A 248,272-nucleotide genomic window follows, 5' to 3' on the forward strand; every position below is an offset into this window, starting at 1 on the left:
TAGTAGGAGAAGCTTCAGCTACCAATGGAGACTTTTGGTATAGCCATAGCGAGCACAAGAAATTATGGCTCCTCTAAATGAAGAAAACTCAAATGTAACCTCAATCAATGAGACTGTTAGGTACCTATATTCACAAGCCATATCGTCAGTAAAAATCACAAGGCCAACATCCAAGGTGACAGGAGAGAAGCACCATGCTCGTAGTGTTTTTTTTTTTTTTTCAAATGTATATCAAAAATTAAAATAATAAAATTTGAAATCTCTCGTATTTATTCAGATACAATTATTATTAAATTAAATCTGTGAGTGTCACATTAGTTATAGTGCTGATTATTCATAAAAAATTGATTTATTATAAAATGTTACATCCTACAAATAAATAAATAAATAAAATATGATTTAGCTAGTAAATAAATAAAAATATAATTTCAATTCAATGATACTGAGATGAGGTTTAAAATGGTGAGTTGTTAAATTCCAGTTGTAATAGAACGCAATCACAAAGAAAAAATGGATGGGGTTGCTTAAATAATTTTTAATTGTATTTTTTTTATAATATAATTTTTAAGGTATAGTATTAATGTTTAGAAATTAATACTTTTTGCTTAAATAATTAATACTAATACTTCTCTCAAAATTTTTAAGAATTCAATTCTTAGAAATTAAGATAATAAACTATAAAAAAAATATTTCTTTCAAACTTTCAATTAATCACTATGACAATAACAATTAAATATTAATATATATAATATAATTAAAATAATTAACACGGTTAACATTGACCAGAAGTCCACGTTAACCATAGGCATTATCTGTTCCTGATAGGCTCAGTGACATGGAATCTACACAAGAGGTTTACTTATTTAATAAATTTACCTTTTTTATTGTAATAAAAATAATTACTTTGGAAATTTACTTATTTATTTATGCGTTCTAGTAATTAGGTCGGTCCAAAAGTATAATAAGTCAGCTTTAAAGTCATCCTTGCCTTGCTGGTAATTCGTAATCTTTATCTTAATTACATTTTTATAATAGATAATAGATAATGTTATTAACATGAATACGTATTTTTTTTCAATTTAAAAATTAAATAAAAAATAAAAATTACACTTTAATTTTTTTTTACTATACAATAAAAATTGTGGCACTCGCAGATTTAATATATGGAAAATGCATCTGAGTAAATTTGAGAGATTTCAAGTTTTATTTTTTCAATTTTAAATTTTGAGTTAAAAAAAAAATCGTGTTTCCAAACCTCTACGAGCATAATTACAAAAAAAACTACAATAAAATACCAAAGGTTCAATACAAACCATTTTTTTAATTTAATTAATTGGTAAACTTTGACATTAACTTTTTAATTCTAATAAATATAAATGGATTTAATTATAAATTGTATAGCTGATCATCAAGAATTAATCTAGAAGCAATAGACAATTAAAGAAAGGGTATAAGTCAATTAAATCCATATATTTTTATTTAAAAATTAAATAAATTTAATTTTAATTTTTAAATTAATTAAATTAATAGACTGTTATTTAAAAATTAAATAAATTCTCATTTAATATAATATTATTTTTATTATTAAAAACTAATATTATATTAAATTAGAATTTATTTAATTTAATAAAAGTACGTGAACTTAATTAATTTAAAATTTTAAACTAAACTTATTTAATTTTAAATAAAAATATAAAAATTTAATTAAATTTATTTTTATTAAAAAATAAGATCTAGTAAAAAATACGTCCATGTCGTATGTATATATATATTATTTTATTTTATTTATTTATTTATTGAGAAGTTTCATATGCAGATGCAAACATACACGAAAATTTTCAATTAATTTGTTTTTTTTTTTTTTTCTGGGTGATAGAATGCATGCGAAGCCATCCATGGATAATTTCGTTGGATAAGTATTGTTTCCTTCAGAAACTTCTCAGAACTTTCTCATTCATTGTCTGTTTATTTTTGGGTTAAAAATTATTAAAATTGATTGTTTTTTAAAAAAATCTTCTAAATTACAATTATATAGTAAAATAAAATTAAAATTTAAAAATATGAGTTGCACTCTATTTGATTTATTTAATCGTATTTAAATATATTTAACATTTTAATAATAATTAAGAGATATTTTTGGATTGAAAAATAAAATTAATATTTTTTAATTTTTTGTATAATTCAAGAACAAATTTGCCCTTTTAATTATTTATTTATTCTCATTTCTCTGATTATAAAACAATAATAATATAATTTGATACTAATTTGGTTTTGAGATTTTTATAAACTTTTTCAATTAATAAAAATAATTTTTTACATCTTACTTTAGTTTAAAAAAAATCAAGTTTTTCTAATTAGTTATAAATTAAGTACAAAATCAAATCATTATAGCCAATCAATTCTATTTAGCAATTTAATTTAAATTAAATAATTCTCAACAACCCATATATATATATATATATGTTCTAGAAGAAAAAAAGAGAAATATAATTAATTAATATTAATAGAATAATATGATTTCAGTGACATGTGAAATTTACCTAAACTATACTTAACCTGAATGCTAGCAACTCTTTGTCAAGGCAGGTGATAAGCAAAATATCACAGTAGATTGAATTTTAAAGTCAACTTTATATGTAATTTCCATCATTTTCTAAAATAGTAATTTATATATATATATATAATTTAATATTTTATTTAAAATTTTAAAAATATTATATATTCATCCCTAAATTTGATTTTTTTTAATTAAAAAAAAAAACAATAACAAGCAATTTTAACTCTTAAATATTATTTAATTATAAATAAAATATTTAGCTATAGCTAGAGTGTACGTTGATTTGAGATGAGAAGGGCGACAGCAATGTGAGAGAAAGGTGGTGCAGAATCTTGATTGGTTGGTGTCGCCATGTTTTCATGCAACAAATAAGGTTTTTGTTTTTGTTTTTGTTTTTTTTTTCTCGGTTAAAATAATATGCTTTCTCTTTCTTTCTCTTTCCCATGTGAGTTGCTTCTCTAATAATTACTTAGAATTAAAAGAACTTCACTGAATAAACGCATGAATCCATTATCTTTCTTCTCTTACAATAACCGATTCCACTCTTACCTTTAACTCTTTCTCAACGCATATTTCAGAAAAAAAAAAGGAGGGGAATCTGGGTTGAATTGAGTTTGCTTGGAGAGGAATTTTAAAATATGTCAATTAAGGATTTTAAGTAAGAGTCTGTCTCCACAAGTAATACTGGCTAATTATTTAGTTTCGTTAGACACAAGGTAAAGCTTTTGTTGAAGAAACCTAAGAATAACATTATTTGTTAATGGCATCTCCTGCGGAAATTAAGGCAATTCTTCACATGATTCTTAGTTTTCTTAATTTCATTTGGGGAGGTCTTTACTAATACTAGTGTCTTTCTCCCTTCTCCACCACCACCTATATATTAGCCTTTTCTTTTTATTACTAGCACAACATATTGATGTGATCAACTAATATATTCAATTTTTTTTATTTAAACTATTCAATCTTTGAAAATCCATTAATCCGATTAATTTAAATTCGTACGGATTAAATCCATTAAGCGAGTAAAATACAGTTTTCTAAATTTTATAGTTACCACGTATCTAAATTCAAACTCCATCGTTTGTTATTAAAAAAAAATACATGACAAGTATTAATATCACTTTCTGGACAAGAAAAAAGTGCTGCCATGCTTTTGTAGCTATGAGCACCCTCTGGCCTTTGCTATATGAAAAGATCATGACAATCACAGAATAATATTTCTTGCACAAACTTTTGATGTATAAGCAACAAATATTAATGTATAAGCAACAAAGAATTCGATACATAGTGGATATTTATATAAAAAAAAAAAAGTTACCAACTTTTTTCAGGAATTTCCTGAAATTGTACGTCACATATAGGTAAAGAATTTAAGCCTAATTATATAATATTAATTAGGATGTTTGCAGGCAGTTGGTGCAAACACTGCAAAAGATTATACATGAAAGAACTAAATGAATTGAATTTAATTGTGTTCAAAACTATAAATTATTCAAGAATTAATACAAGCGAAATGAAAAAGTTAAAATCCCCAAAAGAATAAAATGAACTAATTTAAAAAAAAAAAAGATATACATGAATTATAATAAATATAAATATTCATGGTATCTTAATTAATTTCCTTCTGTCACTAAAACTGAAATCTTAAAAAGATTTGAACACCATGGGCTTAACTTATAATCTATACAAAAATATTCATTTGTGAAGCCAAGAACCTTTCAAAAACTGTAGCCAAATTATCTAGCTAGTAGAGAGAAGACTATACTTTCAATCATCACATATATGTTCCTAAGAAATTTTATAGAACAATCAGCACTCACAACATATTCAGCAATTCATGTTTAGTAATCCCACAAACCCTCAAAATCTGCAATGGCCCCAACAGATGATGGACCTTCAAGATCATCATACACCTTGTTGCTTCTGATTTCATGCTTGGAAACCACCGATGATATCTCGGTGGTGGTGTTCCTGTCAGTGCTCAGACCAGTGTCTTGTGAGTGGGTGGCCACAGATTGGTTATTAGATGAAAATTGTTCAAGCTTGCAGTGTTTCTTCTGCTGCACAGATGTATCAGAATTTGCAGCCAGGGATCTAATTAAATGGGTTTGATCATTACCACCAAAGATAGAGTTTGGGAAGTAACTGGCCAAATTTGGAGTTGTTTGGAAGGTCAGAAAAGGGTTTGAGGCTGGAATTTGAGGATAAAAAACGGAACTTGGTGTTTGGTAGCTGGAATTTGGAAGCTGCTGCTGATGAAGATAGCTTTGATTATTGTTAACCATCGTTGTGGACAAGTGGGGCATGTAATTTCCACCTAATGATTTAGATGTGATTGCCTTGAACTCATCGTCGTCTTCATCGTTGAAGCTGCTTGAGCCAGGCCTGCTAGATTGAGGAGGATCCATGAGAGGTGGAAGTGATGAATAATCCAAGAATTCATCTCCAAAGGAATTCACCCTTAAGAGATCTTGAATTGAAGTTTTTTTAATCCCTGTGCTCTTGTGGAAAACCCTACACACAACCCATTCATCCTGTACAAAAAGCTATGATTTTAGTCTATCAAGATCCTTCATGTACACAAAAGCAGGAAAAATAAAGGGACAAGAAAAAAGGATACCCATGAAAGAAACTCTCTATCAAACACAAAAGCAAATGATTTTTAATAAAAGATATGATTGATAAACAGGTACTGAAACTGAAATAACCTCTTTGAGAAAAAAAAAAAAAAAAAAAAACAAACAGGAAAGTGGAATTGATTGGCTTTTATGCATATAAAAAACATACCTTTGAAGCTTTAGGAAGGGTGTAGTAAGAGAATTTGCCTTCGAGTCTATATTCGTGCATGACCCAATTGGTCTTCTCTCCTTTAGGAGCTCTCCCTCTGTAGAAAACAAGAGTCTTCTTCATCCCGACAAGGCAGTTTTTTCCCTTGTAAATCTCCTTATCTTTTCCGGTAGCTTTCCAATAACCGGCCTCCGTAGCTCGATTGGTTCTCGTACCAGTTGGATACTTCCTATCTCTCTGGCAAAAGAAGTACCATTCTTTCTCCCCCATCTTTGCTTTCTCTGTCAAAAACAAGAACAAGTCCATCCATTAATTTATATCAGAAGCACAGCAGAACTCAGTCAAGATCATACAAATCAAGAAAGAAATGAAAGAAAACATAAAAACTTACTAGGCAAATCCCATGGTTCACACTTATTGAGATCAACTTCACCAATAGCACATGAACTGAAACAGCTATTCATGACCTTCTCGGTAAGATAATGAGTTATGATCTCTTCATCAGCAGGATGGAACCGAAACCCAGGAGGCAGATCGACAAGATCTTCCCCTTTGTTCACCACAACAGAACCTTCCATTAATATCACAAAGATTGAACAAGAACCTATAAATTATACACGCAAAAAGAAGCAAATTCAAGAAAGAAACAGAAGAAGAAGAAGAAGAAGAAGAAGAAGAACAGCAGCAAGCAGCTGGGAAGGAGGAGGGGATTACAAAGAGAGAAGAGTTAAGAAAGTAGAGCAAATGCAGAATTAAGAGCTTAAATAGAGGAGGCTGCTGAGGAAAGATCCGTGGAAAGCAAGGAACTCTTTATGATGTTGCAGTATAGAGGAAGCCTCTAATAGAAAGAGTTGAACAGTAGTTGTTTCTGGTTTTGGTTTCTTTCTTTATATTATATTTTAATTATTTTTTTTTATTAATATTACAATTTTTATTTGACTTGATTTGTGGGTATTTTAGGAATGTTATTTTCTTAGACATATCTACCTGTTTGAAAATGAATGTGAAAAAAGAAATGGTAAAAGGCAGAGGGTAGAGGGTCCCATGTGCAACTGCAAAATCTTTTTCACATTTATATTATTATATAATATTTAATTACTTATAAAATACAAAGTCATTTTTCTCTGCTTAAAAATACCTAACCTTTTATGAATTTTAGAGTATATATAGCTTGTTTGGTTCAACAGCTTAAATATTTTTTTTTTAAACAGTTAGAAAAAGTTGCCACCTTTACTGCTGTATGTGCATCAATTTGCTAAGCTTCCTTGCTGTTGCCTTGGCTTATTTATCATCAGCTTTGCTACCCACAGTACATCACTTTCATTATTATCTCTTGTAATTTATTTATTTTTTTAAATAAAATGATATTATTCAAATTTTAAATTTAATCTGATAAAATCAGGTTTGAGTTTCATGTAATATTTGGGAATGATGAGGCATGCAGCTTCCCATTGAAGGGAAGAGAATGGTATTGCCTTGCAGATATGCAATTGCAAAAAGGACTCCAAATGGAGGGAATCTATTAGAACTCAAAAGTCAAGGTATGAAGAAAATGGGAAAATACAATGGGCAAAATTAAGAAACTGAAATTTCAATGAACCTTCTCATCATGAGATTGCCAGCTGGCTTATTAATGCTTTTGCAAATTCTATTTAGTCCAAACTCCTTGTTTTAGCTTTGTGTTGACATATTTATCATTACTTACTTTTGCACTTAATTTAGCTATTTAAACTTTTTTATCACTGGACTCAGAGATTTCATCTGATAAAAGTGTATCTGAGTAAATTTGAGAAATCTTAATTTTACTATTTAATTTTTAATTTTTATTTAAAAAAAAAACTTTTATCACCAAATTTTATAATATAATCATTCTGATAATTATATTATAACTATTAATTATGATAATTATATTTTAGTATTAATGTTTTTTACCCATAATTTTTCTTCTGCTTTTAAGTCAAATTATATGAATTTGGAATTAAAATTTCTTTTTAAGAAATTGTAAAATTTTAATTTTATAATGTAATGTGTTGAATAAGTCTATAGCATTTATTATTATTTACTATTTTTATTTATTTATTTTCAATGATGTAGGATTGATGGAAATCAAACTTAAAATCATGAGAAATTATTCCTGGATTGATGGTGCAGCTGCATCAGATGTTATTTGGCTTAAGTTCTCATTCTCAATGTTAGTGAAATCAACCTACCATTTGCAATGATTAAGAATTATAGTTTTAAGCAAATTGTACATTAATTTTCTTTCTTTCAAATTTAAACAAATTCTTAAATTATATATATTTAATATATAAAAAAATATCCTCTAATTTTACTTATTTTTACTTCAATATTTATAATTCATTTTATTTCAATATTTATAATTCGATTTCTATAAAGAAATAGACATGCCGATAATTTTTTTAAGCCGTTAAAACATATTGGCATACAAATTAAAATATAATTATTAATTAAAAATAAAAATATAAAAAATATATTATAATTTTATTTATTTTTATTTCAAAATTTATAATTTAATTTGTGTTAAATTAATATTTCTTAGTATAATTTTTATATCAACATCAATATCTATAAATTACTTTTTTTAATCACACGATACTATAAATATTATTTTAATGTAAATTAAATTATAAATTTTAAAATAAAAAATTAATAAAATTACATGACAATTTTTTTATATTTTTTTAATATATAATATTAATTTATTTAGTGGTATTATAAAATAAATATAAAATAGCGATTATAAATTACAATTTAAATATATAGTTAAATTATAAATATAATTAAATCAATAATAATTAACAGTTTGAGAACACTATATTTATTTTTACTGCCCTAATAACAAATAAAGTGTTTAGTTAAAATTATATATACTTAAAACACATTAATATATATAGTATAAAATTGATTTTTTAAAATAATTTTTAATTACTATTAAATTATTATCATTAAATTAATAATTTTATTGTAATGGGTAAAATGTTGGCAAAAAATGTGCATGGAGAGCAGTTTTAGAAAAAATCTTGAAAATTAACTAGAAAGAAATTAATGTGAAAATAAATATAAATATATATATTATGGTCAAATAAAGAAAATTGAGAAACAAGTGATTGTAATTATTATTGGATTGGCTCCTCCCCCACTAATGAACAAAATTAGTCGATTGAAGCATAATACATAAATTGAACAAAAATAAATATTTACAACCAAACTAAGAAAGTTTAAGAATCCATCCCATCAACTTATACATATGTGATTATTAAATCTAATTACAACAAACTTCATCAATAAATTCTTTTCTTTAAAAAAAAAAAAAATTCTTATTCACTGTTCATATAGGTCGACAGTTTCAGCATCTAAAAAATTTTATAATTTTCTTTTTTTTTTTTTCCTTACAATTTTATAATAATTATAAATATCATCTTTAAGATAAGGGATTTCAAAAAAAATTATAATTAAACAAAGAAATATTGTATATAATGATAAAAAAACAATGTATTCTTAATAGTACAAATCATGTTTGATCATAAAAAAAAAAAAAAAAAACATTTTACGAAAGAGATAAGACTCGATTTTAATTTTTCAAAATTGAACCAACTCATCAATACGACCGTCGCTGTTAAATTTAGATTCACGCAGAATAAATTTCCAACGTGTATATATTCCACTTGTTGATACTCTTCAACTGATATTTGCTTAGTTGGATCTTACTTTCCACTTTGCTTCTGCTTACCTCATGTTTTGCGTTACATTTTGTCATTTCATCATTATCCATTTCATTTTTATTTTTTACTTTTACCAATGCATCTCTATTGTATTTTCGAAGACTTATTAGCTTAATACAGAAAATTAGAAGGTTAGAGTTTAATCCAAGAGTTCAAAAGAAAACAGCCAAACACATTTCAAATCATAACTCAAAACCCAAAATACAAAACCAAAACTTGTCTAAATCCAACCCAAACCAATTGGCGCACGTACTCTTACACACGCAATGGATCACCGTAGTACTGTCTGAATCATTAAAGATAAGGACAAGGAAAAAAAAACAGTTGAAAAATAACCGTGATAACATGAGTCCAACCCCTCGACAAACAAAAAGCAACCAATAGAAATAGAGCAGAGAGCACAGTAAGTACACATGCAACCAAGGTAAGAATAGGAAGGAACACAATCAAACAAAAGCAGCTCAATAGAAAGAAAAAAGAAAAAAGAAATCAGACTCATAAGGAGGACAAGCAACAAAACTCTTAGATTTCATTTTCATTCATTGATATTTCTCTTTCTCGTTTTCTATGTCCGGTACTTGTTACGTGTTCTTATTTAAAAGTGACAACTAACATCTTACTTTACGCGGATGTTATATAATATCTGAGATCCCCCGCTAATTTTTATTTAGAGTTTGGGGTATGTGTCCCTCAAGATTAGTTCTTTACTGCTCATGCCGTTTCATCTAACTGCAATGTTGATCATGCCGCATTTAAAGCCATCGCCAAAATCATTCTATAAAGGTCCTTCGTCTTCCCCAAACATCATTTTTGCACTCTTTTGTAATTTTTTTAGAGGAATTTGCTTTCCGTTTTCGCTTCTTACATTCTTATTTCTCTTACGATAATTTTATTGTCCTTTTTCTTTTAATATGGATAGCAACCCCTTCTTCCTCTAGCGGGTCTCTGTCTACGGTTACTGAGCTCCCCACTGATGTCCCTTCCCTTTCAATTCCTGCTCTTGCGAGTGCGAGAGTTGAGTCTTCCTGGCATGTCAGAATTCAGCGCTTGGCCTTGGCAATAAGCCGAACGCCTTCGCTCCTTGATAATCCCTCCCTGGGCCTCCTGGTAATCAAAAGCACTCTAAGGCCTACAGATTGCCGTCATTTGAATGAGGTTGAGACGAACGAGCTATTCGTTAATGTCATCCATTCTATTTTAGAGGGTGTCCTTTGTACTTACGCAGCCTAGGAGCGATTTAAAGACTTGAGGCAAGAGTTTGGAGCAAACGAGATGGACAGAAGGCTCTTGGCCGAGGAATGTTCAAGATTGAAGGCCCGGGTTGCTAAAGTTGAGGGCACCATGAAGGAAACCCTAGAGTCAGTGGACAAAATTCACGCTGATCCTAATGGGGCCCTCGCTTCTAATATGGGCCTTGAGCATAGGGCCAAATCCATTGAGGATCAAGTAATTTTGTTACAGCACCAAGTTTTTGCTTTGCAAGCTCAAGCTGAAAGGGCCCAAGCTGCTTCTATCAGGGTTGCTAAGCTTGAGGTGGAGCTAAGGAGATAGTGGCCCAGAGTGGAGAGATGTTTGTTCATGGCATAGATTCGATAAAAAATGAGCTAGTGAAGCGTTTTCTTTCTGAGAATTTCTCCTAGATAGACGACATTCTCTTAGATAGACGACATTCTCCCCAAGGAGGAAGGTGAGGGTGAGGGGGAGCGCGTTGAAGACACTCTCGCCAATGAAGGGCATATTGAAGACATTTCCTTCGACCAAGTTTCTCCTATTAATGTAATAGATGTAAAGAATAATGATGTAATGGAGACTCGGGCGGATGAGCTTGAAGGCCCTGTCCCTTTGTAATTTTTATGATTTTAATGAGAACGTTTTTTCATTAAGCGTTTGCATATTTTGCAAATAATCTCTCTTAAGAATTTTGCTTTAAGAGGTTAATACCCATCCATGCCACCTGGTTAGCGACCTGTGTAACGGTCAGCTGCCTGCTTGCGGAATTGCGGCAGCTGATCATCCCACATCGGAAGATTATAAGAAATTGGAATTGTATATAATAGCTAGCACAGAACTACTAAATAACTTGGGTTAACCATTTTGGACCAAGTGGAAAGTGGGCCCAAAAGTTATTTGGGCCAGTTCGGGCCTGGCTGTTTCAACCTGTCTTGGGATGATTAGTGAGATTAGATGGATGACATGACCGGAATGAAACTGTATTGTGATTGGTTAGAACTTGCAAAGAAGAAAATGTGAGGTTATGGTGGGTGCCAACGCAAGGTTATGGTGGGTACCTACGGTAGTCATTCTTACGCTCAAGTCAGTATCTGTATTGTGATTGGTTAGAACCTGCAAAGAAGAAAATGTGAGGTTATGGTGGGTGCCAACGCAAGGTTATGGTGGGTGCCTACGGTAGTCATTCTTACGCTCAAGTCAGTATCTCGAAAGATAGAGAGAATTCAATGAATTGCTTAAAGGTTTTATGTTAGAGAATAGCGTACCTTGGTATTGGTGGTTCTTCTAGCTTTATACTATAAGAGATATAGAGGTGAACATGGTATTCTTTTGATGATCCGATGATAATGTTGTCGTCTGCTTGATATGGGGCATTGCTAGCCATTAGGTGGAAATTCCACGATTACAGGTGTAATGGAGATATGCTAGGCTATACCTGATAATGGTAACTTCATATCAAGACTCGCCTTGTTGATGGAAGCGCGAGTCTTCTAACAATGATATGGGTGTTAAAGTGTCCAGATCTTTACTTCCTCGTGCTTTTGGATCCACTTTCTACTTGATCCAAAATGGTTAACCCAAATTATTTAGTAGTTTCATATTAGCTATTATATATAATTTCGATTTACCGTATTCCGCTGATGTGGGACGTTCCACATCAAGCAAGCAGCTGGCTTTTACACTCTGACTCGCTAAATTTGTGACGTTCTCATCACAACTAAATCGGATACAATTGCTATGCTAAGTTGGGATTGAACCTTCGGGTATTATCGTTTGCTAGTACCTCGAACAATTCCACTTCGTCTCATACGGGTAACCCTTTACTCAAGGGGCTGATATTGTGGTTCGCTAGTATCTCGGGTGACTCCGCCTCGTCTCATATGGGTAACCATTTCCTCACAAACCCACTAGCTCTGCACACTTTTTTTAATTTGGGATAACTCTGGTACCATTTGAAACAATCCGGTTCAAACTGACTCAAATAATTTTTAAATCCACTTTTTATTTAATTCAAAATAATTAACTCAAATTATTTAGTAGTTTCATGCTAACTATTATATACAATTTCGATTTACCATATTCTGCCGATATGGGATATTCTACATCAAACAAGCAATTGACTTTTATCCTAAATTTCTAGTTCTTGCCAAGTGTCCCTACATAAAAATAATAGTTAAGGTCTTATTATGTTATGTAACGTCACAAAATTCTAAAATTTTCTAATAAATATAATAATAGGCTTTTTTTTTTTTACTTTTTCTTTGCATGGATAAGATTACGGTGGTTGAAATTTGAAAATGTAGAGATAAAAAATTAAAAAAAGGGAAAAATAATAATAATAAAGAAAGAGAGAAAGGGAGGGAGAAAGCGAGAAGGAGAAAAGGAGAGAAAGAGGAAACGTAAGCGATCGGAGGAGGGTTATTTTAATTTCGGTCCATATTTTGTTCTTTATTTTATTTTTTTCAGTTGGTTGGTTGTTTTTTTGCCTGCTTTCAGCCAGGATCCGTCTTCGAAGCTGTGTCTCGCTATAGCTGGACGATGATAGCGATTTTATATGATTGTTTATTTGTTTGTTCACTCGCTTTGATTGTTTTTGCAGGTCTTTGATCTTTATCTACGAGGGAAGCTATTTTGGACCTAGGTGAATGAGGGCGGTGACTCGGCTATGGCTTTCAGGGAGAGTTCCGTTTGATTTGATGCTGGCAACACGGAATTGCATCCCCACGTCCAATGATTCACTCTCTGAGAAGGTTGATGATCGGTCGAATGCTCTATGATATCTCTTTTTTGTATGGTTTGGTTCTTGATTGAGCTGCTGTGCTTTTCTGTTCTACTTTGGTTGATGCATGCATGCTTGTTACTGTTTGATCTCTGATTAGGTGGTCCCGGTGGCAGAGTTGTGAAGTGCTCTGTAGTGTGCATGTGATGGGTTTTTGCCGGCGGATTCAATTGTGCATATGAGTTCTGAATTTGAGTTTTCCGATCTTTGATGGACTGGGTTTTAGTTTGTTTTTTGTTGATGGATTGTTATTGTTGAGTTGTGTCTTCGGATGTATTTTTCTTAAAGCCATCTTTATATTATTCACTTGGCCATAAAAATAGAGATAAAATTAATGTTTAATATGAAAAATATTTTTTATATAAAAAATGTAAATAAGATATATATTTTTATGGGATATTTATAATTTAGTCCCTGAGTATTGTCATTATTAACAAGTCAGTCCCTATATTTTTAGAAACATATTAAAACGTCCTTATTTTTTCTCTCCGTCAATAAAATAGTCATTTCATCTATTTTTGCCGTTAAAAATATAATAAAAAACTAAATTATCCTCCATTATTTTTCTCTTCCTCCTCTTCCTCCTCTCCCTTTTCTTTTTCATCAATTCTTCCTCCTGCTTCTTCTTCTTCTTCTTCTTTTGCTTCTGCTTCTTTTTCTTCTTCTTCTGCTTCTTCTTCTTCTCCTCCTCCTTCTTCTTTTTCTTCTTTTTCTTCTCCTCCTCCTTCTTCTTTTTCTTCTTTTTTTCTTCTTTTTCTTCTTTCTCTTTCTCTTCTTCTTCTTCTCCTTCTTCTCCTTCTTCTTCTCCTTCTTCTTCTTCTTTTTCTTCTTTTTTTTTCTTCTTTTTCTTCTTTCTCTTCTTCTTCTTCTTCTCCTTCTTCTCCTTCTTTTCCTTCTTCTTCTTCTTCTCCTTCTTCTCCTTCTTCTTTTTCTTCTTTTTCTTCTTTCTCTTCTTCATTATTTTTCTCCTCCTCCTCCTTTCTTTTCTTCTTCATCAATTCTTCCTCCTGCTTCTGCTTCTTCTTCTGCTTCTGCTTCTTCTTCTTCTGCTTCTTCTTCTTTTTCTTCTTTTTCTTCTTCTTCTTCTCCTTCTTCTTCTTTTTTTTCTTCTTTTTTTCTTCTTTTTCTTCTTTTTCTTCTTCTTCTTCTTCTCCTTCTTCTCCTTTTTCTTCTTCTTCTTCTTCTTCTTCTTTTTCTTCTTTTTTTTTTTCTTCTTTTTCTTCTTTCTCTTCTTCTTCTTCTTCTTTTTCTTCTTTTTCGGAGGAGGAGGAGGAGAAGGAGGAGGAAAAAAAAGATAGGGACTATTTTGTTGATAAAAAGAAACGATAAGGACGTTTTAATAGATTTTTAAAAATACAGAGAGGGACGATTTCGTTGACGGAAAGGCACGATGAGGAAATACTATTTCGTTAACGGAAAGAAACGATAACAACGTTTTAATATATATGAGAAAAGATATGGACTATTTTATTGACGAAAAAAAATGATAAGGACGTTTTAATAGATATGAAAAAAGATAAAAACGTTTTAATAGATTTTTGAAAATGCAAGGACTAACTTGTTAATAATAACAATATCCAATGACTAAATAAAGAATTTTATTTGAGGGTAAAATTGGATTTTAAAAATTTTCTCTCTCTTCCTTTATCTAATTTTAATGGAAAAGATGATAGAAGGACTATTTCGTTGACGGAAAGAAAACATAAGAATGTTTTAATAAGTTTCTAAAAATACAGGAACTGACTTGTTAATAATGGTAATAACCAGAGATTAAATTGTAAATCTCCCTATTTTTATATTTAAATTAATTTAAGTTAAATTTAATTAAAACAAAATTTTTTAGATTATTTAAATCGTCCAGGAATGCATATCATGAGGGCCCCCATCTAGGTGTTAAAAAGCCCTCTAATCATCCTCCAAACTTCTATAGGAGAAGCTTCATGGAACTTTTCTTCCTTAAGTTGAAACCAATTAGCGTTTGGACCATTCAAGAGAAATAGCCCCAAGTAGGAGAAAACCTGGGATCTAAGTGTGTGAGATACCAAAGAAGAGAGAAATGACCTTCATGAGGGCTCCCTTCTAGCTGTCTAAAGCATAACTTTATTTTTCAACTTGTGACCCAGATGCCAAAAAGCATATTATATTGCCAATGTCCCATAAACAAGTAAATTTGAAATTGCAGTAATTAAAAAGTGAAGGAGGCATGATTGATTCTGACCGAGTAAGAAATTCAATGTTAAGATCTGAACTTGTTTCTGTTATCAGACAACAATTTTCTATATGAACTAATGCATGATACAACACGAGGAAACAAAAGTGCAGAAGGAAGTTGCACACTGAGAATTCATCTCTAACTGAAGACAATTTCTTCTAATTTTCATCTTCACTGCCTCTCTATCTCTCGCTCTTTCTCTCTATATGTCTGTCAAGATCTCTTTCTAGAACTCTCAAGTATTCTTTCAGCATACATTTTCTTTTCTTTCCTTTATAATTTGTTTTTAAGAAAAATCCTCTTCATCTTATCCTCCTCCATACTGCTGTAGAAGAAGCTTCATGGAACTTCCTTCCTTGAGTTGAAACCAATTTGCATTTGATACCAAAATACTGATGAGAGTTATCATGTTCCACAATTTTGTACTTGACAAAGAACAAAGTTCCTTACCAACTTCTTTTGATCTTTGAATATAGTAAAGCATACAAATGTATATATGAAGCATGGAACACTTCCTAATATAGTCCTTGAACAAAGAGAACTGACACAACAGGGAAATCACATCTAGCTACCTCCTTAATGAACCCTCACCAAATCTCTCTACCACTCACAGAGACATAAAACAGTCAGAATCTCAGTGTCTCAAGCTTTTCCTTCTTTAGACAATGTCCAAATGCAACCCAAGATGCCTATGCATAATACTTACAGGTCAGTTATGAACTTGAGCTAGAAGATGATGATGTGGTATTGGAAAAAAGAAAATCTAGAATAGTGCAGAGAATTCTAGAAGCAACTCCTCGGAAGAGAGGTTTTCTTCTCTTCTTAAAGGTCGTGTCAATCTTCATGTTATGCAAAAGCATTAGTAGTTCAGAAATCTCACTATGTCAACTCCTTTTTGGGCATGTTTAAACAGTATACTCGCAAAATCCACAAGAGTTGATTATCATCAAGTCCCCAGCATGCCAAGCTATAACCATTAACTCTGTTTCCCTGATCAACCAGGAAATCCACTTAGATAATGAAAATGATGTGATCCTTCTTTCCCCAAAAATGTACCGGCTATTCTAGGAATTAGGAATTAGGAATTAGGATACAACATCAACTTATTCATAGTGTAACATGTCTGCCACAGATAATCAGCTGGTGAGGGATGAACTCAATATGAGAGAAAACATAACGCACATTTTTAAAAAAAATATCATATGATTGTAAAATCTACCAACATCATTGAGTTTTGGATTGCAGAATCTCGGACCTGATCAGATAATCGCGAGAAAACAACAAAAGGAACAAAAAAATTCCGATGATATCAACCAACATAAGTTGCCAAAGCCCAAAAGGGAAATAAAAGCAACAACACATGCTCACAAAAAGAACACAGAAAGGTCAAATTGAGTCCCCTATTGAAAGAAAAGTTGAAAATTTCCTACTTAGAACTCATCAGATGGATCTGAAGGCGCTAGAATCACTTTCCCATCTCTGAGTCTGGGAAAAAAAAATTAACTCAGCTTCACAATAAACCTTATAGGAAGGTTTATTAGCTAGGTGAATGAAAGATGGCAAATGGGGCCTAAGAATGAGAGGACTCGCTCTCAGTTTTTTTAAGAGAATCATGGGTCACTTGTTCGGTGGCGGATAATCAACAGAGGAATCCAGGTCTTGGTAGTGAGATGAATGGTAAACATGGGTATCTACGACTCGTGGTGGAGGTGGAAACTCATTGTCTTGAAAATGAGGTATGGGAGGAGGTGGATATTCATTTTGGCGTCGTGGTGGTGGTGGAAATTCGTTTTGTTCAATATATAGTGGTGGCAGAGGAGCTGTGTCGAGTGGTGGGCAGTGCTCCCTTCTGTTCCTCATCATCATCTCTCCGGTGGTGATGGCCGAAGGAGAATGCCATGGTGGTTGACTGGTAGAAAGTAATAGTGGGAGGAAGGGGAGAATAGCGGTTTGACTTTGACCAATCACCGGCACTTGGGTGTGGAGTGAACAGAGAAGTTGTGCCGTTTTGTAAATAATTTGTCGAGTTTTAGATAAAATAAACAACTTTTTTTTTTTTTTTTTTTTCATTTAACTAAGGTTAAGTTTGACGAGGAACGAAGCCTGTGTGAGTTTTAGATAAAATAATTTGTTGAACTACTTGAAACCCATGACAGCCACAGCTGCAAGAATTTCATCCATATCACTTAAAAATCGAATTAATTATTTTAGTATTTATTATTGTATATTTATATAATTAATATTAAAAATTTTATTTTTAATATCATAATAAATTATATTTATTTTTTTTAGTAATGGTCATATAAAAGAAATGCTAATTTTAAAACAACATATATGAAGACCACTTTCAAAAATAATATTAATCTAATTATCTAACTATCAAATAATTTTGCAAGATTTGGTCAAATTAAAATAAAGTTTTCTCTCAAGTCTATGCTTTTTTATGTTTGAAATACTTGAATTGTTAAAACTTGAAAAAACAGATCTAATTGAATATATTAAAAAAAAGTTATATCAATTAGGAAAATAATGAAGACTAATTTGGTAAATATTAGAATAAATAATCTTGGATTCACACTATTATATTTTAGTAAGTAATAATATCTTAACAGAAATTGTTGTTTTATTATTATTATTAAGACAATAATATAATTTAAAATTCTTGTAAAAAATATTTTTTTACTTTATATAATAATATTTTTAATACGTAATTTATTTTATGTTTAATAAAATTATAATATTAATTGTATTTTATAATAATAAAAATAAATATAATAATTCTTAAATTGGTATCATTGATTTATAATTTATAATTTAAATATATTAAATAATAAAATACAAGGTTGGTAAGTACAATGGATTAATATTGATACAATGTTCTTAAGTTGTTGTTTCCTAATTCCCCATCTCTTTTTCCTTTTTGGGTGAAACATTTTATTTCCTTCTAATCATAAAAGTATGATGGATGATAAAGTATTAATCAGTGGTTTTTTTTTTAAACTAAAAATGTAATTGCATTCAAATTTGAAAGTCCAACATCAAAGTATGAACAATCAATTGTGGAGGGGTGTTTAGCCACTCCATCCTGTCTGAAACAGTAGAGGCAGCTCTAGCTATAAGATGTGCCATACTATTGGCAGATCGAGGAACAAAACTCACAGATACTGAATTCATTTTTGCTATTAGAGATTTACAATTATCAGTAAGGGACCCAAAACTAGAAAAATCAGAAGTTGAAGAAGAAAGCAAAGCCTTCATTACCGTAAGAGCATCTGATTCTAACACTATCTGATCATAACCCAGCCTCTTAATCCAACTCAGAACTTCTCTAATGGCAATTAGCTTAGCTGTTTTAGGAGAGAAGTAATCAAGGAGTATATGTTGAGTTCAAATTCTGTCTGAATATATATGTATCGTATTTAAAATTTAAGAAAAAATATTTTAAATTTTTAATAAATTTATATGATACGAATTTAAATTTATTGGACTGATAGATTTCAACTAATGAATAGTTAATTAAAAAAAGGGTTTCTTATGTATAGAATATGCATCCATGAACTATATATTTTGTGATTTTATCTATCAAAAAGATTTTTTAAAAAATAATTAAAAGGATGAGTGGGGAATTAAGTCCTAATAAACATATAGTAGGGCAGGGCTGAGGTGCAATGCATGAGGTTGCTTCTTGTTTTATAATTTAGGTTTTATGGACCAATTGGTGCATGTTTCTTCTGGTTGTCTGTTTCCTTGTTTACTGCTCTAAACCCTTGACCAGTGTGAAGACAATAACTACCAGACATCCATTTCTCTCTTTCACATTTACTTATAATACTTTCACATTTATTTATACTACTTTCAATCCAAACACTTCCCATCAAACTAATAATTGCAGAAAATATTTAATTAACAAAAGAGATTATTGGATTTTCTATTCAAACTTTAATTTTGAAAATGGATTTTTATTTTTGTTTACTTTAATAATTCTAATCCTTCCCTATCCCAGAAATCCATTAGATATAATTAAAAAAAAAACCTCTAAATATACTTCAAATATCAAGAAAATGAAATATTTCATCAGAATTTTTTATTACTTAATTCTAATTAATGCATTTAAGTCATTGACAGCTTTTATCACTAAAAAAATAGTGTAATTAAAAATGTAAAATTTATAGGATAGCTTTTTCTTTTTCTTTCTTTTATTTTATTTTCTTTTCTTTTCTTTTCTTTTTCCTGCTTTGGTATTACTAAAGCTTGATTCTTTCTGAAAGTTTCTAAAGTTTTTTTTTTTTTAAATAACTTTAAATTTAAGATTTCTTTAAACTTAAGATTTCACAGCTCTAAAATATCTATTTAATATCATTTTACACACATCATCTTCTTTTGTTTTTGAATTTTTATTAATAATAATTCAAAAACTAAACTTGAAAGACAGACTAATTTATCTTTTTTATAATTAAATTTCTTTCTTCTTTGACCATTATTAAATAAAATAAAAAACATTTCAACCTCCCTTCTCTTTTTTTATATAATTTTTAATTTTTTAAAACAATAATATAATTATTTTCTCATTCAACTTTTTAAAAAAGTGGTGATGGCATCATCTGTTATTTAATAATTTTGAGAAAAAGAATAATGTTGTGAACATTTATTATAAAGAATTCCAACTTTCCAAGAAAACAATGGCATCATATCTATCTAATCTTGCTATTGGTAATCAATTCAAACCACAAAAATCAATCCCTAAACTGTAAATTAGGTTTTCCAATTCAATTATTCCATAAATATCAATCCATTTTTTTCCAACATATTTTGACTATAAACATGGTATCCCATTCTCAAATATCCAAATCCAAGCAGTTCAATTTTGTCATTTTGCTTCAAGAAAATCACATACAGGCATCCATTCTATACACAAGAAATGGGAACTTCTTTTCATTCCGCTATTTTATCTTTTTTTTTTTTTTCTTTTGTTCTTTGTTCTCCTGGATTTTTTTTTGCAACCTAGCTTTGGTCAAGTTTGACCTTGGAACTGGAGATGATGAGGGTTCAGAAGTAATTGCTGGTTCAAAAATGGCTGGTTTAGGAAATTGTATTGATGATAAGCAATATCAGTTTGGCTGGTGCTGTTAGTGAAACTGCAAGAATTGAGGAGTTTCTTTGATGGGTGATGATGCATATCTTCATCAACGCTTGAAAATGGGCGCTTGAGCTTGTTTTCTATGTTGGGTATTGGATTACTCAACTGGGGTAGCTTTTGAATCAAGTAGCTGCTGCTGCTATTGGCAGGAGGATTGCAGTTGCTGAAGAAATTTTGCTCTGGTATTGCACCATTGAGTAGAGATGATGGGGTTGAATCATACCCAGTTGGATTAATATTGAACTGATTATGATCTGACAAAAAAGTTCGCAGCATAGAGTAGTCCATGGCGTCCAGTAAGTTGGAGAAAGAAGAAGATTTCTGGGGCATGAGAGATTTGTTGCTTAATGGATTCTTCAAGCTCGGTAAAAGGGTTTCTTGAACATATTGTTCTTCTTCTTCATCTTCTTCTTCATGATCATGATCACTAGCAGCTGCTGCTGCTGCTGATGCTGATGGAGGTGAAGCATGGGTTTTCTTGTAGATCCGGCAAAGAACCCAATCATCAAGCTGTAAAAAACAAAAATAAATATATCATACAAAGTTCTTGAATAAGTGCACTACAAAACAGATACTCTGATTATAAAGTCAATCAATGATTAAAAGTTAATTATTGTGAAGTGGGATCCATTTAAAGATTGGATCAAAATGCAAGCACTTTTTAACTATAATGATAGCTTGTACTTTCTGCTTATGTCATGGTAATGCCTCTTCAAAAACACAAAAGATATAAACTTTTGACTTGGGAAACGGAGTTAATTTATTACCCTCATTGCTGTGGAAGATGAATCTTTAGGCTTGATAGGCTTGATGTTGTGTGCAGGGGCATCAGCTAGGCGATATTCGTGCATAATCCAATTAGTCTTGATTCCCTTTGGAGGTCTTCCCTTGTAGAAGACAAGAGCTTTCTTAACACCAAGGTTCTCTGAAGCCATTGTTGATGATGCCATTATGACTTTGTCTGTGCCAGTTGCCTTCCAATACCCAGAAGCTGCTGCTCTGTTAGGCCTAGCTCCATTCGGGTACTTTCTATCTCTAGGACTAAAAAAGTACCATTCTTTCTCTCCAAACACAGCCTTAGCTGTTCAAAATAAGAACACAAGAACAATCAACATCAGCCTTTGTGCTATTCTTGTATATATAAGTGTAAGAAAATTAAGAGAAATCAAAGTAACCTGGTAAGTCCCATGGATCAAACTTGTAGATATCAACATCTGCAATGATGGAAACAGGAAAGTGTTTGGATGCTATCTTCTTTTTAAGGTAATGGAGGATGAGCTCCTCATCTGTTGGGTGGAATCTAAAACCTGGTGGCAAGCTTGACTGTGGGTTCTTCATGCCTGTCTGAATGAAACTATATGAATCTAATCAAGATTAGTGAAGCTCTTAACTCAGAGAGAGGGAGAAGAAGAGGGAGAGGGAGAGAAGGGGATTGAAATTTTTGAGAGGAGAGGATGGGAAGGCAATATATGGTTGAGGGATTTTGTCGCGAGGTGGAAATGGGATTAGGCCAAAGAGGATAAAGAAGAGATTATCTCTGTGATTATTCTTTAAATTTTGAAAAATATATTAAAATATTAAAATTTTTAAAATATTTATTTATTAATTTTAGCTATTAGACGTTTTAAAAAACTTTAAAATAATTTAAATATCAAAAATAAATATTTTTGTACGGGAGATTAAATAACAAATTTGTCTGAGGGATATATGCGGTTGCAGAGTTTGGGACCCACCTAAAGGGGGAGAAGAATGGGGAAATGGCATGCCAGCTCGCTAACTTTGTCTTCCATACGTATTTGAAGAATAGAAAGATGGCGGCTGATCAAAGGATGAGTTTGATGTCATGACATCATGTGATTGACACGTGCCTCTCTCTTATACTCAACCTAAAAAAATCCTTAGTGTTGTGCTGGTCCAACTCCAAATCATTCTTTGCCGTAAAACGGTGCATATCTTAAGATTTAGTGATTTAATAATGCATCTCCTCACCATACTTAAGCTTTTATTTTTAAGAAGAAGGAATGTGTATGTGTGTGATCCACAAGCTTTGGCTGCCTTGTTTCTTTTTTGATGGGGTCTCAACCACTCGTCGCAGACACCAAACGACAAAATGCATAGTAAATGACATTGCCAATAGTCAGTGGGGGAATTTCAATTTTTTTATAAATTTATATATCATTGAAGGGAACTTATAATTACATAAATAATATGTATTTATATTTTAATTTAATGTTTAAATTTTAAATAAATTGATTTATCTCTTACATTTAATATAATTTTAATTGATTTTTAATAAAATGTTAAATACAATAATTTTTTTATTTTTTAAATGTAAACTAATTTTACATATGAAAATAATATTAATTCATAATTAATTATAATTAAATGATATTTTTAATTTTAAAAATAATAATAATGTCCTTGATAATTTTAAAAACAAATTAAATGAATAGTTATAAAAATTGTATAATAAATATATTATTTTTAATTATTTTATATATGTTTCCATTTTTTATTAAATAACAGGTGATTGTGGAATGTTGTCCCATATAATTAGCAGAGATATTTTATAGCTAATATATATTTAAATCCGCTTGAATTTAACTGTTATATAAAAATAATTTAATTGGTCTTTTTATCAATTTTAAAAGATAAAAAATAAATAAAATTATTTTTTATTTATGCATTATGAAATATTTATTTTTTGTAATAAAAAATAAAAGAGTTATTTTTAGTGCATCAATTATATTTTTTTAAATAAAAATATATAATACACACAAATAAGGACATGGATACGGAGGCTTCGGTCGGAGGATAGATTTTTTTTTTTTGGAAGCAAGTTTTAGTCTATAGTGTTTAATACGAGTGAGATTGTGACCTAACTATTTGAGCCAATGATAGGAGAGTACTGCTCATGGCAACTGCAGATTTTAAATTGATGTTTGTGATTTTCCATTATCATGAATTAGATCACCTTTTTTATTTATTATCTTTTTGAAAAAAATAAGGTTTGGGCATGTATTGTTTTTGTGGGGATGAGACAGCGCAGACGCCTAGGACAAAATGCAAAAGAAAAATGATAAGGTCTGAACTATAGATTAGGATTTGGATGATTAGTTTTTGGAGAGGATTTTAATTAGTTGGTAATTAACATGGGAACCTAATCTGGGACGGCTTGGATAAGGCATTGCATTATAGATTTCTTTATTCTTCCTTTTTGTTTATTTATAATTAATAAGGTTAAAATATGTATGTAAACGTTTATAAAATTACACAAATGAGATTTATTTTTTAATATTAAAATCTTTTTAAAGATTTTGAAAATTACATAAATAGAATTTAATTATGTAATAAATAATAATCATTGATTGTTAAATTTGTAGTGTAAATAGCTGAGACATCTTCTGAACATCCTCTAGAATTAAATTAAATATTTAAAAAAATTTTATAATCACTTCATTTAAATGAGAATTCATTTATTTTTGTTGTTAAAATATAAAAATATCTTTATTATTATTTTTAAATAGATAAATTATACTTTAATTTTTAAATTTTAATATAATTAAATATTAAAATCTTTTAATTAAATTTTAATATTTTTTATAATTAAAAACATAAAAATATCTTTAATATTATCCTTTTAAATTAAAAATATATATAAAAAATTTCATTCATTTTTTTTTCATTTATTAAAATTTACATATTTTAATATTTTTTATTTAAATATTTAAATTTCCATTAATTTTTATTCAAATTATTACTTTTAACTAAATTTGAATACTTTTATTTTTCAAATTTTATTTATTAAAATATTTTATTATTTGATAATTTTAAAATTTTTAAAAAATATTCACATTTTTATTTATTTTTAAATGGTATCACATAACATTTAAATAATTATAATACTAATATTATATAATATTTATTCAAAATAAGTTATGAGTTGTAGAGAAAATGCGTATTTTACTAAAAAAATAAATTAAAAAGTTATATAAAAAATTACAGTGTTTATTGTATACATAATTATTATGTGAAATAGCGATAAGAATTTTTTTTTTTTTCAGGATATCATAATTTTGAATAAATCAAAGCTTTAAAAATGACAAATAAAAATAGGCAGGGAAGTGAAAATATTTCAACTGCTATGTTTAATTGCTCATAGAAATTACAGAAATTGTTAGGTGAAATAGAATTTGTGCCGTTTTTTTCAACAAATTTATTTAATACTAAAATTAGAAGGAGCATAGTTTTCATTTTTCATATTTAATAATAATTTCAAGTTTATCTATTTATATTTATTTTTGTTATCCAATTATATATGAGTGTGGGGTTTCTTAAAAATAAGTGATTTATAAAAATATTTTTAAATATTATTATTATTTATAAATTCATCACTATGCTTTGGAATTATCCATTCTAAAGTGTATTTTCAACATATTGTAGTAGTTAAATTTAAAATAAACCTATCCTAAATATTAGATATAAATATGTTTGAGTTTTTTTTTAAAGCAAAACTATTGATTGTATTAATAAAATTTCATCAAATAAAAAGGAATATTATCCCAAACAGAGAAACGATTATGCCTAATAGATTTTCTGGCCAAAATATGAGCAGTTAGAGTAGTATTATGACTTTTACCAAATAAAGAGAGTTGCCTATTATGTGGTGCCAAATTAGTGTTTTCAAAATTGTTAGTTGATGCCAATCCTGCCACAAATCCCAGTGGAGCAAAATTGACGGAATCACGCAGATATAGGCTTGTCGGTCTCTGGTTCCGACGAACAGGTGCTATGAGAAAATCACTCCAACCAAACTTGATATCTTCTGTAATACCCGGCTAGATTCCGGTATCGGAATTCCTACCGTCCGGTGGAATCTCGGTTGTCGGAGACCTCTAGAAGGGTAAAAACCATGTTTTCATAAAATGTTTTAATGTTTTTAATGATTTTAAGTGAAAAGGAAATGAGTGTTTGCATGAAATCAACTTTGGAGGAAAACCCAGGTTCGGCCGCCGAACATGCATGCATTTCGGGTATGCCTTAGGCCCCCGAAGGCATAGGTTGAGGAAAGTCCAGGTTCGGCCGCCGAACCTCAAGTTCGGCCGCCGAACATGGCATGCATGCGGAGGCACGTTCGGCCCCCGAACGTGGCCTGGCCAGCCACTATAAAAGGGTCCCTTAGCCGAAAATGGGCGAGTTTTTCTCCCCATTGTCGGCCAAGGTGAGCTCTCCGCCGTCCCTCACCAATCTTTGATGTTTTCCTCTAGATCTTTCAAGATTTTCATCTGTTTTAACTTTGCTTTGAAGATTTGAGCTTTTGAGCAAAGTTTTGGAGCTTGGAGGTTCAAGAACCCACTCTCTCCCACCTCCGAGTTTAAGACGTCTCTCTCTCTATCTTCAAGAGGTAAGAGCCGATCTTAAGCTCATTTCATGTTTAAAGTAAGTCTTATGCAAGATCTATGGGGTAGAATGCATGTTTAGCTCATAGTTAGGTTTTTGAGTTTATGTTATGTTTTGAGCAATGTATGTTGGATTTGTGTGCTTGATGTGTTGTAGTTGGGGTTTAAAGTAGTTTGAGACCCCTAGGAGCTTGTATGCATGTTTTGGTTGAGATAAATGCATGATGGCATGAGTTTGAGGCATTTGTGCATGTTTGAACCAAGTTTCTGCCATTCTGGGAGAAACCAGGTTCGGCAGCCGAAGGAACTTTCGGCCGCCGAACCCTCTTGTGGAGGCAGCATTCGGCTGCCGAAGCTTGCCCCCGAAAGGAGACTTTCGTCTTTATCTGGGAGTTTCGGCCGCCGAAAGTGCCGCCGAATATGCATGAGTTTCGTCTCTGTCTGGGAGTTTCGACCGCCGAAGGTGCCGCCGAACTTGCCTGACTTTCGGCTCTGGAGGGACTTTCGACCGCCGAACCTGCCGCCGAAAGTGCCCTGTTCAGCCTTTCTTTGCATGTTTTGCATGGATGTTTTGAGGTGTTCTAGAGGGTTTTTGGGGGATGTTTTTAGAGTTATGTTCTAGTATGTTGGTCCCTCATTTGAGTCCACCTGTGTAGGTTTGGACCCAAGGAACCGAGGACCCCAGCAGTGAGTTCAGCTGCTTCTGAGTCAGTAGAGCTTCAGCCAGAGGTGAGTGGAATAACTCTTATGCTTTTAAATAAATAAATCAGTTTTAGCATGATTCACGCATCATGAATGCCATGAGATATAATAGGGTGCTTGCATTAGAACTCACGAATATGTTGCATTGCATAATATGTTGATGATGTGGATGAATGTTGAATGATCCTTTAGTCCTCGTATGTTATGATATGATGATGATACGGTACGGAAGACCAGTGAGGCCCATTCTACGCCCCTGGCACTATGTAAGAGAAAGACCAGTGAGGCCCATTCTACGCCCCTGGCATTATGGAATGTTCTGTTATGTTATGTTATGTAAGAGAAAGACCAGTGAGGCCCATTCTACGCCCCTGGCACAGTCGGACCATGTAGAGGACTATTGGTGACAAATTCATCCTTGATGTGATTAGCTGTGATGTGATGCATTTCATGTTATCATATGTTTTAAATGTTTTATTATTTTGCTCACTGGGCTCTTGTAGCTTACCCCTCTCCCTTAACCCCCAGGCTTGCAGGTACAGGGTAGACCAGGAGGTCAACAAGAGTAATGAAGTCTTATGTATGTAATAGCTAGAATGTGGACATGATAAATTGTATAATGATGTAAAGTTTGAATAGTCATGTTATGTATAATGCTATTGAGGATTAGAAGTTGTGCTTGACCCTATGGATGTTGTTATCCCTTTTTATTACATGATCTTAGATGTTTTATGATATAGATGTAAACCAACTCAACACATGTTATGCCACCCATTGGGGGCATTGATGAGATCCCACAGAGGGGTCAAGTTTATGATGATGACTATGTTCAGTGCATGCACAGGTTGAGTTTGGTGTATGATAGAATGTATGAAAGAAAAGTTTTAATTTTTATGTATGTCGTTGATCATGTATGGGATTAAACAGGTTTACAGGATGCATGTTAGGCTTGCTATGGGTCCCGGCGGCCTTAAGCCGACCTGGATCCTAGCGCCGGTAGCGGTCCGATTTTCGGGTCGTTACAGAATGGTATCAGAGCCCTAGGTTCATATGGTCGAACCTAGAGTGTCGGGCTCATAGATGTTATAGCAGGTCGAGCACAATAGGAAAGGTCATGTCCACTAGGATAGGATGTGGAGTCCTGTCTTGTATGATGATGTGAAATGCCATAATTATATGCATGTGCATTAATGATATGTGATGTATGTGATGAGGGTTCATGTGTGCCCACATGAACCATATGATGCTAATGTTTGCTTATTATGTACTGTTTTTCAGAAAACAGGATGAGAGGAACTCGTCGATCAGCAAGATTGACTGGAGTACCACCTGAGGATGAGGGCATGAGCGCCCGTCCTCCAGCATTGCCTAGGGCAATGTCTAGTAGGTTTAGCAGAGAAAGAACAGTAAGAGACCCTAGAAGGTCTTTGGATCTGGGTAGAAGCAGATCAGTCAGAGGAACAGTTCAGGGAGGAGCGTCAGAGGATATGGGGGATGATATGGATGTAGAGCAGAGGAGGGATGGCAGTTTGGGAGTTAGCATGTCAGAGGAAGGTATGGGAGAATCCCAAGGAGGCACTCAGGCCTCGGGATTTGTTCAGCCACCCCACTACCCACATTTCTCACAAAACCCCGGGTATTCGATGGGAGGTACATCGGATTACCTTAGCTTCACCACTTATCCCACACAGATGCCATACCCACCCTACTACCCACCATATTCACAATACCCAATGTATCTACCCCCACCTTACTATCCAAATCCAGCAAACCCTACCTCAGAAAATGTTGCACCACCTCCACCACCTACAGAACCAACAGCCCCAGCTACTCAACCTTCTAGACCTAGCTCAGCCAGTGGGAGCAAGGTCAAGATGACCGACTACATGAAGTTGGGTGCTCCTCAGTATGAAAAAGGGGATGACCCATTTGTGTATCTTGAAAGGGTTAAGGTGATCACAGATGAGATTGGGGCTGATGATAGTAGATCCATACAGATGGCTGGGTTCACACTTAAGTGCAAGAAGGCACGAGAGTGGTTCAAGAATTATGTGAACCCGAGAGTGGACAGCATGTCTTGGGAAGAGTTCGCAAACGAGTTTGCAGGATGGGCTTTCCCAGATAGTTCAAGGGAGCTGAAGATGATAGAGTTTGAGCAGTTGAGGCAGACTGATGAGATGAGTGTAGAGGAGTTCACAGACAGATTCTTGGAGCTGTTGCCATTTGCAGGGCAAAATCTTGACTCGGACTAGAAAAGGTCAAGGAGGTATATCATGAAACTCCACTCCAGATATTCCTCCTTGATCCAGTCAGCAGATAGGGAGAGCTTCCATGCCATAGTGGATATGGCCCGGAAAATGGAGGCCAGTGCCATTGTTCAAGGGACAGTTAAGCAGTCAGTGGCACAGCCTTCTGGTTCTAAGACCCCAGGCTCTTCTTCTTTTAGTGCAGCAGCTTCAGGCAGCAAGAGGTGGAGCAGTACCACCAAGAAGTCGAAGAAGAACAAGTTTTGGAACAAGGTCAAGTCCAGTCTGGGACTAGGGAGTGGCGCGAGTTCTGGTGCTGATAATGCAGTGTGCAAGAAGTGTGGGAGACCGCACAAGGGAGTATGTCTGGTTGGGACGACAGCCTGCTTCAAATGTGGGCAGGAGGGACACATGGCTCGGGAGTGTCCTAGGGCAGTTTTTGGAGCACAGTCTCAGCAGACAGCTTCTGGTAGTGTGGCTCAGCCAGCAGCTCCAGCCGCGACTCAGGCCAGTGGCAGAGGTAGAGGGAGAGGAGCAGCCTCTTCTTCAGCGGGTTTCAGAGGTGAAGGTCCATCAGCTCCAGCACGGATCTTCACAATGACTCAACAGGAGGCAGATGCATCTAACACCGTGGTGGCAGGTAACTTAGTCATTGGTTGTTCAGATGTGTATGCCTTGATGGACCCTGGTGCATCTCATTCTTTTATTGCTCCGAGAGCCGTTCAGAGGTTGGGGTTGATGATCTCTGAGTTAGAGTGTCCTCTCTGGGTCAGTGGACCCAAGTGTGACCCATCAGTGGCAGAGTCAGTCTGCCAGTGCAGTCCAGTCTTTGTTGAGGGAAGATGCCTTTTCGCCGACCTTGTGGTTCTAGACTTGACAGATTTTGACGTCATTCTAGGGATGGACTGGTTATCTACCCATGGTGCTACCTTGGACTGCAGGAACAAGGTAGTCAGGTTCAGAGGTCAGGATGGGTCTGAGGTTGTCTTCAGAGGAGACAGGAGGGGTACACCTAGAGGTCTGATATCAGCTCTTCAGGCTCGTAGGTTGCTTAGGAAGGGATGTCAGGGGTATTTGGCTCATGTGAGAGAGCTTAGCAGTCAGGTTAGAGAACCCGCCTCGGTGCCAGTGGTTAGAGAGTTTCTAGACGTCTTCCCAGACGAGCTGCCAGGTTTACCACCTGCTAGGGAGATAGAGTTCGAGATAGAACTGATGCCTGGAACCCGACCGATCTTTATCCCTCCCTACAGGATAGCTCTAGCTGAGTTGAAGGAATTGAAGGAACAGTTGCAAGAGCTGGTAGAAAAGGGCTTCATCCGACTGAGCACCTCACCTTGGGGTGCACCAGTTTTGTTTGTGAGAAAGAAGGACGGATCCCTTAGGCTTTGTATCGACTACAGGCAGTTGAACAAAGTCACTACCAAAAATAAGTACCCATTGCCAAGGATCGACGATCTATTCGACCAGCTAGCAGGAGCGGGTTGTTTCTCCAAAATAGATCTGAGATCGGGGTACCATCAGCTGAGGATCAGAGAAGAAGATGTGCCAAAGACGGCTTTCAGGACCAGATATGGGCATTTTGAGTTCCTTGTAATGCCGTTCGGGTTAACCAACGCCCCTGCAGCATTCATAGATCTCATGAATAGAGTGTTTAGTCAATACCTGGATCACTTTGTTATTGTCTTCATAGATGATATATTGGTGTATTCCAGGAATGCAGAGGAGCATGCCCATCATTTGAGGTTGGTTCTGCAGACCTTGAGGGAACATAGCTTGTATGCCAAGTTCTCTAAGTGTGAGTTCTGGCTGAGGAGCATTTCATTCTTGGGGCATGTCGTGTCAGAAAATGGAATCGAGGTAGACCCCAAGAAAGTGGGAACTGTGGCTAACTGGCCTAGACCCACTTCAGTGACGGAGATCAGGAGTTTCTTGGGTTTGGCAGGTTACTACAGGAGGTTCGTTCAGGACTTCTCGAAAATAGCAGCTCCTCTGACCAGACTAACCAGGAAGAATCAGAAGTTTCTGTGGACCGACCAGTGCGAAGAGAGTTTTGAAGAGCTTAAGAAGAGGTAGACTTCAGCACCAGTTTTAGCTCTGCCATCTAGTGATGAGGACTTTACAGTCTTTTGTGATGCGTCCCGTGTGGGACTGGGTTGTGTACTGATGCAAAATGAGAGGGTGATCGCTTATGCTTCTAGGAAGCTAAAGAAGCATGAGTTGAATTACCCCACACACGACCTTGAGATGGCAGCAGTAATCTTTGCACTCAAGATGTGGAGGCACTACCTCTATGGGGTAAAATGTGAGATCTTTACAGATCATAAAAGCCTGCAGTACATCTTGAGTCAAAGAGATTTGAACTTGAGACAGAGGAGATGGGTAGAGCTGCTGAGTGACTATGATTGCAAGATTCAATATCATCCGGGTAAGGCGAATATTGTGGCAGACGCCCTAAGCCAGAAGTCACTAGGCAGTCTATCCCACATCATGGCAGAAAGGAGACCAGTGGTGAAGGAGTTTTACAAGCTCATTGATGAAGGTCTACAGTTGGAGTTGTCTGGTACAGGTGCTTTAGTGGCCCAGATGAGAGTGACACCTGTGTTTCTGGAACAAGTGGCTCAGAAATAGCATGAGGACCCAGAGTTAGTGAAGATTGCCAGGACTGTTCAGTCAGGCAAGGACAGTGAGTTCAGATTCGACAACAAGGGGATCCTCCGCTATGGGAGTCGATTGTGTGTACCAGATGACATAGGGCTAAAAGGAGACATTATGAGAGAGGCTCATAATGCAAGATACAGCGTTCACCCCGGAGCCACCAAGATGTATCAAGATTTGAAGAAAGTTTATTGGTGGCCAGCGATGAAGAAAGAAGTGGCACAGTTTGTGTCAGCCTGCGAAGTGTGTCAGAGGGTGAAGCTGGAACATCAGAAGCCGGCTGGAATGCTTAACCCGCTACCTATTCCAGAGTGGAAATGGGAGAACATAGCTATGGACTTCGTAGTGGGGTTACCGGCGGCGTCCACCGATTGGACTCCATATGGGTGATTGTGGACAGACTCACCAAATCTGCTCACTTCATCCCTGTCAGGAGTGGCTATTCTGTGGACAAGTTGGCGCAGGTGTATGTTGATGAGATTGTCAGGCTGCATGGGGTTCCTGTTTCAATAGTGTCTGATAGAGGGCCCCAGTTCACCTCCAGGTTTTGGCAGAGTCTGCAGAATGCCATGGGTACTAGGTTGGATTTCAGTACTGCCTTCCACCCCCAGACTGATGGACAGTCAGAAAGGACCATCCAGACTATCGAGGATATGCTCAGAATGTGTGTGCTGGACTTTGGCGGTTCTTGGAGGCAGCATCTACCTTTGGTGGAGTTTGCCTACAATAACAGCCATCATGCTAGCATCGGGATGGCTCCATATGAAGCTTTATATGGAAGGAAGTGCATGTCTCCTGTTTGCTGGGAAGAAGTTGGAGAAAAGGCCTTGGCAGGGCCTGAGCTAGTAGAGATTACCAGCAGAGTGGTACCCATAATCAGAGAGAGAATCAAGACTGCTGCAAGCAGACAGAAGAGTTATGCAGACATCCGCAGAAGACAGGTAGAGTTTCAGGAGGGGGATCTGGTATTGCTCAGAGTGTCTCCAATGAAAGGAGTGGTTCGCTTGGGAAGAAAGGTAAACTAGCTCCACGATACATCGGACCCTTTGAAGTCTTGCAAAAGATTGGGAATGTGTCGTACAAGCTGGATTTACCTGCTTCAATGGCAAGAATCCATCCGGTTTTCCATGTTTCAATGTTGAGGAAGTTTGTGTCAGATCCGAGTAAGGTTCTTAGTGAGCCTGATGTGGAGATCCAAGAGGATCTCACCTATGTTGAACAACCAGTACGGATCCTGGACACCCAGATCAGAAAGCTAAGGAACAAGGAAATCCCGATGGTGAAAGTCCTGTGGAACCACCACAATTTGGAAGAATGCACTTGGGAGACACGGGTGTAACGACCCCAAAAAGGACCGTCACCGGCGCTAGGATTCAGGTCGGCTTAAGGCCGCCAGAACCCGTAGCAAGCCTGCTATACTCTCTGTGTACCTGTACACCTCATACATGATCATACATTTTCTGTGAAAATAAAACTCTTTTCTGAACCAAGGCTTAACCTGTGCATGCACTATCTCTATACTCTGTACTCATGTACTCTGTACTCTGTATCCCTGACTAGAGCTTGCTCTAGATGGGTTAACTCATACCTGTTAAGCCTGGTTTTCACATACAGGAAAAACATAGATACATACAGATCATGTACAAAACATACATCACTAGGTCAAGCAACAACTATTACATCTCGTTAATATTACATGTCCACTCTAAGCTATTACAGATCTCTTTCCTTTCTCTGTACTCTGCTGGACTGTCCCTGTACACTGTACACTGAACCTGCAAAACTGGGGTTAAGGGAGTGGGATGAGCTCTATAGCCCAGTGAGTAGAACAGTAAAACATCTCAGTAAAATATGATCTCATGGAATGCACCATATCACAGACAAACCACATCAAGAGTAAACCTGTCACCACATAGTCCCAGTAACTCTGTGCCAGGGCGTAGAATCGAGCACCTGGTCTTCCTGTCATATATGTATATGTGTATATAACACCTCTGTACTTACCATTGCCAGGGCGTAGTCAAAGGCTCCTGGACTTTGCTATACCTGCCAGGGCGTAGTCAAAGGCTCCTGGACTTCGCTATACCTGCCAGGGCGTAGTCAAAGGCTCCTGGACTTCCTGTCTGAGACTATTGGATCATTCAGCATTCACTCACATCACCAAATAACGATGCAATGCAACATATTCGTGAATACTAATGCACTCAACCTATGGCATAAACATGATGCATGAGATATGCTAAAAGCAGTTTATGGTTCAATTAAAAGTCATCAATTTAGTTCCACTCACCTCTGGCTATCTGGACTGACTGACTCTGCAGGCTCTGAATCTCTGGAGCAGTACTCACTGCTGCTCTCTCTGGTTCCTCTGGTCTGTACCTATACAGATGGACTCAAATGAGGGACCAAACAAGCGTAGAAATAACGCTCTTAAACTCCCCAAGAATCCCCTTAAACTCACGCAACTATCCATGCAAAGCATGCAAAAGAAAGCTGGACAGGACACTTTCGGCGGCAGGTTCGGCGGCCGAATGTCCTCTCCAGAGACGAAACTCAAGCACTTTCGGCGGCACCTTCGGCGGCCGAATCCCCCAAACAGAGCCGAACATGCAAAAACACTCGGGGGCAAGCTGTGGCCACCAAGCCATCATCAAGAGGTTCGGCGGCCGAATGATCCTTCGGCTGCCGAACCTGAGTTCATCCAGAACTCAGCTTCAACGGCAACCCTTCTCCTCCTTCCCTTCAATCTCTCCAAACATACCTCCCTCCTCTACTCAACTCACATATACTCAAGTATATGTTCACAGGGGTCCAAAACTATCTAATAACCCCAAACAACAAATCAAACATAACACAGAAACATGTATACATGCATAACTCATCAAAACCACTCCTTCTCACGTCAACATGCATCTCTCTCCCGTAACTTCCATAAAACCTTCAGAAAACACATAAACAGGTTCAAGAGCATTACTTACCTCCTGTAACAAGAAGCTGAACACTCTGAACTAAGGAAAACGGACCAACTCTCCTCAACCTCTCAAACTCGCACAAACGGAGCTTTTTGCTTCAAACCATTCTAACCTTGTGAACACTCTGCATGAGCTGCTCAAACTCAGCAAATAAACCAGGGGAGACGTGGCCAAGTTTCTGGCAACAAATTGGACATAACACCTGTCCAAAATGCTGACTAAGGGATACAAAACTGCTGGCTAAGCAACGCAGCTTCGGCTGCCGAATCGCATGCAAAACCATGCAACATTCGGGGGCCGAACCTGAATTCGCAAGCCGAATATTGGGCACTTTCGGCGGCCGAACTTATCTTCGGCGGCCGAACTTGGCTCCTCTGCCTTGGTTCATTTCAACTCAAAACTATAGACCTATAACATCAATAACACCATAAAACACATCATAACACTTAGAACACATAACTCCTACCCTTATATAGAATCCCAACACCCCGGATTCCACCAGACAACAGGAATTCCGGTGCCGGATTCTAGCCGGGTATTACATTCTCCCCTCCTTAAGAACATTCGTCCTCGAATGTTCCTAAAACATAAAACCAAACACGAGAAGAAAATTAACCTCAAAACAGATGTGGATACTGCTGGAGCATAGACTCCCGCGTCTCCCAGGTGCACTCTTCTAAATTATGGTGGTTCCATAGAACTTTCACCATCGGAATCTCCTTGTTCCTTAGCTGTCTGATCTGCATGTCCAGAACCCGCACTGGCTGCTCTATATAGGTGAGATCCGTATGAATCTCCACCTCAGGCTCACTCAGAACCTGATTCGGATCTGACACAAACTGTCGTAGCATAGAAACATGAAATACCGGGTGAATTCTCTCCATAGAAGCAGGTAAATCCAGCTTATACGACACATTTCCGATCCTCTGCAACACCTCAAAGGGTCCAATGTACCGTGGAGCCAATTTACCTTTCTTTCCAAAACGAACCACTCCTTTCATTGGAGACACTTTTAGCAATACCCAATTACCCTCTTGAAACTCTAACTGCTTTCTGCGAACGTCTGCATAACTTTTCTGTCTACTCTGAGCTGTTCTGATTCTTTCTCTGATCATGGGCACCATTCTACTGGTAATGTCTACTAACTCTGGCCCTGCAAGAGCCTTCTCACCTACCTCTTCCCAACAAACAGGGGATCTGCACTTCCACCCATAGAAAGCTTCATAAGGAGCCATCCCGATGCTCGCATGATGGCTGTTATTGTAGGCAAACTCCACCAAAGGTAGATGCTGCCTCCAAGAACCGCCAAAGTCTAACACACATAGTCGAAGCATATCCTCTATGGTCTGGATGGTCCTTTCTGACTGTCCATCAGTCTGTGGGTGGAAAGCAGTACTAAAATTCAATCTCGTGCCCATCGCACTGTGCAGACTCCGCCAAAAGCGGGAGGTACCAACTTATCCACAGAATAGTTACTCCGTACTGGAAGAAAATGAGCAGATTTCGTGAGTCTGTCCACAATCACCCATATCGAGTCTATCCTGTTGGACGCTACTGGTAAACCCACTACAAAATCCATAGCTATATTCTCCCATTTCCACTCTGGAATCGGTAATGGGTTAAGCATTCCGGCTGGTTTCTGATGCTCTAATTTCACCCTCTGACAAACCTCACAGGCTGTCACGAACTGCGCTATTTCTTTCTTCATGGCTGGCCACCAATAGACCCTTTTCAGATCCTGATACATCTTGGTGGCTCCTGGGTGAACACTATACCTCGCATTATGAGCTTCCCTCATAATGTCTTCCTTCACACTGCCCCTATCTGGTACACAAAGTCGACTCCCATAGCGAAGGATCCCTTTGCTGTCAAATCTGAACTCTGCACTATTGCCTGACTGAACAGTCCTGGCAATTTTCATCAACTCAGGGTCCTCATGCTGTCTCTGAGCTATCTGCTCCAGAAACACAGGTGTCACTCTCATCTGTGCTATCAACGCACCTGTACTAGACAACTCTAGCTGTAATCCCTCGTCAAAGAGCTGATAAAGCTCCATCACAACTGGTCTCCGCTCTGCTGCTATATGGGATAAACTGCCTAGTGACTTCCGGCTTAGGGCGTCTGCGACAACATTCGCCTTACCCGAATGATACTGGATTTTACAATCATAATCACTGAGCAATTCGACCCATCTTCTCTGCCGCAAATTCAGCTCTCTCTGACTTAAGATGTACTGTAAACTCTTGTGATCGGTGAAGATCTCGCATTTAACCCCGTAAAGGTAATGCCGCCACATCTTAAGTGCAAAGATAACTGCTGCCATCTCTAGGTCATGGGTAGGGTAATTCAACTCGTGCTTCTTCAACTGTCTAGAAGCATAAGCTATTACTCTATCACTCTGCATCAATACACAACCTAATCCCACTCGAGATGCATCACAGAACACTGTGAACTCTTCATTACTGACAGGCAGAGCTAACACTGGTGCTGTTGTCAATCTCCTCTTGAGCTCCTCAAAGCTCTCTTCACACTGGTCTGACCAGATAAACTTCTGGTTCTTCTGAGTCAATTTGGTCATAGGAGCTGCTATCTTTGAGAAGTTCTGAACGAACCTCCTGTAGTAACCTGCCAGTCCCAGAAAGCTTTTAATCTCAGTTACTGTCGTGGGTCTGGGCCAGTTAGCTACAGCCTCTATCTTCTTGGGGTCTACCTCAATACCCTCTGCTGATACCACATGTCCCAAGAAGGCAATGCTCCGTAACCAAAACTCACACTTCGAGAACTTGGCATATAAACCATGCTCTCTCAGTGTCTGCAGAATGATCCTCAGATGTTGGGCATGCTCCTCTGCATCTCTGGAATACACTAAGATATCATCGATAAACACAATGACAAAGTGATCCAGAAACTCACTGAATACCCTGTTCATGAGATCCATAAATGCTGCAGGGGCGTTAGTCAACCCGAACGGCATCACTAAGAACTCATAATGCCCATATCTGGTGCGGAAAGCTGTCTTAGGCACATCTGCCTCTCTGACTCTCAACTGATGATACCCAGATCTCAGATCTATTTTCGAGAAACAACCTGCTCTAGCTAGCTGGTCAAATAGATCATCAATCCGAGGTAAGGGATACCTATTCTTGATAGTGACCTTGTTCAACTGTCTGTAGTCGATACAAAGTCTGAGGGATCCATCCTTCTTTCTGACAAAGAGCACTGGAGCACCCCAAGGTGAGGTACTAGGGCGGATGAAACCCTTATCTACCAAGTCCTGCAACTGTTCTTTCAACTCTGTTAACTCAGCTGGCGCCATCCTGTAGGGAGGAATAGAGATAGGTCTGGTACCTGGCAGTAATTCAATTTCAAACCCTATCTCCCTATCAGGTGGTAGTCCTGGCAAATCGTCTGGGAATACATCGAGAAACTCTCGGACTACGGGTACTGTGGCTGGTTCCCTCACCTGACTGTCTAGCTCTCTCACATGAGCTAGAAACCCCTGACAACCCCTCCTAAGCAAACGACGAGCCTGAAGGGCTGAAATCAGACCTCTGGGTGTACCTCTCCTGTCTCCTCTGAAGACACACTCTGACCCATCCTGGTCTCTGAGACTCACTAGCTTCTCTCGACAGTCCAACGTAGCACTATATGTAGATAACCAATCCATCCCTAGAATGACATCGAAGTCCGTCAAATCTAGAACCACAAGGTCAGCTGGAAGGTATCTACCCTCGATAAACACTGGACTGAAACGACAGACTGACACTGCCACTGATGGGTCACATCTAGGTCCACTGACCCAGAGAGGATACTCTAACTCAGAACTGATCAAACCCAATCGCTCTATGGCTCTCGAAGCAATAAAGGAATGAGAAGCACCGGGGTCCATCAAAGCATACACATCTGAACACCCAATGATGAGATTACCTGACACCACTGTGTTCGACGTGTTAGCCTCCTCCTGTGTCACTGTGAAAATCCGTGCTGGGGCTACCGGATTTCCACCTCGGGAACCTGCTGCTGAAGTAGAGGTTACCCCTCTCCCTCTACCTCTGCCACTCGTCTGAGGCATGACTGGAGCTGCTGGCCGTACAACTGGCTGTACCACACTGCCTGAACTCATCTGCTGGGATGGTGCAAAAGTCATCTGCGGACAATCCCGAGCAATATGCCCTTCCTGTCCACATCGAAAACAAGCTGTAGATCCCAACCGACAAACTCCTCCATGTGGTTTTCCGCATCGTCTGCAGACTGGAGCTGTGCCAGAGCTTGAGCCACTACCTATTCCCAGACCTGACTTGACTTTACTCCAGAACTTACTCTTTGTTCCTTTTGCTCTATCCCATCTTTTACTGCTTGGTGTGGGAGCTTTAGAACCCGAAGCCTGTGCCTTTGACTGTTTCTGAATATTGGCACTAGCTTCCATTTTCCTGGCTGCGTCTACTATGGTATGGAAACTCTCCTTTTCTGCTGGAAGAATCAAGGAAGCATACCTGGGATGCAGTCTCATAGTATATCTCCTTGCTTTCTTCTGATCAGTATCATAGGTTTGACCCACGTACTGAAGCAGATCCAGGAACTTATCTGTGAATTCATCAACACTCATCTCATCTGTCTGTCGCAACTGTTCAAATTCAATTACTTTCATCTCTCTAGAACTATCAGGAAAAGCCCACCCTGCAAACTCATTGGCGAACTCTCCCCATGACATGCTGTCCATTCTAGGCTCCACATAATTCTTAAACCATTCCCTAGCTTTCTTGCATTTTAATGTGAAACCTGCCATTTCAATGGCTCTCCTATCATCTGCTCCCAATTCACTGGTTATCATCCTAACTGCTCTGAGGTAATCAAATGGATCATCTCCTGTGTTGTATTTAGGAGCATCCAATTTCAAATACTCCGTCATTTGGACTTTACCTCCAGATGAGCTAGGTTCATGTCTGTCAACAACAGGGGCTACTGGTTCTGGTGGTAGTACTGGTTCATTTGGCTCTAGGTGTGCTGCACTTGGATGGGTAGGGGAAGAGGGATACATAGGATATGGTGGATAATAAGGATAAGGCATATAAGGCATATAAGGCGGATATGGCACAAAACTCGAGTACTCCGACATACCTCCCATCGGATACTCTGGATAGCCAAAACCTGAGGTCTGAGCACCTCCCTGCGACTCTCCCATACCTTCCTCAAAACTGCCTATACCCATGCTATCATCTCTAGACTGATCAATCTCCATAGCTTCCCTCCTTTCCTCTAAGCTTCCTCCCCTAGCTGTTCCTCTTCTGCTCTCGTCGACAGACCTTCTAGGGTCTATTGACGTACCTTCCCTGCTAGATCTCTGAGACCTTGCCCTTGGCAATGCAGGAGGACGAGCAGCTGGTCTCTCATTCTCTGGTGGGACTCCAGTCAATCGAGCTGATCGATGAGTTCCTCGCATCTTTACTCTGGAAACACAACATATAACATAGCACTTTAGCACATAAACATCACATAGCAATCATACACATACAACACTCATGGCATAGCATAGCAGATAGGACTCAAGACCCTATCCTAGTGGACATGCTTTCCTATTGTGCTTGAACACTTCTAACCTGTCTGAGCCCAACACTGTCTCTATAGGTCCGATCATGTGAACCTAGGGCTCTGATACCAATCTGTAACGACCCCAAAAAGGACCGTCACCGGCGCTAGGATTCAGGTCGGCTTAAGGCCGCCAGAACCCGTAGCAAGCCTGCTATACTCTCTGTGTACCTGTACACCTCATACATGATCATACATTTTCTGTGAAAATAAAACTCTTTTCTGAACCAAGGCTTAACCTGTGCATGCACTATCTCTATACTCTGTACTCATGTACTCTATACTCTGTATCCCTGACTAGAGCTTGCTCTAGATGGGTTAACTCATACCTGTTAAGCCTGGTTTTCACATACAGGAAAAACATAGATACATACAGATCATGTACAAAACATACATCACTAGGTCAAGCAACAACTATTACATCTCGTTAATATTACATGTCCACTCTAAGCTATTACAGATCTCTTTCCTTTCTCTGTACTCTGCTGGACTGTCCCTGTACACTGTACACTGAACCTGCAAAACTGGGGTTAAGGGAGTGGGATGAGCTCTATAGCCCAGTGAGTAGAACAGTAAAACATCTCAGTAAAATATGATCTCATGGAATGCACCATATCACAGACAAACCACATCAAGAGTAAACCTGTCACCACATAGTCCCAGTAACTCTGTGCCAGGGCGTAGAATCGAGCACCTGGTCTTCCTGTCATATATGTATATGTGTATATAACACCTCTGTACTTACCATTGCCAGGGCGTAGTCAAAGGCTCCTGGACTTTGCTATACCTGCCAGGGCGTAGTCAAAGGCTCCTGGACTTCGCTATACCTGCCAGGGCGTAGTCAAAGGCTCCTGGACTTCCTGTCTGAGACTATTGGATCATTCAGCATTCACTCACATCACCAAATAACGATGCAATGCAACATATTCGTGAATACTAATGCACTCAACCTATGGCATAAACATGATGCATGAGATATGCTAAAAGCAGTTTATGGTTCAATTAAAAGTCATCAATTTAGTTCCACTCACCTCTGGCTATCTGGACTGACTGACTCTGCAGGCTCTGAATCTCTGGAGCAGTACTCACTGCTGCTCTCTCTGGTTCCTCTGGTCTGTACCTATACAGATGGACTCAAATGAGGGACCAAACAAGCGTAGAAATAACGCTCTTAAACTCCCCAAGAATCCCCTTAAACTCACGCAACTATCCATGCAAAGCATGCAAAAGAAAGCTGGACAGGACACTTTCGGCGGCAGGTTCGGCGGCCGAATGTCCTCTCCAGAGACGAAACTCAAGCACTTTCGGCGGCACCTTCGGCGGCCGAATCCCCCAAACAGAGCCGAACATGCAAAAACACTCGGGGGCAAGCTGTGGCCACCAAGCCATCATCAAGAGGTTCGGCGGCCGAATGATCCTTCGGCTGCCGAACCTGAGTTCATCCAGAACTCAGCTTCAACGGCAACCCTTCTCCTCCTTCCCTTCAATCTCTCCAAACATACCTCCCTCCTCTACTCAACTCACATATACTCAAGTATATGTTCACAGGGGTCCAAAACTATCTAATAACCCCAAACAACAAATCAAACATAACACAGAAACATGTATACATGCCTAACTCATCAAAACCACTCCTTCTCACGTCAACATGCATCTCTCTCCCGTAACTTCCATAAAACCTTCAGAAAACACATAAACAGGTTCAAGAGCATTACTTACCTCATGTAACAAGAAGCTGAACACTCTGAACTAAGGAAAACGGACCAACTCTCCTCAACCTCTCAAACTCGCACAAACGGAGCTTTTTGCTTCAAACCATTCTAACCTTGTGAACACTCTGCATGAGCTGCTCAAACTCAGCAAATAAACCAGGGGAGACGTGGCCAAGTTTCTGGCAACAAATTGGACATAACACCTGTCCAAAATGCTGACTAAGGGATACAAAACTGCTGGCTAAGCAACGCAGCTTCGGCTGCCGAATCGCATGCAAAACCATGCAACATTCGGGGGCCGAACCTGAATTCGCAAGCCGAATATTGGGCACTTTCGGCGGCCGAACTTATCTTCGGCGGCCGAACTTGGCTCCTCTGCCTTGGTTCATTTCAACTCAAAACTATAGACCTATAACATCAATAACACCATAAAACACATCATAACACTTAGAAAACATAACTCCTACCCTTATATAGAATCCCAACACCCCGGATTCCACCAAACAACAGGAATTCCGGTGCCGGATTCTAGCCGGGTATGACAACGGGAATCCATGCTCCAGCAATACCCTTATCTTTTCTAAGGTTAGTCTCTTATGTGTATGTTATGTTGTATGCCTTGCATGTGCTAGTTGAGGAACATTCGGGGACGAATGTTCTTAAAGGGGGGAGAATGTAATACCCGGCTAGACTCCGGTATCGGAATTCCTACCGTCCAGTGGAATCTCGGTTGTCGGAGACCTCTAGAAGGGTAAAAACCATGTTTTCATAAAATGTTTTAATGTTTTTAATGATTTTAAGTGAAAAGGAAATGAGTGTTTGCATGAAATCAACTTTGGAGGAAAACCCAGGTTCGGCTGCCGAACATGCATGCATTTCGGGTGTGCCTTAGGCCCCCGAAGGCATAGGTTGAGGAAAGTCCAGGTTCGGCTGCCGAACATGGCATGCATGCGGAGGCACGTTCGGCCCCCGAACGTGGCCTGGCCAGCCACTATATAAGGGTCCCTTAGCCGAAAACAGGCGAGTTTTTCTCCCCATTGTCGGCCAAGGTGAGCTCTCCGCCGTCCCTCACCAATCTTTGATGTTTTCCTCTAGATCTTTCAAGATTTTCATCTGTTTTAACTTTGTTTTGAAGATTTGAGCTTTTGAGCAAAGTTTTGGAGCTTGGAGGTTCAAGAACCCACTCTCTCCCACCTCCGAGTTTAAGACGTCTCTCTCTCTATCTTCAAGAGGTAAGAGCCGATCTTAAGCTCATTTCATGTTTAAAGTAAGTCTTATGCAAGATCTATGGGGTAGAATGCATGTTTAGCTCATAGTTAGGTTTTTGAGTTTATGTTATGTTTTGAGCAATGTATGTTGGATTTGTGTGCTTGATGTATTGTAGTTGGGGTTTAAAGTAGTTTGAGACCCCTAGGAGCTTGTATGCATGTTTTGATTGAGCTAAATTCATGATGGCATGAGTTTGAGGCATTTGTGCATGTTTGAACCAAGTTTCTGCCATTCTGGGAGAAACCAGGTTCGGCAGCCGAAGGAACTTTCGGCCGCCGAACCCTCTTGTGGAGGCAGCATTCGGCTGCCGAAGCTTGCCCCCGAAAGGAGACTTTCGTCTCTGTTTGGGAGTTTCGGCCGCCGAAAGTGCCGCCGAACATGCATGAGTTTCGTCTCTGTCTGGGAGTTTCGACCGCCGAAGGTGCCGCTGAACTTGCCTGACTTTCGGCTCTGGAGGGACTTTTGGCCGCCGAACTTGCCGCCGAAAGTGCCCTGTCCAGCCTTTCTTTGCATGTTTTGCATGGATGTTTTGAGGTGTTCTAGGGGGTTTTTGGGGGATGTTTTTAGAGTTATATTCTAGTATGTTGGTCCCTCATTTGAGTCCACCTGTGTAGGTTTGGACCCGAGGAACCGAGGACCCCAGCAGTGAGTTCAGCTGCTTCTGAGTCAGTAGAGCTTCAGCCAGAGGTGAGTGGAATAACTCTTATGCTTTTAAATAAATAAATCAGTTTTAGCATGATTCACGCATCATGAATGCCATGAGATATAATAGGGTGCTTGCATTAGAACTCACGAATATGTTGCATTGCATAATATGTTGATGATGTGGATGAATGTTGAATGATCCTTTAGTCCTCGTATGTTATGATATGATGATGATACGGTACGGAAGACCAGTGAGACCCATTCTACGCCCCTGGCACTATGTAAGAGAAAGACCAGTAAGGCCCATTCTACGCCCCTGGCATTATGGAATGTTATGTTATGTTATGTTATGTAAGAGAAAGACCAGTGAGGCCCATTCTACGCCCCTGGCACAGTCGGACCATGTAGAGGACTATTGGTGACAAATTCATCCTTGATGTGATTAGCTGTGATGTGATGCATTTCATGTTATCATATGTTTTAAATGTTTTATTATTCTGCTCACTGGGCTCTTGTAGCTCACCCCTCTCCCTTAACCCCCAGGCTTGCAGGTACAGGGTAGACCAAGAGGTCAACAAGAGTAATGAAGTCTTATGTATGTAATAGCTAGAATGTGGACATGATAAATTGTATAATGATGTAAAGTTTGAATAGTCATGTTATGTATAATGCTATTGAGGATTAGAAGTTGTGCTTGACCCTATGGATGTTGTTATCCCTTTTTATTACATGATCTTAGATGTTTTATGATATAGATGTAAACCAACTCAACACATGTTATGCCACCCATTGGGGGCATTGATGAGATCCCACAGAGGGGTCAAGTTTATGATGATGACTATGTTTAGTGCATGCACAGGTTGAGTTTGGTGTATGATAGAATGTATGAAAGAAAAGTTTTAATTTTTATGTATGTTGTTGATCATGTATGGGATTAAACAGGTTTACAGGATGCATGTTAGGCTTGCTACGGGTCCCGGCGGCCTTAAGCCGACCTGGATCCTAGCGCCGGTAGCGGTCCGATTTTCGGGTCGTTACATCTTCTTTCTTCAACCTCAGCCACAAGTCACAAAAAGTTTCAATATAAGCCAGTTTCCCACATAGATAGCAAAAAATAGTCAGCTTTTCGTATTGAAACTTTACAGTAAACACAGTACCATCATCTCTAATAAACTTTTTCTGCCGTATCAAAGGTTGTCGAATGTCCAAACAAACTTTAACTCTTATAGGGCCTGACTACATAGCTGAAGCATTTTTCATATCATACTCTTTATAATGGCCAATAAAATTCCCGACCAATTTAGCCAACGTCTCGTTATAATAACTAAAAGGGAGGTCTTTAATCAGAACCTAAAAATCAGAATGAGTTAAAAGGATATGGAGATGATTTTTATTACCTTGTATCTTCTTCCAAACAAACAGGAATCGATTGTACAATCAAGGGGCCCATTCCCTATATTTTCAAAATCAACATTATTAAAAAACTGAAACATATATCTTTTTGTTTCTAATTCTATAATAGATACCTCTCTAAATAATGCCATAAATCTGCTAAAGAGGTCCACATATTTTGAAAATTGATTGGATTGTATGTGAGAAACATCCCACCATACAGAAATCATAAGTAACAATCGGAATATCTTTGGAACTCTTAATAGGGACAATAACGTCTTCTTCTTCATTGATAGTTAATTGACACGGATCGTCTTCCATAGAAAAGGGGAAAGAAGAAGTTAGGTTTAAGGAAGAGGAAAAGGCGAGATAATCGAGTCACAAACGGACCATAGAGGGACACTTGCGTCAAAATATGTTGAGTTGTTCCTGAGTTATTCAAAATTTAATTTAATAAAAGTTAGATTGAATTCGACTCTTTTCCTAAATGAGTTAAACTCAAATTTTTAATTTCATTTAGTAAATTAGCCGAATTTAACTCCGCAGTATTCGATTCGTTAAAATTTATGAACTTAACTTATTTTCAAGTTTATGAACAGATTTCCAAACCGAATCGTAAACAAATTTATTAAGTACATTAAATTCAATATTATAAAAGAATTAAGGTTAAATTTGAACATCCATAGACTTTCATGAATTAAATCTAAACTTTTAAAAACTCACACTAGAGCTTAGATCTTGCAAAAATTTAGTTCATTAAAATTTAAAAACTTGTATTTTACGAGTTTTACTACCTGAGTTAGTTATATATATTTAATTAAAATTATTTAATTTTAAATTTATTAATTTTGAACTAAAATTTATTATACTATTCATTAATTATTTAAAATTAATTTTAATAAAAATTCAACTCATTTTAATTAATTTGCTAAACAAACCAAATTTAAAGTTATCGAATCTAAAATGAGTGAAACTCAAAACTAGAAAAAAATTTAACTAAACTTCAATGATTTGACTCGTTTATACCCTTGAATGTATTAACACTTTCATTCATTCATTTTTGAAAAAACAAAAATCTTTTCTACAGGGCATTTTTGTTTGTTTCTTAATTATTAATAGTTAAATTTATAGCGAGAGGAAGAAGATTATAAAGTTAAAATTGAAATGAAAGGAAATCTTCCATGTTTCTGGTGGTTCCATAGTTGACAGACTGAAATTGTTGTAATCTCGATCCCTTGTTGCATTTGTTCCAACCAATATATATATATTAATAAAATTTTAAAAATACAAAAATTACATTAATAACAATAATAATATTTTCGATGGACGTTTGTATATATATATATTTCCATCCTATTATTTTTATTTATTTTTTCTTTTTTAATTATTTTAAAATTATTATTCACTTTATTTTTTTATATTATAATAATATATAAATTAATTATTATAATTTTATTTAATTTTACTTTATTTTTAATAAACATTTCAAATTATTTTTTAATATTTTTAATATAAATATAATTGAAAATTAATAAAAAAAATATTTCTTTAATATACGTAAAAAGTAAAGTAGAATGGGAGAGAAGAAGTATATATATATTTTAAAAATCTAATATAGGAGGTTGTGTAGTAATAATGTCAAATGGGGATGCGGACTCCAAACTTCAACATCAGAGTTAACCTAATCATACTTAGCATTGTGATTTAGGATAAGCGATCCAATTACTTTTTAACACAATGCCTCACTCGTGCCATAACACATATGCATGCAATGACGTAAATTCCCACCTACTTTTTTTAAACATATTATATAAAATTATTTATTAAAAATAAATGCTATATTATTTTATTAAAATTTAACAAACAAACATCAAATTAAGTTTTCATTTATGATCTCTCTATAACTCGATATTCTCGCTTTTTTCTCTTTCTTAAACCTGACTTTTTCTTTCCCTTTCCACATAAAAGACGATCTGCGTCAATTGACTATCGACGAAAAAGAAAATGTTGTTCCTATCAAGAGCTCCAGAAATATTCCAATCGTTACTTATGATTTCTGTATGGTGGGAATGTTTCTTACATACAATCCAATCAATTTTTAGAATATACAGACCTTTTTGACAGATTTATGATATTTTTTAAAAGGTATCTATTATGAAATTAGAGACAAAAAGATATCTGTTTCGATTTTTTAATAATATTGATTTTGAAAATATAGAAAATGGGGGCACTTAGTTGTACAATCGATTCCTGCTTGTTTGGAAGAAGATACAAGGTAATGAAAATCATCTCCATATCCCTCTAACTCATTCTGATTTTTGGGTTCTGATTAAAGATCTCCCTTCTGATTATTATAACAAGATATTGGCTAAATTGGTAGGGGATTTTGTTGGCCACTATAAAGAGTATGATATGAAAAATGTTTCAGCTATATCGCCGGACCCTATGAGAGTTAAAGTTTGTTTAGACATTCAGCAACTTTTGAAACGGCGAAAGAATTTTGTTGGAGATGATGGTATTGTGTTTACTGTGAAGTTTCATTATGAAAAGCTGACTATTTTTTACTATCTATATGAGAAACTGGGTCATGTGGAGGATTTCTGTGACTTGCGGCTAAGGTTGAAAAAAGAAGATATCAAGTTTGGTTGGGGTGATTTCCTCAGAGTACCTGTTCGTCGGAATCAGAGACCGACAAGCTTGTGGCTGCGTGATTCCGGCAATTCTGCTCTGCCAGGATTTGTGGCAGGATTGACATCAACTAGCAATTTTGAAAACACTAATTTAGCAGCACATAATAGACAATTCTCCTTATTTAGCAAAAGTCAACCTATTGTAAATAAGAAGACTAAGGACCATATTATAGACATGGACAATAATTCTGTGAGTCAAGGCAGTTCTGTTAAGCTTGATGAGGAGATTGTAATCCGAATAAATGATGATACTAAAAAAATGCCATAAAACACTAAACATAACATTGTTATAGGTTTTTCTTTCTCTCAACAGGATGCCTCTAACAACACCCCTACGAATGTTAATTTGACAGACAACAGTAAAGCAGCTCATCCCGTCAAAGGTCGGGATAGCCGAAAGCAATGATCGTCCTGTGTTGGAACTGCCGAGGACTCGGCAATCCTCGGACAGTTAATGCATTGAAGGATTTGGTTACTAGTTACAAACCGGACATTTTATTTTTGATGGAAACAAAAGCTCTTAGTTCTCGTATGAAATTTTTTCGTAGTTTTTTACATTTTGATCGTTATTTCTCAGTCAATAGACAAGGATTGGGAGGAGGTCTTTCGTTAATGTGAAAGAGTCATGTATCTGTTTCTGTGGTTGGCTTTTCTTCAAATTTTATTGATTTGGTTATTTCAAAAGGTAATGTTCAATGGAGGTTTACTAGTTATTATGAGTTTCCGGAATCGCAACGACGACGTCAGTTTTGGAACCTTATTCAAGTTTTATCTCGTAGAAACTCTCTTCTGTGACTTTGTTTGGGAGACTTTAATGATTTATACTCGAGAGATGAGAAAGAAGGAGGTGCATCTTTGCCAAATTATCTTATGTAAGGGTTTAGACAAACACTTGAGGAGCATTTTTATCAAATTATATTATGTAAGAGTTTAATTTTAAATGATTGTAAATCTTTATTAAACTCTAAAACTGATATTTCTATTAGATGAATTCGTCGTAATACTACTATAACTGCTCATACTTTGGCTAGAGAATCTATTAAATATAATAATCTCTCTATTTGAAATGATATCTCTATTTATTTGATAAAATTTTATTAATACAATTAGTTGTTTTGCTTTTAAAAAAAATACTATATTAAAAATTTATAAGTCATAAACATAATCTTAATAATATACATAATTTTTTATTAGAATTTTATAATGTTTAAAAATATATATATATATATATATATAAATTAAAATACATATCTCCCCATTCCCATCCCAAGAAAATAAAAGGGAGAGCAGAATTGAATAAAAATGCGAAAGAAGTTGGGGAATTGTCATATCTAGGACAAGGATTTTATACAATTTAGCATTTGACAATGACCAAGAAAATTAGACGAATTAGACTAATAATTTTTTTTTAAAAAAATAAAAATTTAAAAAAAAAAGAAGGGTTTAAAGAGTCAATCCTTGGAAAGGTTATAAAATTGAAAAACACAGAGACACACGTGTGATTGAGGAAGTGCAATTGACAGTAACGTACACCAAACAAGAATCTCCCCTAACCCTAAAATTCAAAATTATTACTGCAAAGCTAGCCTGGTCATAACCTACTCGATGACTTCTTCATTCCAAACCAGTAGTATGCTAATTACAATTTCTAAGCATCAAAAATAATAAATTAAGCTAAACAATTAAGAAGCTCAAATGCATTTAATTATTTGTTTATATGCTCAAAATTAATACACTCAGGAGCTTACAAAAAAAAGAGGTAGCTGCAAGAAATATAATCAGAAAAAGCAAATTTTCAATCTCTTACTCCCATCATAAAATTTATATTTTTTTTTAAATTGTAAAATTTATTTTTTTTTTCTAAATTGAAATTAAAAAATTGAAGAAATAGAATATGAAATCTTTAAAAGTTTAAATTTCAGAGTTTTAACTTCCCCATATGGTGAAACCTCCTGGAAATGAAATTGGGCACAATATTTGAGCAATTAAATACTCCATCCATCCACTTTTATCTATCGATTTAAAATTTAGAAATTCTTACATGATAATTAAGGAATCAATTTACCTAAATCTAATAAAATACTCAATAATTTGACTAAATTACTCTTTATCTATTAATCGACTATCACAAAAGCGGAAACAGTTAAGAGAGAAAGGAAATTATCAAATAATTTTCAGGAAATCATAAAAATATTTAATGGTGTTTAATAAAAAAGATAAATTAAAAAAATTATTAATAAATGTCAGGAAATTATTTTTGTTCCAAATTACTTGTAATTTTAAGAATTTCAAGATAACATCAATTTTTACGTTTCATATACACTCTTATTAATTTTTAAACTATTTAATACTAATATGAGAAAAAAACATGACCATTTAAAGAATATTTTAGATAAATTTTTATAAACTTTTCTAAAATAAAGACTATTAATTAGTTTTATTGATTTGAGTGAACAAACTTATTATGAAACGGAGGTAATAATGCTTTATCGTCGCCAGAATGATAATTACTTTTGGACAAAATAACTTTAAAAAAAAGTGAGGGTGTAATAAAGAGGGGGAAAAGGAAAGTGTAAAGTGGAAGTTCCAAAGTATGGGGAGACCTCCCCCATATAATGAAGCCAAGGACTAGTTGAGCAGAAAATGAGTGCCAAAGATGGACACAAGGTGAACAAGACAAACAGGGTATAGAGGTAATAGAGATGGAAGCATACGATATGCTAAGGATTCGAGTTTAATAACTATTACCAAAAAGTTTTATGATTATCCACAAGTCCTTAGACTTCAATTTTATCCTCCAAAGATGCTTTTGTTTGGCTGATAGACTTCCAGTTTGAATGTTAGGTGGTGTGATGCAAAGCATAAGTGCCTGGTATTTCCAAAGGTTCTTCTCTCCTTTCCCATACATACAAGGTAACTTGTTTAGCTGAAATTCCAACACCCACATGCCAAATATGTAATATGATAATCAATAAATTGTCCCTCATTAAAAAAGATAAAAAATCAATAAATTTATGCTGAGCCTTGACAAATTGGCCAATAATTTTTGTCTTTTGAGTCTCAGTTTTTCAACTTTTAATAGGAGAACAAAGAAAATAAGGAAACTTGGCAAAGCAAAAATAACAAAGTGAAGTCATTACCTTAATGGTCAAAAGCATCTCTCCACTCAGTTGTGAGATCCTTGACTTTCATTATACCTGCAGAAATTTGCATTAAAGACCACCTCAAAAGGTAGATATGAAAATGAAAACTCCCTCAATAATCCACTCCCAGTTAAGGCCATTATTATGATCCTTATCCTAACTGATATTTTCTTCTGTCTTAACTCTATCTAGGACACAAATTGTAATAAATAATATTAAAATAATGTCACAAGGAATTTAATTTGCCTTTTTTTCTTCTTCTTCCAAGCCTAGTGCGCTGCAGCTTGAACTCATACCTTGACCAAACATGTGATTGGTGATTAATGTTACATCAAGCTGTTAGGAAGGATTGACTGAATACAAGATCATGAAAGAAATATACAATATTATTAATGGCAAGCATGTATGGACATGCAACAGCTAGCGGATTTTCAACAATGAAAATGTCTTGATTGTTACCTCCTGTTGTTTTCCACGTGTAGTTCACCTAATCTAATAAATAACTAGGTAGCCTCTCATGTCAAATGGCAATGCACCAGATTTCTCATGCTAGTGAGTTAGACCTAACATGGAACTCTATAGAGCCTACAGTTTATGGATCATTCTCTATTCTCTAAGCTACAGAACACTAAGGAAAAGTTAGAAATAATATACTGGGACTAAGCATGAAGAGATGAGTTCTCTAAGTGAAAACATTCAAAAATGATAATCCAGATCTAAACTTCATTAGTCTGACTCTTTTGCTGGTCCTTACCTGCTGATGATCTGAGATCCAATAGAATAGGGTTTTACAAGGGTTTTGTATTACAGATTAAGGCTTAAGCTTTCTGAGGAGGGGACTCCTCTTTTATACATTGTCTTGCTTGCTGGTGACGTGTAAAGGTCTCTCCAGGATTGGGCCACGCGTCTCTGCCATGCGGATTCGGAGGTACTAGGGTATCAGCTGCCTGCTCCATGCGTAACGGCCTCTGATTCTCCTCGTGCGTACGTTCGAGCGGATTTGCCAGGCTGTTTGGTGAATATTTCTCTGGATCCTAGGCTGGGCCGCGAGTTGGGGCCAGACGCTAAGCCTGAATGGAGAGGGCCTGCTTCGTGTGGGCCAGGCCGGCTTGAGTGAAGAAGATGGGTCGAGCCCGGCCTTGAGGGTCGGATGAGCCAGGCTCGTTCTGTATATCAGATGTGTGGGCCTCTACGTCATGGGCCTTGGGCCGTGGTCAAGCCCCTAGTCCGGGGTGAAGGAATCCAGCGGTCATCAATTGCCCCTTCACCTTCTCGGCAGTTATTGCTCCAACTGCCGAGGGGGTGAATACCAAGAACTATTATGATCGCGTCTGTTCGGGTTCAGGTGCCTTAATAACATCCTTTCGTCTTTCAGTCGTTGCACAGTTTCTGAATTCTATCTGCTCTTTCCTCTTTCTGTCTTTTTTCTATTCTTCCTGTCCTCTGCCGCCTTTACTTTCTTGTCATCATTATCTGGACATCTCCTTTCTTTCCTTTTCTGTGAATATCTTTTAGAAATCTGACACCATTAACTTAGAGTCTAATGTAGTTCTGCCCTGTGCTAAGTCCTCAGACTCCGGGTATATATCAGCGTCAGCTTTTCTCCATTCTTGAGCCTTCTGTTGAAATGAAAAATCCTTGTTTTATTTGTGGCATGTCTATTCGACGCCTTCTTCAAGCAGATCGCCTTGTGCCCCAGAGGTTTGCTGTGATTTTGCTCTTATCATCTTAGGGGAGAACTGTTTCTGACTTATCACTGTCTGTTTTGAAACTTTTTGCAGTTCCTGAAATAAAAATGGATCAGTTCAAAATTCTTGAAAATTTGATGTTACCTTTAAGGCGTCTGGATGGTGCATTGGAGATCCTTCGGGTATGGCAGGCGAAAGGCGGGACCATCCAGCAAGCCACTAAAGCTGCTTTACCCAGGTTGTCTGGCTGGCCTCCTCTTCTGCTTGTTGCCCAGGCTCCAGAGAAGTTCTGGACTGTTGAGGGGTTTGATCTAACTTCGCCTTTTTCCACAGAGAAACAGGGAATTTCCTCGATGCCACTGTTGTCCTCTTTTGATATAAACGGGAGTGGCGTCGGCGCTCAGCTTGTTGTTCTTTTTGGTGTGAAGTATCAGTATTATTATTCCCTTTGGTGTGAAGTACCAGTATTACATGAGGCTGGGATCTGCTGTACTCAGTCAGGTCTCCAGCGATTTTTTAGAATGTGTACTTCGCGATCTCTTCGGGGTCATAGCCTCGAAGACTTATGTTTTTCATGTGTGGTGCACGGCCGGCATACCATATCTGAGCTTGTTCGAATGTACCGTGCATCACATTTGGGTAACCGGACGTTTGCCCAGGGGAACAGTGAGAAATGCTTATGGGAATCAACTTGTTCAGTTCCCCTGTAATAGCGAGACAGATCTTGGCCTTTTCCGAAAAACTCTCATTCCGAGCTACGAGAAGTCCTCCGAGCTGAAGACTAGAATAATAGGGTAGGTGATAGTCGTAGATGAGGAAGTACCTGGATATGTAAATTCTCTAAGGATAGTCTTTCATTCCGTAGTGTAGGCCTTTGTAACGTGTTGTAATGTGCTTTTCTTTTAATGAAGTTCTTGTTCTGCTCTCATGCTTAAGCTGTTCTTCTTTTATTATGCGTGAAATACTTTAGATTGCTCGCCTTATAATTTTAGCCAACTGAGCTCTGTCCTGCTTTTTCCCGAGCTAATCTAACCTATCTGCGAGCTTTGATGAGTTGAACTCCGGATCCACTTAGTCAACTGGGCTTTCAAGTTTTTCGAACTGGACTGTCTGACCGACCTGTGAGCTCGGTCTTTAGTTTGATGAATCGAGCTTTGAGTCTCCTTCATCCGAACGGGTTCTCAGGTCATGTTGTCCGAGCTGAACTGGCCGACCTGAGAGTTATGTCTTTGTTTAGTGAGATGAGCTCTGAGTTTCCTTTAGCTGGCCGAGCTCTCAAGTCATGCTGTCTGAGCTAGACTAATCCGACCTCTGAGCTTGGCTTCTGATGAGTTGAACTCTAAGCTCTCAGCTTTGTATGACTCCGAGGTGCTTTTGGCGCCTCTTTCCGATCTCCCACCCTTTGTTTAGTAGCGGTAAATCAAATCTTATAACTTTTTAAGTGATGCGCAAGTCTGACCTTTATCACGCTCCTATTTGCTTGTACTGTTGAGTCTTTTCGTGACTTGCCCCTCTGTTTCCTCGGCATTTACCATATGGATGGTAAAGTAGTGGGCTAAGTTGCTCTGACTGATGAGTTGGGCCTGTACTATGTGGATGGCGAATGGGCTTTTAAATGAGGGACAGTCATCGTGTACTTGGCCCTTGATAGATGTAGAGAAGCCCAGCGATCGTCCTTTTGCCCCTTTACCGTCTCGCCGGTTATTTCCTGACCGTCGAGAGGGTAGACTTCGAGAACAATTAATGATCGCGTCGCTCCAAGACAAAACTGTTCAGTATCAACGCCTTGCCTCATAATAGCCTCTCTTTCTTTCTTTTCAAATTCCTTCTGTCTTTTGAAGAACTAGTTCTTGGTTGCTCTCTGTCTTCCTGCAATTCCTTCTACGTCTCTTTTTTCATCCTATCGTGTTCTCAGGTACGCTTCCTTGTTCTTCCATGGCCAGTTTAAAGTTTCCTGATGTTTTTGACCTTGAGTCGCATATTACCCCTTCCAACATAACTAATCACATTTCTCGGAGGCTTTTAGATACTCCGTTGTATCTTATTCGAGCACCTCTTCCAAATGAGAGGATAGTGCTTCCTTACCCTCGCCCACCTGGTTTAGTGGATCCCCAAGAGGTTCGTAGCATAGTGTTTTTCCTGAAGCAGAGAGAATTTGGTCTACCGCTTCCTTTTACCCCTTTCTTTGTTGAGGTGTTTGAATACTTTGGGGTAACTCCTCGAATGTTATCCCCAAATTCCATTTTGTTCATGTCCTGTTTCGAGTCTATCTGCTTGGGTTAGGGTTTCGCCCCCACGGCCTGTCTGTTTGTCACTTTTTTCCGCCTGGTTAGGGCGAAGCAAAACTTCTATTACTTTTCTCCCCGTAATGGGTTATCTCTTCTTACGGGCTACAAGGATTCTATAAAGGGATGGGTAGAGAATTTTCTTGTGGCAGAGTTGAAATTAGGGTCCTGTCAATCGTGGGATGTGGACCTGAGGTGGGGGGAGATCTTTCCGGGCTGCAACGATCTGCCCGAATTGAGTCTTATTGAGCAGGTTGGGCTGCTTCGACTGACTTCCGTTGAGAGGAAGTATGATGTCGAGAAGTGTATGTTTGCGTCGAACCTTAGGGATATCCAGGACACGGGTATAGTACTTTGTCCGGTTATTCTGTTTTTGTTTTTTCTTTGCTTGTGATATCAGGAAGTATGCTGACTCTTGATAACTTCTTGTGTTGTTTGCAGCTTCTGAGGTTAGAATGGAGGGCATCAAATTCCCCAAAAATTTTGACCTGTCTCGGGAGAACATGCATGCAATTTTTGACGCCTTTAAGGATGGTCGCTCTGTAACTGAGATTGCTGCAGAGCTGGCTCAGGCCGCTTCTTCCAAGAAGGTCAGCCGACCTCTTGTCAAAGCCTCTGCTCGGACTGCCAAGCCGAGCTCTCGCAGCATTAAACCAGCTCGGTCATCTGGCCAAGGTGGGTCGAGCTCTACCTCAGAGGTCGTGAGGGAAACTTCCCTAGCTGTTGTGGAGCGGACCCAAGCTACTGAACAAGTGGGGCAGGGTGCCATCCATTCTACTGAGGAGGTGTTAGGGGGGGAACTTAAGTCCCCTGTCGAAGATAAGGAGGCCTCTGGGACAGGGATGGAGATCATCCTCCTAGAGGATCAAAGCCCGGAGGTTTCTGGTGAAGGTGCCCCTGCCCCTGTGAGGACTGAGCCTGAGGGATCTGAGGGTGTCCCCTCAAAGACTGGGGGCAAGCGTCCGACCTCTTCTGGAACGCCTGTCCCATCTCCTGCTCGGAAAAAATCCCGGACTGCTGTGGGTCCTTCCTCACCTCTTCCTCCCATTGGGAAAGGGAAGGGCGTTTCTGTTGTTCCTTCGTTGTCCCCTACTGACAACGTTCTGGATCTGTCAAGCATTTCCTCGGAGTCTCCGGCCTCCGCTGTTGCCGCACTTCTCCGGGAACGGATGTTCGGCGGGATAACAGAGGCTTCGGATCCTCGTCTATTGGCCCTGACTGGTCAGTTAGCCAGTTCTACCAAGGAGCAGGTGGCCTTCCAATCTCGCTCTCGTGCGGAGCTCGGATCCACGATTGGAGAAATGCTGCTGATGGTAAGTTATGTTTTTACCTTTCTTTTGAGTTTGCTTTGTGTCTTTTCTTGACAATTGTTCTTCCGTCCTAGGTGTTAGGCCTGGTTATGGAGGTGGATGCCCGTGATCTCTCTCTCCGGGAGTCCGTGGACCGCCGGATCGAGGAAGCACGTCGTGATGAGAACCTGACTGCCACCAGTGACGCGAGGGGCCACCTGGCAGCCGCCCGGGAGCAGATCCAGTCTCTCCGAGTGGAGTTGCATTCTGCCCAGGAGGCCTCTAAAAGAGCTGAGGACAAAGCAATGGAGGCGGCAGAGCATAGCAAATCCCTGGAGTCAGAGTTGTCTCGTACTCGCAGAGTTCTCCAGGAGTCTGATGAGAGGGCAACTGAAGTGGAGACTCGTTGTGTAGAGGTTGTAAAACAGCTGTCCTCCATGACGACGGCCCTTCAGGAGAGAGATGAGGCTGTAAGCCAAAGAGCCGAGGTCCAGCGCCAACATGAGGCCTTAAAGGCTGATTTTGAGGGGCTTCAGGCTCACCTGAGTGAGGTGAAGGCTCAGAAGGAAAGTGCCCTAGCCCGGGTGGAAGTCCTTGAGCAGGAATTGGGCACAAGTTCTGAATGTATCAAAGATCTGTCTTCATCGGCTGAAGAGTTCAACCTTCGCCAACAACAGCTAAAGTATGAAGTTAGGTCTTTGGAACGTAAATGTTTAGCCCTGCTTGAGGTGGTAAAGTATGCGGAAGGGAAGGCTCAGCTGAAGCGTGAACAGTATATAGCGGAGTATCAGGAGTCTGATGAGCTGAAGGTTAAAATTGATCAGGCCTGTGAAGCTCATCTCCAGGACTACAAAGACTCTTCTGAGTTTAAGGAATTTGTGGCTGAGGCTTGTGAAGAACACCTTGATGAGTATAAAGCTTCTGGTGAGATGAAAAAGGCTATCCTTGATAAGGCCTACCGCATGTATGTAACTGGCTACAATCGCGGTTTAAGAGAAGCTAGACAGGCTCCTGATATTCCTTTGTCCGAGCTTCGTAGGCGTGAGGTGGACTCAGATGGCGAGTCAGTGCTATACGGGGAGGATGATTTCCCTTTGCCCCGAGGAGATTCTCGGAGGAACATAGACCGGACAGCTGAGTCTTCGTCAGGGGAATCCGAGGTGGGGTCGGAGGAAGATGATCTTGATTCTGAGAAAGACGGCCTCCACCCTGGGTCAGAAGTGGCCCCTACTATTAATGCTGAGAGCGCTGTCCCCAGGGACACCGAGCTTCCTTCGGTGATGGCTGTAAGTAGAGATAATGCAGGCGAGGGTGTACTTACTGATGTAAGTCCTTTAAGGACTATTTATCCTCCTTCCTCGCCGGAGAAATAAATTGTAATAGTTAGTAATGCAATATCAGTTTCTTTCTTGTTTTTCATATCTCTGGACATTTATCTCTACTCTTCGTTTTTGTGATGTAAACTATATATTTTCATTTAGGAGCTCTGAATTTGCGAGCTCAGCTCTTAGCTAAGGATTTGGGAGATCAAGTCTCGTACCTTTTTAATGACAAGTATCATGTCAATTTTTGGCTTTTAGTCCTGCTTTCTGCGCTGTGACTTCGTATATTTATTGCAGATAAACTGATTTAGGCTTTGATTATAGCCTTTTTTATCCTTCTAAGGATATCTTCATTTATGCGTCCTGCTATGGAGGGAGCTCGGCCGTTCTTTTTGGCCTTCGTATCTGGATCCTTTGAGGATATAAGTCTACCCGAGTTGAGAGCTCGGTCTTGGGCCTTTGCGAATCATCAGTCCGAGCTGGGAGCGCGACCTTGGGGGTTATTTTTGTCTCCGGGACGACCTCGGGGCCTCGCCGGTTATTTTTGTCTCCAGGAGATCTTACGGGATCCTGTTTTTCTTTGAATTTCCGGGACGACCTCGGGGCCTCGCCGGTTATTTTTGTCTCCAGGAGATCTTACGGGATCCTGTTTTTCTTTGAATTTCCGGGACGACCTCGGGGCCTCGCCGGTTATTTTTGTCTCCAGGAGATCTTACGGGATCCTGTTTTTTCTTTGAATTTCCGGGACGACCTTGGGGCCTCGCCGGTTTTTTTTTTTTTGTCTCCAGGAGATCTTACGGGATCCTGTTTTTCTTTGAATTTCCGGGACGACCTCGGGGCCTCGCCGGTTATTTTTGTCTCCAGGAGATCTTACGGGATCCTGTTTTTCTTTGAATTTCCGGGACGACCTCGGGGCCTCGCCGGTTATTTTTGTCTCCAGGAGATCTTACGGGATCCTGTTTTTTCTTTGAATTTTCGGGACGACCTCGGGGCCTCGCCGGTTATTTTTGTCTCCAGGAGATCTTACGGGATCCTGTTTTTTTCTTTGAATTTCCGGGACGACCTCGGGGCCTCGCCGGTTTTTTTTTTTTTTTTTTTTTTTTGTCTCCAGGAGATCTTACGGGATCCTGTTTTTCTTTGAATTTCCGGGACGACCTCGGGGCCTCGCCGGTTATTTTTGTCTCCAGGAGATCTTACGGGATCCTGTTTTTCTTTGAATTTCCGGGACGACCTCGGGGCCTCGCCGGTTATTTTTGTCTCCAGGAGATCTTACGGGATCCTGTTTTTCTTTGAATTTCCGGGACGACCTCGGGGCCTCGCCGGTTATTTTTGTCTCCAGGAGATCTTACGGGATCCTGTTTTTTCTTTGAATTTCCGGGACGACCTCGGGGCCTCGCCGGTTATTTTTGTCTCCAGGAGATCTTACGGGATCCTATTTTTCTTTGAATTTCCGGGACGACCTCGGGGCCTCGCCGGTTATTTTTGTCTCCAGGAGATCTTACGGGATCCTGTTTTTTCTTTGAATTTCCGGGACGACCTCGGGGCCTCGCCGGTTATTTTTGTCTCCAGGAGATCTTACGGGATCCTGTTTTTCTTTGAATTTCCGGGACGACCTCGGGGCCTCGCCGGTTATTTTTGTCTCCAGGAGATCTTACAGGATCCTGTTTTTTCTTTGAATTTCCGGGACGACCTCGGGGCCTCGCCGGTTATTTTTGTCTCCAGGAGATCTTACGGGATCCTGTTTTTCTTTGAATTTCCGGGACGACCTCGGGGCCTCGCCGGTTATTTTTGTCTCCAGGAGATCTTACGGGATCCTGTTTTTTCTTTGAATTTCCGGGACGACCTCGGGGCCTCGCCGGTTATTTTTGTCTCCAGGAGATCTTACGGGATCCTGTTTTTCTTTGAATTTCCGGGACGACCTCGGGGCCTCGCCGGTTATTTTTGTACAAAATTCAGGCTCATTGGCCTTACTGTCGCTTCGTCACCTCAGCTGGTTTTTATGCCTAACTGAGGTCTTGTTTTGCGAGGGATCTTTCTGAGCCCTGTTCTTTTCTTTATCATGAAAGATATTTTTTCTCAAAGATAATCACATTGTATAAACAATTTTCATTTATTCACATTTGTCAAAATACGATGTTTTTTCTTTACAAATATTTCAAGGAAAATACCTTTTTAAGTGCTGGATGTTCCAAGCATGGGGCTCGGGGTTTCCTTGCATATCTTCAATTCGGTATACCCCGGGCTTAACCACTTTTGTCACCTTGAATGGACCTTCCCAGGTCGGTGCTAGTTTGCCTGCAGCTGCTCTTTTTCCAGTAGCTTCTAGGTTTCTTAAAGTCAGGTCTCCCACCTTCAAACTTCTTTCTCTGACCTTTTGATTGTAATATCTTGCTGCTCGTTGTTGATAAGCAGCAGTTCGGACTTGGGCTTCTTCCCTAACTTCTTCAAGAGCATCTAGGTTGCTCCTTAATTTGTCCCCATTAGCGTTCTCACTAATGAATTGAACTCGATGAGTGGGGATCTGCAATTCAACTGGGACTACAGCCTCTGTGCCATAAGCAAGTGCAAACGGGGTTTCTTGAGTGGGCGCTCTGGGAGTGGTTCGGAGTGCCCATAGAGTGCTATTGAGCTCTTCTGCCCAATTCTCCTTTGCGCCATTCAGCCGTTTCTTTAATCCTTGAAGGATAGCTCTATTAGTGACTTCCGTTTGGCCATTAGTCTGAGGATGAGCCACGGAGGAGAACTTATGCCATATGCCCATGTTCGTCGTGAAGGCTCTGAAAGTGCTGCAGTCAAATTGTCTGCCGTTGTCTGAGATAAGTACTCTTGGTATGCCAAATCTGCAGATGATATGCCCCCATACGAAATCTATCATTTTGCGAGCTGTGATTGTGGCTATTGCTTTTGCCTCTGGCCATTTCGAAAAATATTCCACAGCCACCACTACGAATTTCCTTTGCCCCGTAGTCTTGGGGAAAGGTCCCAGGATGTCAATTCCCCATTGTGAGAAAGGCCATGGACTGGATATGCTTGCTTGAGGAGTGGCAGGGGTCCTGATGGCATTGGCAAATCTCTGACATACGTCACACCTCCGGACAAACTCTTCTGCTTCTTTTTTAACAGTGGGCCAGTAGTATCCTTGTCTGAATATTTTGTTAGCTAATGTCCCTGCTCCCTCGTGAGCCCCACATAGGCCTCTATGTATTTCCTCCATTACTTTTGCAGCTTCTTCCGGACTCACACACCGGAGCCATGGGCTGGATTTCCCTTTTCTGTATAAAGTTCCCCTTATTACTTAGTAATTGGCAGCTCGAGCTGCTATCTTTTTGGCTTCGACTTTATCTTCGGGGAGTTCGCCCTTTTCCAAGTATCTCAAGTATGGAGTCATCCAAGTTGGGCTCTGCTCCACCTGTAGTACTGTGTTTATCTTCTTGAAAGCAGGTATGCTGACATGCTGTATGTAGACTTCATCAGGGAGCTGCTCTAACTCTTCTTTGGTCAGCCGACTAAGCAGGTCTGCCTCTTCATTTTCATTTCGAGGTATCCTCTGAAATTTCGTCAATATTCCTCGGCTCGCGAGGTCGGCTTCCACAGCTTTTACTTTATCAAGATAACTCTGCATGATGGGATCTCTGGCCTGATATATTCCCGTCACCTGGTTGATCACCAGCTGAGAGTCACTATTTACTTCGAGGTCGGTTACCCCTATTTCCAGAGCTACCAACATTCCGTTCACCAAGGCTTCATATTCGGCCACATTATTAGAAGCTTTGAATTCTAGCCGTAAGGCATAACATACTTTGAAGCCCTCCGGCCCCTTAAGTATTATCCCAGCGCCACTGCCTTTAGAGCCTGATGCTCCGTCTACATATAGCTTCCAGCTGGACTCTTGGGAAAGTTCTCCCTCTCCTTCTTTGCTTGGTATTTCCGAGGATGATCCTTCCTTCTCCTTGTTGAATGAGCATTCTGCTATGAAGTCAGCCAGCGCTTGAGATTTTATAGCTGTCCGAGGTCGGTACTCCAGGCAGTAAGGGCTGATTTCCACGGACCATGCTAACATCCGTCCTGAAGTTTCCGGCCTACGTAGGATCTTCTTTAACGGTTGGTCCGTCATCACAACTCCTTGGTGGCCTTCCAGGTAAACTTTGAATTTCCGGACTGCTAACACCAAGGCATACCCCAATTTTTCAATGTTCGAGTATCTGACCTCAGTGTCTCTGAGTACCTTGCTGACGTAGAAAACAGGTTTCTGCTCCCCTTCTTCCACTCGTGCTAGTACTGCGCTGACTGCTTGCTCTGAGGCTGCCAAGTATATCAGGAGTTCTTCCCCTTTGACGGGGCTGCTGAGCACGTGAGGTGAGCTGAGGTATGCCTTAAGCTCTGTGAAGGCTTTTTGGCAGTCTTCTGTCCATTCAAAATTCGGGACCTTCCTCAATTTTTTGAAGAACGGCAAACACTTTTCTGCCGACCTTGACATAAATCGGTTAAGCGCCACTACTCTCCCGGTTAATCTCTGGACGTCCCTTACACAGGTCGGCTTTGGCATATTCAATATGGCTTCCACTTTCTCCGGATTGGGCTCAATGCCTTTTCCACTTACCATGTACCCCAAGAATTTTCCTCCTCTGATGAAGAAAGCACACTTTGCTGGATTCAGCTTCATTCTGTACTGATCTAACACCCTAAATATCTCCCTTAAGTCCGTTATATGTTGTTGAAAAGTTGAACTTTTAACCACCATGTCATCCACATACACTTCTACGTTCCTGCCGATCTGATTTTTAAAGATTTTATTCATTAATCGTTGGTAAGTTGCCCCGGCGTTTCTTAATCCGAAGGGCATAGCTCTGTAGCAGTAAGTCCCGTCTTCAGTTATAAATGAGGTCTTCTCCTCATCCGTCTTTTCCATTGGGATTTGGTGGTAACCAGACATAGCATCCAAAGAAGACATGTAATCAAAACCAGCCGTTGAGTCGACCATCTTATTAATGTCGGGGAGGGGGTAACAATCTTTAGGGCAGGCCTTATTCAGGTCGGTAAAATCTATACACATCCTGTATTTGCCATTGGCTTTTTTGACTAACACAGGATTTGCTAACCACTGTGGGTACATAACCTCCCTAATAAAGCCTGCCTCTTCTAGCTTCTGCACTTCTTCCTGGGTAGCCTGCTGCTTCTCTCTTCCCACTACTCTCTTCTTTTGCTTTACTGGTCTGGCCTCGGGGAGGACATTCAATCGGTGTGTCATTACTTTGGGGTCAATTCCCGGCATGTCTGAGGGCTTCCATGCGAAGGTCGGTGAGTGCCTTCGGATTAGGGCCATGGCTTCACCTTTTTGCTCTTTGGTGAGGCCGGCGTTGAGACTGAAGACCTTACTCGTTTCTTCTTCTGATAGGGAGAAAGTCTCCAGCTCTCCAACGGGCTCTGTCCGGGCTTCCTTTGTCTCGTCCCTGACCTCCAAAACTTCTGAATCAAGCGCTTCTCTGGTTGAGTTCGGTTCCGTCACTGTGGCCAAGTATACTGCCCTTGCTTCCTCCTGGCTTCCCCGGACCATTCCCACTCCTCCTTCCGTTGGGAACTTGAGTGCCAGATACCTGATGCTAGTGACAGCTTCGAAACTGAACAACGCCGGCCTCCCCAAAATCGCATTGTAACTTAGTGGGAGTTTGACCACCAAGAACACCTCATAATGGGTGCGTGCTTTGGGTGCTTCTCCCAAGGTGAGGGCCAGCTTCACCTTCCCTTCTACAAGTACCGGTGCTCCTCCGATCCCTTTGATGGGTGACTGGTCCCGAACCAGCTGTTCCTCTGGGATTCCCATTTGCTGGAAAACCCGATATGGCAATAAGTTAACCTTACTTCCATCATCCACTAGAACCTTCTTCACCCGAAAATTATGAATGACTGCTTCAATGACAAGTGCGTCATCATGGGGCATCTGAATGCCCTGTGCATCCTCCGAAGAGAAAGCGATGGTCATGGGAGAGTGTTCAACGATCTGCATGACCTCGCCATTGCTGGTCTCCCCTTCCCGGTTTCTCTTCTTTCCTCGACGGTTCATCCGTCCTCCAGTTCCTCCAACGATCATGTTAATAGTCCCACTGGACCCATCATTCACTGGCCCCGTTCCAGTTCTCCTGGGCATCTGGGCTGCCGGACCGGGTTGAGGCCTCTGCCCCTCCGGTTTCTTCACAAAATTTTTGAGATGCCCCCTTTTTATCAATCTCTCAATCTCTGCAATTAACTGAAAACAGTTATTTGTGTCGTGGCCATGCGTTCGGTGATACTGACAATACTTATCAGGATTTCTCTGATCTGCTTCCGACTTCAAAGGTTGAGGCCACTGGAGAAACTCTTTATTTTGGACAGCCATGAGCACCTCGGCTCTAGACGCATTTAATGGAGTCGGTTTCTCCGGAACCCAAGGAGGGAGCGGTCTTGGTTCGAGAATCCGAGGAGGAGGAGGCCTGTGATCCCTTCTTTCCCAGGCCTGCTTGTACGGTTCAGGCCTCTTTCCATGCTTCTTCTCGTGCTTCTCCGACCTCCCCTCCTCCGGGGCTTTTTCTTTTCCTTCCACCCTTTTGGCAAATCTACTCGTTACTAAGGCGTCATCCTGCCTTATATACTTTTCCGCCCTCTTCATCAACTCGGCCAGCGAGGTCGGAGGTTTCCTGCTTAGTGAACCGAAGAACTCGGCAGAAGTTGTTCCCTTCTGCATGGCCTCTACCGCCCTTCCTTCATCAAGGTCGGGGATCTGCAGGGCCTCCGTATTGAAACGGGCGACATACTCTCTGAGGGATTCACCAGCTTTTTGTCTCACTGTTTCCAGATAACTCGTCTTCCTATCTGCAGGCACCCCAGCTACGAACCGGCTAATGAAGCGAGTGGCCAGATCTCCGAAACTTTGAATGCTTCCGGCCTCCAGGCTGTTGAACCATGCCCTCGCTGGTCCCGAGAGCGTTGTTGGGAACACCTTGCACATCAGAGCATCTGATAGAGTTTGCAACTCCATAAAGGTCTTATAGTTCATGACATGCTCTCTCGGGTTGCCAGCCCCACTATCGGCCGCCATCGGCGGCATCATAAACTTTTTGGGAACGGTCTCCTGCTGCATTAACTTTGAGAAGGGAGAAGAAGTAGGCAAGGAGGTTTGACTCTGATCTTTCTTACCTAGCTCGGCTAGGAGCTGCTCTTTCAACCTTTTCAGCTTTTGGTTCATTTTCTCGTCTTCCGGGCTGGATCTTTTGCCCAAACTGCATTCTTCCTCCTCTGTTTCAGTTCCCGTTTCTCTGGTTGTTTCGGCAGAATAGTCGTTCACCTCTTCGTTTTCTATCAACTCTCTTGCCCTTCGCCCATGAATTCGGGCCTCCGGTTCTTCCTCTTCTCCGGCATCGTGGTTGTTAGTTCGGAGGCGGGCAGAGGTAGGTTGGGGTTCATCGGTTCTGGGTTCCTCCACTACTGGGAGTGTGTTTACTGGGGTGCTAAGTCCCCTTTGTTGCATTATCTGGCCCAACCAGTGAGCAGTGGTTTGTAGCTGGAGAGCCATGGTTTGAATGTCTTGGTTAGACAAGGTCATGGTGGGAGTATTCCCTGCCAGGCTTGGCGAGGGATTAAGAGAAATAGGTGTTTGGTTATTCAACGTTGTAGGGCTAGAAAAGGAGAACTGCTGCCCATCTTGGGCAGAGCTCAGGTCATTTGGAATATTAAGGTTACTGTCTTGGTGGTTTGCCATCGTGGATCTCAGTGGGTTTTGAAAGTGAAAACTCCGGTGATGAAAAGATCTCCTTCGTTTTCCCACAGACGGCGCCAATTGATGATCTGAGATCCAATAGAATAGGGTTTTACAAGGGTTTTGTATTACAGATTAAGGCTTAAGCTTTCTGAGGAGGGGACTCCTCTTTTATACATTGTCTTGCTTGCTGGTGACGTGTAAAGGTCTCTCCAGGATTGGGCCACGCGTCTCTGCCATGCGGATTCGGAGGTACTAGGGTATCAGCTGCCTGCTCCATGCGTAACGGCCTCTGATTCTCCTCGTGCGTACGTTCGAGCGGATTTGCCAGGCTGTTTGGTGAATATTTCTCTGGATCCTGGGCTGGGCCGCGAGTTGGGGCCAGACGCTAAGCCTGAATGGAGAGGGCCTGCTTCGTGTGGGCCAGGCCGGCTTGAGTGAAGAAGATGGGTCGAGCCCGGCCTTGAGGGTCGGATGAGCCAGGCTCGTTCTGTATATCAGATGTGTGGGCCTCTACGTCATGAGCCTTGGGCCGTGGTCAAGCCCCTAGTCCGGGGTGAAGGAATCCAGCGGTCATCACCTGCATTATTAACAGTCAAGAGTATTAAACTACAGTATAACAAGGTAGAAACTAACTGTAGGTGTTGAAAATGCACATTTACTGCAAGAAAGAAGAATGTTACAGGCAGTGCAGCGACATAACTTACGTTTTATCAATCAATGAACACTATGTCAACACGTGTTTCAGTTTGTCTAACCCAATAGAAGAGGCAAGATATACTCAAAGAAGCATAACAAGTTGTCAACATAACCTAAATTAGGTTGTGCCAGATCTTGATTCTGCATGCTAAATGCCTGAATATTCTCTATCTAGAGGTGCACCAACACTCACAATATAAACCTGTCCCTTTTCAGAGACAGGTAACATAAAATATTAACAAAGTGGTGGCTCTGATCTATAACTTGGTCCTTGCAGAAGATTGAGCATTCCCATTAAGAGAGAAAAGGGAAAAAAAAGGAAAGGTGGGGGGGAAGAAGAAGATTAACGTCTAGCGTACTACTTTCCCTTTCCTTAACAAGTATGGATTTCATTTCATCAAATGATACGTTCATCATTTCAGTTCTCCATTATATCAGAGGAACATGCAGTGAAAAAGGAATCAGGCAAAATAGATCCATTGTCCCTGGGAAAACGGGTAGAAGTGCTGCACAAAAACTGTGATACGACATTCTGGGATTTTTTCTGAGGGTTCAAGTGAAGCTTTACAAAAAACTCCAGGGGAGAGATATAAAATTCATCATGCTCATTTTATTCCCAATGGTGGACAGACAAAAAATTGGGTCCTTTATATTATAAATAAATGCAACTAATGTAACTAGAAACCTGTAAATACAAAAATTAAATGGGGCAAGCTGAAGGCAAACCATTAATACGAAAAAATGTTTTTTATACACATCCTCAGAAAGGATAGGCCATGATTCAGAACCACACATTTCTGGACTAGATCATAAAACTAGGCACAATTTAAGTTGAATCATCTGGACTATAACCCAGCTATGCATCCCTGGAGAATACAGAGCTTATCTACAGTCAATTGTAAAACATCATTTGCTAATAATTTTTGAACATCTTAATGTATGAAAATGAATTCCAAAATTAATATATTAATGCCAATTCGGCCAACCAGTTCAACTGCAATGGAAATTAGCCCAAGCAACCATCAACCATCTGAGGTCTTCCACAAGTTAAGACACAACTTCTTCTACCAAAAAGGATTGCCTTAGCACTACTTCTGAGACCCAAATCTTTCAAGTGGTTGATAAGATAACACAACTTCAGGATGAGACAAACCAGAAACAATTACTGTCACAAAAATATTATTAATACAAGTTATTGCTATCGTAATTATATTTTCAACAACCATATATATGTGAATGATTAGTGGATGTTGCTTTAGCCTATGTGTGTATGGCTGAATTGAGCACTACTAAACTTAAAAAACCATTTTCAGTCAACAGATATCACCCATGAATCTCGGGTAGCCATCATGAAGCTTTACATTAATGGATGCAATAAATGAAGAGGGTCCAAAGGCTGGCACCGCCAAGAATTTCTAACACAGTATTTGCACCAAAATCATAGTTGTCAAATTGAGATTCAAATCGAAATCTTTATTTTATAAATCGAAAATTGATTCGAAATCTTTATGATATATAGTTTTTTTGTTATAAATTATCAACTCTGAATAGTGATCACTATATATATATATATATAGGGAAACTCTCATTTTAATTTGATCAAATAATTAATTAATAATAAAAGCAGCATATTAAAATATTATAAATATAAATTGTCATAACTTAACAACTATAATTAGTTAAGAAAATTAACTGGAAAAAAAAAGCCAAGAAGAGGGAGAGGGAAGATAATGGTTGGTGGAAGAAAAATAGCTAAGGAAAGGTTTTATACACACATTTTTATAACAAAAATGAATATCTTAAATTTTGAAAATATAAGGGCTAATAAACTCTTTTAAATAATTAATTTCATCAGGTGAAAATTCTTTGATTCATCTTATTCACTATCAATTTTTTTGATTTAGTCATATATTTAGATTCGAATTAATTTGTTGGAAAATAGATTTGAATGGAGAATTGTAAAATTCTGATAACAGTGCCAACAATTACAACAATGGTTGCCACTGCCATTTTGTTGCTGAAGTCTGTACTGAGAGTATGCTTCTTACTTCTTTGTGCAATGTAATACAGTCCTATTCCAACTGACATACCAAGATATCTTAACACTACAAGCTTGAAGAATATCTCCATGGAAGAGGGAAAAAAACAGAGGAGAATATTGCACTTAATGCACTAAATATCTTGTATACAATGATTTATGAAAATATATTACAAAAAGGACGTTGTATAGATAATAGAAATTCTAAAAGCATAATTCCTTTAATAACTGAATAACCTAATGATATCTTCTATTCATAAATTAGAACAGAAACTTTAGTGCACCTGTATGAGTTCATGAAGCATTTGATGCTGCTGGTTGTTAAATACACAAACCAGCTGCTGTTGAGACTTAATATTGCATGAGAAGCTACAGCTCCCAAAAGGAAAATGCTCACCAATCTCACTGTTCTACTTTCAGCTTGTCAGATAAATCTTTCTAATAATTAATTATCTTAGGCATAGCTCTGCTTTGCTCGCCTTATTGACTAAAATTCGACTGATCACCTTTTGATTTTGTCATCTGACATTCAGCCATTTGCTTATTTGATAACCAAGTACTCAGCATCTCATCTATCTTTGGGTCTGGCAATAATTGTGTTTGCTTCATATCTGTGTAATATTTGTAGGCTGCCTCCAACTTTCCATTTAAGAAGAGCCCATGTATGAGCACAATATATGAGCTACGATCAGGACCTATCCCGTTCTCACTCATTTCATTCCACAACTTAAACACATCATCAAACTGCCGCCATCGACAAAATTTTCTAATCAACATGATATAAGTATCAGTAATTGGCTGGCACCCCATCTTTCTCATCTTCTCCAATAGTGCAAAAACTTCTTCCCCTGTTCTTAGAATACGGAAGAATGCATGGTAAGTTCGTATAGTCGGAGAGTGACCACGCTGTAACATCTCATCAAAGACCCCTCTGGCCTCATCTATTTTTCTTGCCTTGCATAAAGGTTTGATCAGTGAATTGTAAGTGACAGTATTAGGAGCAATACCTTTATCTTCCATTGCTTTCATGAGATTGATAGCTTCCTTCACATGTCTAGCTTTTGCGAGAGCATGAATGACAGCATTGTAGACCTTCCTATCTGGTTCAATCCTCATTTCATTCATCTGGTTGTACAGCTTGAGCACCTTATAAAGATTACCTGCCTTTGAGTAGCAAGATATGATACTAGCATATGACACAGCATCATATTGAATACCCCTCTTGCACATTTCCCTCCATATTCTGTCTGATTGACGAGGACTACCAATCACATTAGACCAACCATTAAGCACAATATTAAAACTCTTTGTATTAAATGGGAAAACATCTTTCTTTGAAAACATCAAGTGTTCAGCATCCTGCACATTCTTATAGCGACAAAGAGCAGATAAAAGACTTTGAAACTCCTCAATCCCCACATCAAATTTAAACCGCTTATATGCATAAAAAGTGTTTATAGCCCGACCAACATCATGCACTGCACAATATCTTCTAATCATAATAAGCAAAGTCTGTGGTACAACAAGAGAAACACCGGTCTTAACCCCTCTCATCTCATCGATCAATGACCATGCTGTATCGAACTTTCTCATTTTAGCAAGAATAGAAATCATAGAATTATATTCACGCACAGAATGGACATAGCCTGGCTGCCTTCCAGCCCACAGAAAGAAAGTAAATGCTGCCTCCCAGTCATTTCTTACTCTAGACAGTACCTCCTGGACCAACTCCTGTGAGACCTTAACGCCACATTGCTCAATCTTGTTCTTCATTTCCACACGATTATCACCCAGTTGATTCAATATATTCACAATGGTCTTCACGTCCTCAACAAAACTAGCATCTCCTAAATTCAACTGTGTAATGTTATCATCATCGTCATCTTCGTTAGAGTCACTAAAATCATTTTCACTGGAACATTCCTCTCGCCTAACGGAAATTTTAGGTGCAGTTGGGATTTCAAGATCTGAGGAAGAGAAAGAAGAGAAAGCCACTGAAAATTTTGAATCGAAAGGCCCCATCACAGTGGTTTCAACGGTTGAAATTGCAATGTGGGTTAGCACTTGGTGTGATGAAATGAGACGGGTAGGGGCTAGACCTGAAAATTTCTTTATGTTCGAAGTTAGAATTCTAATAGACCGCATTTTCAGTGATTGGCTGAGCTTTTAAACCAGAATAATGGAGCACAAATCTATGGTCACCGCTTGGAGCACAAGATGTTTGTAAAAATGACTGAAAGAAGAAAAGAAACTGTTTCTTCAACGCTAAATGGAATTAATAAGAAATTATACCTCCATTTGTTAAGAACCACGCAGTTACCCTCATTTCAAACGGCGGATTGGCTTCGAGGTTAAAACAGACCGGGAACGGCAACCGCAGTTCGAGTTAAATTTGCTCGCCAGTCGCTGTTACGATTGGCTTTTGTATATTTATTACTGGCGCGCAGGCGGAATACCTGTGGTTCAGCAAGTGCCTTCCAAATTGGGCCGGACCAAATGAAACAATACAATGGACGAGGGTTTATTTCATAATTTTTTTAAAACAAACATAAAATTTATTTTATCACACTATTTGTTATTAAATGTATTAATAATGTCTAAGAAAAAAATTAAAAGTAAAACACAACATATAAACTCAAATAAGAGCATCCTCACATCACAAGCCTACTCCATTTTCAATTACAGGTTATATTTTATACAATATTTAAATAATTTAATATATAAATCAAGATTTTTTATTTAGCAAAACAAATTGTCAATTAATTTATTTTATTTCTAAGACTACTAAAACTAATTTGTTAATTACACTCGAATTAGCCACCTAAATAGACTTGCATTAAATTAGAGATCATTTAATTTACTTAAAATTTGACAGATCAACGAATCAAGCTAAAAAATTTCGAAAATCTCCAATCAGACGATTTCTCAAAGTTTAGTTTGAAATTGTGTTCAAGTGAACTGCATTTGGACCCGTAGAATCTCTCTCCAACGGAAAGAAATTAGAAATAGCCTAACCTTAGCCTTTTAACTTGAGCAGTTAATTGGTAAAATGAAGTAATTGAATTGAATCATTCTCTCCAAAATTATAAATCGTAACGTTTTGTAACGTAATTACGAATGATGATAAATGGAGCTATTTCTTTCTCATTATTCCTGTGATATAAGGCCAAAACCCAATTTCCATTTCACGTGCTGGTGATTTCTCAAGCATTTATAACTCTGTAAATCTGCTGCAAGCTGCAGATGCGAGGAACCAGGTGCCAGTGCCATGAATTTCCACTCGCTGATTAAACAGGATGCAAATTTTAGAATCATGTTGATAATGACACTGCCTCTATTGCACTGCCCAGTGGCCAGGCAGCTTCAACCAGGGAATCCCGGTACTTGATTTTCTTCACCAATGTAATTTCTTGCCATCGTTCAAGAGCTATCAAAGAACACCGCATAAGAAAATATTAGAATCCTAGGCATGGAGTGATTGTGAGATTTCACAACTAACTCATATGGCTATGGGGACAACTTACCAAATCCATCTACAAGCAATGTATACTGGTAAACAAGATCCATACATAAGTATGGCAGGTTACCCTCCTCAACACGTTGATATGCAGATTTCGCATCCTCAAGTTTAGTTTCACATGCGCGGTTAGCTGCCTCCTCAAAATCTGCAGGATGAACCTTGGCAACAGGTAGAGCAGGATCGATAAAACCAGCCTATAAAAATCAACAATTTGGTTAGCACACCGAGTTGGATAATGTAAAATTTTTAATAATCTCTTCAGCAACCAAAACTAAGAAATTAATAATACCTCAGCAGCCCTGTCAAAAAAAAATGAAGCAACGAACAGATTTTTTTGTCCATCCCCACCTCCACCATTCCATACTCCACCAAATGTGCATTTCATGTGCGTGCATGCCGAGCCGTTAACTCTGAGAGCCTTCAGAGCAGAACTCCTGCATCCTTCAAAGCTTGAACCAGAAGCAGCAGCTGATGCTTTATACTTGATTCCCCCATACTTGTAAACCCCTTTAAATTAAGGAGGCAAAATATCATGATTAGTTTTTAAACCCAAACTAAATACCAACACGTTGCATGCATGTCATTGCATATGCCACTCCTAGCAACTTGTGCGTTGGAGAAAGGGATAAATGAGTGGAAGCAGGACAATTATTCATGAATACTGCAAACCATTACATGTTTCATGATCACCCTAAACAGTCATGCATATAGATTGTATTGAACTATTGCCAGTAACCTTACGTCACAAGAAAGACCTCCATTACCCTAGTCTTTTGATTAACAACAGTTTCAAACATGTCATTCTAAAGCAGATAGTTTTAAAAAGTATAATCATTTGCACTCAAAATAAGTTAGAAAAGACATCGCATATCCTACTCCCTCCGGAATTCAAGATTTTTACAACTATCCTCCCACTTTTGCAGAATGTATATGAAAAATAAATTACCATAAGAAAGAATGAAATCAGGAAGAACATAGCATGTCATTTCATGTGACAATAAAGTTGCACAATTGCCAAAGTTCTTATTTCAAGAAAGCTGAACCGTTGGCGATGACTATCATATAAACGATTATCTTTGAAAAGGATACCAAAATCTTCTAGAAAAGCAAATTATGTGATAGAACAAAAAAAGTAAAGAAGTTATTTCCATTAATATCAGAAGAGAAGAGTAACAACAGAAAAATTGAAGTTCTTCACTTACCATCATAACCAGCCAAGATGCATGCACTGTCAGAACCTTCAGAAACTTTCAAAATTTCTGCTCGAGCAGCCAATAGACCATAGTGAAGGTAACTGCAGCAAATGTCAAAACCAGATTAACCAATCAAATAATTTTCTTACTGCTTATTGCTTGACAGTATTATGAGCATCCAAACAACAGTTATTTTAGAACATATAACAAGCTTAAAAGAAAATTTGAAACACAAATGAGGGCCTGCAGTTATGACAGGCCCATGAAGTGATAAACCAAGAAACTTCCAGTTAAATAATCACAAGGTCAATTTATTGAAGAACAGAGGAACCTGTGAACATAAAGGTAGTAGTCAGTATCCATCAGACGCATTTCTTTTATATATGAATCCTCTCCATCTGATACCCTTGGAGCCTTTTCAGCATCTGCCTTAGTGATAGCATATGCCATTTGAACAGATCCACCACCAAGATCAACCACACCAACTGTTTCAGAAAATGGTCCGCTCAATTTTCCTAATAGGTAATTTATTGTCACCTGCAAAACAAGACAGAGGTGAGTGAAGGACTTAACCATTAGAAGTGAAGGCAAATAAATGATAGGTTATCAGTGGCAAATTGTAAATCAGTATGGAGCACTTAAATTAGCATCCAATGTCCTCAAGCCCTGGGAAAAGGCAGAAGCATAGAAATAGGAAGCAGAGAATCCAGTACAGGGGAGAACAGCATTGGCAAGGACAGATGATGAAAAGCTAATCCAATTAGTAGGCTGCAATTTTGTTTTAATTCTAGCAAAGCCTTCTCTCTTGGGATTACTATTATTCAAAGCAGTTCCAATTAACACACTCAAAAGTCAAAACGCTTCAGAAGCCATTTCAAGGGCCCATGTGGTTCAGAAACTGGGGTAACCTGGTCTACTTCTTTAAAGCTGATGTGTGTGGCTTGGTTCAGCTAACTGGACATTGTCAATGAGCATAAGGAGAAGGACAAACTGTAACATGCCCGAGTAAATGATCATAGCTTGACAACCAAGCAAATGGTAGAAGTTAAATGGTGGAAAACCAAGGCTGAAAACAACAAGGAAGCATTGTTTAGGACAGGATGTCAAAGAAGTGAATTTATCCAAATGAATTTAGTAGATAGGAAGTTTACTTGATTATAGTGTGTTGAGGATCAACAATATGCATTCCATATTTAAACACTAGAATAAGTTCTGATCTGGTCACTTGGGCAGTTGCCTAAAATGGTGAGACATGCATAAGAATTTTTCCAGCTTATAGGTACTACATATCACCAGACTTACCATAATGTACACTGCTAAAAACCTAACAATCTAAAGAAATATTTGCATGAATACAACTATTGATTTAAGAACTATAGGCCTAAATGAAAAATGTTTAGCAGTCAATGCATACCCATTCATAAGAACCTTCTTGAGACCCATCCAAAACAGTTACTCCATCTACCTCAGATTTCAGGCTACTCTTATCTTTCAGAAGATCCTTAACCTTTAAAAAAGAAATTCAAATAGTAAAATTACAACAGCATGATAAAAAGAGAACACAAGAAACAAATATAAATTGATAGAAGGCTCACCGCATCCAAAATTCTATCAGAAGCCTCAACTCCCAATGCCCTCAACCCTGCAGTAGCCTACATGGAGATGAAGAAGCCAATTTCACGAATTAAGCAATGTATTCAATGTCATTAAAAAACAAATATCAAAGACAAGCATTCCAAATGAATGATAACACCAGAACCTATCCAAATTCACCCACCCCAACTCTGACAGGAGTTTTTGATCGTTGCTCTTTGGGCACTACACTTTCAGCTTTATCAAGCAGGGAAAGAAGAGAACTAGCTGCAGCATGTGGGTCACTTGCATATGCACTCAAACCTGGTTTAACCTACAAGATGAATATCAAGACAACATTATAATTAAAACACGATCAAGAAAACACTGGAATTCGTTAATTATAACAAACACACAAGCAAACTAACTTCCCGACGCACTGCTGACATTTTAAAACCACTAATCTATTTTCTCATAGAAGAAAATTATAGAAACTTCAACAAAAATCTTCCAAAATATTAAACAATATGTGCTGAACTTATCAACCGTTTCAATGCTAGAAAACAAGAATACTAACAGGAAGAAAAATACTTTGCTCGCTCTAATACAACAAAATTAACTAATTCCAATTCTAAAGATGAAAAAAAAAAAAGAAAGAAAAAGAAAAGTCAGATCTAAGTCAAGTTTCCCTTAGTGCAAGAATAATCAAGAAATTATAAGAGGAAAAAGGTTTATAACCTGGACAAAAAGCTCGAGATCTTTGCCAATGGGAACAAGATCCATATTTCTATCAAAACAATAGACATGCACTCTACTCCCTGAACTTCCCGCATCAAAAATAACCGCGTATCTCTTTACATCCTTCAAATTGGGCGACATCTTCCGGTTATTAAACTCGTACTCCTCCACGCCAGCAGCCGGAGAGCGACTTGGCATAAAGAATAAGACAAATACGATCAAGAGGAGCGGGATCGAAATGACAAATAGGACTCCCCGATACCTGTGGATCTTATCGAACAAGGACTCATGCCGAGGCACCGGGCGCTTCATCTTCTCGGACGGCATTTGGTGGAGAAGGTGATCGGAATGGGTGGGAGAAGTGGCGGCGGCGGCGGCAGAAGTGATAGTGGCAGATGAAGCGCCAGTTTCGATCAGTTCAGCAGAGGAAGGGGAGCGATAACGGATCTGGCCGTTGGCCGCGGCGGTTGCCTTCAAGGACTGCGCTGGTTCCTGTGATGGATCCAGCTCTCCTTGTTTATTAAAATATTACGTGAAAAATGAATTGAGGGATGAATTGTGGCGATGAGAAGAAAAAGCAAGAAAAGATATTCGGGTGCAGAAAATGAAATGATGGAGAAATGAATTTGAAACGACAATGTCGTATTACGGTGGGGAGGGTGGCAGTTGGTGTTCAGCTTAGGATGGGATTAATCAGTTATTTGTTTTAGGAGAATGAAAGAGGAAGTTATGGGCGAGGCGCGGCAAGTTCTTCGTTTTATACTGTGAGCAAAGAGCGGAGACTTTTAGGATTAGTGTAAAGTTTAAACAAAGTGGATTCTAATTTCAGAGAAATTAGCGCTCAAGTGTGTATTCCTTTCCTTTTTTTTTATTTTTGGGAAAATATATTCCTTTCTTTGTATTTCAAGTAATAATTAAAATATGAAATTAATTTTTTTAAAAAATTTATTATTTAGTTATTATATTATGAAGTCTCATAATTTTAAAAATAATAAAATATTATGGTTTTTAGTTATTAGCAAAATTAATTAGTTAATTTTTATAATTTTTAAAATCAATTAAAATATCACTTATTATTTTAAAATACAATCATTTAATTTTTCTGTTAATAAGTGTTAATATATTATATTAATAATTTTAAATAAAAAATTATAAATATTTTCCTTAATTAAAAATAAATAATTAAATTAAAAATATCAAATCAAACTTGTCCCATATATATATATAATTTTGAAGAAACTCTAAATTTGCTCTCATCTCTCTCACCCTTCAGTCTCTTTTCAACTATGGCTTCTCCCCTCACTCTTCAATCTTGATACATCTAAAATGCCCTTCTGACTGTTTTTCTTTTTTTTTTTTTTTTTTTTTAACTCTAGTTCGCATTTTTAGATCTCTTCATCTTTGTTGTTTTTGGATCTTCCAGATTAATGGTTGCCTCCTTACTACTAATCACTTTTTTACTGATAGGCGCTTTGTTTGTGGATGGCCTCTCTCTCTCAATCAAAATGATGAATCATAATCACCTTTTGCTATTTCAAATCTCAAAGTTTTTTATTTATAAGGGTATATGGAATTTGTTAGCTTGATTATTTCGATGTATAGTGAATTTATGGGTTTGGTGTTTGTAAAAATTTTTTATATTGATGAATATTACTTCAATAAAATTTGATTGTGGTTGTTTTTATATTTGATGTACATTAGATTTAATTTATTTATGAAATTTGAAATTTAATTTCAAAGATTATTGATTATATTGAAGAGTAGTGAGGAAGCCAATTATAATTTAAATATGGGAATTGGAGAAAACTGTTAATTTAGATTAATAGTTATGAGTCTGAAATCAAAGAGAATATTTTAATGGAAATGGAGGACGAAGTGGAGGGTGGAGTGGTTTTGAATTGATAAATTTCATTAGATGAGGATAAACATGTGAATGTTTTGAAGGAGAAGGTTATTTTTGGAATTTGAAATTATTCTATAACAATTTTTTGAAGGAGAAGGTTAGTTAAATAAATATATAACAATTTTTTCGACATTGCATTATATGTATGCCAAATAATAACAAATATTACAGTAAACATTAAAGAGAAAACAAAGTCCATGATATTCAATTTGGCAGTAACGGACCTTAATTTGCCACGATATCAACCCACATATTAACATTTTGAGAAATAGACGTGAAAATATCAGTCAATTTTCAAAATAGATAGCATAGATGCCCGAAGTTTCCACAACATTGAATACCTAGGGTTTTAAATAGTATTGACTAAAATAATAAAATCAATTTCATATTCAATTTATATAAAAACAACATTAATAATCAATTTATTAATAATTGACAAACGCCACACTTATTTCATAACTCCATGTATAATTAAACCAATACTATTAATAATAATTATAAAAATAAGTATTGGAAAAACTGACTCTTTCATTAAAATTAAATTTAAAAGAATCTTGAAAAAGAGGAGACCAAAAAGTAAATGTGGAGGAATGAAGATCAAGTGAAATAAAAGTATGCAACAGTTACAGAATCAAAAAGCACCTTGAGAATAATGATAATGAAAAAACACATGCTCCTCCAACTTTTTCCAGCATAGAATGGCATACACAGCAATTCAAGCTGTTCAATTGTACGGTTGATGCAGTGATTGCAATCAATTATTAATAACAGCATAACTGTTATTCAAAATTATTAATCTTTAACTTTTCACATTTGTTTAAAAATAATAATTTTTATGTAATTTTTTTTAAAAAATCTAAAAAGTAACATATTTTTTATTATTTAATTATATATTTTTTTAAAAAAAAGACATCAAATTCTTATCCCTTGAAAATGACAAAAAGTCAATTTTTCTTTAATTAAAAAATATTTTTTATTGATCCATCTCATGTGCAAGAAAATAAATGAAACCTTAATCCGTTTGCATTTTGCAGTATAAGTTTGAATTTTAATTGTTTAGATATTTAATTCCCCCTCTTTTATATTAAAAAAAAAATTAAAAAAAAAAAAGAAGAAGAAGCAGCAGCAGCAGCAAGCACCACGACTTTCAAAAAGCAAAATCGGTCGCCCTCGTGTGTACACTTCTGAAAGGAGTTGTCTAATTTTCATGACAATCCAATCCAGCAAATGCATTTCGCACGATAATCCTATCCAATCCCATCTCTCCCCCAACCCAAAAGCAAAACATTTGGGCCTATTTTTCCTTGACAAGCATATCACATCGAAAATAAGAAATTAATAATGGCAAGAAGGCAAGTACAGGGGAAGAAGAGATTTGCCAATTGACATCACTACAAGCAACTTAAATGAAGATGGTCTCAAGAGCCAAGAAGGAAGAGTTAAATATTTTATTACACTCACACCCAGCTTCTCTATTTATGTAATAATTAACATTGACTGTGCTCTTTCAGGCTTTCTTCTGTTTTGGTGCAGGTGGAGGGAAGACGAGGCGGAACATCCATGCAGCCAATATTGCTCCTATGAAGGGACAAATCCAATAAACATAGAACTGTTCCCATGTGTCGTGCCACTTGTTTATATATGCCCACCCAAATGCCTGACAACACAAACACACGCATACAGAGTTAACAGACATGCAAACAAATAAATAGCGATTATGGTGCAGTCTCTACTTCCATATCTAAATTCCCAATAACTAAATTTCATGACAGGAGTTACGAGCAGATTAAATTATGTGAAGAAGCTGAATTCTAAGAGCCTGCTAACAACAATCTTGGCACCAATTAGTTCTGTTAAGACTGCCAGGACTTGTCGTAATGTTTGCGATGTTTTCTGGAAAGACCAGTTAATAAAACTTGACAAGAGAACTCAACTCCCACCAAATCAAAGACTGTCAAAACTCCCTACGGTTACCCCCAAGACCATGTATGCCTCAAGATAATGTGAAAAGATGCAGCTTTAATTCATTGCATTATACAGCCACAAGATGGATAAAAAAAGATGGGACAACAGAGGTCAGCAGGTGCAAGGGATCAACATCCTCAACCAGAGTAAAAACATCATATCCACATTAGGAGATGTCTCATAATTTTTTACTACATACAAAATTCACAGCTAGGATGCATAATCAAACTGATCATCAGTTGGCCTACTATTAGAATAATGATGAAGGATGCAAGACCAATAAGATTCAATATGCACAACTTAGGTTCCGCGTGAAACAAATCCTTTCTTTTCCAAAGAAGCAACCCTTCAACAGATGAATTAATTTAATCAAACAAAAGTAAAATCCAGGGGCAGAAATGGAGGGGAAAAGTTCCTATATTTTATCATCAAAGGGATGGTTCCAAAAAACTTTGAAACTAACCAAAAATATATTGCACATGAAACCAGATAGTTACTGATTAACCCTCCAAAGACTATAGTAAAGGAAGTTTTGCAAACTAAACACCAGCACTTCCATTTCTTTTCTCCACTTATCTTCACATTAAAGCATGTTTGTCATTATCCCGAATCCTTATAAAACTAGTTTGCTACCAATCATAACAAAATCATGGTTGCTTTCCATGTCTTCCTACTCTTGGCAAATTGAGCAATTATGTCATGCTAGAATGTCTAAAGTTCACACTTGTTATTGAGTAATGCAAGGAAAAGATTAAATAACCTTCCACTCCTTACACTCCTTATTATCTATTTAGTGGTCCAAATGATAGAAGGGCAAAAACTTTTGTGCCCATCCAGTCAATAAAAATAAAATAAGTGCAGTAGTTTTAATTCATCATTTAAATGAGGTAATGAATGATTTAGGTAATTCAAGATGGAAGGATGACTCAATATTACTTTCAACCACTAATTTTTCTTTTTTATAACGTTTTAAGTTTTGAGAAGATTAATTTATTCCAGAAAAAGAAGAAGTGGAAAAAGGGCATAAGTTTTTAGGTACTCCCGAATATAGCAGGAAAAAAATACCAAGAGTATTAGTAGGATTCAACCTCCTCTCTCACTCAAATACAAATTTTTGTCTTGGTCTCTTTCCACTAATTATAGCAACGATGTACAGAGGTCCATTTCAATTTTATAAAAGGTTCCTTGACCACATTATTTATCAAATAAAGTTATTCATAATCTCATTTTTGAGAATTATGTTATTATAATTCAAGGTGGACAAGGGCGAAGAATTTAAGCTAGTCATTGAATACGGTTTACAAAATATACTGGTAATAGAAATATATCTTATAATACACAGCATATAAGCCAAAGTCATTCCCATCTTCTGTTCAATATGACGAAGTAGCAAGAGACCTTGTAATTATAAATACCATCAATTTGCCCCTTACAGTCCAATATGTTTCTTGATTTGCCTTTTCTTTTCTTTTCAATGAATAAAAAATAGGGAAGTCGGTAAAAATAATGACACAGTATGAAGAAAGCAACCCGGCTACATCCCCATAAAAATGGAGAAAAGAATAGACAAAGCAAGCAAGTTCTGACCTTGTGCTAAAATGTCTACAACACATAGTTCTATCACTAACATAATGCCAATCATACATCCAAAAAAATCTTAAACAAAATGCTTAAAAATATACTGGAGCATAAAAAGGATATGCACCAAAAGAAATCAAACTGAAGAGATATAGTACTTTTCAAAATGATATAACATATCACATGTGACAGGTCAATATATCACAATGGTCTTCTCTTAACATGTTGGCTTAATTTGTTCCATGGTAGGATAGGAATAGAATAGTTATTCCTAGCTTTGGTTTTTAAGGTGCAATACTATTCCATGGGATAACTAATTAATACATTTAAATTTTTTTTAAAGACACTTTGAATGTGTAATAATTATTATATAAAATAAAAAATTTTTTTAATTTGTGTCATACAAATTCCACAAATAAGTATACTTATTTTATGACCGTGAATAATTATTCAATTCCTCCTCTAGTCTATTCCGTGAATCAAACAAGTCACAATTATGTAATGTTAGAGCAATTTATGAAATATCTTCGAACAAATAACAGCAATATACATGGCACAGAATTCAAGCCAGTTAAAATTTTGGATACAATACCGACTAAAAGTGATTGCAAGAAGACAGAAGCACATAGGAGTAGAGTTAAACACAAAATACAACAAGATGCAACACAAAACCACATTTATTTTATGTTAAGATATAGTATCATATCTTCAAACATATAACAACATAATAAAAACAAAAGGCAATTACGAGAAGATTGGAGCTAGTGGGTGTAACATTAAATAAATGAAATAAAACGAGATGCAACACAGCCACATTTGACTTCTGTTAACACAGTTTTCATGTAAATGTTAAGAGTGGTGTATGACACATATTCAAAAAAGCACTGCCAGTAACATATAGAATGAGTAGAAATGAAGTCAGCCAAAACTTGAAATAGAATAATGACAAAATGTGATTGGCAAAAGATTGAGTGAGTGGGAGTAACAATACACACACAAAATAAAACAATATGAACAAAATAAAAACAGTACCTTTCAGCATATTCACCATTTAAATCATTTAACAAGCATTCAATTTATGGTAGTCAATTAGTAATAGAAAATACAAGGGCAAAAAGCAATTGTCTGTGCATCATTTAGATCACACTACATATTTCAGAAATGATTCAAAAGCACTCCACATTGTTGAGACAGGAAAATCAAAGAAGTAAATCAACTCTGAAGTTGTAAAGAGCACAGGGCTACTCACATTAGCAGGATTCATGGAAGGCCCAGTGTATTTGGCACCTAAGACAACCAAAGTTACAGTTACAACGGCAAGCAACCAATGCTGCACCAGTGAGTTACGAGGACCCCTAAGGATAATTACAAGAACAGCAAAGGTAATTAAAAATGTCAAAACCCCCTCAGCAATGGCTCCGGTATGCAAGTCAACTTTCAAGGTAGGGCCTCCAAGCATGTGCTTATACTGTGGTGGGATCACCTCCAAGATCGCCAGTGCACCACCCACAGCACCTGCTGCCTGGCGAGGAGACATTCACATTATGAAATACTACTTCCAAAGCAGTCTAACATTGTGTTTGTTTCAATTTTATTTTATAATCTTAAGCAGAATTCAATTGGATTCAAGATGGAGCTCATTTGAAATGGATTCCATTGTTTGTATAATGCCAATTTAAAATACAGAATTCGATTGAAAGCCGCTTAACCCATGTTTGGTATCATTTCATAACTGAAATTCATTTACTTTCATTTCCTAAACTACCTTCAAGAGTAAAATAAAAACTTTAAATTTTCTACTCTTATCAAAAAATTTATACTCAATAAATGTATATTTATGTAACAAAATAAATAGTATTATTGCTAAGAGAATAATATGCTTACACACTATATAGTTAGGGAAAAAAATTAAAATAGATAGTTTATATAGTTGTCTAGACATATTAATAGTAAATAAATAGAAAACTAGTTTTATGGTTTTTCATCTTTTTAATTAAAAGAGTTTAATTAAATATAAGAAAATGGATGATTGAGAGAAAATTGTTGGATATGGATATATTAATCCAAAATTTATTGTTATAAAAGTTTTGTGGAATTAATTTCAAATTCTATCAAATTTGGAAGAAATTAATTTTATTTATAACCAATTCCATAGAATTCAATTCCTGAAATTGTATTTTACTTTTATTTGAACCAAAAATACAATCCATGGAATTCAACTGAATACCGTAAAACTTTAAGAATTGGAATTGGAATTGGAATTCAACCAAACATAGTGCATGGCAAATGCACTAGTGCAGCAATATAAAATCTTTATTCTTCCTTTAAAGTTGTCCTCGTTTTCCATGACTTTTCAGAAATGGGTTACTACACATATACATTATTCTTTTGGAATCAGCCTTTCTCTTTTCTAAAAAGATGGCTCATTACAAAGCCAATTTTCTTCATTCAAAATTATTCTACTCCTTTCTCGGTATACGGGTAATTCTAGATCCATTCCTCTGTAGAGAACATAAAGGCACATATGCAAAAATTACAAGTGCTTCTAGGAAAAACAATTAAACTTCAAAAAGTCCTCAAAAAAGCTAAAGCTGAAAACGAAAAGGATGCAATAAGGTGGAGCGATGGTCCGGGAGAGGGGAGCAGGGCCGGACTAAAAGAAAGCAAGATCCAGCCGAATTCTCCTCCCATTCAGAAATAACGAAATGATAAGAATCTAAATCCATAAAAACACAGAATAGCAAATACCACTGAGTTGGCAACAAATGATCGATAAACCCATCAAATAAACAATAATTGTACCTGAGCAGGGAATCTGAGAGCCATAGAGAAGAGATTATCCTCACCAAACCCAGCAGCATAAAAAGCAGCAGTACCAGTGGGATTAAAACTGGCTCCACCCAATAAATTAGCGATCAAACCAAACAAGAAAACAAATACAAAAACAATAAAGGTAGTAATAAACAAAGAAACCCAAAACTGGTGCTGAACGCCGAGCGCGGTAGCTATGAGGCTAGTAAACAAGCCGAACATTGACGAGCAAAAGACCCACATGAATGTGAGCAAAACATCATTAATCGCCGACTTTATCGCACCCATTGGTAATTGAAAAAGCTTTTGGTTTCTGGGTTTGATTGCGATGGTATGCTTAAGTAGAAAGAAGCAGACGGGTGTGAGATAAAGGGAGGACTGATGGCGATTGGTTGGCCTGGGATTCTTGGGAGTTTTGGTAGGAACTGGGAAAGTGGACGTCTCAGAAGAATGGGTTATGTTTGTTTTGAGTTTTGTTTGTGATTTACCTAACCCAGAACCAGAAGAAGGAATCAGATTCAGCTGCTTCTCTTCTGTTTTGCCCTTTTTTTTTGTGTGTGTGTGTGTGCTGGTCTTGCACTAGGACTCCCTCTCCGTTTAGTTGCCAGTTTTGACTCTTTATTCTTGTTTTATTCTTGTTTTCAATTAATTAAAAAAAAAAATACTCTTTATTCTCAAAAAAAAAAAAAAAAACTCCCAAGTTCTCCGTTTTTTAAAATATTTTTAAAATTTATTATTTAATCCTTTCATTAATCTTAATTATTAATTATTTTACTATTTAATTTATATAATTTTAAAAAATATTAATTACTTTTTTAATTTTATAAAAACTTTATTAATTATATATTTTTTAAAATATAAAAGACAATCTAATGTATTTTTTAAAATTAAATAATTAATTAGTGATTTTTGTATATTATAAAAATTAAATAACAATTTAATATATATATATGTTTTTCATTAAAATGAAAATTAAATTATTATAAAGAAAAATGGCTTTTTAAACAATATCATATTTTCTTTTTGAATTTGAAAATTTTATTGATGTTTCTAAACTTTTTAAACATAAATGTATTAATATCATTTATTTTTTAATAATTTAATTAAACAATATAAAATATATTATTTAAAAATATATTTTAAATGCAAATTCTACAAAATAAATAAAATTAAAAAGATATTTTTTTATTAACCAGGTTTGTGAATATTCCTAAATATTAAAAATACGAAAGGTGATTCTTAAAAATTATTTTCTGTAAAATAAATAAAAATTTAATGTATATTTATTATTTGTTCAAAAAATATAATTTAATTTAATTAAAAAATAGTTATATTACCGGCTATCACAAACAAATATCAATTGTTAAATGGATGAATTCAATCAATTTAGGCATATAATTCAAATGTTATATAAGTTTTTAATTTTTTTAATATAAAATAAATCCTTCAATCATTAGAATAAGTAAAATAAATTTTTTAAAATTTTTAAATAAATAAAATATACATCAAAATGGATAAATAAATTGTTCGACTTTTAAAATTATTATACACACTTAAAATTTTCTTTTTCATATTCTACCATAGTGATTTGTCTAATATTTTTTGGTAATATAGTGAACTTATATTATATACAATTCTCTCAACATATAATTATATTTTATATTATAATTAAAATAATAAAAAATATGATATTTTATAACAATCTATAAGCAGTTGACATAATAAAATCATGTAATAAGGTTTTGATAAATTAGAAATATAATTTCACTCGTGAAAAGCAATATCTGAATATCTTAACATTCAAATTATTATCAAAATTTATTTTTTTTGTCAGTCTTGATATAAAGATACTGTTAACAGACACAATTCAAAATATTTTTAATACGCCTTTAATTATGAAATTTTCGACCAATCAATCGACAATTTTTTTATCATATTAGCTAATCACATCATTATTGAATCATGAAAATATATTATATTTATTTTTATCTTTCTATAATATAAAAAAAGAATGATGATTGCATAAATAAATATAGAAAGATTTATAATTTAGTCCCTGGATATTGTCATTATTAACAAGTCAGTTCCTATATTTTTAGAAATCTATTAAAACATCTTTATGTTTTTTTTCCGTCAACGAAATAGTCCTTCCATCTTCTTTTCCGTTAAAATTAGATAAAGGAGGAGAGATAAAATTTTTAAAATCCAATTTTACCCTCAAATAAAATTCTTTATTTAGTCCTTGAATATTATTATTATTAACAAGTTAGTCCTTACATTTTCAAAAATCTATTAAAACGTTTTTATCTTTTTCCATATCTATTAAAACGTCATTATCATTTTTTTTTGTCAATAAAATAGTCCATATCTTTTCTCATATCTATTAAGACGTTCTTATCGTTTCTTTCCATCAACGAAATAGTCTTTCCTCATCGTTTCTTTCCGTCAATGAAATCGTCCCTCCCTATATTTTTAGAAATCTATTAAAACATCCTTATCGTTTCTGTTTGTCAACAAAATAGTCCCTATCTTTTCTCACATTTATTAAAATGTCCTTATCATTTCTTTTTGTCAACAAAATAGTCCCTATCTTTTCTTTTCTCCTCCTCCTCCTCCTCCTCCTCCTCCTCCTCCTCCTCCTCCTCCTCCTCCTCCTCCTCCTCCTCTGAAAAAGAAGAAAAAGAAGAAGAAGAAGGAGGAGAAGAAGGAGAGGAAGAAGAAGGAGAAGAAGAAGAAGAAAAAGAAGAAAAAGAAGAAGAAGAAGAAGAAGAATAGAAGAAGAAGAAGAAGAAGAAGGAGAAGGAGAAGGAGAAGAAGAAGAAGAGAACGAAGAAAAAGAAGAAAAAAAAGAAGAAAAAGAAGAAGAAGAAGAAGAAGATGAAGGAGAAGAAGGAAAAGAAGAAGAGAAAGAAGAAAAAGAAGCAAAAGAAGAAGAAGAAGAAGGAGGAGAAGAAGGAGAAGAAGGAGAAGAAGAAGAAGAAGAAGTAGAAGCAGAAGGAGAAGCATAAGGAGAAGAAGAAGGAGGAAGAATTGATGAAGAAGAAAAGAAAGGAGGAGGAGGAGGAAGAGGAGGAAGAGGAGGAGGAGGAAAATAATGGGGGTAATTTAGTATTTTACTATATTTTTCACGGTAAAAATAGACGAAAGGACTATTTTGTTGACGGAGAGAAAAGATGATGATATTTTAATAGATTTCTAAAAATACAGGAACTGACTTGTTAATAATGGAAATACTCAGGAACTAAATTATAAATCTCCCATAAATATATATTATTTTCTTACTTAGCAATTTATTATATTCACTCCCTATACTTGATTTGAGTATTGAAATAGTTATCGTGAATACTCATCACCATCTCACATTCTCTTTATCGCAGATTTAGCCAATTAATACTCATTATACTACAATAATATTTATGATAAATACAATTAAAATAAAAAAAAAAAATTTATCAACTTGCTTTACGATCATTCAAATACTCATCATAATATAATAAGTGGAATATATAAAATAGCTGATAGAATTACATGTATTATAAATTTTGAAGGTTTTTATCTAACATTTCTAAAATTCTTAGGGCTAGTACTTGTATATTTAATTAATAAAATATTTTTATTAATCATTAATAATAAAAAATAATTTAAAAAAATATTTTTCATAAAATAAATAAAGCTAAGTGTATAAGTATAATCCCAACTAATTAAAATTATAAAATACCATATTTATAGTGCATTAAAACATATTTTACAATAAATATTATCATTTTAATAATTTATTAATTATTAATCGGATGCATACGAGGTAAAATTACTCTAGCCAAAAGGTGGACATTAACTGATTTTTATCTAAATGTTATTAAAAATAAAGGTAAAAAAAAAAATTTATATTAGCAATCTCCGTAAGAATCTTTACTTCTAAGTAGGGTTAAATGAGTCTTTTCATTGGGTAAAAACAGCTTCTCTCTATTTTTATGATTGATTAATTTTTAAATTAAATTATATTTTAATTTCTGAATTTTAATATAATTAAAGGATTAATTTTATATTTTTAAAATTTAAAATTTAAAATTTTCTATATTTAAATTAGAAATCTCTCAATTTAAAAATATTTTTATTATTTTTTTAAATAAATTATATTTAAATTATTAAATTTTAGTATACTTAATAAATCATTCCCTATATTTTTAAAATTATATACTTAAATCCCTTATCAATTCATTCTTATTTATTATAATTTAAATATTTTAATATTTTATTTTTTATTTTAATATAGTAGTATTCTTATTTTTTATTTTAAAATAAAAATAATAAAATATTTCATTTTTTATTTAAAAAACACTTAAATCTCTATTAATTTTTATCTATAATATTTTAATACTTATAATTTTAAAATTTTTAAAAAATATTTACAATTTCAGCTATTTTTAAGTGATATATTTTCTTTAAAAAAAATTTCGCCATTCACTAATTTTAAATTAAAATTTATAATAAAGATAAAATTGTAATTTAGACATATTAAATATAAAAAATTTTAAAATTTTAATTTTAAAAATATAAAAACTAATTTATTAATTATGCTAAAACTTAAGAATTAAAATATAATTTACATAATATAAAATTTTTCATTTATATTTGAAAAAAGTTTAAGTATTTATGAAATATTTTAAATATTTAAAATGTATATTCTTCTTTTCATCAGTTAATTAATTATATAGAGATGGGTTAAAATTTAGGGATTAAATTATAATTTAAATTAGATGATTTCAAAAAAATTTATCCTTTATGTATACACAGGGTTTAATGCTGGGCCGAAAGCATAAATAAAGCAACGGAAATGAACAAAAGAATATAGCCGTTGGGAGCTTATAACGGCTACCTTTTCTTTTTCATTTTTCAGATCGCAGTGGGAGATTTTTATTCCTTTTAAAGTATCTCTCTTTAGTCATTCTTAATCCACAAACTTCCAGTTTCACTAGCTGAGCTTTTGGTTTCCATATCAGAAAACCTAAACCCAACACCATCTCCTTCTTTCCATATCTCATAACATATTAAACCCACTTTCCATTTCGATCTCTCTGCAACTCCTGCTGTTGCTGTTTTCTCACTAGTTGATACGAGGTACAGCTTGTCTCTGGATTCAAATCAAAATTTGTCTAATACCCATGTCTTAAATTCTTCAGTTTCACTCTTTTCTTGTGGTTTATATTATACACTTCATCAATGAAATTGCAGAATAGAGCTTATGCTCGGTCTTCATTTTGATTTTTATTCTGTTTACCATACCAGATTTACGACAATTTACCCAAATGGGATTTTCTTTTCAGGTGTGCTAAGTAAAGATGAATGATTTAATGACGAAATCCTTCACCAGCTATGTGGACCTGAAGAAAGAGGCCATGAAAGATCTGGAAGCAGGTCCTGACCCTGATATAGAGATGGCAAATTCATCAAATACTATGGATCGTAACCTTGGCCTATTTCTTGAAGAAGCTGAGAATGTCAAGAAAGAAATGGGATCAATTCGTGACATTCTAGTCCGTCTGCAAGAATCCAATGAAGAAATCAAATCTCAGCACAAACCAGAGGCCTTAAAATCACTGCGCAACAAGATTAACATAGACATTGTCACCGTGCTCAAAAAGGCTAAAGCCATCAAAACTCAGCTCGAAGAAATGGACCGTGCCAATGCAGCTAACAGGCGACTCTCTGGGTTTAAAGAAGGAACCCCAATTTACAGAACTAGACTTGCAGTTACCAATGGTTTACGCAAGAAATTAAAGGAGCTTATGATGGACTTTCAAGGGTTAAGGCAGAAAATGATGATTGAGTATAAAGAAACTGTTGAGAGGAGATATTTTACAGTGACTGGTGAGTACCCAGATGAGGAAATCATTGACAAGATCATCTCTGATGACAATGGAGGAGAAGAGTTTCTGAAACGTGCAATACAGGAACATGGAAAAGGGAAGGTATTAGAGACAGTAGTGGAGATACAAGACAGGCATGATGCAGCAAAAGAGATTGAGAAGAGCTTGTTGGAGCTGCATCAGGTGTTCTTAGACATGGCAGTAATGGTGGAGGCACAAGGGGAGCAGTTGGATGAAATTGAGCATCATGTATTTAATGCTAGCCACTATGTGAAGGATGGAACCAAGGAGCTCAAGAGTGCTAAAGATTACCAGAGGAGCAGCAGGAAGTGGATGTGCATTGGTGTGATACTTTTGTTGTTGATTATTCTTGTGATTATTATTCCGGTTGCTACTAGCTTCAGTGACTCTTGAATTGGAGTTCTAATGGAGGATGTAATGCCCTGTTATTCCTTCTGGTTTTCTTGCTTTGCTTTGAAGATGGTGATGTAAGATCCAAGTCCTTGTTCTGGGACTGGTAAAGAGTTGATGGTTTGCATATTTGTATCGGTTTATTCTTTTAAGTAATGTTGTGATGTAGAAATATTTGAGCAACCTACATTGAATATAGCATTCTGGTTTAGTTGTTTTTCTCAACTATTTTTGCTTGCTCTTTGCTGTCTTCTGCTTTGATAAAGATATATTTTTCATCATTTTTCACTTAATATGTGGTTTATTTAATATATATGGTATACCTAAATTGAAAAATATTTTTTTATATTTTTTTCTTAAAAGTATTAAGATAAATATTAATTGTCAATTACTTTGCTACAGCAAATTACAGGGTAAAAGAATTAAAACTATAAACGTTTTAAATATAATGTATAAAACAAATAGTTTGTTCTAAAGATTCTATCTTAATTTCCTTAATGGGAGTGCTCCTCCAAAGAGTTTTTCCACCTCACTCGCTTCCATTTTTAGATCATTAAACAATTCCATCTCTTCTTTACTTAGTTTTCTCAGCAGAATTTCCTCATCTTGCTGGAGTTCTTTAAATCCTTCTGCTAATCTCTGAAACAAGGTCATTTCAGTCTTGCCCACCTTTTCTACCTCCCCTTCAATTTCTTGAACCTCTCGTATTATGCTCTTCTCTCCTTCCTCTACTGTCTTCTCCAGTCTCTCAACAAGGGGAGGTTCCGGCCCACAAGTATTATCTGTTCTAATAAACTTGCTGAAATCTCGTCCGACACTTTTAGCTGCTCTTTCCAGTTCAGGTGCAATGCTTTCCGGCAAAACTGAACTTCTTGTGTATACAACAGCACCACCATATCCGTCCCATGCATCATTCCTACCCCGGTAGTACACAAAGATGTAATCATCGCTTTTATTTTCCACCTTGGATGATAGAATATACCTGGATACATATACAATACTGGTTAATTATTATGGTCTACTTCAGCAAGCCATAATCATGGTAATCAACGCTCTATGGAAAATTCATCCTGTTGATTATTCTACTATCATTTAAAGGGCTATTGTCTCTATCAACAAAGCCGCTTACATCATCCGGTTATTCTTTGCTCACAAGGTGTTGCAAGATTTGCATGTCATGAGTCATGAAGGCCCATGCATTTTATCAGGTGGCAAACCTGTATCAATGCTGTGCATTAGGACAATGTCTATTACAATGTGTGACCATGAATAATGCCCCAATAGATCAGTGCTCAGACGACAGAAACTAGTCTCTTGCCTTAACAGTGCGACTGCCAACTGGGCAGGAAGCTCGAGTGTTCCAATATATTAATGATTTAGGACAAAGGGAAAGGAGGTTAAAAAGAGACCAAGTAGCCAAGAGTATTAATAGGCACCGCTGCACTTGACACAATGAGTACTACCAAGGAAAAGAGCAAAAAGATTTTGCTTCAGAACACGTGTTCTTTCCCCTTAGAGTCACTCTACTTGGATTTATTTGGAAGTTCTGTGTATAGGCATAACTTAAAACTAGTTCCATTAGCAGGCTACATTAAAATTAAAGAGATGTCAAAACAGTAGCAGAAAGGAAGAAGCACATACCAATCATCTTGATAGTGAAGATACTCATTGTCATGATTGTAGAGTATTCCAGGTTGCATGGGATCTTGAACAAACCTCTGCACAGTTGAACGAGTGAAGAAGCCACTATCTGGAGTTCGTATTCTCCATGATATATTTCCCACAAGTTTGTTAGATTCTACATGGAATTCATGCAATTGGCAGTCAAAAGTATCAAAGGTGGGATTTAACCCCCTGGTAATATACCACTTCCCATTAAAATCTGCAATGTTAAAGCTCTTGACAAGAACAGCTGGATCAGGGACAGGAAATTCCCCGACATCAGATTTCTTAGGTACACACTTCTTTCTCGAGACTGCACACTCATTGAATTCATCCACTACAGTGTTTTCAAACAGGTCTCCACATTTGATCTGCAACAAGGGAAGGTACTTGGTATGACAACTATAATTTCCATTCAGCATAAGGGACATCAAACTATTAAGCTGACGAATTTATCGAAAGCTGAAGCTAAGAGAAAATCACAAGTTTCCTCTTACATATGAACCTCATTTTTAGGCCATATGTAGTCTAAAAACTTGACTTAGCAAAAAGTGTTATGCTTATTTATATATCTTAGGTGCTCCAACAATTCTTTTTACAGGTATATCTGTGAATGTCTCGAGATAACAGAACAGACCTGGCATTCAGTCTCATCAGGCCGGTTATTGCAAGTCTGAAGGCAAGCGATATTTGCAGCACATGCTGGGTTAGCGATGCACTTAGCTAATTCTAACCTAACAAAAAAGTCTTCAATCAGAATAAATGATAAAGTTTTGACATATGAGATCGCCATATTAACTGAGAAAAAAAATCAGAATTGACACTTAATTTAAACCCTTTACATAAATCAAACTTTGTTATAGAATAGAACTCCTTTTGAATATTTGATGAGCAATACTTCCACTAGTATGAAGGGTGTCTTAGTTATGAAGCCTCCCTTAATATGTGCACTGGGAGGACTAGATATAAGTGACATTCCCCTTGCATTGGTAGGAGGATGAGAAGATGGATTCATAATCATATACATGAGAATTATACAGGGACCAGAAAACCCTTGGATTGCTTTGTTTTGGTAGCTAGAGCTTATGAACTTTAAGCCACAATTGAGCGAACCAAAAGTTGCATTAAGGTTCACTGTCATCATTTGCAGATATAAATAACACGAAGAGGGAAAACTATGATGGATAAAATACATACAGGAGAAGATTGAGAGGAAACATGATGATTACAGGATTGATTCTTAATTTAGGCTGTAAGGAAATTTGAATTACCTGCACTCCTTCAATAAGCAAGTACAGGTTTTCAGAGCATCAACAGCATCAGCTGATGGAATGAACAATAATACACATGCTAGTATGCTGGCAACTTTCAGAAACTGCAGGTGGCTCTTTTCTTTCAGGTTGTTTGACACACTAAACATCAGAAAGTTAAGCACTTCTTTTGCCTTGAAGAAGAATTACAAGGGGAAAAAAAAAAAGAAAAGAAAGAATCAGAAAAAAGTGAAACAAAACAGGGGCAACGTTATCTCCACATTGAGAAAACAAAAGCATTGTTCTTCAGAAGCTACCTTAGTTACATTTGCACCAGTCCTACAAAATGAGGAAAATTTCTTTGTCCATCCCGAGAATCCATGTGAGCATCTTAGCTTGATCCCATGATAATTCTTATGAGTTCTCATCAACTGAACATATCTTGACTTTCTGCTATTAGGCCAAAAGTTCAACACAACTATGCTTTGATAATTAAGTCCCCTCCTCCCATGAATTCTTTCATAACTTGCAATTCCTGGTCGAAAGTATGAACTACAAATACTTTCTTCATGAGATAAACAGACTGAATTTGCAGATATAGCCATACTTCTTCTTTAAACTTCCAATTGCAATTTAAGAATAGCCACATGAGTCAGTTTCCAATATCCTTTCTAGTCCTTTAAACCAACCAACTAAACCCCTCAATTAAAACAAGCAATATAGCATCTCCCAATTTCCTGCAACCTGAATTTAGCTAATGACCAGCAAGAAAATTCATGATTCTTCTACAAATCATGCAATTTCCAACCAGAATTTCACCACTATATTACTAGACACATGCATAAATACTAAAATTGGAGAGTCTTGCTTGTGCTTGACATTGAAAATGTCAACCTTGTGGAACAAAGCAAAAAACTTTTCAATAAAATCATCTTTTTTGCTATTCACCAAAGTTTGACATTAATTACTTAAAAGAGTCCTATAAAGAAACAACTGATTGCAAACAGAACCCATTTCCTATAAAGAGAACCTCGTAGTAAATTAGCACAAAGCATACAAGTAGAAGAAGAATACATTCATTATCAGACAAGTTAATGTGTAATGTATGCCTAAATGTAAAGGAATTGATACACAGAGAGAGAGAGAGGACCTTGAAGAGGAGATGGCGGGTTTCATGACAGGCATAATAGTTGAAGCACAGACAATTGGAGAGCAAAAAGAGAGAAGATTTGGAAGGGAGTGAGCTTGGATAAGAAATCGTGTGGAACCTAGAACTGTAACGTGGATGATCCTAGTAAAATTTCCATTTCAATTAGACCTGTTTACGGCCCAGCCGGATACTCTCGGCTGGACAGTCCATAGCTATTTCGGTCTTGTCTCAAGTCTCGGATATAATTTTTATATTAAAAATATAATATTTTATTATATACTGGTGATTACATTAACATAATTTTTAGATACAGTTAATTCTACTTATTACAATAATATTTTCATTCCATAAAAACAAAATTAAAGCAATTAATTTAATTAATAATAATCAAAATAAAATAAATAAAATAATTAGATATATATTATTGAATTTTAAAATTATTTAATTTGATTCACGATAAAATATAAACGAATATGATACTCGCAAAAATTAAATCTATTGGTGATTTATATTAATAATATTTAAATCCTTTCGAATTCGATTAAAAATTAATTAATCCATTTTAAACTCGATTATTATTACTCAAATAAAATTTGAACTCATTTAATTTTATATATTTTAATTAATAATTAATATAAAAAATATTATTCATTAATAATTTTCATTTAAAAATTAATATTTTTAAAAATATTTAATTTTTAATTTTTAAGTAAAAATATATAAAAAATTATAAATATTATTATAAATATATTTTTTTATATTAAGTTAATTATTTATATAAACGAATTTATATATTAAATACTCTAAACAACTCCATTTGAACTCGCAAGTATTTTTTTTTAATTTAAATTCATTTCAAATTCAATTATAACTATCCACGAAAAACGCCTTAAGTATTAAAATTCAAGTACCAATCCATTGCCCACCCTAAATAAAATGTATTGAATTTTCTTTTCCTTTTATATGAAAGTTTTATTTTCTTGACCCACTCAAAGTTTAAATTTTTAATTTTTAGCTCGAAAGAGGATGACAATGATATTAACATTACCTCTCTAGACTACAAATAAAATATTCATATTGTGCTTGAAATCATCGCATTAGGACTTCGAATCATATAAGTATGATTGTAGACTCAGACTATATTGGGCAATAACATCCACCAGTAATCAAGTCAGGGTGATGAGGTTTCTAACTCCACCAATACTAACCAGTGCTAAGAACACCAATCATTTGATCCATATGGTCATATATATTCCAAATGAATCCAACAAATCATTTGATCCAATGAGCCAAATTCATTAATCCCCTGTCATGCATGGCTAATGAAACTTAAATTTAGTTTATGTTACATGTTAACCATTGATTATGATTGGGACTTACAAAGAACCCACCATATCAATAGATATAATATAACCATTGTATATAAAACAGTTGTATTATAAAATTTCTCCGTGTACAGGGGGATTCCACGGAAAAGTCGTTGACTACAAGAAAGTATTCACAATATCCGTATATCATTATGGTAGTACCGACCATGGCAGCTCTCCAAGATTATATACACGAGCAGTTATTTAAATCACAAAGTAAACCTCTTAAATGTCCAACCTTTCAATTTCATTATTACCCTCATTTTCTGAGCTGAGCTCCCCTCGCGAGATAATATTCATGATAGTCTTCGTGGCTTGGCCAACAGCAAGGGAAGTCTTCTTTGCAGCACCAGCAACTACAGGTTGCAGTGAGATGATAGGCAAGCTGGCTCTCTCTTGAATCATTGCTACATGAAATGATACAGCCACAAAAGTCAGTCCTGGTCAAGAGCTAAAAATGGACAGCGGGAAGAGGTTCAGACTTACACATGGTATGCTGATGAGCAAGTGTACCAATCTGTCGAATCCCAGATTCTGCTGCTTGTACAGCTTGAGCTGATTTGTTGACCCCATCAGCTATCTCATGGCTGAGTGTCAACATAAACTATATTACTTTATGCAATAAATATCAACAGATAAATGCAACTGGAACTTCAGAGATATCTAATTAGGTGTGGCTTTCCTCCAAACAAGAACAGTTAGCTTACTCTATCACAATGGCTAGCTGAGCATTAAGTTAGAGCATCTTCCCCTCCCAGGCAGCAACTCTTTTTTCTCCTCTTCATTTTAGTGGTAATTATAGTGGAACTCATTGACTTTAGCACATAAATAGACAAATAGAACATATAAGCTTCATTAATTCCACTCCACCCCCACCCCCCTTCCTTTTTCTCCTGTGAGTCAAGGAAAAACCATCTTTTCTTGCAAGACACAAGTCCTATCATAAAACATAAGTGACTTGCATTCCAACAAGGAGAAAAAGGGAGATGATTCTTAAGTTAATAGCAAGGAAAGTGAATCATAAGGATTTTGTTGTCACCTCAAATCACTTAATTCCAATGTAAGATCACTGATCTCCATGCCTGAAAGCCTAATTGCAGCCATTGTACTAGGGAGTTCCTCCCGAGCTGTATCTGCTAACTTTGAAAGAGATGTTGCAGCTCTCCTCATTGCCTACCAACCAGGTGAGACAATAGATAAACAAAAAGACATTCCACATCATCCAATGCATGCAATGATTGATGTAATTTCTTCCAAAAATAGGGTTATCCAGAACACAGCAACTCCTTAAAGAACTTATTTATTATTATTTTCATTTTTTTTAGTAAAAAGAAAGGAGAATTTGTATGCTTGCAGTAAAATGGTGACCTTTCCCCCTCTGCTGGAGAAGAGCAAATGACAGATGTTAGGGGCAAAACTAGACATAAATGGTGCTTGACTATGCTCTAAGCTGATGTGACTTAGGTTCGCCATTTTAATGATGATAAAGATTATTGGAAGGTAAGCAATATAATTGCTTAATCTCTACATGAATTGCAGCAAAACCAATGATTATAAAACAATACTATGATCTAAACATAACATTGACAGCGTTATTTGATGCTGCAGATCTCAAGTTTTTCCTAGTCTGGCAAAATTTGAATATTATTTAATTATACAATAAATTCATATAACCAAGAGATGGCAGTCTTAACATATAAACAAATGGATTTTCTTATAGCATTCTTACTTAATATTGCCTTTAGAAATTATGTTGCCTTCAAGCCATGATAAGACATGCAACTATAGAAAAAATTGGACTCAAATCTGAAAAGTAATGCTAAACTTGATGTTAAAAGACATAAGATCTTCAATAGTGTTTGTAATGTCATGACTTACATAGAGTGTTGGGATGGCAGCAACGACAAGGCTTGTAAAAGCTATAGATGTCTGCATACAGCCAAATTAACTAATGTTTATCAGCACTGAGCCAAGTTAATAAATCTAATTAACAAATTCATAAGCCATAGGGTAAAGTCAAAGTTATTGATTTTTCTTCAAATCCAAGTTTATTATTAATATTAGTCCAACTGAAAAACATATAAAATGCCTCATACTTGAGTAGATTTTGATTGGAAACCAAGGTAGTTATAATATCATCATGTAATTCACAATTTCTACAAGTTACAGCTCAGACGTCAGACCCATAAAATTATAGCACTCAGTAGATGAATGCCAAGAGAAATTGCTGCTCATAATGGCCAAGAACCTAATACTCGAATACAATTTCTAGTTCTTGAAAATTCATATCACCAGCATTAACTTCAAATGTACTTGTTACCCAAATTAGCACATCTAAGGAACAGCTTATTTCTGATGAGGACACAACCAATTAAAAGATACAAAAAAAATTCAAAAGCCACTAAGGTCCTAAACCCAAAACAAAAAAATTTCCAAGAAATCATACTCTAAAAGAAAGAATTGAAAACTTCTCAGCTGCTAGTCAGGACCACACCAATAACATTCATTACTTATAGGAAGAATGAAAAATAAAATAGAAGATTGATCACAGAAATTCGTCAGATATATAGATACCCACATCACTATTCAGAGCCATAAACCTAAGAATTCCTCAAAACCCAAAAGAGAATATTGAAAAAGTTCATACCGTGCAAGCAATGAATGACAATAGAAATAAAGCTTGGTCACTCAAACTAAGCTTAGTATATGGCGGAATATACGAGGGGACAAAGGGATTTCCAACTTGCACACCCAAATTCCTCTCCAGTTCATCTTCGCCAAGACTTTCATTTGAACTTCCAACCAATTCGGCGTTGGAAAGTGACGATATTTCGCTGCTGGAATTGGATTGTTTGGTGGGATTTGAAAGGCAAATTGGAAGGAAACGGGAAGGTTTTGAAGAGTGGTGGATTACAGAGATTGAGTGATTGAATAGTGGATTTGAGGGTCTAGGAAAGGGTATTGGATTCCGTTGAATTAAGGAATTGAAAGTTCGAAAGGAATCAAGAGCTGTAAGATTGGGTTTCATCATTGTGGAAGGGAAAGGAAAGGAAAGGTTTGAGCTGAAAGGCAAGCCAGTACACTTTCGTCCGGCGGAAACTATTCCTTTGCGTCTTGCCAATTCCGAACGACCATTTATTTGTTTGTTTTTTGGCTAATACAATTATTAATTTATTTTAGTATTCTCACATTACTCGGACAATGATTACTCACATAATAAACAACACAGTTTTTTAAAACAACTAATTTCATATTTCTTTACTTGTATTTTCGCAGAAATTTGAAAATTAATTAATATAATTTAATCAATTATTTAGTACTTTAAATATATTTTCTACACATATTATTTTGAAAATGATGAATTTTATAAAATAAATTTAATAAATAGACTAATATTTCATAAAACCCATAAATTTGAGAAAAATAAAAACTAAATTTACTCCCGCAAAATGAAAAGAGCATTTATTTTTACTATTTTTATTAAATAATCATTTAATTAGAATTTATTTTTAAAAATTAATTTTATTAATTTAAAATTAAATTAAACCAAATTAAAATCATATTGGATGAAAAATCAAATTTAGAGTTAAAACTGAAAAAACTAATTTCGCCAATCTCCATTCCGTATGATTTTGAAAAAAAAGATTGGAGTAAAATTTGAAACATTTCATTTACTCAAATACTATAACCAGATGGTAGTATGATTTTTTTTTAAAAGAAATTGGAAAAGTAAAATTTGAAACCTGTTAAATTTATTTAAATACACGTATCACCAAAACATAATTGATTTAATTGTTAGCTGATTTTTAATTATAACTAAAATATTTTCAGTGTTTAATAAAATATATGTAATTGTTGTTGGGCCCTTTTGAGAGGGACTGATCTTGGGCCCTTTCCCTTGAATAAGAGAGAATATGGTCATTAACATGGCCCATGGGGAATGATTTACTATTGGGATGGCAGCATTATAGTTCAGAAAAACTCCAATCATTCCAGTTAAATCACTTAACAAACCAAACTAAAGAAATCCAAAAAAGATACACTATTCACAGTGGGAGAGAGACCATTGGGGTATAGGCTTGATAACATGTTCATGTCAAGAAACGATCGCAGCTTAAGAAGTGATCCCATATCAATCTCAAGCTGTCCTTGAGCATCATACACACCGACTCACTTTCTGCTCCCTTTTCCTGAAAATTCCAAAGAAATGAAGCTCTAAATAAAGAAAATGACTTTTCAATCTACACACAGAGATGTAACTGTCAACTACTCATAGGTTCATTGAGAAAATAATAGCATAATCAACAGCACAACATAGACATGTAGAGAATCCCGAAAACCACTGAAGCAGAAGCACATTTCCATTTAATTGCTGTATCAACTCTGTTTCTCTACAGAGAGCAAACCATGGTATTTCCATTCTTTTTATCCGTAGATGTATAAATTTCGTTTAAGCAGCAAGCCCAAGTTTATGACTTTGGCTTTAACTAGGTCTATAGAAAAAGCCAAGACCAATAACACTTGAGAAACCCTTAGATTATAGGCAATATAGCCTAAAGAGTATCAGGTTAATTAAACTTTCAGAGAAATTTCAAACTGAATTAAAAGAACTCACCTGCAATTCTGAAGATATTCCTTTCAACTTCAGAAAAATTTCTCTTGAAACTTCTCCAGTTTCACTCTTAAAATCAAATCTATCAGCATGTCTTACTATGAGCCTCAGTGATGGACTTTTGTAGGCTTTAGTTATGGTATGCCAAACCCCAATTACACTGTATCTATTTCCAGAAGATTTATTCCCGAGAAGCCATCTCAACCCACCCTTCACATCTGAATCCAAAACTGCAGAAGAAATTAGATCGCTTATGCTCTTCAACTCATCATCCTGCAACCAATACATACAGTAAGTCAAATTTATGACAACAAAGTTTAACCAGTATAACAGAAGCATAATTAGGAATTAATTTAATCTTCTCATTTTGTGGGTGCCTATCTCACAGGTGGTGCATTGATATTGCCTTTTCAAGTGTGTTAGGTCACATTAACTTACAGTAGGAGCAGTTATGATTCTCTTGCTGCATAGCATTAGCCTCAGGTCAATATTCTTGTCAAGGCATAATACATCTACAACCAGCTGACGCACTTGGTTTAGTTCAACCTACAAGGACAAAGTTTATTTTTAATGTAACCTTAAATATGCAAAAGAAAACTTGTATAAAATGAAATAGACAATATGGAAATGAAAAGAATAAAGTAAAATCTAAGGCATCCACAAGTTACAAAGCAAGTAAAATTTAACATTTTTTGTAATAGCCATATATGGGCAAGACTCTTGCTGCGTTGCAGAAAAACCTGCCTTGTAGAGTAGAAGTTTTTTATCTGCCTTTACGTAACATTTGCAGGAAACAGTTGAATTTGGTCGTCTGTTATCGGACAACTGTAAAAGCAAGTCATAAATTGGGGGAAAAGGTCATTAACAAACTGATTCATAATTATAATAAAAGTGCAGCAAAGAAGAGGCATGTAGAAAAAGAATACCTTGACATGGTAGATTTCTTTTTCCTCTTCAAAATCAACTCCAACTTTTGGGACTACTTCATTTGTAATGTTTTCCATATATGTAGAAGGAATATTTGTGTGAATTGTTCTTTTCAATTGTCTCAAAATAGTTTCATCAACCTGATTTTTCTCAACACTTCCTAGCATTAATGAAGGGGTCCTGCATCATAAACATAAATATAATAACTATTGTAAACTCATCTGTTAGTATAACTGAGGATGAGCTAAAACTTCATGTGTATATTTGGCGTTCAGGCCCTCATCAACATACTATAGGCCATAGGGGGAAGGGGAGTAGGCCATTTTGTTCCCCTCCCCTCCCAGCCCTAAAACGGCAGTCTGATCCAGTCGAAACCTTTTCTTTTCACAAAAAAAAAAAAGGCAAAGCAGCGGATGAAAGAAGCACCAAGTAAGCCAATCAGCCCAAACCGCTCCAAAACCAAAACCACATAAAACTGGAACTGTTACCACCATTGAACCAGACCACTGAACCAAAACCGCCTAGGGCCGGATAATTTCCATTCCATTCCCTTTAGCAACCATAAGTCGCCAGTTCCAGCCCAAAACGATGGCCAGGTCCATTTTCACTTCATTATTATGTTTAAAAAGTTCACTTGACTGTAATATTTAGTAAAGTAGATTAGCAATAAGGGAAATCAAAAAGCTTACCCATGAAAAAGAATTTTTCCCAATCTAGCAACTAGTATTGGCTTTACTTTTTCCAATCCTTCGGAGTTCATTTCATTCTTCAAAACCTCAAAAGAGGAGAGTAGATCTTGCTGTACATTTTCGGCTATAATTACCCATGGACTTCTCACATAATTCTCCTTTAGCTCATTATCCTCTACAACAGATAAATTTTGAGGGGAAACGAAAATGGTGAGAGAGAGAGAGTTTCTGAGTGTGTGTAGGGGGTGTCAATCGCACTAAGTTATTTGCTCAAAATTCAAGCAACAAAACTAGAACATAAACGATAACAACTAAAAATGCACAGATTGCCAACCTTCAGTTACAATATTTTTCACCAAGGTATGAGGTTTTTCTCCTGACTTGCTCACAAAAGATTCCAAGGAAACTGGCTCAAGATGAATGTATGAAGGAAACTGACCATTTTCACTCAAACCAACAGGAAACCATCTAGATATGGCACGATCTGCATATATAATCTTTCCGCTCTTGTCTATTTTAGAAACCTGTTGTCTCAAACTACGATTTCTGTTGGAGAAAGGTACAAAAAATTCCGGAGTTGGTGATGGCCTCCCTTTGTCCTGCCGCTTATGTGGAGGAATGTAAGCCATTGAATTAATGGTAATCGTCTGTGAGCAGAGCGCCTTCAAAGAGGAATTATTGCAAAAGGAATACAACAAAAGAGAACACCATAATAACTTAAAAATCAAACTTTTAAACAGCCTGCATTGAGATTTTTAAACAACATAAATTTGACATTGCAAAAGACGGAACTAAGGAATACCCATCAATGATCTTTCATGTTCTTTTAATATAACATGCAGAAATAACTTTAGGGTTACTGAAAAATAGTTAAAGTTTATCGTCTTCTATTTCCTATTGACAACTTTCTTTATCATTTTCTTTAACTGAAAAACCTGAATTTTCTATTACAGCAAAAGATCATGCAATCCACAGAACTTTTTGTTCGGCTAGCGAGAAAATGCAATAAAAGAAATTCTGCAAATTCTACAACATAAGAAGTAGGAAAACCAAAATCACCATGTTGCTGTGATTAAACACTCCGATTCCAAGGAAATGAAAAACCCAGACAAAAGCATATCACCTCGTTCCATAATAGTTAATCGGAACCAAGAACAAAGAAATCAGAAAGCTTAAATTAGCAAAGAAAAGCAACATTACCGGATAATTCAAAACCAATGTTTCTTATAGGTGGCTCGTCTAGCAGTCTCCACGTATAGAAACAGAGGCAAGAGCGAACATATATATATATATATATCCAAGAAAATCGCAGAAGGCCTAATTAAGAAGCAACTTGAATGCGAAGGGGTTTCTGGTCCACTTTCATCAACTTCGCGAGGGAGGCTTTGCTCAGAATCTGAGCACGCTACTTTCAAAGTGCGATTCTTTGGAATAATGCAGAGTTTGGGAAGTTATATGCTATACAGCATGTATCTCTTGACTTTAGGCTCGGAAAATATTTTCTTGTAATTGTCTTTGAAGAAATTTTTTTTTTTTTTTGAAAGCAGAAGAAATTTTTTTTATACCTTTTAATGTTTGAGACATTTATAAATATTTAGAAAATATATTTTTGACAAAAACAAAATTTAAATTATTTAAAAAAATAATTTCTGACATTTATTTTTTAAAATTGAAAAATTCTATACATAAATCTTATTAATATTTTTTGCTTTTTAATATTATAATGCATATTTTTATTGCATTTATTTAATTTTTATATTATTTTTTTTTACTTAAAAAAATTCAAAGATAAAAAGAGCATCAGGCCCAATGAGTTACATAAAAGCTCAAGGCAAGTGAGCAAAGAAAGCCCTAGGCCCACCAACAGACAAACCCATAGTTAAGAATAATAGACTCAATTCTTGCCTCGAAGGCCCACAAAGTGAAGTTTTTTATTCATTTGAATTTTTAAAAAGAAAATATTAAAAATTAGTATTATAATTATTTTTAATTACTTTAATTCCAAGTGGAATTTTTTAAAAAATGGATGATTTGATCACATTGCATGAAAGAATTTAGACTTGATTGGGTTGAAATTTTTGTCGGTAAAATATTAAATTATTACCAATTAAGACTTTCTTAGTTCTTAGTCCAACTGTCCGAGTATATTGTTTTTTTGTTAATTTAAAATTCTGGTAAATTATATTTATTTACTAACTGATTGGGATTTCCTAGGTGGGCAACATGATCACGTGATCAAATCTTCTCCATCCTGATATCTTTTACAAATTATAATTAAAAATTACTATTTACCCTTTAATATAAAAGGTTATTAATTAATTTTCAGTATTTAAAATTTTATTTTTAATATAAATAAATTAATTAATAATTTTTTTATAAAATTAAGAGATTAATAAAAGAATTAATTAATAATTTTAAATATATTTTTAAAATAAAAACACAAATTTTTAGTAGAAATTAAAAATAAATTATAAAAAAAAAAACAAGAAAAGACACAATCTGAGCCCGACTGATATGGTAGGTGCTGGCACTGCAAGTCCTGAAAGACTTCACTTTGTTTTTATTGGAGGTCAAAATTGAAATCCCACCAAAGACGTTAATTTTGTCTAAAAGTCAATATTTGGATCGGCATATATCACTCTACGAGGCAACTTAATTTTCTATTTATTTTTCTTATTTTATTTATACTAATTTTATATAAATCTCATCATTATTAATATTTAAAATCAGTTTGAGTATATGGATATAGGTTTATTAAAAAAATGCTACTGAATATTTCAAAAAAAACAAAAAAAATATATATTTAAACCTCAAAAATAATAATAATAATTTTTTTTTATTAATTACTACTCCATTGCTATTTCTTCCAGCCCATTTCTAAATTCTCTTTACAATACTACTGAAGAATAATAAAAAAAATTCACAATACTTTAATTTTAGTTAAATTCTTTTATATGAAAAAACTCATTTATTCTTTAATTTAATAAAATATGTGTATCACAATTCTGGCACATGTATAACCGTCCACATCTATTAAGATTAGTGTGAAACTCCTAAGGAACTGTGGGCACATCGAATTTTGTAGCTTTGGCACGTGGTAATGCTGGATTTAGACAAATTAAATAATAAATAAATATTAATAAAAATAAAAAATAAAAATAAATTTTTTAACGATAAGTTACAGTTTAGAAATTTTATAAAACATTTTATTTTATTTATTATATGATCTATTTAAAAATATGAATGCTATTAATAGATATTTGTACGAGTTTAGGTAACGAGTATTCAACATAATGAAAGTACACTTGTACCCTTATTTTTTCATTTTAACTTTCAAAGTAATTTATAAAAATTAGGAGAAAATAGTACTTTAAAAGGATATTATTTCCTTTCTAACCTCTTCTCTTCCTAAACAAGAAACAAACCACGCTTTATTTTCTTAATGTCCCTTCATTATTTTCTAAATAAGAAAAAAATATATTAATTAATTTTTTTATATTAAATATTTTTTAAATTTTTTATAATATTTAATGATTAAAATTAATAGAAAGATTAATATTAAATTTTTTAAATTTTAAAATTATTTTAACATATTTTATAAAATTAAAAATTTAATTTATGAGTTTTTTTAAAATAGAAATCAAATAGTAATTTTTTTTTTAATAAGAATAACGACAAAGAAGGTTGGAGTTACCGAAGACGGCAGAGAATGGGCAACTGCCTAAAGGCCACGATTGGTAGGGGGGCAGAGCCATTGTTAAGCAAATTGAAACTGTTGTGTTTGTTGTTTCTCACTTTTTCAGTAACTTTCAATTTCACTTTCACTCTCACAGCCACACCCACTTTTTCTAACAGTTAAAAACTCCCCTTTCCTGGTGAAAATAACCCTTAAATCATGGGGACCCCTCTCCCATTTTCCCGCACCTCAAAATAAATAAATAAATCAAAGGATAATTTATAAATTAATCCCCCAATTTATTAAAAATCACAAAATGAGTACATCAATTACGAAAATTTAATATTCATAAATGAAACAAATATTTATCAAAAATATTTTATTAATGCAAATATAAATTTTAATTCTGTCCATATAGCAAACTCTGGGACCAATTTACAAATTTATAAAAAAATAGATTTTTTTTATTTTAAAGATAATCCTGAATTCAGACATGGGAATTAGAGGACTTACTCAACAGAGGACCCCATTTTATAATCTGCAAAAGTTGACAAAAACTGCCAGCCTCCAACACCACAATCAAACCCATCTCTCTCTCTTCTGGGGTATTGTACTACCACTGTGTGCTATAAAGAACTGAAATGTATCTTTCTTTCTAGATTCTCCGTGCAAATTCACAGCTCTTATATGTATCTCTCTCTATATGAAGCTGTTTCTTGATAAATGAGAATCCCCAAATCTTCTTTCTGATCCAACCTCCCTTTTCAGATCAATCTCCTTTCCTCTTGCTGCTGCCTTTCTGCTCACTTTTTCTTTGCTTTCTTCTTGGCTTCTTCTGCTGCCAAAATCCCCCCCCCCCACACCACAGCATGGATGTAAGCTTTCTTTCATCATTTTCCTTTGCTTTTCTATTCATTTTAAGGAAAAAATTCTTGGGTCTTCTACAACTGTAGAAACTCTGAAGGAGTTTCCTTTTTTTTTTAATGGATATTTTGTTGTCTTTCTGTGAGCTAACAATGCATGTTTGTGGTTTTAAGGGTGGACAAATTCCAGCATTTGGAGATTGGGAGCACGCAAATGAGTTGCCAATAACTCAATACTTCGAGTCTGCGAGACAAGCCGGCTTGATCCGATACAGTTCTTCCGGAGAATGTGATCAGTACATGCATGGTGATTTATATTCTACCGACTTCAAGAAACCTTCTCGTGATCTTGGTCCTCAAAGAAAGGTGCGTAGCTCATTAGAACCCATTAGAATTAGATCTAGTTTTGATGTGAAATTTTCAAGTTGTGGAGTACCGACAAGTTTGATGATGTTGAAAGCAATAATGATGTTATTAATGATGATTTGGAATGGAATGCATGGTTGGTTAATGGTGCACAGACGACAAGGGTGAAAGAGAGAAGAGTCCCACATCCACATGTCAAAGAGCAGAAGAAACAAGTCAAAGTTTGTGACGTGACTGAACCGCAAAGGAGACATCAACGCCAGAAACCCATCTCAATGTACAGTAATGTGTCGGAAAAGAACAATGAAGTAGTCTCAGTTCACCCACGGCCTAAGTTGCCTGTTAGAGTTAGACCTCCTAAACCTGTCGATGAAGATCTCTACAAAATCCCCCCTGAGCTCCTCCGCTCTTCCAAGCGGGTCAGTCGCTTTCTCTTCCATTTATTTTTCTTCTTACTCTAGGGCTTAAGAGCCCACAAGGCTAGATTGGATTTGGGCCAACAGTATTATTTTTATCATATGAAGTTTATTTGTAATGCAGAAGAAGAAGGTGGCAGGATTCCTTTCATGCCTTGTGCCTTTCTGTGCTCCGTAAATTTTGCAGCTATTCGAGGTGAGACTGCTCATGTGAAGAAGAAGAAGAAGAAGAAGAAGAAAGAGATGTGTTTATGCTGTTGTGTTATTTTGACTTTCTTGTGATACAAAATCCAATATTGAGTTTCATGTGTTTATGAGTTAGCTTATTTCATTTAGACTATGGAGAAAAACTAATAATTTTATATAAATCTTGATATAAATATTTTAAAATTTACAAATTTACCCTTGTTAAAATTCAATCAAGATGAATAAAAAAGGAAAAATTCACATGGTTAGTGAGAGTAATAATTATATTTATATATGTGTGAAATCATTACTAATTTACCATTTTAAACATGGTTTGTCTTTTGAGTATTACTAAATCAATTATTACTGTGAAAAGAATAGAAATAAAATCTAATTAATTTAAAATATGAGTAAATAAATGAATTAAATTGATTTCGAGTTCCACGAAGATAATAATTTGCATGAATAATCTTTGCGGCCTTCCCCATAAATTAATTCCAACTTCAACTCCCTAGATTGATACACATTTTAATTTAATTTAAAGGGTAAAATTAAAATAATTTTTTAAAGTAAATGAATTTCTTAAAAATGACGGACAAAAATCGGAGAGGCTGAGGAATCTCTGGGCCTAATACTCCAATCATTTATAAAGTCATGGGCCTGAAGCAGACAAACAAAGGAAAGGACCTCTCCGTTTCAAATTGATTTAAAATATAAAAAATTTAGCATGAAAATATTTTATTATAAAAGTTTTATTATTAAAATTATATTAAATCAGAATTTACTTAATTATTGTAATTAATTTATAAATAAATAAATTTTAAAAAATATTGTAATGAAATTTATATACCTCATTAATTTATTATATTATATTTTACATAATATAAAAGTTTTACTCTATAATTTTTCAAAGTTCAATTTCCCCAAAAATCTATTAAAATTGAGAGTGACATCATTTGGGATCTAATAATAGTCCTGTCTTAATTCACAACAAATTTTACATTCCTGCCCTAAAAAGCTTGCTTACATTGCCATCTCCAAATCTGCACGTGACACCTCATTACCCAACTCCAATAATGGAGACTTTCCGCCGTGTCCTCTACCACACTGTGGCTGCTATTTTCTTATCGTGTATTCAGAGGCATCGCTTACTTATGGAAAAATTACTAATATAAAAAAATTTATTAATTAATTAAAAGATATATTATTCTCTATTAATTTTAATTATTAAATATTACAAAAAATTTTAAATATTTTTAATATAAATAAATTAAAAAATTAATTAAATTTTTTTTATAAATCATAAAAATTAAATAATAAAATATTTAATAATTAAAACTAATAAAATTCTAATTAGTATATCTTTCAAAATATCAATAACATAATTTTTGTTTTTTAAAATTAAAAAATTAATTTATAAAGACTAATTATAAGTTTTACTTTATTTATTTGCAAGCCAATCAATCCCACATTGTTGGCGCTCTACTTTTATAATTTTTATTTATAATAATAAAAAATTTATTATTTATAAAGAAAAATTAACTAATGAATTTTTTAATTTTAAAAAATATATTAAAATATCTCTTACATTTTAATAAATCTATTAATTATTTTTTCATTAATTTTAGCAGTCAAATATTTTATTATTTAATTTTTATAATTTTAAAAAATTTATTAATTTACCTTTTAAATTTTTTAAATATCTACTAATTAGTCTCTATATTAAAAAATATTTTAAATTTTTTTATAATATTTAATAACTAAAATTAATTGAGAAATTAACTAAAACTTTTTAAAATATTAAAAATATTTTAATATATTTTTCAAAATAAAAATACTAACTAATAGTAATTTCTGCTAATAATAATAACAATAATCTATAATCACTAAAGCAATCTGGGTTTTTCTTTATATTCGAATGTTTGTTATATAAAGTTCTGTGGTGATGACATTGATAGAATATACATTTCAACTGAAAATATGGCTATTGGCTGCTGATATTGATAGAATATCTTTTAACAATAGCCACCGACAATAATCTTTGAGAATGTCTTAATCCTAGCCCAAGATAATCAATTGATATATAATATATCATTAGTAATCTTATTAAATTATTTAAGATTAAAATTTCTAATCTCTACTCACATGATCTATCTCAAAAGATTATATTGTATTTTTCTTATTTATTTTTATTTTTTTGGCTATATGGTGCCGACACTCTGAAGTTGGTGAAGGAAAGAATTTAGACACTAGAATACAACTCCAGCCAATCACCATCTTAATCTGTGACTCTTATTTCCATTCAATGGGCCCTACAGGCTGCAGCTGCCTGCTTTTCTTACATTTCAACAATGTCAATAATCATAATGACCTCAAACAATCCAAAACATTTCACAATCTTCTGTTGGGATTTCTTTAACCAAGTAATAACAGTATCTCAATGCACTAAACTACTCACCACAAATTACTAATGTATTCATTGCTTTTTGCTTATCTATTAGCCTCAGATTGGACCAAAACTCGCCTGGTATGAGAACATGCATGTCAACTTTTTACAGGAAACTGAGCTTGTATTTATCTGTCCATGGCGGATAAAGAATGTGTAAGAAGTAAAGCTTTGTTTCATCTAGCATTATGGATAATAATATCAGCACTAACCAGCCTCTCAAGAATTCCTTTGGCCTTTCTCCTGGCTCTTGAATTACCATTTACAGCAAGTTTAGAAAGTGTGTGGTTGCCATTTTCCTCATCCTTAAACTCCCTCCATGTCGTTCTGTCATTCAGACAGACTGTGTGTAAGATTGCTGCACAGTACTCCTTGTTGCGTTCGGAAGTTCCTCTCCTGATAATGCTGAGCAAGCAACTCACAGCACCGAGCTCCCTCGTTTCCTCAACAGCTTTCTGATGGCTAGCAAGCATAGCAAGGATAGCTAACAACTCGTCGACGAGTACATTCTCCATGATCTTTTTCAAGATCACCCTGACTGCTCCGTCATGGACTGCTCGCGCTTTATTGTCCGGGACAATGCATAGGTTGAATATTGCAGATGCAGCATCCTTCATGACTAATAGATGCCCTTCCTCTAAAAGGTCAATCAGAGCTTTGAGAGCACCTGATTTCCCAATTAAAATCTTGTTCGAATCAAGAGTTGATAGGCTAAACAAAGCTGCAGCAGCATTACTTCTTGTTTCCATGGTTCCAGATTTCAAAGCTTCAATAAGCAGAGGAATGACAAATAGATTTTCAGCAATTAATTGCTTATTATCATTATGAAGGGAGAGGTTCAAAAATGTAGTAATCAAATCCTCTTGGAGATCAGGATGAGAATCAGCTGTGCCTAGTGACAGTGGACTGAATAATTTGGGAATGGAACCGGTTAGCTCACCGAAAAGTGCACGAAACGATGGCATCCTTTTCGTTAGCAGCCGAAGCTCTTTTGCGGCCTTTTTTTGATCAGAGAGGGAAGAGTACATCTTTTCGAGCAGTGAATTCAAGTAGTCTCTGTCTGCATCACCAACCACATTGTCCTCAACATCACTAATCAGCCTGGGGACCTCAACACCATGCTTCTCGCACCAATGGGAAATCATTTCTCGCACCAAGTGATTAGGGGTAAGGATAGTATGGGAGAGGACTTGCCGAGTTTGAGGACATGTCCGGTGTCCATCATTTAACCATCGGAGAATGAATGCTCGATCATAAGTCTGCAAGAAAAGAACCAAACCAAGCTATCATATCAAAGGAATTCAATCACAAAGCATCAGTAGGTGGGCTGAGAAATGGACATGTCCCTAAATGCCCCAACATTGATTCTTCATCCTAGTTTATGTAACTTGGCAAAACAGATGAGACTAGCATCAGTTAAATCACAAGAACATAGGCAGTTTATTGGTGACAGATTTAATAATGCCTCAAAATCAAGAGAGTCAATTCCTTATCCTCTTTATATGGACGCTATCCAAAATGCAAATTTCCCATGTGACTATATTATCTCCAATATGTAAAACAATGGTGAAAGTTTCAAACATAATATTCTAAACAGTTTCCTCATTGAAGAGATTCCCCACTTTCTCCAGAAAATCAAACTCATTGGAATTAAATTCCTGTTCTTGATACCCAGTCTGGGATTACATACAGATGAAGGAATTTCAAACAAACACCAAGAAAGAGAGTAAAAGATGGAGAGGGGAAAGGAATTGACAGTTTCTCATTTTCACAGTTCAATGATTTTTAATTTCCAAGACAAATAATATTCTCTAAATAATCTTGATTCTTGGATAATTAGGCGAGGGAGAAGGTATGATTAACTCCAGTATCAAAATTATAGAAACCCAGAACCAGAAATCACGAAGAAGAACCAAAATACAAGCAAGCAGAATTCCTAAGAACAAAAATAAACTTTTCACATAAACCGTCCCCAAGAAAGCGAAATTTATACATGTATGAATATTGAAACATAACCTCGACAAAAATAATTCGGCTGAACAAAACTTGAAAAGAAACTCTGAGAAAAAAGAAATTTGAATGACACATGCAATCTCTAACCTGCCCAGTAGCCAAAACGACAGGGTCAGCCATGAGCTCTCTTGAAATGGGGCATTTAAATTCATCAGGGACAATCGCATTGTCATCAATCACCTTCAAAGAATCAGATGATTTCTTTTTCAATTCCTCCAAAGCAGTCAAAATCTTTAAAACTTCAACAGTAATCTCCAAGCTATGATCTTCCCCATCAAGAATTTGGTTCATGAGACTCTGCAGTTCCATCTTCAACTCGGTTGAGTTTGGCACAGCAGCAACAGTAGAAGCAGCAGCAGCAGCAGTATGAATAGCTTCAAGCATCCCACAAGTTCTCGCCATAAAAAGACAAGAAGAAGATTGTGAAAACAAGAAAGAAAAAAACGGAGAAAAAGATTAAAATGGGTATTTGAGAATTGAGCAAAAACAGAGAGAGGATTGTGTATTATATGTGAATCAGAAGATTTCTTCTTGTGTCTTTCTTGTAGCTTGGATTACACTTGGCATATGTATATAGTCCATCTCTCACCAACTTGAGGGCGTACTGTAGACTTGAAACCAATCATTTCTTTCCATGTAAGCATCTCAAAAAGCTTTCAAATGTCCAATTTATTTATTTTTTTCTTTTAAAAAAATGGGGTGAAGAACTCAAATTTTATTTGAAATTTGATAGCTTGTGTAAATCATAAAATTTGGGGAAACTTGATATTGTCTTTTGACGTAATGAAGTGAAAGATACCAAAATCCATCATAATTTTCATTATCTCGTTTAGTTATTATTATTATTATTGTTATTTTATACTTTTAGATGAGAATAATTACTCTTCTTTCTTTGGAAAATATGTGGAAAGTAAAGAAAAATAAATAAATTCAACCAAGTTATTGAGGAAAAAAATACTAAGAGAAAGTAAAATAGCCCTTATTTTTCTTTTATGACTCTTAATTTTAGAGAAAAAAAAATTGAAAGGAAGATTTGTTACACATAATAAAATTATAAAAATATCTTATTTTTTTAAATTTTTTGTAGAAATATATAAGATAAAATTGTAACAACTTTTGGTTTTCTTATTTTTTCATGTAAAAAGAAGTGAAGAAAATAATGTGTGTCCGCTCTTTATTGTGCTTTGCTACAAAATTTGATGGTAAATTTCTTTAATGAATCCAAAAGGTATGGGATTCCACACCCCAAATTCACATGAAAAGAAAAATTAAAAAATAAAAAATTTGATTAATAAGTCTAATTGATAGGCCAACAATGTCCGTCTATCATTCATATAATAGTTGCAGCTTTATTTAATTTTATCCAAAATAAAAGTTGGTAATATCTTTTTTTGTGATGCCTTCTCTCTATAGTATGTATTAACAAAACCAAAATCAACCAAACTAAAAATATCAATATGAAAATTAAATACTCCAATGAGATGATATATTATAATTAATTTTTTTAGTCGTTTAGTAAGCAGGGAAATCGCTTTTTTCCTTTTGTAGTTTTGCAAAATTTTCAAAACGCAATTATTTAAAAAATAAATTTTAATAATTATTTCATATATTAAATCAATCCCATCCAATAACAGTTATATATTTCCATTTTAATAGTAAAATGAAAATTGTAAATATAATTCCAACTAAAGTTACAAATAACTATTGAATGAATAATTATTCAAGTATTTACTAATAAGAAATAGGTAAATTTAATTTCATGATATTCTGTTCCATGCATCAAATCAGTCGTAGGTTTTGCCCAACAACAAATGCATTTAGATTTTTCAGTATTGATTCGAGGAAAAAAGGGTCTCATTTCTACCAGACAAGAGGAAAGCTGTCTTTTCCATTCATTGTAGGATACGAAAAATCTCTTTCCCACCAAGGTCGCGATTTCGTTTTCAAAAATGAAAGGAGAAAAACAAAGGTGTTTAGGAAGTTCTCTGAACTTCTCCCTTTGCTCGAGGGGATGTTCTATGTTGAAACTTTCATCAAATCCTGAAAGAGCCCAATCCTTTCAAAATGAGGCTTCACTATAGTAAAGCAGTTTAGCTTAGGACAAATGAAAATAGGAAATTACATAATCACAGTCAATATTAAATACTAGTGTCATTCCGTCTTACAAATTAAAATAAAAAGGTCAAGTGGGTTAAAGAAAACCTCAGGTGGCGGGAATATTCTAACAAAAAGAAAAAAAGGCGGATGAGCAATAGCTTCAGTTCTATATCAGTATATCCCTTGTGAAACCATTAAAAAGGTAAAGCCTTTGCTGAAAAATTCCTAAAAAATAATCTAACCGCAGTGAGAAATTCTGTCATTTCATTGTCAGTCTTCTTTCAACACCATATGGAAATTGTAGCTGCAAAAACCATTCTCTGGAAAATATTCGCCTACTCTTGTCATCTACAAGCAGCAACGCAAGCTATAAGCAAATTCAACAATGATAATACACTTTTGGATGTATAGAGAGATTAAAAAGAGCTCCAAAATGTAGATAAAATTGAACATAAAAAAAGTCAAGTCATAAATCCAGCTTTCTCCGGGAAGATCAAAGAATTTTAAACTGTGACACCCGAACCAAACCTGAAAACCCTGCTGATTGGTTATGTGCTGTTTTTGGCAATAAGGTAATCTAACTAATCTGATATCTATAATGTCTTCGTGTTGATAAAAACCTTACTAGGATTTCTTGCTATATGTTAATGTTGGTTCAGAAAGGTAAAAGGATAATAAAATGAGTCATCTCCCATATCAAATGAACCACAAAGGGGGAACCGAAAAAAGGCAAAAAAAAAAAAAGAGAAAAAAAAAAGAGAAAGAGTCAAGGATACAAAGGAGGATACAGATGTAGATAAAATTGCAGAAGCCTGGTGATTTCCTACTGCAAAGTTATGTGAAAGAAACTGCGTTAAGAGCAAACTACACATTTAGTATATAGCTCATAATTAAATTACAAAGAGGAATGAAATAATGACTTACCCACGTCAGGAAACTAGTTGGAATTTCCCAGGATAATCATGAAGTCTTCACAGCATTTGCAAAATCGCTGCTAGTTTATTCATGGAATTCTTGGGGTCTTACATGCTTGTTGCCAGTGTAGAAAGCATCTTCACATGTGTCGTGAGATTCTGCAGGGTTGTATCTGTCCTCAAATTCATTTTTTACCTGAACATTTGAACTACGATTCCCATACGAGTTTCTTAGATGTCTATCCCTAACAGCCAATTGTTCATCATCCCTCTGTACACCACAATTACTAGCAGAATCTAGCAAAGAATGAGATGACTTGTAATTTTCATATTTGGCCTTGCTAGAAGATCTTTTTTCATGATGTTTGGTACTGGTCGTCTCCACATCATTTCGTTCTCCATAGTAGTTACTTTGTTCATGCAACATGCCATGACTTCTATGCCTTTCTTGACTTCCAGAATAGAATTCTCTATCATGTCTGTCTCGACTGCCACTTCTTGGATATTCTACTTGTTTATTGTGCCTATTATAATCTTGTCGCCTTTGCATAGAATATTGATGTGAAGCATGCATGGAAGTTGTAGATCTGATGCTATGATCAGAGTGCAAATTATAATGAGTTGGAACAGATATTATTGCTTCAGAAGACTTGCTATGACATTTTCTTGCTTCATTAACATCCACAGCAATGTCAGCAGTGGATGGTGGCTTCGCGGACATCCCTTCCTCTTCAGCTATCTTCTCAAAGCAACCAATCCCTCCAGCTTGCTTGATTTCCTCCATGTATTCATCTATTATGTCCCGCATCACCTATGGGTGAAATTACAAAACTAATATTAGCAGGATGGTTGATAGTTTGTTAATATGACAACCTCATACATTACAGATGCAAGAAATTACGGTCAAATTTGTGCTCTCCTAGTTTGGCTCTCCACGAAAAAAAAAAAGTGTAATGCTACAAAATATGAAGAATGTGATTGGAACTTGATGCATCTAATTCACATGGTTTTTTTCTTAATAATAACATTATAGTATTTATTTGCACCAAGAATAATAACTAGGAATCACTTAGAAAACCTCAGACAGATGTTCAAAGCCCAGGGGTAGTAGGAGGATTGTCTGCCTCCAACAAATGAATGCATGGTTGAATTAGTCTGATGCTCTTATAAAATGTCATAAATTCATACCAATCTGGATTTTCAATTTGATAAAAAGCAAAAATTTCTTTAGAAGTATGATAATTAATAAATTATTAAAAATATAACTTCCACTTTAATCCACCTCTTTACATAAGCAGAAGAAGAAGAAGAAGAAGAAGAAGAAGAAGAAACATCAGTTCACAGGGTTCCTTTGCCAAACTCAGTGATCAGGTAAGCAGGAATACATTTCTTGCCAAGAGATACTGTAAATTCCAAAAAGCGTTATTAAGGTGCCTCACCTCTCCTGGCTGATGTTTTGTTTAGACAAAACCTAGCCTCTCCCCACCCATTTCAAACCACAACTGCAGCAAATACAAGCCTTCTTCCTCTCTCTTTCTCTCATAACAGCAAGTATGCCTAACCTCTCTTATTCACCTCTTTTCCTTCTTCCTCTTCTCTTCTCCCCCTGCTGTACCTGGGGCAGCAGATTCCCTTTTTTTTGTTATTTCTCTTTTCTTCTCTTCTTTCCTCCTCCTTTTCTCTCCTCTTCTTCTCTCCTCCCTTCCCAAAACAGCAGGACTTATTTATTCATTGTTTCTTAATAATTTCAGTTTTAATTCTTACATCACACATAGTGAGAGTAATTTTTCTTTTTCTTTTCAATATGATTTTTACTTAATAAACTAGGCAAAAGTATGATAGTTTTATGTTAAAAGTATGTATATATGTATGTAAATGTACATAGATGTGTCTCTATGTGTCAAATTTAGGCTATGGCACCTCATTTAAAAAGGCTCTCGCCTAAGATCATAGGCTACTCTGTTGCCTTTCACCTTAATAATACTGACTTCAAACATGTCCTAATATAAACATCATGAAATCTAGGGATCGGCAAATTAAGAATCAGGACTCAATCACAATAAAAACATTCAAAAGTATATTAATTCAACATTAAAACATATCCCTACCTGCAAAGTTGTCCTTTTCAACTTCTTCCCACGATATGACATCCTTCGGCGTTTGTAATCCCTCTCTTCAGCCAGCAACTCCTCTCTAGTCTTAGTCTTGCTTGTTTCCTTGTGAAAACACAAAAAAAGTATTGAACTTACAAGAATAGCAACTTCTATATATAGAAAACATAGTCAAGTGAAAACATAAGAATACTATGCTAGAAAAACATCAGATAGCTTGTTTGGAATAAGTGAACTTGATCCCTATTAACAGTGTGAATAAACTAAGCCAATGAATCATGTTGTTTCCATTTACCTGGTTACTTGATTGCCTCGAAGGCAGGCCATCATGCTCAATAATAGCTTTGTAGTTAGAACGTTTCTTACGCTCCTCATCTGATCTTTTTGATACATAATCATGCTCACACATCCTGCAAAGCTTACAGTATTTTTGAGCAACTTTATAAATATCACTCAGGCCACATAACAAAAATAAATAAAAACACATGAAAGGACATTACAAGCTACTTGGAACACAATGAAACATCTGCTCAAACATGATGTGAAAAATAGAATGCTAGAGAGTATTAATTGAAAGAGATTAGAACATAACCCAATTCGTAAAGGCAAATGACTTTATCACTGTTGCCTTGTAATCAGCAATTGCCAACAAAATAAAGTATTTCTAGAAACAGAGACGAGAAAAACTGAGAACTTCACAATGTCAGCTCAAAGTTTGACATGAAATGAATCAACAAAATAACTTAACTGAATCAATCACACACAACCATTCATATCACACCAGTTTCCAGCAGTCTATTAGTAACTGGCTCAGGCTGTTAATCTCCTATAAAAACAGAGGGCAGGGGAACATAAGAGGATAATTTCACAACAAACTGTAAATAGAGTCAAGTCAGCCAGTATAATGGTATTCCAATTATTTTCATATTTTGCATGTTCTTTCAGCAATAGTGTTAGTTAAATCCCTTGAAGTACATTCCAACTTCCAGATCCACACTGAGCAGTGACTGATACATAGTGGAGTACATATGGAGTTTGAAACATTCTAACGTCTTTAGTACAATTTCTCAATTTCCTAATTGGAAGTGCTGAAGAAAAAAGATTCTGTGACCTGTTGTTGTTTCATAGAGTTGCTATTGATAAACAAAAATATTCCAGGCACAAGATGCTTGTTTATTATGTTCTAGTTGTCAGTCTAACTGAATAATGAGCTTTGCTGGTCAGTTCTTGGACCACCCCTTCCCACACTAAGATGCTACATCAAGCTGGACTTCACGTGGAAGGTCCACCTGTAGGGCATGTGGACCTATCCCTTTGCTTGCACACTTAGAATTCTCAATTCAACTATAAATGATTAATATCATGAGCTCCTTCTCTCACGTTGTTGGAGAGTAAAGGTTTCATTCTTAGCACAGGAATAGTAAGATTAACTGTTGATTCAGTAACATACCACTAAAATCTGACCAAAAGATGCAAGACCAAGCAGCATCAAAAAAAAAAACACAAAAAAGTAAAGGCATCTCACTAACCCAACTTATCAATTTTAATCATTTGCACAACTAAACAGCTAAGTAAGAGAAGAAAAAAAATTCGGAATGCATAGACAAACTGTGCCCCAATTGAACATTAACCTAAATAATATATCTGTAAAACACCTAGATAAAGCATCAGCAATAGGAAGACACTCATGATAATAACAATCCCTTCTACAAAAGCATGTAAAAATGAAGTATCCCTCAAGAAATTCAAGTTATATTGGAATCGTGAATAATGAAACATATTGCAATTACACCAAAAGAATACACATGCATGAGTGCGTATGCAGGGAAAAAAAGGGGAAAAAGACACACACACATATATATGGGGGGGAGGGGGGAAGAGAGAGAGAGAGAGAGAAAGAGAGAGAGAGAGAGTAATGACATACCGCTGATGTCTTGGTAAGGATTGAGGCATCCGTAATCTCTTTATTTTTGCTTCTAGTAATGAACGTTCATGCAATGCTGCAATTGAAGCTGCCACTTGAGACACAAAAATCACTTCTCCATCAGCACTTTCATCCATTTCTGTACCTACTTTAGACTCTATAATTCCTTCAAGAGGTTCTCCAAATTTAACATCACGTGCATCACTATGATTAGCATCTGTTGATCTTTCTCTCGAATTAGAGTCTAAGGGAAACACCACCACATTAGCAACATCTAATACACAGTGCCTAAAAATGTGAATAGCAAAGCACTTCGCTTTCATTTCACTATACAAAATGGAGAACTGTGATGCAATCCACATCAAAACTTGACCCAAAACTGGACAGTTAAAGCTCAGAGTTTTCATATTCATTCCATTACCCACAACGCTCAAAGCTTCTTTTCTAATTGCCTTCAAACAAAGCCTAAAAAGCACACACATATGATCTGCCATATAAACATCAATCACCACTCCGTAACGTGGAGAATTAGCAATAATCCACCTCCTCAAATCACCAAATTTTATCAAATTTAATTGCAAAATGGAACAAAGAACACCATAGGAGTACATGCTAGGATAGTCGACCCAACCCTCAACTTCTCTCCTAACAGCCCACAAATCTGATGGCAATACTCTAAACCTACTTTTATCAAAACACTTAATATCGCCTTCTCTATTACCAACAAAATTTGCACAGTCTACTGATAAAACACCAGGTAAAGTAAACATTTTATTTGAGCTCTCTAAATCATTGAAATTAACAACACCTGGGCAATCGTTGTAAAAAAAATTGGAACGGAACTCGTTGAAATAACCATCTAAAGAGAAGCAGAGTTCAGCATTGTCGGAGTGCTGAATTGATTGAGCAATGAAATTTTCGTCAGGGTTTTGGATGTTTAAGGTTTTTGGGTAATAGAGAGAATCAATAAGAGAAGTGGGGTCTTCAGAGAGAGAATACGGGCAGTGAAGAGAATGCAAAAAGAGGGATTCTGGCGGCATGATGTGGTGAGGATTGTAAGGGCAGGACACGAAGTTAACATTTTGATGTTTCAAAGAGGTAGTTTTGGAATGGAGGAGAGATGACAGAGAATTGAGGGTTTTATCAGACAGAGAAAGGAGGTCAGTGAGAGATGAAAGAGTGGCAGAGAGATCGGGATTCGGAGTAGCGGTGGTCAGAGGAATTTGTGGTGGCGGTGGTGGAGGAGGACGTTCGGGAACAGAGTGGAAGAAGAAATTAGGAGCAAGGTTAGGGTTTTGAGGGGGACAAGGGAAGAAGTAGCTGTTGGCATTGGGATATGGAGCAGAAGAAGGATTCATGAAGCAGGGAGCGAAAATAAGCGTGAAATCAGAAGGGAATGGGAAGGCCAATTCTCCTCTCAGAATTCAGATTCTATCGAGCTCGACTGCCCAACTGCAAACGCACCCAGTTTCTTCTGTGTTTGCGTCTCCTGTGCTTTTTCACTCCATAAAAACGACTATTGAAATATATATATACACACTTTTTAAAAAAAAAAAATTATTAATTATTTCTTATCATTTAAGTTTTTTTTTTTTTTTTTTAAATTCACTACTTAACCTTTTATAATCTTTTAATTTTATAAAAATCTACCACAAACATAAATAATGAATTTCTCTATCACGCAGAACCAAACAGTAATTTCCCTTTTCTTTAAATTCAAACATTAGAGTTATTATTGAAAATTTAATCCCAAACATGGTATTTAATGTAATTATCATATTCGCTTTAATTCAATTCAATTCAATTTTTTTAATATCAATTCTTTTATTTCTTGTTTTGAGTCAAAAAATAATGCGTCACTATTCCATGGACAATGCAGGTGGAAGGAACAAGAAGCAAACAATTTAAATATTGAAGGATCATTATTCATCAGCTGGGGTTAGTCTACATCTAGAATATTGGCTCTCATCGTTTCCTTTGGTAGGATTCTAATGATCCTTGATACCTAATGCCTGCTGCTAGAAATTATACATGGATATCTCTTAACTCCTACTCAAATGCCTGCTTCTGTGCCAAGCCAACCTGTATCATAACTTCCTCCTGTTTTCTCCAGTTCAGAACAACCAAGTTTCTTCAACTGCTACAGAAAAAAGAGAGCAATTGTAACAAGCTGAAGACGCATCATGCATAGAAAAATCCCAATAAATAATCTGCCAGTAATTCACTTTCCCTTCTCCTGTCTCTCACTGCTTGCTTAACATCATAGGTAGCAGTAGCATTAGCCCTGCCATGAAAAGAATGCACTTGAAAGGATCTGAAGGCTAAGCAACCTGATAAACAATAACTGCAAGAACTAGAAAAGCAAAATAACTAAAATAACAACTCTGCTATTTTTCTTAATTTCACACTGCAAATTTGGCAATCACTGCAAATTTGGCAATCACACTGCTATTAGGTTCCAAAGTTCTTGATGACACAAATCTACAGGAACAAAGCGGCGGGAAAAGACATATAATATAGCCACAGTTATGGAAAGAGACGACACTCCAATCAATGACAGAGGCTCATTGAACAAGAGGACAGAAACAGGATTAGGACAACCAAACTTTAAAAAATCATGTAATCAAGGTTAGGGAGATACAGAACCTTTAAGACAATCTAAAGAGGATTTGGACAACTAAACACGATACCATACAACACGGTATTTGAACTGAAAACTTAAACCACAGGTAATGATCACTAACAGATTTTCGTTTCAATCATTTCTAAATTCTAAATACCAACATCAAAAACCCTGGAGAAAATTTTTAACTGTCCAGTCAAATTAATGAGTACCAATTTTCAACAATTCCTCAATTATGAACAAATTCAGAGACTGTGATGTCAATTAGCATATGCACTTTCAGGAATTTAATCATGAATATTTTACCCAAATAAGAGTTGCCAATATAGATATGGCAATCATACTGAACTTGCAAAGCAGACTGCAAAAATAACATAAAATAGATATTGAGCTTTGGACATTGTAAATGGAATTGACAGAAATAAAGAGCTCAGGAATAAGAAGACTCGAGATCTGATAGGGCTGAATTACATAAATAAAAAGACAGGTTTAAAAACACTGAACAACTTAAACTAAGGTTAATATTTGAGTATTTCTAAATGGTGGTGAACTAAGAACTAAATGGCATTCAAGTGCAAGATTTTCTACCTGTTAAAAGTCAGACAGCTTTCCATTTAACAGAATGTTGTACATTTCTATCAAAATCCATCCTCACTGCATAAATTGTTTCAACAATTGCAACCATCAGACACTGCAAAGAGACACTTCAAGCTGTTCTATCCTCTTAGCCAGATCATGCTTCCCACAATTCTTCAATCCATCAGAAACCATATCGAAGCACCTGGAAATCGGTGTCAAACCCAGCTCAGTCATCTCAACCAAATAATTGGCTGCTTCCACAAATCTCCCTCCACGTCCACACATAGTTATCAACATTGTATACACCGGCCTATTTGGAGGGTGCCCCTTCACCTTCATTTCACCAAAGAAACAAAAGGCATCATCAAATTGTCCTCTCTTAAACATCCCCTTGATTATTGGTGCATACAAACTAGGAAATGGCCTATGGCCATCCTCAATTGAATTGTGTAATAACCGAAGAGCCTCATCAATCCTGCCCACTTTTGAAACAGCAGGTATCAAAATCCTATAAGTGTTGATATCAGGACAAAGCCCCAACTTGCAAACACCATGATACATATCAACACAAAATTCAACTTCCCCTGCATTACAGATAGCTTCTATCAGAGAATTAAACGTATTAACATCTGGCACAAAGCCCTCTTTAGTCATCTTCGTAACCATTTTCTTGGCAGCCTCCAAATACCCAGCATTCAGCAACCCTTCAATCAAAATATCTCTACCTCTCACTGGAGGATTAAACCCCTTCTTACTCATTTCGTCTAAAAAATCCTGTGCCTCCCTCAACTTGCCATTGCAGCACCACCCATTAACAAGAACCGCATAAGTCCTCTTATCAGGAACCAAACCCTTCCTAATCATCCTTCTAATCAAACCATAAGCGCCATGGAACATTTTTACTTCGCAGAGAGCAAAAAGCAATGCATTGTAAACATCAACGCCCTGTAAACAATTCAAACCATCGCACTTATTGAAAACCTCCACAGCCTGATCGATGAGTCCATGTTTCCCATACTCTTGGATAATAGAACAAACCGTATCGCTGGAAATGCTGAATTTGGGATTTTGGGCCTTCATTTGGGTAATGAGTTTCCACATGGAAGCATATAGCTTTGCGCGAGCAAGGGTTTTGACGAGTTCTTCGTATTCAACGGAGGTGGGGGAGTAATGGGCGCGGGCCCATGTGAAGAAACGGAGGGATTCAGAAGGAGAGTGACAGCAGGCGCGTAGAACGCGGAACACGAGATCCGAGGTGACGGGGAGGTTGAGTCTGTTGAGAGTGCGTTCAGGGTAGATGTCGCGGCGGACTATGTTGGTTATGTGGTGTATTAAGGCAAAGTAGGCGTCTTTGTTGGTGGTGCTGGCGGACGGAGGGAAGGGATTAAGGTGGCTGAGGGATTGGAGGTTGGTGTTGGTTCTGGAGAGGAGGAATTTAGTGGAGCGGAAGCTGAGCATTTCAATTCGGTTCGACAAGGCATGAGAGAATCACTGAGCGAGCAACGGAGACGGGCATATTAGCACTGCAAAGTGGAAGCTCTTGAAAGCTGTCCCGTGGTCTCCATGAATCTCAGCTTTGCCGCTGTAATAATCTTTTCGATCTCTGTAATGTCCCGCTTTCACTCGGCGGCCGCAGATAGACAGAGGAGTTTTCTGTGTTCCGTTGGTGCTTCTCATTCAGTCCTCCCCCTTCAATAATTTTAGCTTTATTTTTTCACAATTATTATTGCTTTTCTAATTCATTTTAATTTTTGAAAGGCCTAATGCTATTGTTTGGATGGGAATTGAAAAGAAAATAAAATAAAAGAAAACTAATTTCTGTAAATTGTTTTGTTTAGATGATAATTAGAAGAGAGGAAAGAGGAAATGAGAGGGAAATGATCTCTTAAAATAAACCTAAAATTGAAAAAAGTTGATGTTGTTTATGTGAAAAATCTTTAATACCCTTTAAACTAAAGGCTCTTTTTTAAATTATAAGAACTAATAATTATTTCTCATTTTTTTAAAAATATTTTTCTCTTTTAAAAATTTATTCAAATAATAAGAGGGAAATCAAATTTCAACTTTTTTTCTTTTCCCTTTATTTCTCTCCTTAATTTCTCTTGATCTCCTCTATATAAATTAAGAATCCAAACAAAAAATTAAGTGAATATCTATTTATCAAATGTAAACATTAAAAAAATACTATTCAATTTTTATAATATCAAAACTCATTAATTAGTTTTTAAAATTTAAAAAATATTAAAATATTCTTAACGTCTTAAAAAATTTATTAATCAATTCTACTAATTTTTTTATTAAATATTTTACTATTTAATTTTTATAATTTTTAAAAATTTATTAATTAATTTTTTTATAAAAAATATTTTAAATTTTTTTTACAATAGTTAAGGGTAAAACTAATTAGTTCTTCCGTAGAAAATAAATAGTAATTCTTCTACTAAAATATTTTATTCATTATTCATGTGATTTAATGATCTATTGATCTATAACTAGAGTACTTGAATTTCTTTTTGTACTTTCATAAGAAATCTTCTCTCTTCCTCCACCGGATGTGGGTGTGCCATCCCCTCTCCAAGTAGGGAACTGTTAATAGTTTTTTTTTCATTTTTTTTTAGTTTTAAATTTATGTTGTTGATTGAGAGTTTCTTTTTCGACATGGAAATTTGTCTATACTTTAATTACTCAGATCTAAGCATAGTTGTTTTTTTTTTTTTTGGTTGGATTTGGATAGTATCTCTTGATTTTTTTTTTTTTTATATATTTTTATTTGAGTTTTGGTTGCATACAGGTTCAGTCTAAGTGATGTTTCTATTAGTATTTGAAGGAGGGAGAGGCACACTAGGATCCGATATAGAGCGAGACGTAATCTGCTAATCCGCTGCCTTCTCCCTTTGAGGTTTTTTCTTTATCATTGCCTTGAGTTTGCTTTTGCTTTCATCGGAGAACTTCTTGACCCAAAAGGAGTGTGCCAAAGTGAATATAGATGGGCTCTTCTTTGAGGTAGTGCAACTCCTTAAATCTATGGTTGGCAGTGCTCTTGGGTCTTATTTGTTATCTTCCTTTTGAGATTCGAGGCTGCTCAAGTTCGTTGTTTTTTCTCCCGAAATTTCAGTCAGATTTATATTGTGAAAAGACTATTGATTGGAGATGCTTAAGATCTTATGGTGATCTTGTTTCACAGCGGTTAATGGTTTTAACAGAGAGACAATGAGGATTCTGCAGCAACCAAATCTATTTCCGAGTTAGAGTTCCTTATTTGGTATAAAATTCATGTATTGTGAATTTCCGTCTGTCTTTTTCCATTTGGGTTTTGGGCCTTAGTTTCTATTTCATTAGTTGATGGATTATCTTATAATCTGGGCTGCCTTAATATTCATGAATTTCTATTTTATCATTTTTAAAATAATAATCATAAACTTGTAAACATAGGTTCAATCCAGATTCAAAGTGAAATTTAGTCGATTAAAATCAATGTTTGAATTTAACTAAAATCATTCAAACTCATATCAAACATCATAAATGAATCCGATAAATTTGTTTTTTTTTTTTTTAAAAAAAATTTAAGAAAAAAAAAAATGCCTTCCATCATAAACATTCGGCTAAAAATAAATTTCAAATAAGCCATAAAGCAACTTTTGCTTCGATGCCAAATAACGACAGAAGACCCTTCCCGCAACTGCTGTACTGTTGGTGAGCCATTTCCAAAGATATAATTTTGTTCTTATAAACATTATTTTTTAAATGAAAAACTATAAATTAATCTCTTAAACATATTAAAAGCACATAATCACTTACATGAAAAATGAGTGGGGCTTTAAACACTAAAATTTATCAAGTAGCTCTCCAGCATGGAAAACTTAATCAGAAGCACAGAATGAATTGCGTGAATTTTTGTTGATAATTCTCTCAACTACTGATATATCTAAATAAAAGAGGTACAAACTCAATTTTGTAGAATCCACACACCACACCACCATTGCATCCTCACAATAATCTTGACCAATATTCATCCTAAAATACACTCTTTCTTTTTCTCTTGCTCTTATCTACAATGCCGTCTATTCGCTCTTCACTCATCTGTCACAAGGGAACTCTGAATCATTCTCTGTCACTTTAAAGTGCTGAGGCTGCTTCCCGGAGCAATGTATATTCCACATTTTGAAATACGCCCTTTCCAAATTTCGAACCTACAGTATTTTTCACAATCAAATTAACCTGACCTCATATATCCAAAAAAGAAAAATGAAATCATGAATACTTCAGTGAGCTTACCCAGCGTGTCGTGTCAAACAGAGGGCAGTTCGTTCGGACTGCCTTCAGTTTATTGGTAAGAGCCTGCAGTTTTGGCCGATTCAAAGCCAGAGAAACTGCTCTCTTCTCATATTCCTTCATACTGTTACAAAGGTAAATTCGTCAGCTTACATAATTCACACAGGATCTATCACCACAAAAAATCAAGAACATGGTCCTATACAGCAGATAGGCTTACATCGCCCATAGAGCTCGAGCAAGTCATGAACTATCTATCTAATCAAGAAATCATCATGCCTCATGCATGACCTGCTTGCTCAATATTTCAAATACTGCTGAGCAACCAGAACATCCACCACAATAGCTAAGTGTGTCTGTCTGAAAGCATTCCACTAACAATGCATATGCAAAATTAAAATGCATACCTACTAACAATCATCTCATCCCCGAGTCCAGTGGCAAGACACAATGATCCAGCAACTCTTGTAGCCATTTTCTCAAGGGGCAGTGTCACCATAGGTAAACCTGCCCACAGAATATCTGTCCCTGTAGTATGTGCATTACATAATGGCCTAAAACACATAAAACCCCACCATCAGTGTCCAGAAACAAAATTGACTGCCTTCAGAATGTAAATGAAACACACACACAACACATAAAATACATGCATATATATATATATATATATATATATATAGAGAGAGAGAGAGAGAGAGATTACGTGTCCAGGAAAAGATCTGCTAAAGCACTGCGTCTGATGTGTTCTTGTTTCATGGCAACATCAGTGAAAATGATTTGCTCCGGCTGCACCCCCTGTGAAACAGCATCTGAAAAGAAAATTCACAATATGTAACACCAAACAACAAAGCGAGTACACTAAATAGGTATTTTCTACTGCATATTTATTCACAATATCCTTTCTTAGGCAACAGAACAGGAAATTTGACAGTTCCTAAAGATGGTTATTTACAAGTAGTTCAAGCAATCCCTGAAAAATATAAGTGAAGTCTGTAAGAGTAAACAAAAAAAGTTCACCTACATGAACGAAGTTTCATTTCCCCTGCAGCTGGGAACCTAAGGAGCCAAAGGGCACTGTTGGGAACACGTTTAAGAATGTTGCACCTACAATGATCACACACACACACACAGAGTAAGACACCTGAAAGTGCTACACTGCACACATAAAAAGTGAACACAGGGCCAGCTTTATATTACCAAGTATTAAAGATTTCAGGATCCATCTTGTACAACTGGTTGAAACATGCAAATATAAATTTATCTTCAGGGAGACCATAATCTGATCGCTTGTGTTGGCATGTTGGATCCAGAACATCTAGATTTTTCTGAAAAACAATGATCACAGTTAAGTCACCCCTATCTCCAAAAAACTGAAACAACAATAAAAGAAGGTTCAAAGCACAAAAAAATAATAATGAAAATTCTCTTCACCAGTAATTTCCATGGACTTGCCTGTTTATAATCATTCACAAAGTAGCAATGAGGCATGTGAACAAGCTTTTCAGAATAAATATGTGAGTAACGTGTAGGTGAAACGAACTGAGAGCAAAGAGCATACATGTTAGACAAAGATGAAAACACAAGAACATTATGCAAGTTTGGGATTAGAATGAGGCTAATTTCCCACCTCATCAGTGACCAAGTAATCAATATATGTTGCTCCAGTGGTCCCAGGAAATCCCATGTATGAAACTTGTATGGGTGCAGGCTGCATAGCAAATATTTCATTTCGGGCACCCTGCACAATTGTAGTTGGACTGTATGTTAGAAGGATTAATAGGAATACTCTAATGGATATTGATGCCACTGAACTACATGAATAAAGAACAAAATTATGCAATAGGAAGCAACAAATATATCCTGTAGTCATTGCCAAAACTTTTAGTTCCTCAAAAGAACAATTACGACCAACACTCTCTTTGGGGATCTTTACATATCAAATCTTGTGTAATGTTCAAAGTTTCACAAACTCTGAATTTAAAAAGGGGTTGAAAAACCATACTAAAAGTCCTTTTCTGAAGTTCTTATCCATGTCCCTAGTGGATCTGTGTGGGATCTAAGGGACACACTTGTCAAGCAGAAAAGGTTTGTATTCAATTTTTACATTAATACTCAACATATAAATTATAATTAAAGAGTCAGCCTTTTGTCTAAAACATCCTTGTAAGATTTCTTAGTACTATTTTGCATAATTCACATGTAAAATTAAAATTTTATTCCACAAGAAAATAGAACCTAAAGCAATTTAATCAACCATCAAGTTGGCCAAGAGGAGTTTCAAAAAGGTAAGTAGGGGAGAATATGCAATGTAGTCCAAACTACAGTTGGGTGTGACATTGGAATGCTTTAAAACATTAGATTCATTTTTGGATATAATTATCCCAAAAATCAGTTAGACCTTACCTTGGTATAGCCATTGAGATTAATGAGGATCTGTATTTTATCCTCGTTAATCAGTTTGGCAATCATATCTGATGACATGGCAGAAACATCTACAAAATGCTCAGCTTCAGACTGGATACGCTGCCTCCATTCAGTACCATCATTTGGACTCAAAGCATAGCAGAAAACCTGCACAAATTTTGTTAGTTTTAACAAGTATTACAAAAGATGCATGTCGGAAAGTGAGTCCCTTCAGCTAAAAAAGAGAGGGGAAAATATATCAAATTTACAAACCTCAACATTCTCTCTGTTGTGCATGCCAAAGACAGATCCCATAAGGTGTGACAAGGGGTGATTACCAAAATCGCTGCTCACGTAGCCAATCCTAAGTTTCTCACCACGATCACGCTTTATAGGAACTGGTGGAGGATGATTGAAAGGAGGAAGTCCAAAACGTGATGCAATTATGGAGCAATGAGCTGCATACTTGTGGCTTCAAAATGGAAAAGGAAGAATGAGAAAGAAAAGCCTGGGATCATACAAGTTCAAGATGATTGCAAAAACAAGTCTATCTCCTACCTAATATCAAGTGCCAGCATTGGATCAATGGGATATGCAATTGCATGAAAAGGCTGCACACTAGGAAGAACGGACATCTGAAAGGATAAAATTGTTAAAAGATAGATTAGCTTCATATGACTAGTTTATGGCATGAACAAAGTAGAGTATCTATTCATGAATATTAGTAAACATCACAATTCTTACAGTAATTTGCCTCCGAATAATCCCTTCAACTTCAGTGAACATCTTAGAACGATCCTCCCAACAGCAGACACACTGAGACAAGTATCCCCGAATATATTAGTTACAAAAGCATGAAACCATAAAAGATTTCTCCAAAATTCCTTATCAAAACAACTTCAACAAGCTGAAATGCCAAAATTTATGAACAAAATCACATTAATATAGACAAGGAAGAAACAAGAACTTATGCAATCTGTGCAGCATATGTATGCAGATATTTCATTTTGGTAATACCTGTAATCTGTGCAACCAAAGTGCCAAAACTTATGCAAACCGCACACATACATATAGAAGAAGAGTAAAAAATTTTAGTTAAGCAGCACATCTCATTTTTGTCACACCTGCAGCGTATGCAGAAGGTTGCAAGTCGCTTCAGGAAAGTCTGGCCGAAGAAGCAAAGCCTGCCTATAGCTCTTTATAGCAGCCTCCACATGTCCACTGCATATCATATAAATTAATCAGTGACCATAAAAAGCTATATTTCCATAGCTAAGAAAAAGCAATATTCTATAAACCAATAGCCCCAGCATTCAAATCATTGGCTGAATTTAACCTCATTATTTCCCACAACCTGGGATTGATGAACAGTTTTAAGTTATCCAAAGAAAAAGCAAGGGGGAGAAGAGGACAGTACAAAATTGGATGTCACAGAAGTTCTGGATGGAACACAATACCTGTCTTTATAAGCTGAAGCCAAATTTGCATGAGCTTCAGCCATATTTGGCCGGATGGCGATAGCACGAATGTAGTCCTGAATTGCTTCACTCACTCTACCAATCTCCTTATAGGTGTTACCCCTGTTTACAAGTCCATCAGCTGCCAAGGGATCAATGCGAAGAACCTCATTATAGCAAGATATGGCATCTGCATAATTTCCCTGGCACGAGTAGGAAAAGAAAAAGTGTAGTCAGAATCACCACGAGAATTTAGCAGGACCTATAAGGTATAATACTAGTATTCAATTAGTTTGATGCACAAAAGAAGTCAGCATCTAAGTAGCAAGCTGAAAATCCTTCAACTGGCATCACCTGTTGTTTATATATTACAGCAAGATTGTTGAAGGGAGCAGACAGTCCTGTTGTAACAGCTAATGTAGCCTTGTAATATGAAGCAGCAGTTGATGCCATATTCCTGGATGTTCAGAAGAGTACCCATATAAATTTCGACCGATGATAAAAATCAAATAAACTAACATAAATTAATAATAACTAATGACGATATAAGAAATTCACTGTTATATACCATTCCATATATATGTTCCCAAGGTTGGTGAGTGATTGTGGGTGGGTCGGTTGTAATGCAAGGCATTGCTACACAGAGACAGAAGTTGGGTTAGAAATGTTTACAACTATGTAAATGCAAGACAACAAGGAAGAATTAATTTATTAAAAAAAAGGTTGCAATTTGAACTTACATTGTAGCATTGGATTGCTTCGTCCACTCTACCCACATCTTTTAATGCATTACCCTTTTGGTTGAAGAATATATTGAGAAGTCAGTTACTAATACAATTCAGAATCGAAAAAAATTCCAAACCAATAGATAACACATATGAGAAGAAGGGCCAGGGTGACCAACCAAATTATTGTAAGCCTCCAGAAATCTTCCATCACAAGCTATGGCTTGCTTATAATGAATGATTGCCAAATCCAGTTGGCCTCGTTCATAATATGTGCTGCCCAAATTTCCTGCAACATGAAGTTGATCATATGGTCAAGAAAAGTTTACATGCATGTTTTGCAGCCTTTAACCCAGAATCTTATATAAGAAAATAAAAATAAATGCCAAATCACAATTGATAACATATAGAATCATGTCGGTCAATAGTTTATAGAAGCAAAGATGGCACAGACCAGGGTAATGACATTAAAAGGCCTTTAACAAAAATCACCAACAAGTTTAAATGATAAGAATAGGAAATTACTAATAGCTTTAAAGAAAGCAAGAAGCACACAGCCATAGTCAATGATAGTTCCACCTCAATAAGACAAACCATAAGTGGGATACAAAAAAGAAATTGGAACACCATCTACTAACCAGGAACATACATCTGTAAACTGCCATCATAATAATAACTTACCATAAGCAACTGCATTGTTTGGCCGTGTCTGAACAGCTTGCTGGTAGCACAAAATAGCCTCCTGGGGCATTCCCAAGGCCTGGAAAATGCACAAGAAACATCTTGTTTTCCTCTAACACAGCAATAATAATCCAGTCCAGGCACATGCAGGTACCCTACCTTATAAACACACAAAGCCACAACTTACCCTATAAACATTTCCAAGATTTAGGTAGGCATCAGGAAAGGTGGGTTTGAGTTTTACAGCCTCCTGGAGACACATAGTAAATTGAAATTCAGTATATGTTTACAGGAAAGCTACTGGAATGTGCAAACAACTAAAAATGTTGACTAGCAAATGTTTAACAATATGTGTGCACAAGCACTTCAATAAAACCTCCTACAACAGTAAATAAAACTAGCATGCCAGTGTTGATAATTCAAGCAGTAGTCAACAAGGAACCCTGCCAAAAAAAAGAAAGCAAAATGCCCGAAACTGATGATTTTCCCATCACTGACTTCAATTTGAAAAAATCTAAATGCAATTCTTTGATGTTTTGACACAATGACCACGTAAAGGATTTTAAAAGATAATTAGCAACAAATTTCGCTACAGGGATCTGTGGGCAGACGGTGAATCTTAAACACCAATGACAGAAACAAAGATCAAGTGTACCTTATAATATTGCAGAGCCCTGTTAAGATCACCAGACTCCAGAAAGAGACCAGCAAGATTTGACCACGCAATAGCAAAAGTTGGTTGTATGCGTAAAGCCTCAAGATAGCAACTGTATGCCTGCACAAAACATTAGATTCTGACAATTTGGAGTCTTGCACATGGAAGTTACAACTAGACCAACCATCATCTGAGCCCTGGCCTGAAGATAACAACTTGATATCTGTATCGAACTGTGATTTAAGTCACAGTTCCACACATGAAGTATGTAAATCAGTAACTTCACTGGAAAAGGAGAGATGCACACTAAAAAAATCTACATGGAAAGGGTTTCATCCTTTCATGAGGTCAGAAAGGGGTAAGAATTTGGGTCAGCTGAGTCCAGTTGTGGATTAACTCAAACTGGGATGCCAGGTTGCCAATGGACCACTTCCTCCACTGTGATTGGATGGGGAAGTGATCTGTGAGTATCCTAACCCTAACATTAGGCATGGCAGCTGAAGATCAACACTGAGAGTAACCAATCCCATAGCCCAGGAAATTTAAGTCCAGCTAACTATTACGAACAGGCTAATAGGAAATAGACAAAATGCAGAACATTGATTGGTATACTACTTACTTCTTGCACCAACCCTTGTGCCTTCATTAGATTCCCAAGGTTGCTATGAGCATCAACCTACATGCCAATTGTAGGGGGAAGTCACTAGGGATTCTCATTCAAACCAATCAACTAACAAGAAAAACAGTTAATTTTCTTTTCAATTGAGCCATCCAAGTGATAGCTAACTAGATGATCAATACATGATCATAATAACATCATTATGGCACAATATATATGACAATTATCATAACAGCACAATATATATATATATATATATATATACCAGTAGTGGATTCAATGCAAGTGCTTGACGACAGCACTGTGCTGCCTCGTTAAGCCTTCCTTTTCGCATGTATGCACTAGCCAAGTTTGACCAAGCATCAGCAAAGTTAGGTCGCAGCTGTCGTAAAAATAAGCCAAAACAGTATTATTAATATATTAATAAAGAATACGGCACATGAAGTACTAGTACAAGGGTAAATGGTCAGAAAGGTTCTTAAATTAGACAGAGAGCTTGCAGGCCAATTTTACAACATGAACCTCATTAGAGACTGATAGTGACCTTCTACTTTACATTTGTCATGTGAGGATCCATTAAGCTTTATCTTACAAGCCTGTGAATTTAGAGGTGTCTATTGGCCCCAAAGGTGAGCTGCATAGCCACCCAATCCCTGCTCATTTTGAAGTGATTTAGTAACAAAAGTTTCACCCAACCAGGGATATGAAACAAATCAGCCCCAAAATGACTATGAACCCACCACCAATTCATTTTCATTGGTCCAAACATTAAACAATAGTTGACTATCAATGTTCATGAATCATTCGTGAACTGTAAGCACTAAACTACATATCAAGTTCCTTCAGTGCCATAAGTTTGGTAAGTACAAACCTCAATGGCAACCAAATAGTAACGAATTGCAAGATCAATATCACCCTTTTCCTGTATTAAATTGGAAAAAAAAAACATAAATACCAGCAACAATTTAAATACCCAAATGGTTTAATTACTTCATTACAGCTTTGAATCATTCATAAGTACCTTCCAAGCATTAGCCATGTTTCCATAACACTCGGCAAATCGGGGCTCAAGTCGAAGAGCTTCCTCATTTTTTGCAATGCACATGTCATAATCATGCAACTGCAAGTAATAAACATGAAAAATTTAAGATCAGAGAATTTATGGTTCCACAAACAGTTATACAATTATCTAAAGAGAAAACGTATACTCAGATTACACAACAGCGGTCACATTTAAATCAAATCAAACCTGATAATAAATAGCACCCAAAAGAAGAAGATTATCGGTCCGCAGGGGACTTCTCTCATAAACAGCATTGCTATGCTCTAGCGCCTGTTTATAATTGCCAGCCTTGTACATCTGATGTGCAAGGGCCAAGTGCATGTCTTCATCAACTGCATTAAAGCAAATTACACAAATTCATATTTTTTTAAATAATAATAACAATAATAATAATAATAATAATAATAATAATGAAGTATCAAATTAGTTCATTTTAGCAATAACCATGACCACCACATCAACATTAAGTAGCCTCACCCCCTACCTTAGGAATTGTGGAACCACTAGCGTCACTAACCAATCGATCTTACAACCAGTCAAAGCTCTTCTAAAAGAACAAAATTAGGAACCTTTCAACCATATAATTTTCACTACAACAATAGTGACAAAACTGCCTAATATTCTTTCAGCACCAAAATGAGACATGGTCTCAAAAAGTAGATAAATATTCTTTGCACCAAAATGAAGAAGTTAAAAACAACATAGAAGTAATAACTTTATCAACCAAAATAAGTTGGAAACCTAATTTATTTGAATAAGCGCCTTGTAAAAGCAAACTCACATCGCAAGACTCAGCTATGAACCAATGAACTTGAACCAATTCCCTCCCCCTCCAAAATTTAGAGAAAAAAATGTTATCTTTTTACATTGTATTGAAGTTATCAAAATCCAGCCGAGATTGTTTCCATCAAATGTAAAAGCCAAACCAAATCGAAAGCGATCCAACCGTAATACTGATTCCGAGCGCAAACCAACAACCTCACCCCAGCCACCCCTACCCCCGCAAGGGAGTTGTCCGGCCAGATGGAACACTGAACCCATATAAATCCTTAAACTTTCTAAATCAAAAGTCCAACAAAATTTGCACGCAATACTCACGCATACATTAATAAAACCTTAAAAAACTAAAACAAAATAGGGCCAATTACACACAATTATCCATCAGTTAAAAACAGAAATAAACAACAGAAAGACAAACTGCTGCTCACCTTCATGATGAGAATCACGTCCCCTAAAAGGCACAAGACTCAGCGAAGACGAAGATGGCTCAAGCTTCACCTGGAAGCTAGCATCGTCGCGAGCAGAGCCGCCGAGCGACGCCCGAGGACCTGTCTGCAACGAAATCATCCTGATCTCCAAAACCAAAACTCCAGAAAATAAAATCAACCACTTCCCCCCCAAAATCCAACCATCAAAAAACACACTATTCCAGATCAGATCCAAACTCCAAAAGTAATCGCACAGAAATTCCCACCGAATAAAGAAGAAGCAGAGGACTCGATTAAGAAAAACCCTAGCAAACTGCTATAATTGGGGTTTTCTCGAGCTTTTTGCTTCTCCAAAATCTTTTTCTCTTTTCCGCTTTAAAAATAGAACTCAGCTAATTCTTTTGTTGTTTTGCTGATGAACAGAGAGAGAGAGAGGAGTATTGCTATAAGGAGGAGATGACGAGGAGAAATCAGGACCGTTGAAGTGTAAGGCGCTGTTACTTTGGGAGATTCGATTTGATTCTGACACGTATCTATAAAGCTTCTTGATGAGCTTCCCCTTTCCGTCATTATATGGCAAAAAAAATTTAAAAAAAGATTCGCTAATATATATATATATATATCTTCTTTAACAAAAAAAATTCCAAAACTGCAGAGATTTATCTGAGGATTTTTTTTAAAAAAATAATTTAAATTGATAGTTAAATAAGATGAAAATAAATATTATCAGATTTATGATTGCTTGTTACTAAATTTAGTTTCATCTTACTCAATTATCAATTTAAATTCTTTAAAAATCTGATAATTTAAATTTTTTATGCATAAATTGGTAATTAATTTAAAATATGATAAACTAAATTTGCCATGAAAAAAATATTTCTTTTTCATTGTGTGAAATTGTTTATGGATATTGCGTGTACAATGTGATTTACATTGGGTACTAAAGTTAATAAACATTAAATTTAAATTCAATGAAACTTGATTTAGGTGAAACAGTAATATCTAATTTTCATTAGTAAAAAAAAAAGCATTAGTATTAAAAATATTTTTTTAATGTTATAATTAATTTTTAAGCTGTTTTTCTTTAAAAAATTAACAAATAATTTTTTGAAATATTCAAAAAAATTCACTATTAACAATATTTCATTAATCAATTAAAATACTTTAAAAATCTTGTTATATTATTAAACTATAAAGTACAAATTTACTAATATCATTTAGTTTTTAACTTTCTAACAAATGCTGAAAAATATGTTTTTTTTTTAAATATTTATTATAACACAGAATAATTTTATTTCAATAAACAGAATAAAGCGTTAATTTTCAATTCCTAAATCAATATATAAGTTTATTTTTTAGAAAATAAATTACTTATATCTAAAATTTTAAAACATAATTTTCCATCCATAAATTTATATATTCTTATAAAATTTTATAAATAAGAATATAAAAGTTCCCATGACATTGTCCAGATAATTTGAGAATGAATCATATAATTAGGGATTGCCTCAACAGATCAAGTATTTTTAGATATTTAATTCGATCGAATTCTAATAAAATAGATTTAAATAATTATAATTTGATATGAAATTGGTTCAATTTTAAAAAATAATATCAAAATTTAAATAGAATCCATATATGGTCGAATCTGTTTATTAAATAATTAATTTAATATAAAAAATATATTTTATAATAATATTTATATATTTTTTATTTAAAAATTAAAATTTAAATATTTTTAAAAAATATTAGATTTTTTAAATAAAAATATTTTTTATATAAATTATTAATTAAAATATATAAAACTAAATAAATTTAAATTTTATTCGAATAATAATAATTGAGTTTATAATAAATTTTAAATTAATTTAAATTCGATACAGTTGAAATATTATTAATATAAATTAAATTTAAATTTAAATAATTTAATTTTTCAGGATATTCCATCCGTTTACCTCTGCACATAACCTTATTTGTTCATTTTGTATTGAAATTGAAAGCGAGACAAAATGCCTTTTTTAAAATACTATTAAAAAACAGTTTTAAAAAATTGCTTTATTGATTTTATTTTAGTATTTTTATGATTAAATTATATAAAAATGATTAATAAATTTCTAGTATTTTCTGATTAATATATTCAATAAAACATTTTTTTTTTCAACAAATAACTATAATTAATAAATTTTTCTATACCCTTGCCCTTTTCCCTTTTACTCTTTCTCATCTTTTTCTTTTCTTTTACCTTCAAATTGCAATCCATCTTACCCTCCTTTTTCTGGCCCGGTGTTAATAATAGAGAACATTCCTTAATTTCTTTCCCAATCACTATACAAAAATTTAAACCTTTCATAGGAAACAATACATTTTATAAGAAAATAATTTAAATAAATATTTATAAAATTATGCAAAATTTTAATTTATTTTCAAATAAAATTTTTTAAATTATAAATAATTAAATTCTTTTATTTTAAACAAAGGGAATTATTTAAAAAAAACAATAAAATTAAAGTTTTGCAAAATTTTTATTTCCCAACAAAGGGATTATGATTTAAATTATATTTCATTTCATAATCATTAAAATCACATTAAAACATTTAAAACAAAAATTTCCCCCTCCCCTCTGATTCATTTTAAATGTTACTCCAAATTCAGAAAAGCTTACTTTCATTACAAGGTCTAAAAATGGAATCACACTGCTCAAGCACAACCATTTAAATGCTCTTTTTCACTGCACATGTAACCATAAGAATTTTTTTAGTATAATTAATAGGATTATATGCCCATTTCTCAGTGAAAATTCCTGGAACAAAAGAAAGTGAAGTGCCAATTTTAGGCCAAAGCAGAAGACACACACAGCATCTCTCTCCCACTGGCACAGTTAATAAGCTGAAGCTCTCAAAAATGAAATGTCAACATTTCATTTTCGATTATGCAGTCATCTGTTAGAATACAAATGGCAGCTAAAAATTCCCCTGTTTATCGGTAGACTATACAATTTCATTCCACTCTTAACATATTGTTCAGGAAACATCTTCGCATGCGATAGCTTCATAACCTCATGATCATGGATATTAGTGATGAGAAAAAACGCCTGAAGTATTAAAGGATTGTTGGAATCTTTCAGGCACCCTTTTGAGGGAGGGTTTCAAATGCAGAAACAGTGTTCTCGAACTTGATCCGATGCAGAGGGGCGCCACTTTGCTTGATCGCACAAGCTATCTTGTCTTCTAAGGGGCAGCGCGCTTTTAGCATGGAGAACACATGATTGTTCAATCTCCTTGCTTTCTTCATGGCTTCCAATAAGGCTTCCCATCCCTTCACAAAGAACATGGGAATTTAAGCAAGCAAAATATCACAGAAATAGCAGGTTAAAAAAAATTGTGTATTTTACTGCTCTTGTTTTTACACAACTAAAAATTTCTGCCATTTTAACAGACATGCCCTAATGGAATTGTGATGTAATGATATGCATTGCCCAAATACATCAATTGGCTTTTGACATTTACACAAAAAGTTAGTTGGCAACATGACCTTTTTGCTATTAACATTTGACACCTAACCTTGATAAAATTGTAACTATTTAACTCCTGAACTTCATAAAGTGTACCCTAAAAGTTAGAGCGCGTGTAATTCACATATGCAAATAGGGATTAAGTAGTTACATATTTATAAAGTTAGGTGTATTGTGAAGGAAAAAGTCAGGGTGCCAACTGATTTTGCACAAACACTACTCTAGGAATAGTGTAAATTTCTTACCTGAGTAAGATGAGGATTCCTTTGTTTTGAGAGTGATCCAGCCTCCACCTCAGCAACATTGAGTATTTGATATGAAAAGTCAAAGAGCTCAAAGTGTAGCTGTTGACCAAGCAAATATATTATAGTGCAACCACCCCAGGCGACTGAATCACCCAGCACTTCATGATTATTAAATGATTGTTTATCAGACTCTTCCAGGTATCCCTGCAGTTAAAAGGATTAGAAACAGATTAGCAGGAAGTAAAATAAATCGAAGGCCTGTTTATTATTTACCGAAGGTAGAACCATTCAATGTAATTGCAGAATGTCCTGTATTGAACCATTAAGATTATGTATTCAGATACATCATATAGTGCCACGTTAAGTAAAAAGTAGAATTGTTCCTTACTATTTGAAGGCCACTATATATACGGTAGAAATCTTTTGAAGTTGTTATGTCAATGAACCCTGTCTTGGGAGCAACACTCCACTTGGTACAATATTTATCAAGTGCTGCACTGGTAAAAGCGAGAGCATATTCCAGCACACTTCCAGTATTCATGTTAGCCTTGTACAAAAGATCTGCAACAAAAGTGTAGAAATATAATATTTTGTTTGTTATATTTCACTATAGAGATTACAACCTATTTATACATGAGACAGTATCTAAACAGGAAGGAAAATCAAGTCTATAATTATACAATTCCTAAAATTAAGCAACTGATTCATCTATCAATATTTATTCTTATATTAATATATTTACTTCCTATAACCCATAACACTCCCCTCAAATTGGAGCATAAATGTTAATCATACCCAACTTGTTACCTATATAATCAATTTCAGCTATAAGAACAACTAATCCAAAACAATCAAAATAAACAAAGGATCAGAGGAACAAAACCCGTAAACAAAACTCGTAAACAGTACTCGTGAACAGTATCTATGAATAGTATCCGATGAGCCGTGCCCGATGAACAGTGCTCGTGAATAATACTCGATGAATAGTGCTCGATGAACAGTACCCATGAACTGTACGCGGTGAACAGTGCTCGATAAATAGAGCCCTAAGTCTCTAAATGTTACTATTTTATGGGTAACCCAAATGAACAGAGTTCTAAATCTCCAAATGTTACTCATTATGAGTAACCCAAATAAACAAAACCCTAAGTCTCCAAATGTTAACCTTTTATAGGTAACCCAAAATAAACAGAGCCCAAATGAACAGAATTCTAAGTCCTCTTTCAAATGTTACCCTTTATTGGTAATCTAAATGAACAAAATTCTAAATTTTCAAATGTTACCCTTTATGAGTAACCCAAATGAACAGAACCTTAAATCTCTAAATGTTTCACTTTTCATGGGTAACCCAAATAAACAGAGCCCTAACTCTCCAAAAGTTACTGGGTGACCCAAATGAACAGAACCCTAAGTCTTCAAATATTATCCTTTATGGGTAACCCAAATGAATAGAGTCCTAATTCTCCAAAAAACTTTAAATCTTTATTGGTGAGACTTTGATACCATGTAGAAATATAATATTTTGTTTGTTATATTTCACTATAGAGATTACAACCTATTTATACATGAGACGGTATCTAATCAGGAAGGAAAATTAAGGAACTGATTCATCTATTTACTTCTTATATTAACATATTTACTTCTTATAACCCATAACAAAAAGCAAGACAAGCAGGACTAAAAAAATGAATAATAAAAAAAATTGAAGCATTAAATGGAAATATGATGAAGGTAGGTAACCGAGCAATTAACCACCGTTAGAGCTCAAACATTATTTCAAAATTATATTTAGTTCCTGGAGCAAACTTGAATTGAATCTTGCATCAGGAATAAGAAATATGAATTGAATATTTGTTGTTTTATCTTTGTTATACATATGAAAAAAAAAACTTTGTTCCAATATCCATTTAGCAGACAGGCGAGTTTCCTTTATTTAGCTTTCACGGGTATGTAAAAGAGCCGTCTAAATTGAAAGTTGCCAAGTTCCTGGATAGGCAAGAACACAAGCATGAAAAAAGGGATTTGTGAATTGTTGCATGAGACTTTGCAGGTTCCCTAGATTTTCTTTGTCATAATTTTTGATCCCACAACAGCAATACTATCTTTAGAAAGTCATCTATAATTATAAGTCCAACATTACAACAATGCTATGCAATGCTCCGGGATATTGTAAGACATTTGGATCTCGTTACGGCAACTTTTTATCCCATGGATTTCCTCTATACTTATCTCTCTTACGGTCTTACCTCTATTTTACCCTCGATCCTCTCCCTTATCTCTACTTTGTTCACTCTTCCTAAATTCAACCTCATAATACCAATTTCTGATAAATTTTACTATTGATAGTACGATGTTAACTGGCAAGAGTTTAATATCCTTGATTAATTCCATCAACTAATTTAACAACAATATAAATGAATAGTAGGCACCTGCAGCTTCTGCCTGCTTTGACATGGTGAAGAAAGATGAGGGATTTGGACACCCAGGGTTAGAAACAATTGCAGCAATTGATGATTTGAAAAGATTGACAAGAGGACTGTCCCTGCCATCTTGAGAATGAAGTATCTGCCCATCCACACCGGGAACCAAGCCCAGCCAAGGGGCTATTTGCATGAAATTCGTGGTATCAACTTCCCTCTGTCAAACATGTGAAACTGCAAATGTAAGCAGCTAGAGACTTGGATTTCCAATCATATCTCAGATCAGAGAGAGGAGCAATCATGAGGTTTTGTGCACACAAAGCTGGTATTATTACACATGAAATCAACGTCATCACTTTGTCAGTAGGCATTTCACTCTCTTAAATAAATCTACCTAACAAAAAAAAAAGGCTTGAATTATTTTAATATTCCACATTTTCCATTCTTCTCCCAATTCCCATCTTTAATTCACACAGCTAGATTATAGTCTCATTAAATGACAAAAAATTGGTAGGAGATAGATGCAAAACCCCTCTAATCTCCTCTGAATGAAAAGGACTTGATTTGACTAAAGGCAAGGCGCAATAAATTCACCATTAACAGAATTAACCAAGGATCTAATAAAATTACAACAACATAGGCTCATAAAAGGCATTAACCTTTTGACACCCACGCGCAATTCCTTTGACAAAATAACAGAACATATGAACCTGCTACTCATGAATAGAAAAAACTGAGTCTTTTTGCTAAGCTTCGTATAAACAATACAATTTGTAAAAATTAATTTTGAGCTGGTCAAAATCTAAATTACTCTTGTTAACTTCTGCACTTACACTTCTAAATGTTGTTTTACACCCAAAAATAATGTAAAAATGGATTCATATTGCTATCCCACATTTAAATCTGGTTGGCATAGGTAGGTTTTTGAAGTCAATCCCTCCATCAAAGTTTGATGCATAGGGTAGACCTGTCAGCTGGCTGGTTCTGGTTCACCGATGGGCTGAACTTGAAGTGGCCCATATAAACCCCAAGAATCAAGTTTAATCTAGTTCAGATTCAGTCCAGTTCTAATCAAATCTAATGGTCCAAAATTCTTTTATTTTTTCAATGAAAATTTTCGGTTTGGCCAGAAACTGAACTGACCGCTTCCTCTCCAGTTCAGTCATGCTTCAAGTCAACCAAGGGTTTGACTGATTTCAGTCCAGTTCTGAGTTGGAACCAGCCCATAGCCAGATCTAGCATAGGGTTCCATATTTCAATAGGAAATACCAGGTTCTGACAAATTACATAACACCATTTGCATTGTCCACTGTCCAGTGCAGAAAATATAAGTTAAATTAACAATATCACATAAAAGGCTCAAGTAAAGAGAGGACATGTGCAACTCTCAGCATCAAATGGCAATGCTATAAAAATGAGAATATAACATCACAAAGTCCGAGTTGGATGTATGCTTAGCTTATACATCTTACCTGTTGAAGCTGTAGTGATTAAATGAAAAATACAGGATACTAACCAATACATTGTCAAGAAGCCCCATCCAATATAAAACACTTCCAATTTCCTTTATCCCTCTACGAACCTCTGCTTTGAGCTCTGTTTTCGTCCCCCAGTTGAGATTTTCTTTAATGAGCCTCATACAACCTGAGTAGGGAGAATTAAATATATGAACAAGGTGGATGTTTTGAACAGAGTACAGAGCCCTGCTGGGGAAAATGCTGTTCTGACAACCTTTATACTGTTCATGACAACTGTTCAGATACTAACAGTTGAATCCCGATTCAACATTGGTTTGGAATAGGGGCAATGTGCCCTTATAAGGTATAAGGGTCTTAACCACTCCTTTCCTGGAGATAACTTTTGAGGTGAGTTAAGTCTGACCCAAATTTAACTAACAATCAGGTGTTTTGACCAATTCAGCATCATTTCAGTGATGTTTCAATATCAATCTAAGTGGGATTTGCTTAGGAAAGCTCGAGCATTGACTGTCATTGAAACAAGTGTGTATATGCCCAAAGAATCAGAGTATAATCTGCCAATGTTGTTCTTCTACAACTTATTTATCATTTCTGTTTTCTAAGTCCTCTAAATAAATATAAAGTCCATAGATATACCCATAAACTTCCATTGACCCCAAGCAAGTCAAAGCTTTTTGTGCCCTGTAAATTCTGAACTTCAATAGATATGTGCGAGTAAATTAGTGAACAAATGGATGTACACATTTTTACCCCTCCAGCAATAATGATAAGAAGGGAAAAGGAAGACACTTCCAGAATCATGATACAACTACATACCTGCAACACCACCATCAAAAGGAAGCAATCCAATAGATTTTGGCAATGCTTCTTGCAATCCCGTAATCATGGGTTCAAGTGTACTTAGCTGAAACATGCCGTAGATGAAACATTAGACTGAATCTCAATGAAATTAATCTTCTGGACAACAAATGGAAGTACTGCATAATACTTTACAGAGTGATGTAGGGAAACAAATCGCATACTGCTACTGATGCAGGGATGTCATGACCAGATAAGTCATTCAGAATGGTTAAAAATTGGACACAGACCAAAAATAAAACATAATGTTGCAAGAAATTAAAAATTCATGCTGCCCGAGGTTCAGTTGCTTCATGAACTGCAGTCAATAACAGGTTTGGGACATAAATAACCAGAATTCTTGATATGAATCAATAGAATAAAAATTAAATAATCCTCAAAAAGATGTAGCCATCTTATTGGTGAAAATCCAGAATAAAGAGATTAAACAGTTCTTGGAAAGGGATGATACAGTAAAACCAATGTGCTAGCTACTCCAAATTCATAATCCACCCACCCTCATGGCCTCATCCATTATAGAAAAAAGGGGAAATCAGATATGAGATAAAATGGATGGTGTATCCTCCAAAGAGGATTGAAAATCAATTATCCTGGAAACTATGTTTCTAATCAAGAATGAAAATAAGCTAAATTTTGGAAAGCATGGCATACCTTATTTGATATATGATCTAGTAGAGCTCGGATAAGCCAAGGCAATGATCTGGATCCCAAAAGTCTAACAACAGAAAACATGTGGGGAATTCCAAAGAACCCACTGTGCAAGCGAGCAAAACTCTGATGTGCAGAGTTCAACTCCTACCATGACAACCAATAAGTGATTGAAGTTCAAAATATGAGGGGAATAAGAGCATCATATTGATAAGTTCCAATCAAAATAGGGTGACCAGCTCCTCACCTGAGTACCGCAATAGAAATTAGGCTTGGCATGGGGTACTGATGGTTTTTGAACAGGAACAAGGGGAACTCTTGATGATCGGACAAAACGTTGAGTAGTATTACAAAGAACAAAGTTTGGCAGGAAATCATTTTGCATCTCTGACCAAATCTAATGGGCATAAGAAAAAAAAAAACTCAAATAAATTCTCAAATTCTGATCTTTTTAAACTGTACCACCATCTCAGTGTATTATAATACAAGAGTCTAAAGAGGCTTGTATGGTTACGTATCTAGATTCTAGAACCATTTGTGTCAGGGAATCAATACATTATTATCTGCAGTGTCTAATCAAATTCAGGAAGAGGAAAGTAATGAGGTGACAAAAAGTACTTTTTCTTATAATATATGCCACAACATGGAAATTTTAAGAGGCGTATCATAAAAATCCAAATATAGTGCATGAATACTATAGTTGCAAATTCATGAAAGAAGAAAATACTGCACAAGTAACTATTAATCCACACAACCCTAGAGATGCCCAAGATAATCAAAAGCAAGAAGAATATTTTCCACACCTGAGAAGCAAGCCGACTAGAAAATGAGACAATTGATAGGTTCTCTTGCATCTCATTCAACATGAGACCAAATGAGTCTATTGAAATATCTTTAGAAAGCAGTTCATGGGTATGCTTTAAGATATCCAGTAGTTTGTCCAATTCCTGCAAAAAAAGAAAAAAAGAAAAATCTCTTTCAGTTATGAATTTATAGATGGCAAATTTAAATATAGTTGTCATCTAAGCTAATTGTGAAAGATAGTCAATGGGAAGGTCCATACATTGCATGCATTTAATCATATGGGATCATTTAGCCAATTCTCACATGCAGCTGAACTATAACATACTTGGAAACAAAAACAACAAATGAGCACAGCTAACAAATGAGCACAGCTAATCGGGAAAATGGATCACGCAATGACATGCTCAAATACCATGTCCAAGTTCCAAACAAAAAACTCAGATTGTAGGCAAAGAGATCCAAAATTAAATAGCACCTAATATGAGATTACTTAACAGTTGTTTTACTCAGAAGAACAAAGAATTGATTTAGTTACCACTATTGCACATAGATCCTGTGACTCGAAACGATCATATAGAAACTCAATATTATCTCTGAAAACTTTGTTCATCCGCTCAGCAATCAAGCTTCTTAGATCAATGGTCCTCCCCAGCAACTGTACATCATAAAGATCCCAAAGAAGTGAGCAAGTATGAGACTGTTTAATTGTAACCCAAAAATAAAAGGATCTACCAAAGAACAGACATTGTAACGGTCAATATTACAAGATGATGCATTGTTCAATTCAATTCTTATGTTAAGAATGTGTGTGCATGTTGATAACTAAAAGTACAACTAAATCAATAATGACAATGAAGGAATGCCACCCATGGCACAAGGAGTAAACAGTTTTATCCCCTTCACAAAGCCTATTAATAAAAGTAATAATCACTGCACAAAAATATCTAGTTATTGAAAAATGAAAAGTACGGTCTTATTTCTGTTTACAAATGTCCAATGGGGTTTAAGTGACCCAAATAAGCAATGAGAATAAATCATCCACAGCAGTTCTCTGGAAGTTCTCAAATTCTCCTACGGAATGAACTTTACTTTTCATCAATGTTCAATCCTAACAAAACCTCAAGGTTAAGAAAAATACATCAGAAATTTGAAAAAAAAAATTACTCAGCCCAAGCATGGTAAAAAGTAGCGTCATAAGCAAACAAGTGATAAGGACACTGATCCCAGCCCTATTTTAAGTTACCCAGTTTGAACCTCTTCACCATATTGTCCTCAGTTGCTCTCATTTTTTAAAGGACTTTAATGACCAAATTAGGAAAAAAAAAAAAAGATGATCTTTTTATCAAAGACAATTGACAAAGGATACATGTCAAAGGTAGTAGAAAAAATACTAACAAAAAATTTGCATTTCAAATTTCAGGTCATTGTTAGCTGCAAAGTGGGTATAAGGTCATGGACTCATGGTGCTTTGAAACTTGCAAGACATTTTAGATAAACAAAAACAAACCAGCAAGGAACATAGAAAAGAAACACTAATACCAACTGTTATAGTAAGTCAATTATGTAATAATCATTAGCATAATTATAGGGATACTTTCCTAAGTTAGAATACATGATTATAGGATATCTTATCTATTAATATTGTATGATTCTCAAAGGAAAATACACAGAAAATTCAGAGTTTATTACCTTTACTCTTGTCATCTTAAATAAAGCAGTGAACCTCATAGGTTGGACAGAATATTTTTCACCATTGTCCAAGGCAAAAAGGAATGATGGATCGAGCAATTCACTATAGAATTTAGCAAGCAACAGATTTTTCTTTAGATTTTAAAAAATAGTAAATACAGTAGCTGATATTTTCAAAAATAGTTAGTACAGTAGCAGACGTAGGGCATACCTCGCTGCCCAGCTCTTGTAATATGTTAAAATAGTCTCAGAGAGTTTTGTAACAACTAGATCAAAACAGTGGTCCACCTACAAAAAGGAGAATGTACATTTGCAACAATTAAGTTATTACAAATGGAAAGCATTCCATTTAACTCTTTGACCAAAATCAGCGTAGGGATGTGTGAATGCTAAAACTTATGTTATGCATGCATGTCTTTGTCTCTTCAAGCACATGAATGGGAGATGATTTTATGCCTCGGCCGTTTCATGCAAAAAAAATAAAAATAAAAATAAAATAAAATAAAAAATCTCAGCTAATGAAACAAGCATCATATAATGCAAATATATATATATATATTCCATATGATCCCAAACTATTACAGAATTAATATGGGAAACAGAATTCATGCAGCCAGCCCTATGATATAAGGATTTAGGCTTGGTTGAATACAGTAAGCTCCAGAAAAAAGGTAATTTTCTTGTCCAAAATGCAAAAGGACAACAGCTGCAATGAGAATTCAAATTTAATTTGATGGGCACAAAGATCTAGCTTGAAGGTCAAATTGATTAAAAAAAAGTTGAGAATATACTGTTTTCATGTGCATAAAAGTGTACATAAATTTCTATCTACATATTCAATTCTGAGCCATTCTTTACAAGTTTCCAACAGAGTGTTGAAGTGAGGTTCCCTTCTTTCAAGGACTGCTCAATGGTTGTACAGTATAATGCACAGCTTAACTGATCAACTAAAGTCGAAGAACTTAACAGCTTGAATAAGAGGAAGAATTCAAAAGAAATTTGACTTGAAACAGGCAATCCAATAGGGAGTACCAGTTATCAAAAATGTAAAAGTAAACTATAGACATCCCAAAAATAGATTCAGAAAATTAGATGCAGAAAATTACAAATATCGTTTACCTCAGCCTCAATTTCATCATAGAGGAACCGCTGCCTCAGCATCACCAGGGCTTGCTGAGCTGAATCATTGTAGATGTCAAATGGCATCAGAATACTTTCAACAAGGCCTGCATTCTGGGACTCAAGCACATGATCCACCAACATCCAGGGAAGAGAACATTTGATGGGAAACTAAGCATAGATAATAAAAGTTCCTATAAGTCAATAAAGCAACAAGCCAAGAAAATGTGTGTACAAAACAAAATTAGAGATAGACATCAACTTCACAATCATAGAAATTAAGCTAACAAAGTTGTTGCAGTAAACTCAGACATGAAAAGCAAGTGCAAGATACAGTTGAGTAGGCAATTGCTAAAAAATACTTCTTTGAGATGAGTATTATTTTACTGCTTGTCCATTTGAAACATTTCAAAATAGGCTTTTCTCTTCGACATTATCTCACCAACATTCTGGCTGCAAAAGTCCATAAGGTATTCTCTATGCTAAACTTGAGAATGACATAGTCAGTATCTTTGAGCCATAATAAGTGATAGCAGCTAGAGGATTCACCAGCAAACCTGCTAACTATTTACGCTCCCAGAGAACATAACAGTTACACAAACACCTTTCCTTTATCTAGAAACCTTGTTCAGATCTAATACAGCCTTGTGTAACATTTGACTGTTTTTGCAAATACACATTAATCTATATGAGCCTAAAAAAAAGAAGCTTGTCAAAGAACAAATTGAAGGAAATGTTCTGATTTTCGAAAAGTGCACACATTCTTTCACATCAGAAACTCCATAATGCTGCAGTAGAAAACATCCACAGAACTGCAGAATCTCTCACGTCATCAGACCCTTTCCATTTAATCCAATAAAAGCTGCAAAAGAATCTAGACATACTCAATGCTCTTCATAACTGCAATATAGGTCATTCTGCATGCAGGTTTGCTTTCTGTGAGCCCCTCTCTTTCCAGATCATGTGCACAGCAGAAGTGAGAATGTCTTTTTTTTTTTTTCCACTCATTCACAATTGCAAGAAACTTCCAGTCATTACAGAATAAAACAAAAACTGATATGAAAATCTGACAGTTCCAAATTAGCACAACAGATCATATTAGGCTAGCTCTCCAAGAATTTCAAGAGCCAGAAAAGTTAAATAACTCCCAACAATACACAGTGATGATAGCACTATCTAAATTCTTTACCTGAATAACACGAGAAGACTCCAAATAAAATTCCCTAAACCATAAGAAACCAAGATCTGTCAAGGTTGCAACAGTTGCTGCAAAAAATATTAACCAAATTTAAAAAACGAGATTTACTAAAGCAAAAGTAGAAAAAAAATCTTAACCTAGTCTTTCACAATAAGAGGGCACGCTACTAGCCTTCAATGAATAATGCAACAATGATATGATACAGTGTCATCATGGAGAAGAAAACATAAAGAAGACTTCACATCAAGATTAAGAGCATATAGGCATGAAAATTACCTGAATAGTCCAATATGTGCAGGAAAAAACTAAGCTTGTAAAAGAAGGTCTCCAACTGCTTTAAATCATTCACAGGAATCTCGGACCCGCTATTTCCAAATAGTCCCCCAGGCTTCCGCAGATTTCCTCCAGATACCACTTCATATATCAGGAATTGCAAGCAGTGGCCCTTAATAATGAAAATTGACAGTTGCAATCCAGGAAGTTAAGTACACATGAATGTGTTTACTATATTGTAATGCCTTCAAAATAAATAATAACTTAGGCAATAATAAGACATTTATAGGATGACTGCATAAGATACATCCACAGACTAATGCCAAATATTAGATCTACAGTGTAAAATTGCATGTTCCACGAACAGAAAAGATTTATCATATTCAGGGGGCCAGCATATTTGGCACCAGAAATCACTGTCTAAATCATCAGTTCAACTTCAGACATGTAATCAGGACTTATTTATTCAGAAGGAAGGGACTCTCCAAAAAACCATGAAAAACACAGTAAGAGCGAAAAAGCTGGTGAAGTCAAAGACATAAAATCTTCTTTAATATGAATCTACCAAAATGGAAAATTTGGAAGGAAATGACCTTCTATTAAAGCATAAACTATAAAGTCTTGTAGTTATGTTATACCCACTTTTACCATTGCAACCCATTTTTTTAGACCTTTCTTGATTTCACAATGTCAATCTTAACTAGTGGCTGTTTCTGGTCCTCATTCACAAGCCCAAGCAAATTTTTTTATCCCTTGACTACTGTGACTCGCATCCTTTCAGGATACTTTAGTTTCTGTTATTATACTTATTACTCTCACAAAGTTGAAGTTTGAATTCATTGTTTCTCAAACTTACCAACAATAATTTCCCATAAGCATACTCTCTTTCCCAAGGATTTCTAGTCAAAACTTATCAGGCATACAGCATACACCTTATATGCATCGAGTTCAATGTATCCTAATTGATAATTCCAAGTATAATTATACCTAATCAACCATTTCTGGCTCAACTCCGTTGAAGCCTATTTAACATTGAGGCTAAGTTGCCTTACCCACTTTATCTTTCCTTCTCTGAGATTTTCTTAATACTATTAGCAAACACCATACAACCACAGGACCCTTCTTGAATGTGTTAAGGACCTCATCCACAACCAACGTACAAGCCATGTATTCGATATGATAATATCAAAAACCTATGGGTAAGCCTACTCTACCAGTAAAGCATATGTCTCAATTTATTGTTCCAACACCTGTCATTGCCTCATTCTTTGTGTCCATAATTGAGTTCACAAGAATTTATGTGCCCTACAAATACTCCTATAGGTGCTTATCATAATTATTTCACCTAATCAACCAAAAATCAGGGTTTTATTCTTCTCGCGGTAACTTCATCAACTGTCTGATCAAAGAGACTATTGCAGTTGATCTCCTTGGTATAAACCAACTGATTGCAGTAAATGTATATCTGCTGAAAAATGAGTGATGTACCTGCGCAGCTGTTGGTGCAACTGGCCTTGGAGAAAAGAAATTCCCTTTACTATCTTCACGTCCGTGAGATTGTAGCTCAGATTCAGCCTTGCTTGTATTTGCCATCCAGTCTGCTGAAAGAGTTCGCATATCTGAAAGAATCCTGAAATTCAACAAGTGGACAACGCATAAAAGCATAAGAAACTGAAGAATTTTGGGAGAATTTTGAATATTCTTGTATTTCACTCTTAATCTTTACAATTGGTTTACATGACTATTTATATACAAATAATTATATCTAAACAGGAAGTAAATAATTAAATAATAATTATAGAGATAATTAAGGATTCTAATCAAATCAAATCATATCCCTAGAATCAGTTAGGATCAGCAAATAAGTCAACACTCCCCTCTCAAGTTGGTACAAAGATGTCGCACATGCCCAACTTGCAAATTAGATTATGGTAGATCTTGTTGTTGAGCCCTTTAGTAAACACATCCGCAAGTTGCCCAATAGAAGTCACATGAACTAAACTCAAGACACCGTCTGTTAATTTTTCTTTAATGAAGTGCCGCTCAATTTCAATGTGCTTCGTCCGGTCATGTTGGATTGGATTTTGTGCTATACTTATAGCAGCTTTATTATCACAATACAAAGTTATCTTGTCTCTCTCGAGCAACCTCAACTCCTTCAATAACTTCTGCAACCATAAGAGTTCACACACACCTTGGGCCATTGCTCTGTATTCTGCTTCAGCACTTGACCGAGCAACAACACTTTGTTTTTTGCTCCTCCAAGTGACAAGGTTCCCTCCCACAACTGTGCAGTAGCCAGATGTGGATCTCTTGTCATCGAGAGATCCTGCCCAATCTGCATCTATAAAAACTTCAACTCGAAGGTGACCATGTTTGGAGTAAAGAAGCTATTTCCCTGGCGCAGACTTTAGGTATCTCAAGATGCGAAGTACAGCCTGCATATGAGTCTCGCGAGGGTCATGCATGAATTGGCTGACTAAGCTAACAGCATAGGCTATATCCGGTCGAGTGTGTGAGAGATAAATCAACCTTCCTACCAATCTCTGGTATCTTCCAATATCCACAGACTCACCAGTTCCTGCTTTCAGCTTGTGATTACTTTCAATGGAAGATTCTGCTGGTTTGCACCCCATCATACCAGTTTCTTCCAAAAGATCCAGAATGTACTTTATTTGGGAGATGAAAATTCCTTTTTCTGATCTAGCCACCTCGATACCTAGGAAATATTGCAATTTTCCTAGATCTTTGATTTCAAATTCCTGAGCCAACAACCTCTTTAGTTTAGCCATTTCCTCTTTGTCATCACCTGTCACCACTATATCATCAACATACACAATAAGAAGGGTGATCTTACCCTTGTGATGTTTAATAAACAGAGTGTGATCAACATTGCTTTGTTGGTAACCAAAGGATATCATGGCTCTGCTAAACCTGTCAAACCAAGCTCTGGGAGATTGTTTTAGCCCATACAAAGCCTTTTTTAACCTGCACACATTTCCTTGTGTCTTCTCATCAGCAAACTCAGGAGGAATTTCCATGAACACTTCTTCCTCTAAATCTCCATGGAGGAAAGCATTCTTCACATCAAACTGTTGCAAATCCTAATCCAAGTTAGCTGCGCAAGATAACAGAACTCTGATTGAGTTCATTTTTGCAACTGGGGCAAATGTCGCTTGGTAATCCACTCCATAGGTTTGGGTGAATCCTTTACCAACTAATCTGGCCTTAAATCGTTCAATTGTGCCATCAGCTTTGTGTTTCACTGTGAATACCCAATTACAGCCAACAAGTTTCTTCCCAGGTGGGAGAGTGACAAGCTCCCAGGTTTCATTTTTTGCCAATGTTTTCATCTCTTCAATCATTGCTTCCTTCCATTTAGGATTTGCAAGAGCTTTCTTCCAATCCTGTGGAATAGACACAGAGGAAATAGACAAGGCAAAGGCTCTATAGGAAGGAGACAAGGATTCATAAGAAACAAAGTTAGAAATAGGGTGTTTAGTACAAGATCTGACCCCTTTTCTTTGTGCAATAGGTTTATCTAAGTCATTTGAGCATTCAAGAGTTATGGGTAACTCACCAGAAGAAGATTCTTGACTCTGAGTAGACTGCATGATGGCTTCTTCTGCCTTGTCTGTCCTCGAATACCTTCTCAAATCTGGCTTCTCCAAACGACCAATTCTCTCTCCCTGATTGGACATCTCCCCCTGTCTACTAGAACTCAAACTCTCTAGTAGAGCCATATCATTCAGAATTACCGAATTTGGGATCACCTCTTCTTGCTCATTATTCTCCTCCTAAAGAGGTGAGTGGGCGGTATTGAAGTAGGGTTCAGTTTTTCAGAAAGTAACATCCATACTGACTAAGTATTTCCTAAAGGGAGGGTGATAACACTTATATCCCTTTTGTGTCGGAGAATACCCAACAAACACACATTTAAGTGCCTTGGGTCCAATTTCCCTGCCATCCTAGTATGGACAAAACAAACACACCCAAATACTTTTGGTGGAACAACATATGAATTCTTCCCTTGTAGAAGTGCCAAAGGACTCATAAAGTCAAGGGTCTTAAAAGGCATTCTATTTATAAGGTAAGCAGAAACAAGGATTGCATCTCCCCAATATGCTTTGGGTAGATTCATGGTGAACATAAGAGATCGAGCTACCTCCAATAGATGCCTATTTTTCCTCTCAGCAACGCCATTTTGAGCACTAGTATAAGGACAACTAGTCTGGTGTACTATCCCATTACTCTCCAAATAAGCAGAAAAGCTACTATCCATGTATTCTCTTCCATTGTCAGTTCTCAAAATTTTCACCTTAGTATCAAATTGAGTACAAACTATCTTATGAAAGGATTGAAAACAAGAAAAGACGTCACTTTTAGCTTTAATCAGATAGACCCAAGTCATTCGAGTGCAACAATCAATAAAGGTGACAAACCATCGATTACCAGATAAAGAGACGGTTTGAGTAGGTCCCCAAACATCAGAATGAATAGTTGCAAAAGGAATTTGACTTTTATTATGACTCAAAGGATAGGATAGTCTAGTGTGTTTAGCATACTCACAAGCATCACAAAATAAAGAGCCAAACTGAGTTTTAGCAAACAAATTAGGATAAAGTTTTTCTAAGACAAAAAATAATGGATGCCCTAACCGCCTGCCACAGTATTATTTCTTGATTAACATCCTTATTTTCTCCAAAACAGGCTTGAGATATTGAAGAATATGGATCACCCTCCAACATGTATAAGCCATCATGCAGCCTACCATTGCCAATTCTCTTCCCTGTGCGAAGATCCTGAATAACATAATGATCAGGAAAGAATTCAATTTTACAGTTAAGGGCATTGGTGATAGCACTGACAGATAAAAGGTTGACAGGAAAGTGGGGAACATGAAGGACAGATGATAATTTAATGTTGGACGTGCAAATAACAGAACCTGTTCCGGATATTGGAGTAAAAGAGCCATTTGACACTATCTTTGGTTAGAGAAGGAGAATAATTGAGAAACCCTTTAGAAGAGCCTGTCATATGTCTATTCGCACCAGAATCAATAATCCATGAAACATTATTAAAAGATGAAGTATTACCTGACTTTACAAAGTTAGATGTAGCACCAGAGGATGAAGAGGTGTCAATATGAGACAAGAGGCGCTTGAGACTCTGAAGTTCATTAGGGGAAAGGAACTCAGTCGTTGTTGTTTTCTTAAAGGGCTCCTCCACAGTTTCTGCTAAATTAGCTTGATTTCTGGAGGTACCTCATTTTCCTCCACGGCCTCTAGTGGAACGACCATGTAACTTCCAACAAGTCTCTTTGGTATGTCTCGGTTTCCCATAATAGTCACAGTGTAGGTGATCTTTCTCAAAAGTAGGAGGCTGTGGTGTGCTCAAACTAGTAGTCAACCCAGCCTTTTCAACTGGTGTAGTATAGAGCATAGCATGTCGACGACTTTCCTCTTGTTGAACATGGGCGTGGGTCTCTTCTAGAGAAAGAAAAGGATTTCTTCCCAACACTTGGACCCGAATTGGATCATATTCATTATTCAACCCTGCAAGAAAATCATAGACCCGCTCCTTTTCAATCATTCTCCGAAATTTGACTGCATCTCCAGTGCAGTTTGCCTGGAAGTCTTGATAGTAATCAAGTTCCTGCCATAAGCCACATAACTCAGAATAAAATTGGGAGATAGTCATTTCTCCTTGCTTAGTACCATGAATCTTATTTCGAATATCATAAATTTGGGCATCATTCCCAATCTTGGAATAAGTTAAGGACAAAGCCTTCCATATTTTTGCAGCAGTATCAATTAACAAATAGGACTTAGAGATATGAGGTTGCATAGAGTTAAGTAACCATGTCATAACAAGACAATTATCCGAGTCCCATTGAGGAAAATCTGGATCATTCTCATCCGGTTACTTTTTATTACCAGTGACATAGCCCTGCAATCCTCTAGCCTTGATAAACAACAAACAAGACCTTGACCAAGCAAGATAATTGGTTCCATCAAGTTTTATGGAACTAATTTGCAAGGAAGGATTATCAGAGTTAGGAATCGATACCCTTTTACCTTCTGCCATGGTAAAGATTTATGAACCGTGAAAAAATAGGAAGTACCCAAGATTGTATGCACAAGAGAGCCCAATCGATTCACCAAAAAAACCGGGTAACGACACGAGAAGGCCGGAAAGATGGTCGGAATCGTCGCAGGAGTGATCGAACCGGCGAAGCAGCGACAGGCGATGGGTCACGCGCCGAGAAGCGATGGGGCTCCTAGATAAGTTAGTACCAAAAAAGGTAGATCTAGGGTTTTGAAACCCTAAAGAGGAAAATTTGAATTTAGACCCAAAAATCAAGAAAAGACTCTGATACCATGAAGAATTTTGAGAGAATTTTGGGAGAATTTTGAATATTCTTGTATTTCACTCTTAATCTTTACAATTGGTTTACATGACTATTTATACATAAATAATTATATCTAAACAGGAAGCAAATAATCAAATAATAATTACAGAGATAATTAATGATTCTAATCAAATCAAATCATATCCCTAGAATCAGTTAGGATCAGCAAATAAGTCAACAGAAACTTTTAAATGAAAAACCCATTTAGTATATGCAGATTTGTCTTATTTAGCTGATTAAGAAATTTCAACATGATTGTTTCCATTACAATTGTTGAATCACACATCATAGGAAGGGGGTACTCCCCCTTATAAGAGTCTTAGTCACTACTCCCATTGAGCTAGCTTTTGGGTGAGTTAGGCCTAACCCAAATTTAACATGGTATTAAAGCTTCCCAACCTCGCATTATGTTGGGCCTCCTATAAATATGTCTAGCTCCAGTGTAATTCTGGATATGAGGGTTGTGTTAAATCCACATCGATTTGAGACAGGATAATGTGCCCCTTGTAGGGGCCATAGGCACTCCTCTGCTTGAGCTATCTTTTGGAATATGAGCTAGGTCTGGCTCAAATTTAACAACAATACTGGCAATAACATTAATAAAATATTGCTAGCACTAAATTCTGATTCTGTTTTGGTTATAATTTTTACAAGCAATGTTATTGCTGTAAATTATCTTAATAAGTCAGTAAGCAGCCTTTTGAAATTATGCAATATGAGAAATCGAGTGGATAAATTAAGTACTCATGATGAGATTTGAACAACTAACTTAGCAGAAATAGTTCACCAACCAACTTAGCAGAACCTAACATCATCGAAATAGAAGTACAGATTGACATAGTAGAGAACTCAGTAAATTGTTGGCACCCATTAACATTCGCTGCTGCTAGTGTACTGAAAATTTACCCATTCATACTAGCTGATACCATAATGAGCACCAATCTTGTAATGAATATAACATATCAATAATTTCATACTGGAAACTAGTAAACGCATAACCAGAAATTGAGATCCCATAACTACCAACAGAAATGCCCACCTTGAAAGATCCTTCTTCTTTCTGAAGGTGGTTCGCAACATGGTGGCCAAAGTGTTTTGGACAAAATCTTGAACCTCAGCATGTATTGTTTCCCACAGGGCATCAGCTACCAACGTGTCACATCTATGCATCAAGGATCCAACATTCTTGATGTAGCTAATGAGTTCAACTAGAGCCTTCCTTTCCTCAGCACTATAATTATATCTTACCACCTGCAACATAATTGAACAAGACTGTCCTGTCAACAAAAAATTGAATTGATATGGATAATCATATCATTCCATGTCATTACAAGGCAATAATCTCATGCTCACTTTAATTATAAGAAAACGTTATCCTACCAAGTTAGTTTCTAAATAAATGGAGTTTATGCTGTCGACTCTCACTGAGCAAAGCAAAGCCAAGTATTAACATATCAAATACACGTCAATCAAGCTTTTTTTGATATAAAAAAAAAACATATTTTTAAAACTAGTTTGACCAACCCAACCTAACAAAGATGATAATAATACACCTTTTCATAGTCAGAAACTGTTGCAGAAGCTCCATTTGATTCAGCAGGAATTGCATCCTTGCATGGGCGAGAAAATTTCCATGCACATTGTTCCCAAATTCGCCCAGTCCATCTGCTTAAGAGCTGGAAACCTTCAACAACCATATCATACATGTTTCCCTTGACTTCTCTGCACCAATCAACATCTGCACCATCTGTCGATTTCAACAGCAACAGCTGTATAAACAAATTTAAAAAAGTGAGAAATGAAAAAAACATCAGACTCTTGTAAAAACAAAGGAGAACTGTTATTAGCCATCAATGTATATAGAAAAGTAAAAGACTGGGTTGAGGACGCCATGTACTTGATTCAAGGATGAAGCAAAGCGAATGGCAAAATCGTCATGCTCAGCACGAATAGCTCCTATGTGATTGATGATCAGATAATGTCTCTGATAGGTTAACTATGTTAAGGCTCATCAATGACACTACAAATAAAGATCTAGCAAACAATCTCCAGAGCATCTAACAAAAAAATTAGTTTCAACAGCACAATGGATCCAACAGGAGCATATGTGAGTAGAGCATGCAATACTTAATGAATAAAAGAATTCTTCTCACTATTCGAACAACAAGAAACAGTATGGACATTCACCAGCTTCTTCCAATGATTGATCACAAGCCTCGCACATATAAGAAGCAGTTATAGCAACGAGATTCATATTCCAAATTTCAAAATATTTGCAAACTGTAATCATGAAGACACTAGTCTTTCTCTTATTCTTCTTTCTTTATACGTAGAGGATTATATTTCAACAGGATAACGTCAGGGGGCAAAAGAGCCAATATAAATTAGGATTTTATTACCCCAAAATATGGATCCAAGTAAGTTTGTTATTTGATTCAGTATAAAAATTGCATGTAAGTAAATACTTTCTTTAAAAAAGAATAAATCATAAAAGTAATGTTTAGCAATGAAATGACATCAAATGCAACGTATACAGTAATCAAGGCATAAAACGTAAGCCTAATACCATGATGAATGGACTTGGGTGAAATTCAGGTCAAGCCTCTTTGGGTTCATAAAGCACAATTTGAAACCATTTCTTTCAGATAGGTGACCCGATATTCAATTATGTTGCAGCTTTAAATTTTTTATTAGCAATTAAAACTCCATCCATTTTGCAGAATTTTAAAGATGATAATCCATAATTTTTCTTATCCTCCCTATTGAATCCCACATTGGTTGTGGAAAAGGGTAATGTGCCCCTTATATAGGCCATAGGCACTCCTCCCCTTGACCTAGCTTTTGGGGTGAGTTAGGTCTGGCCCAAATTTAACATGGTATCATAGCCTTCCCATCCGATATTGGGCCTCCTATAAATATGTCATGCACCAGTAAAATTCTGGGCATGAGGGGTGTGTTGAATCCCACATCGATTGTGGAAAGAGGTAATGTCCCCTTATATGGGCCATAGACACTCCTCCCTCTTGAGCTAGCTTTTGGGGTGAGTTAGGCCTGACCCAAATTTAACACTCCCAACCATAGCTCCAATTACTTAAATAATTACGCAAGCAATTACCATCCTAACCTGAATGTTTAATGATATTTGTCAAAGCATAGTGAGATTATTTTCTCAATCAACTGAAACATAATACATGATAAAATAAAAAGATGCTAAGGATATTCTTGAGCTTCTCGAGGTGGGAATTCATGAGGCGCTGGAAGGGTGAGAAGACGAGTCTGTGAAGAAAACTTCTGAAAGTACATTGCCAATTCTTTTAAAATTGCAGCAGGAGAAAGATGAAGATCTGGGAATGCTGGAATAACTGGATCGTTCTGCCACAAACGAAAAACAAATTAGAAAAACCTCGATGAAATATTTTTAGGTTTCAACAACAGGAAGACAAACTATTTTGCAACTCCAAAACCAATATAACGTTTTAGAAAAACGTGTGCAAGAAGACATAACCAAATACCTTAAAAATATTAATTAGCCTATTGATTTTCACCCTCTTGTACAATGACTCGCTGTCTTTCTCTGATGATGTTGCTAGGACAACAAGAACAGGTAAAACACGCAGAAGAATGTGTCTCTCTGGAAATAGAAGTGCAAAATCTAACTCCAGTGACTCCACAGCAAATACTATGAGAACCTGAAGAATGTCTTCTACACTATTTTTTGTCAAGGACCTCAAAATGAATCAAGTAACATGCAATTATGCATCTTTCTAAAAGCTAAAGCCACTACATAAAAACAACATAAAGTTTTAAAATGTAAAAATGACAATAAGAAGAAGAATAAGTAAACCAGAGACAACATCAAGTTTAAATGTCAAATAAAGCAAATCATCTTCACTGATGTCACACCAAAATGCCTGTAATACTTAATGTGGATACTTGTTCACACGAAACATCTCGACATGCAAGTTCAACAAGATAGCCCACCTTGTGCTCAAGAAAATCTGCAGCAGTAAGTATAAGATAGTTAGATTGAATAGACAATATAATGGGAGACAAATTGAATTAGCACTTCAAAATAAAGAAAACAAAAATAACACTAATGAAAGCTAAAATCATCAGATATTGACCACTACTACATGTTATTGGAATGGTAAATGGACCAAACCTGTAAATCATCTAACTCCTCCCTCATTGAATCAATGTCTTGCCAGTGAACACTGACTTGTGTGAACGTCCTGATAAAAGCAGGAAGATGTGAAAAAAAAAAAAGATGCAGGGATGGTGGGTTGAGGGAGGGAAGAAGAAGGCAAGGATGAATGTTAGACTCCTTGTCAGAACAGAAAGCTGATTCTATTTATTTTGTGAAAAAATGGCAAAAAAAACTTGAGTAATTGAAAGAGGAACTGCTAAAATTCACAGCTAGTAAGAAACTTCAGACAGAAAACATAATTCCCATGAGAAAGATAAAAAAGGTAACCATATAGACAAAGAAAGGTACAGCAATAACAACTAAGTCTCAATCCCAAACTAGTTGGATTTGGCTACATCCTTTTTGCCATTCAGTTCTGTTTGATAATAGTTTCCCAAATAAAGACTCGTACAAAAGCAAAAACATGTTTGAGAGAACTAACCAGAAATAGGGTGAGCAATATTTGGTTCAAATAGCAAAAACTAACCGATCGATTTAATTCTGAAATTTGGTTAGGTTTTTCAAAAATTCAGTTCGGTTTCATTTTGGTTTTTTAGGTTTATTTGGATCAGTTTTTACAGTATAAAAACTATGATAACCAAACTGAAGTAATATTTTAAAACACTTTTAAGTTTTGGTCCTTTCCGTCATTCAATTATAAACCTAGAGACCCAGAACAAAAAGTGCTTCTCTTCCTGAGACCTCTCTACGGTCCCTCTCACTCTCTCCCTGCCTCTCAATGTCCATAGTACCAAATGATTTTATCCTCCAGTTCTTGTCCCGGCTTCTCTCTTACAGTGATTGTTTCCTCAGAATTATCTGCACTCCACTTCTCCTTCATGCCTCGCAAGGCTATTAGCCACACCACTGCCATGTCCCTTCTCAATTCTCGCCTCATGCATGAAATAGCCTCACATTGTGCTTCTTGTCTTTCCCAGTAACCCCAGCTGCTGCAAAATTAAAGCTTGGTGCTAGTTGGGTAATGGTCATTAATTCATTGTGTTTATTGGGTTTTTTGTCTGCAATTTATTGGGTTCCTCCTAATAATAGGGACAAATATAAACTTGGAAAAACAAACTAAAATACTAATGCCCTCAACCAAGTTGGTTCAACTAAAACAAGCAAATCATTTTCGTACCTCTTATACCAAGAGAAGTCATTAGGTATGCTTGCTTTAGCATTTTTAAGATGATCGAGTTGCACTAGAACATCAAGTAACTTCAACATAGACCTGAAGTAGAGAATATATTAATAAAAGAAGCATCATTTCAAGCATTAATAAATATCTCCTAATGTTGCAAATTAATGTATTCAGCCCTTGAAAATAAGGTAATAATAAGAAAATAGATGCACTTAAAAAGGAGAAAAGTTGCAAATTAATAAGCAATTAAGGAGGAGCAAAAATTGCCACATACCAAAGATGAGTTATTGTAGGGCCATTAATACGACGTTCAGGCCTAGAAAAACGCTGCATATCAGCTGCTAGCTGCATCAGCAAATTAAAAGTTACGAGGATGCAAAACATCATTTATGAGCCATAATGCAGACCTGTAATAATTCTTAAAACAATGAAGAAATGGTAAAAGATCAAAGATCATATACTTTAGATGCAGCTGATGCTTGCCATTGCTGAATTTCACGCAAACGACTCATCTCCAAGTCCAAAACTTGATATGTTTCCAGATACAAGTCAGCCTGACTGTGCTTCATAGAATCAGGAAGCTGCCACATCAAATACGGTCTCAGATTTATTCTTATAAGCAAGGAAGTGAACTGAAAATTTATGTTATTTACTAGACTTTTTATACATATACATTTGCAGTGCGATTAATTCATAATAAATATAGCATATATTTATTCTGTGTCTTCTTTTCAAAAGTATCATATTTCTATATTGTATCACACTGTACGATATTATATGTTTCCATTCCTATACTATTTAGTTCACCCTCTCCTCCCACCACCACCACACAACACCCCCCCCCCCCAACAAAGGAAAAAGGGGGGGGGGAGGGGGGATATCAGTTTGTGTCCACTCCTGGAATGAACTTTTCGGCCTTAATGTATCAGTTTAAAACTTTAAGTTCATTTAAATTCTAATACTTGCACACAATAAAGAAACAGATTTAAGAGACATACTTCAAGTACAGTAAGTAGCCAGATAAATTCAACTAGGTTTGAGAAATGGACTTCACCAGAAAGATTAACCCCTACAATTCATGATCATAATTGGCACCTCTAACCTTTAAAAAATTTGTGAATATATATCTTATCCAATTTTTTGCTTAAGGAAATCACTTTTCTTTGTGCTCTCTTTTGAAGAATGTGACAAACAAAGGCGAAAGAACATGCAACTTATGCACAAAATTACACAAAAAAGGCCATCTTAGCCCAACAAAAAATGGTAGAAAGTAAAATACTCAAAACAACATGAAGGGTTTTCAGCATCATTTCAACAGATGGACAAAATCTCTGTGGTTATGTTATTTAAGTTGAAAGCAAAACACACCTGAGGAAGTGCTTTGACACAACTACGATATGTATAAAGCACTGATGCCATCCCCTTCCCTTCTTGGATAAGTGTATTCTGCACATATTGCAGATTTTACCATAAAAAACCACCAAAGCAGTGATAACATCATGCCAAATAGTCAATTTATCTAACAGAATGGGGGGGGGGGGGGGGGGGGGGGGGGCAACTAAGTGAGTCCAGAGGAAAATGTCAAAACAAAAAAGAAAACAATGCCACATACCAGCTGATTGAGAGCTTTCGTGTCCTCAGATAGAGATAAGCGATATGCAGAAACATCACTGTATTCTACAGAAGGAAAGCAACTATTTAATAATGAGTATACAGTGAAGCCATTGCTGAATTAGGGATGGGGGAGGTGACTAGATACAGCATGGATAAACATAAGTCAAACCATCGATGCCTTTTCTCTTCTTTTGACTTTTGAGTGTTTAATATAGAAGAAAGACACTATTCACTATATTCATAAAAATAAGCTTCACTAGCATCCTCTCCAATTCTTATGTATGACAAACCCATAAAAAGCCCTGTATTACTCAATTGCCACTATCTAGCTTCTCTACATTTTGCTACTGAACAATTTAAAGATTTGAAGAGGCCAAAGACGTTCTTTTCTACCATCTCAGTAGTAGTCAACTAGATTTTAAACAAGTGAATACAGGAGAGCTCAATGGAAGCACAACCATCCATGTTACATTTCCAACCATAACCATAAAGCCTTTTCTTGTCCTCCTGCCCTATATCATCTCAATTCCTTTCTTATCAGCAACAAAGCACAAAAAATTCTACATCAGTAACATCCAGAGTCCAGACTTCAAATGTGATAATTCATGAATTTTAAACGATGCCATTTGTCCAAAAATGTTAATTAAACCTTAAAAAAAGCTAATACAAACAGGCTATGTCACTTTTTTTACCCTTAATTTATTTTTAGCAAATCTTATAATTTTACATAAATAGTATTGCAATTATACCAAAGCAGCAAAATCATTTATCATTGTCTAATCCCCGTAGCACCAATTCATTTATATTTTAATTTTGCCCAAAAGATGGGATCTAAACCATCCCCAAAAGAAAAGTTATGATTCGTAGTTCCAGTGAGCTATGAAATGCTCTTATGTAGCTCATCTCTAGCCATAATTGTAATACTAATCAGAGTTAATGTCTTGTCCTTAAAATTATAAGGTTTGGCTAAAGGTAAAAAACTGTTAAAATTCATGAATTTCTACAAAAATTGACAAAGACATACCAACTGGACTACTGGTTGTTCCTCTCTCACTTGACACCAGAACAGCGGGTCCTTGCAGCTCTGGTTGCTCATCCTACATAATTTCCAACAAAAAAGAAAAATTCATAACAATAAGCACAATGACCCTATTTCAAATCACAAAAGCAATGCCCATTGTAGCTATTTGACTAAAATTTGCAGGGGGGGAAATGTAAACAGGAAAACAATATATACATATAAGATGGATTCTTCAAAGTGAAAAGATAGGACTAGACTTGATTCTCGAAGTAAAAATTGCAAAGTTATTAAATTTCTACTAGTGAAAGAACAGAATCAATACGAAGATATTCATAATACCCAAAAAAGAAAGCCATTAAGCTCTCATTTATGGAATGATTACAATGTATAAAGAGAAGTTACCTCAAGAGAGAATGTAGAGAGAGCTGCAATGGCTTCTTCTATTGGAACTGCCATCTAGTCTTCTTCTTCTTCTTCTTCTTCTTTAGTGAGTATAGCTAGAATTCTGAGAATTATAGCCTTGAAATATGAGTCAAAAGTTAGAGAAATTGTGTAGTTTGGATGATGAACCAATTTACATTCTCAATAGAAGATAGATCGGGAAATGTAATGATTTTCAAACGGGGTTAGGTGAGTTGGACTCGGAATTTAGTGCTGGAACTGAGCCGGAACTCGCTTTCACCAGAGGGCCATGGCGAACTAAACACCTCTCATTTAGTAAATTCGACATCAAATGTTACTTTAATTACTTTATTGCCATTAACATGGCGGTGTTGTAAGCCTGAATAGAGGTGCCCCACCTAGCTGGTGGTTTCTGCTCAAGGTTCCTCTTCCATTTTAGTCTCAATTTAATTTTAATTAAGAAAAATTACATCTAGCAATTCACATTTTTTTAATTTTAAAAAATATATTAAAATATTTTTAATATTTTAAAAAAATTTATTGATTAATATTTTTATTAATTTTGATTCTTAAATATTATAAAAAATTTTAAAATATATTTAATATAAAGATTAATTAATAAATTTTTTAAAAATTTAATAAAATAGTTAATAAATTTTTTAAAATTATACAAATTAAATATTAAAATATTTAATAATAAAATTATTGAGAAATTAATTAGTAAATTTTTAAAATACTAGAAATATTTTAATATATATGATGTTTTAATTTTTATAAATTTAACAGCATAAAAATTAAGCTTTATTTGGTATCCTAATTGATTAATTTGATTTAGTTTTTATATTAATAAATTTAATTTTAAATTCAAACTCGATTTAATTTTAATTTTAATTTCATTCTAGTTTTACTTTTAAATCAATTAGATGAATAGTCGACATTTATCTGATTTATTCATTTTTAACTGAAAATAACGACTTTAATGTAAAATCTAAATGAATTGAAAATTAAATCATAATATTTTCTTGGTTCAATTTGATTAAAGTTGATAATTAAATTTTTGGAGTTGAGTACTTGAATACTTTAATTTTAATTAAATTCAATCCAAATTTAGATAAATCAATTTAGTTTAATTTTGATTTATCTAAAGTGTGAACCATTCTTCTAAAATCATGTGAAATTTGTTTAATATTGTAGTAATGAGAACAGAACAGGAGTTCATTGTCTAGGAAGTTTATAATGTCTATTTCTGTTTAGTGGTGCCTCATTTAGTACAGGAGAGAGACAGGAGTTTGTGACAATGCATATGGATCAAATAAGCTTTCTACTGAAGTTTACTCAAATTTCTCGACAATTTTACATATCACTTATCAGGCAAATACCTAATACTTAATGATTGATTCCATTAATATCAGAAGCTTGAACCCTTTTATAGTTACTTGAAGTAATTACATCTCAATATGCTTTTTTGGAAATATAGAAATTCTTTGGAAAAAAAAAAACCGAAACCCCACAACTTTAAATAATAATAATAATTAATTTAATTTAAAATTAAATAATGGACTTGAGAATACATCCCGTCGGTTGTTTAATGATGGCAGCATCATGAGACGGTGACTACGAGCATTTCTTTTATTGGTATCGTTGCTTCAGTTTCAAGTGGGGATTTGTGAACGTTCCCATTAAGGAAATCTCGTCACCAAACCAATTGAGTGAACAAATGTCGTCTCATTATATTCTGGAAAAAAAAAAAAAAAAAAAAGAGTAATCGAGCAACATTATTTGAAAAATACGCAACCAAATGTTTACTATTCCTCCACTTCTTCTCAAGGCAAGCCTGCCTACCAGTTCTAATTGACTTTGTACAAGAATATCATTCCAATTATCTTTCACACAAATATATATATATATAAAATCGGACCCTTCCACCACCACCCAAAAAAAAAACCTGGGTAAAGTCATTTTATTTTTTTAATAAATTTTCTGAATATTTTATTTGATGGATTCATGAGATAATTTTACACCCTTCAACTGCCTAAACTCACCTCAGAATTTTTCGGTCAAGAAATCTGCTAGTGGGCAAATTCCACATCAAAACTGTACAATAGGAAGATGGAAGCATACAAATTTAGCTATGGATGTGATGATGTCTCATCATCCACATTCGAATTAGCAGCAATGGAATTGGTATTGTCTTTGTCTGTGTCTTTGTCTTTGTCATTGTCAGCCGCCTGTCTAGCAGAAATCACCCTGTCAAGTGTTTCGTCTGGGACGGTGATTCCTGTAGTCTCCAAGTCTGCAACTATGGCAATCGCTGCATCTATTTCCCCCAGGTCGATACACAAGGTGATTACTTCATCATAAAGAGGACTGCGACAGAAAATAACCCAATCACATGTTATAATAAATAATTTTTGGAAACACAAGCTTCATAGCCAAGGTATTTTTTTATAGGTATCTAAATCGAATTGTTGTCAAGATCCTCGATACTGAGGATAAATGAAAGGACACATCATTTGACAGTAATTTGTGGATCACAAAAGCCAATACGCAAGCAATTTTCGCTTTTATATTGAATCAGAGTGCAGTATCTTACCTCCCAAATGCATAACCTAAACTATGCGTTGTCTGCAGGATTTTCAAGAATGCTGAAGGCATCGGAGCCCTTATGGCTGCACGCAATATCATGGCACAGTCCCCAACGGTGGGTGTTCCTCCCAGTTCTATTGTCTGAAACAATATCCAGTAATTCTTTCAGTTGAAGTGGAATGATGGTAAACATCCAACATACAGATGACTGAAAACATTTCACCATCAGCTTCAATATAATAAACATAACGTATTTAATTGAAACGTCCATGGGATAACACATATGATGTGTTGTCAACTAGAAAGAATGATTTATGCGGTCATAAAATTGAATCAGTATGAAAAGAGGGAAACAAGTGACACCAATATAAAAAACAAAAAGTATAAGCTACAGGAACCTGCCTTCAGCATTACTTCAATTGCCAACTCAACTTCCCATTCTTGTGACCATTTTCGTGGAGGCTTGTTCTTTATCTCTCTCTCCCATGTCCAACCCCAAGCATCAGCTATAGTATACATGTCTTCTACATCAAAAATTTTTCTTTTTCTTAGCTCCTTGAATGCCTCAAATATATCTTCGGGAAACCAGTCATCATCATCATCATCCTACACCCAGAAGCAAAAGGATAACCTTCTAATGTCAGGACAACGGTACGTGCAATCGTCTACATTATATTGTCAGGATTAGTTATATGATGTTTAGTTGTTAAGAAATCAGCTGATCCTAACAACTGATACAAAGAAAAATGCAGAACATCCAAGCCTTTCAAGCAGGCAAACATTTTGATCAAATCTGTTGGTTTCAATTGAGAAGAAATCCTATATGCACAAGGATTGATCTAAGCCAAGGAGTCTCCAAAGGTGAAGACTGATTGCAAACTAACTTGATGAATTGAATAAAGCGACCCTCCCCCACACCACCCCCCCCCCCCCCAAAAAAAAAAAAAAACAAAACAAAACATGCATGCATATAAAGAAAAACATGACATGTTCCAAGAGATCTCCAAACCTCAACTGATGCTCGAGCTGATCTTCTCTTTGATTTTTTCGATCTTGTAAGTGTTTGATCAGAATCCTTCAGCAGTTGGACTCCAATCATTTGAAGAGGCTTCTTAGCTTCAACCTCCTTGTCCTTAACAATCCTGTCTCCATCGGGGTTCTCAGTTTGTTCTACCTCTACTTCTACTTCTACCTCCTCTTCATCATCAGCTTCCTCATCTTCAACATCCTTTTCAGCATCTTCTACAGCATCAACATCATCCAACACGTCTGGAAGTTCTGTTCTACCTATGTTGACAGGTTTAACATGATTACTACTCAAGCCTTCTCCAAGAAATCGACGCTTCCAGAACTCTGTATTTCCTTCTTCCAGCTTTATCCGTGAAATTAGTTCATCCAGCTCTTCATCAACCTAACAGAAAAAAGAAATCCACGTTTAATTCACTGGAAAGAAAACCTTGTCTTGAAATCAAAAGTTCTTCACAAAGATGAGCTACTCCTAAAGCTTTATATCCAACATTGCAGAAATCAGATTCCTCAAAGCTCAAACTAAAAAAAAAGAGAGAAATAAAAGATAAAAAATAAAAATATATATATTAAAAAAATGAGGGAGGCAGAGAGCTTTGCTTTCCTTTTCCTTTTTTGGCGATAACCAATATCATTTAAAACAAAAGGAAAAAGAGCAAAATCCTGATGAATATTAACCTCTTCTTCTTCCTCTTCCACAGGAGGAACCCAGAGTGGTCGACCACGAGAGCGGTTTATTCTCCTTGCTTTTTGTACTCGCTGGTAAAGAACATTTCTAGTTCCATCAGTTGGTAGACCTTGTGCATCTAGCTCTTCCTTTAATTCAGAAACTATCATCTTACTAGCAGCCTTGGGCTTTAGGACATTCTGGTCAGGACCCTTAATTATTTTCTTCAATCTTTCTTCTACTCTTAGATAATCAGATTCTGATACATCACCCAAAGCTGTGAGACCTTCATTCCGTAAAGTTTTCAAAAGTTTTCTATGGTGGATCTTCAAATCCTCCAGGCATCTTTGTTTAAATGAAGTTTCCATTGGATTTGAATACATAAAGCCAGCAGCATCAGGATCTAGAGGAGTTTTTCCTCTTCTAGGCACCCATCGCTTGCGCTCACCTGTAAGCCCACCTTCTGCAATGTACCTGTTGTAGTCAAAGATGGTTAATGCCAAAGTAGAGATTAACAATCAAGTCAAACAGAAAAAGAAAATCTGAAAACATATGAGGAAGATGATTGTAAAGTTACTTTACAAAAGTACAGTGTTGTGGCTTAAAAAGAAAAAAAGATGAGTAATTTGTGAAGAAAGACTCGGTCAAAACTCTGTTATGCATGCTATGATTGAGCAACATATGTCTTATAAAATACAAGTCAATAATAAATACTTATGGAATTAAGCTGTTGGATCAATATGCACACCTAGCAACATAATCAATTTCGTATCCAAGTTCAGCTTCTTCTTGCAATGGTTCGATCCACGAGCTAACTAATGTCCGATATTTTTTGCTCAATATCATGGCTCTCGGTGGAATATGTTGATTATCTTTGGCCATAGCTTCTAAAGCTTCTAGCAAATCAACAATCCTACCTGATTCAAGCAGGTATACCATTTTATAAACATTATTTTCTGGTTAAGGAATCCAAATACAGGTCATCCATGTATTATTTAATTGGAGTGCACAAGACAGAGCATGAGATGGGATTTCAGTTAAAAGATAGCAATAAAATTCGGTAACAAAGTATAGTGGAAAGCTCATTGAAATAATTGTGAAAATGCAATTAGACAATCATTAATTACTTAGAAAACACTCACATATGCAATTACGTTCAAAGAAATAAAATAAAACTTCATGTAAATACCTTCTCGACATAATGCGCGAAGATATAAAGAAAGTGGATCCCCAAAGTTCCCTTCATTGTGTAGAACTTTTGTTCCTCCTTCAAAATTTCTGAGCGCACGAAAATGCCGAATAGCTTCACGTACTACACAGTACTTGGTAAAGCACTCCACTAACAGCCTGAACATGCAGGTATGGTGTTATATAACTATCATAGAAGACGAAATGGTTGTACAACAATATGGATGTCACTGGCTGAACTCACAGCTCCCAGCCACACAATGTACCTTTCAAAATGCATCAAATTTCAGCATTTCATTTGTGGGCAGAGGGGAGGGACAGAAAGAGAAGAAAGCATTGCTTTCAAGAGAAGAGGTCAACTAAAACAAGATCAAAGGTGGTATTAGACATTTCTATAAGAAAAAAGGGCCCCTAAAATATAACCCGCAATCTCAAGTCTCAACCTTCAACATTCAAGACTTATACAAAACTAAGGTTGAATCAAACAGCAGAACAAAAATTTTACCTTTAAGCAACACAGCATGTACACGGTACACACTGAAGATCACAAGAACAGCAAAAACCCTAGACTCATTGTATATGTCAAAAACAATACTTGACAAGTCATATAAATCACTTCCAGAATCATAAGGAAATAAAAGTATTTTACAAATTATCCTTTTATAAATTCCACATAAGACAATGAAATCTGCCATCACTGATAAAAAAAGGTTATCTGAATCACACTGCACTCTAAGAAGAGACTACACTTACGCATAAGTTCTCACATTAGGTTGCAAACGTTTGTGGTCTTCAACCATCATGCCAAGCAACTCCGCAACATCTTGTACCCTATATTCCAAATCAGAATTCCAAGAAATAAGACACAGATGCAAATATAAATAAAAATTTAACTTCCAAACAATTAATAATGATGTGTCATTAATGTGGACCTAAAATATTTTAAAAGCTACACTATACAGGAATTTGTGCTGTAAAGTGCAGCTCTTAAAATATCCTTTAAATCTTTTATGCAAGTCATAGGGAAGAATTCTAATATTTCACGCCTTTCACTTTAACAGCACATATTAATCTAGCAGCCAAGATTTTTCCATTTTTAAATCTTTTATGCAAGTCTTATGGAAGAATTCACACATCCAGGGTTAGAAAAAGATTGCCACCAGCAAACAAACATCACCTGTGTCCTTGATGTGCAACAGATATTACCTGTCATAAGATTCAGCTCTTGTATATGCTTGGATCACCCAATTATAAGTCTCGGCATCAGGTTTCATATATTCTGTTATACAGACAGTAAGAGGTATTACAGATCGAGAAGCTAAAGAAAATAGTACAACTTGAACAAGCACTAAAATCTGCCTCCACAACAATTATTAGAAATCAATTTTGGAATACATAATATACTAAACAATTGGTAATCTGCTGAGTATTGATTATTGATTAGCAATCCTTTCAGAGCTCAAAATGCTAATTTAATGCGAGCAAGATTGGTTCTCACCAAGTCCATGTGAATAAACACAAACAACTCGTACTATCATAAGGGCCAAAAAAGCGGCCAGTTTGGCAAAGCAGTGTAATTTTAAAAACTGATAGACCTTCACAAAGAATATTGTCTTCTCTAGCAAGGGAAAAATATTTAAGCTGCCCTTACTCACTGGTTGCTTTATAAAAACAATTTCAATGACTAAACAAAGGAATAATTAATGCCAAGTAAGGAACATCAAAGTAAAAGAATGTAAACCTTCTCCATATTCCATGTTCTCAAATGTAGCAAAAGCTATTTCAGGTATTCCGCAAGTAGCCTAAATGAAGGGGGAAAAAAAACTATTTGAGTTCTGATTCAAAAATTTTAATAAAGTCACTTCGTGAAACATAATATCAATAATGCATTAGACAACACAAAATAAAGGATAAAATGAACTTTACAGCATCCAGCCAATGGGCAACATCAGGAACCACTTTATTTGTTTCTCACAACCCGTATTTTAAAGCAATAATGTTTCCAACACATGTTTGAACCACATGGATTTTGAGCATCTCGCTGTTACTTTCACAATATGCTTCACACTTAGCACTATGACAAAAAGAACAAAAGATGGAATGGCCTGTCTATTTTGCAACTCTATTTAGCAGGACGAATAATAATACCGTGGGACAACATGGAAATTCACATAACTTACCTGGACACTAAGAAGACAATTGAAATGAAAAGTGGTTGCCATCCGCCCAGCTGCCTCCATTTCATAGGCAATGTCTAGGGCATTAGAATGATCCCCAGCTTTACAGTCTTCCTCAATCAAGCGATCATAGAGCTCATCTGTAGCCCTTAGTCCACCTTTGGCGCCCTTCAAGAACACTTTATTGGCATCTTCCAAATACTTATTCTTAACAAGCTCCTCTAATAAATAAATAAATAAATAAATAAAACTCTTTCTACATCTGCAAGAACATCAAGCTAAAGGAGTTAGGAAGTGAACATTACCAACGAGCACAATCCAAGCCAAACGAATGTCGTAGTTTAACTTCTCCATTGCAGCGAGGATATCTAAGCCTCTAGTAGCTTGGCCTTTGGTGCCAAACAAACGAATCAGAGCCATAAACGTTTCATGGAGAGGACGAATACCAGTACTCAACTCTCTTCTCAACGATTGCATCTGCATTCGACAAATTCGAATTCAGACCTAAAGTTTCAACGAAATTAAAAAGGAAGGTTTAGAAGAACTGAAAATGCGAGTGTACCGCGCCTTCGAGGTTTCCATTGAGAGAATGAGCAACAATGAGACCGTGAAAGGAGCGAGGACCAGGGCTCAACCCGGCAGCAACCATATCGTAAATGACGTCCGATACGCCGACGGCATCGCGATTTCTCGCGCGTTCCATGAGCTCCTCCATGAAGCTGAACCGGAGGCCCTTCTCTGCAGCGGAAACCACAGCAGAGAGTCCATAATCATCGCTCTTTTTTAGCTGTCGTTGTTGCTGCTTCTGTTGTTTTTTTCTTCGTGACTTTCTCTCAACAGTGGATGTAGCTGCCGTGCACACGACGGCGTTTCGGGAGGAGAACCAGTAGGGCTTGAACGGGGGAGGAGTGAAGGGAGAAAGGAGGGACATTTTGGATAAGGATTAAGGGGGGTTTAAGGGCGCGACAGAGGGCGGGCGGGTAATAAAAGGGAGAAGATGGTCACGTGACGTCACATGTATCAATGGTCGTCTCCCTAAGGGGTAAATAAGTTAATTTCGGACATCTAATTGGTAACTGAAATAAGTTAATTATTTTATAAGTTAATTTTTCAATTAAAATATATTAAATTAATTTCAATTAATATATTTTTTTAAAAAATAGACTATAAAAATTTATAATAAATTATACTCATACATTTAATCGTAAGTGTATCTGAATAAATTTAAGAGATTTTATATTTTAATCACTCAATTTTCAATTATTAAAAAAATTTAATAATAAATTAATACCTTGACTTTTTATTTTTTTTTATTTGTTTTTAAAAAATTTACATTTTTATTGGGTAATTTTTTAAAAATAATAAAAAAGACAGTATTAGAACAAAATCTAACATAATATATCATCTAATGCTTTTAACATTTTTCGTGAGCTTTTGTTTTAGCAGAGAGCTAGGGAGGTTAAAGTGAGGTTCTTTATTTAACATTTGTTTGTAAAGTGTCACTTTTATGATAAATAGATTAAAACATCAATTGAAATGAAAAACGAATATAAAATTTCTTAAAAAATAAAAATTGTGCTGAATATTTGAATGGTTGGAAAGAAAATTTCATTTTTCAGAATTTTAATCATTGATAATGTTGTTCTTTTAAATATAACTTTTCAGCTCAGTCACCCTAGCAGCATCACCCCACCAATAGGGCAATTCACGCCCAATTGTAAAGTGAGCTCTTCCAGAAATGTCTTTTCCATCCACAAGATTCGAGTTTGAGATCTTATTTGAGGCGCATGTAGTTCATCCCGCTAGACCCAACCAACTTTGTCTTAGCCCAACAAACTTATGACAAGCCTTTGAAAGGAAAGAAAGATAATAACTGTACATGTACATGCTGGACAAGTCCTAGAAGCCATCCAAAAAGATTGGCATCCACTAAAGGAGAGCCAATTGTGGCTTAAGTTAGCACTTGAAAAACAGTTGAACAAACCAATAACTCCACAGAATCAGAGGCTAAAATTATCCAATAGTATAACTAACTTTTCCAGTCTCTTAAAAGCTCAACGCTTTTCCCAGTTGATAGAAAAGTGATTTTCTTTATGGCTGGCAAGTTTACTACTCACATACAACCTGTGAAAACCACCGTAGATTATGGAACTAGAAGAATGCATGAGAATAGACCAACTGACAACTACTCAATTCCATTTCATTGTCTTTCTGCCATTTTCTTCATTTTCAGTCAATCAACTTAGCATGTGATGCCAATTCTTTCCCCTCCATCATCATCATCAAATATTTAAATAGACGATTGAATGAAATGTTAATTAAAGCTTAAAGCTTTGAAGATTGTAAAAAATTTTTCATAAATGTCAAGCATTCCAAATTGGACCATTAGTTCTCTTTTACCATCATTTTTCATGTAGAGGATTCTATTTTTCCATAAAAGAAATTGAGTGGGTGAAAAATGGTTTAAAAAATTTTTTAGATTGATTTTAATTTAGTGGGCATGCAAGGAAATGACTAGAGACGAAATGGAGCATACCAAATGACTACCAAACCGTAATACAAAGAGTCCAGGCCTCACTAGCTAATTGTATCCGATTCAGCACAGTACTTGTAGGAGACTTGCAAAATTGAGTGGTAATTTGTTTTCAAAGCTTGATCACGTTACTTATTTGCACATGTTGAGCATTTTAAATTACACTAAGAGATTGATGGAAGTGTGCAGCTACTTGATTGCCACTCTTCAGAATTTTCTGCATATTATTTCCAAATTCATCTTTGGTTCTTTAGGAGAAAAGACTAGATACATCTATGAAAACACAGACTTGGAAGAGGTAAAAAATCAATCGTTTATTGCTTTTCCATTAGGAAATAGAAACAAGAGAAAGAAAATTACAGTTGAATATTCCTATCAGCTTAAATGCAGATCAATTATTCCTCAGAAATCATATACTGAAGACAACAAATGTTGCACATTATTGATACTGAGCACCAAGTCGTTATAAAGAAATGGGATCAAGTCCTGGCATCCAAGGCCATGGTGGTGCTAAGATTCATGGGGACCATGTAACTGGTTGAGCCAGAGAATATTGATTCAACAATCAGCCTATTTGCCTTCTCAGATGGATGGAATGGATCCCAGAATGCATACTGACTTCTGTTTTGACATAAGTTTGATATTTCTGTGCATAGTCCAAGACCATTGTATGGTCCTTGTCCACAACAGGCAACCTTTGATGTAGTAAATCCTGCAGACCCAAAAATAAACTAGTCTAGTGTGTTGCGGTCTATATGTGTGCATCTATCTTTCAACATAAAAAAGGCAACAAACGAAGGGGAGCTGGTGTGCATGCATGATGTGGCATGGTCTTTAGGTTGAGGTGCGTGCTCCATGGTGGTCTAGAGGGATCCTACATCTATTGTGTAAGTGTGCGTGTGCGGACTTATATACTAGCAGTGAGCCTTATCAAAAGTGCTATAATTTTGACTCGGATCCAGCGGTTTGTGTATACGTATCTTTGGATAAAAAAGACTAGGCTAGTCTTCAAGTTCCATTCTCTTATGCTATGCTAGCAATTTAGCACTTACCATAGGCTTGAGGGTTACTGATGAAATCCATGTGCAGTCTTTGTGTATTTGCAACAATAAACACGTCTTTGCCAATTTTTTGGTTCAGCCTTTTTAGCATCTCAACAAGTTGAGGATTGTACAAGGAAGCAGCTCGCTGAAGTTCATCAGAGCAACCACCATTTGTGCCCCGTGTAGCTAATTCTGCTGGAGCGCAGCCCAGTGGTCCAGTGCCTGTCACTAGAACTCTTCGTGCTCCCAATTTATACAGTTCCTGCAATACATAATTAATAAAAGAAAAATCCTTGCTATACCCAGTTGTTCTTGCTTGCTTTTTATAACTGGAAATATAAAAGAATTGATGGAACTTTATTTTCTCGTCTCTGTTTGATACATTCCAAGAAAAGTAGGACAGAAAAGGACAATGAAAATTACCATTAATAATTTTCTGTACTCTGAGACAAGAAACTTGACATAATCAGGCAAAGCAAATTGGCGAGATCTAGCAGAATAGGGAACCAAGTAATAGTTGTTTACAAAATCATTGCCACCGACAGTGATCAGGATTAGAGCTCCATTGACAAGTCGCTTAGTTCGATCAACTCCAATAAGAGCACCAACCCTCTGCTGGTATTGTTGAAAGTATTCCAGTTGCCTATACATTCTGATAACATTCAGCTGCAAATTTCACACAATGAAGAAAATTATATCAGCAGCCACTTGGTGAAAGAAGAAGCCTGGCCATTGCTTGACACTTACAAATTGAAACCCAGTGTCATTGAGGATTCCAATCCCGGCAGAAGCAAAATTTGCACCATTAAGCAACCTTTGTGCTGTCAGTTCTGGACTCAGATATGGCAACACAGGTTGTGCTCCGATTCGCTCACCTGGAAATGCATAAAATTTCTCATACATGAATATGAATACGTACTTGTTTCTAAGCAAAACCCATTAATATACATGCAATATATAATCAGAAACACTGCAAAACCCAACTGATAATGTCTGGAATGTTGAGGCCATTAGAGAAACGGCCGGTGGGACGATGAGTTGGGTAATCAATTCCATAAGGAGGAGAATCTGCACGGGCAGTTGTTACAAGGTAGTTGTTATTGCCGCTATCTACGAGTGAATCGCCAAAAACAAAGAATGCTCGAGCCTCAGATTGAAGAACAACACTTTCAGCTACTGCTAAAAGAAAAAACACCATCTGGGTAGCAGCCATTGGCATTATTCCAAGAATTTAATATGTTACATGTAGCTAACTAGCTGGGTCATTATATATATATATATATATATATAGCTGGGTGGGCTTCAGCATCATTGAATAATGATGAGCTTGAAACCTAAAATGCATGGCAAAAACGGTGGTTGTGTAGTAATGTAACTACTTGCAGAAGTCTTGAATTTGTCCATGCTACTGCTGCTGCTAATAATAAATCTTTTTGCATGTTTCAGGGCAAAAGTTAGCTTTTGCAGAGCTAGTCATGTGATGAATACTTGTTTCATAATTAAGCATTTTGGATTAAACAATGTCCTTATTTTCTAGTACCAATGAACTTAAATGGGCAGAGTAAACTATGAGTCGTTAAATTCAAAGTGTTAATTTAAAAAAAAAATGCTCGAAATCAATACATATATATAAATATATGTACATGCTAACACTCCAGTCCAACTAATCCTTCACTCCTTGTAAGCATTCTCCTTAAACATTTTTATTAAGTTTTAACATTGAGAATATACTTTTACTACTTTATAGTCAGTGAATTTTCATATTTAATTCTTTAACTCTTGTAATTATCGTGAGACTTATAGATATATGCTGTCTCCAATAATTTTATTATTAGCTCGTGTAACCTTAATAACAGGAAGGACTTTCATAAATTATCGAGTAATTATTAAAACTGGTTTGAAAATATTCATGAGTGCATAAAATTTAATTAAATAACATAAAAACTTTTAAGTGGGTAGACAATTCCTAGCCAATAAATAAAGGATAAATAAGCCAAAATCATGATATTCTCTGCACTTAATCACATTTAATTGACCAGATGCACATATATTAGGTGCAGCTATTTTTAAAGGAGAAAGTAATTTCTTTTAAATAAAATTTAATTATCTCTTTAATTAGATAAATATTTTTCATTAATGAATTTTTTTTAGTATTTTAAATATTAAAAAATATTTTATTGAAAATTTTTTTTAAACTACGCCATTTGAATTATATATATAAATTCTTACATAAACTCATTCACCAAGACATTAATAAATCATAGAACTCATATGAAAATTAATAACCACAACAAACATGCAATTTATTAAATGAATTAGGAAAAATACTCTTGGACGTACACACCCGATCAATCCAAAATAACTATATATATTAATATTATGATCAGTCTCATTCGAAAAAGCATGTCGGTGATTTTGGACTGATGAAATGTATAGACACCCGAGTGGACGTAAGAATTTTCCGTGAATTAGGTCATGGAGTCTAAGGTCAAAATGGTGCTAAGGTTCATGGGGTTCATATAATCAGTTGAGCCAGTGATGAGCTGCTGAACAATGTATCTGTTTGCCCTCTCTGATGGATGAAATGGATCCCAAAACGCATATTCATCCCTGTTAGAGCACAAGTTTGATGAAGATGTGCATAGTCCTACACCATTATAAGGCCCTTGTCCACAACAAGCTTCTTTTGATGTCGTGAATCCTGCTTACACCAACAACAATAAATCAATAATACTTTAGCTTAATCGAGATGCCATATATATATTGTAAGAATTCAGGATTGCTTACCAAATGCTTGAGGATCACTGATAAAGTCAGCATTCATTAAGCGAGTATTTACTGCAATAAAAATGTCTGAATCATATTGGGTATTGAGTTCTTTGATCATTTCAGTGAGCTGAGGATTGTACAAGTCTGCAGCCTCTTGCAGCTCAGCTGAGCATTGCCCATTTCTGCCTCTCAAAGCCAATTCTGCAGGGACACAGCCCAGTGGACCTGTGCCTGTTACAAGAACTCTTCGTGCTCCGAGATCATATAGTCTCTGGAGAATTTTGCTGTACTCGGAGATGAGGAATTGTACATAAGCTGGTAGTGCATATTGCTGAGATCTTAAGGAGTTTGGCAGCAAGTAATAATTGTTAACAAAATCATTCCCACCAACTGTGATAAGTACAAGAGCCTCGTTGACAAGTTCCTCCGTCTGTTCATCTCCAATGAGAGCAGCCACTCGCTGCTGGTATTCTTGGAAGTACTCAAATTGTTGAAACATTCTGATTACATTGACCTGAAAATTACATCATTAGTCAAGGCAAAGTTTACTATTTAGTTTTTGCGTTATTAAAAAATTTATTAATTGATCTCTTAATTTTAAAAAGTTATATTAAAACGTTTAAGACGTTTTAAAAAATCAATTTAAACTTTTCGGTTGCTAAAATGAAAAGTTCAATTAAAATGTTGCTCTTACAAATTGAATTCCAGTATCATTGAGGATTCCAATTCCAGCAGAAGCAAAATTAGCACCGACAAGCAGCTTCTGTCCGATGAGCTGTGGACTCAAGTACGGCAGTAGGAACTCCGAACCAAGTGCTTGACCTACAAAAATGGATTTACACATCATGCGTTAACGAAGAAAAAAATGACAAACATGGAAAACTTACCTGGACCTGGTCAACATAAATCCAAGGGGTAGATATTTTCGTTAAAAAAATCACATAGAACTCATATTTACGTGTTTTAAGTTCATAATAGACCAGACCATTTAAAAATTTTCCTGACAAATATATAAATAACATTGAAACAAAAGATTATAATGGCACAAAGACTGACTGATGAAGTCAGGGATGTTAAGGCCATTGGAGAACCGGCCGGTGGGTTGATGAGTCGGAAAATCAATGCCGTAAGGTGGAGAGTCTGCTCGTGCAGTGGTGACTAGATAATTGTTGTTGCCATGGTCAACCAGTGAATCTCCGAACACAAAGAAAGCTCTAGCCTCCACTTGAATAGAAACAATACCAATTATCAATAATGCTAAGATGACTGAGCATGTAAGAATTGAACTTGCCATGGAAGTGGATTCCAACAAATTCAGAAACCTTAAAAAAGCTGTTGCTGTGTGGATTCAGGTGCCAGGAAGACATATATATAAGTGCATGGTGGCTTTTGTGGGTGGATGAAAATTTAAGACCACATAAAGAAAACCAACTCAACTTGGTAGAGGTAGTTGTGTATGGAACTCTGCTGACCTTCCAATGCATTTTCAAGAAGACCTGCATTAATATTCTTATAATTAGGACAATCTTTTTCTACCTGGACAAATAATAAAAATTTATCAAATGGTCTTTCATATGATTAATACGAGAGTTATCTTCAAAACTAAAAAGTTTCGAGTTCAATTGTAAAGATTTTCAAATTTTATTGCCAAAAACTTTTGTCCAGGCAGCTTTTCTTTTTTATCAATAATCCTAATATGATTGCATCAATCGTCAATATGATTGCATAATCATCGTAAATTCAAATATTGGGTTATAAAATAAATTAAACCTACTATAAACTCCAACCCTTTATTATTAAGGATGTGAATTCAACTATTAAACTACTATTAATTATAAGGGAATTCTTAATTTTTTAACCCATCAAATTGAGTGAACCAAAGGATGATTCACATAATTCAACCTATTTAAATTGAATTTAAATTTTTATGTATACAAAAATAGCATCAGAATATTTAGCACGAATAGCGAAAAAAAATATTTTATCCATATCGGGTGTCAGAATTGTTATTAAAACTCAATTTAAAAAATTTATTTAGAAATATATGTTTATTACCTGACTTCGATTACGTAACGAGTTTTTTGAGACCTGGTTAAAACTTTAAAATAGACTCTAAAGTTTTTTATCACTATTTTTAAATTTTTTAAATTTTTTTTATACATCTATTTAAGATAGATATTATATTTTATAACACAACTTATTTTTTTATTTAGAATTATATGTTTTTTTAAATTTATTTATGATTTACTTTTAAATATTTTTACGCGATATTGATTTATAAAAAGTAAGTTTTTAAATAAAAACTATTTGAGATTCCAACTTAAAAAAAAAAAAATTCAAAACGATGTAAAATCAGATGACAACTACTTGTTTTTCAAAAAAAAAAATTAAAATCTCATTTGTTGCGCCAAAAAAGGTAGCCATTAACTTAGCAAAGTTGCGCAGATGCGGCATATGATATGAGCAGACAAATTAAGCTTCCCATGCAATTACATTAAATTGGTATGATATGCAAATTGGGTTAATTTGAAATTTAAATATTTATAAAAATTGAATTAAATTAAATTAAATTAAAAATTAATTCAAATTAAATCAAATTAATTCGATTGATTGAATATTTTATTTTTTATACTTTATTTTAAATAATTTATAATTCAATTCAAGTATTTTAATTTTGATCATCAAAATATCATCATATATTATCAAAATAACACAATATTAATAACCAATTAGTTTGATTAGATTTTGCTGAAATTTTTTCTAATTAAAATCTAATCAAATCAAAATAAATAAAATTTTTAAAAATTAAAACTAAATTTAACCAAATTAAAAAAGTATAAATTTAAATTAAAATTTTAAATTAATTTAATTCCATCAATTATTTCAATTTTAACTGAAATAGAGTGAACAATTCAAACCACAAGTCCCTCACATAGCCAAATGCTATTCAACTACAAGCTTACTTTTAAGCCTCTTAAAATTAATTTTTTTAAATAAAAGTCACATGCAAGCAAACCTAGCCAGGTCACCACTTCCACTACTTTTGCAAGAAAATAACAACTCGAGCCATCACAGTTGTAATTCAAATATATACTTATTTTACAACTGGAGGGAAAAACAAAAACTCTAGATAAATAAATTTTTCTGCCACCTAATATATTATATACTTAATTAATTTTATCATCATTAATTATATATATAAAGAGGTCGAATTTTATGAAATGAAATTCAATTTAGGGCTTGAGAAGTGAGAATGAGATAGGCCCTAAATAAGACCTAACAAAATGATTTTGGGCTAAATTTATCATAATGTTTATTATACATTATTGAACAAATGAGCAGTACTGGGCCATTCCTGTACCAAAGCTACAAATGGCATAGAGAATTAGGAGGATTAATTTAAAATCTATATGTTAAATTTCAATATATTTACCGTCAAATTAAATTTATAAAAATAAATTATCGATTAAATTTGCAAGAATAAATTGCTGATTAAAAGGCTGAAACATCATTAAATGTAAATAATTTTAATTAGTTTATATTAAAAAAAATTGTGGAGACAAAAAGTATAATTTTATTGACGGCTCAAAACTCTACTACTAATAATATTAAGTAATGGATTCATTACAAATCAACCGTTAATACTTCAGTAATGGAAAACTTTTTTGACGAATTAGAAGTAATTTTCAATATAGCTATGAATATGATTATCATATTATACCTACAAATACATTTAGATTTTATATTTAACATCTCAATCTCTTATTTCCTTATTTTTTGCTAAAAGAATATATATATATTCATCGTTAAATTTTTTAACTGAAAGATTAATGTGTATCGGTCCATTGTAACCTACCGTGTTATTAGCAACAAATTTGTAAATCAAACTCCTTAATTTTCAGAGATTTAATAGTTATATTCTAAAAAATTCATGAGTTAAATATTTATACTTATACAATTGTAAATGTTAAATACAAAAAAGTTAAAACCCCAAAAATATGTAATTATAAGAACACTATAAATTTTAATCTTATTTGGTTGGGTGTAATTCAATTAGATAACTTTAAATTTTCATAAAGTAGTACTAAAATTGTGTTTGTTTGGTTGTCATTTTTGCTTAATTTCCTGGAAAGTTTAAAATACTTCTTCCGGAGGATAAATAAGTTACTACCTAGTTAAATTATTTTATGTGAAGTTAACTTATCAGAAAGTAACAAATTGGAATCAAACAAAGTCTTAGAATAATAATACAACACAGAAACGCAATATACAATTATTCCTGAAATATTACTGAAATTCGGACTGTAACATACACTTTGAATTTAAAAAAAAAGTCCGAAAACATATTTATTCAAATTTAGACAGGGAAATGCACTAGAGTGCCATGTACGGATTTCCTTAGAAAATCAGCTAGGTCCTGGAGTCCAAAGCCAAAATAGTGCTGAGATTCATGGGGTTCATGTACTCAGTTGTGCCTCTCAGAATCTCTTGAACAATGAAACCATTTGCCCTTTCTGATGGGTGGAATGGATCCCAAAATGCATACACATCTCTGTTAGGGCACAAGTTTGAAGCTGGTGTGCATAATCCTACACCATTATAAGGCCCTTGTCCACAGCAAGCTACCTTTGATGTAATAAATCCTGCATTAATTCCAGCAAAATTGAGATCTAGACTAAATCTCTATGCCAATAATTTCACTTGTCTAATTATATGAGATGAGCCTGAAATTTGAAGTAGGTAATCTATAAATGGGATTTTAATGGAAAATTAAACACATTGATGTTGTGGCCCAGAACATACAACTGTGATGAAATTGACACTTATGAAAATGATTCCCTATTATTGCATTAACAATATAATGACTTTTTAATTAATGCCTTTTTAATTATCCAATTAGTATTGATATTTTGAGTTTAAACTCAATTATAACAAAATTAACGTTTTAGATATATTAAATTTTTTTAGTATTTTAAAAACTCTTAAAGAAAGAGACAACACAAGGTTAAGGTCTTAATTTGCCGCATATTGTCTCACACATTACTTGTTTATTTGGGTTTGATTATGCTCAAAATCCTTTGCAATTTAATAATTTAATTAGGGCATTCAACCCTCATAACTCAAATTCAGACGGTGGAAAAAAAATACGTGTCGTGTCATCTCACCTCATGGAGTTATTATCGATTATTATATACGTGGGATTTGCTTACCAAATGCTGCAGGGTTAGTAATGAAATCAGAACTCATTTTGCCAGTATTAGCCGCAATGAAGACGTCAGAACCATATTGGCTATTGAGTTGTCCAAGCATCTGAGTGAGTTGAGGATTGAATAAAGACGCAGCTCGTTGCAGCTCAGCTGAGCACTCCCCATCCCTGCTTCTCGTCGCTAATTCTGCTGGAACACATCCCAGTGGACCAGTCCCTGTCACAAGAACTCTTCGTGCTCCTAGCTCATATAGTCTCTGCACCAACAATTCCATGTCCAGTTAATACTTTGTCAGGATTTAAACTCCATGCCAAGAAATTTGCAAGAATTTAATTTAATCGCTTTGAACGAAAGCCTTTACGTAAAGAGAGATTACCATGAGAAGCTTTTTATACTCGGAGATTAGAAATTTGACGTAATCCGGCAGACTATACTGGCGAGATCTTACAGAGTAAGGCACCAAGTAATAGTTGTTAACAAAATCATTGCCACCGACTGTGATGAGGACCAGTGCCCCATTAACAAGTTGTTGTGTTCTCTTGGGTCCGATGAGAGCAGCGACACGTCTTTGATATTCCTCAAAGTACTCGTATTGTTGAAACATTCTGATTATGTTTACCTGAAAATGTTAACGTTATATTTACAGACAAAGTTGTGCACAATAAAGCAAGAGAAAAGACAAGACAAGCCTGTTTTGAAGAATCAAGAAACCTTTCCCCCATCTTTTGCAGCCAACTAGAGCATTGCCTAGAAACATAAATAATTAATTGAAGGCAGAGGTTGCACTTACAAATTGAATTCCAGTGTCATTGAGGATTCCAATTCCAGCAGAAGCAAAATTGGCACCAACAAGTAGCTTCTGTCCAGTGAGCTCTGGACTCAAGTATGGCAACAAAAAATCTGACCCAATTTCTTGACCTATTAATAGTAAATGACACTTAACCATACTGCACAAACAACACTAAAATATTTCAAAGCGAACAAAATTTTAACATAAAGATTAGCTCAAATGCACTCAACTGATATAGTCAGGGATATTAAGTCCATTGGAGAACCGGCCAGTAGGTCGATGTGTCGGAAAATCAATACCATAAGGCGGTGAGTCTGCCCGTGCCGTGGTTGCCAGATAATTATTGTTACCGTTATCAACAAGTGAATCTCCAAACACAAAAAAAGCCCTGGCTGCCTCAGCCTGAGGAGCCAGAGTCTCCAATGCCATCACTAGTGTGAAGAGCATTGAAGATATGGTGATTATTGAACTAGCCATGGAATTGTATGCCAAGGCAAATGGGTAAGAAAAGGGAAATGGAAGTGTACTTCTACTTGATGAATGGATTCAAGATTAGTGAGGACACTATATATATAGGTTGGAGCTATTGTCATTGGAAAAACATTAGCCCCACATGCCACAAATACACTAGTGATCTATTACAATTTACAAGTAGTTACAAACACCATGAGCTCAATATTGCGTCACTAACCTACAATAGCTTGAAAAATGTTCACGATGTAGGATAGGAAATTTCCTCTCAAATTTTCTTTTCAGCATGCATGTTCAGAACTTCAATATGTCCATACTACGTACATGTTAAGGACCATCAGGGTAATGCAAGGTTTCTGTTTTAGTACGAGGGAGGCACAAACGTCCAATACAATTAATAAATTACAGAGTATGAATTATTTTTTCTTTTATTACCATAAAAGTAAATTTTTTAATTCTACATTTTTATAATTAACACTAACGATTTTACTTGATTTTAATTTTAGCGGGTGAAATTAAGTTAGGAATATGATTTTTACTAGTTAAAAATGATTAAAAAGTGACATTTTGGAAACGTTATGAAGATGTTGTTCCTTGAGAAAACGACTTCCATTGACTTGATTTGAGATGTCATTTATTGTTTACAACTTTTAGCCGCTTTAGTTTACTCAAAATTAGTTGGAACCAGCTTTAAGTCTCCCTCGAAATAATATACTATTATGCTAAGGAGGGAACTCTCATCTGCGTCACATTTTAATAAAAAGCTGATGGCTGTGTTCACGCTCTGGCGAAGATAGCAGAGTCCTCTTCTCTTGAAATACAGAGCCTCAAGATTCCTCTTCCTACGCTCTTTTCGCAATCCTTTCTGATTCTTCGTTTCTGTTCTGGTTGAGCTTTGAGCTCAAACATCCAAAAAAGAAATCTTAATAAAATCTTAATTTCTATAATTTTTAACTATTAAATGGTTTATTTTTTTAATTAAAATAAAAATTCAAGAATGAAAATGAAGAACGCAGTTATTTTTCAACGCAGAAATTTAATACTAAACCCAAAAATTCAAACTAAACTCATAAAATAAATTTAAATTTAATCCAAACAGAAAGCCCTCGAACTATTTAAGAAGTATTATTATTGATATGGCATAACACATTACATATTTAAATTTTGAAGATGGATCATTTTTTATACGTAAGCAACCATGGTTATTTTTTAATTATAAGTATTTTTATTTTTGTTAATGAAAAATCTTATTTTTAATTTCATATTAATGTTTACCTAAAAGATGTTTCATTTAGAACAAACATAAATATGAAATTAATTACTGTTTTAGAGAAAAAAAATTATTTGCATAAAATGTTGTGCGTAAATATAACTTCCATTACTATTGCTATATAATATATAAATTCATCTTATACTTTTTTTTTATCTTATCTGTATTGTTTTTTAAATTCAATTAAGTTATTTATTTTCTATTGTTTGTATTGTTTAGAATAAAAAAGTTTCCATTCTTACAAAAATTAAAACTTTATGTAATTTTGTAAAAAATTATTTATTTAAAAAAAAAATTGCCCTGAAAAAATTTCTAGCTTAAACAATAAAAAAAAAAAAAAGAAAACAAGACAGAAAAAGGGACAGAAGAGCGAAAAGAGTCTGTTTATTTTGCCAACACTTCATTGGATTTGGAGTTTTGAAGACGGTCTTCTTGCCTGAGTACTTCAGAAGTTTGTGATTTGCTTTCTATTTGTTTTTCTTTTCTTTGATTGTTTTGTGCCTCCATCTTTTGATTCTTCTTCGTTGAGATAACTTTGTAGGGCTTTTATTTGTTATCTTCTTGTTTTGTTTAGTATTTGGGTTGCAGGTTTGAACTTTTATATGTGAGGGAGTGTTTTGCGGAACCTAGGTTTAAGGGTGTTCTAATTTTCATTTAAAAAAATTTTTTATTTTAGTGGCATTAGCATTTTAGGACTGCACCGCTACGTTCGAATGTCTCTATTGTACCTTCTTTTGTCTCTATTTTACCTTCTTTTGGTATTGATAATTGAAATTATTTTTGTTCATCATAATAAAAATATTTGTATTTCATTATTTTTTGTTGCATGTTGATTTATTTTTTATTTATTTTTCAGTATTTATTTTGTTTTATTTAGTTGTATTTGAAACTACTCTTTTTATGCTTTATTCGGTGTTGTACCTCGTTCTTTCTTCAATGCAGACGTTTTAAAAATTTAAGGGCCCTCTTCCTTTTGGCACAAAGGTGAAGGGTCCCCCATGCACTATAGGAAATGTAGAAAACTTAAGGGAGTAAAAACTTGAATATAAATTATTAAAAAAGTCATATATTTATTACTATTAAATTAAATTCCATTAAATTTATCAATACGCTCGTCTCCTTCCAAATTTTAAGCTGAATTTTTACAAATTTAGGGGTTTTTTTCTAATAAAAATAAAAAAAAAGTGTGGTTTATTTATTTATTTATGATACATATGGATAGTTGTATAATGCAACAACTTTACAATAACGGTTGAACTACCCTTAACCCAAATGCTTTTTTCAATTTAATTCAATTACTACTATTTTCCAACCCTCTTTTCAGGCCCATAAATTTTCCTATTCCCAACTGTACCACACTCTTGTCCCTACACCTCTATTACTTTACTTCATTTTCTTTTATTCATTTTAACCAAAATTCATATAAAATTAAATTTAACAATCCTCCTATATGCTGTTATTAATTTTAATTTAATAATTATTAATATCGATTGTATATATATGTTTTTTTTAATCGATAAAAATTACATAAATTATTTATTTATTTATTTTCTCTTTTAATAGTGATATTTTTCATAAAGCGTAAATTCACATGAGTCTTTGCATTAGGAAATACGTATCAAATCTTATAATATTAATTTCATTTCACCAATAAATTTTAGCATAATAATACTGAAAGATATAGTATTAAATTCAAATCTAATCATATAATTAATCGTACCAAAAGATTTATTATTTTTCTTTTATATAAATTAATTTTAGATTGACTAAAATAAATTTGAGTTTTAATTATTTTTTATATGTGTTAATTTGATGTAGAATTGCTTTTGAGAGTTGTAATTATAAAAAGAAGGGGGAGCTGAGCTTATTTTGATGTAGAAATTAATGAATTGAAATTGTTTCACAAATATTTATTTACAACAAGAAAATGGAATGCATAATTATATAGCTAATATTATTGTTATAAATAATTGCGAAAAAATATATTATAATTTATATATTTTTTTTTACTATCTTAAATATAATTATTACGAGAAATTTAAAATAATCTGTTTCGGTTTTGTCAAATTTCTTATTTTTATTTTTGAATGAAATTATTTCTCTAGACACAGATATTAAATATTAAATATATTTATCACAAAATATTTATGAATATTAGGATAAATGGTTTGATATTATTTTTCTTTTAAGTGAGTTTAAGAGTCTAATTTTTATAAAATTTAATTATTTTATAGATATTTTATTCTATTTATAATAGCATTTTGTTGGTTTTCGTTGATTAACTAATAAATTTTTAATTTTTTTTTTAAAATTTTTATATTTAATTTGAATATAATAATAATTAAAATTTTTTATTTCTATTATTATTGGAAATATGATATTTTAATTCAATTGTTTTATTTTTTTATTTTTAAAATTTTAAAAAATTAAAAATTAGCTATATTTTTACACCCGCAATATATTATTTGATTTTTTATAATTATTTTGAGTGTAATAATTTTTTAATTTCTATAAAATTAAAATTAATTATATTTATAAAAAGTTAAATTAATATGTATAAATTATTTTAATTTTTAATTTTTAATTTTATAAAATTAAATTAATTATATTTCTGAAATAAGTAAAATAATATGAAAAATTATTTTAATTTTTGAAAAAATTAAAATTTTTATTTTATAATATTTTTTTAGTTTAAAAAATTTAAAATTTTATAATTTATAAAATTAATTATATATTTTTTGTTTCGTTATTATTTGAGATGTAATATTTAAATTTAATTATTTTATTTTTATTGTTTTCAGTTATATTTTTTATTTATGTTTTTATTATATTAATAAATTTACAATTTAGATTTGACTGATTTTTTATTATATTTCATAATTAGTATAAAATTAATTAGTAAATTAATTTTAGTGTTAATAGAATATGGAGTGAGAAATAGTTTGAATGGTTAATGATGACCGTTTGGCTTCTTCATCCTATCATGAGATTAGGTCGATAGTAGGAGTCTACAATCAGGAGGCTCCCAAGTCCTCGAATAAGCCGGGCCCAACCCGTTCATCCTCCAGACTAGACTTCTATTTAAGTCACTTGATCGGACCGGTCCAGCCCAGTTCAGCCTTAAAGCCAGACCTTCTGGGTTCCGGTCCCTTTTCCTCGAACCTAGACACGGGAAGAAATAATTGCGGGTCCAGTCATTTCACAGCCCTGTCCACTCACGCGCCGAAGGGAATTAAATGCTTGCCTGACACAGGGATGGTCCTGAGGTCATCTATACGTACGAACCTGCAATAAGGGATAGGTGGTCCTGTAGCGAAATGGCTATCTCGTGAGGAAAGGAAAGAGTATAAAAAAGGAGGAAATACCCTCCTCTAAGACTAAATTTTTTTTAAGTTCATGAATCCATTGTAAAACCCAATTTTTCTGCATCTCGAATATCAGTTAAAATATATGGTTTGAATTGAATTAAATTTAATTATAAAACTAAACTAATTGTATGTGATGATGAATGAAAATGGTTTAGATCTAAATTTAATCTAAACCAGAATACCTGCATCCTCTCTTTTTCTTTTTCTTTTTTTTTAATTTCAATAAAAAGCAAATTTAATTGTATTCGCTAAACTATTTCTCATATACAAGAATGATGAAAGTTCAAACGGTAAACTTTAGTGAAGGCATTTTGTTTTTCAAAAGGATACATGCATTTTTAAAAGGAAACTGTTTTGTAATTTTAAAAAATCGTACGTTGATAAATACAGAGGATTTTTTTTTTTTTTATTTATAATATAAGACAAATGTTTTTTTTTTGGTATCATTTCGTAAATTATTTGAGTTACTTTTATAAAACTATTAATAGATTACAGAAGCAAATTACATCATATGACATGGATCACTTATAAGTAGTCTTAAATCAAATATTAGGTATGCCGAGTCTCGATTCATCAGTTCGATTTAAAATTAAATTAAATTAAAAAAATTAAAAATTAAAATTTTAGAGTTTATGAAAATCGAATCAGATTGATTTTAATTAGAAACTAATTTGAATCGAATTAATTTAATTTAGTTTAATTCGATTTGATTGATTTAACTTTTAAATATATTTTTTATTTTTAACACCTTATTTTTAGTATTTTAAAATTTAATTGAAATATTTAAATTTTAATTATGATTTAATATCTCTATTTTATCGAAAATAATATATTATTATTACTAATCGATTCGATTTTTTATCATCAAAATGAAATAATTAAAATTTTTAAAAATAAAAATTAAATTAAACCGAAAAAAATAAAAAAAATAAACTAAATTTTCTATTTAATTTGATTTGATCAATTTTTTCAATTTACACCGAATACTGCGCACTCCTACTTTACACACTAAATAACTTTTACAAAAAATTATACTCTATTAATTGTATTCTAAATTTTTATAAAATAATAATTTTACTCTCATTTAATTTTATTAATTTATAAGACTTTCAAGCAAAGTCAGCAAAAAATTAGAGTATATTCATCAATATATGTCATCAAGTTTTAACTTTTTCTAGTAAATCAATAATAATACGATTAATTTTATATTTAATTAGTTTAATTTTTATAAATTTAAATATTCAATAAATTATAATTTTAATTTAAATATTTAATAAATTGATTCCAACTATCATATGGATACAAATATATATTTAACTTAAATTATATAATGGACAAACATGCAAATAATAAACTCCTAACAAATTTATAGACCTCAATTTTTTTTAAAATTACCATTTGAACCTTGAATATTTTTTAAAAAATTTGAAGAGCTCAGTTCTTAATCTAGGCAGGCCTTTGATAACAATGTAATGATGTATTTAATTTTATTAATTTATATTTTCATGTTACACATATTATTTGATATTTTGAGAGTCGAAATTTTTAGATAGAGCTGATTTATTACGGATAAAACTAATTTGAAGAAATAAATATGTAAATTTTATTTTTTTTATTAAGAAACCACGATAAATCGAGCTTAAAAAGAGTAATTTGATTTTTTTTTCTGTGAATCTCAGATAAGAGAACGATTCGGCAACATTAACAGAATAGGTTGGTGCAACAATGAAAAGAAGGCAAGGACATTTCTTTTAACAGCAAAGGTAAAAGAAAAGAAAATGCATGCATGCTAATACTGGACTATGATAAAGAAGGAGATAGTTCATGACATAAATAAATAGAGAAGGTAGAATTGGGAATTTAGGTCTTAGAATCCAAGAGCATGATGGTGCTGAGATTCAGTGGGTGCATGTATTCGGTGGTGCCAGTCAAAATTTGACGAACAATGATTCTATTGGCCCTCTCAGATGGGTGGAATGGATCCCAAAAGGCATAGATCTCTCTATTAGGGCACAAATTGGATAATTCTGTGCATAATCCAATCCCATTATATGGTCCTTGCCCACAGCATGCAATCTTTGACGTTACAAATCCTGCAAAAATTCTCACACTAAGTTTTTGTTTAATTAATTTAATCACATACAAATCATGGTTACTTTTCCTTAATTTGGTTGGAGAAGAGATACCAAATGCTCGAGGGTTGTTAATGAAATCCATGCTCATATCATAGGCATTTGCAGCTGTAAAAACATCAGATCCAAGTTGACTATTGAGTCCATTTATCATTTCTATAAGCTGTGGGTTGTACAAGGAAGCTGCTCTCTGCAATTCCACCGAGCATTGTCCGTTTCTTCCCCTCATTGCTATTTCCGCCGGAACACAACCCATAGGTCCGGTGCCGGTAACCAAAACTCTACGTGCACCCAGCTCATATACCCTCTGCATTAATCCTCAAACATTTTATTCTACTCATTGCATTACCATTTAATTATAAGTTTTTTTGCTAAACTGGAACATTAATATCTGTCCCCACAGCCCCACTTTGATTTTATTTTTGCTTTTCTTGCCTACATTCTTTCAACACATATCGTGCATGAAATATGGAACATGGTATCCCAACAGTCCAGGTGAATATTAAATTAAATTTTTTAAAATGAAGAAGAAAAAAAATGTTGTCGTCAATGGATAGAGCTTACCATGAGAAGTTTCCGGTACTCGGAGATGAGATAAACGACGTAGTCTGGGAGGGAGAATTGACGAGACCTAGCAGAGAAGGGGACCAAATAGTAATTGTTGACGAAGTCATTGCCTCCTACAGTCATAAGGACAAGTGCTCCATTCACTAATCTCTGAGTTTGCTCAGCTCCAATAAGGCCACTCACCCTTTGCTGGTACTGTTGGAAGTATTCCAATTGCTTGTACATTCTAATGATGTTTAGCTACAAAAAATAAAAAATTTCAATGAACTAAGAAAAAAATAAAAGATAGAAAGAAATTGAGAGCTCATGAACTTACAAATTGAATTCCTGTGTCGTTGAGAATACCAATTCCAGCAGAAGCAAAGTTGGCACCCGCAAGCAGTCTTTCTCCTTCGAGTTCTGGACTTAAGTATGGCAATGGAGATTCTGTGCCAATTGCCTCACCTTATAACACACATTTACGTAATTAATCACCAACGTTAAAAAGCTCGACGTCATATCAACACTAGTTTAATATTTTACCTAACGGTTATTATTAACTTGTCGATATAGTATCAATATATAATAGAAATTGTAAATAGAAAGCTGTAAGCCTACTGATGAGATCGGGGATGTTGAGGCCATTAGAGAAACGGCCGGTGGGTCGACGAGTGGGATAATCAATGCCATAAGGAGGAGAATCAGCTCTGGCGGTGGTTGCAAGATAGTTGTTATTGCCATTATCAACCAAAGAGTCACCAAAAACAAAGAAAGCTCTAGCCTCTGCAGCTAGAGGAGCAAAACTAGCCAGAGCTAAAACCAGCAGGCCTAACATTGTGCAGCAGGTGAAAACTGATGATGATGAAGATGAGGAGGAGCTGCTCAATGGGGGAAGGAACACTCTGCAGAGAAGCTTCTATGACTGCGACTGCTTGGATGTTAAGAAAATGAGCAAGTGAGGGTGGCTATATATAAAGGTGGTTACGTGAAGCTTTGACGAGGCATTAATGGCGTTTTCTAACACTAGAGAGTTATAAATCATTCAGACACCCTTGTTTTTTTTTTAAATTTCAGATCATCAATTTTAATAATGTAAAAATTATGTTCTAAATATTGTGTAAGATAGAGATAGAGACGAAATATGCATATAACATAAAATTCCTTTAAATTTTATAAAATTTATCCATTTCATTTAAACTATATATTATATTCCAAAAACAAAAGAAATCTAAATTAATTGATGGCGATTGATTGGTGGTTTAATTATTATTTATCAAACAACACAAAGCAAAAAGCAAAAGACAAAGCAACACTTTCATATTCATTTGAGATAATAACATTACATAATTATTAAGTGATTCTAAATCCAATAAATATACTCCAATCAACGTCATTAGTTGATTTCGTGTTAAGAAAATCGATGGATTTTGCCTTTTCTATTTAATTTTCCAATTTTTGAACTTTGACGTCTGCTTGATGTCTCTATTTTTTTTTAATTATTTAAATATATTATTGACGGAAACATTATTCACATATTAGAGTGGATGTGGATGTAGGCTTTATTCAACAATTTTTTATAATATTGGTTAAAATATTATCATTTAGTGATTAAATAAATAATGCATGAAAGATTATTTTTTATAATATTTAATTAAATATTATTCGAATAACTATTACTATTACAATAGTTAATTGATATTACAACTATTCATATTATTTAACAGGATCATATATATATGTTTGTATTAACGAAACAAAGTCATCATTCCGTCGATTCGATTCAAAATCGAATTGAAATGAATAAACTAAAAATCAAAATTTTAGTATTTATACAAACTGAATCGAATCAATTTTGATAAAAATTAAAACGAACTGAATCAGTCTGATTCGATTCTATTCGATTCGATTTGTTTTGATCAATTTGAATTTTTAATAAATTTTTATTTTTTTACCTTTTTTTAGTATTTTAAAATTTATTTAAAATATTTTAACTTTAATATGATTTAATCTCTCTATATTATTAAAAATAATATACTATTATCATTAATCGGTTCGGTTCGATTTTTTTAATTTTTTCTGATCAAAATCAAACCGAACTAAAATGACCAAAATTTTTAAAATTAAAAATCGAACCGAAATGTATAAAAGATTAAATTAAAATTTCAAATTAATTTGATCCATTTAATTTTTTCAGTTTGAATCGAATACTGCTCACCTCTATGACAAAAAAATTAAAATAAATTCTCAAGAGTCTGCTTGTTTAATTATATGAGGTCTATTTGCAATAAAAAAAATCTACAACAATTAAATTCAATTGGTTTTACTTCTGTTGTTTGGAATAAAAAATAATTCTTTTAATATAAAAAATTATTTTAGAAATATAATTATGCACTAATTATTTTATATGAATTCATTAAAAAAATTTATAAAATGAATTATAATTTTTTTTTCAATTCAATTATTTTCACCATCATAATTTAAGCATACATCTTTAAATAGCATACTTGAGTTGCTGCATTTGTCTATAGCTTTCTTTACCAATGAAGAAAGGCCATGTGAAATATGACAATGGTTGATAGAGGGGTGAATTCACCACTATTAAAATAAGAAAAAACTGCTATCTAGACCTTATAGTTAAATGAAATTATTTATTCGGTCATAATCTTTTTTAAAAATACATTAATTAGCCATTGCTTTTTTAAATTGTTAACTATTTATTTCATTCCATATATTGTATTAACTAATTAGTTATTATTCGAATTTTAAGAGACTAAATAATTGTAATTTTAAAATTATAAGTACAGTTATGTTTTGAAATTATTAAAAATATAAATATAAATAGAAATTTAAATAATAAATAATTTTTAAAAATAAGAAATAAATAGTTAATAGTGTAAAAATATATAGACTAATTAATATATTTCTATCTATTATTTATGATGGTCAGGAGAAAATACGAACTATAATAGAAAAGTTTACTCTATCCACGCACCTGCTAGTATTAATATATCCGAAAATTTTTAATCCAAAAATAAATTTATTAAATTGAATTATGTTCAACTTGGTTAAATCCCTTATCTTTTTATTAAAAAAATTATTAAATAATTTATTTACTATTTAAATTGAAATGATAACATAAGAATATATATAAATATTTTAATATAAATTTTTTTTCTATTAGTAGTGAATCATCCTATCGTATTTAAGGTTGATCATCTACTGTTTTCATATTAAACACCATAATTAGTCATGGGATTTTGTTAAAAAAAGAAAAATTGGTTGCCGGATTTATTCATCAATTAAATGAAAAATAATTTACCAAAAATTTTATAATTTTTAAATGGGAAAATTACTTTTTAGTTCTTGAGGTTTAACGTAATTAACACTTATATCCCTCTATTTTGGCGACCCAACACTTAAGTCCCTCACTTTTTTTCTGTCTAAATTTGTAATCCTTTCATCCAAAATAGCCGTTTGGGACACGTGAATTGACAAAATTAACTCTCACTAAAAATCCCGCTATTTCAAAATCACAAAATCCAAACCTAAATGCCTCTTCTTCTTCTTCTTCTTTTTCTTTTTCTTCTTCTTTCTTCTTCTTCTTTCTACTATTTCTGCAACTTCTTCTTCTTCTTCTTCTTCTTACCCTTTCTGCAACTTCTTCTTCTTCTTCTTTCTTCTTCTTCTTCCTACTCTTTCTGCAACTTCTTCTTCTTCTTTTTCTTCCTACCCTTTCTGCAACTTCTTCTTCTTCTTCTTCTTCTTCAACTCGAGAAAACATGAAGAGAAAAAAAAATAAGAATTTCACATTGAGAGAAGGGTATTTTTGGAAAAAATTATCACCTCTCACTTTTGACTCTTTGACCAAACGGTTTAAATGGACGGAAGGACTACGAATTTGGACGGAAGAGAAAGTGAGGGACTTAAGTGTTGGGTCTCCAAAATAGAGGAATATAAGTGTTAATTACGTTAAATGTCAAGGACTAAAAAGTAATTTTCCCTTTTCAAATTTTTGCAATTTTATTCGCACTATAAAAAATAAAAGTTGTCAATTAAATTTTGAACTTTAACTATTATTAATTATACTTACTGGTAAATTTATTTTATTATTAGAGAGACACCACGTGATAATATAATCTCAATTAGTCAACCCTTATATTTATTTTTAAAATAATCTCCAATATAAAGCATTAAATATTTGTTGATAATTACTTTTAGAGAGATAAAGTTTATGGAATTATTATAAGAGTTTATTAAGGCTGATGTGGTATGATTATATGTAGTTATGTAATGTATCTATTAAGTAGATAGCGGATTTTTCAATAGTAAAGTTAGCACGATAAAAAAAATTTAAGATTTATTTTATAATTTTTATACATTTTATTTTTTATAGAAATATAATATTTTTTATTAACTTTTTAATTATATTTATTTTAAAAATATTAAATTTTATTAAAAAATTAAAAAAAATAAAAATTTATTAAAAATTAAATTAAATTAAATACAGTAAAATAGTTAATTTATATATTAGTAAAAAAAATAATTTTGAGATAATTAAAAAAAATAAAAATAATGATGTTACATAATATCTGCTTGAGTAAGGTCGTGAACTGCCACTGCAAGGTAATGCTAAGTGGCAATGACCAGACACGTGGAAAAAGCGATAAAGAAATATCCAGAGACCGCAAATGCGCGGATCATTACTAAAAAACTCATCATTTCCTATCAAAACTAGTTTTGACATGCATTTATTATTGTCAAGTACAGTCTAATATATTTCAATTATTCTTGTGATTGTGGTATTTTCATCTATTAGTTGGTAATGTCCTGTATCAAACAGACAGCTATATTACTGCCAGACTATCAAAAAAATACTATATTCATCTCTATCTCGTATGGTATAAAATGAGAAGAATCGTAAAAATAAATATATGATAATTCTCTAATATTACCCAAATTCTAAATAATTTATTACATTTTCTCTTTTCTACAAGATATTGACTTGAATATCAGAGTGATCGCTATGAACGCCCAACAGCTCTTCACGTTTCCTTTCATGCAAGTTCTAACCAACCACAACATAATTTCATATTGGACACGTCATTAATCTAAATTGAGCAACGATAATCATACGAGAGTTTAGTTTTAAAAAATTATATATATATATATATATGATTTCTTTTTCCTTTTTAAAATGCTAATGTTTTAATTTTAAAAGTTACTATAACCCATTTCATTAGGTTTGAGCCGGAACAAAGAGGAGATTAAAGTATGTTGACAATTAGTATGAAATTTCAGTTCATTTCTCTTAATTCCAAAAATTATATACTTTACATATATTTTTTAAATTTTATTCCTTTTACTTTAAATTATGAATATTAATAACAATTTTAACATATTTAATAACTTGAAGTTAAAAAAATTGATGTGAAGCCTAAAAAATTGTTTTAATGTGAAAAAGATATATAAATTTCAAACTTATAAATTATGATGATAATTAGAAATAACTGCAACTCAATTTTACCTATTTTATTAATTTGTGGTCTCAATTTTGTAAAAAAAAAAAAAAACAGAAAAATCAAAACTTTAATCAATACACACTCCCTTTGTTATAAACGGTCTACTCCGCCAATTTTCAATCACATTTAAAAAAATAAATAAATAATAAATTTATTTAACCAATTAGAATTCCTAATTAGTAGAACGGACAATAATAAATTGCTTTGAATGCAGCATGCAATATTAGGTATGCTAAAAATGTTAAATTATTGAGTAGATGTGTTTTTTTTTTTTTTATTTCTAGCAAATAACTTGATTTAAGGATTAATTTTGTTCTTAATATATATTTGGTGCATTAATTTTTAATTTATTTTTTAAAAACCAAGAAAAATAAATATTAAACTCTTAGTTACTTCAATTGGTGAAGCACATATTGATCTTGTTGAAATTAAGAAGAAATTGGTGAAGAAATTAAGAAGCCATGTGAGCAACATAAATAGGGTGGTGTGATTTGGCTTCCACCCTTCAATGCTGTCCCTCTATAAGAAAGATCAACAACATTCCCACGTACCAGCTATTTTCTTTTTCTTTTTTCTTTTTTAAATAATAAATGCAAGAATTATAAGGATGAAAACCATAGGTAGTAAAATCAAATACATCAAGATAATTCAAAATTGGGGGAGAGCTGTACAAGAATTAATACTGCAACTACTTCAACAGCAAAAACACAATGGAAGCAAGATGACATATATGATGATGAAGAAAACTACAACTGTGCATTGAACAACAATATCTTCCACATCATTAAAGTAAGTTGCCAAATTTTTCAGGCTCTTCAATTCTCTTTAGTACAAATTGGAAGGCAACTATCATATATTCATCTATTTAATATTTCTTTTTTTTTTCTTAGTACACTTTTGTTGTTTTTTCTTCGACAACGTTTTACTCCTCTAATTAATGCCACCTCCCTTCTTCATTGAAATTATCGGTGTCGTGTTGTTTTCTTTTTGTCTCTTTAATCAACAATGTAGCAATATTTGGATTCCCTATTTTCATGTTATTAATTGCATTTTTTTAGCATGCATTTATCGGAGTCAAAGGGCAAATACTATAATACAAACCCAATGACCAATATAGTCTAATCCGATATTATTCAACCAAATTAAATAGACTTGTAACACTAATCACAAATACAATTAAACTAAACTATTATTTCGACCCAATCAACGATAATAATTATTAATTGTGATACTCACTACTGCCAATCCAATCAATACCACCACTAGAAAAAACAACATTCACTCCAAAAAATTATTTTGAGCATCATTACTTAAAAATCGAATAACACATAGAAGGAAATTGAATCACAACATCAAGCTTGCATTCAAATATGACCCATCTCTAGAATGTGACGAAGAGAACTCAAATTAGGGGAGAAACAAACCACCGCATAGGAAGTCCTATCCTAAGGTACACAAATTATTGACATGCAATTGACCTCTCAAAATAAACTATAATAAACTTTTAAAGACTTAGATACGACATCCATTAAAAAAAAACCTTCAACTAATAAAATTTATTATGGATAGTCACACTCAATAAAAAAAAATAAAATAAAATAAAACCACATTGGTAAAGAGAGAGAACAATTATCGGCATGAAGCAAAACAACCATAAAGCTAACCATACAAGCCTTTCCCTTACTTAAAAAGGCAAGGAAAAACACCAAACAATATTATTTAAAAAAATAAGTTGACAATATCAAAGCAACATATTAGAATGAGAAACCGGAGTAAACCTAACCTCATTCTCTTTTTTCTCTTTTTCTCTCGATTTTCGCTTTTTTTTTTTTGAAACCTTTTCCTTTTAATTACACATGAAACCATTATAATGATATCAACTGTTTATTTGTTTTTTTTATAAGATGTGTATTTAACATTTTTTTATTAATTATTCAAAATTGTCACATTAAACAATTAATTTATTGAATATTTAAAACTATAAAAATCATAGAAAATTAGTATATTATCAGTAATTATTAAAAAAATACTGATTATATTTTAAAATTTACTAACTATACTTTAAAATTTCATAAAATGATAAGATTATCTTTAATAAAATAGAATAATTTTATTATTTTATGAAATTTAGAGTACACCAACAATAAATAGAATCGTTTTTTTTTTTATTTTTCTTTTTACAAGTCATCGGTTTACGTTCAATTTATTATAATTTTGATGAGTTCATGAATTCAATATATTTTAATTTTAATTTCAGCTTTAAATAGATTAATGATTTTTTTAAAAAAGATATAAGTTTGTATTTGATATTTTTTGTAAGTATTTATAACTGGTATATCATCAAGTTAACTTATGGAAACCAATTTTAGATATCTTCTTACGATGATTTTAATGAAGTACTCCATTCATTGGTCTATAATTTTAAATAATTTTGAAGTGCTTTTCTACCTAATTGAATAAAAAAGAAAGCTCTCATCATTATCAAATAGACACTTTTAATTTCTAATTCACTTTTCTTTTTCAAATTTTAATATTCTTAGTTATATTAGACTATTTATACATGTGGATATGTATATGATGAAATAAATTTTAAAAAAAAATAATTTAAACACAAAAGAAAATAATATAAATGTTTATATTTTTTTTATAAATGATTCAATATTCAAAATTTATTAATTTAATTAATCTAGACTTGCACAAAATAAATTTATTATAATAAAATATGAATCAGTGAACGATGATATTTTGTGCTTTATTACAATTTGGACAAGGATGTCAATTATAATTGACACAAAAATTTTCCTTAACTATAATAGAAATTAATTCATTTGATTTGATTGTTCCATTTACCTAATTTCATTTCTTTATTTTGGAAAACAATTAAGCAAATTTGAGTTACCTATATATATGCCCACCGATATATTGAGCTAATAGAATCTACATATGAATATATCTATTTTTTCACCATCGTTATCGTCAGACAACCATTTAATTTCTCTTCAATACTCATACTAATAGAATTGTAGCATAACTGGATATGTTCATCTACTTCCTCATCATGTCAGATGAGCTGAGTCCTTTTTGAATAAATCTGGATTTCGATCAATCCAGCCTGCTTGATCGTGGATTAAATTGCCTGCTAATGGACTAACTTACATAATAGACTTTGATGAGTTTTGGACTGGACTCTTCAATAAAGGTTCAACTACAATTCGAGTGTCAGTGGTCCAACGTTCTTTATATCAATATATATGAACAAAATTTTTTACATAAATGGATCTGAAAAGTGGATCTTACCATAAATTTATATTTTGAGTTTTATGTCTACGTTCCAGCCGTGTTCTTTAAATAATTGGTCTGAAGATTTAAACAACCATGATGGCCTGGGCTTAGCTAAACTCTTCAGCTGAAAAGAGGCCATATTATATGGCCCACCCCATGTAATAACTAAGGAATAGAAATCCTTCAAAAATAAACTCTTTTAATAAATTTATTATTTAATTTTTATAATTTAATCTAATTAATTCTTTAATCTGTTCTTTTTTAAAATTTAATAATTTAATTCATATATTTTCAAATTAATTATTTTGTGCATTCATTTACTTGTCCATTGAATTATATGAAATATTAAAATATCAATGCCTTTAATTAGTTCATGCTATTTCAATTATAATTATTTAATTAATTATACAATTGCACAATCACAACTATTTTGTTTCATCCAATTTTTGTTTAACCTTTTGGCCTAGTTCTAACGTAACAAAATATTTTGATAAATAATAAGATATTATTATCTTTTTAATCCTTATTATATTAAAAATAATTTACAATTAAGAAAAAAAAAACTCAAACTATAATTCAGAAAATAAAGAATATGAAGCCCTGGACTCCCATGTGATGACCGCTGGATTTCTTCATCCCGGTTTGGAGCCAGACCCATGACAATAGCCCATTATCTGAAAACCCTCAAGTCTCCCGCGTGAACCAGGTCCAGCCCGTTCTGCCTTGAGACGGGACTCCATCTAAATTTCTCAATCAGGCCAGCCCAGCCCATACGGCTCATCAAACATATCCTCTTTGGACTCAGTTCTAATCTTATCTTCCAGCCCAGCTCGGAATAAAGAAGGAAACCGACCCATCCGTCTTGTGGGTCCCTCAGCATGCGCGCCCGGAGAGAATCAGAGGCCGTTATGCTTGTAGCAGGAATTTGATTTTCTCGTACGTCCATATCTGTATAGCAGAGACACGTGGCCCAATGGTGAAAATTTCGTTATACGTCACTAGTTGACAAAAGGAAAGGGATAAAAGGGGAAACACTCTCCTCACAGAAAAAGTTTTTAGCTAAGTTTACAGAGCCATTGTAAAAACCCTATTTTCTGGATCTCAGATCATCAATTGGCGCCGTCTGTGGGAACGAAGGAGATCTTTTCATCGCCGGAGTTCCACTCTTACAATACCCACTGAGATCCACGATGGCTAACCACAATGAAAACAACACCATTAACACTCCCAATGACCTAAACTCCGTCCAGGAGGGGCAGCAGTTCTCTTTCTCCAGTCCTACAACTCCAAACAACCAACCACCCATTCCCTTCAACCCCTCGCCAAACCCGGCAGGAAACATGTCTGGAGCTGTCTTATCCAACCAGGACCTCCAAACCATGGCCCTCCAGTTACAAAACACCGCCCACTGGCTGGGGCAGATGTTGCAACAGAGGGGCCTTAGCACCCCTGCGAATGTGTTGCCAGTGGTAGAAGAACCCCAGACCAATGAACCTCAACCTACCTTCAATCACCCTCAAGCCGTCAGCCGAGAAACCGGAGAAAGGGGCCGAGGAACCGGGGGAGAGGAAGAACCGGAGGTCCGAGTTCATGGAAGGAGGGTGAGGGAAATGATTGAGAATGATGAGGCCAACAGTTATTCTGCCGGGACAACCAAGTGGACGAGAAGCGAGGCGGAAGAAGAGGAGTACCGCCAGGAGAAGAAACCCAGGCAGGAGGAGGAGAATATAGACCAAAAGCTGCAAAAGATGAGAGAGCAACTCTTAGCCGAGTTGGGAACGAAAGATCATAATCAAACTCTCCTGCCCACCTCTTCACCCTTCTCGAAGTGGGTGCAGCAGGAGATCGTCCCCAAAAAATTTATGATGCCGTCTATGGTCGCATATGACGGAGCTGGAAACCCTCGGGAGCACGTCTTGAACTACAAGACTTTCATGGAGCTGCAGACTTTGTCAGATGCCTTGATGTGCAAGGTATTCCCAACGACGCTCTCGGGGCCAGCACGGGCATGGTTTAACAGCCTTGAGACAGGAAGCATCAGAAGCTTTGGAGATCTGCCCACTCGTTTCATCAGCCGGTTCATTGCCAGGGTGCCTGCAGACAGAAAGACGAGTTATCTGGAGACATTCAGGCAGAGAAGGGATGAATCACTCAGGGAGTACGTTGCCCGTTTCAATACGGAGGCCTTGCAGATCCCCGAGCTAGATGAAGGCAGAGCGGTGGAGGCAATGCAAAAAGGGACAACCTCGCCCGAGTTCTTCGGTTCGTTGAGCAGGAAGCCTCCCACCTCACTAGCAGAGCTAATGAAGAGGGCAGAAAAGTACATCAGGCAAGATGATGCCTTGGTGACGAGCAGGTTCGCCAGAGGAGCGGCAGATAAGGGGAAAGCCCCAGAAGAAAGGAGGCCCGAAAGGCAAGAGAAGAAGCAAGGCAGAAGGCCTGAGCCCTACCGACAGCCTTGGGAGCGAAGGGACCAAAGACCCCTCCCCCCTAGGGTCCCAGAACAGAAATCACTCCCCTCGTGGGTTCCAGAGAAACCGACCCCACTCAATGCCTCTAGAGCCGAAGTGCTCATAGCCGTCCAAGACAAGGAGTTCCTCCAATGGCCCAAACCTATGAGAACGGAAGCAGACCAGTGAAATCCTGACAAATACCGTCAATATCATCGCACACATGGCCATGACACCAACAACTGCTTCCAGTTGATTACCGAAATTGAGAGGCTGATAAAGAGGGGACACCTCAAGAACTTCGTAAAGAAATCGGAGGGACAAAGGCCTCAGCCAAACCCAGCAGGTCAAACACCCAGGAGAACGAGAGCAGGGCCAGTGAACGATGGGTCCAGTGGGACCATCCACATGATTGTTGGAGGCACAGGAGGTCGGATGAGCCGAAAGGGGAAGAAGAGGAGTCGAGAAGAGGAAAGCAGCAGCGCCGAGGTCATGCAGGTCGTCGAGCACTCTTCAGTGGCCATCACATTCTCTCCGGAGGATGCTCAGGGTGTTCAGATGCCCCATGACGATGCTATTGTCATTGAAGCCGTCATTCACAACTACCGGGTTAAGAAGATCTTAGTGGATGATGGGAGCAAGGTGAACCTGTTGCCCTACTAGATTTTCCAGCAGATGGGAATCCCCGAGGAGCAGTTAGTCCGGGATCAGGCACCAGTCAAGGGGATCAGAGGAGTACTAGTACCCGTGGAGGGGAAGGTAAAGCTGGCTCTCACTTTAGGCGAAGCGCCAAGGACTCGCACTCATTATGCGGTGTTCTTAGTGGTAAAACTCCCACTGAGCTACAATGCGATATTGGGAAGACCTACACTGTTTGATTTCGAAGCCGTAACCAGTATCAGATATCTGGCGATGAAATTCCCAACAGAGGCAGGAGTGGGAGTAGTTCGGGGAAGCCAGGAAGAAGTGAGAGCGATGTACTTAGCCACAGTGGCAGAACCGAGCTCGGCAGGAGAGAAGTTAGACTCAGAAGTGCTAGAGGTCAGGGACGAAAAGAAAGAGGCCAGGACAGAGCCGGTGGGGGAGCTGGAGACTTTTCCCTTATCAGAAGCAGAGACAGATAAAGTCTTCAGTCTCAACGCCGGCCTCACTGAAGAGCAAAAAATCGAGGTCATGGCCCTGATCCGAGGTCACGCGTCAAGCTTCGCCTGGAAGCCTGCTTACATGCCCGGGATTGACCCTGGAATATTCAGCACTTGAAAAGGTACTTCCCCTGAGGCATTATCAAATGTAAAAACCAAATGTATCTTAAGGCATGATAATAAAATGAGACGTCGATTATCGTACAACTTCTTGATTTGTTATTACTTACCTTGCTTTCATGAAAGCGGCAAACAGAAAAATAAAACAGGCACAACAAGACCGGGATCCCCAAGATCTCCCGCCATCCACAAACCGAACTGAGACATCGAGACCTCAGGGAGGTAGAAGACCAGGATCCCCAAGATCTCCTGGCATAACAAGACCGGGATCCCCAAGATCTCCCGGCATCAACAAACCGAACTGAGACATCGAGACCTCAGGGAGGTAGAAGACCAGGATCCCCAAGATCTCCTGGCATAACAAGACCGGGATCCCCAAGATCTCCCGGCATCAACAAACCGAACTGAGACATCGAGACCTCAGGGAGGTAGAAGACCAGGATCCCCAAGATCTCCTGGCACCACAAACCGAACTAAGACATCGAGACCTCAGGGAGGTAGAAGACCAGGATCCCCAAGATCTCCTAGCACCACAAACCGAACTGAGACATCGAGACCTCAGGGAGGTAGAAGACCAGGATCCCCAAAATCTCCTGGCACCACAAATCGAACTGAGACATAGAGACCTCAAGGAGGTAGAAGACCGGGATCCCCAAGATCTCCCGGAGCTACAAGTAACCGAACTGAGACATAGAGATCTCAGGAAGGTAGAAGACCGGGATCCCCAAGATCTCCCGGCACCAACACCAACCGAACTGAGACATAGAGACCTCAGAGAGGTAGAAGACCGGGATCCCCAAGATCTCCCGGAGCAAAAACGACTGGAGAAATTTCCAAGATCTCCCAAAGCAAAAACGGCCGGTGAGATCCCCAAGATCTCCTGGAGCAAACAAAAACAGCGGTATGCAGTGACAACACGCAAAAATAACTCATGAAAACACAATAATGGGCCCAGAATCACCAATGAAAGACCAGATCATGACCTCCCAAAGGAGCTCGGGACCTAAGAGGAAGAGACTCTGATCTCGCAGCCAAAGAGGCAAAGTGCCGCGCCGACCTCAAGAAGATGCTAAAGCTAAAACAGAAGGACTAAATCCGAACTCGGATTACAGGCTGAAAAGCCGATCTAAAACACACAAATGTAAACTTGGAAAACCAAGCAAAAAGAGAGAACCAAGCTCAGAAAGCTCAAAGACAAACTGAAACAACGCACCTCCTATAAGCTAAGAAGAAGTTCAATGGTGTAAGTAGATAAGGCCTCAACCTTAAATCTTGTCATAAAAATAAGAAGGCCACCCCTGCTCACCGAGTTAAAAGGTACATATTTCTTCTTATCATTGTGACATGAAGGATCTACGCCCGAGATTACATCTTAATCGATTTTTAGGAATTTAATTCATGATAAGAATCTGACATGTTTGGGTCCTACGGGAGATTAATTAAACATTTTGCTCTTAAGGTAAATCCAGCTCAGAAAAAGCCTGCAGATAAGAATACCCTTGTGAAATTGGAAAGTTATTAAGTCAGAAGCCAAGTCTTTGGCTAAGCTTTCAGCCCTGATTAGCTTAAAAGCAAGCAGTGAGGGACTGTGTGCTCAACCCCTTATAAATTATGGGGCGTGGTTTAAAAGTTTTGCTCCTAACAAATTAAACAAGTTATGCTTGTAATAGTATAAGTAGCCCGTTGAAGTTGAAAAAATAAGCAGAGATACGAACTGTTCGCAAAAATTAAGTTTCATTAAAAAGAAAGTGATTACAGCCTATATAACAATCTATTACAAATACCTATTCTACTGAAGGAAAAACAGTCCTTAAGGGACTTACATGCCTAGGGATATTATCATCTACACTATCTGTATTTACATTGCTGTTCATGGGAGGCCCAACATTCTCCTGCCCAGACCCCCCAGTGCCCACAAAAGGCACGATCTCCTGCCCTTGAGGCCCTGCATCTTCATTCCCCAGCTCGGGTTCCGCCTCAGGAGGCCCAGCTGCAGTGCGAGAAGCTCCTCTGGGAAGAGGTCTGTCATCCTCCCTATAAAGTACCTCCCTTCCGTCAGAGTCTTCTTTAGCACCTCGGAGTTCGGCTAAAGGAGTGGAGGGGTTGTATCTAGCAGTCCTCAGACCTCTATTATACCCAGAGACGAACATGCGGAAGCTCTTATTCCATATGGCAGTTTTCATTTCATCAGAGCCTCGGAACTCCGCAAGTCGCTTCTCACAAGCTTAAGCTATCTCAGCCTTCAGCTCAGGGGACTCTTTGTAATTCTTGAGATAAGCCTCACAGGCTTGCTGGATTTCCTTTTTCAGCTCAGCCGACTCTTTATACTCTCTGAGGCGCTCTTCGCACTCCAGCCGGACTCTATCCTCAGCTAGCTTGGCATCCTCAAGCAAGGCCGCGCATCTCTTATTGAGAATCTCGACCTCCTGTCAGAGGTGCTGATTTTGAAGTTTAGCTGTCTCTATTGCCAGGGCCAGATCCTTCTCTTTATCTGCCCGTTTGGCCAGCTCTTGCTCGAGGACCACCACCCGAGCTTGGGCTTCTTCTTTCTGTGCCAGCACGGCGTCAAAATCCACCTTCAGCAGCTCGTGCTGGTGCCGAGCCTCATCCCTCTGACTCAGGGCCTCCACCTTTTCCCGCTGGACCCCTTCCAAGGAGGACAACTGCTTTATTGCTTCATCACGTTGATCCTCCGCCTAAGCTGTCCTCCCATCAGCCCTTTTGAGGGCCTCCAGCGCGGTGTGTAGCTCCATCTGGAGGGACCTGGAATGTTCTCGGGCAGCCGCGAGATTGCCCCGGGCATCACTGGTTGCAGACAGGTTCTCCTCCAGACGTGCCTCCTCAATCCGGCGATCCACAGACTCCCGGAGAGAGTGGTCACGAGCATCCACCTCCATGAAGAGGCCCATCACCTAGTGCAAAAAGAGAAAACTGTCAGAACGAAGAAACAAAGAAAACTAGAACATGAGCAGAAATCGGAAAGGATGACCTACCATCAAGAGCATCTCCCTGATCGTGTCCCCAAGCTCCCCTCGAGGTCGAGACCGGAACGCTGCCTGTTCCCTTGTAGAACTGGCTAGAAGACCAGTAAGGGCAAGCAAGCGTGGGTCCGAAGCCTCTGTGACTCCACCAAACATCAGCTCTTTGATGATCTCGGCGACTACACTCGCGGGAGACTGGTGAGTGATGTCCTCTGCTTTTAGGATGTCGTTGTCAGAAGCAGACAACAGAGGAACCACGGGAGCTTCCTTTTTCTTCTCAAGGGGAGGGAGAGCTGGAGCCGGTCTCCTATAAGTCCTGGATCTCTTTGAGACAGGAACCGGGGCAGGCGCTTTGGTAGGGGCAGGACGCTTATCTCCGGCCTTCTCCCCGACGCTCCCACTATCCACAGGACTGGGTCCGACCCCCTCAGAAGCAGGGGCAACTCCGGCAGGAGCCTCCTGGGCACCTTCGCCTACGGGAATAATCTCCATTCTCTCCTCCGGAGCATCCTCTTCAGCGACGGGGGCCTCAAGCCTCACTTCAGGAGCTTCCTCGGGAGGAAAGACAGGATCTGTCCTCGCCAGCCCGGCGTCCTCAATCACTTCAGAAATAACTCTCGGAGCCTCTTTCGTCCTCTCAGTAGAAGAGCGTTGAGGCTGGAGGGCTTGTGAGGACTGGCGAGCCGAGCTCGATCTGCTGCGGCTGGGGGGCCGAGACGACTTGCTACGTCGGGAGCTCGGTCTGGGAGCTTGAGAAGAGACCAGGGGAAGAGGAGGTCGGATAGCCAACCTGGAAGAAATACCTTTAGCCACCCTTTAGGTAGCCTCCCCCACGGATTGCCCAGCCAGGAGGGCATCCAGAGCGACGTTCATGCTCTCCCGAGACAGTACAAGATTCTTGGGAGGCTTGATCTGGTCCATTTTCACCTCGAAAGCTGCAAAAACCCAAAACCATAGCAAGTCAGAAGTAATCCTCAACAAAAACGAAAAAAATAAAACAAATCAGGTAAATAAAATAAAGTACCTGCGCCCTTAATATCCCGAAGGTTGGACGCGAAGAAGCACTTTTCGACGTCATACTTCTTCTCCACAGAAGTCAGTCGAAGGAATCCGACCTGGTCGGTAAGGCTTAGCTGGGGCAGGTCATTGCAACCCAGAGAGATATCCTCCCAGGGGAGATCAAACTCCCAAGCCAACCCCGTCTGCTTCTTCAACTCTACCACCAAAAACTCCTCTACCCAGCCTTTGATAGAGTCCTTATAGCCCGTGAAGATGGACAATCCTCCGTGAGGGGCAAAGTAGTAAAATTTTTGACTCGCTTTGACCAGCCTGAAGAAGCTGACGAACAGATGAACCGTGGGTGTGAACCCCCAGCTCAGACACACAGATTCAAAGGAAGACATGAAAAGAATAGAGTTAGGGGTTAGCGTTCGAGGGGCGATCTCGAAATACCGGAAGACCTCTTTGAAGAACGGAGAAAAGGGAAAAGACAAACTATACTCCCTCTGCTTGATGAAGAAGACTAGACTGACGTCTCTTTGAGGGTCGACCAGGCCAGGGGGAGAAGGATCAGGGAGAACGATCCTCTCATTCCGGTAAGGAGCCCGAATGTGAAAAAGAGGGGTATCCAGGTATTCCCTGGAAATGGAATTCCTAATGTTGGACGAGGTGATGCTAGACTCTAGGTTGACAACATCGGGAAGATCAGAGCTATCCATGGCAGAAGAAGAGGCATACCTGGAAAATGGTTAAGGCGGATGAGGAGAGGAAAGCAAAGAGAGCAGAAGAGCGGAGGAGAGCAAACGTTCTAAGAAGACTGGCAGAAGATGAAATCTGAAACAATGAAAAGCCGAAAAGATGTTTTGAGCAGTTCTGTCCTTGGGCGGCGCGGTCATTATTACTCTCGATATTTACCCCCTCATCAGTCGGACAATAACTGACGAGAAGGTAAATGGGCAATTAATGACCGCTGGATTTCTTCATCCCGGTCTGGGGCCAGTCCCATGACAATAGCCCATTATCTGGAGGCCCTCAAATCTCCCGCGTGAACCAGGTCGAGCCCGTTCTGACTTGAGACCGAACTCCATCTAAATTTCTCAATCAGGCCAGCCCAGCCCATACGGCTCATCAAACAGATCCTCTTTGGGCTCAGTTCTAATCTTATCTTCCGGCCCAGCTTGAAATTAAGAAGGAAACCAACCCATCCGTCTTGTGGATCCCTCAGCATGCGCGTCCGGAGAGAATAAGAAGCCGTTATGCCTGTAGCAGGAATTTGATTTTCTCGTACATCCATATCCGTATAGCAGAGACACGTGACCCAATGGTGAAAATTTCGTTATACGTCACTAGCGAACAAAAGAAAAGGGATAAAATGAGAAACTCTCCTCACAGAAAAAGTTTTTAACTAAATTTACAGAACCATCGTAAAAATCTTATTTTCTGGATCTCAGATCACCACCATAAAGTAAATACTTATCATATGATACTATCATTTTTTTCCCCTTAAACTAATAACTCAAAAAGGTTGAAAAAAAAGAGAAATATTTTAGAAAAGAAAAATAAAGTAAATTTCCATCAGAAGTCCACACAACAACAGCAACAGTAAATTCATGCAGAGCCTAAACCTTTACAATCTTACAGCCTCTCTCTCTCTCTCTCTCTCTCTCTAAGAAGAAAAAACTGAAAACCAGAAAACAAAGTGAATCTAAATGCTCCATTGTTCAGGATACCCATCCCAATTCAGACCCTCACCACCCACTGTAGCAATTCCAACATCACAGCTTCCCAAGAACTCAGTTTCAATCCCAAACTCAGGCCAATGCATAATATTCCCTCCTTCAACTGAACCTGAATCTGGTTGTGATGAGAAACTTGCAGCAGTTCCCATTTCACCACTGCTGCAGCAGGTCCCAGCACCATTGCCAAGTTCTTGAACTGCTTGTGATGAGAAACTTGCAGCAGTTTCAATCCCATTTCCAAGTTCTTGACATTCTGTGGACAATGTGTTGGCAGGAGCAGCAGCTGCTGTGTGGCAGTATTGCGGCAAGTTAAGTGTAGCAGAAGAGCCATAGAGCTTAAGAGCAGCTTGATCATAAGCCTTAGCAGCTTCATGAGAAGTGTTGAAAGTGCCTAACCAGATTCTGTTTCCTCTATTTGGTTCTCTGATTTCAGCTACCCATTTTCCCCATGTTCTTTGTCTCACTCCTCTGTAAGTGCACAGTGCATTTTCTGGCCCTCCTTTGCCTTTCATGCACCCTTTTCTTGATCTTCTCATGGATTGGTTCGTGTCCTTCGCTTCTTGCTCCATTGTTGTTTTGATAATCTCTGCAACTAAGGGATTGTGATGTGAAGTTTGCGCTTACTTGTTTATGTTCTCATTGAGTAGAGACGTGTCATTGTTTATGTGCCAAGTAAGCGAAGGTGGAGGAAGTGGGTGATTGACACGTGTAAACACAATAATACGTGAAGTGGCTTAGTGTGGAAATATACGGCTGAAGGAGACAAGTAACAGCAAAGCATAAAACACTTGTCTTGAAGACTTCAAGTTTCTTCATGATGAAGGACCTATGCATTTTTATTAATTTATTTGCTTTTCCCTCTGTTTTGGAAATCCTTTTGTAGTCTGCGTCATGCAAATCCACAGACTGAAATTGACGGTGACCTTTCATGGCCGACTGGGCCAACGGTGTGAACTCCATTGACAGTGGCCTTTCAGGGAGGACAAAGCCAACCGTGAAGAGGTTCAACAAAGATGAGTCAGTTTGATAGAAGATCGACAGATAGCTACATATGTTGACTATTGCTCACAAAAATAAATATAATATAATCATTACAAGATGACGATTATAATAAAATAATAAATAGTTAAATTTAATTATATAAAATATTTTTTCTCATATAATATCGATGTTCGGTTCCACATGTTTTGGAATTTTTATAAGTTATAGAACCATAATTAAAAGGCTTCCCAATATTCACTGTCCATTGACCCTTTGACAACTTATAGATTCTTTTATGGAATGCGTAATTTCCATAACTTATCAACACCCAATTTTACGATTTATTTTAATTCCATAAGTTTAAATTATCCTAAAAGGTCGCTTTCATATGCTATATATTTCATCTTCAAATTATCAAAATAAAAGTTTTTTTAATAATTTTAAGAAAAATAATTTAAATAAATTATTTTTTTAATTTCAAAATATTTATATTTAATTTTATTAATAAATTTTATTTAAATTAAAATTAAATAATAAAAAATAAATTATTTTATTAAAAAATATTTTTTATAAAAATATTTTTAAATATAAATTATTTTCCGTAATTAAACATAATCGTAATTTTTTTATGGATCGGGTAATAGAGCCACCTTCCGATGAACGTTGAGAATAGATCTCTCTAATGAAGCGGTCTAGACCCTACCCATCTAAAAGCCCATCAACCTCTGAACCTGCGCTCGCGAAATTGCATGGGCCTCAATGGTCCCTACCCCAGACCACAGATGCCCCCTCTCTGCGGAAGTTAGATGGTTTTATGATTATTTTATTCAAAATTAATTAAATATTTTATTTTTCCAAAAATATTTAAACCTTATAAACTTTTTATATCTTTATTAATTTTAGATGAAATAGTACTTTATTTTTTTAAATTTAAACCTATTATTTACGATAATTATTTTATATAATATGATGATCGGAGGACTTCTAATATTCGAAATGAGACCGAATTCTGAAAAAGAATATAAATTTAAAATTTATTAATACCCTTTAAAATATATTAGTCCAACATTATATACTCTAATTTGTGATTAAAGTAGATTGAATTAATTCTATGCACGAATTCACTAAATAATAGTTTAATTCGATAGTTTACACATGTATAAAGAAAATTAAAATTAAATGGCCGTCTAATAAAGAGAGATAAATTAGAATATTTGTGTCTTATGAATCTTAATGACTTTGATAAACGGTTTTGTAGTTGAATGAAAATTATAAATTAGTAGAGAATAAAAAAAAAGGAAAATATAATAATTTACTCTTATATTGTAAATTATATTTTTTAAATAGTAGAATATTATAATATATTTATAATATTTTATAGAAAATAAATAAAAACTTAAATAAATATATATTCTTATGTTTTAGAATTCAATTTAATTAATATTTTATCTTTTATCTTATAAAAATTTACAATATTTAATTCTTTATAATATAAAAAAATTTAATTAGAAGGTTAAATTTTACATATTTTAACGAGAATTTATTTAAATCCATTTCTACAAGAAATAAGTGAAGCTAAATAAAGAAATAAAAATATAAAATATTTTTAAAATAAAAATCAAAGTAACTTTTTTTTTTTTAACTTTTAGACAAAATAACCATGAAATTTATGGTCTCTTCTCACTTCACTAGTGAGATTCTAAAACCCTAGCGAAACTCGGACGCACTTCTTTTCATCTCCATTGCTGTATGCATCGCTTCCTCTCCATTTCCGTCGTTGGAGCTTGAAGTCCTTACTCGGATCATCATTCTGGACCTTCACGTTTCCCAATGGCGGCTTCATCATCTCTTGATTCCCTCATTTCCATTGCCGGGACGGTATCCACTCCATCCACTAAGGAACGGGTCAGGATATTCCGCGATGTTATTCCTTCGATTATCAACAATTCGGGCAAGTTTTCGTCCTTCGCTTGGATCAATTCTCCTGGTTATTTATGTGTTAGTGCAAGTGTTCTTCAGTCTGTATATGTGGAGCTATTTGTTAACTTGAACAAAAAGCTATTATCGCATTATTTGACTAGAATTAGCATGAATCAGTACCACCCACTTCTGACTTCTATATAGAATCAAAGCTATCTCAATTTCAGAGGTTTCATTTTATTATAATTACTAGTTCAAATCTGTGAAGTTGAAAATGCTTCCTAATCATTGATGAAAAAATAGTTGTCATGGCAGTCTTAATCCATGTTAATGGGACCTGAATTCTGTTAGGGCACACCTTCTAAGTATCTAAAGTGAGCTGCAACCGCCATTTCAGCAATCTTTAGCAGAATTTGTTAGAGAGACAAGACAATTTGATCCAACTTGAGATGAATGTTTCTCTGTTCAGCTTGGTTTTTAGTTTTTATTTCTGAGATGCGCTGAAATTGAAAGCATTCATTCAGTTTTACCAATAATTGGTACTATATGCACCATAGCTGTTTATGTGCATTCTGAAATGGCATGTTGTTTAAATGCAATTTACAAATTGGAAGTAATTTTCATGAAAAGATGGAAATTCAGTTTTATGAAAGCTTGTGGCATACAAAATATAACAATCAAAACTATGGCCATTTATAGGTTTTCTCGTTTCTTAAAGCTGGTATTTCACTTTCAGGAAAGCTTAATAGTTAAGTTTCTGCATGCATGTCTTTTGAAGACTTTGCCTCTTTCCCATGTAATGGTTTTTGATATCGGAAGCTGTTATTGGTTGGAATTAGCTTTTGCATTGTGCAATGAGAGTAATCCAAATGATAATCATTGACTATTTGTTGTGGTATAGTTCATCTGATCTGCATAATACAAAACCTTCATAAAATAAACTTGTAGGCTCCAGGGAGCTATTGATGTATGACCTTCTTTCATCCTCATGGCCAACGTTATCATACTTGCTACAGTTAGTATATCCATAAATTCATGCTATGGTTACGGCTCTTGCATTCTTTTTTATATTAATTAAAGGCACTTCCTAAACTCTGCCTTCCCCTAAATGTGTTCTTGATATGTTTGGGTTGTTAGGTAAGTAAAGCTGCATTCTTGTTGAAGTTTCATGATATATATTCTGGTTGATTGATATTTGCCTTTTTATTTTATTTTTTTTGCAGAGATGACTCCTGAGGTTGCATCTACATTAGTAGATATAGTTTTTAAAACATTGATTTTATATGAGGACCGTAGATCAAGGAAAGCTGTTGATGACATGATTGAAAAAGCTTTGGGTGAAATCATGTTCATGAAAAATTTTGCCGCAACCCTTGTTCAGGCCATGGAAAAGCAGTCAAAGTTCCATTCTCATGTAGGCTGCTATAGACTTCTCAATTGGTCATGCCTTCTGTTAAGCAAGAGTCAGTTTGCTGCGGTTTCAAAGAATGCAGTATGCAGAGTTGCTGCAGTGCAGGCATCCCTGCTTCATATCATTATTTGGAGATCTTTTCGTGAGCGAAGGGCTTGCAAGCGATTATTTTTTCATTTATTTTCACAGGTTTAACCTTGTGATCATTTTTGAGGAGATCAAATGTTGAGTTGGTTAATATATTTCAAATTTTGACCTTAGTGTATTTTTGTTATTTTTTCAGTCATCAGACATATACAGTATCTATGCTGAGGAATTAAAGGATGCACGGATCCCCTACAAAGATAGTCCTGAACTAATATGGCTACTGCTGGAGTTTTCAATAGGATCATCTTCTTTTGGACAATTCAAGGTTATAAATATTTAAATTACCCATCTTATGCAAATGGAGATATTTCTTGTATATTTGACTAGTGAACGGTAGTGCTTTTATATTACATAGTTTACATTCTATTTCTTTCTGCTGAAGTATTGACGTCATTGTTTATTTTTGCAGCCAATATTTCTTGATATATATGTTAAGGCAGTTCTAAATGCTAAAGAAAAGCCTGCAACAGGGCTCAGTGAATCATTCCATCCGCTTTTTATGCATTTGTTGCATGAAGATTTTCAAAATATTGTGGTTCCATCTTCAGTAAAAATGTTGAAGCGCAATCCTGAGATTGTGTTGGAATCGGTTGGAATTCTTTTGAAATTTGTTAAACTAGATTTAAGCAAGTATGCCATTGAACTTCTGTCAGTAGTACTGTCACAGGCTCGGCACACAGATGAAAGTAGAAGACTTGGGGCATTGGCTATAGTCCAGTGTTTGAGTAAAAAATCTAGTAATCCTGATGCTATAGAAGCAATGTTTGCTGCTATTAAAGCTGTAATTGGAGGTTTGGATTTGTTTTTATATAATTCTTCTTAGTGGTTTAAAGGTCATGGTTTAGATAATTACTGATGAAACATTGATCTTTGGCTTAAGTTCTTCTAACGCAATTTTTGTTTGTGTTCAGGTTCAGAAGGAAGACTTCAATTTCCTTACCAGAGAATTGGCATGTTCAGTGCTCTTCAAGAGTTATCATGTGCTCCTGAAGGAAAATATTTAAGTAGTCTGTCAATTACCATATGTCAGTTCCTTTTATCTTGCTACAAAGCTGAGGGTAATATGTTATTTGTTAACCTTTTTCATTGTTGGCAACTTCTGTGTATTGGTGTATATATTTTCAGTTCTCTGTCTCTCTTCCCTCAACCCCTTTTCTCCTTTTGCTCTTTATTGGTTTAATTTGTTCCTTCTATTCAAATTTCCAGGAAATGAAGAGGTTAAGCTTGCAATTTTGTTAGCTATTTCCTTTTGGGCAGCTCGATCTGCAGATGCTGTTCAGGCAGATATGGTTTCATTTATTTCTTCCGGTCTCAAGGAGAAAGAAGTTTTAAGAAGGGGATATCTTCGTTGTTTACGAGTCATATGCAAAAATGCTGATACTGTTTTACGGGTGACTTTGTCCTTCCAATGTGTATTGCGCTGAATATTTGCAGTTGATACTAGTCTATGGCTATGTTGATTTTTTGTTGCTTTTCTGTGCACTGCAGATATCATCTTTGCTTGGGCCTCTTCTCCAACTTGTAAAAACTGGTTTCACGAAAGCAGTTCAGCGTCTAGATGGTGTATATGCTTTGCTTATTGCTGCGAAGATAGCATCTGCAGACATCAAAGCAGGTTTCTGTAACAACTATTTTTGCAATTATTTTGGTTTTTATTGTCATTGATATGAGATATTCGAATATTTATGTAAAACAGAATGTGCCAACCATTCTGTTCAACACTACTTTGGTTTTTGATTGGTTTTAACTCTCAGCTGATTTATCTTTCTCCTTTTTGTTTCTTAGAGGAAACACTGGCAAAGGAAAAGATCTGGTCTTTGATTTCTCAAAATGAACCTTCACTTATACAAATTTCTTTGGTAGCTACTTGCTTACTCCTGGGCTTTCAGTAATATGTGCATCTCCGTGTTCTAAATAACATGCATACATTATACAGGCTTCAAAATTGTCTGTTGAAGATTGCATGGCATGTGTTGAACTTCTTCAGGTGCTCCTGGTGGAACATTCTCGCAGGTGATTTCATTCATACTAAGCACAATATGCTGTCATCTACTTTATTGTTAGAAGGAAACACTAATAGACTCCTCTATTCATGGTTGTGCAGAGTTTTAGATGCTTTTTCAGTCAAATTTCTGTTGCAGGTACCAATAGAAATCATGCTGTTTATTTCTTTCCTCCAATGAAAATATGTGATAACTGATTATGCATTTCTGCAGTTAATAGTATTCTTTTTATGCCATCCAAGTTGGGAGGTTCGGAAAATGTCACATGATGCTACCAGAAAGATAATTAATTCTCTCCCACAGTTATCTGAAGCTCTTTTAACTGAGTTCACAAAATTTCTTTCAGTAGTTGGAGAGAAAATATTTGTTTTGAAGACGAGGTAAAATATTAGCTGATGCATTTAACTTTTCAATTTTTAAAGTCTAAAATTACATATTGATGTTGTATCCAGAATTTGTTGTGGGTTTAATGAATTAATGATTTGCACTTCTACTGGCTTGCTTGCCTTTGGAATGTACAAGATAAATAAACACTTTGCATTCTCCCTTATTTATCTGATTGTTGATTTTTTGAATTTTGCTGGGTTCATTTTTGTTCTGGTTATTTTTATTAATGATTCCACTGTCCTTTCTTTGGTGGATGGAATCTGAATTCATGTCTCTGCAGCGACACAGATTATACATCGGACAATCAAGTTCCTTTTATTCCATCAGTTGAGGTATTAGTGAAGGCTGTAGTTGTGTTATCATCTGCAACTCTTGCTACTTCTCCAATGCCAAGTATATCAACACGCATCATATTCTGCTCGCATCATCCGTGCATAGTTGGCACTGCAAAAAGGGATGCAGTTTGGAGGGTAGATCTCTCTCTCTCTCTCTCTCTAAGCTCTCCTCCCAACAAAGAAAAGCCCTTATGACTAATGGATTCACTCTATTTATTTTGAAGTCAGTGTACTTGGATCCGTTAAAAAACATAAATCTTTTAGTTAGGGAGTAACTGTTCTAAGATTATATTTGCTCATAAAATGTTGAAGAGTGAACCAAGAACTAAGTTCCCCTTAGTTAAGTGTGATTTAGACTGTGTTTAATGCATTATAGTTAGGGAAGGTTACCTGGGATCCTCTGAGCTAGATAAAACTTGCCCTTTGGCCATCTCAGTTGTCGAAATTGGCTAAAAAAGATAGCAAAACTTTGTAGTTTTGGTCCAAATACATTTTAAATTGTAATAACTTTGCTAAGTTATTTTGGAGAACATATATATCAAGGGTAAGTGATACCCAAGTGTATAATGTTTTTATGATCTTCCTTTAAGTTTCAAGTTGTTTTGGAAGCTTAAATGCGTGTAGTGGATACATTATTATTACTTACAGTATTTAATAACATACAGCACTTTAGAATATGTGAATTTTTTATACATTTTTGTGGAATGGTTTATGTTTACACATGGCATAGTATCCTCATGATGGATTGGAGGCTATATGGTGCAATCGTTTTTCAGCTATGTTGCAATAATTGTAATGAGCAGGGTACTAGGGCTAGAAAAAACATTACATGATAAATTTTTTTTGTGGAGCAATATAATATTATTCAAGATGGTGTAGTAGGATCTATACTGACTGATGATATTGCCTGAAGGCGTTCCTGATTAGTTGGTAAGCACCAAATATAAATTACCAGGATGGAGGATTTTGCTGGTGAGGGATGAAGGTTGACAGTAGCAGTAAATGTTAGGTTTATTTTGCATTTTTAGGTTTAATAGTTGACAATCAATTTTCTATTTGCAGAGAGTTCGTAAATGTTTGCAAACGCTTGGTTTTGATGTCATTGGCATTATTTCTGCAGATGTTGAGAACTTATGCAAGGTAAAATTTAACTTGTCTTAGTTTTGTTTTATAACGACAATCCATGGCATTAGCAATTGTGAAAGGGACTTGCTGTACATCTTGTCATATGAATTCTTTTCCTGTTATTGAAGGAGATAGAACTTGCTGGAATCTTTTTTTTAATTGATTAATCTCTGTTATATGCCAGTGTTAACTAGATGTATGAAAATTGCCAAGGTTTCCTATGGAACATATTCGATGTGCTTAAGGAAAAGATATATAAAAGGGGTGCCAGTTTTGGTAGTGATTTAATTTGACATATTTGTGAGTTTTTAATGTAATCCTGAAGAGAAATGACGTTCTTTCCAACTTTTTATGTCTGAAATGGTGCTTGGAATGGAAGGCATTTGTTTTGTAGGAGGGTTTATTGAGCAGCTTGAATTTCAATCCTAGGAATGTCCATGGTCCGGTTTGGAACCGGAACTGAAAACGAACCAGTCAAAACCTATTCCACCCTTAGTTCTTTCATACAAAGTCCAATATTTTCTCAATACTCTCTACAATTCCTGCATTTGCTCAGATTCTCTATATTCTTCCTCCATCCTACAAAGATAGACTTACTTTCCATTTTCATCCCACTGTTGTGAAAGGCGCGCTTGCGCTTGCGCCAGGGCTAGCACCTTGCACCACCCCAAGCGGGCGCTGTAGCCTAGGCGCTCTTAGGCTCGCCAGGCGCTAGAGAGGTGGGCCTGCACCATACCAAGTGCCCTTTTTCTAGGGTTTCAAATCTTTTGCCCTAGATCTTCCATCTTTAAGACAGCAGCTGCAGTGAGGAGGAAAAAAGAGAGAAAAAAAGAAGAAAAAAGAAGAAGAGGAAGAAAAAAGAAGAAGAAAACGAATAATGAATAATCATTAACATTTTACATACCTGTTTAATCCCATCTCAGGTAACTATTTCTTTATTTTTTTTTGTTTGTTTATCATCCTCCTTCCTCTTTTTCTTCTTTCTCTTTTTCTTCCTTCTCATCTCATTTTCCACTTCTTGTTCTCATTTATTCTCCCTATGCATGTAATTCTGCTGGCATGCTGTCCAATTTTTTTTTTCTTTCTAATGTTGGTGTCGACCAGATCTGTTGCTGCATCTGTTCTGTGCTACTGCTGTTCTGTTTCTCTTTTTTTTTTCCAGCTTTATGTTACTTGTGCATTTGTGTTATCATGCTAATTAAATAGGTGAGAATTGTGCTTTAGTTACTTGATGTATTGTGAATTGTGCCTTTGTGATTGTAGAGAGAGACCAAGTAATGTATTTTGTGAATAGTGAAATTGCGATTATGAATGTGCATTATGATTGTGGTTATAGAATTGTGAATGTGAATTGTGAGTATAGAATTGGATTTTTATTTATTTTTCTTTTTTGCACCTCAAGTTGCTCGGGCCTCGCTTGCGCCTAGGCTCCAAACGCCCTTTGCACCTTGAGCCTTTCACAACTATGTTTCATCCATGACCATCCCAAATTATAAGACCACTTCTCTTTATGAGATGATAATTTATTTATTAGCTTCCTAATATACCCCTAAATAATATGCATTGAAAAGTAAAATTTATTAGGGGTGAAAACAAACTTAGAGGAACTGAGGTTTAAAGAGTTCAAGTTTAATTCATCAAATTTTTTTTGAGCTCAACGAGCTTGTCTCATGTCAAACTTGAGCTGAATATTATAAATTCAAACCAAGCTTGACTCATGTCAAACTTGAGCTGAATATTATAAATTCAAACCAGGATCATTTAGCAAACAAGTCAAGACAAACTGAAATTTTATCAAGTCGAGTCTCAAATAGCTCACAAGTATTTTGATTTATTTACAACTCTATTTTGTTTTAGTTCAAAAATAATACCTTTAAACCTAAAAAATTTTAGTTAAATGAGCATATTTATGACTCGACTTCTGAAGCTGTGAATAAATGAGCTCTTGAGCATTAATCAGCCAAATTATCTATAAGCTTGAGTTTAATTCACTTGGTAAACATGCCTAAAAGTTAGGCCCGGGCTTGTCTTATTTAGAAAATGGATCAAGCCAAGTCAAGCTTTTATTGAGTCGGCCCGAATAGCTCATGAGCAGCCTGGTTCATCTGTAACCCTAAACTTTATTTGATTCTACTTTCTAGAATAATTTAGTAATAGAACAATATGAGTGGAGGGTTTGCTAGGATATACAATATAAAATTTATTTCTTTTAATTGTATTAACCAAAATTTTGTAAATCCATGTGAAAAGACAAATGGGCCTATTTTTGGGGATGGAGGGAGTAATTATTTATTCTTAATTATCATTTTCAATATGATTTGTTATTTTTATTTATTCTCAATTCATTCTATGTTTTTTTACACTTCCAAATTATCCCACCCTGCTCTATTAATTTAATGTCCCTTTTCACTTGTTTAATTTATTTTGTTAATTTGTTAATTCATTTTTCTTATTTAATTTTCTTTTATTTAAATTAATTTTAAAAGACATTAGTTCATTCTTTCTTTTATCTTAACTGAAAGATTTCATTTATTGTGTGTAATTTATTGTTAGATTTATTGCTGTTTTGTTATTCATTTAACTTCAAATTTTGTTCCAAACTGCCTCAAATCGTCCTTAATGCTGTCTGGTTCGGAACTGCCTGTGAACCGTTTCAAACCGTTTCTTGAACCAGAACAGTGGTTCCCACACCATCCTTCAACTGCCCCATTTGGTTTGGTTTGGTTCAGGTACAATATTTACTTGGACCTGAACTCGTGGTTCAGGAACTGGAACCAGTCATTCCTGAAACATGGACATGCCTGCATGGTTGGCATTTCATTATTTTTAATCAATTGCTCTGAATTTTCCCAATTTTTTGTTGCCTGCTTTTTCGTACCTGAAAATTTTTCCTGAGTAACTCTGACCAGTGTGTAGGGGTGAGCATTCGGTCGGTTCGGTTGAAAATTGAATCGAACCTAATAAACTGTAAACCAAAATGTTAGTATTTATGAAAATCGAACCGAACTGAATTTGGTCAGAAACCGAATAGAACCGAATCGGTCTGATTCGGTTCGGTTTGATCGGTTTCTATTTTTAATAATTTTTTTATTTTTTACACTTAATTTTTAATATTTTAAAATTTAATTAAAATATTTTAATGCTAATATGATTTAATTTCTCTATATTATTGAAAATAACATATTATTATCACTAAATCGGTTCGGTTTGGTTTTTTCGATTTTTTTCTGATCAAAACCGAATTGAACCGAAATAACCAAAATTTTTGAAATTAAAAACCGAATCGAACCGAAATAACCGAAATTTTTGAAATTAAAAACCGAATTGAACCGAAATGAATAAAAAACCGAACCGAATTTTCAAATTAATTCGGTTCGGTCAGTTTTTTCGGTTTGAACCGAATACTGCTCAGCCCTGTGTGAGTGTTGTATTTAGCTATCTGCTGCACCTCAATCAGGAGGACGTGGCCATTTGGCTGGTCAGCCTCTAACATTAAATAGCTTATTTTCAGGGTCTACTAGGACCAATGGGTTTGATGAGTTCGGATGAACTTGAACAAGAAGCAGCAATAAATTCTCTAACAACGTTGATGTCAATTACACCTAGAGATACTTATACGGAGTTTGAAAAGGTCTGTATCTTGTATATCTGTTGTTTTGAATGGAATTTCTTATGAATTGTGGTCAATGGTGTCGTTATAGCTGGAACTTGAGCCTTGATGAAAGCTTTCTTGTTCTCCTTGTCAGTACTTAAAGAAATTTGAAGATCGTCATTCACATGATATGCTTTCGGAAAACGACATTCAGGTAAAGTTTCTGATGTTCGCTTTCTTGATTTATTTGCCAAATGAACTGATTACATTTTTGTATTGATGTGATTTAACGTTCACAATTATTGCTGGTAGACTGTGGAATGAATTTGAGATTAAATATAAGTTTGAAGGTGAGTCTCTCCTTCAAAGAGATTTTGAGGTTGGATATAATTTGTCAGCTCTTGAATTGCGAGGTGGCATTCCTAATGTTGAGAAATTATTGACTGTAGTGTGTGATTCCAATGGAATAGCTATGTTCCTAATTATTACTAGGAATGGCTTTAATGTCATTGCTAGCAAATATAGCAAATATCTTTTGCAACTGGTACCCTTTTGTTAGCTATAGATTAATGGAGTCTACTACTGTGTTAAAGTAAAGATGACTCCTAGAGAATGCATGATACCAAGTGTTTGTATGATTAGGCTGCACAGATTCTTGATGTTATTACTGAAATCATTTGTTGTAAAATTCTCTTACTTCTTGGCATAAGTTGATCTTATTCCATAGTGTACTTTGGCTGTTTAATGTATCAAAATTATCAACTGTCTGGGAACTTATAGTTCTCCACGTTTTCCTTGTTTATTTTCTTTTGTCGAAAGCTTATAAATGTCAAAAGCTTTACTGAGTTGTGCTCATGCTATATTTTTGCTTGATTATTTATTCTTCTTTCTTTCTTCCAGATTTTTCATACTCCTGAAGGAATGCTTTCAAGTGAACAAGGTGTTTATGTTGCAGAGTCTATTTCTGCTAAGAACACAAAACAGGCAAAGGGCCGTTTCCGGATGTATGATGACCAGGATGGCATGGTAGTCTGATTTCTTCCTTTTTCCTCTTCATTCATATTTTTTGCTTTTGTTCTTCTTCCTTGGTGTTTGGCAATTATTCATTGTCATTTAAGTGGGCTTGTCTGATCCCAGGATCACATCAGTTCTAATAATTCCAAGAGAGAACCAGCTGGTGTTGGGAAAAAAGATGCTGGAAAATTAGTTAAGAAAGCTGGTATGTCATTTTATATTCTTGATATTGGTTGTGGTCTCCTTTACCATGTATTAAAGATGCATTTTTTTTACCCATTTAATGTGTTTTTTTTCCTCTATTTTTCTCTTTTAATTTTGTAGACAAAGGAAAGACAGCAAAAGAAGAGGCACGTGAGTTATTGCTGAAAGAGGAGGCAGGAGTACGTGAGAAGGTCCAGGGTATACAGAATAATCTGTCTTTGATTCTGCGAGCACTTGGAGAAATGGCCGTTTCTAATCCTGTATTTGCACACAGTCAATTGCCTTCTCTGGTTTGTGTCCTCTGGCCTTTCCTTAGTATATTACATTTCTTGATGCACCACTACCGGACTATACAAAAACTAACAAAAATATAATGTTGGTTAGTTTGTTTAATTTTAACGTCTTTTTTTCCTTTGCTTGCGGAAACCAATGTTGTTTGTGCTATGCTGCAAGACTGTATACTGGTTTCCATTCTGTGGTCCTGATTTACAAGGTCATGTGTCACTCTCCAGAGTCCAGTCTCAAAGCAGTAATAATCATACAAATTACGGGAAGAAAATATCCATGCACATCCATGTGCACCAGCTGTCATTTATGAGCAGTCTTTTGTTGATTTTTTTTTTGATGCAATATGTTTGATATTAAATTTTTCTGCTGCAAATATGAAACTGACTGTTTCTCATGACTTTCAGTACTCGTTTGCCATAGATTTCTTATCTGCAAGATAAGAATGCATGTAAATTTTTATTATCTATTAGATGTGCTATCATTCTTTCTCCTTTATGTATACTTTTTCTTTCTCCTTTGTTGTCCTAACTTTTTCTGTTTTTGTTATGACACCAGGTTAAGTTTGTTGAACCTTTGCTCCGGTCACCTATAGTAAGTGATGTGGCCTATGAAAGTTTGGTGAAGCTCTCCCGTTGTACAGCTCCCCCACTCTGTAATTGGGCCATTGACATTGCTACTGCTTTACGCGTTATTGTGACTGAAGAAGTCGATATCTTGCTGGATCTGATTCCAGCAACTGGTGAAGGGGAAGCCAATGAGAGCCCATCCATGGGTCTTTTTGATAGAATAATTAATGGATTATCTTTGTCTTGTAAATCTGGACCTCTTCCTGTAGATTCATTTACCTTTGTATTTCCAGTAAGTTTTTCTTTCCTTTTTATTTTAACTGTACATTCAGTGATTAACTCTTTTACTAAACTCAAACTGATGTTTTGTTTTCAGATAATGGAGCGTATTCTCTTATCTTCTAAGAAGACTCGACTTCATGATGATGTTCTTCGGATACTCTATTTGCATATGGATCCCCAGTTGCCCCTTCCTAGGCTTAGAATGCTATCAGTTACGAATCTTCCTTTTTGATACTATAATTTGATAATATATGATCTTTAAACTTAATTGCATATTTCTGTTGCTGGCTATATTTTTCACTTCTTTGCGTTTCAGGCTCTTTATCATGTTCTAGGTGTTGTTCCTGCTTATCAAGCACCTGTTGGAGCGGCCTTGAATGAGTTGTGCCTTGGTCTGCAACCAGATGAAGTTGCTTCTGTATGTTCTTTACATTTTGATAGACTGCTGCTCCATTTAATTTGATTGAACTCATCATGATTTCTAAATATTATTGCAGGCTTTATTTGGAGTGTATGCAAAAGATGTTCATGTAAGAATGGCCTGTTTAAACGCCATAAAATGCATTCCAGCTGTTTCTAGCCATTCTCTTCCTCAGGATGTTGTGGTGGCAACGAGCATTTGGATTGCTCTACATGATCCAGAAAAGGTTTGCCCTGCCATGCATATCCTCTCTTCCTCTCCATCATTCTATCGTCTGTAACAAAATCAAATGTCTTGATTCAATATGTATCAAGGGGGACAGCATGTGAACGTGCACAAAAGATGTGCAGTTGTGCGAAAAGTTTTGGAAAGAACTAGGGGTGTTCAATAGTAGTTGGTTTGGATTAAATTTGGATCCAATCCATCTCCATCCATCATAACATATAACTGGTTTTGTAACCAAATTCAATCCAAACCATATATTTTTTCATTGGTTAATCAATGGTTAACCATTCAAACCATCTACTAGCTCCACACCCCATCAACTATTAAAATTAATTTAGTAATTTAGTAGTTTATAGTATACTAATTATGAAATATAATAAAAAATCATTAAGGTTTCAACTGCAAATTTGCTAATATAATAAAAACACAACTGAAATATAAATTAGAAAATATCATAATAAAATAAATGAAAATAATTAAATTAAAATAAAATAATTAAATTTAGATATTAAATTTCAAATAATATGACGCAAAAAATATGTAATTAATTTGATAAATTATACACTTTTAAATCTTAATAAACTAAAAAAGAGCTTAATTTCAAAATAAAAATTATAACTTTAATTTTAATTTTTTAGAAATTTTAAAAAATATATAAAATTAAAATAATTTCTGCATAGTATTTTAATTATTTTCAGAAATGTGACTAATTTAATTTTATAGAAATTAAAAAATAAAATATATTTTGCACATTATTTTAACTCTTTTTTAGGAACGTGGCTACTTTTAAATTTTGCACGAATTAAAAATTAAAATAATTTATACATATTAATTTAACTTTTTCCATAAATGTGACTAATTTTAATTTTATAGAAATTAAAAAATTATTGCACCTAAAATAATTGCAAAAAAATAAAATAACATATCTGCAAAATATACTGCAGGTGCAGAAATATGGCTAATTTTTAATTTTTCAGAATTTAAAAAATAAAAATAAATAATTAAATTAAGATATTAAATTCCTAATAATAATAGAGATATAAAAAAAATTATATTCAAACTAAATACAAAAATTAAGAAGAGAAGGTAAAGTTAGAATTTAGGATGTGTAATTGAATATAAAATGGTTATTTATTGGTTAACCAACAAAATCAATATAAAACTATATAAATTGGATAAAATATCCAAATCAATCCAACATAACCATTTAACCAAGTTTATTGGTTTGGATTGGTTGGATTTCATGGATTGAACAATCCATGAACACCCCTAGAAAGAACATAGGAAAAGTTTGCTTGGTTTATGGTTCATGTTAAAGGAGTCAGCAAGTTGTCCTCCCCCACCACCCCCCACGCACCAAAAAAAAAAAGCTTAAAGCTATCATACATTTTGGAGATCAGAATGACATTCTCAATGATGTTTATCTTCCTCGTGGCCACCAAAGAAACCAGTAAACTGTCAAGAACAAGACCTGAGAACAGAAAGTAGAGATGAGAAGAAGAAGAAACAGCAATGGGAAAAAGAAAAATAGATTCAGGTGAGAGGATTTAGATGGGAAAAGAATTAGCATAATTAGAGAGAAGAGTAACCTTGTCTAAATGATTTTCTTAGAATGACAAACACGTATATTAACTTCCCTTTTTGTACAAGCGCTGCTACACTGTAACTGCCCCCTAACAGATCTTAACTGCTTGAACTGACTTTAACTCAGTAGCTTTCCCTCCAAAACCATTCTCATCAGTTAAACTGCCACCAGATCACTTTCCTCCAAATTATCATCACGTGTGACATGACTACAGCTTCATGTCTTCACAACCCCTTCCTCTTCCTATAACATGTGACAGAATCATCTGGCCTTTTGATTTGTAATTGAACTGCAAACAAATTGAAAAATTGAAGTAAAATTAAGATTCAACATTCATAAGCAATTTCACGATTAACATGTAATTGACACTTTATATGCTCAATACTCCTGTTAGCTATTATCAACTTCGAGTCTAAAAGCCAGCTTAACCAGTGGCTTTGTTTTCCATCCTTCATTGCAGAACTTTGCTCTCAAAGTCTAATATCTCGGTGACTTCCTATAGATTATACAGAACGTACACATGTTTTAAGCCATCTCCTTTATAATATCTAAGGGAAAGAGGTTTAAATCTCCCTACCTGTTTTTTTACTCCATGGCCATGCAGTCTTTTACCAATGTTCTTTGTTATTGTCTGCCACAATATAGTGCGTAGGAAATGTGTTATGGCAAGGCCATAACTAGACAGAAAACAGAGGAAAGGGGAGAAGGAAATATGAAAAAAAAAGGCAGAAGGAAGAGAAGAAGGAGAAAGGAATGAGAGAAATGGAGAGAAAGGGAGACTTTAGAGAGGAGGAGAGTGGTTGTATTATTTCATTGATGAATCTTCTGTAGAAAATAACGCCATCTTCAACAATTACAATTCACACTAATTATCGTAACAGTTATTTTCTCATCTGACCGACTCACTGATTCACTGCTAATCAGCTAACTCAACCTAACAGACTATTGTTCCTTCTCTGCTAAGGTTCTGTTTGGGCTTAAGCTCAATTTCACAGTGGGCCTCACATCAAAGCAGCTCTGTGGTGTTGGTGATTAAGTGATGTCTTTTAACCAAGACGTGTGTCACATTTTGCCAAGACATGTTGTGCTCAGTGAATTCTCTCACTCAATGTAACTTTACTTTATGTCTTCATCACATTATTTCTCTTAGAGTTGCAAAAGGGAGTAAAGGTGCAGAAAGTGGGTGCCTGCCTCCTGTTTACATGAATTACGTTGTTCATTGGAATGAGACTGCCAGTTTTCCATTGTGTCATTAATTATTTCATTTTTTTGGTTCTTTCTCCATCTTAATAGATTCCATTCTTCTTTTTTTAATGTTTATAGTCGATAGCTGAAGCTGCAGAAGATGTATGGGATCGGTATGGATATGACTTCGGGACTGACTATTCTGGACTTTTCAAGGCCCTTTCTCATATTAATTACAATGTTCGCATGGCTGCTGCAGAGGCATTGGCTGCTGCTTTGGATGAAAACCCTGATTCTATCCAGGTTATTTTGAATCAATTGAGCTGTTTTAGACATGTTGTTTATTCCTCTCATGACAGCCCTCTACCACAATCTCCCACCCCATTGGATAAAAAGTTTTAGCTGTTTTTCTTTTTTTTTTTGGTAATCATGGTTTGATTTGATAATAAATTATCAGGAATCACTTTCCACTTTGTTTTCCTTGTACATTCGAGATGCTGCCTTCGGTGAGGATAATGCTGATGCTAGGTGGATAGGTAGGCAAGGGATAGCATTGGCTTTACACGCTGCTGCTGATGTTCTGAGAACAAAAGACCTTCCTGTTGTTATGACATTCCTCATATCACGAGCATTGGTAAGTATTTTCTATTTTGCTGTTCTTCAAATAAATAATTGTTTGCGAAGTCTTTTGATAGGATTCCTGGAAATGGATCTGATTATGGGACATTGGGATGGAAAATTTGAACCAATGGACATGGGTGGAATAATATTTTTCTTTTTTCAACCTATGGTTGTAAACACACAAGCTCATTTGGAGAGAACTGGAAAATCTCTTAAGTACTAAACAACTGTAAGAAAATCTGGTCATGTTTCCTTTATTAATCTGCTGAAATAAAGTACAAAAGAGGAGATAACCTCTCCTAAGAACTAGGAAAAATAAATAACATGGAATGAACATGGAGGATCACCCTCCTACAACTAAGGAAATGGAAATAACTGAAATACATCACAGCTAACAACTAATTATGTGGGGAACTTGGTAGTAACTAGAGAACGTGGCAGCAGCAGGAAAAATCTCAACAAACTCAACTGTGCTGCTTAGTCTTTTCCAGTTGTTCTAGTTGGTTTGCATCCCTCTCTTCCTTCCATGAGTAAACCTATTGTATATTTGCAATGGTCTGCTAACATCTGTCCAAACAGCAAAGTAGACTACCAGGATGGTTTTGCTTCACTCTACTGGATATTGAAGTCGTGGAATTGGTTTATAAATCTATGTTATAGTCCAGTAAAGTTGACATGTTGTAGACAATAAATTCTTCTCCAAATTATCCTTGCAGATTTAGTTGCTTGTTTACAGAAGGCATCTACGAACGCTAAATATTTGTTTGTTAGCATCTAAACAACATTATATGGGTTAATTTGACTCTTGCAACTGATTGTACATTGGGTCAAGGTTTAAAAGTCATGCCTTTCTCTAGAAAAAAAAATTATGTATTAGTATGTGTCTATATCCTGATTTTTTAAATGCTATTATCTGTAAACATGATGTTATTTGTATGGCCTAATGCATAATGTTGCTCCCCAAACCAGCTGGGACAATTTTTTGGCTTACCTGATCTTTTCTTTTGACCTAGTGCACCCTTGAATTTTTTTTTGATGTATTGCACCAATCCATTTTTATTTTTGTAACCAACAGACAGAATTTTCTTGATTTATCGATGAGTATCACGTGATATTTTCATTTTTTCTGCTATATGATCGTTTAAACGTGATAATATGTCCAATTATTCATTAAGGAGGTGAGCAAATTGTGGTTAACTGGTTGTTGGTTATAAAAACAAAAGTTTTAGGGTGCATTAGGTAAAAGGTAAAACTTAAAAGATCAGTAGTCTAGTTGGCTATTTTCCCAATTAGTTTAGGGGTGAATTTATGACATTATTTTTCTTGATGTTTTATTTCATCAGTAGGGATGGCTCTCTCCCGGTTGTTTTGGAATGATCCTTTCCCACAGTTCCACCCCATCTTGATTCTACAGCAATGTGATTGATAAAATTATAAAGTTATTTTTACTTTGTAATTTGTAATGCTTACTTGAACAGGGAGCAAAATGATGATGCTATAATTGCTTAGGTGGACACCACCATCTGGATTTTATTGCTTTGTTTGTTTGGAATATCGTCTTTGCCCTTCTGCCTAGCCAAATGTTTGTGCATAACATGTCTAGGTCCTTGTGAGAGAGTACTTGATGCACTGTTGCAAATTCACAAATGATTTTGGTTTTGTAGGCTGACCCTAATGCAGATGTTCGGGGAAGAATGATCAATGCTGGGATAATGATTATTGACAAGCATGGGAAAGAAAATGTTTCCTTGTTATTTCCAATATTTGAGAATTACTTAAACAAAAAGGTCTTACTTCGCTTTGAGAAAATTTTTCTTGCATTTCTTCTTTATTTTGCCTTTATAACTATTTATCATCTTTTCTGACTTAGATATACCATGGTATCATACATAAATATTGCTAACCCTTTATATTATTGGATGCTATCTTTCTTCTTATTTAGGCGTCAGATGAGGAAAAATATGATTTGGTTCGTGAGGGTGTAGTTATTTTCACTGGAGCTTTGGCAAAACACTTGGAGAAGGTTTGAATATTAAAAAAAATCTACATTTTTTAAAGTGCTTTTTGAATTCTTTTGAGCGGATGTGGTTACTTCATTGCAGGATGATCCAAAAGTTCATGCTGTGGTGGAGAAGTTGTTGGATGTGTTAAATACTCCATCAGAAGCCGTTCAGCGGGCAGTATCATCTTGTCTCTCTCCATTAATGCAATCAAAGAAAGTATGTTTCATAGATTTGGGTTTTGGGATTGTAGTAGTGTGTTTAATGTAGTTGAATACAATTACACTTGAGTAGTTATGTAATAAATCTGGATCCTATTATTTGAAAGAGTAAAAGGACAATAGTTATGAATGTTTGTTGTGCTTTTTCAAACTAAGAAATTTATTTTAATATAATATTTCTTGCATCAGGATGATGCAGCTGTACTTATTTCTAGACTGTTGGATCAACTAATGAAGAGTGACAAATATGGTGAACGCCGTGGAGCAGCTTTTGGACTTGCTGGAGTGGTTAAAGGATTTGGAATATCTTGCCTGAAGAATTATGGTATTATTGCTGCCTTGAGGGAAGGTCTTGTTGATAGGTATTATTTCCTTGATTATTCATTTTGGTACATCAGAAACTCTTAAAGGGGTACCAGAGATTGATTCTTGAACTATTAAGCAAGCACTTAAGCAGTGGGTATTGGGGTATTGGGCCAATGCTATTTAGCTCTCGTCTTGGTTCTAATGTGCTACGGGCTACGCTATCACCCACTGTTATCATGAATGTGCATGTTACAGTAGTATATTTCTGTTATCTTTTGGGGCCAATTTCTTGTAACATAAACAACTCTGGAACAATATCGAAAAATTGTAAATCCTTGGATATTACTTTCCTCCATATTATTTTACGTCTCTCTCTTCTCCATCTCACTCCTTCCACCATTAATTGGGCATTCAATACTCTATGTTGGACACGACTAAAGCACCTTAATCAATCCTCAACTTTTTTATCCCCATTGTGTGCTACATGGACTGCTAAACCATCTTAATTACCTCTCTCAGTTTATCCTCTACATGCACTCTCTTTCGTTTTGTGTTTGTAGATCCTTTCGTGTTTATGGATCCCTTTCTTTTATTCTTTTTTTGGACATATGCACTGGCTCCTTTTACTTCTAATAAGGTTCTTTTACATGTCACCATGAAAAAATGTGGTAGGGTCCCTCCTAATACAGAAATCGAATTGTCATCCCTGGTTGTGGACCTTCTTGTTTATGTTTGTAAAACTTATGGCATTGAATGAACTTGAATTTCTTTCAAATTTCAGGAATTCTGCAAAGTCTCGTGAGGGAGCTCTTCTGGCTTTTGAATGCTTTTGTGAAAAGCTTGGAAAATTGTTTGAACCGTACGTATTACATTACTGTGGTAAAAAATTATCTCTGTGTAGTATGAGTTTGTTTCAACTGATCTGTTTGTTTCCCCTTTTGGTCCAGGTATGTGATTCTAATATTACCACTACTTCTGGTTTCTTTCTCTGATCAAGTGGTTGCTGTTCGTGAAGCTGCTGAGTGTGCTGCTCGTGCAATGATGTCTCAACTTAGTGCGCAAGGGGTTAAGCTTGTTCTTCCATCACTTCTAAAGGTGCTTAATTTGTATTTTAAACTTTGGGCATTTTCATGTATGATATGTACGTTACTGGGTACTGAAATCATTGAACCTGTTTAAATTGCTATTTTGTGAAGATAAATTTATTACCCTTGTTAAAATACATAAGTTAGCAGTTTGGTGATTATAATTCGATTAATTATGCTGAGCCTATCACTTTTGCAAACAGTTGGAACCAAATGAATGATGCTATCCAATTACTATGGCTACCTTTCATGTCTGAATGTATACAGAATCTGTCAACTAATAGAAACACACTATATTGATCGCATACAACGATAAATCTATCTTTATGTACTAGCATTAATTCTTTCAATAATGAAATCAAAACAGTACTATTATCCTTTTACATATTACCCTTACATTAGCATATCTTTTACACAGTATTTATAATATTTTATTCTCCCTCCATTCCAAGAAGATAAGCTTATTGTTATTTTTGCATGGATTAAAAAAATATAGTTAAAATAGTTAAGGCAGTAAATCTATCTTTTAGAATATATCCTTCACTTGTATTGCTCAATCTTGAAACTAATAAATTTTACTTTTGCATATATAAATTGCCATCTCAAAAAGGAAACTGCCCTATAGTCTGGGACAGATAAAAGGAAAATAAGAGTATCTTTGTGGGATGGAGTGTTATTATTAGTTATTATTATTAAGATATAAAATTTCTTCTCTACTTTTCTGATACTATGAAAATTGTGTGGGGGAACTTCAGTCATCCCAGAGTGCTGAATTGACCATTATGTTTTATAAATGCATGTTTATTCAGGGCCTTGAGGATAAAGCCTGGCGGACAAAGCAGAGCAGTGTACAGCTTCTTGGTGCAATGGCTTACTGTGCTCCTCAGCAATTGTCACAGTGTCTCCCCACAATTGTGCCAAAACTGACAGAGGTTTCTCTAAATATAAACATATGCTTGGTAATTTAGCTTTTAAAATAAATGTAGATCCTCTCGACTGGAAATTTCTCTTGTAATTTCAGGTATTAACTGACACTCATCCCAAAGTCCAGTCAGCAGGACAAATGGCACTTCAGCAGGTTATATTGATCTTCTATTTTGTTTTGTATTGTCTGCTTTTACAATTAAGTTGTACATAATATTATTAGTGTGATTCTTAGGTTGGGAGTGTTATAAAGAATCCGGAAATATCTTCCCTTGTCCCTACACTTCTCATGGGCCTTACAGACCCCAATGACTATACCAAGTATTCCCTTGACATTCTCCTCCAGGTAAGCCTTTATTGATAAAAAGAAGGGAGGAAAGAAATTCTCATCCATATAAGGTTATGGATTTATTTATTAGTTGTTATCTTCATTTGTCATATGCTTTTCATTTCTTTGCAGACAACTTTTGTCAATTCCATTGATGCCCCTTCACTTGCACTCCTGGTACCAATAGTTCATAGAGGGCTAAGGGAGCGAAGTGCTGAAACTAAAAAGAAAGCTGCACAAATAGTTGGGAATATGTGTTCTTTAGTGACAGAACCAAAGGATATGATTCCTTATATAGGATTGCTTCTTCCTGAAGTAAAAAAGGTCCCTTTTTAACTATCATTTCACACGTTGATGAATGATGAATATGAATATGATTTGTCCTTTTATGACTTGCATTTACCATTGTTTTTGTGCTAAATAAAAACAGGTTCTTGTGGATCCAATTCCAGAAGTTCGATCTGTTGCAGCAAGGGCTATTGGTTCTCTTATAAGAGGAATGGGAGAAGAAAACTTCCCGGATCTTGTTCCATGGCTTTTTGATACATTGAAATCTGATAATAGTAATGTTGAGCGCTCCGGAGCTGCTCAAGGGTTGAGTGAGGTTATACTTCTTAAGATACTTTAGCTTTTGCTTTCCTTTCTTGGGAAATATATTTTTCTCCATTAACTGCGACAACTAGACCATATTTGATATCTAACAAAGTGTGTAAATTTGCAACTGCTATGATCATATTATAATTGTTATGCATCTAGGTTTCATGTGACCTTTCATTGGGAACTTCAGTTTTGAAATTCTCTTTTTTGCTTGTAATTGATAGAGTTTCTTTCTTGTCAATCCTCCAGGTTTTAGCTGCACTTGGAAAGGAGTACTTTGAGCTTGTACTTCCTGATATCATTCGAAACTGTTCTCATCAGAGGGCATCTGTTCGTGATGGATATTTGACACTTTTCAAGGTAAATACTTATATATATATATGCGGGGATTTTATCTGCAAGAGCCTTGTGTGATGAGTTTTCCTTTCGTGTATACTTGTAGTATTTGCCGAGGTCATTGGGTATCCAATTCCAGAACTATTTGCAGCAGGTGCTGCCTGCTATCTTGGATGGTGAGGTTCTGTCGGCTTTTGTTGTTAGTTGTTTTCTTAATGTATTTTTTGATTGGTGGCTGCTTATACCCTTACAGGTCTTGCTGATGAGAATGAATCTGTACGAGATGCAGCATTAGGTGCTGGACATGTTCTTGTTGAGCACTATGCAACAACGTAATACAATCTTTCAATATTTACTGTCCTTTTCTTTTGTTGGTAGTAGGTTCAAAATATACACTTTTCCGGGTGTTCTGCTATTGAAAATATATGGACATTGCTCTAAGGAAATCACATTTGAATTTGATGGGTGAAAGCAGACTTGTTCCCTTCTCTTAATCACTTGACTTGTATTGAACAACTTATGGATTCTTTAAAAAGTTGATTCTTGTCTTTCTAGTGGAGCATGGAGAAATTCTATTAAGACAACAAAATACAGTCTTCCAAAGCTTTGGATCTCTTCTGAATGTTTCTGAATATTTCCGGTTATTGCCAGGATAATGGAAATTTCTTCTGGTGAATTCTACTTTATTATCTTTCTTTTCATCCACAGGTCCTTGCCTCTTCTGCTTCCAGCTGTTGAGGATGGCATTTTTAATGATAATTGGCGTATCCGACAAAGCTCTGTTGAATTGTTAGGAGATCTCTTATTTAAGGTTTACACCACTTTACTTTTTTGTGTTTATATAAATATTCCCATCAACAGCCCTTTAAAGTTAATTGTTTCATTGTCTAGGTTGCTGGAACTTCTGGGAAAGCTTTGCTTGAGGGTGGTAGTGATGATGAAGGTGCTAGCACAGAAGCACATGGGCGTGCAATTATTGAGGTTTTAGGAAGAGATAAACGTAATGAAGTTCTTGCAGCACTGTATATGGTTAGGACTGATGTGAGCTTATCCGTGCGTCAGGTAGCGGCCACTTCATTTATTTATTAACAGATGTGAATGGATTTGAAATTTGCTTCTTGTACATTTGTTTGGTAAATGCAGCTAAGTTTGTCTCTTTCTCTCTCTCTTCCTGTCTATTCAGGCTGCCTTACATGTATGGAAAACTATTGTGGCAAATACTCCAAAGACTCTTAAAGAAATTATGCCAGTTTTGATGAATACCCTGATATCCTCTCTTGCTTCGTCGTCATCTGAAAGGCGGCAGGTTTGTGCCTCCATCCATCTTTGAAATTTTCTGATTTACTATTTACAAAGTTTACACCATTGAATTTGATTGTGATGTAGGTTGCTGGAAGGTCATTGGGTGAACTTGTTCGGAAGCTTGGTGAAAGAGTACTTCCTTTGATTATCCCGATCTTGTCCCAAGGGCTGAAGGATCCTGATGCTGGCAGAAGACAAGTAATAATTTTAATATGCAACTATAGTGCAGGATGCTAAGAATTTTTTTTTTTTTTTTTTTTTGAGTTTTGGATCTGTGTTATTGACATTAATCTTTAAGTTTCCTGGTTTAGAATAAACTGAATGTACATACACCCCTTTGTATTTTCTAATCTTAAATGGTGTGGGGTTTGGGTGAAGAAATGGCAAGTGCAAGGAAGTGTCGGTTATTATGTTTCATGGACGAGCTCATCCCCACATTGCCTTTTTTTTTGGGTGGGGGTGGGGGTGGGGGGTCTTGGCTTCATGTCATCAACATTAATAATATTAAACTGTATATATGCACACCTGCTTCCCAAGTTTAATATTAAATTGTGTGACAGGGTGTATGCATTGGTCTGAGTGAAGTAATGGCAAGTGCTGGGAAGAGTCAGTTATTAAGTTTCATGGACGAGCTCATCCCCACAATTAGGACAGCCCTCTGTGATAGGTAATATGAGTGTTCTACAAGTGTGTTTCTCCAAACTTTTTATGAGAAATTTCAATGTTTCTTAATTTCTGTCAACAGCTTTCCTGAGGTTCGTGAGTCTGCAGGCTTAGCATTCAGCACTCTGTACAAGGTACCAGTCTCTGGTTTCATTTGATTCTGTTTAAATATCAATTTACAAGGTGAACAGACTTAAAGCTGCCATATGATTCAGAGTGCTGGAATGCAAGCAATTGATGAAATTGTTCCAACGCTTCTGCATGCTCTGGAGGATGACGAAACCTCTGATACTGCTCTTGATGGCCTCAAACAAATTTTAAGGTAAAACTCATGGAAGATATGTATTGTCAAGTCTCTAATAGATAATCTTATACTTTTCCAAGTGCTACATTGCTGCCCTTTTGTTGGTCAATTTCAGTGTCAGGACAGCTGCTGTATTGCCTCACATTTTGCCCAAGCTGGTTCACCTTCCCCTCTCGTATGTATTCTCTCAACTGACTTGCTATGAACTCTCTCTCTAGCATGTGTATTTTATTGAAACTTGGCATGTGTGCAGTGCCTTCAATGCGCATGCTCTAGGGGCATTAGCAGATGTCGCAGGACCTGGGCTTAATGTTCATCTTGGTACTGTTCTCCCTGCATTACTATCTGCAATGGGTGGTGATGACAAGGTGGGCAACTAATATTCCAAACTCAACTGTTTTTATTTTATTAATTACATATCTTGCTTATATAAACTCAACGTCTCAATTTCCTGTTGGAATGAGTTTGTTTATCCTTTATATAGAATATCATCTTATGTGCTGTTTATTCTATTAGATTACCTACCATTTGTGGATCTTGCAGGATGTTCAAACTTTGGCAAAGGAGGCTGCAGAAACTGTGGTCTTGGTCATAGATGAGGATGGTGTTGAGTATTTGATTGCCGAGCTTCTTAAAGGTGTTGGAGATAGCACAGTATGTTCTCCAAGTTGTCCTTAGTGTTAAGGCTTTTATAACTTTTTTGGTTGTCTGTCTCTCTCATGCCTCACTATGGTTTTTGACCTCATGGTGTAGGCTTCTGTCAGGAGAAGTGCATCATATCTGATAGGTTACTTCTTCAAAAACAGCAAGTTATATTTGGTTGATGAAGCTCCAAACATGATGTCTACACTGATTGTTTTGCTAAGTGATACAGATTCTGCAACTGTTGCGGTAGCTATCGAACCTTGTTAAGGTTCCTCCCTAATTCTATATATGGTATTTAATGTTATGTTTTGATAGGTTGCTTGGGAAGCCTTATCAAGGGTTGTTAGCTCAGTTCCTAAGGAGGTACTTCCTTCTTATATAAAACTGGTGCGTGATGCTGTATCCACATCCAGAGATAAAGAGCGTAGGAAGAAGAAGGTTGGTGGTTGCAATTCTGCACGTTATCATAGAAATCATAATGTTTCTTTTATACACATCCCAGTAATGTGCATCTAAGATGTTCATTCGTTTTCCAACTTGTGATTGGTTAACTAACTAGGATCCTATTCTTATTAATTTGCAGGGAGGTCCAGTTGTAATTCCTGGTTTCTGTCTTCCAAAAGCTCTTCAGCCATTGCTTCCAATATTTCTCCAAGTATGCATTTCTCACATTATTATTAGGGAAAATTAGTTTTTAGACGTCTGGCATACTTAATCAATGTGTCCCTCTATTTTTTTAAAACTGAATTCTTTATTCTATAAGTTTTGTAACCGTCAAAATTAAAGGTTCCTTTGTTAAAATTGCCTTTAAGGAAGAATGAAATGGCTATAATGCCCTTGATTAACTTGAGAAATACCTTAAGCAACTTGGCACTCTCATCATCAATTTCTCAAACCCACTAGAAAAATTTGCACAACAGAACATTCTTTTAGGCATTTCGTCAAACAACAGACATGCACTTTAAGTATGGAGAAGTGGAGGCAATTCACAAAATTAGAAATCTCAAAGCAACTAAGAACTAACAAATCACTAAACTGGTTTTGGCTGGTACAAATGAAAATCCATAGTTTCTTGTACAAAGATGTTTCTTCCCTGGGATGCTCTGCGTATGAATGCTTTTCCAATATTTGAGAAGATTGATTCTTGAGTGAAGCTTTACTCTTATGAAAAGCACCTTAATGAATTAAAAGCCAGAAGCCAGATCATAGTTTTTAGGTACAAAGACCCAGAAGCCAATAAGGAATGGTGAGAAAGATAAAGAGAGAAACCTGGTGATACTAGGAGTGTGTGGTAGAGTTGCAAGCATCAAAGTGGTATTTACTTGGTATTTCATTTGTCCAATTTGACAACTCCTTCCATATCTTTGTGATTCCAATTTCTCTTCATCTAGTTCTAAAATGGAAATCACTTGATGTATAAATAAGTGTGAGTCTATGGGAAGTGATACAGGATGATAATGGAGGAAATGAGAATAAGGACAAAGCAAATCATCGAAGTCTATGTTAGGGAACCAGCGTTGGTTTGCTTATTACCTGTGTCCTTATATCTCTTACAAATCTATGGACTTTTTTTTATCCATCAACATACGAAGCTTATGGACTTGTTGATTTGAGTAAAGGTTGAAGAGTACAAGGGATGAGGTGTGGTTGGTTTTGTTGCAAAGAATGAGGATGCTGGTAAAATTGGAGAGGAGATATGAAGTTGATTAAAAGGTTGAAGGTGAGTGCTATAAGGGGTGTTCATAAAATTGGGAAAATGTTTGAGCATCCAGATGGAGGAGAGGTTGATTGCGGGTAGGAAGGATACAGGCTTAGGGGTGTGAAGTTCTTAGAATGATAGGAGAAAGGAAGAGAGGAGAGAGGCAAAACACAAAATACTAAATTTTTATTAACTTGTGTTATTTCCGTATAATAGAACTTCAGATTTGTAATGGAAGGTACATGAGTACATGGAATGCTATCAATAGATCATAACTCACTTCTATTTTAACATTTTAAACTCAATTTTTTGCCCATGCCATTTTAATTAGAACTATTTCAAGCACTTGCTAGCAAGCTTTATACATTTTATTTTCTCATCTCCTCATTTCTGAATATATTCGAGATGTGGTTCATGAGTTTCTCTTTTTGCATTTCTGATTTTTTTATTAACTTATTATGACATATTTTAAATACAATTTAAAGTCCTTTGGTCCTTGATAATCCTATTATTAATTGTTCTACTTTTTTTTTCTTGTTTTATTTTGCTTTTCATTTTTTACTTTTGGCCTTGTGGGCGACAGAGAATTGTTGATTAAATGAGTAAGATCAGTTTCTAATATCTTGTTGCACTGTTAGGGCTTAATCAGTGGCTCTGCTGAGTTAAGAGAGCAGGCAGCATTGGGCCTTGGGGAGCTTATTGAAGTAACCAGTGAACAAGCACTGAAGGAATTTGTCATCCCAATCACAGGGTATGTAGCATTGACTTGTACGTTGTTTTTTTGGAATAGGGAAAAACAGAAGGAAAATTAGAGAGCAAAATATGAGAGGGAGAGTGGTAGGGATATAGATCGAAGAGCAATGGAGTATGGAGAAGTTTCTTCTAGAATATTACAGCTGGAACATGATCAGTTGGAAAGAATTATGGGCAGCGGGGAGAAAGCAAGGATGGCAGCTAAGGGAGCATGTACTAAGTAGCATATTTAAAGAAGCTGGAATAATGAGACGGAACACGGGGAGTAGCATTCTTATGTACGGTGTTATTGCTGGGCCAGGATTCTTTTTGAATATTTGGAAAACCATTTTATTTTATGTTAGTGTTATTATCATTTGGTTTTATACTGCAACTTCAAGAACTGGTAATGAAATAGTTCATTGCCAAATAAGTTACAGCCAAACGACGGTAACACTAATAATGGTTCTCTAAAGTTTCAAAGAGAATCCTAACTCGGCAATAATGCCGACTCAAGCGAATACTACTCAACATGTTCTTCTTGATTATTCCAGCTGCTTTGGATAGGCAACCGAGCACATCACCCTATCTGTACTCGTTTCTCTTCGTTGCGTGCTCCCAGATGCCAGTAATTCTCCCCAACTAATCCCTTTCCAGTTACCCAATTCAAGCTGTAACAGTCTGGAAGAAACTTCTCCATGCTCTATTGCTCTTCCATCCATCTCCCTATCAGAGGAAAGAAAAAAAATGTTATCTTCCCTCTCTTGTTTGGATGGGAGGAAAAAAGTAGGGAAAAGATTTTTTTACATTACAGTTTTGGTGTTGTATAGGCCAAATTATGATGGATAAATGAGTGAAATTTATGAATTTTTCTTATTTTTGCTCTCCAATCTGGAAATGGAAATTTTTGTATTCCTGAAGAAATTGAGTCTTTTCCTGCTCACTTTCTTTCCATTCCTCAAACAAGGTGAAATCAATCTCACCTTTTTTCTCATCCTTCGTTTCCTTCCTATATTTCCCTAGCTTCCAAACATATAAAGTTGTTTATACTCGAACTAAATGTTGATCTGAAATAAGGTTCTAGAAAACAATAATTGCATGAAAAATGGCCTAGTTGGCAAGTCTTAGTGGGGCTTTTTGCAAAATAAAGTTAAAAAAAAAAATATTTCCTAAATCCTAGTTTGCGGAAAAATTTTTTCCAAACCAGGGTAAATCAGGCCTTTACCGCATTTTATAAGTGCGGTAGTCTTTACCGCACTTATAAAATGCGGTAGAGAGTAAAATTATTTTTTTTTTTAAATAAAAAATTTCAACCGCACTTTTAAAGTGCGGTAGAATTTTTAATAATTTTTTAAAAAAATCTACCGCACTTTAAAAGTGCGGTAAAGGGATGAGTGATATAAAAAAATTTTTTTTAAAAAAAATAAAATTCTACCGCACTTCAAAAGTGCGGTAGAATTTTATTTAAATTTATTTTTAATAATTAAAATATTAGGTTGAAATGGAGACCACTGTACTTTACGCTTTACACATTACCGCACTTTTGAAGTGCGGTAATATGTAAAGTTTATTTAATTATATTTATTTATTTAATAAATATTATTTAAATTATTTAATATATATTTGAATCACCACGACGTGCATGCATGGTGCATGCATGGTGTTACGTATTACGTTACGTATTAATATAATTATATTAATTATATTAAATAATTAATATAATATATATTAAATAAATAAATATAATTAAATAAATTATATTTGGGACATCATTAGCATTATTTTTTTTATTTTATCATTTATAATTATATTGTTCTATTTTTATTACATTCTATAATTTTAATTATTTATATATTTTTTTAAATTTTTATGATTCTTAAATATTTAAATATTATTTATAAATATAATTTTAATAAAAATAATAAATTCTATGAATAAATAAAATATATGATATTATTTATAAAATAAATATAATTATGATATTATATTTAAATAAATATAATTATAATGTTATATATATAATTTTAATTATTAAAATAAATTTATATATGATTATTATTATATTAAATTTTAATTATATTAAAAAATATTTAAATAAATATAATTATATATAATTTATTTAATTATATTTATTTATTTAATATATATTATATTAATTATTTAATATAATTATATTAATACGTAACGTAATACGTAACACCATGCATGCACCATGCATGCACGTCGTGGTGATTCAAATATATATTAAATAATTTAAATAATATTTATTAAATAAATAAATATAATTAAATAAACTTTACACATTACCGCACTTCAAAAGTGCGGTAATGTGTAAAGCGTAAAGTACAGTGGTCTCCATTTCAATCTAATATTTTAATTATTAAAAATAAATTTAAATAAAATTCTACTGCACTTTTGAAGTGCGGTAGAATTTTATTTTTTTAAAAAAAATTTTTTTTATATCACTCATCCCTTTACCGCACTTTTAAAGTGCGGTAGATTTTTTTAAAAAATTATTAAAAATTCTACCGTACTTTTAAAGTGCGGTAGAAATTTTTTATTTAAAAAAAAAATAATTTTACTCTCTACCGCATTTTATAAGTGCGGTAAAGACTACCGCACTTATAAAATGCGGTAAAGGCCTGATTTACCCTGGTTTGGGAAAAATTTTTCCGCAAACTAGGATTTAGGAAATATTTTTTTTTTTAACTTTATTTTGCAAAAAGCCCGTCTTAGTGTTTCAGTGACGATTAAATTGATATTTGCTCTATTTTGAAGATATATTTCAATTCATGATTGTTAAGTGTTTTTCATCCTTTTTTGGGAGATCCCTCTTGGAGATCTGGTACTAGTTCTGTATCACTCTCTTTTACCTTTTCTTTTTAAGTGTGCATCGAACTGATAAATGTCATTTTTTCTATCAATTTAGTTGCAAAGATAGCTCAAGCATGAAACGTACTTCTTTGCTTATTTGTACCTAAGCCGGTTGTTTAGGAACAGATAGGAATATGATCACTAAGCATTAGTCTAAGGAATTTAAAAAAAAAAAAAAAAAACAAATTTAGAATATTGCATATAGATCATATTGAGCTACAACCTTGTACAAACACTGGATTAATAACTTTAAAGCATCGAGTATCTTGAGCATTAGATTTAGGTACGCCTTCCTCAAAAACAATTTATGCTGTCTTTCATTACTTCAATAATCTTCCTGAAAATTAATTCTTGTGGTGATGGTATCTCATGATTGTAGACTAATATGTAAACAGTTTTATATGCTTTTATTTGTGGCCTGTACATTTGAAGTAATTGTTGCAGATAGGCTGTCTTCAATGCAAATTTTGAAAGCTTATACCTAAGTACATTCCAATGTTCAATGGAATCTCTTACATGACCTTTAACTACAGGCCTCTTATCCGGATCATTGGTGATCGGTTCCCTTGGCAAGTGAAGAGTGCCATTTTATCTACATTAAGCATCATAATAAGGAAAGGCGGCTTGGCCCTGAAACCTTTTCTTCCGCAGCTTCAAACAACATTTATCAAGTGTCTACAAGATAATACAAGGTGTGCATTGAAACACAGAATTTATTTTTCTTTTTATCTATTGCGCATGTTAGCATGTATTGTTGACAGCGTGTTTTTATATTTTGAGTTCTGTTGTTGTTGGAAGATAACTATAATACTCATGCGGTGCTTAACTTTCCATTTTCAATTTTCATATAAACCACGGGGTTTGCATGTTTATGAGATGTTCTGTGCATGCAGGACGGTTCGTACAAGTGCTGCCCTTGCACTTGGGAAGCTTAGTGCACTCAGTACTAGGGTTGATCCTCTAGTCAGTGACCTCCTGTCCAGTCTGCAGGTAGCCCTTGTCATTTTGCTTATTTCACATTGATTTAATTTGATTGACATTGCTATTACTTTACTTTGTCAGGCATCAGATGGTGGTGTGAGGGAGGCCATCCTCATGGCTCTTAAAGGTGTCCTAAAGCATGCTGGGAAGAGTGTGAGCAATGCTGTCAAAATCCGTGTATATAGTCAATTGAATGATTTAGTTCATCATGATGATGACCAAGTTCGAATTTCTGCTGCTAGCATATTGGGTATCACGTCACAGGTCCGCTTTTAATGCTCTACAGTCTTGATTTTCCTTACATGCTGGCAGTTTCTGTATTTTCCTAGGGTTACATTTTAGAAGTTGGTGGAGATTGACTTGCTATTACCGCTGTAACTGTGATCATCATTACTAGTACTAGCCATGCTATTGGTTGGAAGCTTAGTCTGCATAAACTGGACATAGTCAAGTGTTTAGAGTTGGAACTGGTTGTCTCTATGCCAGACAAGCTCTAACATCCCGCCTAAATGGTGGGTGGGCTTGGCTTGGCTTGGGACAGTGGATGAAGTTCCCACATGGATTGTGCAAAACGTAGTCAAAATGGCTAAAATAACTTGGATTAACTAGTCTAGCCTAGTGGAGAAGTCCAAAAGTTATAATGGGCAGTTGGAGCTGGTTTGTTACAGAAGCTTTGTCAATGTGATTGTTGGCTGCCTCAAGGATGAATGGGCCTGCAAGAGAGCAAAACTACACCAAAACCAGTGGCCCTTCCCCCCAGTCCCAACCCAAAAAGAACCTAAAAAGTAAACAAACAAAAAAGAAAAAGATATGGTGTTTGTTTCACTCGCCTGGAGCTATGACAGCATTTAGTTCTTAAACATGTCATGTATGGATGAGGAACAGGTTTTACTTTTGCTCACCTTATTGAACTAATTATTTCACAGTACATGGAAGCTGCTCAGATTGTTGACCTGCTTCAGCAGCTCTCAAATTTGGCCTCTTCTCCAAGCTGGGTTTCTAGGCATGGCTCAGTACTTACCATCTCATCCTTGTTGAGGCACAATCCTTCGTCTGTTATTACTTCTGCAGAATTCCCATCTTTGGTAGACTGCCTTAAGAATGGGTTGCAAGATGAGAAGGTATTTGTAGTTCTGATGGTTCAATTTTATGCCCTTTTTATCCACCAGTTTCTGAAATCACAATTACTTCTGTAAATTAGTTCCCTCTTCGTGAAACCTCAACTAAGGCATTAGGAAGGCTGCTGCTTCATCAAATTGAAAGGGATCCTTCAAAAACCGCTGCATATGCAGATATTGTTTCATCTATTGTGTCAGCTTTGCATGATGACTCCAGTGAAGTCAGAAGAAGAGCATTATCTGCTTTAAAAACTGTTGCTAAAGTATGTATTTATTGCTTTGTATGTAATGGTGTAACGGTTAAAATGGTTTAATTCTCAAAATTCAGGGGAGAATGTCCAGCCACTTGAACATAGAAAATTTTATTGCAGGCAAGTCCTTCATCTATTATGGCCTATGTTCCTATTATTGGCTCTGCACTTGCTGAATGTTTGAAGGACAGCAGCACTCCTGTGAGGCTAGCAGCAGAAAGATGTGCCTTGCACACCTTCCAGTTGACAAAGGGTATTTTCTTCTTTGGATCTTTAGTTGACCTAATAATAAATTTCATACATTTTTTTCTCTATATCTTCCCTCATTTAGTTACTCCATTGCACTGAATCAGAGCAACCCCAACTTGGGGTTCTGTTCTTGCTTTTTTCTATTGGAAATTAGTGAAACCAGTGATCATCATTTTCTTGTTTTCAGGTGCAGAAAATGTTCAGTCTGCTCAAAAGTTTATCACGGGCTTGGACGCAAGACGACTTTCAAAGCTCCCTGAATATAGGTAATTTAATTGAAGATTTACTTTTGTTTTCGACATTGCTTGCTTTGAATTTCTGTAGCTATGTTGGAAATACCTATTCTATTTTACAGGCACAATGTACTTCTTTGTCTCCCATTAAAACATGTTATAATGCATAGCATGATATATACGTGGTGTTTTTATGATATGGATGAGATGTGCATTTTATCTGTGCCTGTATATGTTTGAATGATGCCATCTTATGTGGAATTTGACTACATAAACTTGTGCAGGAAAAAATTTCCAGATCAGCTTATACTTTGAATTTTCTCCTTCATATAATGATCTTAGCTGATGATCTTAATATAATAGCATCTGCCAGGGGCTTGTGGCACTGCTTTCTCCATCATTATGAAGATCATCTCCTAGTATATTCTATTCCTTTTCCTTTAAAGAAGAAGGGGGAAAAAAAAAAAGAACATACACATACTATTATAGCATATTTTGGGTCAGCCTTGGCGTTGCTTTTAGAGCTGCTGTTGAAAAAAATCACTTTCTTAAAACTACTATTTAGAAAATATTAAAAAAATAATTACAAATTATTTTTTGATGTAATTTAGTCATAAAAACACCAAAATAACAAAACAGTTTTTCCCAAACTGCTGTTTTCAACATCTAAAATGGTGCTTTTCAAAAAAGCACTTTAACCTCCCAAACTCAATGCCAAATGCTCCTTTTATGTCCATTCTCCTTTACTCCCCCATGTTCTTTGTTTGGACTAAATTTCCACATTTTTCGGTTTTGGTTTATCAGTCTCTGTAGTCACAATGTTTCTCATGTTTATGATGATTGCTGGTTGTGAAAATGCAGTGATGACAGTGAAGATAGCGAAGAAGAATCGACAAGTGGCTGAAAAGTTGGTTGCTGTTCCATTTTCACTTTTCGATTGTTCAACTGTGCAAAAATTACATTCAGAAGTTCACTGCCAATAGTTTTGCAGCATCTATATTTTTAGGGAGTGTATAGGCACATACACACACATCAGGAAACAGGTTCACCCAAATTTTCAAACTTGGGTTTCGTTTCAGTGCTTCTATAATGGTCACCGTTTTGAAAGAGGATCATATATATATAATATATATATATAACACTTTTGACTCTCGTTTATGTTAGCTTCCGCAACTATCATTAGAAAAATATGGAAAGGTTATTGCTACAAAGTTGTCTTTTGTTGTAACTTTTGTTCAAATTCAGTGGTACTTATTGTAACTTGGTCATTTGCATGATCAATTGGTTCCTCAAGCAGATAAATTTATGCTTTTATTTGTTAAACAAAAAAAAAGTCTCTGCGGATCTGTTTAGCATTGCCATGGTGAAAATAATACCTTAAATATTATTAAAGTATTATAATTATTTTCATGTCAAATTTGAGTTGTTTTAATCATTGGATTTCCAAAATAAGAAATTAGTTTTTTTCAACATTTTCTCAAAATCCAGGTATTAGCCTCAAAGGCAGGAGGCTCTGTTATTAAAGCCAGTGGGTTTTAAGGAAAATGTTGGAATTGGGACTGGCTAACTGCTTGGTCAATGGATGCTTAAGATGTGGGCAAATTCCTTATCTGTGTTGTGTGCTTGGAAATGGTTCTTTATATTATTCTGTCTGAAAATATGGCCTACTTCGTTGATTGTCACATTTCTCCTTTTTGCTTTTCTGGAGAAAATTGTAAACTTGGAATATGATTATGAAATTCTAGTTATTTCAATGTTGTGCTCAATTAAATTTTATTATTTAGTTTAATTATTGGCCAAGTGAAGCCTTTGGGTTTCAATTAAAGGGAATGACGGCTATTCTTCAGCTTTGGTAATATACTTTAACGAGTTTCATAAAATTCAGGTTAAAGAAATTTCCCTTTTTTGAACGGCTTCATCGTTGGGGATTATTTTAGATAAATTTATTGGAAATTTCTGATTGAAAATCCCATTCGTTACGTAAGCTAATATAATCTCTCTCTCTCTCTCTCTCTCTCTCTCTCTCTTCCTTTTCAAATTAATCTAGTCTATCGTCTTCCCATGTTTTCAATTGTTGTTTGTTTTTTTCAAGTTTCAACGCTCCGTAATTCCAATTCAGTTTTTATAATGATTGCTATCTGATTAGGTGATGGCATTTTTATAAATGTTTAATGAAAAACTTCGGCCAACCTCTTGCCGTAGAAGTCAGTTCTCTCTCTCACACTCTGCAATCTCTCTTTACGCTACAAAAAAGTAAGCCCACCATCACTGCTTGCTCCAGTCACAGTTGCCTCTGCCATCCATAAGTGATGTGCAATTTCCATACCCTTTAAACATTACAGAAATGGGCATTTCAAGCTCCAAGTTCTAATAATTTCATTAAATAACTCGTGGGTTCGTTTTGGTTTTAACGAGAAGTAATGAATTATCTAGGATGTGGCTACACATAAACTAATTGCAATAGATTATTGTTCTGCTTCCTGGCATTAAAGCTAGCCAGATCAAAGCAGTATCATCTTTGTTTTGAATTCATTTTCATTAAATCATTTAATAATGCTCAGTTGAATAATACTCCATTTTCATTTTAATAGATATTATTATTATTTTAAAAAGACTATTTTTGCTAGTAATATTTAACGATAAAAAAAATCCAAATCCAAGAAAGACCCATATGCAGTCGGTGTAAAGATAAAATCTACTATTCTCTTAGGGAAAAAAACTCACATTTTAGTATTAGAGAATATTATTGTTAAAGAGGGACAACAAATAGTTTTATTGGCAAAAGAATTGCATCAGCAAATACATTTTATTGCTAGAACAATTACGAAGACACATTTAGTGACGCAATGTACCTATTTGCGACACCAACTAACGTGGGCAAGTACTTTACCGCCGATTTAGCGTCATGCCAATCAATTTCCGACAACATTCAACGTTACTAAGATGTAATATTTTTTGAACAAAAAAAAAATGTATATGCTGCAAATTGCCTTGCCAAAATAATGGCAACAGACTCTTCATATTTAACTTTAGATTAAAAAAAAAGAGTATTTCCCATAGTTGGTCATTTTAATGATTATAGGTCTCATTTTAATGACCATGTCCTCCTATCTATAAAATTGATTTCACATTATAAGAATTTTTCAGATTTGCTTATAGATTTTTTTTGGAAATTCAATAAAATTTTATTAATTTATTTTTATTGATAAATAAATTATTTATAAATTTCGATTCATTATTAAATAATGAATCTTGTTGATAAATTTTCATACATATTTTTTTATGTTAAAAATTAATATTTAATTTTGAAATCTATTAGTATATCCATTAATATTATTACTAGATTAAAATCTATTAGTAAATTCTGTCACCATTTTGATGGCCTTTCTGAAGAGCTAAACAGTTATTCAGACGATATTCCAATTCAAAGAGAAGCGAAATGAATTTACTATTTTGACTGATATAAATAATTTTCAGAAAAGCGAAAAAACATCTAAAAACATATAAAATATAAGATCATCTATAATTATGATATATATTCATGGTCCGATTAGACCCCGACAATAAAAAAGAAAATCAATTTTGATAAGGACCACGTAGGTCGAGTACGACCTGATCCGATCAGGAGATAAATACAAACTCCAATGTAATGGTAGGCTCCATTGATCCTTACTGAGATGATAAATGTGC

General features: G+C 35.2%; 22 protein-coding genes and 1 long non-coding RNA gene across 39 annotated transcripts; 3 read left to right on the forward strand and 20 right to left on the reverse strand.

The window, feature by feature from the left end:
- Positions 1–4,095: 4,095 nt before the first annotated feature.
- LOC110622295 (NAC domain-containing protein 87) lies at positions 4,096–6,154 on the reverse strand. The gene is made up of 3 exons (XM_021766762.2): positions 5,736–6,154; positions 5,345–5,625; positions 4,096–5,091 (listed from the first exon to the last, which is right to left on the reverse strand). Exons 1-3 carry the CDS (start codon positions 5,920–5,922, stop codon positions 4,399–4,401), a joined length of 1,161 nt encoding a protein of 386 aa, XP_021622454.1. The 5' UTR covers positions 5,923–6,154; the 3' UTR covers positions 4,096–4,398.
- A 13,954-nt stretch (positions 6,155–20,108) lies between these two features.
- Positions 20,109–21,903, reverse strand: LOC110622261 (NAC transcription factor 47). Its single transcript, XM_021766720.2, has 3 exons — positions 21,621–21,903; positions 21,213–21,526; positions 20,109–20,955 (listed from the first exon to the last, which is right to left on the reverse strand). The coding sequence occupies exons 1-3, from the start codon at positions 21,781–21,783 to the stop codon at positions 20,320–20,322; spliced, it is 1,113 nt and encodes a 370-aa protein (XP_021622412.1). The 5' UTR covers positions 21,784–21,903; the 3' UTR covers positions 20,109–20,319.
- A 28,479-nt stretch (positions 21,904–50,382) lies between these two features.
- Positions 50,383–53,509, reverse strand: LOC110623776. The gene is made up of 2 exons (XR_002489329.2): positions 50,854–53,509; positions 50,383–50,639 (listed from the first exon to the last, which is right to left on the reverse strand). It is a non-coding gene; the product is annotated as an uncharacterized LOC110623776 (long non-coding RNA).
- Positions 53,510–65,369: 11,860 nt separating this feature from the next.
- Positions 65,370–70,818, reverse strand: LOC110623504 (pentatricopeptide repeat-containing protein At5g15010, mitochondrial). 2 transcript variants are annotated; one of them, XM_043960062.1, is made up of 2 exons: positions 68,191–70,818; positions 65,370–65,749 (listed from the first exon to the last, which is right to left on the reverse strand). In XM_043960062.1, the coding sequence occupies exon 1, from the start codon at positions 70,049–70,051 to the stop codon at positions 68,387–68,389; it is 1,665 nt and encodes a 554-aa protein (XP_043815997.1). In that variant the 5' UTR covers positions 70,052–70,818; the 3' UTR covers positions 65,370–65,749; positions 68,191–68,386. The 2 variants fall into 2 exon arrangements, with proteins under 2 accessions (XP_043815997.1, XP_043815998.1); XM_043960063.1 differs by lacking the exon at positions 65,370–65,749 and having other exon boundaries at positions 67,682–69,873; positions 70,199–70,818.
- A 131-nt stretch (positions 70,819–70,949) lies between these two features.
- On the reverse strand, positions 70,950–75,679 carry LOC110623614 (apyrase 2). Its single transcript, XM_021768614.2, has 9 exons — positions 74,930–75,679; positions 74,397–74,525; positions 74,215–74,271; positions 74,034–74,126; positions 72,951–73,156; positions 72,629–72,720; positions 71,716–71,933; positions 71,431–71,620; positions 70,950–71,333 (listed from the first exon to the last, which is right to left on the reverse strand). Exons 1-9 carry the CDS (start codon positions 75,254–75,256, stop codon positions 71,218–71,220), a joined length of 1,428 nt encoding a protein of 475 aa, XP_021624306.1. The 5' UTR covers positions 75,257–75,679; the 3' UTR covers positions 70,950–71,217.
- A 2,469-nt stretch (positions 75,680–78,148) lies between these two features.
- On the reverse strand, positions 78,149–83,786 carry LOC110623072 (aquaporin SIP1-1). Its single transcript, XM_021767927.2, has 3 exons — positions 83,178–83,786; positions 81,625–81,897; positions 78,149–78,489 (listed from the first exon to the last, which is right to left on the reverse strand). The coding sequence occupies exons 1-3, from the start codon at positions 83,472–83,474 to the stop codon at positions 78,340–78,342; spliced, it is 720 nt and encodes a 239-aa protein (XP_021623619.1). The 5' UTR covers positions 83,475–83,786; the 3' UTR covers positions 78,149–78,339.
- Positions 83,787–88,108: 4,322 nt separating this feature from the next.
- Positions 88,109–89,689, forward strand: LOC110622853 (syntaxin-related protein KNOLLE). Its single transcript, XM_021767537.2, has 2 exons — positions 88,109–88,304; positions 88,511–89,689. The coding sequence occupies exon 2, from the start codon at positions 88,526–88,528 to the stop codon at positions 89,465–89,467; it is 942 nt and encodes a 313-aa protein (XP_021623229.1). The 5' UTR covers positions 88,109–88,304; positions 88,511–88,525; the 3' UTR covers positions 89,468–89,689.
- Positions 89,690–89,829: 140 nt separating this feature from the next.
- LOC110622852 (violaxanthin de-epoxidase, chloroplastic) lies at positions 89,830–93,679 on the reverse strand. Of its 2 annotated transcripts, XM_021767535.2 has the most exons (6): positions 93,527–93,679; positions 92,694–92,928; positions 92,398–92,570; positions 91,764–91,860; positions 91,106–91,497; positions 89,830–90,446 (listed from the first exon to the last, which is right to left on the reverse strand). In XM_021767535.2, exons 1-6 carry the CDS (start codon positions 93,559–93,561, stop codon positions 89,945–89,947), a joined length of 1,434 nt encoding a protein of 477 aa, XP_021623227.1. In that variant the 5' UTR covers positions 93,562–93,679; the 3' UTR covers positions 89,830–89,944. The 2 variants fall into 2 exon arrangements, with proteins under 2 accessions (XP_021623227.1, XP_021623226.1); XM_021767534.2 differs by lacking the exon at positions 93,527–93,679 and having other exon boundaries at positions 92,694–93,520.
- Positions 93,680–94,801: 1,122 nt separating this feature from the next.
- On the reverse strand, positions 94,802–98,041 carry LOC110621941. Its single transcript, XM_021766246.2, has 5 exons — positions 97,541–98,041; positions 96,772–96,822; positions 95,933–96,066; positions 95,380–95,480; positions 94,802–95,300 (listed from the first exon to the last, which is right to left on the reverse strand). The coding sequence occupies exons 1-5, from the start codon at positions 97,922–97,924 to the stop codon at positions 95,119–95,121; spliced, it is 852 nt and encodes a 283-aa protein (XP_021621938.1). The 5' UTR covers positions 97,925–98,041; the 3' UTR covers positions 94,802–95,118.
- A 767-nt stretch (positions 98,042–98,808) lies between these two features.
- LOC110623669 lies at positions 98,809–102,531 on the reverse strand. 3 transcript variants are annotated; one of them, XM_021768677.2, is made up of 8 exons: positions 102,322–102,531; positions 101,456–101,768; positions 101,122–101,296; positions 100,432–100,612; positions 100,250–100,330; positions 99,944–100,051; positions 99,509–99,778; positions 98,809–99,083 (listed from the first exon to the last, which is right to left on the reverse strand). In XM_021768677.2, the coding sequence occupies exons 2-8, from the start codon at positions 101,748–101,750 to the stop codon at positions 98,985–98,987; spliced, it is 1,209 nt and encodes a 402-aa protein (XP_021624369.1). In that variant the 5' UTR covers positions 101,751–101,768; positions 102,322–102,531; the 3' UTR covers positions 98,809–98,984. The 3 variants fall into 3 exon arrangements, with proteins under 3 accessions (XP_021624369.1, XP_021624367.1, XP_021624368.1); XM_021768675.2 differs by having other exon boundaries at positions 101,456–101,783; XM_021768676.2 differs by having other exon boundaries at positions 101,456–102,531.
- Positions 102,532–105,346: 2,815 nt separating this feature from the next.
- LOC110623560 lies at positions 105,347–106,777 on the forward strand. Its single transcript, XM_021768548.2, has 4 exons — positions 105,347–105,672; positions 105,835–106,026; positions 106,182–106,445; positions 106,567–106,777. The coding sequence occupies exons 1-4, from the start codon at positions 105,667–105,669 to the stop codon at positions 106,618–106,620; spliced, it is 516 nt and encodes a 171-aa protein (XP_021624240.1). The 5' UTR covers positions 105,347–105,666; the 3' UTR covers positions 106,621–106,777.
- A 2,129-nt stretch (positions 106,778–108,906) lies between these two features.
- LOC110622312 (U-box domain-containing protein 9) lies at positions 108,907–111,714 on the reverse strand. 2 transcript variants are annotated; one of them, XM_021766778.2, is made up of 4 exons: positions 111,175–111,714; positions 110,015–110,333; positions 109,287–109,840; positions 108,907–109,206 (listed from the first exon to the last, which is right to left on the reverse strand). In XM_021766778.2, exons 1-4 carry the CDS (start codon positions 111,487–111,489, stop codon positions 109,132–109,134), a joined length of 1,263 nt encoding a protein of 420 aa, XP_021622470.1. In that variant the 5' UTR covers positions 111,490–111,714; the 3' UTR covers positions 108,907–109,131. The 2 variants fall into 2 exon arrangements, with proteins under 2 accessions (XP_021622470.1, XP_021622469.1); XM_021766777.2 differs by having other exon boundaries at positions 109,287–110,333; positions 111,175–111,709.
- A 1,430-nt stretch (positions 111,715–113,144) lies between these two features.
- LOC110622677 (U11/U12 small nuclear ribonucleoprotein 48 kDa protein) lies at positions 113,145–119,648 on the reverse strand. Of its 3 annotated transcripts, none has more exons than XM_021767271.2 (5): positions 118,134–119,648; positions 116,505–116,619; positions 116,207–116,314; positions 114,109–114,909; positions 113,145–113,532 (listed from the first exon to the last, which is right to left on the reverse strand). In XM_021767271.2, exons 1-4 carry the CDS (start codon positions 119,489–119,491, stop codon positions 114,184–114,186), a joined length of 2,307 nt encoding a protein of 768 aa, XP_021622963.1. In that variant the 5' UTR covers positions 119,492–119,648; the 3' UTR covers positions 113,145–113,532; positions 114,109–114,183. The 3 variants fall into 3 exon arrangements, with proteins under 3 accessions (XP_021622963.1, XP_021622961.1, XP_021622962.1); XM_021767269.2 differs by having other exon boundaries at positions 113,145–114,010; XM_021767270.2 differs by having other exon boundaries at positions 113,145–114,032.
- On the reverse strand, positions 113,145–123,113 carry LOC110623457 (pentatricopeptide repeat-containing protein At5g18390, mitochondrial). 5 transcript variants are annotated; one of them, XM_043959549.1, is made up of 2 exons: positions 121,345–123,113; positions 113,145–113,532 (listed from the first exon to the last, which is right to left on the reverse strand). In XM_043959549.1, the coding sequence occupies exon 1, from the start codon at positions 122,791–122,793 to the stop codon at positions 121,441–121,443; it is 1,353 nt and encodes a 450-aa protein (XP_043815484.1). In that variant the 5' UTR covers positions 122,794–123,113; the 3' UTR covers positions 113,145–113,532; positions 121,345–121,440. The 5 variants fall into 5 exon arrangements, with proteins under 5 accessions (XP_043815484.1, XP_021624107.1, XP_021624106.1 ...); XM_021768415.2 differs by lacking the exon at positions 113,145–113,532 and adding an exon at positions 120,014–120,270; XM_021768414.2 differs by lacking the exon at positions 113,145–113,532 and adding an exon at positions 120,014–120,486.
- A 2,076-nt stretch (positions 123,114–125,189) lies between these two features.
- Positions 125,190–134,841, reverse strand: LOC110622520 (probable UDP-N-acetylglucosamine--peptide N-acetylglucosaminyltransferase SEC). Its single transcript, XM_021767050.2, has 27 exons — positions 134,419–134,841; positions 133,397–133,542; positions 133,169–133,267; positions 133,019–133,069; positions 132,413–132,529; positions 132,148–132,204; positions 131,529–131,648; positions 131,061–131,123; positions 130,874–130,952; positions 130,372–130,481; positions 130,208–130,261; positions 130,036–130,103; positions 129,822–129,924; positions 129,468–129,670; positions 129,135–129,231; positions 128,755–128,826; positions 128,569–128,645; positions 128,284–128,482; positions 128,011–128,178; positions 127,235–127,345; positions 127,060–127,146; positions 126,805–126,932; positions 126,629–126,711; positions 126,311–126,416; positions 126,015–126,161; positions 125,611–125,731; positions 125,190–125,525 (listed from the first exon to the last, which is right to left on the reverse strand). The coding sequence occupies exons 1-27, from the start codon at positions 134,555–134,557 to the stop codon at positions 125,412–125,414; spliced, it is 2,919 nt and encodes a 972-aa protein (XP_021622742.1). The 5' UTR covers positions 134,558–134,841; the 3' UTR covers positions 125,190–125,411.
- Positions 134,842–137,201: 2,360 nt separating this feature from the next.
- On the reverse strand, positions 137,202–163,739 carry LOC110623323 (protein PIR). 3 transcript variants are annotated; one of them, XM_043960502.1, is made up of 30 exons: positions 163,438–163,735; positions 163,039–163,111; positions 162,013–162,077; positions 161,769–161,846; positions 160,862–160,981; positions 160,675–160,745; positions 160,398–160,490; positions 159,236–159,305; positions 159,007–159,071; positions 158,586–158,781; positions 158,294–158,445; positions 156,971–157,064; positions 156,627–156,842; positions 156,113–156,324; positions 150,150–150,291; positions 148,665–148,833; positions 148,380–148,456; positions 147,191–147,361; positions 146,283–146,359; positions 146,072–146,174; positions 144,918–145,037; positions 144,382–144,525; positions 143,826–143,975; positions 143,582–143,725; positions 142,889–142,976; positions 142,111–142,238; positions 140,604–140,811; positions 138,563–138,735; positions 138,175–138,378; positions 137,202–137,733 (listed from the first exon to the last, which is right to left on the reverse strand). In XM_043960502.1, exons 1-30 carry the CDS (start codon positions 163,489–163,491, stop codon positions 137,539–137,541), a joined length of 3,852 nt encoding a protein of 1,283 aa, XP_043816437.1. In that variant the 5' UTR covers positions 163,492–163,735; the 3' UTR covers positions 137,202–137,538. The 3 variants fall into 3 exon arrangements, 2 of the variants coding, with proteins under 2 accessions (XP_043816437.1, XP_043816438.1); XM_043960503.1 differs by lacking the exon at positions 143,582–143,725 and having other exon boundaries at positions 163,438–163,736; XR_006352162.1 differs by lacking the exons at positions 137,202–137,733; positions 138,175–138,378; positions 138,563–138,735 and adding an exon at positions 141,738–141,903 and having other exon boundaries at positions 140,673–140,811; positions 163,438–163,739.
- Positions 163,740–165,195: 1,456 nt separating this feature from the next.
- On the reverse strand, positions 165,196–172,049 carry LOC110623007. Of its 3 annotated transcripts, none has more exons than XM_021767814.2 (13): positions 171,644–172,049; positions 171,387–171,558; positions 171,085–171,302; positions 170,646–170,706; positions 170,111–170,183; positions 169,658–169,735; positions 168,906–169,063; positions 168,465–168,633; positions 167,728–168,190; positions 167,033–167,434; positions 166,426–166,629; positions 166,031–166,164; positions 165,196–165,804 (listed from the first exon to the last, which is right to left on the reverse strand). In XM_021767814.2, exons 1-13 carry the CDS (start codon positions 172,010–172,012, stop codon positions 165,567–165,569), a joined length of 2,739 nt encoding a protein of 912 aa, XP_021623506.1. In that variant the 5' UTR covers positions 172,013–172,049; the 3' UTR covers positions 165,196–165,566. The 3 variants fall into 3 exon arrangements, with proteins under 3 accessions (XP_021623506.1, XP_043816190.1, XP_021623507.1); XM_043960255.1 differs by having other exon boundaries at positions 166,031–166,231; XM_021767815.2 differs by having other exon boundaries at positions 171,649–171,800.
- Positions 172,050–173,908: 1,859 nt separating this feature from the next.
- Positions 173,909–176,184, reverse strand: LOC110623653 (GDSL esterase/lipase At5g33370). Its single transcript, XM_021768655.2, has 5 exons — positions 175,642–176,184; positions 175,405–175,532; positions 175,081–175,323; positions 174,667–174,919; positions 173,909–174,326 (listed from the first exon to the last, which is right to left on the reverse strand). The coding sequence occupies exons 1-5, from the start codon at positions 175,874–175,876 to the stop codon at positions 174,094–174,096; spliced, it is 1,092 nt and encodes a 363-aa protein (XP_021624347.1). The 5' UTR covers positions 175,877–176,184; the 3' UTR covers positions 173,909–174,093.
- A 751-nt stretch (positions 176,185–176,935) lies between these two features.
- Positions 176,936–178,778, reverse strand: LOC110623616 (GDSL esterase/lipase At5g33370). Its single transcript, XM_021768617.2, has 4 exons — positions 178,483–178,778; positions 178,121–178,248; positions 177,445–177,940; positions 176,936–177,358 (listed from the first exon to the last, which is right to left on the reverse strand). The coding sequence occupies exons 1-4, from the start codon at positions 178,718–178,720 to the stop codon at positions 177,126–177,128; spliced, it is 1,095 nt and encodes a 364-aa protein (XP_021624309.1). The 5' UTR covers positions 178,721–178,778; the 3' UTR covers positions 176,936–177,125.
- Positions 178,779–181,644: 2,866 nt separating this feature from the next.
- LOC110622231 (GDSL esterase/lipase At5g33370) lies at positions 181,645–183,983 on the reverse strand. Its single transcript, XM_021766673.1, has 5 exons — positions 183,654–183,983; positions 183,424–183,551; positions 183,010–183,252; positions 182,637–182,889; positions 181,645–182,069 (listed from the first exon to the last, which is right to left on the reverse strand). The coding sequence occupies exons 1-5, from the start codon at positions 183,898–183,900 to the stop codon at positions 181,837–181,839; spliced, it is 1,104 nt and encodes a 367-aa protein (XP_021622365.1). The 5' UTR covers positions 183,901–183,983; the 3' UTR covers positions 181,645–181,836.
- A 6,218-nt stretch (positions 183,984–190,201) lies between these two features.
- LOC110623689 (GDSL esterase/lipase At5g33370) lies at positions 190,202–192,133 on the reverse strand. The gene is made up of 5 exons (XM_021768704.2): positions 191,829–192,133; positions 191,548–191,675; positions 191,229–191,471; positions 190,719–190,971; positions 190,202–190,625 (listed from the first exon to the last, which is right to left on the reverse strand). The coding sequence occupies exons 1-5, from the start codon at positions 192,043–192,045 to the stop codon at positions 190,393–190,395; spliced, it is 1,074 nt and encodes a 357-aa protein (XP_021624396.1). The 5' UTR covers positions 192,046–192,133; the 3' UTR covers positions 190,202–190,392.
- Positions 192,134–209,218: 17,085 nt separating this feature from the next.
- On the reverse strand, positions 209,219–210,214 carry LOC110621956 (dehydration-responsive element-binding protein 2G). The gene has a single exon (XM_021766263.2). It carries the CDS (start codon positions 210,009–210,011, stop codon positions 209,409–209,411), a length of 603 nt encoding a protein of 200 aa, XP_021621955.1. The 5' UTR covers positions 210,012–210,214; the 3' UTR covers positions 209,219–209,408.
- A 1,886-nt stretch (positions 210,215–212,100) lies between these two features.
- Positions 212,101–245,999, forward strand: LOC110623031 (protein ILITYHIA). Of its 2 annotated transcripts, XM_021767855.2 has the most exons (60): positions 212,103–212,374; positions 213,567–213,943; positions 214,038–214,166; positions 214,311–214,692; positions 214,813–214,959; positions 215,108–215,292; positions 215,390–215,516; positions 215,687–215,760; positions 215,838–215,914; positions 216,006–216,042; positions 216,118–216,284; positions 216,572–216,761; positions 217,689–217,766; positions 221,263–221,382; positions 221,498–221,557; positions 222,244–222,369; positions 222,481–222,562; positions 222,682–222,851; positions 223,405–223,707; positions 223,792–223,908; positions 224,014–224,115; positions 224,195–224,344; positions 227,252–227,416; positions 227,571–227,747; positions 229,399–229,521; positions 229,677–229,757; positions 229,837–229,953; positions 230,145–230,317; positions 231,043–231,120; positions 231,209–231,356; positions 232,156–232,278; positions 232,368–232,424; positions 232,506–232,616; positions 232,731–232,922; positions 233,029–233,202; positions 233,445–233,555; positions 233,638–233,707; positions 233,785–233,863; positions 234,240–234,342; positions 234,423–234,593; positions 234,715–234,837; positions 234,918–235,031; positions 235,394–235,500; positions 235,579–235,630; positions 235,712–235,818; positions 235,916–235,975; positions 236,054–236,168; positions 236,344–236,454; positions 236,554–236,691; positions 236,761–236,883; positions 237,029–237,100; positions 238,783–238,895; positions 242,284–242,442; positions 242,644–242,740; positions 242,813–242,995; positions 243,658–243,852; positions 243,933–244,112; positions 244,221–244,353; positions 244,537–244,615; positions 245,444–245,999. In XM_021767855.2, the coding sequence occupies exons 1-60, from the start codon at positions 212,254–212,256 to the stop codon at positions 245,484–245,486; spliced, it is 7,878 nt and encodes a 2,625-aa protein (XP_021623547.1). In that variant the 5' UTR covers positions 212,103–212,253; the 3' UTR covers positions 245,487–245,999. The 2 variants fall into 2 exon arrangements, 1 of the variants encoding a protein (XP_021623547.1); XR_002489218.2 differs by lacking the exons at positions 242,644–242,740; positions 242,813–242,995; positions 243,658–243,852; ... (2 more) ...; positions 244,537–244,615; positions 245,444–245,999 and having other exon boundaries at positions 212,101–212,374; positions 238,794–238,895; positions 242,284–242,421.
- Positions 246,000–248,272: the final 2,273 nt, after the last annotated feature.

The sequence above is a fragment of the Manihot esculenta genome, chromosome 9, assembly GCF_001659605.2.
Source record: "Manihot esculenta cultivar AM560-2 chromosome 9, M.esculenta_v8, whole genome shotgun sequence".
Classification (NCBI taxonomy): Eukaryota; Viridiplantae; Streptophyta; class Magnoliopsida; order Malpighiales; family Euphorbiaceae; genus Manihot; species Manihot esculenta.

Coding starts and splice junctions, on each gene's coding strand:
- LOC110622295 (XM_021766762.2), bottom strand. CDS start 5,922: ATGGAAGGTTCTGTTGTGGTGAACAAAGGGGAAGATCTTGTCGATCTG. Junction 5,626..5,735: donor TGAACCATGGGATTTGCCTA/GTAAGTTTTTAT, acceptor TGTTTTTGACAG/AGAAAGCAAAGATGGGGGAG. Junction 5,092..5,344: donor CCCTTCCTAAAGCTTCAAAG/GTATGTTTTTTA, acceptor CTTTTTGTACAG/GATGAATGGGTTGTGTGTAG.
- LOC110622261 (XM_021766720.2), bottom strand. CDS start 21,783: ATGAAGAACCCACAGTCAAGCTTGCCACCAGGTTTTAGATTCCACCCA. Junction 21,527..21,620: donor TGATCCATGGGACTTACCAG/GTTACTTTGATT, acceptor TATTTTGAACAG/CTAAGGCTGTGTTTGGAGAG. Junction 20,956..21,212: donor CATCTTCCACAGCAATGAGG/GTAATAAATTAA, acceptor TGTTTTTTACAG/CTTGATGATTGGGTTCTTTG.
- LOC110623504 (XM_043960062.1), bottom strand. CDS start 70,051: ATGCGGTCTATTAGAATTCTAACTTCGAACATAAAGAAATTTTCAGGT.
- LOC110623614 (XM_021768614.2), bottom strand. CDS start 75,256: ATGCCGTCCGAGAAGATGAAGCGCCCGGTGCCTCGGCATGAGTCCTTG. Junction 74,526..74,929: donor ATCTCGAGCTTTTTGTCCAG/GTTATAAACCTT, acceptor TTCATCTTGTAG/GTTAAACCAGGTTTGAGTGC. Junction 71,621..71,715: donor TTTTTGACAGGGCTGCTGAG/GTATTATTAATT, acceptor TGATTTTTATAG/GCTGGTTTTATCGATCCTGC.
- LOC110623072 (XM_021767927.2), bottom strand. CDS start 83,474: ATGGGTGCGATAAAGTCGGCGATTAATGATGTTTTGCTCACATTCATG. Junction 81,898..83,177: donor CTCTCAGATTCCCTGCTCAG/GTACAATTATTG, acceptor TCTCCTCGCCAG/GCAGCAGGTGCTGTGGGTGG. Junction 78,490..81,624: donor CTTCCATGAATCCTGCTAAT/GTGAGTAGCCCT, acceptor TTGTGTTGTCAG/GCATTTGGGTGGGCATATAT.
- LOC110622853 (XM_021767537.2), top strand. CDS start 88,526: ATGAATGATTTAATGACGAAATCCTTCACCAGCTATGTGGACCTGAAG.
- LOC110622852 (XM_021767534.2), bottom strand. CDS start 92,981: ATGGCTATATCTGCAAATTCAGTCTGTTTATCTCATGAAGAAAGTATT. Junction 91,861..92,397: donor TGCTTATTGAAGGAGTGCAG/GTAATTCAAATT, acceptor CTTTTTTGTTAG/GTTAGAATTAGCTAAGTGCA. Junction 91,498..91,763: donor CTGATGAGACTGAATGCCAG/GTCTGTTCTGTT, acceptor CCCTTGTTGCAG/ATCAAATGTGGAGACCTGTT.
- LOC110621941 (XM_021766246.2), bottom strand. CDS start 97,924: ATGATGAAACCCAATCTTACAGCTCTTGATTCCTTTCGAACTTTCAAT. Junction 96,823..97,540: donor TGTCATTCATTGCTTGCACG/GTATGAACTTTT, acceptor GGCTGTATGCAG/ACATCTATAGCTTTTACAAG. Junction 96,067..96,771: donor CTGCCATCCCAACACTCTAT/GTAAGTCATGAC, acceptor CCTGGTTGGTAG/GCAATGAGGAGAGCTGCAAC.
- LOC110623669 (XM_021768677.2), bottom strand. CDS start 101,750: ATGGCTTACATTCCTCCACATAAGCGGCAGGACAAAGGGAGGCCATCA. Junction 100,613..101,121: donor GGAAAAATTCTTTTTCATGG/GTAAGCTTTTTG, acceptor TTTATGATGCAG/GACCCCTTCATTAATGCTAG. Junction 100,331..100,431: donor AAGAAATCTACCATGTCAAG/GTATTCTTTTTC, acceptor TTGCTTTTACAG/TTGTCCGATAACAGACGACC.
- LOC110623560 (XM_021768548.2), top strand. Junction 106,027..106,181: donor ATCTTGGTCCTCAAAGAAAG/GTGCGTAGCTCA, acceptor AATGGTGCACAG/ACGACAAGGGTGAAAGAGAG. Junction 106,446..106,566: donor TCCTCCGCTCTTCCAAGCGG/GTCAGTCGCTTT, acceptor TTTGTAATGCAG/AAGAAGAAGGTGGCAGGATT.
- LOC110622312 (XM_021766777.2), bottom strand. CDS start 111,489: ATGGCGAGAACTTGTGGGATGCTTGAAGCTATTCATACTGCTGCTGCT. Junction 110,334..111,174: donor TCGTTTTGGCTACTGGGCAG/GTTAGAGATTGC, acceptor CTTTTCTTGCAG/ACTTATGATCGAGCATTCAT. Junction 109,207..109,286: donor AAGGAATTCTTGAGAGGCTG/GTTAGTGCTGAT, acceptor CGCCATGGACAG/ATAAATACAAGCTCAGTTTC.
- LOC110622677 (XM_021767271.2), bottom strand. CDS start 119,491: ATGAATCCTTCTTCTGCTCCATATCCCAATGCCAACAGCTACTTCTTC. Junction 116,620..118,133: donor TCCTTACCAAGACATCAGCG/GTATGTCATTAC, acceptor TAAGCTTTGCAG/GATGTGTGAGCATGATTATG. Junction 114,910..116,206: donor TGAAAAGGACAACTTTGCAG/GTAGGGATATGT, acceptor TTTCACCCATAG/GTGATGCGGGACATAATAGA.
- LOC110623457 (XM_043959549.1), bottom strand. CDS start 122,793: ATGCTCAGCTTCCGCTCCACTAAATTCCTCCTCTCCAGAACCAACACC.
- LOC110622520 (XM_021767050.2), bottom strand. CDS start 134,557: ATGATTTCGTTGCAGACAGGTCCTCGGGCGTCGCTCGGCGGCTCTGCT. Junction 127,346..128,010: donor ATCTCAATGGCTATACCAAG/GTAAGGTCTAAC, acceptor ACAATTGTGCAG/GGTGCCCGAAATGAAATATT. Junction 127,147..127,234: donor ATTACTTGGTCACTGATGAG/GTGGGAAATTAG, acceptor CTTTGCTCTCAG/TTCGTTTCACCTACACGTTA.
- LOC110623323 (XM_043960502.1), bottom strand. CDS start 163,491: ATGGCAGTTCCAATAGAAGAAGCCATTGCAGCTCTCTCTACATTCTCT. Junction 158,446..158,585: donor GGCTAATTAATATTTTTAAG/GTATTTGGTTAT, acceptor CGTTTGTGGCAG/AACGATCCAGTTATTCCAGC. Junction 138,379..138,562: donor TATATAGTGGCCTTCAAATA/GTAAGGAACAAT, acceptor TTTTAACTGCAG/GGATACCTGGAAGAGTCTGA.
- LOC110623007 (XM_021767814.2), bottom strand. CDS start 172,012: ATGTCCCTCCTTTCTCCCTTCACTCCTCCCCCGTTCAAGCCCTACTGG. Junction 171,303..171,386: donor GGCTTGGATTGTGCTCGTTG/GTAATGTTCACT, acceptor TTTATTTATTAG/AGGAGCTTGTTAAGAATAAG. Junction 170,707..171,084: donor ATTGTCTTCTTAGTGTCCAG/GTAAGTTATGTG, acceptor CCCTTCATTTAG/GCTACTTGCGGAATACCTGA.
- LOC110623653 (XM_021768655.2), bottom strand. CDS start 175,876: ATGCCAATGGCTGCTACCCAGATGGTGTTTTTTCTTTTAGCAGTAGCT. Junction 175,533..175,641: donor CAACATTCCAGACATTATCA/GTTGGGTTTTGC, acceptor ATGCATTTCCAG/GTGAGCGAATCGGAGCACAA. Junction 174,327..174,666: donor CAGTAACCCTCAAGCCTATG/GTAAGTGCTAAA, acceptor TTGGGTCTGCAG/GATTTACTACATCAAAGGTT.
- LOC110623616 (XM_021768617.2), bottom strand. CDS start 178,720: ATGGCAAGTTCAATTCTTACATGCTCAGTCATCTTAGCATTATTGATA. Junction 178,249..178,482: donor TAACATCCCTGACTTCATCA/GTCAGTCTTTGT, acceptor CCATTTTTGTAG/GTCAAGCACTTGGTTCGGAG. Junction 177,941..178,120: donor ATGATACTGGAATTCAATTT/GTAAGAGCAACA, acceptor TGTAATTTTCAG/GTCAATGTAATCAGAATGTT.
- LOC110622231 (XM_021766673.1), bottom strand. CDS start 183,900: ATGGCTAGTTCAATAATCACCATATCTTCAATGCTCTTCACACTAGTG. Junction 183,253..183,423: donor ATGACACTGGAATTCAATTT/GTAAGTGCAACC, acceptor TAACATTTTCAG/GTAAACATAATCAGAATGTT. Junction 182,070..182,636: donor TACTAACCCTGCAGCATTTG/GTAAGCAAATCC, acceptor GAATTAATGCAG/GATTTATTACATCAAAGGTA.
- LOC110623689 (XM_021768704.2), bottom strand. CDS start 192,045: ATGTTAGGCCTGCTGGTTTTAGCTCTGGCTAGTTTTGCTCCTCTAGCT. Junction 190,972..191,228: donor AGTACCGGAAACTTCTCATG/GTAAGCTCTATC, acceptor GGATTAATGCAG/AGGGTATATGAGCTGGGTGC. Junction 190,626..190,718: donor TAACAACCCTCGAGCATTTG/GTATCTCTTCTC, acceptor GAATTTTTGCAG/GATTTGTAACGTCAAAGATT.
- LOC110621956 (XM_021766263.2), bottom strand. CDS start 210,011: ATGGAGCAAGAAGCGAAGGACACGAACCAATCCATGAGAAGATCAAGA.
- LOC110623031 (XM_021767855.2), top strand. CDS start 212,254: ATGGCGGCTTCATCATCTCTTGATTCCCTCATTTCCATTGCCGGGACG. Junction 216,285..216,571: donor ATATTTGTTTTGAAGACGAG/GTAAAATATTAG, acceptor ATGTCTCTGCAG/CGACACAGATTATACATCGG. Junction 229,758..229,836: donor TGGCAAAACACTTGGAGAAG/GTTTGAATATTA, acceptor ACTTCATTGCAG/GATGATCCAAAAGTTCATGC.